This window comes from Schistocerca cancellata, chromosome 5, assembly GCF_023864275.1.
Source record: "Schistocerca cancellata isolate TAMUIC-IGC-003103 chromosome 5, iqSchCanc2.1, whole genome shotgun sequence".
Lineage (NCBI taxonomy): Eukaryota > Metazoa > Arthropoda > Insecta > Orthoptera > Acrididae > Schistocerca > Schistocerca cancellata.
The window spans coordinates 395,402,300-395,690,657 of record NC_064630.1 but is presented as its reverse complement, the minus strand read 5'-3'; the positions used below and the strand labels follow the sequence as shown (position 1 = coordinate 395,690,657).

At 41.7% G+C, this 288,358-nt stretch overlaps 1 protein-coding gene across 1 annotated transcript; it reads left to right on the top strand.

Annotated features, from left to right (window-relative positions):
- Positions 1-165,151: 165,151 nt before the first annotated feature.
- Positions 165,152-288,027, top strand: LOC126188564 (probable RNA-binding protein 46). The gene is made up of 4 exons (XM_049930165.1): positions 165,152-165,847; positions 271,051-271,228; positions 271,328-271,442; positions 288,018-288,027. Exons 1-4 carry the CDS (start codon positions 165,152-165,154, stop codon positions 288,025-288,027), a joined length of 999 nt encoding a protein of 332 aa, XP_049786122.1.
- Positions 288,028-288,358: the final 331 nt, after the last annotated feature.

Genomic DNA, 288,358 nt, shown 5'->3' with positions numbered 1-288,358 from the left:
GATAACCATCTTCCTCTAAACTTACATTCATCTCCATTTAAGGAAAACAGAGTGTTGATGGGGTTATCGATTTAAATTGGAACGATCACATGCGCAAAAGCTGCAGAAATGGCAGTAGTTGCATGAGGCATAGGGACTATCTTAAAATTTTACTGTAGGAAATAGTTTCAAAAAAATGACTCGCTTCGAGATATGAGAGTACCAGAAATATGATTCACTCGTGGCTACAATCATTAAAGGACATTCTCCATCAGATACAACGTAGGTATGTGGTTGAATGGGAAGAACTGATTCCAAATCATAGACATCATTTCTACCGAAAGTGTAGCACTAGAGATCTGAAACGCTAGTGTACATTTCTTGCGACCTCAATCAGCACACCATCTACTTCTGTTTGTGACCCTTCTCAATCAACCATTGCCTATAACCCAGTCGATATATCACTGAACCTCTAACGTGGCAGAATGCATTACAAGTACTTGAGCAATATCTAGTGGTGGTTTGAGGGAGTTGCAAATACCGGTTTCATACCACGTTCTTTAGTCGAATCACTTTCTAAATTCGGTAATTTTATTACGAGGGTGCACCGTCAGCGACGTATAACCGCACTGCTGGTCTGATAATATACACTCCGGCGATCACCGTCTATATTCAGTGTCGCGGTATTTGTCTGAAAAAACACTTCATTCTGAGGTAATGCCATACCTCGATTTGTAAAGCTGGTATAGCTTTTAACATGGATACTTGTGTGCATCTGTAGAACCAAGACCGCTTTTGATAATAATGTGGTCGTGTTTTTTAACGTCTGGAGGTTTGTAAGACGATTACGTCTCTCTTCCTAAGACACAGTGGTACCACTCGCAAGAAAAACTTATGTGACATGTTCACCCATCGCTGATTTTCGGTCAGTATAATGGTTGAGTGGCGTGTGCAGTTGGAGTGGGATGGTGTGAGCGTGTGGGTTGCTATTCTGTTATTCTGCGCAACGGATTAATCTGAGATGTACCCTTTACCCTGTGGCTCCTGCAAGATGCAATTTCCACCCCCACACTACTACAGAAGTCAGACAGACGCTCCTAACGTTCTAAAGAGAAATGCCTCAAAAACTTTCAGCGATAAATATCTTCTGGAGTCGTCCGCTCTAAGGAAATGACACAAAAATTCACAAAATTTCTTACGTAACTAGTGGGATACTTAGGTATTGGAGTAGTGCTAGTTAGTGTAAGAAAAACATGAAACTCACGAAAGTTATTATTTATTGTTGCAAAAATTCTGAGAAATCACAATGGCACTTTTAGTTACGAATTTACCACGTTACTTCCGGGTTCTTTTCGGGATATGAAGTTACCTTCCAAGGATAGAATTCGCTAATGAAATTTCTATACAAAGTTTAAGATTGTTATTGACTTGGCAGAATGACTGAGAGCCGCGCCTACTCAACTCGAATAATTATCCGTCAGAATGTTGCTAGATACGGTCGAGGCTGTTGCGTGTGAAATGCAGTGAAGTGTACTATTGTGGAGGAAATATGGGGCTCGAAAGAGCTGTAGCGCACAATACCGTAAGCTGCGATGACTGCTGTATGCGCGATCGCTGCTGACAAATAAGATAACTCTCGTTCTGTCTGGATTGACCTTTGCCAATCAAACTCTCCCTACGCCTTGATGAAGTCAAGGACTCCTATTCGCCCTAGTCTAACTATTGGCGTGGTACACTGGTCAGACAACCAGTGCACCGCGATGCCACTCAAAAATTCGCTCGCAGGCATTTATTTAACTCTGTCCGTTCACACCGCACAATAAGTGTGGCGACCAACACAGTGAACAAAGCTTAATCGCAAGGACTCTATAGAGTCGCACTTCGATTCGCTCTCGACAGAGGTGCTCTGCCAGTGAAGTACTGAGGAGAGATTTGTTCCTCGCTCTTTGAGTACACGTACGAGTGTGCACGCTCTCGTTACATGTTCTCGCTCCAAGAGCGACAATGGAACGGCCCCTCTCCATGCCAGACGTGAAGCGGTATATCTTTCGGTCTCTTCCATTACTCCTGCAGCTCAAGGCATCAGGACTATCGTCTGCCAATCAGCATTGCTCTTCTAAAATGGGAGAATGACGTTTCGTTTAAGGCGACCAGTCCAGAAATCTGTAGTATCGGCGTCTGGCGTTTGCTGTCTCCCTGTGAAAATCTCTGAAACTGCATACTATGTGTAAAGAATGCGTAGGCTGGTCGCTCCCACACAATGTAGCGGATTTTGCTTTTAAGCCGAACATGGGGTCGTTCTTTCACTCGGGCAAACGCTGTCTGCTCTACGGGTGGTCACTGGCCGACGTAGATGGGTTGGGACCGGCCTCCTGGCGTGCGGTTGCCTCTCTTGAACTAAAAGCTCCTGTGACTGTCGTGTCTGCAATGTATGTGTGTACGCCAGCCTCGAGTATTTACACCACGGTGCGCACTTGCGATTTATTAGTTATTTGCATATCGTTTACATGAATTCATACAACATTGACTTTATCTTACCGTGTTTGGGTTCGAATGAACCGTCTTGACGTGCGGTATGATTGTGAGGGTGGAATATGTAAGCAATGAAGGTCAGAAGACCACAACGTCTTGCAATGGGACGCCTGATATGTCTAGATATAACTCACAGGTGACACGTATGTAAGGATCCTGTCTTATCACCTGCATCCATTCATGTCCGTTGTGCATTCCGACGGACTTGGGCAATTCCAGCAGGACAATTTGACACCCTACACGCCCAGATTTGCTACAGAGTGGCTCCAGGAACACTCTTGTGAGTTTAAAAACATCCGCTGGCCACCAAACTCCCCATACATGAACATTATTGAGCATATCTGGGATGCTTTGCAATGTGCTGTTCAGAAGAGATCTCCAGCCCCTCATACTCTGAAACGTCCCCTTAGAAAAATTATACATGACTGTGCTTAAACTGACACACAATATTTTTTTAGCGCAACGCAATCTGACTTTCAGAAATCCCTACAAAGGAATGGCCCTGACTAACATTAACCTGTACCTTTCACAAATCACTTACCTCACAAAGATCTTCGTTACTCAAGCTACAGCAATACAGCGAGCGCCACTACTGCCAGCTAAATAAAAGATACAAACTACGGAAGGCACTAACTACTGATAGGCATAGTTAGCAAGAAGACCTGCAGAGGATTAATGCATGGTGCGACAGCTGGCAGCTTTCCCTAAACGTAGATAAATGTAATATAATGCGCATACATAGGGGCAGAAATCCATTCCAGTACGATTATGCCATAGGTGGTAAATCATTGGAAGCGGTAACGACCGTAAAATACTTAGGAGTTACTATCCGGAGCGATCTGAAGTGGAATGATCACATAAAACAAATAGTGGGAAAAGCAGGCGCCAGGTTGAGATTCATAGGAAGAATTCTAAGAAAATGTGACTCATCGACGAAAGAAGTAGCTTACAAAACGCTTGTTCGTCCGATTCTTGAGTATTGCTCATCAGTATGGGACCCTTACCAGGTTGGATTAATAGAAGAGATAGACATGATCCAGCGAAAAGCAGCGCGATTCGTCATGGGGACATTTAGTCAGCGCGAGAGCGTTACGGAGATGCTGAACAAGCTCCAGTGGCGGACACTTCAAGAAAGGCGTTACGCAATACGGAGAGGTTTATTATCGAAATTACGAGAGAGCACATTCCGGGAAGAGATGGGCAACATATTACTACCGCCCACATATATCTCGCGTAATGATCACAACGAAAAGATCCGAGAAATTAGAGCAAATACGGAGACTTACAAGCAGTCGTTCTTCCCACGCACAATTCGTGAATGGAACAGGGAAGGGGGGATCAGATAGTGGTACAATAAGTACCCTCCGCCACACACCGTGAGGTGGCTCGCGGAGTATAGATGTAGATGTAGATGTTAGCAAATGAAAGATTTTAATAGAGAACAAACAATGTATTTACCTTAATAGTCATCAAAAGTCATAATATATACAGCAGTTCATGACATTCATTTTTACACACTTTCAAAACTCCGCCATTTCTCTCCCCACATCCACCACTGCTGGCGGCTCACCTCCAACTGCGCAACGCTACGCGCTGTTCACGTCCAGCTGCCCAACACTACAATGGCAGACAACAATGCAAACTAGCCACAGACTGCACACAGCACAGCCAGTGATTTTCATACAGAGAGCGCTACGTGGCGGCGGCGTTACCAATATATGAACCTAAACAGCCTACTTACAACTCTATCAGATTTATGGACAGCCCTGCAGGATTCATGGTGTCAGTTCCCTCTAGCACTACTTCAGACAATAGTTGAGCCCATGCCACGTCGTGTTACAGAACTTCTGCGTGTTCACGGGAGCCCTACATGTTATTAGACAGGTGGCTCTTTAGTGTATCTAAAAAATGAGATTGACAGGAAGTGCAAAATGGCTAAGCAGGAATAGCTACAGGACAAAAGTAGAGATATAGAGGCATATGTAACTAAGGGAAACAGATATAGCCTACAGGAAAATAAAAGAGACGTTTGGAAAAAAGAAAAGCAGCTGTGTGAATGTCGAGAGCTCAGATAGAAAACCAGTAGTTAGGAGAGAAGGAAAAGCTAAAAGGTGGAAGGAGTATACAAAGACAGACTACACAAGTGAAACGAACTTGAAGGCAGTACTATAGAAAAGGAAGAGGAAGTAGATAAAGATGAAATAGGAGATACGATACTGCAATAAGTATTTAGCAGGGCAGTCAAAGACCAATGTTGAAACAAGACCCCTGGAGCAGACGACATTCCCTGGGTAAGCCATTCATAACAAAACTATTGCACTTGGTTTGCAAGATGTAGAAGACAGGGGAATTACCCTCAGACCTCAAGAAGAATGTAATAATTCCAACTCCATGGAAAGCAGATGCTAACAGGTGTCAGCTTAAAAAGCCCTGGTTCCAAAATAAAAACTAATTACTGCAGAAGACTGGAAAAATGGTAGAAGCCGAATTCAGGGAATATCTGTTTGTATTCTGGAGAAATGTACAAGTATGTGAGGCAATACTGACCCTATGCTTACGTCAGAGGATAGGCTAAGGAAAGGCAAACTTAGTTTTATAGATTTCGTAGACTTACAGAAAACTTTCATCAATGTCAACTGGAATACACTCTTTGACGTTCTGAAAGTAGCAGGGGTAAAATACAGGGAGCGAAAGGGTATTTATAATTTGTGCAGAAACTAGATGATAGTTGTAAAAATGGAGGCACACGAAAGAAAAGCATGTAACAACAACGACGCTGTACTATTGTACATATAAGTAATTTTTTTTCTTGTGATTTTTCGATAAACTTGTGTAATTGATGTTCTGATTTCATTTCTTTTTTGTTTCATGTCATTATGTTAAGAAAACTGTAAACAAGTTTTAATGTGAATATTAATGTTTATGTAAAATTTCAAGTAATATTGTGATAGAATTGAAATGTAACAAATGTTGAGACTGTTGTAAGATGTTAAAATTGTAACTGTGGATCTGGTCCATACGTAGGCAATGTGTTGGGATATGTAGAATGCAAAACCTCGGGTGAATACCCGGCCTGTCAGGGAGTGGTAAAAGGTGGATGGCAGGCGAGCGCGGGAAAATGCACACGGGCACTGCACGGCACAACGGGCTCAGCAGTAGTACGAGGTGCATTCAAGTTCTAAGGCCTCCGATTTTTTTTCTCCGGACTGGAAAGAGATAGAAACATGCGCATTGTTTTAAAATGAGGCCGCGTTCATTGTCAATACGTCCCAGATGGTAGCACCTTATGGCAGATGGAATTTTACCGCCAGCGGCGAGAATGAGAACTGTTTTAAATACTTAAAATGGCGACGTTTTCCTTACTTGAACAGCGTGCAGTCATTCGTTTTCTGAATTTGTGTGGTGTGAAGCCAATTGAAATTCATCAACAGTTGAAGGAGACATGTGGTGATGGAGTTATGGATGTGTCGAAAGTGTGTTCGTGGGTGCGACAGTTTAATGAAGGCAGAACATTGTGTGACAACAAACCGAAACAACATCGGGCTCACACAAGCCGGTCCGACGACTTGATCGAGAAAGTGGAGAAAATTGTTTTGGGGGATCGCCGAATGACTGTTGAACAGATCGCCTCCAGAGTTGGCATTTCTGTGGGTTCTGTGCACACAATCCTGCATGACGACCTGAAAATGCGAAAAGTGTCATCCAGGTGGGTGCCACGAATGCTGACGGATGACCACATGGCTGCCCGTGTGGCATGTTGGCGAGCAATGTTGACGCGCAACGACAGCATGAATGGGACTTTCTTTTCGTCGGTTGTGACAATGGATGAGACGTGGATGTCATTTTTCAATCCAGAAACAAAGCGCCAGTCAGCTCAATGGAAGCACACAGATTCACCGCCATCAAAAAAATTTCGGGTAACCGCCAGTGCTGAAAAAATGATGGTGTCCATGTTCTGGGACAGCGAGGGCGTAATCCTTACCCATTGCGTTCCAAAGGGCACTACGGTAACAGGTGCATCCTACGAAAATGTTTTGAAGCACAAATTCCATCCTGCACTGCAACAAAAACGTCTGGGAAGGGCTGCGCGTGTGCTGTTTCACCAAGACAACGCACCCGCACATCGAGCTAATGTTATGCAACAGTTTCTTCGTGATAACAACTTTGAAGTGATTCCTCATGCTCCCTACTCACCTGACCTGGCTCCTAGTGACTTTTGGCGTTTCCAACAATGAAAGACACTCTCCGTGGCCGCACATTCACCCGCCGTGCTGCTATTGAATCAGCGATTTTGCAGTGGTCAAAACAGACTCCTAAAGAAGCCATCGCCGCTGCCATGGAATCATGGCGTCAGCGTTGTGAAAAATGTGTACGTCTGCAGGGCGATTACGTCGAGAAGTAACGCCAGTTTCATCGATTTCGGGTGAGTAGTTAATTAGAAAAAAAATCGGAGGCCTTAGAACTAGAATGCACCTCGTAGTTGGAGTCTGGCACTGGTTTGAGCAACACCTTCTGGACCGAGGAGGCTCTCCTGGAAGACGTAGTTTCACTGAGCCTCGGGTATGCCGTTCCAAACCCCACACAGCATGCCAAAATTCCATAGGCACTAAATGGAAAAAGTATTGCGACGCTAAGAAGAATTAAAGTGCCGATACATCAAGAGCCATAGCTGTGGTTGTATGTGTGCTCTGTGCCTCGCCATCTCGCCGCTCGCCAACAGCCGCATCGATACAAGCAGGTTGAAACTTTTAGTACTGTATTCGTATGGACCAGAGAGTGAACTGTTCAATAATAACCTAAATTTTACCAGAACATTCCCATCATTTAATTATCCTCACAACTAACCTAGACAGGGTCCTTTCCAAATGTTGTGCAATCCGAGTGTCCCGAAATGGAAAATTAAATTTTGTGTTAATAATAATTATTTGCAGTCCTAGCTATGTTAGAATGGTGTTTAAAGAAGTGTTTTGTTAATGAACCAGTAAATGAATAACGAAGGTCTAACGAAGTTGAAACATAACTTTAATATTGATATAGTAATGAAGTTTATTATTTCGAGACAGATATAAAGGTGTTTAAATGAGTAGTAAATAAGATAAAAAGAGTAGTAACTCATATACTGGAAATCTTGAACGCATAATAATTTCAGTAATCAATTTTTTTAATACAGTGATCATAACAGTTTCAGGACACCCCCCCCGCCCCCCCTTTTTATTCATTTGAATTCTGAAGTGTTCGAAATTGGTTTGACCAGCAAAAGTTAAAGTCAATATAAAAGCCAAAATTTATCAGTGTTTTATCTTTATCAAAATTGACATTTTGCGTGTGGCTCGAAAGTGCTATTTCTAGGGTAGCCTATGCCCGATTTTAATCAGATTAATAGACAGTATAAAGTTTTGTAGTATACATTATAGTGTAGTGTTATGTATTCATGGTTTTCCATATCAGTACAGAACGTGAAACTACCAGTTCAATAGATTTTCTGGTTCTAAAATTCTACTATATTATGCAGTGTTACTACGTGTTGTTTTGCATGAATATATACCAACTTGTACAGGGAAGAAACTCAGTTAATGCCTAATTAGGCTGGTGACCGTATTATTATCAAATTGGTAGCATCTTCAGTGTTGCTTTTGGTCCATCCTGACGTGTAATTGCATTTCGGTCTTGCTTGACGGATCATTGTTATTACAGGGTGGGTGTAAGTCTGATTTGCCACCATTCAGGTACACGCGGTCGATATCTATACGAAAATCCTTTCTCATAAGGTGAACCCCGCTCACTCAACATTGTACAGGCTTTAACGAGTACTGTGAGCCCCACGCGCACATTACAAGTGGCTCCCGGTGACAGGACATCCAGTTGTTGTCGGTCACAAGTTAACGTGAATACCGAACAGTGGATGTTCAGTGGCACGAATTGCAATATTATTCACTAAAGTAAATAGCAGTGAACGTCAAGTACGGTAGTGAGGTGTAATTTGCATTCAGTATGGACAAGAACGTAGACACAGTAGATGTGCTGAGCGTAATGGAAGATGCGGCTGGCAATGACAGGAGTTTACGCGGCCAGATAACAGATGGCGTTAGCAGTAGACAATTTGCGTACATACAGTATCACTAACATGTTAACTAACAGATTGAAATGTCGAGATCGCCTCGAATACAGCAAGGAATAAAACAGGAAGTAGAGGATGACTTTGTAGATGATAGTGGGTATGTGAACGAATCCACTGACATGTTTGATTCACCACAGGTAAAGAAAGAACCGAAAGAAAATTTTGAAATAGGATCGGAATACACCGATTCTGTAGAACAAAATAGTGTGAAAATTTTAAGCATGAACGACTTATTTGAACGATTAAGCAAACAAAATGCAGGACAGAGTGAGCAGTTCAAAACACAGAATGATCAGCTTAAAACACACGTTGACGAGCAGCTAAAAACACAAATTGGTCAGCTTAAAGCACAGGTCGAAGAACTAGGAATTAAAATTAGTAAACAAATAGAACAGGTAGAGCAAAAGGTGGGTAATTTAAGTTCTGCAGTAATTACTATGAAGTCTGAAATTGACACAATTAATAAAAATATGAATACTATGCAGGGGGAAATTGATGACATTAACAGTAGGTTTGATGTTGAAATTCTCAACATCCAAGAGAAAGCAGAGCCTCTAGTTGAAACAAAAGTAGACGAAAAAGTTTTCGGTCTCACAACTGAGATCGTAAACGAATGCCAACATGGAATCTCACAGTTGAAAAAGGCAGTTTCAGATACTGAAAGAAATTTAGGTGAAAAAGTTATCTGATGTGTGCAAAAGTGTGAACAAAATACATCGAAAATTCATGGCAAAATTTTCGATCTCGAGAGTAAAATCAAAAATAGGCCTGGTGTTGTTTGTAATGGCACGCCACTTACAAAGCTGTTGGAAGGTGAGGAACGCTTCGATCCCGCCAAAAAACATAACGGATGGCATCCGTTGGATTTAATCAAAAATTGCGAGAGGATGTTTCCTGAACACTTGTCGGGTCAGGAGAAGATAAACGTAGTAATTAGCGCCTTAACAGGTGACGCTAAGCGCTGGGGAATGAACTTGAATATCGAACTAATGACGTTCGAAGAGTTTAAACAAAAGTTTACGGAAGAATACTGGTCTGAACAAAAACAGGATCATTTGTGGCACGAGTTTATCATGGCCAAACTTCATGATAACAGGGGCAGGAATTCTTTGAAAGATTTCTGCGAATATTGGTACTGAAAGTTGACACACTTAAGAGGGAGAAGATCCGATTCTGAAATCGTATGGGAGCTATATAAAAAGCTTCCAGAAGATTCGAAGAGATATGTGGGAAGCAATCATCGTAGCTTCCAAGCGTTTCTCGAAAGGGTCGAAGACGAAGACCACGCGCGAAAGTCATGCCAATTATCAGAGTTTTAGTAACAGGAATAACCATAATAATGATGAGAGGAATGACGACGATGGTTTTCGGGTCAACATGATACAGAGAGGTAGAGGCAGAGGAAGAGGAAGGGGGGTTATCCAGGTCGCGGTAGAGAATACACCGCGCAAAATAATAACGACGCGGGAAACTGATTTCCGCGAACGTTGCGGGCCAAACGGAAGCGGACAGAACATACTGCCCCCGATTTAAGAAACATTACCGGACTGACAGTAAACTTGTGAGACAGGTTAGGGATAGGCGTGGAACGACGCAGCATGTTGTTGTGAAACAAGCGTCAGGTGCGTGCGCAGATGATACATCTTCGCCGCGCAGTGCAATACATGTTAACAGGCGAGTGGAGCATCAGAGGGCAACGGCCCAGCCGAGCAGAACAGCTGTTCAGAGAGAAGCCGCTAGCAAGGCGGCAGAATAGAATTAGGTACAAACATTGCCGTAAGAGCTGGTGAATACATTACGAGTGGTAATTCCGTGGCGAAGGAAATAGTGGATGGAACAGTGGATACACAGAGAGGTGCGGTTAGCAGTGTTAGCAATGAAGTAAATGGCGAGAATAAATTAGCAGAAGTAACTGATTTGCGTGTGCAGATCGACGATCTGTACAAGGGCCTCAAGCAATGTGAGTGGGAGGATTTTAAGAAGGAATATGAGGCAAGGAGGTTAATTAGTGAAAAAGGAAATAGTAGGGACGTCGATAAGGTGACGTGGCCCGAATTTGAAGAGGAGAGAGTAAATAGCGCCGCGCAAAGTACGCGTGCTGCCGATAGGACGATGGTTAAAGATAGGAAGGAATTGGAGGATGAAATCCTAAGCATTGACAAGGAAGTAACTTCTGTTAACGATCCGCCAACAGTACAAGCTGTTACCGAAAGGCGCCGTGGGGAAGGAGCAGGTAATTACCTACGAGTAACTGAAGTTCACGAGGATTACACTAAGTATGAAGTAACAGTGGATGTGAGTAAAGCTGATGATGAGGTCGTTTTGCCAGAAGAGGATATTGAGTTAAAATTAAAGCCTGACGAAAATGCAAAGGAAGAACTTAGTGCCTGTCTCAGAAAAGCTTTTATGTTAGAGCCTGAAAGCGATCCATAATGGTCAGATTCTGACGATAGTTCAGATGACGAGTATTTCGGTACCAGTGAAAATAATGGGAATACAGCTACATGCGATGTTGTACCTATTGATGACGAAATTTCAAAACAAAACCCAAATATTGAGAATGAACACAGAAGAAAAGGAGCCACCGGATGACTCAGTGTCAATGTTACAAAGAGTTCAAGTATTTGATGACTTTGAACTCCCGGAAACAAAGAAACCGCCAGATATAGGTGATGTGCAGGTCGAAAGCATATCTTGTGACGATGTTATCGTCGACCCGGATTTGCTTAGGGAAGAACACAACAATGAAAAGCATTTGACGGTTAAACAAACTGTAATACCGATTGAAATTTATAATGTGAAATTGCAAGTACTTCTTGATATGGGATCTCAGATAAGTGCGATCTCCCAATCGTTTTTCGAACACATCTGTGATAAGTCTGGCCTAGTAATTATGTCAGTGGCTGGTGTAAAAATTGTTGGTGCTACTGGCAAGACTAGCAAGCCAGAAAAGAACCAGGTATTGGTAGAATTTAGTATAAAGGGACAAAAGTTTGAACACGATTTTTTGGTTGTGCCAGACTTGAGTACTGAAATGATTCTGGGTATAGATTGGCTAGATAAAGAAAAAATTATTATTGATTGTAGCTGGGAAGTGGTCAAAATTAATAAGGCATCTACGAGTTTGGAAATAAAATTTGAGGAAAATGGGAAGGTGTTCAATTCAGAAATTGGTTCTTTATTGTTGGAGATCGACCAAGGGAATGGTGGTTTGACAAACGTGTATGAAATGTACCATGTCAAAAGGTTAATAGGTGAGAGTGACAGGCAAGGGAATGATTTTAAAGAAATTGTGGAAAATTTGAAGGAGATATCTCCTGATCAGAAAACAGAATTGTTTGATCTTTTAGAAAGTAATAGCACAGTATTTTCGGACAAACCTGGCCTGGCCCAGATTGAGACATTAGAGCATAAACCTTTCTTTGTAAGACCGTTTTCGGTACCCATATCAAAGAGGCAGGCCGTTCAAGTGGAAATAGATAAAATGATAGAATGGGGTGTAATCGAACGGAGTAGCAGCGAATATAATAGTCCCCTTATCAACGTGAATAAAAGGGATGGGGGAGAAAGATTAGTCATTGACGCCAGGACTTCAAACAAAATTGTAAAGAAGGAAATAGACAGACCTGAAAATCTGGACGAAATGGTCCAAAAGTTTTATAATGTGAAGTATTTAACCAGTCTGGACATGACCACCGGATAGTGGTAAATCCCACTGAGCAAAGAATCCCGTAAATATATCGCTTTTTTATTTGCCGGGAAATGCTATCAGTATAAAGTAGTGCCATTTGGGCTTAGCACTTCTGCGGCAGTTATTTATTAGGGCACTGGACTTTGGATTGGGGAGAGAATTAAGTTCCCGGCTAACCATTTATTTAGATGACTTACTGATTGCTACTGAGGAATGGCAAGAGCATTGTGAATTATTGCAGAAAGTTTTTGTTGCTCTACAAGCAGGGGGCATGACACTAAAGTGGAAAAAATGTGAATTCGTGAAGTCGGAAATAAAGTTTTTGGGGCATATTATTACTACAACCGGGATTGGCAAGGACCCGGAAAAGTTAAGTGCAATAGCAAAGTGTCTAGCTCCTAGAAATAGAAAACAGTTGAAAGCATTTTTAGGTCTATGTGGGTTCTATAGAAAATTCGTCAAGGGGCAAGCTTTTAATAGTCCTCATTTGAATAATCTCCTTAAGAAAAATAGTGCTTTTGTTTGGACTGAAGGGTGCATGAGAATTTTGAAAATTTAAAATGTGAACTCTTGAATGACAATATTTTACATCACCCCATACTGACAGAACCTTTCCACAGGGGTACCGACAGTAGTGCTTATGGCATTGGTATAGAAGTTTTTCAAGAAATCTGTGATGGCAAAGAAATCGAACACAAGACTATCGCGTTTGCAAGTAGAACTCTAACAAAATACGAGAGAAACTACACTATATCGGAAAAGGAGGCTTTAGCCATTATATGGGGATTAAACAAATTCAGGAATTATCTGTGGGGCCATAAGCTCATCATACATACTGACCACAAAGCTTTAACTTTTGTTAAAGATTGTCGTTTACCTAATGGCAGGCTAACTCGTTGGGCTTTGTACCTACAGAAGTTTGATTATGAGATTTGCTATGTTAAGGGTACTGAGAATTACGTGGCAGATGCTTTATCTCGATTGCCTAATGGTATGAGTGAAGTGCCCGATGAAAATGGTGAAGAGGGTACTTTCCAGATAAGGTATATGAAAGAGGTTTCAGGAAAAAGGAAAATTGAGCAAATATGTAAAAACATGAGGTACCATCAAAATGAGGATCCGACATGGAAATCAGTGAAGGTAAATTTTGACAGTGTGCAGTATCCTCAAATTAAGAAATACTACAAAATCTTTAAAGGCATTTTATATAGGAGGAAAGATTTAGTCACTGAGGAATGGAGAGTATGTTGGCCACACCAGTTTGATACTGATGTCATAGACTATTTTCATTTAGCATTGAAAAAAAAGGGCAAAGCAAAAAGCTGAATCTAGATCTAAAAGACATGATAAAAACCTGAAAGTTTCAAAATTTAAAATAGGAGATTATGTTCTTTTAAAAACCCACGAAAAATCTAGTGAACTGAACCACGAAATTTCCAAATTTAAATATATTTATAATGGGCCGTATATAATACAAAACATTCCATGCGATAATGCTTACTACCTGATCTACCCAAAATCCAAGAGACCTTTAGGTGTAAGAAACGTTGTGGACCTGAAACTGTATGTTCCTAGGAGTGAGTGACCTAAGTACACTCAGAAAGCAATCTGCAGTAAATGTGCTGTATCTTACGATGAAACTATTTTATTCTAAATGTAACAAGTCTCTGTAAATGTATGTATACCATTGTCAGTGTGCTAATGTAGTTATGTAAGTTTCAGATTACCAAGAGTACTATAAATGTAAAGGTGTATGGAAAACAGGGCTGAAAAGAAAAAGCAAATGCTGCAAGCCAGATAAAAGATGGGACTGCCAAAAATCAAAGTGGGCAGTACGTGAGTCATTATATAAAGGACTGCCAAACACCAAAGAGGGCAGATAAATAGTCAAAGGAGAATTGTAAGTGTGGTACAGGTGATGTGATAAAATTATGCGAAATGGACTGCCCAAATTTGAATAATAGGCAGGAAATATATGCAGTGATTTTTCTAAATAGGATTTTGTGTTTATTAGTAAATAAGGAAATGGACTGCCATTCAATGCAAGCAGCAACAAATTGTTTTATAGTGTATATAGGTATTTGTATATGCTTTGTAATTAAGTGTTTGTGTTCGAGATTTTGATTTTATTTATCTGAGAAATTTAATAATAATGAGTAATTTGCTACTTAAATCATGTTGTGATAGGAGGTTGGACTGTGCCAAAGGCACTTAGGTAAATGATAGGTAAATGTTCTCGATATATTAAAAAGTATAGACCTCTATAATGAGAGTGAAAGGAAGTTTAGTGATACAAAATTTTATGATGGTACATTCACACAAAGATTCAGAACCCCTGTATAAATATAAGATTCAGTGTTCCCATCAAATTTGCACTTAGTGAAATTTACTGGAAACAGGGGCATGTGTAATAACAACGACGCTGTACTATTGTACATATAAGTAATTTTTTTTCTTCTGATTTTTCGATAAACTTGTGTAATTGATGTTCTGACTTCATTTCTTTTCTGTTTCATGTCATTATGTTAAGAAAACTATAAACAAGTTTTAATGTGAATATTAATGTTTATGTAAAATTTCAAGTAATATTGTGATAGAATTGAAATGCAACAAATGTTGAGACTGTTGTAAGATGTTAAAATTGTAACTGTGGATCTGGTCCATACGTAGGCAATGTGTTAGGATATGTAGAATGCAAAACCTCGGGTGAATACCCAGCCTGTCAGGGAGCGGTAAAAGGTGGATGGCAGGTGAGCGCGGGAAAATGCACACGGGCACTGCACGGCACAACGAGCTCAGCAGTAGTAGTTGGAGTCTGGCACTTGTTTCAGCAACACCTTCTGGAGCGAGGAGGCTCTCCTGGAAGACGTAGTTTCACTGAGCCTCGGGTACGCTGTTCCAAATCCCACACAGCATGCCAAAATTCCATAGGCACTGAATGGAAAATGTATTGCGACGCTAAGAAGAATTAAAGTGCCCATACATCAAGAGCCATAGCTGTGGTTGTATGTGTGGTCTGTGCCTCGCCATCTCGCCGCCCGCCAACCGCCGCATCGATACAAGCAGGTTGAAACTTTTAGTACTGTATTCATATGGACCAGAGAGTGAACTGTTCAATAACAACCTAAATTTTACCAGAACTTTCCCATCATTTAATTATCCTCACAACTAACCTAGACAGGGTCCTTTCCAAATATTGTGCAATCCGAGTGTCCCGAAATGGAAAATTAAATTTTGTGTTAATAATAATTATTTGCAGTCCTAGTTATGTTAGAATGGTGTTTAAAGAAGTGTTTTGTTGTTAATGAACCAGTAAATGAATAACGAAGGTCTAACGAAGTTGAAACATAACTTTAATATTGATATAGTAATGAAGTTTAATTATTTCGAGACAGATATAAAGGTGTTTAAATGAGTAGTAAATAAGATAAAAAGAGTAGTAACTCATATACTGGAAATCTTGACGCATAATAATTTCAGTAATCAATTTTTTTAATACAGTGATCATAACAGTTTCAGGACACCCCCCTCCCCTTTTTATTCATTTGAATTCTGAAGTGTTCTAAATTGGTTTGACCAGCAAAAGTTAAAGTCAATATAAAAGCCAAAATTTATCAGTGTTTTATCTTTATCAAAATTGACATTTTGCGTGTGGCTCGAAAGTGCTATTTCTAGGGTAGCCTATGCCCAATTTTAATCAGATTAATAGACAGCATAAAGTTTTGTAGTATACATTATAGTGTAGTGTTATGTATTCATGGTTTTCCATATCAGTACAGAACGTGAAACTATCAGTTCAATAGATTTTCTGGTTCTAAAATTCTACTATATTATGCAGTGTTACTACGTGTTGTTTTGCATGAATATATACCAACTTGTACAGGGAAGAAACTCAGTTAATGTCTAATTAGGCTGGCGACCGTATTATTATCAAATTGGTAGCATCTTCAGTGTTGCTTTTGGTCCATCCTGACGTGTAATTGCATTTCGGACTTGCTTGACGGATCATTGTTATTACAGAGTGGGTGTAAGTCTGATTTGCCACCATTCAGGTACACGCGGTCGATATCTATACGAAAATCCTTTCTCATAAGGTGAACCCCGCTCACTTACCATTGTACAGGCTTTAACGAGTACTGTGTGCCCCATGCGCACATTACAAGCAGAGGTTGAGAAGGAGTGAGACAGGGTCTATAGCCTGTCCCCTATGTTATTCAATCTGTACACTGTGCAAGCAGTAAAGGGAACCAAAGAAAAACTTGGAGACAGACTTAAACATCAGGGAGAAGAAGTAAAAACTTTGAGATTTGCCAATGCCATTGTAATTCTGTGAGACAGAAAAGAATATTTTCAAAAATATGTCAGTATACATGTGATGTGTTACGACAGCGAAAGGAACCTGTGACCACTGGAGACAGTGCCACAAGTTCTTGCAAAAAATATTAACACAACACACAGACAAATGTCACACAAACTAATGTAAATCCACCTGATGATGGAGGTTTGAACCTCAGAAACCCGTCGTGGGGATAAATACATAGATCCTGAGAAATCAGTACCCAGAACAACCACCTCTGGCCGTAATAACGGCCTTGATACGCCTGGACATTGAGTCAAACAGAGCTTGGATGGCGTGCACACGATACCACAGTTCATCAAGAGTAGTGACTGGGGTATTGTGACGAGCCACTTGCTCGGCCACCAGTGACCAGACGTTTTCAATTGGTGAGAGATCTGGAGAATGTGCTGGCCAGTGCAGCAGTCGAACATTTTCTGTATCCAGAAACGCCCATACAGGACCTGCAACATGCGGTCGTGCATTATCCTGCTGAAATGTAGGGTTTCGCAGGGATCAAATGAAGGGTAGAGCCACGGGTCGTAACACATCTGAAATGTAACGTCCACTGTTCAAAGTGCCGTCAATGCGAACAAGAGATGACCGAGACGTGTAACCAATGGCACCCCATACCATCACGCCGAGTGATACGCCAGTATGGCGATGACGAATACACGCTTCCAATGCGCGTTCACCGCGATGTCGCCAAACACAGATGCGACCATCACGATGCTGTAAACAGAACCTGTATTCATCCGAAAAAATGGCGTTTTGCTATTCGTGCAGCCATGTACGTCGTCGAGTACACCATCGCAGGCGCTCCTGTCTGTGATGCAGCGTCAAGGATAACCGCAGCCATGGTCTCCGAGGTGATAGTCCATGCTGCTGCAAACGTCGTCGAACTGTTCGTGCATATGGTTGTTGTCTTGCAAACGTCCCCCTCTGTTGACTCAGGGATCGAGACGTGGCTGCACGATCCGTTACAGCTATGCGGATAAGATGCCTGTCATCTCGACTGCTAGTGATACGAGGCCGTTGGGATCCAGCACGGCGTTCCGTATTAGCCTCCTGAATCCACATATTCCATATTCTGCTAAGAGTTATTGGATCTCGACCAAAGCGAGCAGCAATATCGCGATACGATAAACCGCAATGGCGATCAAAGTCGGAAACGTGATGGTACGCATTTCTCCTCCTTACACGAGGCATCACAACAACGTTTCACCAGGCAACGCCGGTCAACTGCTGTTTGTGTATGAGAAATCGGTTGGAAACTTTCCTCATGTCAGCACTTTGTAGGTGTCGCTACCGGCGCCAACCTTGTGTGAATGCTGTGAAAAGCTAATCATTTGCATATCACAGCATCTTCTTCTTGTCGGTTAAATTTCGCGTCTGTAGCACGTCATCTTCGTGGTGTAGCAATTTTAATGGCCAGTAGTGTAAAACTGTGACTGGTAACAGTAAATTTGTTGTTTCATTTAATGACAATAACAGTTACGGTAAAGCCTAATCTAAAATGTTCGCATTTAAAGTGAAGAGAAATTTGTTAACATTGAAGATGGATTTAAATGTCAGGAAGTGTTATGGAAATGAGACATGGATGATAACTAGTTCAAACAAGAAGAGAACAGAACTTTTGAAATGTGGTGCTGCAGAAGAATACTAAAGATTAGAAGGGTACTAATGACGAGATAGGGAGTAAAATTGGAGGGAAAAGAAATCTGTGGCGTAATTTGACTAAATGAAGGGATCGCTTGATAGGATACATTATGAGACATTAAGGGATTTCCCCGTTTAGTACTGGAGTCAAGTGTGGGGGGCAAAAACTGTACAGGAGACCAAGAGATGAATACAGTGAACATTTTCAGAAGTATGTAGGTAGTAACTATTCGGAGATGAAGAAACTTGCAAAGGCTAGAATAGCGTGGAGAGCTCCATCAAACGTTTTTCGGACTGAAGACCACAATAACAAGATGTCTGTAATGGATTTTCAAAATTATATTTCGTTAAATCTCTTGTTTGGAAATGTGAAAGTGCATGCAATTGCTTATGCTAATGCAAAATAGCTTTGGCAACTTTACACCATCCTGCACAGTTTGGTTTATTACACAAAACCCTAAGACCCTTGAAGAAGGAGATGAGGTAATTACTGCACTGCAAACGCAAACGTGACCTGCGGGGTGAGCGTTGCGGCACGGGCTTCGCCGTGGCTCGGACCAGCGCTGTGCAGTGACAGACACGGACAAACGTTAAGTCCTGCCACCTCCTCCCACACTTGTGCCCTTCTAGCAGCATGTGACGTGCCGGCGGGCCAGCTAGCGGCCAGCCCGCCCGTGGTGCTTGCGGGTCTCCGGTCTGTGATTTACGACGTGTCTGCTTTTCTGCTACCGTACGCCTTTCCCTCTGGCCACCCAGGTTTCGAACCGCCTGGGAACAACGAACTATGTGCGTTCTCAACTCTGATCTCTTTGAACGAAATGTAAAAAAAAAAAAAAGACAATGCCACCGCATACTCCAGTGGACCGAGACTGACGAGAAAGTTTCATTCAGTTAACCCTTTCCACTACAACGGTGAACAGCGCTCGAAATTGCGAATCAATGTTTTCCACTCCTATATCAAGCCGCACACAACACGATTTTTCGTAGCTCTCACATGCTCCATTTTCGAAGCTGACTGTATTAAGCATTAGTACTGCCACCTAGCGGCGGCTGTGGTAACTGTGTCGAACTGTAGCCATCGAGTTGAGAGAAAAGTTGTAACTATCGCTTTCAAGGTAGCAGGCACGAAACGGCTAGTTCTTCACGCACAGACCTTTCTGAGGAAGAGATTGTACAGCTTTTGGAGAAATGTTAAGCGAAAACGAGAATGATTTTAATGATGACTGTTATGCATTTGCAAACAGTTCGAGTAAAATGACATGGAAAACAGTACACCCTCAAGAGTTTCAACAAGTATCACACAGTGTGATTGCTTATGTAAATACGAGGGGGAAGTCAAAAAGTAAGGGACGTTTGAGAAAAGGAATAGTTATTCTAATGATAGAAAAATGACGCATTATTTTTCTACATAACTTCCCTGCACTTCAACGCACTTTGTCCAACGTTTCATATTTTTTTTTTATTCTGTCGGAAAAAAAGTTTACTTGTTGCACCTGTAAACAATTTTGCACTGCAGTAATGACTTCTGGATCAGTTGCAAATCTTCTTCCCATGAGCGCTCCGTTCAGTGGTCCAAACATAATATGGCAATCGCTTGGAGCCGCGCATGGACTGTGTGGCGGATGTTCCAACTTCTCGAATCCCAACACCTTTTTTGTCTCGTCCGTTCGTTTGGCAGAATGTGGCCGAACGTTATCTTGCTGTAGGGTGACACCTTTTCGCAGTTTTCCGCGACGTTTTGATCTGATTGCAAGTTTCTGTTTCGCCTCATGGGGTAAAATGAACGGCTACTATACCTTCCACGTCTCAGGATAGTGTTGACATAATCACACCATCTGATGGCTGATGTTTAAATTTCTTAACGTCTGGTGATATGGCTGTCCCCAAACCATGCTCGCAGCCTTACTTTTCGGTTCGTGATGATGCACCCACGGTTCTTCAACTGTAATGATTTGCTGTAAAAATCCATCTTCCTCGCGATGATAATGGGGCCGGATGTTGACGAGAGATGTCCATCCTTTGCGCCTTATGCTGCGCTGACACGTTCTTTCTGTACCCAGCTTGCACACATTTCCTGAAAATTTAGCCTGTTTTATAAGCTGGAATACCCTCAACCATAACTGATATGTGAAATATTGGCAATTTCGTCCACTGAGATTCGTCTGTTTTTCCATCACCATTCCCCCAACAACTTCCAAATTGTCCTCAGTTGTTTACGTCCATGGCCTGCTCGATCGTTCGTCACAGAGAAGTTGTTCCCTGTTTGAAGGGCTCTATCCATTCGTAGATCTTGCTTCGCGATAAACAGCTGTCACAATACTGCGCTCACATTCGACGAATAATTTCCGCAGGTGTAACACCTTCCGTAGACAAAAAGTGAATCACTGCCCTCATTTCTTCCTTGGTGCAGACCGGCAATGGAGCTGCCATGTTACACGGGTAAAAGTATACTCTAAAACGATGCAGCATTACCAATCTGGATGACGGCAATGGCGCTTGGCCCGCTGTGGACGCCTGTCACTGTAACTGACGCTGGTGGCCAAGCAGCCACGAGTTATATAGCGTAGAGAGAGGGAGCTCCGGAGCCTAAGGCATTGCCGTCAGCCAATGGGGAACGACTTTCATATCATTTGCGTCTTCATTCTTAAATATTTATCTTTTTAAGTTAACCAATCAAGAAACAAACTTATATTCATTTGTGTGTCATAATCTATTTACAGCCCAGCCTCATAAAACGCATGTCAATCTAGTGTAATTCGTCAACTGAGGTCCAGAGCGTCGTCTGGACGAAATAATTAGCGCTATAAGACCGCTAGTTCTATAGCTACTCCTATTTATTCGTAATGAAACCAAATGTATGGCGTATTAATATGAAAATTATACATATTGACCTATTTGTATTACTATTCAGTTATTTAAAGTCTTCAAAAAAAGACTAGAAAGAAGTAAATACATCGTTATACGTGTGCCATCTCTTGGTGCCTGTAATAACGTATTAGGACTCCGTTTCCACGGAGACATCCAGGTTGATATGTCAGTCGGTTGTCAAAGTTGTACTTTACGCTTATATAACACTGGAGGTCGATATCCCTCACCTAAGATAAAAGGGGCGTTGTTTACAGAAGTGGCGCCAGTTTAGCCACATTATGTTACTGTGGATAAGCTGCATTACATCACTGTTCACAAGAGGAAACGGTATGTTGCAAATAATTTAGAAAAGTTTGGAGCTTAGAATAAAAAAAATATCTTAAGAAAAACAGTAACATCGTGGAAATTATGTATATATATCATATGTAAAATCGTTAAAAATATACCTTCAGAAGAGTAGTAAAATTGCGGAAATTATGTATACATGTCATTTGTAAAATTTTTAACGTTACTGGTATTATAAATTAATATTTCTGCGACTGGTCCACGTTTTATGTCAGGAGAGAGTCACAACTATTAGAATAATGAAGTACATTTGTAAGATCTCTTGTCTATTTGATGCTAAAAATCGTAAAACCGTCTGTAACATAGAAGCTCAAAAATCAAATATAACCATAGATAGTCGGAGGAGCGATTTCAAAAGACGTCTTCACGTAATTCAAAACAGGCATTTTGACGAAAATCTAACTGTGCATTTAACAGAGCTAGCGGGCTTTTCCTATAGAGTACAAAAATTTCTAATTCTTAAAACATATTAATCTGTAGATTATTCATGACGTCGCCTTCTGAATGTTTGCTGCTAGTAAGGTGTTGCCCAAATACTGATGTGTCACGTGATGCACCTGAGATGTGTTCTTTAAAGGGAGTTTTAAAGTTGCGACTAGTCTGTCCAATATACCTGGTGATCAAAGAGTCAGTATAAATTTGAAAACAGAATAAATCACGGAATAATGTAGGTACAGAGGTACAAATTGGCACACGTGCTTGGAATGACATGGGGTTTTATTAGAACCAAAAAAATACAAAAGTTCAAAAAATGTCCGACAGATGGCGCTTCAGCTGATCAGGATAGCAATAATTAGCATAACAAAGTAAGACAAAGCAAAGATGATGTTCTTTACAGGAAATGCTCAATATGTCCACCATCATTCCTCAATAATAACTGTAGTCGAGGAATAATGTCGTGAAGAGCACTATAAAGCATGTCCCGAGTTATGGTGAGGCATTGGCGTCGGATGTTGTCTTTCAGCATCCCTAGAGATGTCGGTCGATCACGATTCACTTGCGACTACAGGTAACCGCAAAGCCAATAATCGCACGGACTGAGGTCTGGGGATCTGGGAGGCCAAGCATGACGAAAGTGGCGGCTGAGCACACGATCATCAACAAACGACGCGCGCAAGAGATCTTCCATGCGTCTAGCAATACTTTTTTTGGTTCTAATAAAACCCCATGTCATTCCAAGCATGTGTGTCAATTTTTACCTCTCTATCTACATTATTCCGTGGTTTATTGAGTTTTCAAATTTATACTGACTTTTTGATCACCCAGTGCATATTATGTCACAATCATTACAAGTTAACTTATACACTCCTGATCCATAGTATTGTTTATCAGATTTGTCAGTAATGTGTTTGAGTTTATTGAAAAGCATGTTCGTGCATGAAAAAGCAGTGGTTAAACTAGAATTTCTAAAGAGTCTGTTTATTCTTATAGATACTTTTCATATATACGAGGGTAATCCCAAAAGTAAGGTCTCGTATTATTTTATAGGTACATAGACCTGTTTATTTCTACAATGGTTTACATCAGTTTACGGCTTGAACATTTAGTTATTTTTCGACATAATCACCATTCCTGTCGATGCATTTTTATAGATGCTGAGGCAGTTTTTGTATGCCCATGTCATACCAGCTCGCCGCCATGCTGTTCAGAAAGTTATGAGCCTCTTCTTTCACCTCGTCGTTGGAGCTGAATCACTGGGACCACAATTAACGCTGACAGGTACTGTGAGACTCTGAAAAAACTCAAACGGGCAATTCAGAACCGGAGAAGAAGAATGTGAGCAAGGGCGGACACATTCTCCATGACAACGCTCGCGCACACATCGCTCGGCAAACCGTTGCTCTCTTGCAACAGTTTCAGTGTTAACATAATCACCCACCCACCCTATAGTCCTGACTTGGCGCCCGGTGACTATCACCTGTTCCATAGGTTAAAAGAACATTTGGCCGGAAAGCGATCCAGCTCCGACGACGAAGTGAAACAGCATGGCGGCGAGCTGGTATGACATGGCCATACAAAAACTGCCACAGTGTCTACAAAAATGCATCGACAGAAATGGTGATTATGTCGAAAAACAGGTAAATGTTCAAGCTGTAAACTGATGTAAACCACTGTAGAAATAAACAGGTCTATGTGCTTATAAAAAAAATAGGAAGCCTTACTTTTGGGATTACACTCGTATATCACTTTGGAAAATGTCTGTTAAGCAGGAGCTTATGATTGTTTTGATCGTAACTTTTGGAAAACATCATCAACTATTCTAGAATTATAGTCGCTAGTAGCTGCAGTTTGTTTTAAAACTTCGAGCTCTTTCTGTATTTGATCTGTGAATAAAGGGCCAGGCGGCATCGCCGTCACCCAGATGGTTAATGATGCATCGTTTTAGAGTATGCTTTTACAACACTCACTTCTCTATGTAATATAGCACTGTTCTTCTGTTATTACAGTGCAAACTCTGAAGATGGTCTATAATTAAAAGTCTGAAACAGGTCAGAAGGTAATATCGGCTGCGATCACGACTGCCTTTAAATGATTTTATTTCCCTTGAAGTTGAGTAAAATATATTTGTTAATATAGCGTTGTGAAACCCAAGTTTTATCGAAGTGTAGTACAATTGTACAATAATTGCACTGTACACAAGAACTTTGATCTTGTTGCTGCAAAGCCTCAACGTTCTATTAAAAATTGTCGTCCATCATCACATTTTCTGAATCGAAAACCGAGTGAGCGCAGTAAGACAAAGGCCGGCCGGTGTGGCCGTGCGGTTAAAGGAGCTTCAGTCTGGAACCGCGTGACCGCTACGGTCGCAGGTTCGAATCCTGCCTCGGGCATAGATGTGTGTGATGTCCTTAGGTTAGTTAGGTTTAATTAGTTCTAAGTTCTAGGCGACTGATGACCTCAGAAGTTAAGTCGCATAGTGCTCAGAGCCATTTGAACCATTTTTGCAGAAGACAAAGAACGGAAGTCCCTGAGCCAAAACAATTAATTTATTTACGGAGATCACCCTGTATTTTTCTAGCCTACGGATACTCTTCTCTGTCGTAGTAACAAAGTACAATCCTACGCACTAACTTTTTGTTAAAATCTTCAGATTCTGTAGATTTCCGTTCCCTTTTATGTCATTTCTAGGAGAATCAGAACACGTGTTCGCACATGTAGATTCTGTCTCTGTTACAGCACACACTCGATTCCGAAATACTGCAAGCTTTTGCTGTCCGTTTGTGTATCTGCGCAAAATTTCTATTATTCCACTACTTCTGGCCACGTCAGTAAAAGAGCTTCAGTGCGTTCTATACAAGGCCTAGTTATCGAGTGTTTTGTCGTCCTTTGCGCGCATCGACCTATTTTGCACTACAGTTAGACCCTTGCTCCTGCATTACGCTGACCACAAAACACAATGCAATGCATTTTTCCACAGAAGACTGAAACCACACGTGAACACACGATATTGCGCGGGAACGCTGAAAATTAGGCTGGCGCAAGACTATTTCAGTAACAAAGCTGTCGAGCGGACACATCACCGCTCATCGCGCCTATTACGTCACGCAGCGGGTGTGACCTTGGCTACTTGGCGACGGCAACTATAGCACAATAAATTGCTTGCATTCATTATCTCTTTTTTACTTTTTTCAAGTTTCCTCATTCCTTTTATATTTCAATATTTATTTAACACTATTTCAGAATTTAAACGGGAAGACTTTGGAAACAGGTTGGAGACTTTGGGTCAAGCTGCTGGAAAACCATTCTGGAATGTAATTGGCAGTCTTCAAAAGGGAGGTAAGAAGGAAATGACAAGCATTTTGGACAGGTCAGGAAAACTGCTGGTGAATCCTGTGGATGCCTTGGGCAGATGGAGGGAATATTTTGAAGAGTTGCTCAATGTAGGTGAAAATGCGATCAGTAATGTTTCAGATTTCGAGGTAGAATGCGATAGGAATGTTGATGGAAATAGGATCACATTTGAGGAAGTGGAAAAAATGGTCAATAGATTGCAGTGCAATAAAGCGGCTGGGGTGGATGAAATAAAGTCGGAACTCATCAAATACAGTGGAATGTCAGGTCTTAAATGGCTACACAGGATAATTGAAATGGCCTGGGAGTCGGGACAGGTTCCATCAGACTGGACAAAAGCAGCAATCACACCAATCTTCAAACATGGAAACAGAAAAGATTGTAACAACTACAGAGGTATCTCTTTAATCAGCGTTGTGGGTAAAATCTTCTCAGTTATTGTTGAAAGGAAAGTGCGAGTATTAGTTGAGGACCAATTGGATGAAAATCAGTGTGGGTTTAGGCCTCTTAGAGGTTGTCAGGACCAGATCTTTAGCTTACGGCAAATAATGGAGAAGTGTTATGAGTGAAACAGGGAATTGTATCTATGCTTTATAGATCTAGAAAAGGCATATGACCGGGTTCCTAGGAGGAAGTTATTGTCTGTTCTACAAGATTATGGAATAGGAGGCAAACTTTTGCAAGCAATTAAAGGTGGATAGTCAGGCAGCAGTTAGAGTTGACGGTAAATTGAGTTCATGGTTCAGAGTAGTTTCAGGGGTAAGACAAGGCTGCAACCTGTCTCCACTGTTGTTCATATTATTTATGGATCATATGTTGAAAACAATAGACTGGCTGGGTGAGATTAAGATATGTGAACACAAAATAAGCAGTCTTGCATATGCGGATGACTTAGTTGTGATGGCAGATTCGATTGAAAGTTTGCAAAGTAATATTTCAGAGCTAGATCAGAAATGTAAGGACTATGGCATGAAGATTAGCATCTCCAAAAGGAAAGTAATGTCAGTGGGAAAGAAATATAAACGGATTGAGTGCCAAATAGGAGGAACAAAGTTAGAACAGGTGGACGGTTTCAAGTACTTAGGATGCATATTCTCACAAGATGGCAACATAGTGAAAGAACTGGAAGCGAGGTGTAGCAAAGCTAATGCAGTGAGCGCTCAGCTACGATCTACTCTCTTCTGCAAGAAGGAAGTCAGTACCAAGACTAAGTTATCTGTGCACCGTTCAATCTTTCGACCAACTTTGTTGTATGGGAGCGAAAGCTGGGTGGATTCAGGTTACCTTATCAACAAGGTTGAGGTTACGGATATGAAAGTAGCTAGGATGATTGCAGGTACTAGTAGATGGGAACAATGGCAGGAGGGTGTCCACAATGAGGAAATCAAAGAAAAACTGGGAATGAACTCTATAGATGTAGCAGTCAGGGCGAACAGGCTTAGATGGTGGGGTCATGTTACACGCATGGGAGAAGCAAGGTTACCCAAGAGACTCATGGATTCAGCAGTAGAGGGTAGGAGGAGTCTGGGCAGACCGAGGAGAAGGTACCTGGATTCGGTTAAGAATGATTTTGAAGTAATAGGTTTAACATCAGAAGAGGCACCAATGTTAGCACTGAATAGGGGATCATGGAGGAACTGTATAAGCGGGGCTATGCTCCAGACTGAACGCTGAAAGGCATAATCAGTCTTAAATGATGATGATGATGATGATGATGATGATCAGAATTTAAAAAGACCTCGACACTGTCTCCGCTAATCATCAGGCTCTCAGAAACTTGCGTTGTGGGCCCAAAAATAAAATACAGCGTCACTCAGTTCAATCATCACACAACTGCACCATGCTTCGACACTGAATATATTCGAGAAATTTAATATGCGAGACATATCACGATCTTTACGTGGCATGCTCTTTTTAATAGTTAGGCCTACTTCTTTTCTCTTTAAATGTTTTCATCTATTCTGTGCTCTCTTTTATTTTACTTTATGCTCCATACTGTTTGTGTGTGGTAGATATATAAGTAAGCGGAAGAGGTGTGTGTGTGAAATCTTATGGGACTTAACTGCTAAGGTCATCAGTCCCTAATCTTACACACTACTTAACCTAAATTATGCTAAGGACAAACACACACACCCATGCCCGAGGGAGGACTCGAACCTCCGCCGGGACTAGCCGCACTGTCCATGACTGCAGCGCCTGAGACCGCTCGGCTAATCCCGCGCGGTTGGAAGAGGTGTCGGTCTAATTTTATTTACTATTGTCAATGTATCACTGCAGTTCGTCGAACCTATAAACAGATTCTGGGCCTTAATTGGGGGTCTGTGATTCCTATTAACTTTGTCTCTCGGGGATGAACCTTTTATATTGAGGCTGGCGCCCCAATCAATTTCCGTTGAAGGTACTGGTGAGGGCAGAAAGAGGTAGCTGAACGTGAATATTTTTACTTAGTTGGCTATATAAAGCGATGGAAATACAACACTATCTGAAAAGGCCGTTCCATTCTGTGAATCAAACTTACTCAGTGTTTCACCTTCGCGATTGCTTGGAAGCGACGAATTCCACATAGGTGCGTCACAAATCCCGCTTTGTTTCGCCTCCACGTTCGTCTTAAGATAATTTCCACTGTAATACGCAATTATCCATAGATTTTGAGCGGACACATGCGATATGAGATCCACCTTTGCTTTTCTGGTTACACTCTGTGCGCCCCAGAAATGGCAAATAAATGCGGAGTACGCAATCACATGCGGAGTAGATCTTGTAAAATTAATTGGACTGCGGAGCTGAGACAGGATGTGGGAATACAAGTTAATACTAGGATTAATATTTTCTGTAAAATAATATGTTCCATATACCTCCTGTTTTATGGTTCTCCCAGGTCTCCCACAAAATTTGAGAGTATGCGACGTGTAATGTTGTATGTCATTAATATAATCGGTCTTAATTAACACCATTTAAGTCCACTTAAGTCAAAAGATTATTACATATATTAAACATTTGCTACAGTATAGCATACCATCGTACTAAAGACCGTCTGCGTGTGCTTCTGTGTAATGGCAGAATCGAACGGTCTTTTTACACAGTTCATCAAGACAGACAATGCAAGGCTAGTCATTCATAATCTTCGTCAAATAAGGAGGCAGGCAGCGATGCTCACACTATCTTCTCTGAGCCTAACATTATGTCAAGCCGAGGGTAATCATTGAATTATTATTTTGCGCGTTATAAAAAACTTTACCATCGACGATGGAGGGTGGAAAGCATATGAGATCTTACAGTGATACAGGGGATGGATAAAAAATATGGAAACATTGCTTGAACATAAATGCAACTGCTAGCCAAGTCTGCAAGTTGCACTGTTGTATTTGGCTACCAGCGCCTCCTGTGCAGTGCCCTCAGTACGTTGCAAGTGAAGTCGTGTCAGTGTTCTGGCCAGTTGTCAGTGCATTATATCAGAGCTAAGTGAATTCGAACCTGGACAAATTGTTGGTGCTCGTTTGGTGGGTGTACTGTTTTGTGTTCCAAGATGCACAAGATGTACCGTATCTAAGAGGGGTTTATACTGCACACAGGGAAATCGGGAAAACATTATCCTTTAAGTCACAACACTGCCGAAAGCGTGTGCTGAGAGATCGTGACGGCCGTTTACTGAAGAGGATTGTGACAAAAATAAGACGGAGATACCTGCAACCGTCACTGCAATGCTGTCGGCACCAAAACAACTCGAAGGGAGCTCCATAAGCAGGGAATTTTGATGCGAGCTGGAATTCAAAAACAGCTCATCAGGGATCCAGATGCCCGTAACAGGAAAACGTGGTGCCAAAGCTATAAAATCTGGACTATGGAGTAATGGAAAAATGCCATTTGGTCTGACGAGTCTTGATTCACACTGTTTCCAACTTCTGGCCGAGTTTAATCGTGTTATTTCATGGACCCCATGGTTATTCTGCAAGGTCGCATTACTGCCATGCATTATGTGACGCTTTTGGCTGCTCAGGTGGGACCCATAGTAAAATGTTTGTTTTTCAATGGTGATGATGTATTCGAAGACGACAGAGCGCGTGTTTGCACTGCTCCCGTCTCCCATTGTCCACGCTTGTCTTTGTGAGCACGACATGAATTGTTGTCTTCTCTGGCCACCACAGTCTCCAGACCACAATATTATTGAGCCTTTGTTTTATACTTTGAGAGAAGCGTCCACCTCGTCGTCGTTACCTGAACTTGCCACTGTTTCGCAGAAAAATTCCATTGAAAACTATACCGAACCTGTACTTGTCCATTCCGAGACGAGTGGAAACTGTCTTGAATGCCAACTCTTTTCCTACACCGAATTAGGCAAGGTAATATGTTATGTTTTTGCCGGTCGCGGTGGCCATGCGGTTCTAGGCGCTATAGTCCGGAACTGCGCGACTGCTACGGTCGCAGGTTCGAATCCTGCCTCGGGCATGGATGTGTGTGATGTCCTTAGGTTAGTTAGGTTTAAGTAGTTCTAAGTTCTAGGCGACTGATGACTTCAGATGTTAAGTCCCATAGTGCTCAGAGCCATTTGAACCATTTGTTATGTTTTTGGAATTTCCCTATTTTTGTCCACCCCCTGTATGCATTCCGAAGACCAATAAAGCGAAGAAGTACCAGCAGCGCAGAACACTCAGCTTCGCATCACACGCCCCAAACATAGTCGTATTAATCACAATCATCTATTACCATTGTAATGTTGTTACTTTAATTTGGTATGCTGATGTGTAATATTGTAACTTTAATTTTGTTATGCTGAGATCGGTGCTAATAGACAATAAAAGCTGGGTTAAAAGCCGTGATCTGTCTGGGGACGTTAACCGTGGATTACTGGGCAACTGTTTCATCAGATATTTAGTCTTGGTTTACCAACCAGACTAACATTAATGATAATCTTTTAATAGTCATACAAAACCGGTAATATATATATATAAAGGATAATTTAAATAAAAAGAAAGAAATCAGTTTATATTTGGAAATTTATTTTAAGATTGTTCATTGAAATTTCAGCGTATTATACGTGAGTTATAACTGAGCTGGTGCCTTATTTACGATTGAAAAAAAATGTGAGATTGTAATTTTACGGAACACATAAAATATGGGAGACTGTATACAACACTGCATTCATAAAATCACACACGAAGAACATTGAAACATAAGCAAGAAGAAATTAACCACAACCAACAGATTCAGTTTTTACCCAAAGAAATTACGTTCATACCACAATCCTGTCCGTCATGTAATTACCACACACTGGTATACTAAATTCATATTAACTCTTTGTGAAGTCTTCGCAAAAAGAATAGCTGAGGGCTACTTTGATGATTACACCACATGCTTCACGTGGTCAACTTGGTTTACACAAAGCGTACAACTCCACAATAATTTGATAATTAAAATACATTAGATCGAAAAGCAATTGACAAAAGAAAAACCTTGAACTGGTTACTAACGTCTTACTATTAACCTGTTGGGTCAAACAGTTATATAAGCACGTGGTAGTGGTCTCGCAAAGTACACCCCACGTGGGTTGAACATAAAGAAAAGCATAAAGAAAAGTTGCTATATTAAAAAAAATATTCTCAAGACGAGACGTTATAATCTCACGCACATTCGGATTTAAGATTGATGAACTTAGTTAGAGTTACTGATCAACACGTGGTTCCACTTTACTCACAAAGTAGTAACAAAGCAACTACCGCAAAATAATCTGAATTTAACACGAGAATTACACTCCGCTGCACTTTAAGATAGCATTAGATATTTTAGAGCTAAACCTGAAATCAAGGTGATTAAATTTTCAGTTAGGCTGAACTTAAGAAATCCATTGTCCTACGGACTTAACAGACACGCGCTTAGCCGGAGATCTTACCACTTCAGACGCTCGCCACGGCCACACTGCAACTCCCTACTGCCCAGCGTGCTTCCTGAGGGTGGCTCACAAAGACCAACGGAAGTGGCCAGAGGGGCAGCTTCCTATACCAACATGACAACGGACGGACAGGACCATACTAAGGATAGAAACCTCTTTGCTTTTAGGAAGCGTAGCTACCTGTTCCGACGTTGGTCCTACTGTTCTCTAGCAGACAGCCTTGTCTGCTACCCTCAAGCATGCAACTAGAAATACATATGCTCATTCATCCTCTCACACAAAAGGGAAGGGGGATGACAGTATCTTATCATATACAGTATATAAAAGAAAGCGGATGTAGGTTCCGTATGAGACTGTGTGACATGAATTACATATAAGAATTACATATAAACTGTGCTTTAAAGTGTAGTAGTGTGACAGATAGTTCTTGTTTATGTGTAAAAGTAACACGTTCCACTGCTCAGTCTCCTCCCAGATAGTCAGCAACGCCACAGTACATTTAGAAGAGGAATTTATTCCATAAATGGCAACAGATTTAAGAAATTAAACATGAAAGGAATCCAACAGAGACCTTTCACCATGTGGAGCGGAAAGTGGTAGGCTATTAACAAAATGACCGGAATGGGTTTCGAAGGAATCGCGGAACACCAGAGGTAATACTGATTTCGCGATTAATTATAGACAAACCCTCGAGACTCAACACTCCAGTCTTGACCGCCTTCATACTCACAGAAAAAGCGTCCATAACATTAACTGAAACAAATCATTCAGGAGGCGGTGAAGAATATAGGAATAGACTTCAGGGGCAAAAGAAAAATCTGCATTTCTACAGAGTATTACAGGGGAGACGACAGACCACACCGTAATATATCGAAGAGAGTAAAGAAGGGATGAGACTTATCTCCATTGTTAAGAATGCGATGAAGAAATTCTCAGAAACTAGCAACAGCGGGATAACAATTAACGGAGAATTGTTCAAAAGATCCGTTCAGCAAAACGATTCAAATGACTCTGAGCACTATGGGAATTAACTGCTGAGGTCATCAGTCCCCTAGAACGTAGAACTACTTAAACCTAACTAACCTTAGGACATCACACACATCTATGCCCGAAGCAGGATTCGAACCTGCGACAGCAGCGGTCGCACGATTCCAGACTGTAGCGCCTAGAACCGCTGGGCCACTCCGGCCGGCTCCGTTCAGCACATGACATTGTGTTATTGGGCAGAAATGTAGGCGAACTACGGATGCCGCTTCAACAGACGAATGAAATCTTAAAATAGAAGTGCCCACCTGTTATAGAGGAATGTTCGATACGAGTCATCGGCTTTGACCAGTTACAAACATGTGACAAACGCTGTAGACAATATGGCGACTATAACGCGATGTTATTGGCGATTTTTTCAAACGGGCTAAGCTACAGATTGATCTGTCACCACAACCAGATTTTTTTTTAGTAACACATTTCTTGACTTCGCCAACTCACAACGAAACTGCTACCTTCCAACATAACCTATACCTCTGGCTAAGCTAAAGATCAATGTATCACCACAAGGCATTTTACACTACTGGCCATGAAAATTACTACGCCACGAAGATGACGTACTACAGACGCGAAATTTAACCGACAGGAAGAAGATGCTGTGATATGCAAATGATTAGCTTTTCACAGCATTCACATAAGGTTGGCGCCGGTAGCGACACCTACAAAGTGCTGACATGAGGAAAGTTTCCAACCGATTTCTCATACACAAACAGCAGTTGACCGGCGTTGCCTGGTGAAACGTTGTTGTGATGCTTCGTGTAAGGAGGATAAATGTCTACCACCACGATTCCGACTTTGATAAAGGTCGGGTTGTAGCCTGCCGCGATTGCGGTTTATCGTATCGCGACATTGCTGCTCACGTTGGTCGAGATCCAATGACTATTAGCAGATTATGGAATCTGTGGGTTCAGGAGGGTAATACGGAACGCCGTGCTGGATCCCAACGGCCTCGTATCACTAGCAGTCGAGACGACAGGCATCTTATCCGCATGGCTGTAACGGATCGTGCAGCCACGTCTCGATCCCTGAGTCAACAGAGGGGGACGTTTGCAAGACAACCACCATCTGCACGAACAGTTCGACGTTTGCAGCCGCATGGACGACTATCAGCTCGGAGACTATGGCTGCGGCTACCCTTGACGCTGGATCACAGACAGGAGCGCCTGCGATGGTGTACTCAACGACGAACCTGGGTGCACGAATGGCAAAACGTAATTTTTTCGGATGAATTCAAGTTGTTTTTACAGCATCATGACGGTCGCCTCCGTGTTTGGCGACATCGCGGTGAACGCACATTGGAAGCGTCGTGATGGTAGGGGGTGCCATTGGTTACACGTCTCGGTCACCTCTTGTTCGCATTGACGGTACTTTGAACAGTGGACGTTACATTTCAGATGTGTTACGACCCGTGGCTCTACCTTTCATTCGATCCCTGCGAAACCCTACATTTCAGCAGGATAATATACGACCGCATGTTGCAGGTCATGTACGGGCCTTTCTGGATGCAGAAAATGTTCGACTGCTGTCCTGTCCAGCATATTCCCCAGATCTCTCACCAACTGAAAACGTCTGGTGAATGGTGCCCGAGCAACTGGCTCGTCACAATACGTCAGTCACAACTCTTGATGAACTGTGGTAACGTGTTGAAGCTGCATGTGCAGCAGTACCTGTACACGCCATCCAAGCTCTGTTTGACTCAATGCCCAGGCGTATCGAGGGCGTTATTACGGCCAGAGGTGGTGGTTCTGAGTTCTGATTTCTCAGGATCTATGCACCCAAATTGCTTGAAAATGTAATCACATGTCAGTTCTAGTATAATATATTTGTCCAATGAATACCTATTTATCATCTGCATTTCTTCTTGGTGTAGCAATTTTAATTTTTGCTTTCGTTGGGTTCGTCAAGTAACACGAAAACTGTGAAAATGTCCACCGAAAGATGACGTGACAGCAGCCATTAGACGTCACTGGCCAAAGCCGACGACTCGTATCGAAGATTCCTCTTGGCCCTTGCCCACCTCTAGCAAACGCACGAGAACATCAAACAATTTTTTGGAGGGAAGCTAATTTTTTGATATAAATGGTTGAGCGAACAAAGTATAATGTTAACTATTTTGTAGAAAGTTTTTTTCTGTATGAAAACTAATAAATAAAAAGTAATTTTATAAATAACTGTTTCACTGATTATTAATGAAGCAGTGCAAAGGTCGTAGTGATAGGTGACCCTAAAATGTAGCTTAGAATCTCTTTTTTCTACCTTTATTTGTCGCAGATTTTGAAATTGCCTTGCCTACTTATTGCCTTAGCTACTCTAATTTTCGACTGACAATACTGCCAAACTAGAGAGGCGTGCTCGATACGTATTGGACCTCAGATAATTCTTAATTAGTTGGAGATTTGAAAAACTACTCTCAGTGGCGCTACCGAAATACACGAAGCTAAGGAAAGTGATGTAAGTTCCATGGTTTTGCAACGTGTAAAGATTTCTAGTGGTGACCCGTAGATAAGTGGTCGTCAAACTTCCTTGCTCAGGAGCGATACTGAAAGTGTGGGGCAGCACCTCGGCTCGCATATGGTCCGATCTTGTTATTAATTGGTAACCTGCATAAATTATGTTATGAGGTCCCAATAGACCAGCTGTAATAAAGGCGCGATAAGGTCGCTCTTGTCTCCAAGTACTGATCGTTACAAGTCGGTACCATTCGGAGCACTTCGTGTGGACGCTTATCTGTTTCAAATTGTTAGCACAGTTCCACCCTTAGAGACCCTAAGTTCGACTGAGTAATTGCCCGATGGAGTTTTGTGTATTGTCAGTGTGAGCATATGATTAATTGATCAATAAGATAAATTTTACTTACATTTAAATGCATTATGCAATGCGGGACACGATCACATATGTACGAATGCATTATCTCTGTGCGATATCCATTAACAAAATATTCTCGGGTTTCAAGCCGCGTCAAACTGCTCACGAGCTTTCGGCAGAGAGCACCCCTGCCATTGTCAAGTGGTTTACTGTCGTTGGAATGCCGCTGCCATGCTTACACAGACGTTGCCTAGTCCCGCGTCATATACGGCAATTTTTCGGATGCGCGACCGCCGCACCTGTTTCAGCTGCCCAATCACTGGCGGCGGCACCGCTACATAACCACGCCAGCGGCATTCAGACGATAGTCAACCACTTGAATAATACCTGAGTTATTGGAGGTCAAAGTGGCCGATTACTACGGATCGCGTCAGACCATAAGTACTCCACAGTTACACGAAAAAACGATAGCAGCATGCTTATAAATATATTTATTCGTCTAGGTCTCTGTTTATATTCGATATATACTATTCATGAAGAAATTGATTAAATATTTACTGTATTTTAGAAAGCACAGAGACATTAGGCTACTGCCCTACCTTTTGTTCTATTCCTTTGATATATGTTTATTTAATTTATTTATGTATTTAATAATGTGTGTTAGAGCGTGGTTATGGTCCAGCTGTAGGGATATTTATTTAATTTCAAGTATTTAAATGTAAATCCAGTATTTCGAATGTGTTTCATTATGTTTGTGTGGGTGCGTTGGATTGAAGACATGGCGCGAGCGCTCTAGCCGATCACAGCGCTCGTGAATGGGGAGACTGGATGGAAGCGAGTTCGGGAGAGAGTTCTGGAGAGTACGGCACGGGACACGGGAATGCTGGACGTATCGGCGCGACGGACGCACGGTCGCGGCAGACACTTGCAGGAGGAGCGGTTTGCGCGTGGCCGCGGCAGATACAAACACTTTGGAGTGCCGACTTGTGCACTTGTGAGATATCCGTGGCTTCTACAGTGAAGACGTAGTGTGCGTTTAGAAGTGAATATCTCGCGAGCTCTGTTGTTGTTCATAACTAATTACGTGATACAAAATTGTTAAGGCTTTCGTGGCCACTTGTTGACAATCTGCCTATTGGCTTCTGTCTCGGGTTCTTCGGCCGACGTTCATCTTATGATTTTTTCTGACGTTTCGCCAGCACGAGTGGCTGGCATTGTCAAAGCTTCACCCTCCAACCCTCCATTGCCGGTGGTGAACTGGAGCCGAGCTCGCGGCCGCAGACTATATGTACCTGGCGCGCCAACGTCCGAGGGCTTCTCCGCGGTCATTTCCGGTGCGGTTCTCCTCTTGCTACCTGCGACGGTCGTTCGCTGCAGTACGGGAAGCCAGGATCCGTTTACCTTAAGCCTTTCCTCTTTCTTGTCCAAACTGTTCGCGTGTTTTTGTGTTTCTACAGCTTCTCTGAACAAGCGCGTGTGATAGTGCTTCTCTACAGCCAGAACTTCCATGTCGGCGAATTTTATTACGTGGTCGGTCTCATTCAGTGCATGCTCTGCCACGGCCGATTTCTCCACCTGCCCCAACCTGCAATGTCGCTTATGCTCTTTGATCCTGGTGTTAATTGATCGTCCAGTCATTCCGACATAAACTTTTCCGCATGTGCATGGTATACGGTATATTCCCGACATTGCAAGTGGGTCTCTATTCTCCTTCGCCGATCTAAGACAATCTTCGATCTTTCTTGTTTGTTTGAAAATCGTCTTTACGCCATGTTTGCGCAATATACGGCCGATTCTGTCCGTCACTCTGGGAGTGTATGGCAGAAAGGCCGTACCCGACATTTCTTTTTCTGGTTCCTTACTTCGCCGAGTGTTTGGCTCTGTTACACTTCTAATTAGAGAAGCACTATCACATGCGCATGTTCAGAGAAGCTGTAAAAATACAAAAACACGCGAACAGTTTGAACAAGAAAGAGGAAAGGCTTAAGGTAAACGGATCCTGGCTTCCCGTACTGCAGCGAACGACCGTCGCAGGTAGCAAGAGGAGAACCGCACCGGAAATGACCGCGGAGAAGCCCTCGGACGTTGGCGCGCCAGGTACATATAGTATGCGGCCGCGAGCTCGGTTCCAGTTCACCACCGGCAATGGAGGGTGAAGCTTTGACAATGCCAGCCACTCGTGCTGGCGAAACGTCAGAAAAAATCATTAAATGAACGTCGGCCGAAGAACCCGAGGCAGAAGCCAATAGGCAGTTTGTTAATTACGTGATGTAGGAATCTATTGTTTCACTGTAATTCAACTTATATTTTATTTAATTGCTGGACCATCGACACCAATAAGTGTTTGCAGAAATATACCGCATTCTCAAAAGTACTTCTACTATCGTACTCATCATTTAAAGTCGTTAAGATTGTACCTACCATAGTAGTACAAGTTTATATGCCAACTTGCTCTGCAGATGACGAAGTAATTGAAGAAATGTATGATGAAATAAAAGAAATTATTCAGATAGTGAAAGGAGACGAAAATTTAATAGTCATGGTTCAAAATGGTTCAAATGGCTCTGAGCATCAGTCCCCTAGAACTTAGAACTACTTAAACCTAACTAACCTAAGGACATCACACAACACCCAGTCATCACGAGGCAGAGAAAATCCCTGACCCCGCCGGGAATCGAACCCGGGAACCCGGGCATGGGAAGCGAGAACGCTAACGCACGACCTTAATAGTCATGGGTGACTGGAATTCGGTAGTAGGAAAAGGGAGAGAAGGAAATGTAGTGGGTGAATATGGATTGGGGGAAAGAAATGAAAGAGGAAGCCGCCTGGTAGAATTTTGCACAGAGCATAACTTAATCATAGCTAACACTTGATTCAAGAATCACGAAAGAAGGTTGTATACATGGAAAAACCTTGGAGATACTAAAAGGTATCAAATAGATTATATAATGGTAAGACAGAGATTTAGGAACCAGGTTTTAAATTGTAAGACATTTCCAGGGGCAGATGTGGACTCTAACCACAATCTATTGGTTATGAACTGTAGATTAAAACTGAAGAAACTGCAAAAAGGTGGGAATTTAAGGAGATGGGACCTGGATAAACTGACTAAACCACAGGTTGTACAGAGTTTCAGGGAGAGCATAAGGGAACAATTGACAAGAATGGGGGAAAGAAATACAGTAGAAGAAGAATGGGTAGCTTTGAGGGATGAAGTGGAGAAGGCAGCAGAGGATCAAGTAGGTAAAAAGACGACGGCTAGTAGAAATCCTTGGGTAACAGAAGAAATATTGAATTTAATTGATGAAAGGAGAAAATATAAAAATGCAGTAAATGAAGCAGGCAAAAAGGAATACAAATGTCTCAAAAATGAGATCGACAGGAAGTGCAAAATGGCTAGGCAGGGATGGCTAGAGGAGAAATGTAAGGATGTAGAGGCTTATCACATCAGGGGTACGATAGATACTGCCGACAGGAAAATTAAAAAGACCCTTGGAGAAAAAGTATGAATATCAAGAGCTCAGATGGAAACCCAGTTCTAAGCAAAGAAGGGAGAGGAGAAAGGTGGAAGGAGTATAGAGAGGGTCTATACAAGGGCGATGTACTTGAGGACAATATTATGGAAATGGAAGAGGATGTAGATGAAGATGAAATGGGAGATATGATACTGCATGAAGAGTTTGACAGAGCACTGAAAGACCTGAGTCGAAACAAGGCCCCGGGAGTAGACAACATTCCATTAGAACTACTGACAGCCTTGGGAGAGTCAGTCCTGACAAAACTCTACCATCTGGTGAGCAAAACGTACGAGACAGGCAAAATACCCTCAGACTTCAAGAAGAATATAATAATTCCAATCCCAAAGAAAGCAGGTGTTGACAGATGCGAAAATTACCGAACTATCAGTTTAATAAATCACGGCTGCAAAATACTAACAAGAATTCTTTACAGACGAATGGAAAAACTAGTAGAAACTGACCTCGGGGAAGATCAGTTTGGATTCCGTAGAAATATTGGAACACGTGAGGCAATACTGACCCTACGATATATCTTAGAAGCTAGATTAAGGAAAGGCAAACCTACGTTTCTAGCATTTGTAGACTTAGAGAAAACTTTTGACAATGTTGACTGGAATACTCTCTTTCAAATTCTGAAGGTGGCAGGGGTAAAATACAGGGAGCAAAAGGCTATTTATAGTTTGTACAGAAACCAGACGGCAGTCATAAGAGTCGAAGGGCATGAAAGGGAAGCAGTGATTGGGAAGGGAATGAGACAGGGTTGTAGCCTCTCCCCGGTGTTATTCAATCTGTATATTGAGCGAGCAGTGAAGGAAACAAAAGAAAAATTCGGAGTAGGTATTAAAATTCATGGAGAAGAAATAAAAACTTTGAGGTTTGCCGATAACATTGTAATTCTGTCAGAGACAGCAAAGGACTTGGAAGAGCAGTTGAACGGAATGGATAGTGTCTTGAAAGGAGGATATAAGTTAAACATCAACAAAAGCAAAACGACGATAATGGAATGTAGTTGATTTAAGTCGGGTGATGCTGATGGAATTAGATTAGGAAATGAGGCACTTAAAGTAGTAAAGGAGTTTTGCTATTTGGGGAGCAAAATAACTGATGATGGTCGAAGTAGAGAGGACATAAAATGTAGACTGGCAATGGCAAGGAAAGCGTTTCTGAAGAAGAGAAATTTGTTAACATCGAGTATAGATTTAAGTGTCAGGAAGTCGTTTCTGAACGTATTTGTATGGAGTGTAGCCATGTATGGAAGTGAAACATGGACGATAAATAGTTTGGACAAGAAGAGAATAGAAGCTTTTGAAATGTGGTGCTACAGAAGAATGCTGAAGATTAGGTGGGTAGATTACATAACTAATGCGGAGGTATTGAATAGGATTGGGGAGAAGAGAAATTTGTGGCACAATTTGACTAGAAGAGGGATCGGTTGGTAGGACATGTTCTGAGGCATCAAGGGATCACCAATTTAGTATTGGAGGGCAGCGTGGAGGGTAAAAACCGTAGAGACCAAGAGATGAATACACTAAGCAGATTCAGAAGGATGTAGGTTGCAGTAGTTACTGGGAGATGAAGAAGCTTGCACAGGATAGAGTAGCATGGAGAGCTGCATCAAACCAGTCTCAGGACTGAAGACCACAACAACAACAACAAGATAGTACCTGCAGATTTTATTTAATTGCAGTCTTTCATTGATAAATTTATATGTTACTTTCATAATTCGCAATTGCCGAGTGATAGAAACCTTCGACCATTCGATTCAGGTATGTATTCTTATTGTATAGTGTAGACTCAGCAGTATTTGGCCTGTAATGCGGCAACTACGTATCCCAGCCCCTATACAACGAAACCAGTCAAAACTTTTAATAGTTAAACTCTGAGTCGGAGGGTACGTAGCTGAGGGCCACCAACACCCCACCATTCATTTTCTATTGGAAAGCCCGCAAAATATAGCAGCATCAGAACAAAAGACATGGCAAGATTTCCACAAAGTCCAGAAGCAATCCTCGAAAGATATTAAAGAAGATTGAAAAGAACATACAATAAAAACAAACTAAAAGAAATCGAAGAAGACTTCGAGAGAAATAACACAAGAAACTTCAACAGAATTTTGAGGGAAAATGTAAAGGGTTATCAGCCTCCAAATATTTGCTTTAAAAGAACAGACGTATCTCTGGAAACAATTACTAAAGAAAACTGCAAAAGTCTAAAAATTATTTTAATCAACTCTTCTATTGCGAGAAGCCTGAAGAAAAATTACTCTTCACGAAAACAGTACCAAGCCCAGATTCAAACCACCTTTCGTAACAGAGACAGAAGAGATCATAAAATAACTAAAAAAACAAGAGCCCCAGGAGAAGACGACATCATATCCGAGATTTATAAACCCAAAGACCAAACAACCATAAAGAAAATCGATGAATTCTTGCAGAAATATGGTCTACAGAGAAAATTCCACAGAAATGGAAATGTGCGTTGATTCTCCCACTCGGCAAAAAGGGCGACAAGACAGACCGTAATAACTACTGAGGTATCTCATTATTACCAGTCACCTACAGAATTCTCTTCAAAGCATTACTCAGCACTCTACAACCACAAGCTGATACAACGATAGGTGAATACCAAGCAGGCTTCAGAAAAGGATGGTCCTGTGTTTAACACAAATTTGGAACCTGCGAACGCTCCTGAACATCAGACAGACGAACAACACTGTATTCATATTCGTGGACTTCAAGAAGCCTACAACTCCATAGACAGGCAGATTCTCTTGACACGTTAGAAGAATTTGGAATAGACAGAAAACTAGGACATTCACACAACAGACACTTACAGACATCACATTCAAAATAAAATTTATGAGAGGAATCTCAGACCCATTCGAGATACATACAGGTGTCAGACAAGCAGATGGTCTCTAACCACTTTTTTTCAACATGGTCTTGGCCAAAATTATCAAACAATGGGAAGAACAAGTAAAAGCAATTCAGTTAGGACGATCGTGTGCGAAAAAGACAATCATAAAATGCCTGGCATTTGCAGGTGACCTGGCAATACTCAACAACAATAGACAAGAACCACCGAAATACTTGCATGAAGTTTCTGAGGAAACAGGTCTATTGATATCATATGAGAAGACCTAATAAATGGAAAGAAAGAACAACAACAACCAAGCCATGAACACAAAAAATGGAAACGTTAACAGAGTGGAAAAACTGAAATATCTTGGGGAATGTATGCGAACAGGAGGATCGAACGTGGCAGCCAACATTCAAAGAACAGAAAAAACTTCAGAAAGCTTACAAACTGACATGGACGCACTACAATAAAAGAAATATTTGAAGACAGACTAAACTCAGCCAGTATAGTACAGCAGTAGTACCAGAGACTAAACTGGACACACTACAATAAAAGAAATATTTCAAGACACTAAACTCAGCCAGTATAGTACAGCAATACTACCAGAAGCGCTCTACGCAGCAGAAACGACCACAATCGGATCATCAGCCATCATCATCATCATCATCGTCATCGTCGTCGTCGTCGTCGTCGTCGTCATCGTCGTCGTCGTCATCGTCGTCGTCGTCGTCGTCGTCGTCATCGTCGTCATCGTCATCGTCGTCATCGTCATCGTCATCGTCATCGTCATCTAAGACTGATTATGCCTTTCAGCGTTCAGTCTGGAGCATAGCCCCCCTTATACAGTTCCTCCATGATCCCCTATTCAGTGCTAACATTGGTGCCTCTTCTGATGTTAAACCTATTACTTCAAAATCATTCTTAACCGAATCCAGGTACCTTCTCCTCGGTCTGCCCAGACTCCTCCTACCCTCTACTGCTGAATCCATGAGTCTCTTGGGTAACCTTGCTTCTCCCATGCGTGTAACATGACCCCACCATCTAAGCCTGTTCGCCCTGACTGCTACATCTATAGAGTTCATTCCCAGTTTTTCTTTGATTTCCTCATTGTGGACACCCTCCTGCCATTGTTCCCATCTACTAGTACCTGCAATCATCCTAGCTACTTTCATATCCGTAACCTCAACCTTGTTGATAAGGTAACCTGAATCCACCCAGCTTTCGCTCCCATACAACAAAGTTGGTCGAAAGATTGAACGGTGCACAGATAACTTAGTCTTGGTACTGACTTCCTTCTTGCAGAAGAGAGTAGATCGTAGCTGACCGCTCACTGCATTAGCTTTGCTACACCTCGCTTCCAGTTCTTTCACTATGTTGGCCGGCCGCGGTGGTCTAGCAGTTCTAGGCGCGCAGTCCGGAACCGCGCGACTGCTACGGTCGCAGGTTCGAATCCTGCCTCGGGCATGGATGTGTGTGATGTCCTTAGGTTAGTTAGGTTTAAGTAGTTCTAAGTTCTAGGGGACTGATGACCATAGCTGTTAAGTCCCATAGTGCTCAGAGCCATTTGAACCCATTTTTTTTTTCACTATGTTGCCATCCTGTGAGAATATGCATCCTAAGTACTTGAAACCGTCCACCTGTTCTAACTTTGTTCCTCCTATTTGGCACTCAATCCGTTTATATTTCTTTCCCACTGACATTACTTTCGTTTTGGAGATGCTAATCTTCATACCATAGTCCTTACATTTCTGATCTAGCTCTGAAATATTACTTTGCAAACTTTCAAACGAATCTGCCATCACAACTAAGTCATCCGCATATGCAAGACTGCTTATTTTGTGTTCACATATCTTAATCTCACCCAGCCAGTCTATTGTTTTCAACATATGATCCATAAATAATATGAACAACAGTGGAGACAGGTTGCAGCCTTGTCTTACCCCTGAAACTACTCTGAACCATGAACTCAATTTACCGTCAACTCTAACTGCTGCCTGACTATTCACCTTTAATTGCTTGCAAAAGTTTGCCTCCTATTCCATAATCTTGTAGAACAGACAATAACTTCCTCCTAGGAACCCGGTCATATGCCTTTTCTAGATCTATAAAGCATAGATACAATTCCCTGTTCCACTCATAACACTTCTCCATTATTTGCCGTAAGCTAAAGATCTGGTCCTGACAACCTCTAAGAGGCCTAAACCCACACTGATTTTCATCCAATTGGTCCTCAACTAATACTCGCACTTTCCTTTCAACAATAACTGAGAAGATTTTACCCACAACGCTGATTAAAGAGATACCTCTGTAGTTGTTACAATCTTTTCTGTTTCCATGTTTGAAGATTGGTGTGATTGCTGCTTTTGTCCAGTCTGATGGAACCTGTCCCGACTCCCAGGCCATTTCAATTATCCTGTGTAGTCATTTAAGACCTGACATTCCACTGTATTTGATGAGTTCCGACTTTATTTCATCCACCCCAGCCGCTTTATTGCACTGCAATCTATTGACCATTTTTTCCACTTCCTCAAATGTGATCCTATTTCCATCAACATTCCTATCGCATTCTACCTCGAAATCTGAAACATTACTGATCGCATTTTCACCTACATTGAGCAACTCTTCAAAATATTCCCTCCATCTGCCCAAGGCATCCACAGGATTCACCAGCAGTTTTCCTGACCTGTCCAAAATGCTTGTCATTTCCTTCTTACCTCCCTTTCGAAGACTGCTAATTACACTCCAGAATGGTTTTCCAGCAGCTTGACCCATAGTCTCCAACCTGTTTCCAAAGTCTTCCCACGATTTCTTCTTGGATGCTGCAATTATCTGTTTGGCTTTGTTTCTTTCTTCAACATAACTTTCTCTGTCTACCTGGGTTCTGGTATGAAGCCATTTTTGATACGCCTTATTTTTCCTTTTACAGGCTGCCTTGACTGTATCATTCCACCAAGCTGTTTGCTTCATCCTACTTTTACACACTACTGTTCCAAGACATTCTTTAGCCACTTCTAGTACTGTGTCCCTGTACCTTGTCCATTCCTTTTCCAATGACTGTAACTGACTACATTCAACTAACTGGTACCTTTCTGAGACCGCTGTTATGTACTTGTGCCTGATTTCCTTATCCTGAAGTTTCTCCACTCTTATCCTCCTACATGTGGACCTGACCTCCTGCACTTTCGGCTCACAATCCCAATTTCACTGCAGATTAAATAATGATCAGTGTCATCAAAGAATCCCCTGAATACACGTGCGTTCCTCACAGCCTTCCTGAATTCCTGATCTGTTATTATATAGTCAATGACAGATCTGGTTCCCCTGCCTTCCCAAGTATACCGGTAAATGTTCTTATGTTTAAAAAAGGAGTTTGTGATTACTAAGCCCATACTGACACAGAAATCCAAGAGTTGTTTCCCATTACTGTTGGCCTCCATATCCTCTCCAAATTTACCCATAACCTTTTCATACCCTTCTGTTCGATTTCCAAACCTGGCGTTAAAATCACCCATGAGCAGAACACTGTCCTTGTCCTTTACTCTAACAACTACATCACTGAGTGCCTCATAAAAACTATCCATCTTATCTTGATCATTCCCTTCACAATGCGAATATAGTGACACAATCCTAATTTTCTTGCTAGACACTGTCAAATCTATCCACATCAGTCGTTTGTTTACATACCTTATTGCAACTACGCTGGGTTCCATTTCTTTCCTGATGTAAAGCCCTACACCCCATTGTGCTATTCCTGCTTTGACTCCTGACAGGTAGACCTTGTATTCTCCCACATCCTCTTCTTTCTCACCCCTTACCCGAATGTCACTAACAGCTAAAACGTCCAGCCCCATCTTACTTGCAGCCTCTGCCAGCTCTACCTTCTTCCCAGAGTAGCCCCCATTGATATTAATAGCTCCCCATCTCATTACCATTTGTTTGCCAAGTCGTATCTTAGGAGTCCCTGGTTTGTCAGTGGGACTCCGTCACCTCCAAAGGTCCGAGGCATTTTGCTATGATTGTTGCCAGCATCATAATTAAAGTACCAGGGAAGAAGGTTGCTAGCCTTACTTGCCCCGAGTCCCATTGGGTTTTACCCCTAACGGCTGACGGACTAACCGGTGGATTTGGTAGTCTTTGCCGTATGAGCACAAAGGTGACCACGACTCAGAATATGTCCGAGATGCCCAGCCTTATTCCAAGGTAACTGGTATCCCGACTGTCGGGACCACTTACTTGGCCACTCATACGTTGCCCGTGGTTCATGAACTAGGACATGACTACAGGAACCAACACCACGAACCATCAGCCATCACAAAGACATAAAAAATAGAAAGTAAAATCATCAGAAAAATTTTTGGAACAGTACACAGAGATGGTATATGGAATAAGAGAACAACCAAATAATTATATGAAAACACAGACAGGTCCACAGACGTGACCAAAAAACGCGCGGCTAACTTTCTGTGGACACATACATAGCCGGCCGGAGTGGCCGAGCGGTTCTAGGCGCTACACTCTGGAACCGCTCGACCGCTGCGGTCGCAGGTTCGAATCCTGCCTCGGGCATGGCTGTGTGTGATGTCCTTAGGTCAGTTAGGTTTAAGTAGTTCTAAGTTCTAGGGGACTGATGACCTCAGAAGCTAAGTCCCATAGTGCTCAGAGCCATTTTTGGACACATACATAGAATGAATAACAACAGACTCATATAGAAGATTTTTGATGTAGTAAACAGTTCAGCCCAAAAAAAAGACCAATTGGTTTCAAAAAATTGAAGAAGACCTAAAACAAGCAGGGATCAGTCCTGAAATGATAAATGAAAGAGACAAATTCAGAAACAAAATTATGAACACGAACAGCCAAAGTATGAAGAGGTTTTGGGAAGAGAAGAAGAAGAAAACAATAAAAAATGAATAAGCTTATAACATTGAAGTTAATCACTATCCTGGAGGCAAAAATGTCTAATACGTAATAATAATACACTACTGGCCATTAAAATTGCTACACCAAGAAGAAATGCAGATGATAAACGGATATTCATTGGACAAATATATTATACTAGAACTAACATGTGGTTACATTTTAACGCAATTTGGGTGCATAGATCCTGAGAAATCAGTACCCAGAACAACCACCTCTGGCCGTAATAACGGCCTTGATACGCCTGGGCATTGAGTCAAACAGAGCTTGGATGGCATGTACAGGTACAGCTGCCCATGCAGCTTCAACACGATATCACAGTTCATCAAGAGTAGTGACTGGCGTATTGTGACGAGCCAGTTGCTCGGCCACCATTGACCAGACGTTTTCAATTGGTGAGAGATCTGGAGAATGTGCTGGCCAGGGTAGCAGTCGAACCTTTTTTATATCCAGAAAGCCACGTACAGGATCTGCAACATGCGGTCGTGCATTATCCTGCTGAAATGTCGGGTTTCGCAGGGATCGAATGAAGAGTAGAGCCACGGGTCGTAACACATCTGAAATGTAACGTCAACTGTTCAAAGTGCCGTCAATGCGAACGAGAGGTCACCGAGACGTGCAACCAATGGTACCCCATACCATCACGCCGGGTGATACGCCAGTATGGCGATGACGAATTCACGCTTCTAATGTGCGTTCACCGCGATGTCGCCAAACACGGATGCGACCATCATGATGCTGTAAACAGAACCTGTGTTCATCCGAAAAAATGACGTTTTGTTATTCGTGCACCCATGTTCGTCGTTGAGTACTTGCGCTCCTGTCTGTGATGCAGCGTCAAGGGTAACCGCAGCCACAGTCTCCCAGCCGATAGTCCATGCTGCTGCAAACGTCGTCGAACTGTTCGTGCAGATGGTGGTTGTCTTGCAAACGTCCCCATCTGTTGACTCAGGGATCGAGACGTGGCTGCACGATCCGTTACAGCCATGCGGATAAGATGCCTGTCATCTCGACTGCTAGTGATACGAGGCCGTGCTCCCTGCCGCCGTTGGATAAGCAGCTGCAGCAGCAAGTCGTATACTCTTAGCTCACTTATTTGTTACATAGTTTAATTCTTAATTTCTTTGCTTGTTTTTGGTATTTGCATTGTTTAATTCATAAATTTCGGGCGTATTACAGTATTTGAGAGTTGTAGCATCGCGTTTTAGTACCTGAATAGTGTAAATTCGCGTAGTCGCCTGTCTTCTGTTTTGGTTTTGAACAGCCAGTGTCGGTTGGTCACAGCCATTGAGCTTCCTGCCGCCGTTGGATAAGCAGCTGCCAGTAGCAAGTCGTATACTTGTAGCTCACTTATTTGTTACATAGTTTAATTCTTAATTTCTTTGCGTGTTTTTGGTATTTGCATTGTTTAATTCACAAATTTCTGGCGTATTATAGTATTTGAGAGTTGTAGCATCGCGTTTTAGTACCTGAATAGTGTAAAATCGCGTAGTCTCCTTCCGCCGCCGAGCAGTGTGTCAGTAGTGCGCAAGTAGCAGCATTACTGCATTTACTAGGCAATCTTGTATTTTAATAACCGTTTAAATTTTGTGTCGAATTGTTTGTGCTCTCTGTAGATTAGTTCAGACGTTCTTTGCACAACAGTTTTTAGCATGGATAGGGACTGCAACTGCTGTGTTCGGATGCAGGCTGAGTTGGCACCCCTTCGCTCCTAGCTTCAGGCAGTGTTGGCTTCGGTCACACAGCTTGAGGCTGTTGCCAATGGGCATCACTGTGGGGGTCCGGATGGGGGTTTGTCAGGGACGGCCAGCTCGTCCCACGCATCCCCCGATCGGACTACGATTGTGGCTGCCCGGGATACTGCCCGCATTGAGGCTGATCCCTCACCTGTGGTAGAGTGGGATGTCGTCTCGAGGTGTGGCAGGGGGCGAAAGACATTCTGGAGGACTGAACGGAAGGCTTCTCCAGTTTGTCTGACGAACCGGTTTCAGGCTCTGTCTCAGGCTGATACTGATCTTCGGCCTGACATGGCTGCTTGTCCTGTTCCAGAGGTTGCCCCTCAGTCTGCAAGATCCGGGCAGTCCAGGGGGTGGGCTTACTGGTAGTTGGGAGCTCCAACGTCAGGCGCGTAATGGGGACCCTTAGGGATATGGCAGCAAGAGAGGGGACGAAAACCAATGTGCACTCCGTGTGCATACCGGGGGGAGTCATTCCAGATGTGGAAAGGGTCCTTCCAGATGCCATGAAGGGTACAGGGTGCACCCATTTGTAGGTGGTCGCTCATATCGGCACCAATGATGTGTGTCGCTATGGATCGGAGGAAATCCTCTCTGGCTTCCGGCGGCTATCTGATTTGGTGAAGACTGCCAGTCTCACTAGCGGGATGAAAGCAGAGCTCACCATCTGCAGCATCGTGGACAGGACTGACTGCGGACCTTTGGTACAGAGCCGAGTGGAGTGTCTGAATCAGAGCCTGAGACGGTTCTGCGACTGTGTGGTCTGCAGATTCCTCGACTTGCACCATAGGGTGGTGGGGTTTCGGGTTCCGCTGGATAGGTCAGGAGTCCACTACACGCAGCAAACGGCTACGCGGGTAGCAGGGGTTGTGTGGCGCGGACTGGGCAGTTTTTTAGGTTAGATGGCCTTGGGCAAGTACAGAAAGGGCAGCAGCCTCAAAGGGTGCGGGACAAAGTCAGGACATGCGGGGGCAAAGCAGCAATCGGTATTGTAATTGTAAACTGTCGAAGCTGCATTGGTAAAGTACCGGAACTTCAAGAGCTGATAGAAAGCACCGAAGCTGAAATCGTTATAGGTACAGAAAGCTGGCTGAAGCCAGAGATAAATTCTGCCGAAATTTTTACAAAGGCACAGACGGTGTTTAGAAAGGATAGATTGCATGCAACCGGTGGTGGCGTGTTTGTCGCTGTTAGTAGTAGTTTATCCTGTAGTGAAGTAGAAAGGGATAGTTCCTGTGAATTATTAAGGGTGGAGGTTACACTCAACAACCGAGCTAGGTTAATAGTTGGCTCCTTTTACCGACCTCCCGACTCAGCAGCATTAGTGCCAGAACAACTGAGAGAAAATTTGGAATACATTTCACATAAATTTTCTCAGCATGTTATAGTCTTAGGTGGAGATTTCAATTTACCAGATATAGACTGGGACACTCAGATGTTTAGTACGGGTGGTAGGGACAGAGCATCGAGTGACATTATACTGAGTGCACTATCCGAAAATTACCTCGAGCAATTAAACAGAGAACCGACTCGTGGAGATAACATCTTGGACCTACTGATAACACACAGACCCGAACTTTTCGACTCTGTAAGTGCAGAACAGGGAATCAGTGATCATAAGGCCGTTGCAGCATCCCTGAATATGGAAGTTAATAGGAATATAAAAAAAGGGAGGAAGGTTTATATGTTTAGCAAGAGTAATAGAAGGCAGATTTCAGACTACCTAACAGATCAAAACGAAAATTTCTGTTCCGACACTGACAATGTTGAGTGTTTATGGAAAAAGTTCAAGACAATCGTAAAATGCATTTTAGGCAGGTACGTGCCGAGTAAAACTGTGAGGAACGGGAAAAACCCACCGTGGTTCAACAACAAAGTTAGGAAACTACTGCGAAAGCAAAGAGAGCTTCACTCCAAGTGTAAACGCAGCCAAAACCTCTCAGACAAACAGAAGCTAAACGATGACAAAGTTAGCGTAAGGAGGGCTATGCGTGAAGCGTTCAGTGAATTCGAAAGTAAAATTCTATGTACCGACTTGACAGAAAATCCTAGGAAGTTCTGGTCTTACGTTAAATCAGTAAGTGGCTCGAAGCAGCATATCCAGACACTCCGGGATGATGATGGCATTGAAACAGAGGATGACACGCGTAAAGCTGAAATACTAAACACCTTTTTCCAAAGCTGTTTCACAGAGGAAGACCGCACTGCACTTCCTTCTCTAAATCCTCGCACAAACGAAAAAATGGCTGACATCGAAATAAGTGTCCAAGGAATAGAAAAGCAACTGGAATCACTCAACAGAGGAAAGTCTACTGGACCTGACCGGATACCAATTCGATTCTACACAGAGTACGCGAATAACTTGCCCCCTTTCTAACAGCCATGTACCGCAAGTCTCTAGAGGAACGGAAGGTTCCAAATGATTGGAAAAGAGCACAGGTAGTCCCAGTCTTCAAGAAGAGTCGTCGAGCAGATGCGCAAAACTATAGACCTATATCTCTGACGTCGATCTGTTGTAGAATTTTAGAACATGTTTTTTGCTCGCGTATCATGTCGTTTTTGGAAACCCAGAATCTACTCTGTAGGAATCAACATGGATTCCGGAAACAGCGATCGTGTGAGACCCAACTCGCTTTATTTGTTCACGAGACCCAGAAAATATTAGATACAGGCTCCCAGGTAGATGCTATTTTCCTTGACTTCCGGAAGGCGTTCGATACAGTTCCGCACTGGCGCCTGGTAAACAAAGTAAGAGCCTACGGAATATCAGACCAGCTGTGTGGCTGGATTGAAGAGTTTTTAGCAAACAGAACACAGCATGTTGTTATCAATGGAGAGACGTCTATAGACGTTAAAGTAACCTCTGGCGTGCCACAGGAGAGTGTTATGGGACCGTTGCTTTTCACAATATATATAAATGACCTAGTAGATAGTGTCGGAAGTTCCATGCGGCTTTTCGCGGATGATGCTGTAGTATACAGAGAAGTTGCAGCATTAGAACATTGTAGCGAAATGCAGGAAGATCTGCAGCGGATAGGCACTTGGTGCAGGGAGTGGCAACTGACCCTTAGCATAGACAAATGTAATGTATTGCGAATACATGGAAAGAAGAATCCTTTATTGTATGATTATATGATAGCGGAACAAACACTGGTAGCAGTTACTTCTGTAAAATATCTGGGAGTATGCGTGCGGAACGATTTGAAGTGGAATGATCAAATAAAATTAATTGTTGGTAAGGCGGGTACCAGGTTGAGATTCATTGGGAGAGTCCTTAGAAAATGTAGTCCATCAACAAAGGAGGTGGCTTACAAAACGCTCGTTCGACCTATACTTGAGTATTGCTCATCAGTGTGGGATCTGTACCAGATCGGGTTGACACAGGAGATAGAGAAGATCCAAAGAAGAGCGGCACGTTTCGTCACAGGGTTATTTGGTAGCCGTGATAGCGTTACGGAGATGTTTAGCAAAGTCAAGTGGCAGACTCTGCAAGAGAGGCGCTCTGTATCGCGGTGTAGCTTGCTCGCCAGGTTTCGAGAGGGTGCGTTTCTGGATGAGGTATCGAATATATTGCTTCCCCCTACTTATACCTCCCGAGGAGATCACGAATGTAAAATTAGAGAGATTCAAGCGCGCACGGAGGCTTTCAGACAGTCATTCTTCCCGCGAACCATACGCGACTGGAGCAGAAAAGGGAGGTAATGACAGTGGCACGTAAAGTGCCCTCCGCCACACACCGTTGGGTGGCTTGCGGAGTATAAATGTGGACGTAGATGTAGATGTAGATGTAGATCCAGCACGGCGTTCCGTATTATCCTCCTGAACCCACCGATTCCATATTCTGCTAATAGTCATTGGATCTCGACCAACGCGAGCAGCAATCGCTTTAGGCTACAATTCGGCCTTTATCAAAGTCTGAAACGTGATGGTACGCATTTCTCCTCCTTACACGAGGCATCAGAACAACGTTTCAGCAGGCAACGTCGTTCAATTGCTGTTTGTGTATGAGAAATCGGTTGGAAACTTTCCTCATGTTAGCACGTTGTAGGTGTTGTATTTACGTGACAAACTCTAATTCTAGGGCTACCTTTCATTTTTGACAAATGGATCTATGCCGACAATTGTAAAAACGGCGATGGTACATTAGTCCTTACTACTGTAAAATTGCTACTTTCTGAAGAAGACAAATTTATATTTGTCGAAACCTAGGTAAAGAATTTCTTTATCCAGTTTCCATAAACACAAGAACGAGGAATCACATAATGCAGGCAACAGATTTTGAGCTCTTCTGGTTTCTACAGTTTTCGATAAATCAGTTTCTCAGCGACATCGATAATCTATTTAATGCACTGAAAAATGGACTTAACATCTTAATATTGGGCACTTCGTCACCCATATCAGAAATTCTCTTAATTGTTAAGTCCAATTTTTTCAGAAGGATCGTTCATCTGTGGATAGATGTTGAGTAAAATACGAATAAAATTTGTAAGGTCACAAACAATGGAACTGTTGCAAAAGTGTGTAATCCACACAGATTGAGTCATTTGCACAAATAATGCTGTATGATTAAAGCTAGGCGCGCACGGACGATTTTTCATTCGGCGCTACTAAACAACCGCTGTCGCGGAAATACATCATGGTGCGCACACAACGACAGGAAAATGGTAAATATTCTCAGTATCGCTACGGATTTCATGGAAACAGCTTGTTTGGTGGTGCTCTTGCTACGGAGAAGAGCGTGGAAACACCGCAAATATCGTTGTTCGGTGCATCCAATTGTAAGTCAAAGACTGGTGAAAGGCCAATTTTACAAATTACATGAAGAGTTACAAAATCACCCAAATAAATTCTTTGAATATCTTCGAAAGAGTAACAATAGTTTGGACCGCTTCAAGCAGTACGGCCGAAAATAACAAAACAAGACATGGCATGGAGGAAGTTTGTACCACATGAGGAGCGGTTATCATGACCTTGAGGTAAGCACACGTCATTTCATTCCACAGTTTTTATTGCCCTTTTATGTTACTGACTACTTTTACATTACCGATTAGGTACACCAAGAAAATTACTACAATTCGAAGCTGGCGAACTGGTTTCCCGTGAAAAGTGCAAAACCAAGTGGCACATAGAAGTTTCTGAGATGTTCGTTTGTCAGCAGCGGGGCACAGGAAAACAGTATGTGGAGGTTCCATTTCATTTAGTACATTTGACGAATACGGCTGAAGAAATGAAGTTGCTGGAGAATAAGTTGCTCGAGTGGTGTTTGTATGACGCATGTTCGGATGCTGTGCAAAAATTGGTGGATGCTGATAATATCTGGCATTCCTCATCAGGTACAGTATTCCACTTTCGGGTAATATTTTTGTTCTTGGTTTAACTTCGCCAGAATGGGCACAAGCATTAAAGCAAAGTTTTCGTCCTCTTTAATTTCTTCGTTATGTTTTTCTTTTAATATATTTAAGAGAGATTCCTCGTATGATGTAACCCTCTTGGCTTCTCTTTAAGTAGGATGTCTTACTTTTGTGCTTTGTGCTGCATCGTTGTTGTTGTTTTGTGAAGATAACCAGAGGGGGGAGGGCGAGCATCCATCCTTGTTTCCTTTGCTATTTGTCAGAATTTCGACGTTGCTACTGGCCAGTCTGCCTACCATTTGAGGGAGCAGAAGTAACATTGCATCGAAGTACAGATACTGTCTCCGTTTTCTTGCAGCCTCGCCAGACGAAGACTTTTTCTGTGATGTCAGTTCTTTCGCGAAACAGTCCTTCAGATTCAATAACTTCTTTTGAATTTCTTTACCTGTCATGAATGAAATTAACAATGTGTACACTTTGTTGTATGTAGCCTGATATTCCAATGATTAAATATTAATGCTGTTACTGAATATTATTTCTCCAAGATATTTTGAAACTGAAAATAGCTTTCGCTCATTACACTACGAATATCTGCTAGGAGACACTACAATCAATAAGGAAGGATACATTGCAGAAAAAATCTCAGGATGACTGGATGATTATTGCCAAACAGTTTTTAGACAGAACTGACTTTCCAAATTGCACTGGTGCTGTTGGCGAAAAGCATGTAAGACTGACGAAACGTGCTAACAGTGGCCAAGAGTTTTATAATTACAAGACTTTTTTTCGACAATACTTTTGGGTGTAGTGGACGCTGACTATGGCTTCACTGTGATAGACGTGGGCTCATACGGCACCAGTGGGGATTTTAACGTATTCGAGAAATCCAACTTCTATCAAAGATTGAAAGCTGATCAGTTAAAGTTCCCAAATGCTCAAAAATTACCTCACGACGAGGAAGGAGAACTTCAGCCTTTTAAGTTTGTAGGAGATGAAGCATTTGCACCATCTAGACATATTCTATGGCCTTATTCTAAGACGAAACCAGACAATGAAACAGCGTGTTTTAACTTAGACTTTGTTTTGTAGTAGAATGGTGGAATGTAGTTTTGGGATTTTGACTAACAAATGGAGAATATTTCACCGTTCTACCGATGTAGATGCCGGCTTTTCAGACATAATCATAAAAGCATGTTGTATTCTACATAATTTCGTAAGAAGGAATGACAGTGTACGAAATGAGGACGAGTCATACGAATGCTCTCTACAACGCTGATACGTGTGGTCCGCAGATTAGGATTACTTTGCAAACTACTTTGTGAATACACAAAGATCAATACCTTGGCAACATGACAAAATGTCAATTGTGGTAATGACGTTCTCTACATGAATGTGTACACTTTATTCCACGTATGTAGCCTAACATGCCTGTGATTAAATGTTCATGCTGATACTAAATGTTATCTCTTTCGGATGTCTTGAAACTGGAAACAGCTTGCGCTCATTACACTACGAATATCTGATAGGAGACACTACAATCAGAGAAGGAAGGATACATGCGCACAGCTGTGGAGGTGTCTTAGGCCTCTTCATATGGCAGAAAAAACTCAGGACGACTGGATGATTATTACCAAACAGTTTTTAGACAGAACCGACTTTCGAAACTGCATTGGTGCTGCGGACGGAAAGCATGCAAAACTGAAGAACGCTGCTAACAGTGCTTTTTTTTATTATTATTATTGAGTTTCGATTCCCCCAGAGGGGGCTAACAGTGCCTAAGAGTTTTATAATTACAAGAATTTTTTTCGACAATACTTTTGAGTGTAGTGGACACCGACTATTGTTTCACTGTGATAGACGCGGGCTCATACGGCGCCAGTGGGGATTCTAATACAGGGTGGTCCATTGATCGCGACCGGGTCAAATGTCTCACGAAATAAGCGTCAAACGAAAAAACTACAAAGAATGAAACTTGTCTAGCTTGAAGGGGGAAACCAAATGGCGCTATGGTTGATCCGCTAGATGGCGCTGCCATAGGTCAATCGGATATCAACTGCGTTTTTTTTTTTAAATACGAATCCCCATTTTTATTACATATTCGTGTAGTACGTAAAGAAATATGAATGTTTTACTTGGACCACTTTTTTCGCTTTGTGATAGATGGCGCTGTAATAGTCACAAACATATGGCTCACAATTTTAGACGAACAGTTAGGTAGGTTTTTGTAAATTAAAATACAGAACGTAGGTACGTTTGAACATTTCATTTCGGTTGTTCCAATGTGATACACGTACTGAAACACGTATGTAACATAGCAGCGATGGCGAGGCATTGTAGCATCTGTGACCAGAGAGTATGCGCTTGACCGCGCGAGTGTTGCGAGCGGTTCTCAGTCTGTCGGTCAGTCGTTGCGAGTCTGTATGCTCTGTCTAGTTGAGGGCAGTACTCAGTCAGTAGTCGTTGAGAGCAGTTCAGTGGTAGTCGTCGTGGAGTACGCTAGTAGTCGTCATGCAGAGCAGTCTGTGGACAACACTGGTCAAGATGCTGAATGAGGTATATTGTTAATTAAGGTAATCATCAGATAATGTAAAGTTTATTTATTGTAATTAATTTCCAACAAGTGCCCCAATAATAATTTTGATTTCAAAAGCAATTTTACAAAAAAAAAAAAAAATTATTTTAACGATTTCGTTCCACTTCCCTTAAACAAAAGTTCAGTTGAATTACAAAAAAAGGAATATTATTATTTGCAATGCAGTTCCTCCAAGCTTTGCGCAAGAATAAGAGCAGAAATTTGACTAGCAGTTACAATGAGGTAAGAATTTAATTCTGATTTTTGCACAGGGCCAAAGACCGATATTTCGGTTTAATTGAATTATCATTATCACTGAGATTTCATTAGCACTGAATTGTTTTTCATTATTTTTGCGGAAGCATACACCAGAGTCAGATTGCGAATTTCTGTTTAATTGTCATTGTCAGTAAATTTATCTGCTGGGAGATTACGTTAGGTTGTATTCTTGTTAACATTCAAATTATTGTCCGGTCAACATTTTTGTGGGAAGGTTTCACTTGGTCCCATTTTTTATTAAATATTTTCTTTTTAAATTTTTGTGGGGAGGTTACACTTGGCGACACCCAGTCCAGGATCGTATTTCGTTGAGAATCTTTTGAAAAACAGTCAGATATCTGCTCTTATTTGCTTAAGTATAATTAGGATTTGGCGCTACGCTTTTACTAATCTTGTGACTTTCTTTCTACAGGTCAACGGCAATTCGTTGCTCTGTTGTATTTGTGTGTTGCTTTTGCATTTGTGCTTATTGTTTTGTGAATATTTGTGACTATTGTAAAAATGCCGCGAAAGACTGTGAATAGTGTATCGCGAGGTATTTTGAATGAAATTACCGACTTAAACAGCGTAACCGATAGTAATTGTGACACGCAGTGTAATGATGACAATCCTGCGTTCACTGACAATCAATGCGTTCCAACCACTAATGATGACTTTCATCTTAATGAGGAACAAACGAACTCAATTGTCTCGTCTGTTAATTTGACGACAATTGATGATGCGGGACGCTCTATTGCAATGAGCGCTGCCCAGCTTAACATACCCGATTTGGAAAATTCAAGTAACGTACAGACAAATTTGTCTAATGAAAATGGTCAGTGTAGTGAAAGTACGACTGATCTATTTAATTCCGAAATAGTGTCTGACAGTGTACATCCGACTGATAATCCTTTTGGTAAATTACAGAATGACCAAATGGTCACACAATGCGCGACAATTGCAGGTACACCATTAAACAGTGCTGAGAATAGAAATGCTGACTTTGGGTCGAATCCAATTATGGCATTGTTGCTACAAATGACTAAGCAGTTTAATGAAAAACTTGATAACAATTCCAAACAACAGAGTGAAGATAATAAACAATTTAAAGAAAATTTCAAAGAACTTAGTGAACAGGTCAAACAACAGAACGAAAAACAAGACAAACTTAGTGAACAGGTCAAACAACAGAACGAAAAACAAGACAGGTTAAATGAAAAATTAGACGACAATTCCAGACAGCTTAGTGAACAAATTAGAGCTGTTGCCGCGCAGTGTCATGACACTAAGGAACAGTTGCGCGTGGAAATTGAGGCTTGTTCACGAAAAAATAGCGAAGAAATTAAGTCTGTTGCGCAGGAATTAAGGGAAATGCAAACTGCCGCAACAGAAACACTCAGAGACGAAATTAGCGGAGTCGCTAAACAATGCTCTGATAAGGCTACACAATTACGCGACGAGTTTAAAGCAATGACAGCAGAACTTTCGCGCACAATGGATGAAAAGATAGACGCGAAATTCGAACAGCAGAACACTCAGATTAACGAGCGCTTTAATCAGCACATAGAAAACAGTAATACGCGTTTCCGCAAATTTATTCAGGATCAAAATAAAGTCAAACGTCAAGTCATGGAAACAATCACTGCACAGAGACAGGAAGACAAACGTAAAATGTTCGCGAAAGCGAAGACGTATGTAGACAATAATATTACTACAGTGTCCGACAAAATTAATAACATAGAACAGTTGAACGCGGAATTTCGGGATGAAATTTCTGATCTTAAATCAAAAACAGATACACACACAGTAGATATTCAAACAGTAACAGACAGATTCGAACAATTAGAACTAACACAGGATTGCGATATCATCAAAGCTGATGTTAAAAAACTGAGCGAAACTACGCGTAAGTTGCAAAAACAGATTAATGCGTCCGATTCTAAAACCGATGATCAGGCAAAAATACTGACTGAAAAATATGATGAATTGGCCAGTCGTATTGATGCTATCGAAAGTGCTAATGATAATAAATCAGACGATACTGCACCGGTTTCCTTTAACCAAACACCAGAATTTCAGAATTTACAGCAGACAATTAATGAGATCGATTCATCTAACAACACGTTACGTAGGAAGTTGTCAAATTTACAACAAGAAGTAACAGAGATGAAAAACATTTCAGTTAATAACATACCACAACAGACGCCACTTTATGAACATTTGTCAGACTCACGCAGCGCGTATAATTTGAGTAATCTACAGAGAGTACGGGACTTAGATGCCGAACAACCACAGTTCAATAGATACTCTTACGATCCTGAACCTGTTGCATCATACAGAGATGATAATTTCGATTACAAACATTTTCTGTCAGTGAGAAAGTTTAAAGTTTTTAAAAACGATAGAACGCAGATTCACCCACTGGACTGGATTCAACAATTTAGCTTTGCTCTTCCACCGACTTGGCCTGTTACGCATAAACTTGAATTTATTTGCAGTTTTCTGGAAGGCGAACCGGCAACTCGTATGAGACCGATCGCGAGACAATGTTATTCAGTAGAGGAATTTCAGAATGCCTTTCTATCAGCGTACTGGTCGAAGACGACACAGCGCGGAATTAAAGACCAACTAATTAGTTTGCCAAACTATGAAAACTCAAATTTTCCCAGTGTAACGCAATTTTTTGAGCACATGGTACAACAAAACCAATACCTAAGTGAACCGTACAGTGAATCCGCACTTATACAATTATGCATCCCTAAATTACCACGGTCGTTACGAGTGTCACTTTTAACTGGTCAGCAAAAAGAAAACATTTCAGCATTCAGGGATCTTTTGCAGCTTTTAGAAGTACAGCAATCTGATTATTCATTTGTAAACAAAAACTTTTCGTACAATAATCAAGGTCAACAAACTTACAGTAATTATGATCAGGGAAGTAATTTCAATAGGAAAAGTAACAGACGCTTTAGGAACGACAACTACCAGAACTTAAATCACAGACAAAATTCAGATTATCAATATCGTCAAAATTTTCAGCAACAGGAACCACACTGTAGTAACAATAGAGGTATTTCACAACAACAACATCAAAACCAGCCGGTTAGCATACCTAACCAACAATGGAATGCACAAGGTCAACGAGGCTTTAATGTTCCGCCGCGAGCACGTATAGTCCCTGATACAACAAATAGTAACGCACGACAGCAAGGAAACAACTACGTACAAAGAAGACAATATTTCAATTCTTATCGTAATGCACCGTATAGGAATGACTATCACGACAGACGTAAAAACGATGAACACAATTATCAGCGTACATATAATAACAGTCGGTCTTACCAGCAACAAAGTAATCAACAAGAACATATTCTCATGAATGAACCCGACAGTAGGTACCATCCAGAGCGTAATACGTCTGGAAGAAGTAATAGGACAGTTCAAATAGTCGAAATGCCACAGAATCCTCCTAATAATAATAACACGACAGACAGAATCTGACTAGATACTGTACAGGACGCATCTTCCAATAACACAAGCACTACGTTTGACACGCAAAATGTTGTTCACGAAAATGTAATTACTTTTGACGATATCAGAGACACTCTCTTGCAGGAAAAACCATTTGTTCAGAAAACTATTTCACATCCTGTCATCGAAATTAAAATTGGTTCATCAAAATTCTCAGCAGTAATTGATTCTGGGTCACCTATATCAGTAATAAATGAGGAGACTTTTAATGAGTGCAACAAAGAGAATACCTATCCGACATTACCTTTAGGCAAAACAAAAGTGAAAGGAGCAGTATCGAGTAAAGGAGTAGACGTTAAATTACAGACACATTTATCATTTTGTATTGGAGGTCATACTTTCCACTCTAATTTTTGGATTGTTCCTTTGTTGACAACAGACGTAATTTTAGGTACGAATTTTCTGGTACAACACGACGCAGTTATCGATTTTCAAAATTCTTATTTAATGCTAAAGGATGAAAATGTACAACTTGCTTTAGAATTTCAGCACTCTTTATCTGCGGAAGAACAAACAATTAACCGCACAGAGGTCATTTCCGCAACACGTAACATAGACTGTAATCCCGCATTGTTCACGAATACGTACGTACACAACGATAATACTCCAGACGAAGCTGACTACGACGTAATGCAAATGATTTCAGATAAAGTTAGACAAAGCAGTGCAACTACAGACGACGAACGAATGCAACTACACAAAATTCTTTTACAGCAAGCTCCAGTTTTTGACAACATTCCTGGTACTATGTCCGGATTTATGTATGAATTTCAAGTCAAACAGCACGATACATTTAAAGCAAAGCATTATCCTATTCCATATATCCACAGAGAACAAGTTAAGAAAGAATTGCAGGATATGCTTGATCAAGGAATTATAGAACCAGCAGTCAGTCCATACATAAACCCGCTGCATATTGTGAAGAAAAAAGATGGCTCACTTCGCCTTGTACTTGATTCACGTCACATTAATGACATTATTATTAATGAAACAGATCGACCACAGACACTAGAGGAACTTCTACAAAAATTTCACGGTACTGCTATTTATTCTACATTAGATTTGAAATCGGGATTTTGGCAAATTCAACTTCATCCAAATTGCAGAAAATATACAGCTTTTCTCTGTTTCGGCGACTGTTATCAATTTTGTAAATTACCATTCGGCTTAACTATTTCTTCTGCAGCTTTTATTCGCGGTTTGAACACAATACTTCCGACAGAACTTAAAGACAGAATTACGACGTACGTAGATGACATTCTTATCGCAGAAGCTAACTGGTCGGAACACAATCTGATTTTAGAACGACTGTTGCAAACTTTTCATGCGCAAGGACTCACAGTTAACCTAAGTAAATCGCACTTTGGCAAAACTTCTATAAAATTTCTTGGACACGTAATTTCAGCAGAAGGCATTGCGCCTGATCCGGAAAAACTTCAAGCTCTACGTGACATTACTGTTCCTACGACGAAGAAACAATTACGCAGCTTTTTGGGCTTAATTAACTTTTTTCGTAAATTTATTCATCACTCCGCTTTAGACACACCCAGGTTATGCCAATTAACAGGTAAGAACAGTATTTGGTCTTGGGATAAGCAAGCACATTCTGAATTTGTGAACCTGAGAGAAGCCTTGTTGAATGCTCCACTTTTATCGCACCCAGATCTTACCAGAAATTTTTCCATTGCCACCGACAGTTCTAACACCGCTTTAGGCGTACACATTTTCCAGGAAATTGAAGAAGATGGTTCTACAGTAATTAAAAACATCGCATTTGCAAGCCGCATTTTGTCACCTGCTGAACGAAATTATTCTGTCACAGAACTAGAAACATTATGTGTTGTTTGGGCTTTTACGAGATTTCGGCACTTTCTTTATGGAAGACACACTACAGTTTACACAGACCACAGAGCGATACAATTTTTACTTTCAGCTAAATTCACTCACGACAGGTTAAGCAGATGGAAACTTTACTTGCAGGAATTTAATTTCACAATTGTTCACATTCCCGGCACACAAAATGTTGTAGCAGACGCATTATCCCGTTCTCTTTGCAACAATCAGCAAGACATCGCAACCAACTTCTGTAAAGAAAATTTCAGCGTAATGTACATCCAACAAGTTGCATTTGAAAATTTTATTTCGTCGTCATTACAGGACATAGCAAAAGAGCAAAATAAAGACAACGTGTGGAAAGAAATTAAACGCCTTTGGCAAGATAAGAATAATGTTACGATTAGAAACCATTACACTGTACGCAATGACATTTTGTTTCGCCGCTCTCACCCTGACACCAACAATTGGTTATTATGTATTCCTGACGAACTGGTTAACAAATTAATCTGGTACACTCATTTAAGTTACGCACATTACGGAGCAAGAAAATGTTTTCTTATACTGAGACAGAACTGTTATTTTAACAACCTGGAAAAACGTATACGACGAGTTTTAGCGTCATGTAAAATTTGCCAGAGAGCTAAATCAGACACCACTTCACATATTCCTCCTTTATATCCCATTGTACCTGTTAAATTAAGACACATGGCCGCAGTTGATATTTTTGGTCCGATTCCGAGAACTAACAGAGGTTTTTGCTACATCTTTGTCGCTGTTGAGCTCACTTCAAAATTTGTTACTTTCACTCCGTTACGCAAAGCTACTGCCAAAACTGTTTCGAAAGCATTTGTAAAACATTTTCTATTTCATGTAGGGCATGTGATGAAAGTAATTTCCGACAATGGACCACAGTTTCGATCTGCAATATGGACACGTATGTTACGAGCTAGAAACATTTCTCCGATCTATATATCCAAGTACCATGCTTCTTCGAATCCTTGTGAACGGTTAATGAAAGAAATTGGTAAGCTGTGCCGAATATACTGCCACAAAAGACATATTGATTGGGATACACACATACTCTCATTCCAAGATGTAATTAATTCCATTCCAAATGAATCCACTATGCTATCTCCGTCTGTTATACTGAAAAACGTTGAACCACCAAACAAAATTAAAGAATTTGTAAATTTTCCCACATCTCGTCGTTTACGACACCACGAAATAATTGACATTGCGCTGAACAACATCAAACGTGCCGCAGAGCGCCGGAGAAGACAGCAAAAACAGGTTTGTACACGCCGCGACTTTCACGTTGGACAGAAAATATTAGTACTTACACACCATTTATCCAGCAAATTAAAAGGTAAGTGCAGTAAATTTGAACTTCTATACGCAGGTCCATATCGGATTCGCAGCATTCCTCACCCCAATGTTGTACACGTCGAAACTTTGAGAACGAGAAAAAGTAAAGGCAATCACCATGTCTCAAACATTAAACCTTTTATTGAGTGAACATACTTTATGATTTATCACACTGTAATGCCATTTCCTAATTTTTTTTTTATTTATGACCACTTACGCAATTATATTCACATGAACACTTACTGATGGTTATCGTATTTTTTTTTTTGGCAAGTGCCCGGCGAGGTAAGGTTAGCAGGTCGCTTTTCTTGTCGTTATACACCTCAGACCGTGCATATTTGCCATTTTTTTGTACGTATGATTGTTTTTCTGTTTTGTTAGTATGCATTATGAAATAGTTAAGATATAACACACACCAGTTGACTTTGACATTTTTGCCTTATGACATCTCAACATTATGACTACTTTACTTTTTTTTGCTGCTGCATTGTGATATTCTGTGTACATTTTTGCCTTTGAACACTGTCTGTGCTTTCGACATATTACGTTTTCTGTCATGTTATGCTGTATGCTTAATTATATTACCGTTAATCAGTAATTACTTAGTGGGTATATGATTTAAATGAAAGACGTTATTCTCTATTCATCAATTTCAGAAAGAAATGATGCGTGTAAGAAATAAATTCAACAGAAATGGGAATTTCACCTACGGAATAAACGATAGAAGATGCAATAACTTTATGAGGAAGAGTAAATGGATCAGGATTAACAAGCATTAACAAGAATATACTATACTTATCGTAGAATAGCAGTCTTAACTAATTTTTTCTTTCAGAATACAAGGTGATTGATGCAGGCTGTCAGACAGAACTACACGTCTTAGTTTTAGTGATGAAATATGTTAGAGATAAGGAATAGTTGTATAATGAGTAATGAAGTGATATTTTTGCAGATGATAATGAATACTGATGAATAATGATGAAGAATATGCTATTATGAATAATGAAGTTTTTCTTTACAGGTGATGATAATGATGGAGTTATGATTAATGAAGTGATGGATAATGAAGTTTTTTTTTTTTTTTACAGATGAGGATAATGTTGAAGTCATGTATTTATGCTACGTAGTTATTTAAGTATTTGTTGCAGTTTGTTTTGACAGCAGGTGTTATATTGCATAGTAGGATGACGGAAAGTTTTGGAAAGGACAGCTATGGAACACATGTTTATACACATTTCACTACTTGTTAATTCGAAGTTCACTACTTTTCAGCATAGTGTGCGTTTCTTCTTTCAGGTCAATAATCCATTTTATATTTTTTCCAGGAGAAGTTTTTCATGATACATACTAAACCTATTACTTATTATACCTGTACTAGCACTTACATTTTTTACCCATTTGTGTCTATTATTTATAAATGTGATCACATATACTGCCTTGTTTCATAACCTTGCTACAGCTTACTCATTTTTTTTCATTTACAGTGACAACCCAAAACCAATTTTTTTGTTTTTCTTCTCTTCTTGCTTTCTCTTATAATTACCAAACGCAATGCATTGCTAACAAAAAAAATGTATTACCAGTCCCAAATAGTGATACCAGTTTGAGAAAGTTCTGAATAATACTGATCAACTCTGAATAGTATGTCACTTCAGTAATGACTTCGTAATGATACAAATAAATATATGTATAAAATAATGCTTTGTAACTGGCTAATAACTGCCACTGTTTATTGTAATGAGACTACTTATAATGTGTATGATTATTAATGCTATGACTGTAATTAGCTGATTTTTAATAATGACTTCGTAATGATCTGAATGTCACTCAATGAATTGTTATTACTTCTTAATGATCTGAATAATACTGAATGAGGAACAATGTTTTATACTATTCGATATTTGCTGGCCACTGAGTGCCAAGAATGAGTGTAATGTTCTGTAATATTCAATAATTGCTGGCCACTGAGTGCCAATAATTAACATTATTCTGTCATACTAAATAGGCTTTGTAACCGTCCAAGGACTGCCACTGTTTATTGTAATACGATTACCCATGATGCCAATAATTTAATTTTGTGAACATTTTTCTGTAATACTACATTCATGGTACAGAAATGTTCAACACTGGGCTATGAATGCCCCAAATGAAAACTGTAATTGTCAATATTATGTGACTTAATGTCCTTCACCTCATGAGCCAACTACCCTGAATTACTGCAATGTCCATTTGTCCTGTCTATCCTAGTGATCATGGAGCACTACCTTTGGGTTTGCACTACTTCTACGTTGGTGTGTCTTGTAAAAGCGTGGTGTTGACACGACATGCTGTCCACCACCATGAGCGATGAAGACGTTATTATGGTTCCACTGTTTGGTGTACCTAATGTACTGCCAAAATGAGAACATGAAATATTACTACGAGAGTTCAGTGTCTTGGCTACACTGATGGATTCTGATGGGAAAAGAACTGCAAATTGTGTCACTTGGTGTTGTACATCTGTGGAAAGATATGGACTTTCAGAACAGCTGTGTGCAATCTAAAGTGCTACAACCATGATGCAATCCTTCCCTTTCCTATCCTAATTCTTGTCACACAGTGAAAATCATTTTTTTGCTAACATTATTTATGTTCATGGGTTATACATTTTTTTTGATTCGCTGAACTCCAGTGCGAGTACACTTATGTCACTTGTCGATATGATTTTTGCCATTATGTTTATTTATTGCAAAAATACCTAAGACATTTTTTCAATTTGTTCTCAAGTACAGTATGTGCACTCTTGTCTTTTATATTGTATATACAATTTTTTAGTATTTTATTTTAATGATATGTTCTGAACTACAGTGCATGTGCACTTATGTTGTGTATTAATATGTTTTCTACTGAACTTCAGTGCCTGTGCACTTTTCTCATTTTTCAATATGATTTGTACTATTCTGTATATTCAATACTTCAATGCGTATGCACTTATGTCATTTGTTACTAATTGTATATACATTTCATCATTTACTGATATGTTCTCAACTGCAGTGCATGTGCACTCATGTCACTTGTCAACATAATATTTTTTGCCAGTCTGTTTATTTGTTCTGAATATGCTAAAGAATTTTTTCAGTGCCTGTGCACTTTGTTATCTGTCAAATAATTTGTATATACATTTTTCTGATTTGCTACTATGTTTTGTACTCACATTTTGTCTTTGTCTGATATATTTTGTACTTAGTGCGTGTGCACAACATTTAATTCATGTACTACATCTAAATATTCTGTAAGTTGTAGAAGTTTGTTAATTAAAGAAAAATTTTGCCGCGCTTGGCAAGTCTAAATGACTCACCATCGCTGCCAAATTTTTGCCCCCCCAGTGGAGGGTTATGAAACACGTATGTAACATAGCAGCGATGGCGAGGCATTGTAGCATCTGTGACCAGAGAGTATGCGCTTGACCGCGCGAGTGTTGCGAGCGGTTCTCAGTCTGTCGGTCAGTCGTTGCGAGTCTGTATGCTCTGTCTAGTTGAGGGCAGTACTCAGTCAGTAGTCGTTGAGAGCAGTTCAGTGGTAGTCGTCGTGGAGTACGCTAGTAGTCGTCATGCAGAGCAGTCTGTGGACAACACTGGTCAAGATGCTGAATGAGGTATATTGTTAATTAAGGTAATCATCAGATAATGTAAAGTTTATTTATTGTAATTAATTTCCAACAAGTGCCCCAATAATAATTTTGATTTCAAAAGCAATTTTACAAAAAAAAAAAAATTTATTTTAACGATTTCGTTCCACTTCCCTTAAACAAAAGTTCAGTTGAATTACAAAAAAAGGAATATTATTATTTGCAATGCAGTTCCTCCAAGCTTTGCGCAAGAATAAGAGCAGAAATTTGACTAGCAGTTACAATGAGGTAAGAATTTAATTCTGATTTTTGCACAGGGCCAAAGACCGATATTTCGGTTTAATTGAATTATCATTATCACTGAGATTTCATTAGCACTGAATTGTTTTTCATTATTTTTGCGGAAGCATACACCAGAGTCAGATTGCGAATTTCTGTTTAATTGTCATTGTCAGTAAATTTATCTGCTGGGAGATTACGTTAGGTTGTATTCTTGTTAACATTCAAATTATTGTCCGGTCAACATTTTTGTGGGAAGGTTTCACTTGGTCCCATTTTTATTAAATATTTTCTTTTTAAATTTTTGTGGGGAGGTTACAGTACCTTTGTGAACTTATCATTTCTGAGAACGCATGCTGTTACAGCGAGATTACCTGTAAACACCACATTAATGCAATAAATGCTCAAAATTATGTCCGTCAACCTCAGTGCATTTGGCAATACGTGTAACGACATTCCTATCAACAGCGAGTAGTTCGCCTTCCATAATATTCGCACATGCATTGTGAATGTGCTGACGCATGTTGTCAGGCGTTGTCGGTGGACCACGATGGCAAATATCCTTCAACTTTCCCCACAGAAAGAAATCCTGGGACGTCAGATCCAGTGAACGTGCGGGCCATGGTATGGTGCTTCGACGACCAATACACCTGTCATGAAATATGCTATTCAATACCGCTTCAACCGCACGCGAGCTATGTGCCGGACATCCATCATGTTGAAAGTACATCGCCATTCTGTCATGCAGTGAAACATATTGTAGTAACATCGCTAGAAGATTACGTAGGAAACCAGCATACACTGCACCATTTAGATTGCCATCGATAAAATGGAGGCCAATTATCGTTCCTCCCATAATGCCGCACCATACATTAACCCACCAAGGCCGCTGATGTTTCACTTGTCGTAGCCATCGTGGATTTTCCGTTGCCCAGTAGTGCATATTATGCCGCTTTACGTTACCGCTGTTGGTGAATGACGCTTCGTCGCTAAATAGAACGCGTGCAAAAAATCTGTCATCGTCCCGCAATTTCTCTTGGGCCCAGTGGCAGAACTGTACACGAAGTTCAAAGTCGTCGTCATGCAATTCCTGGCGCACAGAAATAGGGTACGGTTGCAATCGATGTTTATGTAGCATTCTCAACACTGACGTTTTTGAGATTCCCGATTCTCGCGCAATTTGTCTGCGACTAATGTGCTGATTAGCCGCGACAGCAGCTAAAACACCTACTTGGGCATCACCATTTGCTGCAGGTCATGGTTGACATTTCACATGTGGCTGAACACTTCCTGTTTCCTTAAATAACGCAACTATCCGGCGAACGGTCCGGACACTTGGATGATGTCGTCCAGGATACCGAGAAGCATACATAGCACACGCCCGTTGGGCATTTTGATCACAATGGCCATACGTCAACACGATATCGACATTTTCCACAATTGGTAAACGGTCCATTTTAACACGGGTAAAGTATCACGAAGCAAATACCGTTCGCACTGGCGGAATGTTACGTCCAACAATTCAGTCCAGTTGAATGACGCTGTAGCACACTTCATCCTATAGTTTCTTTTTCAAATTGCGATCACTGTATTCTTTTAATTTCGTATTGTAGACAGCTGGCCTTTTTACTACTTCTGCAATTAGCCTTTCTGAATCGACAACACATCTTAACAATGTCGCTATCAGACATGCTGCTGGCGCACAGAACGTGTCTGTCTGCAAACACACTGCGTGAGCGACTGACAAGGGAAACTCATCGCAGCCCCCTCAGATGTAGTGGTAAGCCTGTGAAAAATTGAACACAGATCAAGCATGAAAACAGGAAGAAGGTGTACTGAAATGTGAAAAAAAGGCAAAAGGGAAACAGTGAACGGTCCAAGAACAGGAAGTGCAATAGAGAGCAACGTCAAATAACAACGCTGTCCTGGGTAACTGGGCACGCTGTTGTACTACCAAGCGGGCGCGCCGTGTTCAAAACTCCCTCCTACTAATAATTTACTTTTTTCACAACATTATGAACTGTGCGTCCGGTCACTGAAATGTTTGTTCTCTTTCTTTAGTCTTGGCAGTTGTACTATACATTGGTTACAGAATGTGAGCCACGTGGTAAGAACACGTTACCTTCGCAAGTAAATGTGATGAATAGTGAAAGCAGGCGAGATACCACATAGACGTCTCACAGAAATGAAAACAACAAATAAACGGGTGTGAACTATGTTACAACAAAGGAATTCAAGAGTTAAGTCTTCCGAAACGCAACGCAACCCAACTTCAAAAACGTTATAAACGTACTGTATGTTTTGACAGAACACAGAGAAACTTTGTAATTATGGAACTGTTGCGTTCATTTGTTGCAGCTTATGAGACAAACCATTATGTTCTCACCATTTCCTAGGGGGTGATCACATTCACAGTCATACGAACGCCTATATCGGGCAGGGAAGTATATCTCACTTGTATTGTATTGTATTGAACTGGGGACCTAGAAACGACGGAGAGGTTTCGTCCCTGCCGTAGCCCTCAGTGGTTCACAACCCCACAACAGCTACAGCAGTCCACTCACCCCACCGCCACCCCACACCGAACCCAGGCTTACTGCGCGGTTCGGCCCCCAGTGGACCCCGCCGGGAACGTCTCACACCAGACGAGTGTAACCCCAGTGTTTGCGTGGTAGAGTAATTATGGTGTACGTGTGCGTGGAGAAAGTGTTTGCGCAGCAATCGCCGACATAGTGTAACTGAGGCGGAATAAGGGGAACCAGCCCGCATTCGCCGAGGCACATGGAAAACCGCCTTAAAAACCATTCACAGACTGGCCGGCACACCGGACCTCGACACTAATTCGCCGGGCGAATTCCTGCCGTGGACCGGCACGCCTTCCCGCCCGGAAAGGAGAGTGATCCCACAGACATAGATATATACGTTACTCTGTGGATGCCGGCCGCGGTGGCCGAGCGGTTCTAGGCGCTTCAGTCCGGAACCGCGCGACTGCTACGGTCGCAGGTTCGAATCCTGCCTCGGGCATGGATGTGCGTGATGTCCTTAGGTTAGTTAGGTTTAAGTAGTTCTAAGTTCTAGGGGACTAATGACCTCAGATGTTAAGTCCCATAGCGCTCAGAACCATTTGAACTCTGTGGCGTTACACCCCATGACTAACCGGACGGGATATATCTCATTTACTTACCAGTTGTACAAATTAGGTGCGTCGATAAGAGATTCCTATCATATGACACACGTACTGTCACGAATGCCATGTATGACAGACCAGGCGCGTTTTCCGGTGGAGGATTGGAATGACTTGTCGCCTTGTCATCAAACGTTTGCGGTTCCCATTCGAAAGCCACTTCCTTTCGGCCACTAATAGAGTAGTTGTGCAGAATGAACTGTCATTGAGGACCCTATCTTATACTTTGGTGTTGCAAACGGACGTTACATCACGACACAGACACAAATTTGAATAAAGCGAGCAGCGAAAAAAAGAAGGAAGGATAAAAAGGTATGTGGGAGGTTTGAACACGGCCAGTCGCTTTGCAGTCCATCTCCGTAAACACTCTACCACGTCGCCCTACATGCCGACAGTGCTGTATGTTGCGGTTGTTCTTGGACCGTTCACTCTTTATATTTTGCTTTTTGTCACAGTCCATAACACCTTCTTGCTGTTTTCATGCTTGATTTGTGTTCAATTTTCTGACGGACTGTCCATTGGGGTGAGGTGAGGGAGTGAGGGGTGGGGAGTTTCCATTGTAAGAAACAGCTTCGCCAGTGTGCTCGGGCTTGTGCCAATGTGTGTGATCCGTTCAACATCTGCGACTATCGTGTCGTGCGTGAAATAGAGCACGTTGCGCTTTTTAAATCGCCGCTACTGTTTGATCGCAGGTGCGTGCGCTTTTAATCCGGCCACCGTCTTTCGTTGTTGTGACAAACTACTCGCGCGACTGAAAATCGCCTGTGCGCGTCAAGCCGAAGTCCACACATTCTTGCTTGAACTTCTGAATGCCCTCCATCCATTGTAGAAGCGTTGTCGTATCCATGTCCTCGGCTCACTGTTGTCTCCAAACCATACAGACCACTGACCTGTATAATTTCTTCCGTTATGTCAACGGCTTTCGTCCCAGTTTCCTGAAAAAACCTAGAAATGATATCTTTACTTCTACTCTTTTGTTTTATAAATGGACGCAACAAATGATTGCACTGATTTTACCTGTGGTAGACGTCTGGCGTGCTCTCAAAGATGATATAAAAAAACACTTCGAATTTCTTATATAATTTAAAATACTTTTCTTAACAATGCCATCCAAACTTGAGATACGTTCATTTAGTGTACCGGACGATAAATAGCTTAGTTGTGAATAAGTGTGCTATTCTAGCTAATTCAGCTGTTGTCTTAATACAGCATCATATTTAGTTAAGTCTGATCGGCTGATGAAAATTTCCATAGTTTTCCACCACTACTGTATATGCTCTCTGTGGCCACGGAGAGGAATATTTTGTTCGGCCAAGAACTTAGTGACGTCTACCAGCCATTTTAAAATATATCTCCGTTCCTTTTTTTCAGTTTCAGATGCTGTTGTATAACATTATCTATTGTTTTGGCAATTAACTTTTCCTTAAGGTATTCCATTTTTTCAAAACAAGCTTTACGTTTTTTTGAGTTTCTTGGTTGTAAACCTTCGGACGAAGTTTCCACCAAGCTTGTAACCCAGTAACAAATTGTGTTTGTGCTAAAGAGCAACAACAAAACCGGTACAAACTTTGGTTTATAGTTGAGTATGCCATTCACGTTCTCGGAATTTTCGCACTATTTGACCCATTGATACAGAACCAATCAGACATCAACTGTCGGTTATTACCTTTCGTCCTATCGCCCTGTCTGTTAACAGAAACAAATGGTCTATCTTTATTATGAAGTACTTCACTTCCTTTTTTAATTAGATCAGACCTTAGATTTTCTAGGATATGCCAGGGCCAATGATAAATGTCAGAAAATAAAATATTACTGTACCACTACTTTCACCACTTTCTTTTTAATTTGCTCGCTCATTATCTATGTGTCGTCTTCGAATCTATTTTCATTTACTTTACAGTTATCTATAAGATTTCTACATTTTCTATGAGCTCTTCAGTTTCTTCATGAACGTTCTCTCTAACTGGTTCTTCACTTTTTTTTGTTCTGTCAGTTTTTTCGTTACCAACAAATACATTCTCGGATTGGGGTAATTTTACATGTTCTTCCATGTCATTTTGGTCTGGTTCTTTGTGAACACTTGATGGTGACGTAGAAGTTTAATAAATTACAACACTGAGTTGGCCAACGACTGGTCTTCTAGAACTTAGGGTTTTGTTTTTTTCTTTGCTGTTCTCTGCTTGACCGATGTTGTTCCATGTTCGCAAATATGTATTTAATTATATTTCTGTAAAAAGTCAATAAGAACAATCGATCACGGATAAAGATGAAATAATTATAAAAACTGTTAGTTCCTTAAGTACAAAAAATGTACTTATCAGCAATTACGACAGTAAAATTATTACTAGCAAAATAAAGGAAATCTAACTTCGTACGCAAACAGTGTTTTTTTAAATCTTTATTCAGTTTATTATATTATACATATTAACCCACTACCTGAGTACATTAGTGGGTCCTAATTTCATACACAGTATTGCAGCTATTTTTCCACACTACAGGTAAATCTTAGATTTTGATCTTACTACTACAGGGTTCCTATTATCTACTTAATCTATAAAACTTATGCTACCTGCAGCGTTACAGGTGTGCCAGTGATCTATAAACCTGATGGATAGCCGGCCGGAGTGGCCGTGCGGTTCTAGGCGCTACAGTCTGGAGCCGAGCGACCGCTACGGTCGCAGGTTCGAATTCTGTCTCGGGCATGGATGTGTGTGCTGTCCTTAGGTTAGTTAGGTTTAATTAGTTCTAAGTTCTAGGCGACAGATGACCTCAGAAGTTAAGTCGCATAGTGCTCAGAGCCATTTGAACCTGATGGGTATCTGGCCTGGTCCACTGAGCTAATCCCAATGGCCGTGCCCCTGGCACTGGGCTGGCCGGTAACTTGGTATTGCTGCAGTCTATCCAAACAACTTTATCCTATCTTGCTGCGTGCTAACCTATTTTAAATTTAGTGTCACAACTGGTGCGTGTCCTATCCGGTTATGATGTACACCCTATCCCAATGAGGTTATTTAGCAGTACTTAAGATCTTTGAGGTACGGTATCAATATGTGATGCGAAGTTCCACCTCTCATCGATGACTACACCTAGATATTGGGCCTCGCGTCCCCGAAGAACTGGTGAGCCACTGATTCTCACTGTGGGATTTCTGATAAATTGGCCTTTGAGTAAGAGATATGTTGATTTACTAGGCGTGATGGTCATTTTAGTGTTGTGGCACCATGTTGTAAGTATAGTTATGGCTCTCTCTCTACTTTGGGCTCTAGGTCCTCGCGGCTGCGCCCGCCGACCAGCAGGAGGAGGTCGTCTTCGTATGCTATGACCTCTAGCACATATTCACTACTCTTCAGATCTTCCAGTAGAGGCTCCATGTTGATGTCCCAAAAGAGAGGTCCTAGGACAGAGCCCTGAGGACATCCTTTGGTTACTGTCTTACTGACTTTGCCGCTAGGACCGATAGCCAGACCTCCCTGCCTGCACAATAGCTCCTCAGACAGCCATATAGCAGCCCTGGACAGTTCTTCTCCCGCAAGCAGGAGAAGAGTGAGGGCCACCACAGGTTGTCGAAGGCGCCATCGATATCCACCATGATGCCGACGACATACTTGTGCGGGGCTGAGTCGCAGACCTCGGCGGCCAGGGCGATTGCGTCAGACACAGACTGCCCCGACCAAAAGCCGAACTGTCTGTCACTCATCCTGCACAGTATATGGTGTGCTGTCAGTCTGTCTGCTAGTAGCCTCTCAAAAAGTTTGCCCACTAGGTCCAGTAGACAAATGGGTCTATATGATTTAATTTCCGTGAGATCTTTTTCCGGGCCTTTTTTGATTGTGACTATGTTTCCTTTTCTTCCAGGTTGCTGGGAATTTCCCGAGTCTTAGGCACTCGTTGTACAGCTTTGTGAGACGTGCCACCAGCTGGAAGAGGAATTACACCACCTCCGCAGTAATGCCATCTGGGCCAGGAGCCTTTCCCCTCTTGAAGGCCCTAATCTGGACAGCTACTTCCTCTTCAGAGAAGGGATAGATCCTGATGTTGCTCTCATATGCCCTTAGGTCTTCTCTTTTTATGCTTTTCTGTTCCTCTGTGTCATTTTCCTCTTCATTGTCAGGCAAGAGGAGGACCTCGGCAGTTTCCTGCCATGTGCCTGTCATCAGGTCCCCGTCCCTGACGGTGGATAGCACCACTGGTGATCTTATTTTTTCCCATACTAGTTTGTATGGGACACCCCAAGGGTTTGTAGCCAATTGTCTTTTCACATAATTTTCCCAGCTCCTAATCCTTACTGCCCTGAGCTCCTGCTGAAATTGTTCCTTGCTTTCTCTGTAGATTCGCAGCCATCGTTGTTTTTCTCCCCAGACGACACTCCGCTGGTAGTACCTCCTCGCCCTCCTTATAGCCTGGCGCATCTGTCCCAGTTCGACAGACCATGGTGTAGGGGTGGCCGCGACGGCTCTCCTCCTGGTTGGTACAGCTGCTCGTACCGCCCTGGTAATTGCTTGTACCAGTTCTTCGGTGTACTCCTCCACGTTTTCATCACCCTCCGGTAATGTCTAGATGTCGCACTCTTCCGCCAGGCGGTCCCAGTTGGTCTTGTTATAACTGAACTGTGTCTCCAACCCCATGTCCCAGTGGCACTCCCTTTCCTCTATTGTGAAGGTGATTAAGTTGTGGTCACTAGTGGTTATTCTAGCCCACACTTTCCAGCAGTTGGTGACTTTTGTGGCGAGGTTTGGTGTTACTAGTGTAACATCGATATTCGTACCTTCTCCCCCTCCGCCAGAGTAGGTGGGGGGGGGGGTTTCCCTTGCCGGTTTGCAACCACCAGTTGCAGTGACATAATTGTTTCCTCCGCCTTTTCCCCAGGGTCGTCTTGCATGCCACTGAACCACAGGGGGGACTTCGCATTTATGTCTGCAGTCATGAGTATTTTGCGTCCCTGCAATGCCGTGGCTACTTGTGTTAGTTTGTCCAGAAATTCATCTATCTCTCTTCCGTATTAGAAGTACATGTTAATGATGTGTAGCACTCCTGTGGGTGATTGCAGCTCCATGACATTGCACTGCCCATCAGAGAACTGTGCAAGGACTGTGGCTCTGAATGTTATGTTGACTATTATAACTGCAGCCTTTGGTTCTGCTCCACAGTGTATCACTTGCCAGTTGGCAGCCATGAATGGGATCCACCCAGCTTGGGAGTACAGCTCCTGTAAACAGAGTACGTCTAGACTCTTTTCCTCCACCACCTTTCGGAGTTCCTTCAGGACTAATTTGCTGTTATGTGTGTTGATCTGCCCCCCTTTTAAACAGCTCAAGTGGGAAATACGTGTGAATATGTGATTCTGACCAGTTTTTGGTCCAGTCGTGGGCTACTCTGCCATTTGTTATGACTGATTGGTTGTATAGCTCATCAATATCAAATTTTTCGTTACTTCTTTCGAATACTTTTTTGACTAAGTCCCGCAGGGCCCCAAAGTCGGTGGGGAGATTCATTGTCTTGAGCTGAATTCTATCTACAGCCTCCATTACCGGGACGGTGGTGTCTCTCCCATATTCGTGGCTGACACATACCACATATCTTAAGGCTGTGGTTAGGACTGCCGGCTCCTCTAAACGAGATAGTTGCAGTGCATGCTCCAGGTTGGGGTATATTCTTGTGGGATCGATTCCCATTCCTCTTTGAGGTGGTGAGTCTGAGGATGAGCTTGTACTACTCACATCATTGCTTTGGACATGTTCAGTTGAAACTATTCCTTTGTGGTCAGATTTCAGTGAAGTCCCTATTACAGGATGCCTTTGTGGTCGATGATGATCTTTGGTCGACCTAGATCTCCAGCTAGGAGGGGAGGGAGCGTCTTCTTGTTCACAAGGGTCTGTTTGTATGCTCACGTCTTTCATTACTATTGTCTGAGATTGCGACGTGGTGATTTTCTGAATAAATTCTCAGAATTTATTCAACCCTCCAGGCGTCCCTCAAACTCTTGCTCGGGGATTTCCATTTCGGCTTCCTGAGTGCAGGTGCTGCCTCAGCCATAATCGATTCGAGCGATTAGTCTTTGCTCCAACATCCTGTACGTAGGGCAGTTCCTTCCAGTAGTGTTACAGGGTTTTCTTCCTCTTTTGGTACATGACATGCAGGTCCCAGTCTTGCTACAATTTTTTCTTACATAGTCTTCCGCCCCACACCTGGAGCAGGCCGGTTTTCTGTCACAATATTTGTGGACATGGTCCAGATCGCCACAATTGTGGCATCGGGGGACTACTAGGTAGTCTCGAACATTGATGGCATGGAACCCGATGTATATTTTGCCCATAGTGGTAAGTCTTCGCCACATTTTTCCAGAGACCTCGGCGACGTGATGGACAACATCCCGTTCCCGCGGCCCCGTTTTGAAACGCAGTTTGAATTCATTTTTGAAAGTTTCCCATTTAATATCGTCGAAATTTTGACTATACATTGTTTCGTAGATATCCCCTTCTATTAATGCGACTGATACATCATACAAAATCACCAGCGGATTACGCTTCTTAGGTGGTTCACACTTGATGACTTTGTTTAGTTTGGTATTGTTTAGTATTTTATCCCTGTCTTCCTCAGTTGCGAGGTCTACTACTACTACATTTTTTGTGGCTTTAACTTTGTTAATTTTAATTTTGTCTCTTGCAGGGTCAATAGTGGTAGTAAAAATTTCTTGCACCTTCTTAATGGTCTGGCCAGGCAGGGGTCTTAGAAAGACCGCCGTGTCTGGTTTCTTTGAGATTTTGGCTATTGTTTCTTTGGTGGTTTGGGCCTTTGTGGCTGCTTGCGCTACCACTCCGGCCCATGTTTTATTGGCTGTTGTCTTAATCTGGCGTTTTCCTTTTCAAGTTCCTCGAGACGCCCCTCGAGCTTCGCATTCTTAATAGCCCAGGCAGCAAGATCGTTTTTTATTGCCAGGACCGCAGCCTGGCTGATTTTGCCATTCTTCACACTATAATCCAAAATCTGGCTTATTCTACAATGTCTTTCATATATGTTTTCATCATCGTGTCCCACTTCCTCCTGCGAGGTAGGGACGATAGACACACTCGCCCTCGAAAGCGCACTCGAATCACTCGTCTCTGGTTCAGCCATATTTGTGACGAGTGAAAGCAAATGGGAGCCCGTCTCTTGCCCCGGACCGACTCCTCTGGCATGGGGGGGGCGGGGGGGGGGGGGGAGACAAAGAACGCAGCTCGCCCACCGGCCTCGTCCCACAAGACCAAGGGCACTCTCGAACTGCAGAGTTGAGCGCGCCGTCGCCAGCGCACTGGTCCCCATCAGTGGCTCCGTCACCGACGATTTCACCCGACGCTCCTCGGCAAGTGCATCCCGCACTCCGGAGAGGCGGATACACCTCTCGCCCTTCGTCGCCTACTACCCCGAGCTTCCACCTCTCGGCCAAGGACCCACTCCTACTCAGGTGGTGGGCCGGTCACCCAGTCGTTCAGCGGTCTGGACCCAGCTAACCTGGCCCAGGCGATGTCACCACCTCCTAGGTTTGGCGTAACTCGCCCCGGTTACTCAGGGGCGCGGCGAAGCACCCTTGCCGACTCACGTGGTGATCCCACGCCGACAAACGAGGTCGCCGGCATGCAAAGCACCTGCTGGTCTGTGCCCTGCGAAAAGAGAGAGGGACAGATCGTCGGTCCCTCCTGGGTCGCAGCTCTCCCTTTTGTCGCAAGGCAGCGTTCGGGCGAACCCGAGAAATGCCGAGCTTAACGTCTGGCACCACGGGAAGGCGGAAAGAAGTGTTTCACAATTACCGCACAAACTGCTTTGTAGCATTAAAATACTTAAGTTCGCTCAAAATTTTGTGCATACAGCGTTAGAAAGCATCCCGCAGACGCTTGCGTTGCAAGTAACACACTACTCTGAACGCTATTTAACGTGCTAGAGCAGATATGACGTCTCATTTTCTGCAGTCTTAACCCTTCCCGTATCTCCTTGTTTTGTTGCTCCTCCTACTGCTGCTGAGTTGCTGCTTCTATTCCTCCATCCATCAGAAACAACTTCTCTCAAATAATACGCGATGTATGGTTATTACAAGTTTCTCGATAACTTTTTCCGTGATATGTTAATTTCGAACTTGTTGAGAAATTTCTTCCTCTCTTTTACTAATGCTCCTTTTGTAAATAACATATTAGTTAAATGCGCGTACGTTTAAAAATCAGAACGCAGAAAAGGGCCACGTACTTGTTTTGCTGACAGCACAGTATTTGTAGAATGGGTGTTCGCATATGTCCCAGACCTCCCTTACTGCAGTTGTAGGTCATTTTGTTTTGCATTTCTATGTTTATTGGACAGAAGATTAGTGCGAATTTCACGGTCATTTTTGCGTAGTATTACCCCTAAAGTTAGCTTCAAGTCGATCGAGGTTCTTGCTAGTGGGACACTAATATGCCAGTTATCAACAGTTCTTTTTCTGAACGAAGCATCAGACTCCATTTCAGCACACACACCTCAGATGTGTGCAAATAGAAATTTCTGTGTTGTACAATAGCGACCACTTTTTATTCATTTCCTGTTTAGGCAAATACTGTATACATGAGCAACGCCCCCAGAATGGAATGAACTCTTCAGTCATCAGATATTCTGTACAGGTAAATGTCTCCATGTATTTTTTTTCTCCTTTAGAAATTGACGAATAGCACATAATAGGCAGCTTTCTTCATCTCATAAGCTCGTGCCGTGCTTGATATGTAAATACAGTGTGACACCAATATTTGGCATCGCCGCGTTGATTGGCCACGCCATGTCACGGATTCAGCGCCCCTCCCCCCCACCCCCCGCCGGAGGTTCGAGTCCTCCCTCGGGCACGGGCATGGGCATGGGTGCGTGTGTTGTTCTTAGCATTATCTAATTTAAGTAGCGTGTAAGTCTAGGTACCGATGACCTCAGCAGTTTGGTCCCTTAGGAATTCACAAACATTTGAACTTTTTTCTTTTTGACGTCACAGCTACGTTAAATAATCAACCTAGTTTTTATTTTCTTGTGATTTTCAATGTCATAGCTACATTATATAACATAATGTTCCATATTGGTATATAAGGAGGAAAACAGCTCTGGTTTTATGCTGAAGCAACTTTATGATTGGATCCTGCTCTTCAGATTTGGGCACTTTGCCGCCCTAGCTTCAGGTAAACGTTTGATGATAATATTGCGTTTTTTTAGCATGGCTGCTTGTTCCGTTTGGTTTTCCCGTTACGTCAGGAAAAGCAGCCACTATTCCCAGTAACCGTTTCAACAGCACAAGCGGCAGTAAACTGTATATGAATAATACGAGAGGCAGTGTCCCGGGCCGCGCGGGATTAGCCGAGCGGTTAGCCGGCACGGTAGCTCAGCGTGTTCGGTCAGAGAGCCGGTTGGCCTCTGTAATAAAAAACTGAGTGGAAGGATCAACCACCGAACTTGAACAGGATGTCTTGCGACATCCACAACGACAAAAATAAATAAATAAATAAAGGCGGTCTAAGGCGCTGCAGTCATGGACTGTGCGGCTGGTCCCGGCGGAGGTTCGAGTCCTCCCTCGGGCATGGGTGTGTGTGTTTGTCCTTAGGATAATTTAGGCTAAGTAGTGTGTAAGCTTAGGGACTGATGACCTTAGCTGTTAAGTCCCATATGATTTCACACACATTTGAACATTTCTGCAGTGTCCCGATTGACTGTCTGACTCACTCACTGACTCATCATCCCTCCCCCCCCCCCCCCCCCAACGAATAAGTATAATAAGTATAGGAACTCGAAATGTGCAGAGGGTGTTAATCTCATACTACAGGCGTCTTTGAAGAAGGGATTTTTTGAAATTCCATCCCTAAGCGGGTGAAATAGGGGTTTGGTTTCTTGATCGGAAATAAAGAAATATGTGTTTCAGCATTTTTGGAAATTTAATCCCTGTACGGATGACACAGCGAGTGAAAGCTAGTTTTTAAAATAAATCATTATTAAAGAACACCTAAAATATATGTAAAGCTGCATCTATGAAAATTGGTATGTGACTTCTCGGTTCCAAATAAAAATTCAGCCCCTAAGGGGTGAAATAGGGGATGAATTTTTTATGAAAAACTTTCATTATGAAAGCATTTTTAAGGCTATATCTATTAAAATTTGAATTTGGCTTCTCAGTTAGAAATAAAAAATACGTGTTTCACTGTTTTTGAAAATTAAATCATTAAAGGGCTTTTACTGATTTTGGAAATTCAACTCCTAAGGGGGTGAAATGTTTTGTGAATAAATTTCATTGCGAAAACATTTTTAAAGCTAAATCTCTGAAAATTGGTATTTGACTACTCAGTTAGAAATTAAAAAAATATGTGTTTCACTATTTTTGGAAATTCATCCACTAAGGGGGTGAAATAGGGCCATCATCACCCAGCCCAAACTGCTAAGGACAGAAACTTGGAATTTGGAAAGCGTGTTGATCTCATGAGGATGATGTTTGGTTTGTGGGGCGCTCAACTGCGCGGTTATCAGCGGCCGTACAAATTACCAACCTTTGCTCAGCCCAGTCTCACGACTTTCATGAATGATGATGAAATGATGAGGACAACACAAACACCTAGGCATCTCGAGGCAGGTGAAAATCCCTGACTCCGCCGGGAATCGAACCCGGGGCCCCGTGATCGGGAAGCGAGAACGTGACCGCAAGACCATGAGCTGCGGACTGTTGATCTCATATTATGGGCATCGTTTAAGAAGGGACTTTTCGAAATTTCACTACTAAGGGGGAAGTATGGGATGAACATTTTTTAGAAAAAAATTCGTTATATTAAAAGCTAAATCTATGAAAATTGCTGTTTCACTTCTCGGTCAGATATAAAGAAATATGTGTTAAGGGATAAAAGTTGCTGTGGAAATATCTCGTTTTTAAACCCAGGAGACCCTAAACCGGATAACTTCTCCATCCACAACTTCAATTTTTTACAACCAGAGTACCCTCTCTAGAAAAAGATCGATTTTCTTTATTTAACAATCTCAGATCTCCACTTACCACAAAATCATAACAGCACGAAAACCTTTGCAGCAAAACCAAATCGTAAAAACAGTTTAGTGACGGACGAGCTATGTTAACAATGATCCCTGTAAAAACAAAATACATCAATCAATGAATTACTGTCTCATGTCCTTTGTGAGAATAGATATACTTTAATACTATTTTAGCAGTAAAATGTCTCTATTCGTCCATCCGCTGCCATAAGTGTGAGAAATGAAACGACGAAAAAAATTAGTTTTACAGCTAGTGCATAGAACCCCTCCTCCACAGAACTGGTATCCAGTGCAAACCGCAACCCCCCACCCCAAAAAAATATTAAAAAAAAAAGGCCCGACATCCCGTAGCTACGCCTCTGAGCACATGTCTGATTGGGCAGAAACTTGGACGCTGAGGAAGGCAGGAACGAAAATACTGGAAGCTTTCGAAGTGTAGTGTTGGAGCAGAGTATTGGAGGTACCAAGGAATCATAACGCCTCAAACGATGAAGTGCTGAGAGGAGCAGGGGACACAAGGAACCTACTCAAAACAATCACTGCTACGTATGGCAACACAGTTATCCACCTACTTTACATTCATCACAGTTTACTACTCTGATTGGAGGAATGGTGGATGGAACAAGGCAGTGAGGACGACCGAGACAAGAGTTCATGGATGAAAGATACAACATCGGCAGACTAGTATCAAGTACATCTACATGCATACTCCGTGGAGCAGTCTACGACACGTGTTACTGGGAACCTACTCAAAACAATCACTGCTACGTATGGCAACACAGTTATCCACCTACTTTACATTCATCTCAGTTTACTACTCTGATTGGAGGAATGGTGGATGGAACAGGGCAGTGAGGACGACCGAGACAAGAGTTCATGGATGAAAGATACAACATCGGCAGACTAGTATCAAGTACATCTACATGCATACTCCGTGGAGCAGTCTACGACACGTGTTACTGGGAACCTACTCAAAACAGTTAGTGCTACGTATGGCAACACAGTTATCCACCTACTTTACCATTCATCTCAGTTTATTACTCTGATTGGAGGAATGGTGGATGGAAGAAGGCAGTGAGGACGACCGAGACAAGAGTTCATGGATGAAAGATACAACATCGACAGACTAGTATCAAGTACATCTACATGCATACTCCGTAAGCCACCACATGGTGGATTGTGCCACTGGTTCCTTTCCCGTTCCAGTCGTAAATGGAGCAAGGGAAAAACGAGCCCTAATTTATCGTACCTGCGCGGTTCTTAAGCGAAATGTACGTTGCTGGCTGTCGAATCGTTCTGCAGCTAGCATCAAATGCCGGTTCTCTAAATTTTCTCTGTAATGTTTCGCGAAACGAATGTCGTCTTCCCTCCGTGGATTCCCATCTGAATTATCGAAGCATTTTCGCGATGCTTGAGTGTTGATCGAAACTTCAGGTAACAAATCTAGCGGCTCTGAATACGAGATGGTGCGAGTCCCAAACGTTAGAGCAGTACTCAAGATCATCTCGCACTATAGTTGGAGTCACGAACGAAGACGGCCGAGTTTAGGTTTGTTCTGCGCACCTACGTTACGTATGCTCCAACAGCCAATGAGCGTTCAGTATGTTCTGAGCGCTCTGCTGAGAATGCTGTAGCTAGTACCAGCATTAAACGTGATAGTAGCCAATTATTTAGTGAATTTTTATTCCATTTGTTGCGAGTTGTCCCGGGGAGCGCAGGGGACGATGCGGGAGACCCGTACTGCTGCTGTACTAGGCAAGATCCTAGTGGAGGTGGTTTGCAATTGCCTTCCTCCCACCATTTATGGGGATGCAAGATGATGATGATGAAGACAACACAACACCCAGTCACCACGAAGCAGGAAAAATCCCTGACCCCGCCGGGAATCGAACCCGGGACCCCGTGCGCGGGAAGCGAGAACGCTACCGCAAGATCACGATACGCGGAAGCAAGAGGTGACTTAATTTGCAGGACATACACGCTTTCTTGAAGCGGAAAGCACGCGCATGCATGTACGTCAACTGTCGCATGGAATCGTCAACAATGCAATCCCCGTCTGTGCCTCGACATGCGCGAACCGCCATCGTTCGTCGATCGGACTTTCGTGTTCTATACGTGGTCTCTTTTATCAATACGTTACAGTTTCCTAAAATTCTTCGACCGATGACCTCAGCAGTTAGGTCCCTTAGGAATTCACACACATTTGTTCCATTTCAAATAGCTTCGCAACCTTACACATGTCTAATTCCGAATGGTGTCCCACATAGAACACATTAAACGTTTGTGTCTGGGCTTGTGGCGCAGACGTGTGCGTTTTATCCACCCAACGTTTTATTCTAGTCCAAACTACGCCGTTTCTTTCAATCTCTTTGCTTGTGACGTCTTTCTGCGATTAAACTAGCCCCTTGAACGAACAGTTGTCCATGATGTTTTGTGAGTAAAGTATTGCGAGGGATGGAGAGTGTCTCTGAGAAAAGCATGGATTAACGGTGTATGTACACGCACTGGCTAAAATGCCACACATCTACACTAATGAAGAATGTGTAGATATGGTGTTACGTTTTCGGTTTTCGCGATAGTAATGCTCCTGCTTCTGTTGAAGAATCCCGTCGGCGTTTTCAGACACGTCAGATTCCTGATTGTAAAGTGTTTATCAGAGTTTTCAGCGCACTACGTGATGTTCAACAACCTGTGCAGCAGCAGCAGCAACAACATATTTTTGAAATGGTGCACTGAAGTCCTACCACCACCACACGGCGACTTTCTGCACGTATCAGTATCCCACCAACACGTGTATGGCGAACGTATCATGCAGGAAACTTGTACCTGTATCACATACAGCGTGTTCACAACCATCACATTGGCGACAATGCCACACGACTTCAATTTTGTCACTGGTTAAATGATAATCGTCACTAACTTCCGTTATCACTGTTCACTGATGTAGCCGCGTTGGCACGGAATGGAATTGACAACACACGTGATAGTCATCGATGGCCACACACTACAGTGGAAACCAATTTCCAGTTGGTTTTTCCGTTAATTTTTGGTGCGGTATGATAGTTTACATGTTGATAGGTCCGTTAATTTTAGAAGAGCGAAGGGGGGAACAGAATTACTTGCACTTTTTGGCAAATTCGTTTGTTTGGCCACGCCCACTGCAATCTAGTTCCAGCATGAAGGAACCTCTCCAAGTTTTACCAGACGTGTGAGGGAACATCTTAACCGCACTTACCCTAATCGCTAGACTGCCCATGGTCATCGGGATTGCCAGACCTTACGCCTTTAAATTTTTGTTTATGGGACTGGATAAAGTCTGACGCGTACAAACGAAAGGTGAACACGCCAGATGAACTGCTTGGTCGCATCAAGGACGCTGCTGCCTGTTGCCCCTCATTACGGAACGTGCAGAGGCACTCACGCAAGCAACACTGCTTGTTCTCCCAAGAGCACACGACTGCATTGATGCTGACTGTGGGATATTCGAACACTTATTGTGAATATACAGGAGTCACTTGCGCGACTACGAGCGAGCCCACCAACTTTCAGGCGGAGTAAAAAAAATAAGACGCACCAGTAGGCGACGAGGCAGCTGACCTCGCACACTTCCCGCTGCGTGGGCACCCGTCGTCTTTGTTTATCAACAATTCCCAGGTGATCGCGCTGCGTCTGCGTCCGCTGCTGATAAGATAAGCGGCCGTGCGGCACGAACCTACGCTTCATACACTGTGGACATCAGCCTCGCACACACAGAGGCGCACACAATGTTATAGCGCTGCCGATGTTTTTCTCTATATTGCTAACTGAGTGTCTCTAAATGAAACAAATTATAGAGACTTTGCGCATCATCGCTCCCAGCAAAAAATGCAGCAAGCTATCGTTTAATGCGGACCCGAGACTGAACGGATAACCGGAAAACACGAAAAATCCAAATACAAAATTCTCTTTTTCCCAGAAACAGCTATTTATTTACAGAAAAGCTACTCGTACATATCAGATCTGAAAATCCACAGTATTACTTAAATGTTACTCGCCAGAAACGGACAACTTGTCTACAGAACTACATTTAAAACGCAATGCCTTTCATACCATTTGCTTCCAGTTCACATTCGGGAAATAATTAGACAATTTAGCGGCGACAGTTCCCATATTCTGGAGAGTCACACGTCGATATAGGATAAGATTTTAGCCCTGCCTACTTTAATAACCAAAGCACTGACACGAATTATTCACAGAAAAATGGAAGGACTGGTAGAAACCGAAGTCGGAGAAAAACAGAGTGGGTTCAGGGGAAATATATTAACACGAGGTAACGCGGGCTTACGGCTTATATTAGAAGACAGACTTAACACAGGCAGACCTGCAGCTATAGAATTTGGACATTTAGAGAATGCTTTTGACTATATTGACTGGAATAGACACTTTGTATTTCTAAAGGCAGCGTGATGAAGCACAGAAAGCGAAAGTTTATTTATAACATGTATAGAGCCAGCTTGTAATTATAAGAGTCGAAGGAGACGAAAGGGAATAAGTGGTTGAGAAGAGAGGGAGATAGCGTTGTAGTCTCTTCCCCATGCTACTGAATCTGTACATTGAGCAAGCAACAAAGGAAACCAAGGAGAAATTTGAAAATGGAATTAACGTTCAGTGAAAAGCAATAAAAACTTTAATGATGCCGTTGACATTGTAATTCCGTCAGAGACGGTTAAGCACTTGGAAGATCAGTTTAACAGAATGGAAAGTGTCTGAAGAAAGGAACCCCTGATCTCAAAATTCAATATCTCCAAAACTAAGATCGGTAGACGACTGCAACAAACGGTATGTCCATTAAAAAAGCTGTAAGAATTTTATACAGAGGTTATACGGAAATTTCGAACTAGTTCGAAAAGCTGGTAACAAATAGTGCTGTAATTGCAATACGTAATCAAGGTTCTGTATAGACCTTGTACGTAATGCTTATAGAAGGGACGCTGCAGCTCAGCGATCAGTTCCACCGTTGAAACGTGAAAGGAGGTTCGTGTACCGAAAGAAGAGGTTGAAATCATGTATTCCATTGAAAGATGTGTTTTTCTGGTACTGGACACCATAGGCTAGAAAATAATCCAACAACAAGAAGGTGCAGTTTTCAAACACGATTCAATGTTCCAAAACGACCCGATGCGAAAACCATTCGCAAGCTCTTCGTCAAATTCCAACGGACAGGCAGCGTGGCTGATGATCTAGCGCCGAATGATGGCTCCTGGCAAACTACAGTTATTCCCTGAAAATGTCACCACGGTTTCTGGAACTATTCATCAAAATCCAAGGAAACCCGTTCGAAGAATGCAGCAGAGAATGGTTTTAATAGTTCCACTAAGCAGAAAATACTGAGACAGAGCCCACACATGTCTGCGTTCAAAATCCAAGGCCATCAGCCCATGTCTGCATAAGCTCTGTGACAGAAGGCTGGCTTTGCGAAACAGTTTCTCACAATGGCTGATAATGAAGAATTGGATGTTGGCTGCATCTGGCTCACACATGAAGCAAACTTCCAACTAAATGGAGTCGTGAGTAAATAAAAATGGCGATTTTGGGGTTCCGAAAATCCCCATTTGTGTGAAGCAAAACCCAAAGTTACTGTTTGGGCTGCGGTTTGCAGCAGAGGTATTATTGGACCTTTTTTTCACGCGAGAAATGATCTATAGTGAACATGACGTTGCAATTTTGAAACAATTTGTTGCTGCACAGTTACCATTGGAAAACTGACCAGGCATCAAACTTTTCATGCAAGATGGAGCTCGACCACATCACACCAAGCAGGTGTTTCGCTTTCTTGATTAATACTTCTGGAGTAGGGTCATTGTCCTGGATTATTGCAAATGTGCTGGCGCAGGTATGGACTGGCCTCCATATTCGTCCGATCTGACTCCTTGTGACTCCTTTTTGTCTGGACCACTGAAAGATACTATCTACAGGGAGCATCCCACTACTCTGGACGAGCTTAAATCGGTTGCCTATATGGCATCTGAATCCATTTCCACTGAGACACTATAGACTGTGATGGCAAATTTCACTGCTCATTTGCGCCACCTCTGTACTGCAAGTGGTGGGCGTTGCGATGTGGTTGCAAAGACTGCTTGCAGAGGACGAGTTTAATTATGTACTCTGATACTGCACAGCGCCATGTTTTACCAACTTCTCGAACCTTCTGCATAAATTTTTTATCAAATTTTTATAGTTTTCACAATAAACATACCTTTTGTTGCCCTCATCTGTCGACCATGGTTTTCGAGATAATAAATTCTCAAATCAGGGAGTCCTTCGCTAAACAGCCTGTTATATGAACATCAATAAAAGTAAAATAAGGGCAATGGAATGTAGTCGAATTAAATCAGGCGATGATGAATGAGTTAGAACAGGAAATGAGACACTAACGGTGGTAGACGACTTCTGCTTTTTGGGCAGTAAAATAAGTGATAGAGAGGATATACAATTCAGAAAGGCTATAACAAGAAAAGCATTTCTAGAAAAGAGAATTTTGTTTACAGCTAATATAAATCTAAATGTAATGACGCCTTTTCTGTAGTTATTTGTCTGGCGTGTAGCCTTGCAGGGAGGTGAAACGTGGACGATAAACAGTTCAGACAAGAAGGCAATAGAAGCTTTGGAAGTTCATGCTACAGAAAAAAGCTGAAAATTAGGTAGGTAGATCTAGTTCTGATGTGGAGGCACTGAATCGAACTGAGCAAAACAGAACTTGACGAAAAGAGGGCTCACTTGATGGGACACATTCTGAGAGATCAAGGGATCGTTAGTTTGGTAATGGTGGGAAGCATGATTACGTCGGGAAGGGTGAGGCGGAACGTAGATGGAAAAAAAAGACATGACAACAGTAAGCATGCTCAGACGGATGCAGGCTGTATTAGTTAGTCGGAGGTGAAAAGGCTTGCTCAGGGCAGAGTAGCATGGAGAGCTGTATCAAATTAACCAACAACGACAACAACAACTCTTGTAGCAGATCAGTGGATTTCAGTGCCTGAACTTGACATAACATGGGTCACATGTATTCTAAACGAAAATATTCGTTCCAATTACAACAGAAGATCCGAGAATTGATTTCAATAACCGCCCAGCTTTGCACAGGTACTCTACAAGCCAGACAATCCACACCTGGAAAACCGGGAGCTTTCTGTGTAACAGCACGAATATGAGATCTGTATTCATGCAGAATAGAAAACATTAATACTGAAGTACGTCAGAAGTTGTACCTCAGTACAATATTAAATAGTGCAGGTGACATCCTTCACCTTCGATTCTACGAGTATATTAAGCCCCAGACATAGAGACATGAATATGGAATTTGCTCGAGGAGCGTCCTAAACCAAACCTGTGCCACAATGGAAACCAAAACGTAAGATTTCATCGCGTTATTACTTTTCACAGAAGTGAGAATGGTGGCGCTACAAGTTAAAAACCCAACTTGTATCCTCACACAACCAGAAATTCTTCTATGTAGCAGAAGGAGTTGTCAAACAGATACTATTTCAGTTTGCGTTTAAAGTTAATTTTATCATCTGTTAACTGCTTTACACCAGTGAGCAGGTGGTCCAAGATTTTTATGGCTATACACCATTCTGTGCCATACTCAGGCTGAGGGTGGACAGTATACACCATTTCTCGTTATAGTATTAAAGTTAGCGTTAAAAAAGTATTCGATCTGATAATTGACTTTTATGTGTGATAATCTGGTGTTCGGAACACTTGTGCGGAGTGGATCATCTGTGGAGCTTGGAATTGGGGATTGGAAATTTGTGGTAAGGTATTATGGGACCAAATTGCTGAGGTCATCGGTCCCTAAGCTTACACACTACTTAATGTAACTTAAACTAACTTACGCTAAGGACGACACACACACCAATGCCCGAGGGAGGGCTCGAACCTCCGACGGGGGAGCCGCGCGGACCGTGACAAGGCGGCTGAGACCGCGCGGCGTGGAGCTTGGAGCTCTTGTTGGGATGCGTCGCTTCTGGCAGGCAGCATTCGGGCACAATAAGAATCTGTTTCCTGTCTAGCAGTGTACCACAGCGTGGAGCAGTCTACGACACGTGTCACTGGGAATTAGTTTTAATGTATGTTGTTGAAACGTTGAAGAAATTGCGACCCACTGGTTTGCCCATCCTCTTTTCAATCTTTCATTACATCAACAGTCACGGAGTTCTACCTTCCATAAGGGATAAAATAATGTCTCATAAATGACTTATTCGTTAAAACTACATATATTTATGAGAGGGAGATGGATGGATGACCTCTGCACTTGTGTCACTCTCCACAACTGTCACTAACTCGTGTTTCATAATGTTGAGAATTTTGTAATAGGGACTCAATGGCACGTATAAATAATAACAGGTACTGATGACACAACGTAAGAAAATGTAGCCAAGTTTTCTTAATCTTTGTATTGTTTATGTATTTGTCATTGCCATGCCGATGAAAGATACAAAACTACTTTTAAAAAAATCAATATTTTAGGTATAATTTCAAAATAATCACTTTTGTTGGCACTGGACTAACATGAGTAACTATTGTGTTCAACAAATAGAATAATACATAAAAAATTAATACTGATATTTACAATGACAACAGTTCTCATAATATACAAAAGACATTCGAATAAATGTTGAGTCGCGGACACAAAAAAAAGGACTGCCATATGTGTTGAGCTTTCGGCCATCAGGCCTTTTTCTAAAGAAGACAACACACACACATTCACGCAAGTACAACTCACAAACACGGGAATTGTCGCTGAGTGGTCATGTGTGTGTACAGTTGTGCTTGCGTTAATGCGTGTGTGTTGTCTTCTTTAGAAAAAGGCCTGATGGCCGAAAACTCAACATTTATGGCCGTCTTTTTGTTGTGCCTGTCTGTAACTCAATATCTCTTCTATATGGTGTGTAGCAATCTTTCCGTTTCATAATATTGCCGTTATTCCATCCTGAATTTTCCAATGTTACACATCTGAAAAGGATATTCTTTATTTGGAGTGAATTTAAATAAAACATGAACATTAGAGTGACTTCTCTGTTTGGTGGCATTACCTTCGTTTCATGCACTAAGCCCTAGATGTTGTCCCTCCACCACAACTGTATACCGTCTTCCTTGGCATGTTTTATCCATAGACCGGATGCGTTGGTAAGAACGTTCACAGTGTTCTTGATTCACATCTCTCAAATTATGTCTGAAGAAATCAATATGTGAAGGCAAGTAGTGAATTTTCATCGACGTTTTACATTCAAGGACGTTGAAACTTTGAATTAAAACTTGTGTAAGTTCTAAGCAATTCTTGCTGCTTTCCTTGCATACAAACCAGCTTTTTTAGTGAATCCCATGCATTATTGTTCTTCTAGAGCCATTACTTCCTCCATACCTTTTGGTTGTAACATTTGCAGACTTTAGAGCCCAGTAAAAATTCCACTTTCGTTTTTTGCATCAGGTATCTGGGGAAACACTTATCTTGGGCACAGTAAAAATTCCGCCTCCGATTTTTGTATCAGATATCTGTGGAAATTTTTTACCATCCCATAGACAGACAAAACATGAATACTTTCGACCCACTCTTTGAAGTCGTAGAAGGAATCCAGTCGTCTTAAATGCTCGACATAATAATCTAGAAAACAGTGGAATAATGTTGCAATTGAATGTTATCAAGTGGTAATCTATGGTACTAACAAAGAAAATGAGGATAAAACTAATAACCAACATGACACTGGGTGATTTCTGCTGATTATTTATCGAAGAATATGAATAAACAGTTTTCTATTCTAGGTTTTTTTAAAACAATGATATCCTAAATATTGAAAAGTAATTGTTGTTTTTGGAAAACTACCGTCATTTTCGGGTTCTGCAAGTCAATTTCAATCAGGAAGTGTTGTTAAAATGGCATAAACGATTTCTTGTTGTACAGGGTGTCCGAAAAATTACAGACTTTTAGGAGTTGTAGAGGGGGATTAGTGAATGATATTTTGAACTGAAACTCTTGTCCAGAAATGTACTCTTCCGTGCCACAGCCATTTGTAAACATGTTGGTAACGCGACCCCTTTTACAAGTAATTGATTAGGCGTGCTCAGTATATAACTTGTCTTACAATTCCACTCATTCATAGCCAAAGAAATTGCTCGTGTACTCGTTGAAGGGTGGTGAGAAGGATATGCGATGGAGTCGCACGTTTATCTCGATAAAGGCGACGAACTGCTCTTCCATTACCGTGAGCTTCGCCATTTAGAAGGATCATGTCTGTGTATTCTGCAAACGTGTACTCAGCTACTCGTATGTTACTCACAGACACGTGAATGAGGCTCGAAGGGTTCTTAGCCAAAATATTATGTACTCGCTTCACTCTACAATTCCTAGAGGGTTATAATGGGAATTTTCGAGCACCCTTTATAGCGTAATCGCTCTTCCTTTTGTTTTCCTAAATACTTTCAAATTTGGGTTTGAACTAACACCAGCTAATGAGTAGTGTAGCTTCTTAATGAAAGAAACATTTCTCGCAGGCCCTTGTCCAGGGCCGTATACATTCGGACTTATGATCCTTACATCTCTCCCCGCCCCGCACACCCAAGGACAGTCTACTAAAAGTTTTTATATTTTTACGCATATCGATCTCCTGCTTACGCATATCGATTTCCTCCTTCCACATATCGATTTCCAAAATTTCTCTGTCAACTTTCGGAAATTTCAAGTTATGTTACACGATAAATCAGTCTAATCTAAAAGCCGTAAATTCAACTAAATACCTAGGTATTGGAAGGAACACGTAGAAGATGTTGTGGGGAAGGCTAACCAAAGATTGCGTTTCATTGGCAGGACACTTAGAAAATGTAACAGACCTACTAAGGAGACTGCCTACATTACGCTTGTCCGTCCTCTTTTAGAATACTGCTACGCGGTGTCGGATCCTTACCAGACAGGACTGACGGAGTACATCGAAAAAGTTCAAAGAAGGGCAGCACGTTTTGTATTATCGCGAAATATGGGAGAGAGTGTCACAGAAATGATAAAGGCTTTGGGCTGGACATCATTAAAAGAAAGGCGTTTTTCGTTGCGACGGAATTTTCTCACGAAATTCCAGTCACCAACTTTCTCCTACGAATGCGAAAATATTTTGTTGAAACCGACCTACATATGGAGAAACGATCACCACGATAAAATAAGGGAAATCAGAGCTCGTGCGGAAAGATACAGCTGTTCGTTCTTTCCGCGCGCTATACGAGATTGGAATAATAGAGAATTGTGAAGGTGGATTCTATGAACCCTCTGCCAGGTACTTAAATGTGATTTTCAGAGTATCCATGTAGATGTAGATGTTTAACTCAGGATACTTTCCAATTGTTTACGGTCTGACCGGTTGCAGAAAAAGCGCCACTTCACAGTCTCTCCACAGCTGCTGCCAGCAACAAGTTCGACACGGTTCGTGAGTCCATAAACGGAACCAGCAAGCCACAGGACTTTGAGTAAGACAATAAAACAAGACAGAAATAAAAAGACTCTCCCAAAAATAAATAAAAAAAAACAGCATCTCCGAATGTAGACGGCGACTGGAAGAAACTCCGTTCCCCTCCAATTACACATTCGCTTTAGTCGTAGTCTACAGACCAGTGTTCGCAATCGTAGTGCTAAGTGAAATACTGATAATGTAGACTTCGATTTACATCGTGTAAACTACGAAGTTACCAAATTTGTGAAAGTTTCTTGTTATTATAGTGCTTAGAACAATCCCACGACACACGTAAATATCAATTTTTCCGACGAGTGCTTTTCAAATTATGTACGAAGCGTGCACGGAAAGTAAATAGTTTTTTTCTACCGCCACCGCATCACTAGTGTCGCAGTTCCGCACATTCGCACGTGTCTCTCTGGTCCATTGTCTTTAAATGACGACATTACAGCCGGATTGTGCTGTGATTACATTTGTTAGTGCTCGTTCAAAATGTTTAAGATAATCACCGAGCTCGCCGACTGTGAATTGCATTCTCGGATACGGCTTTTTGAACGCAGAGAATGTTGAGCTAGCTGAAATCCAACCTCAACTTCTAGAGATTTATGGTGAAAATGTGGTGACGGATGGAATGGTGAGAAAGTGGGTGAGGCAGTTTAGTAACGGACTAACTAATTTTCATGACGCAGCACGAACTGGGCGGCAGTCTGTTGTCAGCGAGAAAGTGAACGAGAAAATTCGTGGAAATAGACGGTTCACAATAAGGATGCTTTGTGACGAGTTTCCACAAATTTCAAAACTGTTTTGCTTGAGACTGTCACAAATCTTTTCGCAAATTTTGTTCCCGTCGAGTTCCAAAAATGATTACGATAACGATGAAACGAAGCGAATTGGCAGTGCTTTGACGTTTCTTACCTGATACAGTGATGAGGGAGATGAATTCTTAAACAGAATTGTGTCAGGTGATGAAACTTGAGTTTTTCATGTCGCTACAGAATTAAAACAACTGTAGATGGTGTGAGGTACTCACGATCCCCTCAAAACAACGTTGTCAGCACCAAAAATCATGTGCACTGTGTTCTGGGACACACAGGGTATTCTGCTCGTTCTGTTCCTTCTCAGAAGTGAAACTGTCAATGAGGTACGATACTGTGAAACACTGAGAAAACCTCAGCGCGCAATTTAAAACGAAAAGCTTGGAATGCTCAGTCATAGCACTGTGTTTCATGGCAACACACGTCCCCATTCTGCTGATGCCACCCAGAACCTTATTCAACAATTCCGTTGGCAACAGTTCGATCACCCGCCGTACAGCTCCAACCAACCTCGCACTTCTCCCTACCACTTGTTGCTTCACCCGAAACGTGATTTTGGAAAAAGACGCTTTGACAGCGATGAAAACGCAGAAAAGGTATTCAGCAGTGGCTTTCTTCATGGTGGTGTCTTCCTGTGAAGAGGGCATAGAAAGTTGGTTTCCCGCCATGACAAATGTGTGAACAATGTAGAAAAATAGCTCAAGAAATGCTCTTTCTTATAAAATATTTTTTTTCCAAACCAAAAATTATTTCCACATTTTTTTTCCTAAAACGACACTTACTTTCCGGACATGCCTCGTATTTCTCTGAATTGCAGTTTCTTACGGGTTATAATAAAGCGAAGTACCAATAAACAATTATTATTATATTGTTAATATTTGCATCCATTCTTTCTCAGTTGCTGTGTCAATTACGTTTATCATCTGTTATTATATTAGAACACTTTATATACTTAATTGTTATTATGGGAGGTTTACGGCGGCCTAGCCTTACGATGGGGGTTGTGAGAGTGAGGGGGGAGACAGTAACAAAGTGTGCCACCACCTCTCTCCTTCCACAAGAACCAAACCGTGCATGTTTTCCAGCCCTTGTCCTCCTTTCGCTGGTGTTTTTTTTTTTTTTTTCGTCAGTTGTGCGAAATGGCCCTTCCACACAAAAATCTGGAAGTGAAACGAAAGCGTTGTTGGGCTCGCCGTGTCAGAAGAAGCGATTTACTATAGTCGAGGGAGTCTCTCACGGCAGGAACACACTAACCACTTTGACTGTCCTGTGTAGCTTCTGAGAACGCAACAGGGGGCTCACCCATATTCTCCGAAGAGGCCAGGCCGAGACGAACTTGGCGTCTATTTTTACGACACCTTTCAGCAGGAGGGTTGTTGCGGGGAGTGGAGGGGAATAGGCCCCGTCTGCCTATCATAGTGTCGGCAGCTTTACCTGTGGTTCGGGGTTCCGCGAATGCAAAAGCCAGGCACAGAGTTAATAGCTTAAATGTTGTACCGAAATCTTCCGTGTACTGACATGTTTAATAAAGATGCTAACCTATACACAAATGAAACGTGCAGCACGAAACAGAGTGAACAAAGTAACACAATGGTCAACAATAACTATCTCGCACACTAAAGTCACATAATAACTTTGGTTACAACCATATAGTAAATATCTCTGGAGTGAGCATTGCGTTCTGCGCATGTTGTCAACATTAAACCAGGATTGTCACGTGTTTTCGGGACTTCGCTGTGCGTGTGCTTTCTGCAGAGTTTGAAGTTTATAATATCAAGAGTTTTTGTTGCGTTTTCACCGTTTGCTGATAGTGTAATAGCGATGGTGAATTACTATTGTTGCTACGGATGCAAAGAAAAATATGTGAAAGGAGAGATAGTAACTTTTCATGGGTACTATGTTTAAAAATTTCGAGACGCATTATAATTAAGACTTGATTCTGTAGACCTATTTTTCTACGATTTTATGACTATATAATAGATATTACGGCTCGTACAAAAGCTTACAAACAATCGCTTCCTCTCGTAAATTTGCTAGTGTAACAGGAAAGGGAATGGTTAGTTGTTTTAGCAAATACTATCCTCCATGCATTTATCAGTGACTTGTCGATTATATATATAGATAGAGTGGGAGTCTGTAATTGCCTTCGTATAATATGTGTGTCCAAACCTTTTTGTTTACTATAAAGTTACAGTAGGACACCATGTTAAGTGTGTCTAGGACATGGAGAATGATTATGTGTGATTTATATATTAGTTTCCCGAAGGATGAACAACGAGTAAAGATGTGGCTCCAGAAAATAAGGAGGAGTAATTTTGTCCCCACAAAATATTCCAAAGTATGTTCAAAACACTTTGAAGAGGAGTGTTTAGACAGAGAAAAATTTCGACGTGTGTGGCTGAAGGTAGATGCTATACCAACTATTTTTAATTTTCCACAGCACCTACTACCAATTTCTGCATTCAGCTTAAATACATTTTCAGCACAAATCAAATAAAAAACACAATAGTGTAGCTAATCAAAGTACACTTTCATCTTGTTTGGTGTATTTTGCCTTCAATTTATTTTCTTCATCATTTGATTAAGAAGCGTAAAATATTAGTAAACATGTCCCCAAACTCTTTCATTTGTCACTTTCCACTTCCCTTAATGGTGTTATATGGGTTGACTGTTACATGACCAACTTTATTTGCTTTACAGTACATTTATTCTCCGATCGCCTTTTTCCCCCCTTCTTACTCAGTCTAGTATTTATTTAAGAAACTGGGAGCAAGTACGTAAAATGCGTTAAATAAACACTTCGCAGTGTCATCAGTAAGAAAAATTGTGCTTTAGGTCGCAAAAACGAGAAAATAAATACGCAAAAATAGCAGAAAAAAGGACGAATTAACAGGGATATAATCGCTAATGTGTGGCAAATTCGGTGTTTTTCGCACACTTGCAAAAGTACTAGCGTACTGTCAAGTCGTTTTGCAAGACTATCACTGCAAAAATGTACGTCAGGCTCTGTAATACTATAGAGTGCCGTATCATACCAAAAACTACCAAAAATCGAGTGTATCTGAGCTGTGACACCTATCGCAAAGAAGCAGAATGCAATATCACTTGCCCTTAAAGATTACGTAGCTGGTTTATTCCCGATATCAAATGGATACTGTTAAAATGTCTGCGCAACATATATAAGTAATCCACGACACGTACGAAAAGAATCCGTCTGTACTAGGGATGTAGTGACATATAGGACGCTATACGGACAAACACACAACGTCCCGAGAACACGTGACCAGGCCGGCATGTTGACAACACAAAATCTGTTCTGCGCATGTGAATGCTCACTCCAGAGATATTTACTCTATGGTTACAACCAGTGATCTCTATGCTAACTGGAGATCACTGGTTACAACCAAAAAGCAAATGAATACTCGACGAAGACTTCCGATATACTCGTATACCGACTTCTAACGATTCAAGACTGTGGATCCGATCGGCTAACTTAAAGACACTGTAGTCTACACATGTTATAAAAATGGATGTACGTATGTATGTTCCACATTTCCTCCTAAACAACTGGACCGGTTCCAGTCAAACTTGGTACACAATATCACTTACTGTGTGAAAAGAATGGCTGTGGGGGTAAGAACCGCCTACCTATCAAAGGGGTGAGGGTGGAAAAGAAGCATACAGTAGCTCACGGCGCACAAACTGACAACGAGAGCACTTTTAGTGGCATGCAACAAACCTCACATATAATTTCAAACTTTGACGAAACTTTATTTCGCTGACAACCTCCACAAAATGCTGAAGGGGAAAGAAGTTTACGGCTTACTACGTTTCCGCTGACCCTGCAATAAAACTGCCGCATGAATCATGACGTTTTAACTTATTACTTCTTTACTACTAACTACATTCGCGACACATTCTGCAGACAGCATTCACATGCAGCACTGCATGTACCAGGAAAATTATCTAATTTTACGCCACGTAGTTCACACTGAGATGCATGAAAAACTGCCAAATCATGCATGACGTTTAAATTTATTACTTCTTTGCTACTTATTCTATTCTCATTGTTTTTTGATGAACAGGAAACTCAGAAAGTTTCTTTCATAGGTGTTCAAGATGCCCACTTAAAATACGTGGCATATGTCAATGCGGTATTCAAATTGTTCCCACACTGCAGCGAGCATGTTACAGCTTCCACAACTGCTTTTATGCGATGTCTCAGTTCGTTCATTGTTGATGGTAACGGAGGCACATCAACAGAATCTTTTATAAACCCCCACAAGAAATAATCACATACTGTCTCGGGCCCGGTGATCTTGGAGACCAGTAATGTAAGGCCGAATCATTTGATCCAGTACGACCGATCCATTGCTCAGTAATCCTATGGTTTAAAAATTCCTGTATTTCCAGATGCCAGTGTGGCGGTGCCCCACCGTGTTGGTAAATGAAGTCGTTCGAATCAGTCTCCAGCGCTGGGAAAAGACTACTTGTGGAATTACGGCGGATGCGTTCGACGTCTGTGTCAGACACTCGGGGACGGCCCGACGACTTGCCTTTACACGAACAACCTGTTTCTCGAAACTGTTCATGCCATCGTGATGTAGGAGGGCCCACACCATTCCTAGTACGAAAATCACGCTGAACCGTTATCACCGACCCGCACTGCGGTCAGCGTAGAACACAAAACGCGTTCTTTTTTCCCAACACCATTTTTACTAGAACTGAAGTAGGCGCACACTACTGCTACCTAGCGGGAACCATGTAAAACTCGAGAGTTTGCTCTTTCCAACAGTACGTTGTTCACGCACATATCTCAAATAGCTTAATAGTTATTTCCTTAAATCGGATGATTCTTTTTCACACAACCTGTATTATTGAGCGACACAGTTCAGGAGACAACACGTCATAAACATGAGGCAGGAGAAAACGAAACTGCAGGGCGAATTTCGATTCAGATACAGGGGAAACATGTGTACAAATATGTGTGAAATACATATGTTTTTGGAGCTGCTGCCAGCCCTCCCCCTTAGGGGGGAATCGAAATTCAATAAAGGAAAAAAAGAATATATGTTTTTGGATAGTGTCTGCCTTTAGCAAAACACAATTTTGTTTTTTAACCCAAACATGTTTCACTGCAGTTGCAGCATCTTCAGTGGGCTTTTATTATATGGCTGTTAAAGATAAAGAATGTTCTTTACTGTTTATATACATGTAAATATTAGTTTTTAAATCGTAATAATTACAGATATCTGAAGAAACACAAAAAAATGGTTCAAATGGCTCTGAGCACTATGGGACTTAACATCTATGGTCATCAGTCCCCTAGAACTTAGAACTACCTAAACCTAACTAACCTAAGGACATCACACAACACCCAGTCATCACGAGGCAGAGAAAATCCCTGACCCCGCCGGGAATCGGACCCGGGAACCCGGGCGTGGGAAGCGAGGACGCTACCGCACGACCACGAGCTGCGGACAAGAAACACATAAATTATGAATTCATACCTTTTTACCACATGGTGTATTTTTCCTGATGCAATATATTTCTACGGTGACTGTTTTTTTTTTTTCACAGTTTGTCATCTGAAACCACTTACACGTTATAGTAGACAAATTATTTAAGCCAAAATTACGATTTGACAGTTGTTATGGTTAAACTTGAAATTAATTAATTCTGTGTGTGTCTATTTACATTATGTTTCACTTACGTTTTCTTTTTCCTTGTCTTCTTCACTGTGAAACACTATATATTGAGCTGTCACTGTCACTGCTTCACTGTTTACCAGCTGTAAAAACAAACATGGCGGACAGTGGAACAGTTGAAGGTGTAAAAACAAGATGGCTGACAGTGGAACAGTTGAAGGTGTTCCTGGCAGTTGTTCTGAATCCTTCAGAGGTTTATGTGCATTGTGTGTGTGTGTGTGTGTGTGTGTGTGTGTGTGTGTGTGTGTGTGCGAAAAGGGAGGGAGAGAGAGAGAGAGAGAGTGACAGTAGGTTTGAAGATCTTGTGTGTGTGTGTGTGTGTGTGGAGGGGGGACGTGAGAGTGCTATTGGTTGGTCTTATCTAATAATTCTTTGAGGGCAGGTAACAGAATTCCATTGCAGAGGGCTGTGTATTCATTTATCACTTGTTTTCCTTCCACTATGGCTTTTTGTATTTGATAACTTTCTTCAATAATTAGTTTTTGTGGGGTCTGTTGCTGCATTTGAGAATTTTCAAATAAGTATTGATGTCTGTTGGGTTATTTTGCTTGTCCATAAGGTGTTCAGCAAATGTGGAATGGCAGCTGTTACTTTTTAATGCTCTTCTATGTTCTGTGTACCAGGTATTAAAGTTTCTGCTTGTGCGTCCTATACAAAAAACCATAGTGGAAGGAAAACAAGTGATAAATTATAGTGTTTCACAGTGTAGAAGATGAGGAAAAGTAAAATGTAAGTGAAACATAATGTAAATAGACACACACACACACACACACACACACACACATACACAGAATTAATTAATTTCGCGCATAGCCATTACAACTGTCAATTCGTAATTTTGGCTTAAATAATTTGTCTACTTTAAGGTGTAAGTGGTTGCAGGTGACAAACTGAAACAAAACAGTCACTGTAGAAACACTATACATCATGAAAAGCACACCATGTGGTAAAAAGGTATGAATTCTTAATGTTATGTGTTTCTTCAAATATCTGTAATTACGATTCAAAAACTAATATTTATATGTATACAAACAGTAAAGAACATTCTTCATCTTTAACAGCCATAAAATAAAAGCCCACGGAAGCTGAAACTGCAGTAAAACATGTTTGGGTTAAAAAACAAAATTATATTTTGCTCAAGGCGGACCCAGTCCAAAAACATATGTATTGTAAAAGCAAACACGGGAAAAAAGAGCTTCAACGCCAAGATGATTATGTGTGAAATATGTTAAATATATGTGACATGTATGTACATGGGCATATCCACAGGTAAAAAGCTCCTGCTAAACACCTGTAGCGATTTCGACGAAATTTGGTTCACAGACAGAGAAGGGGAAGGAGGAGATAGCCATAGATAGGTGGGAGGAAGAGATGAACGGAGAGAGGGGGAAGGGACAATGAAGAGAGAAAGGGAAGAGGAGGAAATGGGCTGAGAGAGGGATAAGAGGAAATGGATAGGGAGTTAGTGGTGTAGGAGGTGGACGAAGAGTGTGGTTGGAAGAGATGGACGGAGAGGGGGGGGGGGGAAGGGAGAGATGGACAGACAGAGTGAGGAGGGAGCAGAAGATGGACTAATAGAAGACTGGAATCAATACGTACCCAGGTAACACTGGGTACTTAGCTAAGGAAATTATAAATGTATACAAACATGAAGAGCGAATGCAAAGTAATCTGTATTCAAAAGTTGGACTTTCACGTTATTTAAACGAGTCAAATAATGTGGATGAAATTGTTTTCTGTGCTATACAGGTTTTATTCCTAAATAATTCATGAAAGATGTACAGAAATGACTTGTCTGCTACGTCTATTTGTTCGCTGAATTTAAAGTTCTTCAAGAAGATCCATTTTGTTTCCTTTGTTGACAATGTGTATAATTTGAATGTTGGCTTTAATACCTGTGACAGAATGATTACTTTCTTTCAAATGTTTTGCAGAGATGAATTTAACAGAGCTTTTGAGCCGAAAGGCATCCATGTTTCCCAGCACCTTGAGAGAAAGTTCTTCCTGCCCTGCCTTCATAGAACTCGTAAACGCCTGACTTGCAGTGACACTAGCTATTTGTCTTGCTGCAGTGGATGATGTGCTATTGTAACTTAAACTTGCTATCAGTGCTTAAGCTTATTCGGATACCAATGTTACTCACCGTTATCTGGATTTTACTTAGGACTAAGATTCAGAAAGCGGTTGTTCTAGGACTAGCAAGAGGAATTTTCGCGGGCATCAGAAATCAAAGGCAGTCACTATGCACTAATTCATCCCACGATTCCAAGAGTATCATGGTAGAAAACGCACAAACATCAAGCAGCTTCATGACAGTTCTAACAGGGCTAAAATTTAATGACTGCAAGTTCAACAAGCACCTCTACTGGCTCAACCTAAGTGCCACCCCCTCCATGTCTTTGCAGAGAGGAAGAAGATCAAAACCACGTGTGCCTACAATGTCCTCTGGACATGTGTCACATAAACGTACTTGCAAGTAATCTTCGGATTCTTTGTCATCAGTTCCCAAGCAGCTTCCAAACGTTGTTAGCAGCGATATAGCAACATATACACTGCTATAAGAGTTCGTCAACAGTGCCGACATCAAGATATAGTTCCCCAGGCTACTAGTCTAATGCTGTTGGCAGAATGCCAGGGGAACACCAAAGCGCAATTGACAACATTCCCACGTGCTACCCAGTAAAATACTGAACGCTCAGCCTCTAAATGTACTATGTACCTCCTACATGTTTCTGTCCGAATACTTTTGTAACTATATGTACGTCTGTAATACCCAAATCTGGTTCTTGCAAACTGTCTCCTATTCTGCCTAGATGGTCCTTACACACCTGCACAAATATTCAATATTTAATTATCTACCCGCAGCTTTTGAAACGGTTCGTGCAAGATATACAACAGAACATTTTATTATTACTGTAGATAAATAGCCATTAATATGGACTGAATTCGGAATATCTCAAATGTGTACCAACGGCGATTTATCATTTCTTCTTGTGTTACCAGTTGGATTTTTATAGCATACTACATCTTTGCATCCCGTCCACCTACTTAGCTGAGTGGTAGCGTGTTTGCCTACCCGACAGTGGGCCAGGGTTCGATTTACGGCCGGCTTGGATATTTTCTCCGATCGGGGACTGGGTGTTGTGTTGTCCTCATCATCATTTCATCACCACCGACGCGCAAGGCGCCCGATGCTGCGTCACCTGAAATAAGACTTACAACCCGGCGGCCGAACTTTTTAGGTTAGGGCCTCCAGGCCGACGATGCCACACGACCTCGTTATTTTCTGTGTATCCCGCGTTACATTTTCGTCTTGTTTACTCCTTTCAGTATACTGTGGTTGTAAACTTATTTTATGTCGGAATCAGTCCTTTGTTAAGCCTATGTTACTTCATACCAGAGTACGACTTTTATGCCTATTTTGAACTGTCGAAACAAACTGTAATATAATATTTCCATTGTTGAGAGGGCTGTCTGAGCACTAAGATTGTAAAAATAGGTCTGCAGACTATGGCAATGTGTTGCCATTGCCGAGACTCTTAGTTTTTATGCTACTACATTCTCCGAAAGTTATGTGAAAATTTTTGGAAATTAATAGACACAAAAATTCAAAATTTCTCCATTTTTTTTTCTTCTGGTAATTCACAATATCCACAGAGGTATTACAGAATATCTGTATGCTGAATAGATTCATCTAATAAACCCTCTTAATTTCCAAATAGCGCAAATCCAACGTACACTAACGAAATTAAACGCCGTTCATTCTATCTGGATGGAATAACTACTGACAGCAATGTGAGAATCTACTGACGCATGGTAGGAATCTCATGCAAGGGGAGGGGCGTTCGGATCACGCATTTACTTCAAACTTCTTACTCTGTCAACAGTCCATTAGGACGACAGAACGTGCAAGTATGAAGGCGTACTACTCAACACTAGTTCGAGAATATCGCAAAAGAAGTTTTATGCGTCAATGATGTACTGGTGCGCTGCGACCCTGAGCACGAGCTGGTGGTTAGCTTCAGCTCCGTAATGGATCACTGGATCGAGTCCCGCCCGTTTTTTAGTTTGGATTTTTTCGAACTCTAGTCATGTTATTTCGTATCTATTACATTTGAAAGGTAATCTGATGACAAAAACAGTGTATTTGCATGAAGTTTTACTGAATTTCCAATGTTATTTATCTGTTTACTAGTTTTGTTATTACAACAAATATTACGCGACTTTTATTTCTGTGGGCAAGTAAAAAACTTTATCAAGCGCGCTTAAACTTGTTCATATTTGATTGACAACGAACGAGAAATTGCTTCGCGTGAAGATGCTATTAAAATACATTCAATCGCACATCGCCAACTTTCGGCACCGATATTTACAAATATGTCGTGTTTCCGATCGTTTGCGTCCGAATTATCGTAAGAAAGAGAATTTTTTCAAAATTTCCTCAGAAAATATGAAGATTTCTTGCACATGCGGGAAAATTGTATTCATTCGATATAGTAGATGCAATTTTAATTTATGTTTTCTGTGTCTATATGAAAAATATCATCCTGCAACTTGTAGTGTCGAAAGCACATCCGACGATTAATACTACATTACCCTCCTATTCTGGCATATTGTAACTCATAGTATTACTGAATAAAGTTACTTACACCTTCGTCCGCAGCTCGTGGTCGTGCGGTAGCGTTCTCGCTTCCCACGCCCGGGTTCCTGGGTTCGATTCCCGGCGGGGTCAGGGATTTTCTCTGCCTCGTGATGACTGGGTGTTGTGTGATGTCCTTAGGTTAGTTAGGTTTAAGTAGTTCTAAGTTCTAGGGGACTGATGACCATAGATGTTAAGTCCCATAGTGCTCAGAACCATTTGAACTAACACCTTTATTTACCGATGTTCGACTTGTGTTTTCCAAGCCTGTCCCTCGTCCTTGAAAAAAAGTTCTCGATATCTTACCCGACAGCAGATACAAGGGATTTAAGAAATGAAGGCACACATACATTTTCAGGAAAACATTATGCATTTGATCGATTACTTGTCGATAATCATAAATATATTTGTCTTGATAGTAAAAATTAGAAAACTACCAAATAAAATTGGAAATTCAGTAACAGTTCAATGTCTTTTTGTCATATTGCCTTTCAAATGTAAATTGTACGAAATAATATATAATTAGTGTGGAAAAAATATATAAATTAAAAAAAGTGAGCAAGTCTCAATCCAGCAATCCAACGATTACGGAACCTGAATGCAAAACAATATCGTGCTCCGAGTCGCAACGCACTGGTTCATCGTTGATGCATAAAAATTCTCCTGAAATTTTTTTTGAAATCGATTAGAAAATATGCCTTACTACATTGGTGTCCATAATTAAAGCAACAAACGAGAATTTTGCCAGGTTGCGTCTCTTTTGCCACAAAACAGTATAAACAGGTGATAGCAAACTAGAAACAAAGAATGCAGCATGTTGACAACTGCAACATGCGTAACAGTTGATGAAAATGTTCTTCGTTTTTTCCACACGCACACGTTCCAACAACTGGCTGAATGCACTCACTATGGGATATAACCACCTCCGCTAGTAATACGACAGAGCATGGTATGAATAGTCATCAGTGTCATGTTGAGGTAATAACACCCATTCTTTCTGCAGAGATGGTCGCAAGCCTTAGAGAGTGGGTGGTGGTTGTTGACGTGATGCAAACCGTCTCCCTAGTGCACTCCAGACATGCTCTACGGGATTCAGATAGGGAGAGTGGGTAGGCCACGTCATGCATGCAATATTTTCCGTTTCCAAGGGAACATCAACTAATCGTGCTCTATGAGGTCGAGCATGATCGTCGATCAATACGAAGTCTGGGCGCACATCACCTGCCAAGATCTCGTAACGATACGTGACAGCAATTAAACCTTTCCGATTCACCCATACAATTTCATAAAAAGGTGTTCGAGTGGTCAACATAATCCCTGCCCACATCATTACGGATCCTCCTATACATCGGTCTCTTTCCACAATTATTGGATTCCAAAATCGTGTTCTACGCGCCCTTCAGATGCGGATCCGTCGAGAATCACTCTTCAGGCCAGATCGGAACTCATCTGTAAAAATAATATTGGCCCACTGTTCGACCGTTATACAACACGTCCAGGGGATGCTGCGCCGTGAGATGACAGATGCAGTGTGGTAGTAAGGCGCTACCGTCGTGCCCTTAACAGTCAAATAACGGCCCACTCTTTCTGACGTCACACGTGGTCGGCCCTGTCCTCCAGGATACAGTTTCGGTCTCTTGAGACAGTCGCCTCATCCGAGAACCAACAGAACGATTCACATTAAGCCATCGGGCCACATCAGTTTGCGACTCTTCTCCTTCCTTTGTTCCTATGGTCCTCCACAGCAGAGAGTATGTAGGGGTCTTACCAGTGCCATACTGCACCGTCTGTGACTGTACACAGCGATTGTGGATGTGGCACTACGCTACAAAGACTGCCCCAATTAATACATGCCCTGACGTCATTGCTGGCGCGGTTGTCCGTTGATCGGAATGCCATCTTCCGTGCAGAACACTATCGTAACTAAATCTGTTGACAGTTCGTACGATTATATCGTGCATTAGACACAGGGCGGGGAAATTGCAGTTTGTTGATTTAATTTTGGACACCAGTGTATAAATTAATGATTTGGTAGATAGTATTGGTTGGAATTTCAGATTTTTCGCAGATGATTCAGCTACCTATGAGGAAATTCTAGCTGGTAAAATATCCACTTAGATCTGAGCAGCCGGCCGCTGTGGCCGAACGGTTCTAGGCGCTTCAGTCCGGAACCTTGCTGCTGCTGCGGTCGCACTTTCGCATCCTGCCTCGGGCGTGGATGTGTGTGATGTCCTTAGGTTAGTTAGGTTTAAGTAGTTCTAAGTCTAGGGGGCTGATGACCTCAGATATTAAGTCCCATAGTGCTTAGAAATACTAACGCGAATTCTTTACAGGCGAATGGAAAAACTGGTAGAAGCCGATCTCGGGGAAGATCAGTTTGGATTCCGTAGAAATATAGGAACACGTGAGGCAATATTGACCTTACGACTTATCTTAGAAGAAAGATGAAGGAAAGGCAAACCTACGTTTCTAGCATTTGTAGACTTAGAGAAAGCTTTTGACAATGTTGACTGGAATACTCTCTTTCAAATTCTGAAGGTGGCAGGGGTAAAATACAGGGAGCGAAAGGCTATTTACAATTTGTACAGAAACGAGATGGCAGTTATAAGAGTCGAGGGGCACGAAAGGGAAGCAGTGCTTGGGAAGGGAGTGAGGCAGGGTTGTAGCCTCTCCCCGATGTTGTTCAATCTGTATGTTGAGCAAGCAGTAAAGGAAACAAAAGAAAAATTCAGAGTAGGTGTTAAAATCCACGGAGAAAAAATAAAAACTTTGAGGTTCGCCGATGACATTGTAATTCTGTCAGAGACAGCAAAGGCCTTGGAAAAGTAGTTGAACGGAATGGACAGTGTCTTGAAAGGAGGATATAAGATGAACATCAACAAAAGCAAAACGAGGATAGTGGAATGTAGTCTAATTAAGTTGGGTGATGCTGAGGGAATTAGATTAGGAAATGAGGCACTTAAAGTGGTAAAGGAGTTTTGCTATTTGGGGAGCAAAATAACTGATGATGGTCGAAGTAGAGAGGATATAAAATGTAGACTGGCAATGGCAAGGAAAGCGTTTCTGAAGAAGAGAAATTTGTTAACATCGAGTATAGATTTAAGTGTCAGGAAGTCGTTTCTGAAAGTATTTGTATGTAGTGTGGCCATGTATGGAAGTGAAACATGGACAATAAATAGTTCGGACAAGAATAGAATAGAAGGTTTCGAAATGTGGTGCTACAAAAGAATGCTGAAGATTAGATGGGTAGATCACATAACTAATGAGGAGGTACTGAATAGAATTGGGGAGAAGAGGAGTTTGTGGCACAACTTGACAAGAAGAAGGGACCGGTTGGTAGGACATGTTCTGAGGCATCGAGGGATCACAAATTTAGCACTGGAGGGCAGCGTGGAGGGTAAAAATCGTAGAGGAAGACCAAGAGATGAATACACTAAGCAGATTCAGAAGGATGTAAGATGCAGTAGTTACTGGGACATGAAGAAGCTTGCACAGGATAGAGTAGCATGGAGAGCTGCATCAAACCAGTCTCAGGACTGAAGACCACAACAACAACAACAGTGCTAAGAGCCATTTGAGATCTGAGCAACATATCCCCTTGAACAAAGACTGCCAAATTGGTCTTGATGTAAAGAAGCGTGCCGCTGTGCGCTTAACGAGACATAAAAGAGTAATATCCTCTGGCTAACACATTAATGAGCCACAACTAGATTCGCTAATATTACACTTATACAGAGTGACCGAAATGTCGAGCACATCAAAAGGTAATTGATGTGTGACAAGTGGCGCCACACTGCTGCAACCAATAAAAGTTCATCAGCCTCAAGAAGCGAAATAAACCGTGTAGACCTAACGAGTTCTTGGTGCACAACATCGTTCACTGTTGTTTCAAAGAAAATAGGGCTCACTATTCTGCCTCTCGATACGGTACAACACACACAAATTTTCTGACAGTGTGTTTTCGTGGAAGACTTGCGGATTTTCGTTTGACCAAATTCTTGTGTTCTGACTATTCGCGTATCCACTAAGAAGAAAACACGCCTCATCAGTGAAGAAAATATGGCCCAGTTCTGCAATCCTATGGACGCCAACAAATGACCGAAACCATGCAATTATTATTTTTTTTTTTAATGCGGCGCCTTCTGTTCGTGCACACTACAAACATATGATATGCATGATATTTAACTTCTGTATATCTTTCTAAGCACTACCATATGAAAACTGAGACTGGGCAAATAGTTTCCTCGAGCGAGCGCAGCATCACATCACTCACCTCAGCCGGCCGGAGTGGCCGAGCGGTTAAAGGCGCTACAGTCTGGAACCGCTCGACCGCTACGTCGCAGATTTGAATCCTGCCTCGGTCATGGATGTGTGTGATGTCCTTAGGTTAGTTAGGTTTAAGTAGTTCTAAGTTCTAGGGGACTTATGACCACAGCAGTTGAGTCCCATAGTGCTCAGAGCCATTTGAACCACTCACCTCAGTCAGCTTAGCGTCTGTCAGAATGGCCGGTCCCTCCGATAATATTTTTGTCTGCAAACGATCCGCATTCCCGGAAACGGCCGATTTATCTCGTTGTTGAATTGTTCAGCACTGCTGTACCTGGATATTTCCCACGAATTGCGTGTACGTGTGCGTACGAACGACTGGCATAATACAGGTCAACAACGAAAACACGTTGCTGAATTTTTCAGCACCGCGGCGTTTGGGTATTTCGCACGAATTGCGTGTACATATGCATACGAACGACTGGCAAAATACAAGTCAACAATGAAAACTCGTTGCTCATGGAAATACGCATATTTACCAACAACACGCATCATGTGGCCTGCGACCTTAACATTGCCGTTTTTGTTTGTTTTCGGTAACATCTATGTTGCTATCTTGTGTCTGATCGAATGTATGCAATACAACTCCACTTTACAGACACATATTTTTATGTGCATGACTTTTCGATCGCACAGTATTTTTTAGTAACAACGAGTAGGCATATAAAATGGAAAGATCACACATGCTCAGTTTTAGGTAAAGAGAATGACGGGCCACTGTATCATTGACGTGATACTGGGAAACAACAGTTTCTTCACAGATGAGTAAGTATTGGGACACGGCCGGCACCATTCCAAAATACCGAATGTATCCGGCACGTGTTGCCTCTCTAGTCGTTATTACCGTAGCGGGTTGCGACATAGAGAGAGTCCATTCCAAAGCATCGTTAGTAGACAACAACAAGGTCGCACGCAGTGTATCCGGCAAGTGTTGACTCTATAGTCGTTATTACCGGCGCGGGGTTGTGACATAGAGAGAGAAACCCTTTCTGGAACTCGAACCCTGCTCCTCCTGGGTGGAAAGGCCAAGTGCTCCCACCTAACACAATTAAACCACCAGACACACATGGAATTGATGGGAAATTAAAAATGCCGGAGCCCTTTCTGGGACTCGAACCCTGGTGCTCCTGGACGGAATGCTCAAGTGCACCCCCAACACATGAAACCTGTCTAGATGCGGGAGAGGAAGGTTAGGTTAGTGTACTTTATTTATTTTGGTCGAGAAACTGACGCAAAGATCGATCCTAATTGCGTAATTAATCACAAAGATAGGTCCTAATTACACAACTATATGCAAAGCACTACAGAAGGACGGCATAAAATCGCAATACGCCGCGAAAACTGACGATACCATACAACTGGTGTTATCCTGCCAAGAAAAAAATTCGCAGAACCACTCGAAACCAGCGACAGAAACATCGAAACTCTACCCTACACCTACAAGCTGCCAGAGTCGATATTAGCTAACTTTGAGACGAGTGTATTTCCTGCTTTTCATGTATGCGTGTTTCTACTGCATTACAGAGAAGTTATTATCAGAGTTTTTTTTTTCTTTGTATACGTCTACGGCATTGCATGTTTCGAATTCTTTAAGTTCAATGGGCTCCATGTACAATTAATCTTAAATAGAGTGATGGTAGTACTGCTGTCTGGACGCTTCCATATGAGGTCTACTTTCTTCGTATTTGGTCTTCGTGGTCCTTATGCGCAATTAATGTTAGTTGCAGTAGAGTCGTTTGGTAGTTACCTTGAAATGAGGGTCTCTAAATTTTGTGTTTACAGTTCCTAGGAAAGAACACCGTCCTCCAAGGACTTCGTTTGAGTTCTGAAAGCAGCTCCATGGCACTTACAGGTAACAAATCTAGAAGCCATTCGCCGAAATTCTTCAACATGACCTAGAACGGATCAATCCTACCAGTGAAGTAAGCAGGACAATAGTAATACTTCACCTGAAAGTTACTGGTTTATTATTCCTACTCATCAGCATTAACTTGCATTTTTTCCGCATTTAAGGCTAGCGACCATTCATCACACCAAATGGAAATTTTGTCTAAATCGTCTTGTGTCCTCCTACAGTCACTCAGCTTTGATGACTTATCGTAGACCGATGCATCGTCGGCAGACTACTGACCCGCCAAATCATTTAAGTACAAAGAGAACAGCAGCTATCCAATTGCACTGGGCTGCATATTGGATATAGCCACTCTCATATCTCTGAGCCTGTTACATATGCTCGTGCCTTCGTTAACGGGCTGCGATGGGAGATCGTGTCATATACCTTCCTGAAATCTAGAATATGTAATCCACCTGTTACCTTCCTTTATAGTTCTAGATATATCACGTGAAATAAAGGCATGCCGAGTTTTGAACGAATGATGCTTTCTAAAATCAGGCTGATTCATCAACATAAACAGCTTAGCCTCAAGAATGTTTATTATATTCGAACTGAGAATACGTACAAAGATTCGGGAGCAGTCCGAAGTTAGGGATATTGGTCTGTAATTTTGCGGTCTGTTCCTTCATCTTTCTTGTATACTGGAGTGACCCGCGCTTTCTTTCTTTTCTTTATACCATTCGTTTCGATCTTCGTGTTGGACGAGAAAGAAAGAGAGAGGGAGAGAGAGAGAGGCGGGGTGATGGACCAATTCCCTGGAGTACTCCTTCTAAAATCTAACAGGAATGCCATCCGGACCAGATGATTTGTCTGTTTTTCAAATCTTGACGGTGCTTCCTTATGTCAGTTACACATCTTCCATACGGGGGTCCGTCCGAAGGTTAAGAGACTGCATGTTTGTACGGTTTTCATGCTTGAACGATGTCAAACGTGAAATTTTAAACTTAGGTGTGGCTTTCGCTATCTTCAACTGCCGCACCAGACGTGTCAACAAGGAACTGAATGGAATCCTTAGACTCGCTTACCGATTTTACACACGGCCTGAAAGTTCTCGGCTCCCTGCCAAATCTTTTGCTAAGTTGTGACGGTGGCAGTTACGTGCTTCACGCATTAATATTTCGGCAGCAGGCTAATGACTTACGAGGCCTCGATTCAATCTATTAAACGTGCTTGATTCGATTATTCTATTCCCTACAGCTTACAGCCATGAAATATCGGTCAAATTATACATCATCTTCGTTTTCCATTAATGTCGATGGTACTTCATTCCTAAATATACGGCTTACAAGTAGTATTGTTTAGTGCTCGTCGCAGTTATGAGTACCGGTAACTACAAGCGAGGTTCATTACAAAAGCGATTCATTACAAAAGCGATACTGTCTGACTCGAAATAGCCAGGTATCTATGACAGGGTATGCTAATACACAGAAAATTCGATGCATAACTGATTCTGTGTCTATGTGATGCACAAAACTAATTTCATTTTGTTTTGATGTTATTTATTTATTTATTGATTTTAGTTTCAGAAGCTATCCCCGATAGCTCCGCATCGCCGTCACCACTACCATCACTGCCAAGATGGTACTTACTTCCGGAGGAGGGGTATGGAAAAGATGATAATGATGACGATGATGATGATGTAATATTTCTCTGTGAAATAATAAATATCGACTAAAAGCACTACATATTTTGGAACACAACCTACGAGCAGCTTAGAGACAGAAGTGATGACACTTTCTGCGGGATCTGACCATCATTTTGCAGAACAATGCTCAAGCACGTAGAGTGCAAACTGTTACTGATTTGTTTGACTGATGGGAGTGCTGAGTTCTGTACCACCTACTGAGGTCCCCTGACGTAAGTCCTCGTGAGTTCAACTCGATTTCTGACTGAAGGAAACACTTCACGGCATTTGCTTGACGACTGCTGCAACTCATCGATTAACAGACCGCGCCACTCGAACTGTCGACACATGTGACACTGCTAAGAGCATCACTGGCAAGGGTTATACACTATGCTGGAGACTACTTTGAAGGTCAATAAAACTTTGAAAGACATATTTATTTTGTACGAGCTGTAAGTAAATAGTTTCCACTGTTAAATTTACAATCCTCGTATATAAACTCTCTCCTAGTATCCACCATCTTCTACAAGACGAGTCCCTTACAACAGAGTATACCACAGAGGTGCATGTGTGTTTGATGCTTTAGAAATACGCAGTGTGTTGCCTCTACAGTTGCTAAATTCATCATAGCATCCACAGTGAGTAAATGATACACTGTCACTGTTGCGGCCAAAAATGCCAATACAGAGATAGAATGTATTGTACTTAAACTGCCAACAGCCTTGTTCAGTCTATTTCAGTAATGTCCAGCCTCGTACCTATCCATATATCCTCAATTTACACTATAACTTTGATGCCACTGGCTGATCTCCATGACAGCAGCAATATCTCCCTCCCTGTAATACTATTACTTGGAGTGCAATAAGACTCTCTTCACCAACTGTTCGGTGTTGTAATCAAGGAAGAAATTAACCGCATATTTACCTTCTCAGAGGAACCGAAAGTATAGGACCACTCGGATTACGTTTCGCAGACTCATCCATCATTCAATTTGATTTCGTTTGGCTCCCATACAGCTCAGCTGATGACGCCATTCTTACGTGCTCTCCGTCCCACTCAGCAACTTGTGTGATGAAGACGCTCGATCTGCTCACCACACAACGAATTCAACCACTGATGGTGTTAAAGATTAATATGTTTTAGAACAGTTAGTCTAATTCTGAAGACGACGCTAGTTTGACTGATTATGGCATTGGTCTTCCGCTCCTAGTCTGCTTCTGTCTGTAACGGCAGGCTCAATTCAACGTCATGCTTATCTGTTGAACAAAACAAGAGTTAGTTTTACACGTTACAACAAGTAAAAATCAGTGATAGTGGTCAAGGTTCATGGATGGACTTGAGAGCATCTATCTTTTGTGATGACCTTCATTATCATCCTTTAAACTGACTGGCGTGTTGTTTTAGCGTCTCTGCTTAACTCAAATAGTTAAGCCTAGACTCGGCTAGCGTCGCTAATACGTCTCTACAACACTCCTACTGCCCAAATCATCAATAAGCTCTGTCGATCACGCTATTGCGTGCGACCAGCCACCTGATTTACGTCTTTCTATGACGGCTCAAAACTCGTCTTTTCACACAACATCCTCATCGCACCGATTACGAATTATCCATGTTTGATGCGTCCCTATCGCCTAATTTCGATTGACTGGCCACCGGATAGTCGTTTTGATCACCGTACTCACACTATCAACACAATTGAGATAACAGGTGCGTCTCGAACACTACTGCGTCGGACAGACCACCTCATAATTATCACCCGAAACACCCACAATCGCCATACGCCGATAACGCAACGGGTGGGTCCTGAACACTACCGCATCGGACGTCATACCCTGCACTCGTCTCAAGAAACGCAACACATTCGGTGGGACGCAATATCCACCTACCACATCACAACACGCTCAACACACCCCAAATCCATCCACCACAGAGCCAGATTTTATCCTGAAAGCTCTCCTGTCCAATTGCCTTGCCATAAAATTTTGTATAGGAAGTTATCTACATAAGATAACCCCTTCTATAATTAATCTAATACTTCTAAATATTGTTTGTGTCATAGCTGAAGCAAATTTTCTATACTAAGCGACCCAGTGCTCCCCATACAACAAAATTTAACATCAAACACATAATATACACACAATCCATACCAAAATAAGACAAGCACATGAAAATAGGAAAATAAATACACAAAACACAAATAAAACACTGCCTATACTAATACAAATAAACATCGCCAACAAATCACAAAATCTAATCTAATTATACACTACTTTGTTCCCGGCCGCGTTCTTCCGCTGCCGAGTGTGCCGCCCTAGTCATTCTTGTCTGTTTTGCGCAGTTTGCGTACGGCCAGGGTTCGCCGGACGTATTTTGATTATTTGTATAGGTTCTGGATTGCGGTCTTCACTCGCTCTCCAGTTCTGCACTGGTTGATCCCTTCCATTTTTATTGGTTGTTTTCCAGTTATTATTACCCTGGCTCCACCTACGTTCCTGTGACGGATAATGTTTGTCCTCTATTATCGCGTCACTGTGGATTGTTTCTTCAAGTTGCATGCTTTGTGGGCTGCACTGCGGAACTTACCCGTAAGATGACAAAGGTCTCTACGAGGAGTCTCAGCTTTTCTATCTAAGGCCAGCCCGCAAATATGACAATTAACAGCCTTTTCATACAAGTCATCATTTTCCTTTGATTTGGTCATGGGAATATTGATGCTGTAGAGCTTGTGAACTTGCCATGAAAGTTTTCCAAGCTCAGTGAGAAGCCAAACCGCCGGATCGCCCCCAACATAAGACTGATAGCTATTAAGTTTTACAATCATATGCGCATACAACTTGGAACACAGCCGCATAAGGTACGTGTTTTTGTGTGAAGGTTGCGTGTGAGGCTAAGGGGTTCCCTTCACAACGAGTAATAGGAGCCAGCAAGCATCAAAATCGGCGTACACAACAAAAGGACAACGCTGCTGGTGGTGAGCATTTTTAAATTTAATGAAGTTATTTTCCTCAGTGGGCATAACAACATGTACCGGGTCCATGCATGCACAATCTAATAGATGTGTCGCTAATAACTCTTGAGATGAAAAATAATTCAAACACCTTATACAAATATATTGTTTATGTTCATTTTTACTTAACTGGGAGGAAATGAGTCGGGACATGTCTTTGATCCAGACGTAGTGATAATTATCACGTTTGGAGAAGAGCAGCATGTTGACATGCAACTCTCGCTCACATGCAAATTTTGAGAAATGGAGGGGGCCTACTACTGTATGCTTGTTCTGCTCACCTGACTTGCTTTTCCTCTCCAAGCCACAAACGTGGACCGATATTGCGGTATTCTGAGCTTAAAACTTAGGTATGTCCTGGATTCTTAAAGGGAACTCTATTCCATCAAAGTTGTACTGTCTCTTAATATCTTTGACTTTGTAACTGCTGGGACGCTCGGGATGATGTTTGTAATTGTAATTGTAATTTCTCTCGCAAGCCAGGACTGACCATGCAAAACACGCATTATCATACTTATTTTGAACATTAATGCACGCCTGCTTTTTCTCAATATCTATAGGGAGTTTAATATAACTGAACCCTCCATTCATTGGATCATAGACATGTATATGGATGTCGAGGTGTGGTATACTGCTGAGCGCTCTCCCGGAGAGAGTTAGCGCCATCTCCTCCCCCAGCGCTGTCGCAACCGTTTGGCTGCGCAGCCCGTCCGCCGTCGCCACAGCCTGGCCCTTCAAACCGGCTGTCACCCCCTCCTCTAGAAGCAGCAGCTCGCCGCCCACGCAAGGTATGCGTTCCGAGACGTATACCTCTCCCCGCAAATGATGATGATTACGATCACACATCACCAGTCCATTCATCTATCGGATGGACTCCTAGTTGTAGCAACAGTAATAATAGTAATTTCCTTATGGCTAGCGGTAGTTCTCTCCCCCGTCTTATCGATAACGAATTCGATCAGAATAACGGCGTAATGACTCCCTTAGAATACTCAGCAGTTGCTAGAGCGTTTGATGGGTGAATCTCTTTCACCAGAATTGAGAATCCCTGCGGGAGGTATCGCGATCCTGTAAGGTTTTTGGAGGCGTGCCTCCCCGTCTTGGAGACCGAGCTCCTCAAACTCTTAGAAGATCCGGAATTTAACGCCTTTAAATGCAGTGCGGTATTATGCAGTGAACTGAGTCACCCCCCTAAACATCAAGGTGACGCAGAGACGGCTACTCTGCATTATATATGGGGTGAAAATGGTGTTATTTCTCGGAGCATATCGATTGTTGAGTTGTACCGAGAATCCACCTTGAGCGCTATTATGGCCCGATTTTCCGAGATGGAAGTACGTGGATCCGCTAAAGCGCTCAGCAGTATACCACACCTCGACATCCATATACATGTCTATGATCCAATGAATGGAGGGTTCAGTTATATTAAACTCCCTATAGATATTGAGAAAAAGCAGGCGTGCATTAATGTTCAAAATAAGTATGATAATGCGTGTTTTGCATGGTCAGTCCTGGCTTGCGAGAGAAATTACAATTACAATTACAAACATCATCCCGAGCGTCCCAGCAGTTACAAAGTCAAAGATATTAAGAGACAGTACAACTTTGATGGAACAGAGTTCCCTTTAAGAATCCAGGACATACCTAAGTTTTAAGCTCAGAATACCGCAATATCGGTCCACGTTTGTGGCTTGGAGAGGAAAAGCAAGTCAGATGAGCAGAACAAGCATACAGTAGTAGGCCCCCTCCATTTCTCAAAATTTGCATGTGAGCGAGAGTTGCATGTCAACATGCTGCTCTTCCCCAAACGTGATAATTATCACTACGTCTGGATCAAAGACATGTCCCGACTCATTTCCTCCCAGTTAAGTAAAAATGAACATAAACAATATATTTGTATAAGGTGTTTGAATTATTTTTCATCTCAAGAGTTATTAGCGACACATCTATTAGATTGTGCATGCATGGACCCGGTACATGTTGTTATGCCCACTGAGGAAAATAACTTCATTAAATTTAAAAATGCTCACCACCAGCAGCGTTGTCCTTTTGTTGTGTACGCCGATTTTGATGCTTGCTGGCTCCTATTACTCGTTGTGAAGGGAACCCCTTAGCCTCACACACAACCTTCACACAAAAACTCGTACCTTATGCGGCTGTGTTCCAAGTTGTATGCGCATATGATTGTAAAACTTAATAGCTATCAGTCTTATGTTGGGGGCGATCCGGCGGTTTGGCTTCTCACTGAGCTTGGAAAACTTTCATGACAAGTTCACAAGCTCTACAGCATCAATATTCCCATGACCAAATCAAAGGAAAATGATGACTTGTATGAAAAGGCTGTTAATTGTCATATTTGCGGGCTGGCCTTAGATAGAAAAGCTGAGACTCCTCGTAGAGACCTTTGTCATCTTACGGGTAAGTTCCGCAGTGCAGCCCACAAAGCATGCAACTTGAAGAAACAATCCACAGTGACGCGATAATAGAGGACAAACATTATCCGTCACAGGAACGTAGGTGGAACCAGGGTAATAATAACTGGAAAACAACCAATAAAAATGGAAGGGATCAACCAGTGCAGAACTGGAGAGCGAGTGAAGACCGCAATCCAGAACCTACACAAATAATCAAAATACATCCGGCGAACCCTGGCCGTACGCAAACTGCGCAAAACAGACAAGAATGACTAGGGCGGCACACTCGGCAGCGGAAGAACGCGGCCGGGAACAAAGTAGTGTATAATTAGATTAGATTTTGTGATTTGTTGGCGATGTTTATTTGTATTAGTATAGGCAGTGTTTTATTTGTGTTTTGTGTATTTATTTTCCTATATTCATGTGCTTGTCTTATTTTGGTATGGATTGTGTGTATATTATGTGTTTGATGTTAAATTTTGTTGTATGGGGAGCACTGGGTCGCTTAGTATAGAAAATTTGCTTCAGCTATGACACAAACAATATTTAGAAGTATTAGATTAATTATAGAAGGGGTTATCTTATGTAGATAACTTCCTATACAAAATTTTATGGCAAGGCAATTGGACAGGAGAGCTTTCAGGATAAAATCTGGCTCTGTGGTGGATGGATTTGGGGTGTGTTGAGCGTGTTGTGATGTGGTAGGTGGATATTGCGTCCCACCGAATGTGTTGCGTTTCTTGAGACGAGTGCAGGGTATGACGTCCGATGCGGTAGTGTTCAGGACCCACCCGTTGCGTTATCGGCGTATGGCGATTGTGGGTGTTTCGGGTGATAATTATGAGGTGGTCTGTCCGACGCAGTAGTGTTCGAGACGCACCTGTTATCTCAATTGTGTTGATAGTGTGAGTACGGTGATCAAAACGACTATCCGGTGGCCAGTCAATCGAAATTAGGCGATAGGGACGCATCAAACATGGATAATTCGTAATCGGTGCGATGAGGATGTTGTGTGAAAAGACGAGTTTTGAGCCGTCATAGAAAGACGTAAATCAGGTGGCTGGTCGCACGCAATAGCGTTATCGACAGAGCTTATTGATGATTTGGGCAGTAGGAGTGTTGTAGAGACGTATTAGCGACGCTAGCCGAGTCTAGGCTTAACTATTTGAGTTAAGCAGAGACGCTAAAACAACACGCCAGTCAGTTTAAAGGATGATAATGAAGGTCATCACAAAAGATAGATGCTCTCAAGTCCATCCATGAACCTTGACCACTATCACTGATTTTTACTTGTTGTAACGTGTAAAACTAACTCTTGTTTTGTTCAACAGATAAGCATGACGTTGAATTGAGCCTGCCGTTACAGACAGAAGCAGACTAGGAGCGGAAGACCAATGCCATAATCAGTCAAACTAACGTCGTCTTCAGAATTAGACTAACTGTTCTAAAACATATTAATCTTTAACACCATCAGTGGTTGAATTCGTTGTGTGGTGAGCAGATCGAGCGTCTTCATCACACAAGTTGCTGAGTGGGACGGAGAGCACGTAAGAATGGCGTCATCAGCTGAGCTGTATGGGAGCCAAACGAAATCAAATTGAATGATGGATGAGTCTGCGAAACGTAATCCGAGTGGTCCTATACTTTCGGTTCCTCTGAGAAGGTAAATATGCGGTTAATTTCTTCCTTGATTACAACACCGAACAGTTGGTGAAGAGAGTCTTATTGCACTCCAAGTAATAGTATTACAGGGAGGGAGATATTGCTGCTGTCATGGAGATCAGCCAGTGGCATCAAAGTTATAGTGTAAATTGAGGATATATGGATAGGTACGAGGCTGGACATTACTGAAATAGACTGAACAAGGCTGTTGGCAGTTTAAGTACAATACATTCTATCTCTGTATTGGCATTTTTGGCCGCAACAGTGACAGTGTATCATTTACTCACTGTGGATGCTATGATGAATTTAGCAACTGTAGAGGCAACACACTGCGTATTTCTAAAGCATCAAACACACATGCACCTCTGTGGTATACTCTGTTGTAAGGGACTCGTCTTGTAGAAGATGGTGGATACTAGGAGAGAGTTTATATACGAGGATTGTAAATTTAACAGTGGAAACTATTTACTTACAGCTCGTACAAAATAAATATGTCTTTCAAAGTTTTATTGACCTTCAAAGTAGTCTCCAGCATAGTGTATAACCCTTGCCAGTGATGCTCTTAGCAGTGTCACATGTGTCGACAGTTCGAGTGGCGCGGTCTGTTAATCGATGAGTTGCAGCAGTCGTCAAGCAAATGCCGTGAAGTGTTTCCTTCAGTCAGAAATCGAGTTGAACTCACGAGGACTTACGTCAGGGGACCTCAGTAGGTGGTACAGAACTCAGCACTCCCATCAGTCAAACAAATCAGTAACAGTTTGCACTCGACGTGCTTGAGCATTGTTCTGCAAAATGATGGTCAGGTCCCGCAGAAAGTGTCATCACTTCTGTCTCTAAGCTGCTCGTAGGTTGTGTTCCAAAATATGTAGTGCTTTTAGTCGATATTTATTATTTCACAGAGAAATATTACATCATCATCATCGTCATCATTATCATCTTTTCCATACCCCTCCTCCGGAAGTAAGTACCATCTTGGCAGTGATGGTAGTGGTGACGGCGATGTGGAGCTATCGGGGATAGCTTCTGAAACTAAAATCAATAAATAAATAAATAACATCAAAACAAAATGAAATTAGTTTTGTGCATCACATAGACACAGAATCAGTTATGCATCGAATTTTCTGTGTATTAGCATACCCTGTCATAGATACCTGACTATTTCGAGTCAGACAGTATCGCTTTTGTAATGAATCGCTTTTGTAATGAACCTCGCTTGTAGTTACCGGTACTCATAACTGCGACGAGCACTAAACAATACTACTTGTAAGCCGTATATTTAGGAATGAAGTACCATCGACATTAATGGAAAACGAAGATGATGTATAATTTGACCGATATTTCATGGCTGTAAGCTGTAGGGAATAGAATAATCGAATCAAGCACGTTTAATAGATTGAATCGAGGCCTCGTAAGTCATTAGCCTGCTGCCGAAATATTAATGCGTGAAGCACGTAACTGCCACCGTCACAACTTAGCAAAAGATTTGGCAGGGAGCCGAGAACTTTCAGGCCGTGTGTAAAATCGGTAAGCGAGTCTAAGGATTCCATTCAGTTCCTTGTTGACACGTCTGGTGCGGCAGTTGAAGATAGCAAAAGCCACACCTAAGTTTAAAATTTCACGTTTGACATCGTTCAAGCATGAAAACCGTACAAACATGCAGTCTCTTAACCTTCGGACGGACCCCCGTATGGAAGATGTGTAACTGACATAAGGAAGCACCGTCAAGATTTGAAAAACAGACAAATCATCTGGTCCGGATGGCATTCCTGTTAGATTTTAGAAGGAGTACTCCAGGGAATTGGTCCATCACCCCGCCTCTCTCTCTCTCCCTCTCTCTTTCTTTCTCGTCCAACACGAAGATCGAAACGAATGGTATAAAGGAAAGAAAGAAAGCGCGGGTCACTCCAGTATACAAGAAAGATGAAGGAACAGACCGCAAAATTACAGACCAATATCCCTAACTTCGGACTGCTCCCGAATCTTTGTACGTATTCTCAGTTCGAATATAATAAACATTCTTGAGGCTAAGCTGTTTATGTTGATGAATCAGCCTGATTTTAGAAAGCATCATTCGTTCAAAACTCGGCATGCCTTTATTTCACGTGATATATCTAGAACTATAAAGGAAGGTAACAGGTGGATTACATATTCTAGATTTCAGGAAGGTATATGACACGATCTCCCATCGCAGCCCGTTAACGAAGGCACGAGCATATGTAACAGGCTCAGAGATATGAGAGTGGCTATATCCAATATGCAGCCCAGTGCAATTGGATAGCTGCTGTTCTCTTTGTACTTAAATGATTTGGCGGGTCAGTAGTCTGCCGACGATGCATCGGTCTACGATAAGTCATCAAAGCTGAGTGACTGTAGGAGGACACAAGACGATTTAGACAAAATTTCCATTTGGTGTGATGAATGGTCGCTAGCCTTAAATGCGGAAAAAATGCAAGTTAATGCTGATGAGTAGGAATAATAAACCAGTAACTTTCAGGTGAAGTATTACTATTGTCCTGCTTACTTCACTGGTAGGATTGATCCGTTCTAGGTCATGTTGAAGAATTTCGGCGAATGGCTTCTAGATTTGTTACCTGTAAGTGCCATGGAGCTGCTTTCAGAACTCAAACGAAGTCCTTGGAGGACGGTGTTCTTTCCTAGGAACTGTAAACACAAAATTTAGAGACCCTCATTTCAAGGTAACTACCAAACGACTCTACTGCAACTAACATTAATTGCGCATAAGGACCACGAAGACCAAATACGAAAAAAGTAGACCTCATATGGAAGCGTCCAGACAGCAGTACTACCATCACTCTATTTAAGATTAATTGTACATGGAGCCCATTGAACTTAAAGAATTCGAAACATGCAATGCCGTAGACGTATACAAAGAAAAAAAAACTCTGATAATAACTTCTCTGTAATGCAGTAGAAACACGCATACATGAAAAGCAGGAAATACACTCGTCTCAAAGTTAGCTAATATCGACTCTGGCAGCTTGTAGGTGTAGGGTAGAGTTTCAATGTTTCTGTCGCTGGTTTCGAGTGGTTCTGCGAATTTTTTTCTTGGCAGGATAACACCAGTTGTATGGTATCGTCAGTTTTCGCGGCGTATTGCGATTTTATGCCGTCCTTCTGTAGTGCTTTGCATATAGTTGTGTAATTAGGACCTATCTTTGTGATTAATTACGCAATTAGGATCGATCTTTGCGTCAGTTTCTCGACCAAAATAAATAAAGTACACTAACCTAACCTTCCTCTCCCGCATCTAGACAGGTTTCATGTGTTGGGGGTGCACTTGAGCATTCCGTCCAGGAGCACCAGGGTTCGAGTCCCAGAAAGGGCTCCGGCATTTTTAATTTCCCATCAATTCCATGTGTGTCTGGTGGTTTAATTGTGTTAGGTGGGAGCACTTGGCCTTTCCACCCAGGAGGAGCAGGGTTCGAGTTCCAGAAAGGGTTTCTCTCTCTATGTCACAACCCCGCGCCGGTAATAACGACTATAGAGTCAACACTTGCCGGATACACTGCGTGCGACCTTGTTGTTGTCTACTAACGATGCTTTGGAATGGACTCTCTCTATGTCGCAACCCGCTACGGTAATAACGACTAGGGAGGCAACACGTGCCGGATACATTCGGTATTTTGGAATGGTGCCGGCCATGTCCCAATACTTGAGTATACATACATAAGGCCGGTATTACGCTATCCAGTTCTCTGATTTGATAGTGTAATAAGAATCTTTGTCAAAGTTAGGCCTTGGTCAAATTTTCTTTGATCCAATCTAGCGTCTTGCCTTAGATTTGATCAAAGAAAGTGTTCGTCTTCTGTTTACTGCTTGGAGGAACGTAGCCGCTAGGAGCGCAAGCGTTACCCCACCTGTTTTCTGTTTAATGTAGTGTTTATAAATGTTAAATATGACCACGAAGTTCGAGAGCATACATGACGTTGGAGCATGCGCAATGAAAGAACTGTGACGGAATACTTGATGACAGTGTAATGCCCATGGAAAAAAATATCCCATTTTGCGCCACGTCAAAGATCTTTGTCAAAGAAATATGATGAATATTTGACGAAATTTCATTGTCAAAGAAAATTTGATAATGTAATACCGGCCTAATACATTTACGGACTTTACCCAAATACAAATTAAGTTTACATATCGCATATCAAGTAAGGCTACCAGGGTGCTTCAAGCACATACAAAGAAAGGTGGAGCAACTGGTAACAGGCTTATTTCACTGGCAAGTGCATGTAACAGAAATACACTCCTGAAAATTGAAATAAGAACACCGTGAATTCATTGTCCCAGGAAGGGGAAACTTTATTGACACATTCCTGGGGTCAGATACATCACATGATCACACTGACAGAACCACAGGCACATAGACACAGGCAACAGAGCATGCACAATGTCGGCACTAGTACAGTGTATATCCACCTTTCGCAGCAATGCAGGCTGCTATTCTCCCATGGAGACGATCGTAGAGATGCTGGATGTAGTCCTGTGGAACGGCTTGCCATGCCATTTCCACCTGGCGCCTCAGTTGGACCAGCGTTCGTGCTGGACGTGCAGACCGCGTGAGACGACGCTTCATCCAGTCCCAAACATGCTCAATGGGGGACAGATCCGGAGATCTTGCTGGCCAGGGTAGTTGACTTACACCTTCTAGAGCACGTTGGGTGGCACGGGATACATGCGGACGTGCATTGTCCTGTTGGAACAGCAAGTTCCCTTGCCGGTCTAGGAATGATAGAACGATGGGTTCGATGACGGTTTGGATGTACCGTGCACTATTCAGTGTCCCCTCGACGATCACCAGTGGTGTACGGCCAGTGTAGGAGATCGCTCCCCACACCATGATGCCGGGTGTTGGCCCTGTGTGCCTCGGTCGTATGCAGTCCTGATTGTGGCGCTCACCTGCACGGCGCCAAACACGCATACGACCATCATTGGCACCAAGGCAGAAGCGACTCTCATCGCTGAAGACGACACGTCTCCATTCGTCCCTCCATTCACGCCTGTCGCGACACCACTGGAGGCGGGCTGCACGATGTTGGGGCGTGAGCGGAAGACGGCCTAACGGTGTGCGGGACCGTAGCCCAGATTCATGGAGACGGTTGCGAATGGTCCTCGCCGATACCCCAGGAGCAACAGTGTCCCTAATTTGCTGGGAAGCGGCGGTGCGGTCCCCTACGGCACTGCGTAGGATCCTACGGTCTTGGCGTGCATCCGTGCGTCGCTGCGGTACGGTCCCAGGTTGACGGGCACGTGCACCTTCCGCCGACCACTGGCGACAACATCGATGTACTGTGGAGACCTCACGCCCCACGTGTTGAGCAATTCGGCGGTACGTCCACCCGGCCTCCCGCATGCCCACTATACGCCCTCGCTCAAAGTCCGTCAACTGCACATACGGCTCACGTCCACGCTGTCGCGGCATGCTACCAGTGTTAAAGACTGCGATGGAGCTCCGTATGTCACGGCAAACTGGCTGACACTGACGGCGGCGGTGCACAAATGCTGCGCAGCTAGCGCCATTCGACGGCCAACACCGCGGTTCCTGGTGTGTCCGCTGTGCCGTGCGTGTGATCATTGCTTGTACAGCCCTCTCGCAGTGTCCGGAGCAAGTATGGTGGGTCTGACACACCGGTGTCAATGTGTTCTTTTTTCCATTTCCAGGAGTGTACTAAGAAACCTCAACTGGCAGACATTCGAAACGACGTATACCGCGAGATTCTGCTTAGACTACTTATTTTGTACAACATCGTCGCCAGTTTTGTGAACGCCTCGTCGCTACTGCTGTGGGGGCCGAGTTGCCTCTGTTGTTATGGTCAGCTGAGTTCGTGAAACGGCTTCTGATGCAGTACACCGCTAAGACAATTTCTCCCTGCCACTATTACACAGCTGTGCCCCGAGATCTGGTAACAGGACAGGAGAACGAAGGTTCTACAATACTCCAACAATTTAGTAATGAATAAAAAAGATCTGCTTATCTTTGTGAATTGTTTAGTAATGAAGTCTGCAACACTGCTTGTAATATAACACAATTACAACGTCCTCAATGGCTAAGTATGCTCTGGACGATGATTTATAACCAAGTGGGATAGAGCTGCTGCATCTTCCGAGCAGGCTTCTGTTACTTATCGTCCGATCAATGGCGGATTCTACTCGGTCGGCAACTGGCGGAGGCGAAGACGATATCTTCATCCTCAGAGGCCACCCGTGGCGCTGGTGGAACTCGCGCAAGGGGTGGGTGTGTGTGGCACTGGCACCAGCTTGGGTCTTTGCGCTTGTGGTACTTTTGCCCTGGCTGTGTCCGGACGACACAGCAACTTCAAGAACCGTTTTTCGGGCAGTAACGGAAAGCCTCTCCCGCCTCCCTCCCCACTGCTTATGCATGTACAGTCATACTCAAAAGTATCCGAACGACCTGAATTGCATTTCGCCTGATTCGCATGCAACCGGCATAACGCAGCTGTCTAGCAGGTCCTCTAATCGCTCCTTGGTACAGTCGTTTGACAATTGAAAATGGGTCCAACAAGTAACCACTAGAAAACACTGCTCTGTATCGCAGTAACTCATGATGTAAAGTAATACCACGATGCTACAAATAACAGGGAACACCTTATCACAGATAAGACTGTCCTTAAGGCTTGTAAGCTCACATTTATTACAATAAATGACACACCTGAAATGTTACCACTCTCATTATTACGACAGATAGGTAATGCACGTAGTAACTTCGTCGTATTCATGATTTCCTCTTCAAAGTAACGTACAGTACTTATTATTTAACACAAAATGATATTAAAAATTTAAGTTATCCACGAGCAGCTAGTTGAGAATATGTATGAACTTCAAATGACACGACGAACCGTCTCGTTCTGCATATGGATTCAAACCCAGGTCTGGCAGACTAAGCAAAGAATTCGTGACTGACGCAAACTAACAGTCATTCCTGATTAGGCATACGGAGAGTGATATACCTCGAATTTAGACAGTATCAGTTAGCGAATATCAACTTTAATTTACATAACACAAACATTTTTAACGGACGCGAATTCCTCCCCAGCATCTCTTGTCCCTGTTAACGAACTACGAGAGATGTTAAATATAGCTTCTTCACAAGTAACTTACTTGAAATGCCGTGAGGTAAAGTTTTGTGTTGGACAGGGATTCGAACCCAGAACCTAATCGGATTGATATCGAAACACAACCAACTGTGACATATCGGATTTCCTTGCCAGTAGCTAGATGTTTTAACTGAAATGACGAGAAGAAACATTATTTTTTTCCTTCCCAGGACTCCAAACCGGCACCTATCGCTGTTATATTCTAGAGAAAACGAACGTTAAATATGGGTTTGTTGCACCAGCAGCGACATGTGAGCATGTTTGAACTAGAAATAATATGACGAAGAGTTCAGGGCTCACTGGGAATAGAGCCCCACACATATTGTTGTTGACTACACACAAAGAGACGTCAGCTACCGAATTTTTCTCCACCAGCGGCTCGGAATAACATCTTGAACTTACAGTGATCTCGCAAATATTTCTGTGTCCCACTGGGAGTAAAAAACGTCAGATATCGTTAGTGTTGACAACGAATGAAAAAACATTAAAAATCAAAGTTATTATCCACCAGCAGATAGGTGTTCTCATGCTAGAGCTTGATATACATAATGAAATCTTTAGTGCCGGGCCAGGATTCGAACCCATTCACACGAAATATGTGGACATGTTGAGGAATCTGCAGTTTTGAACAAACAACAAATTGTAGCCGAGCTGTATTGCCACGAAGGGATCAAATTCCGCGTTAAGGGCGGTCTGAGTTGCATTCTGTAATGACATATTCCGACGCAGACACTTACAATACCTTAAAGGCTGCGCCAAAGATTAAATTGAGAGGCATGTAGGTTATAATCTTTGTAATGTTCACATTGGATTCTCTTTTGTTTCATACTCCAAGAAGGAGCTAAGGGACACTTTCGCTTGTTGCCTCGTGGAGGATGGACGTAATTTTTGGTGTCTGCGGAAAGGCAGCCATATTGTTAGTAATTATGGTTTGTGCGACGAGCAGAGCAAGTCTTATTGTCTTGTGAATAAAAAATAGTGAGAAGTATCGAAGAGTTACGAAAATTATCTAAAGCAACGTAGCATTGTATTCCTTGGTTTCCACCGTCTTCGTGAAGTGAACCGATGCCGACTTAGGAAGATACACACGGTCAACAAAGAGAAGAACTTCGATGGCGACTGATGAATTAATATTGTGGCAGAAGGACTGATTCTACGTCTAAGGTGAGAACTCTGATTAAATCAACAATGACGTAGAATTCAAAATGTAATTAATCGGAATGGTAAATTATATTACAGGCATATTTCATGCAGCACTGTATTTGTCCGCATTCAAGCCGGTCAATACAATTCGTAAAAAAGCCTTTCAAAAATTCTAAAGTTAGAAAACACAATAATTTGACAAATGTTTTTTATTTATTTCGCCACACTGGCGACCGCTGACAGGGACAGTGCTGGTGGAACAAAGAGTAAGTAATTCATTGTTGTGCTACAAATGTACTTGTACTAATTACCGTTTCTCTGTTACATGACGCACATGGAAAATGACGAATAAGGTGAAACAATATCAACTGTATAAACGGATGGCACAATAACCAGAAGGAACAAGGACAAGGATTTACAAAACTAACGTAATCGTGAGTGACGCAGCTCAGCCGGAATTAAGGTAGGAAAGCGCAAACGCATGCAGTGGCTGCACCTCGGCTTAGCTCCACTTAAAGCAGAACCTTTTCCTTTCCATGTTAAAATCCTGGTAGTGTTTGTGGCAACACACAATTACACTTTGATAATTACTTTTTTATGTTCAACAATCGCAGAATTAGAAGACGTAGTGCGCCATCTTGTAAATTTCCGACGCGCAACAAATAACAATCGCGAGATATTTTTATTAATTCAACTGCGAGAGAATTTAAAGATTTAGATTAACAGTAAAGTACAGATAAAAATAATATCTCCACAATGGAATCGGAGAAGTTTAATTTGACAAATGTTCATGGACACGTCACCGATTCTGACAATAGTGACGTAAATGATGGCGCAATTAGTTTTTCAGCACAACATAATGTAGAAGTAAATACAATTCAATTGCACTCCACAGGGATTAACAATAACGAACCACTTGCAAATGAAACCTTGTGCACAGTCGATGAAGCACCGATTACCAGATCAGATGAAAATATTTCGCGTAAAATCAGTGAACCTAGCCCGGTTTCGATTCAATCAGACCGTGGCAGAGAAACAATGGCAACAAATAATGGCATAAATACAAACACACAAGCTTCGTCAGTTACGCTTGAGGCATTATATAGTCTGATGTCAAACGTGAGCGAGCAATTATCTGATTTAAAGATCAGTCACAACACAACGAACACAAAACTGGCGAATCTAGAAATCAGCCACAACACAACGAACACAAAACTGGCGAATCTAGAAATCAGCCACAACACAACGAACACAAAACTGGCGAATCTAGAAGTCAGCCACAGCACAACCAACACAATTCTAAAGTTAAAAAAACACAATAATTTGACAAATGTTTTTTATTTATTTCGCCACACTGGCGACCGTGACAGACCACTCTTACTATGAGACACAGTGATGAAAGCCATTCAAAAACAAGAAAGAAAATGGTACACAAGTCTTGCAAATAGTAGCTTAGAAAATTTAATTATAAGCTGGTACTACGTAAGAAAAGTGAACATACAAGTACATACTGGTCATGGACGGTATTGTAATATTATATTATACTGAGTAAAAAATCTTAGCTTGTACGGAAGGAGAAAGAAAATAGAAAAAAGTAAATAAATAATGCAGATATATAACCGGAAGAAAGGCTATGTACACGAGAACAACACACAATTACATATAGGGAAAAAGCAGCAAAGAGGAAAGCAAAGAGATAACACATACATTTACATTACACAGTAGATAGCGATTTTCAGAATGAACAACAAGGTAAACGTGTGAATTTTTGTGACTAAGGAAAAGAATGACACAAGCTTTAAAATAGGAAAATAATAAACAGATCTATGCAGCGTGAGTAATGAACTGAATCGCTCTCAAAACAAATACCTAGGATTTATAGAGAGAGAAACACATTAACGTTAGGAAACACCTAAAGCACTCAGCAAACAACTTTGTAGAATATATAAGCTATACACGAGGTTACATGTACGAAAGCTAAAGTGTAAAGGAGGAAAATATGGAATGATTGCGCATTAGTGGACCGTAAGGCTGTTATGTATGCAAGAAGAAATATTTAGTTGTAAGTATTATTAGTATGAAGGGACGATGCTCAGCACACCCTGAATTATTTTGGAATATTGAAGGAATGGTGCAGGGTACCGAAAAAGGGCCTCACCAGCAATGTGTATATTATAGTGGTAGATATTTTTTGTGTGTATAAACGTATGTATGAATGTGTGAAAGGCGAAAGAAGCTCTGTACATGTACGGAACTTAAACAACGTAGAAGTGTATAAGGAAAATTAAACTCTAAGACAACCTCGTATACACAGGTATACCTAACGTCAAGAAACAACTTAATTAAAACCGTAAGACACTACGAGTTTACGAGAAAATACGAAAAACCTGATACAAAGTGCAACATTAGCGATGCTTCACTCATGTATGCAGAAGGAAGGTATGAATTACTTTACCCACTTGAAACATGAAAGGATAAATCATGTTAAAATTATATCTTTCATACATATAACGATTTACAGTCACAAAGAATGAAAATGATATCGCCGCTATTCGAGAAACAGGTAAGTAGTGTGATCGACGACCTGTAAGCAAAGGAATCGTCTATAAAATAAACTATGAAAAAAAACGTCATACAGAATTTCATGCTGCACTGAAGCTATGAAAGTCTGATTATTCGTGTACATAGATTTTCATGACAACCGATGCATTAAAATATCTGTATTTTTTCTCCCATGATAACACAAGACGCCTATAAGCGCACTTTAATTGAAAATAATACACGCACACAAGGGCGTGCCGCTATTATGAAACACTGTACATATTAATAGTAGCTACACCCTGAACTTCAAGATTGTATGTTTATATGTCTATGTTACTGTAGGAAATTTTATTAGAGGTAATGATTTACAAGCACACCAGAACGTACTTAAGCACAAAACACTGTACACGCTGCATATAAATGATTATTTCGTGCATTTTCAGATTTTATAGGTTAAAACCGTAGCATACACGTAGTCGTTGCCATTACCCTAAGTAGAAGGTAGAAAATTCCCTTCCCAAGCTGCAGTGGAGCGGCTACAGGTGTGTTCTCTGCATGCTGAGGCATGTCGTTGCGTATGAAGAATACGTAACGAAGGTAAAGTTCAAGAAGGAAAACAAAGGACTTGTTCCTTCTAACAGATTAATGGAAAAAGGTGTGTGTGTCAGTAAAATCCAAGACGAAGAAGCCACTATGAGTGGTCAAAAATTTTTTCAATTTTCGTCGATAGTTTTTTCCTGTAATTAATGTAACCAATGTATTGTACGTGTTTTATGTTATTCCATTGTATGTGATGTACTTTGTATTTCATGCCAAGTCCCGTGACTTACAAATTTGTGAATATTTATGTACATTGACCAGAAGTATTGAGGGGAATGAATCTCGGTACAATAGGTAAAAGAGGTTAATACGAAGAAAAAAGTGTAGTGAAAAAGGAAGTTTCGATCGCAATACTCGCGGTTAAAGTGGTGTGTGTAGAAATTAAAATTGTGCAAAGTAGTGCTACGTTGCAAGTGTCAGCGAGCCTAAACAAGTGACATCGAAAATTGAAGCTAGTATCGTCAAACGACCCATGGCGTCACAATAGGAAAGGACAATGCCAAACAAGTTTGACATGGTACGCTTCTTACCTGGTGCTGCATCGACGGGATCGTCCTCCACCTCGCACATAGTGTGGTGTGTTCTTCGGGGCACATATTCCAATGTACCTCGTCGTATCCAGTCTAAGTACTGGAAGGAACTACAAAAAGCACACGCATACTGAGGTTCGGAAGTCTTGACGGTACCCGCACGTCGGTGTATATTCAGTGCACTGGTGCGCGCATTCAACCAACTTCGCCCGCTAACGGACGACCAAACAATCAGGCGTGAGTATCACCCGTCCATATTCAACACTGGGGCTAGCGAACAAAGCTCCTCGCCCCAGAATAAATACAGAAGGCAATACAAGGACTTCATTTTCACCTCTGATGAGGAAGGAAACATTTGTAAATAACGTTGTGTTCATTGTATATTTTATTGTACAAACTTTACCTCATGATGTTGTTTTCTCAGTGTTAACCAAAACTTTGTATATTAGGATTAAGGTTTGTAAATATTAGCATAAGTATACCAAAAAACTGACACACACTCAGTAATACCAAAGAATTCACAGTGCCATGAAAATGAAACAGTAAAAGTGAAGTTTGTAAATAAAAGAACCCCAGACCTATCAATTACAAGGTCGACTACTGTATCCTGTCAACCAAATAAAATTTTCTAGTGACAGTATACAGTAGGGGGGCAGTTGTAATGACACATTCCGACGCAGAGACATACAATACCTTAAAGGCTGCGCCAAAGATTAAATTGAGAGGCATGTAGGTTATAATCTTTGTAATGTTCACATTGGATTCTCTTTTGTTTCATACTCCAAGAAGGAGCCAAGGGACACTTTCGATTGTTGCCTCGTGGAGGATGGACGTAATTTTTGGTGTCTGCGGAAAGGCAGCCATATTGTTAGTAATAATGGTTTGTGCGACGAGCATAGCAAGTCTTATTGTCTTGTGAATAAAAAATAGTGAGAAGTATCGAAGTGTTACGAAAATTATTTAAAGCAACGTAGCATTGTATTCCTTGGTTTCCACCGTCTTCGTGAAGTGAACCGATGCCGACTTAGGAAGATACACACGGTCAACAAAGAGAAGAACTTCGATGGCGACTGATGAATTAATATTGTGGCAGAAGGACTAATTCTACGTCTAAGGTGAGAACTCTGATTAAATCAACAATGACGTAGAACTCAAAATGTAATTAATCGGAATGGTAAATTATATTACAGGCATATTTCACGCAGCACTGTATTTGTCCGCATTCAAGCCGGTCAATACAATCCATAAAAAAGCCTTTCAAAAATTCTAAAGTTAAAAAACACAATAATTTGACAAATGTTTTTTATTTAATTCTCAGTTCAGAACCAATTTTATCGACATACAGAAGCTCAGATAAAAGATGGAATAAGTGTCCTGTGACTCTACATAGCGTTTGTTTCGTCACTAGAAATAAATAACTGGTATAAGAAAGGTTACTGGTGATAGAGTTTCTACATGTCGCCACTCCAGGCTTTATTGTGGTTCAACCTACTGTCTACTTGGCAGAGAAGGAATATCATCTTTAATGTGAATTTCAAACCACACTGCCATTATATCTTCTTCACTTGGTGTAGTCAGAAGAGAATGGAATCTTTCTCTCCCTATCTAAAATCATTGACAGAAGTGGGAATCGAACTCAGACCATAGGTATAAGAACCTACCATCAGTCCAACACACCACCAAACACTCTTTTCTGTAACTCATTTTTCTATTGTGACGCCGTTGCGCCACACTGGATGAGAATTCTGACACACAGGCTCCCTGTAGTAAATTGCAGCATGCTCAGTAAATTTATTTACAGTACCAGCAGGAAGAAGACGAACCGATGTGATCCTACAGCGGGCTGGGAAGTGACCATAGCTGGTGTCTCCAAGCCGCAGCTGCTACGGCCTGGAATACGTAATGCGACTGATTCGCATTTCTGTAACTAGGTTTAGGGACTGGAGCGTAGCTACTAAAAACACTCAGAATTGACTGCAAACTAAGCATCATAAATCAGTAACTCTCATAGTTGTTTTTATATTTCTTTCGCAAGTGTACTCAAAACTAAGAAACTCATTCACAGGCGCTTTCGTGCTTCGCCGATAGTCGAGCACAACAAACAGATAAAAAAAAGTGTGTGTGTGTGTGTGTGTGTGTGTGTGTGTGTGTGTGTGTGTGTGTGTGTGTCAGAGAGAGAGTGGGAGAGAGAGAGAAATAAAAAAGAATGAGAGCGAGAGAGTGTGTGTAAAAAACTGTTGTAAAGAAATTGAATAATGATATGTAGAGAAATCTTTCATTTAAAATGACACTTTCCACATCATTACGAAATGTCGTATTCATGATCTATGGAACAAGAATTGATCTAATCTAATCACATCATATTGATGACTAGCCGTGAAGAGTCATGAATTACCGAAATTTTTGCCAATACCAGTAACCAAATCTAAACTTGAAAATAAAAGACGACAATTTTTGTAATAAATAAGGACCCCTACCAAGACCCTTTCGTCCCTGTTAGCTAACCACGAAAGATGTCTGATATACCTCCATTCTGAAGTGACAAAGTGTGCATGCATTTAAAGATGAAGTGCAAGATGTGAAGTTCTGTGACGGAGATACGAACCCAACACGTAATCGGATTGTTAACGAAGAAAAATCAAATGTTACGTATCGGTTTTTCTTACGAGCTGCTAGGTGTGTGAATCTAAAATAAGGATACAAAGTTTTGTCCCTAAGCGACAATCGAACTGCACATCTACAGTGCATCCACGAATATAGCTTAAGTATCAGTTGCTTACTCACCAACAGTAAGATGTGTGCATGTTTGACCAGAAATAACGACACCTATTGCGATTGTTGGCAACACATGAACAGACATTAAAAATGCACGTTAAATTTCACTATCAGGTGGGTGTGCACTTGATAGGGCTTGAAATGAAATTATGAATATTTTTGTACTGGATCCTTTGGAGGAGACCTAGAGAAGACTGCAGTCTTGGGAAAAGGAACGAAATGATTGAACTATACTGTTCTGAGAGATTCAGATCCTCGAAAGAGGAGATGCGAATTCGAATCACAGTCCAGCACAAAATTTTTCAACGTCTCTAGTTCGATCAAGTACAAGTAAAATAAGAGACCTGTTCCTTTAAATGGCTGTCGGTTCATCAAATAAAATAAAATTTTCTAATGTAAGTGAGTTTACTGGTGACTGTATTTCTGTTTGCTATGACTTCCGCTGTGTCATTTCCCAGTTTAGGTTTTCAACCAATGGTTCCCACAGCTACAGGAACAGTACTTGTGATACCTCGTAGACAAAATACTTACGCAGTGTTATCAGACGAAAAGATCAATCTGACACAAACAGTGGGAAGTTTGTTTTGGAACCTTCGTACCTGGATAATGAGGTTTTCCCTATTTGAGATATCTGTGAACGTTGCTGCTTAAGACGATTTAAGAAGAAACTAAATTCCTTCAGCTACGACTATGTTTGGAGAAATCGTCTTAACGGCTCTAAATCAGGGTTTGTGAATCGTTTACCGGCCGTATTCTGCCACATTTCGATGGTTGGAAGGCAAAAAACCTTACTGACAAATTTCAGAGAAGGAAAAGGGGGACGAAATGTCTCCCACTGGGAGGTCATGTTGTTTTATTTAAATGATTACAAAATCAGGTAAAACGAGCAGGCAGGTTGTCAGTATAAGCACATTACTGTTGTCAGTATAATGATGCACTGCCCAGCGCCTGTAAGGGACCGTTTAGGTCAGGCATATTGTATACAGAAGTGGAAGAGAGAGCACCACTAAATTCTACAATCCGTATGCATTGCATACACTCAGAAATTACTGTTACAGTGTACTTATGGAGCCAAATGAGTGAATTGCGTGTTTTCGGGTGAGAAAGAGCGCTGGCAAACAGTCTTCGCTACAATAGGTTACTTAAACTGGTGTCACTCTGAGCTAGAACTTATGGTCAGCGACTAAGTGTAAGGTCAATGAGTCGGATGCGTGTTTTGCAACTGTGGAATGCTTTCCTGCATTATAGAAGCGAATATTAAATTTGAACTAATACTGCGAAAATTTTGTACTTGGATAGCTTAGAATGAAAATCTTTCTGTTTATTTCAAAGGAAAACAATTGATTTTCTAAAACATATTCTGTCATACACAACTTGAAACAGGTCATGTCGATCAAATCGTATGGAAGAACTGACAGCGACGTATATCGGAAGGCAGTAAGATCTCTTGCCTTTTGGTTTGGCAGTACTCGACAGCCATTTCTAGGCGCAAGTAAATGAAGAAAGGCAGCGCGTTTTTTGTTATCAAGTAACGTCTTCATCAATTACTTTAGTATTAATGTAATCTACGAGTAATTGATGATGTTTGATATTAACATGAAAAGGATTCCGTAGACAGGGAAAGAACCTGTTCTTGGGAAACTAATTCTATATTGACCAAAAGGCATTAAATGATCTTCCAACACGTGTGTTCCAGCGGCGGTGTGAATAAAATGATAGTAATAATGACGGTAATAATCGAATTATCAGGTAACTTCACACTTTACAGTCGATTTTCTCGAACTAAGAAATTTGCTCAATTTGTGAAAATTCAGACTGGCTTTACTTCCAGCCTATGATGCCTAGAAGAGTCTTTACATCCTGCTGACATGAGAATAGTGTCAGAAGCTTACTTCTACTTAACCATTTAACAGATTCGCATTTTTTCCATCGTGACTAATTTTGTAAGCTAAGCACATCATTCGTTTCTGCACACTCCTGAGGCTGGGAAATGTGGCCACAATGGTCTGGTGGAACGAATTATCACAGGTGCACTGCGTGGGTTCAGGAATTTACGTTTAAGAGGCAGAAACAGATTTATTTTACCTCTGGTAACCTCAAGAGAAAGACGTTATAATCCATAATCCGCATTAAACATCACGTTCCTTCATTACCAACTGGGCAGAGCCGGTTTACGTTGGGAAATGACAGCGGAAGTCATAGCAAACAGAAATACAGTCGCCAGTAAACTCACTTACATTAGAAAATTTTATTTTATTTGATGAACCGATAGCCATTTAACGGAACAGGTCTCTATTTTACTTGTACTTGATTGAACTAGAGACGTCGAAAAATTTGGTGCTGGACTGTGATTCGAATTCGCATCTCCTCTTTCGAGGATCTGAATCTCTCAGAACAGTATAGTTCAATCAGTTCGTTCCTTTTCCCAAGACTGCAATCTTCTCTAGGTCTCCTCCAAAGGATCCAGTACAAAAATATTCATAATTTCATTTCAAGCCCTATCAAGTGCACACCCACCTGATAGTGAAAATTAACGTGCATTTTTAATGTCTGTTCATGTGTTGCCAACAATCGCAATAGGTGTCGTTATTTCTGGTCAAACATGCACACATCTTACTGTTGGTGAGTGAGCAACTGATACTTAAGCTATATTCGTGCGTGCACTGTAGGTGTGCAGTTCGATTGTCGCTTAAGCACAAAACTTTGTATCCTTATTTTAGATTCACACACCTAGCAGCTCGTAAGAAAAACCGATACGTAACATTTGATTTTTCTTCGTTAACAATCCGATTACGTGTTGGGACCATATCTCCGTCACAGAACTTCACATCTTGCACTTCATCTTCAAATGCATGCACACTTTGTTACTTCAGAATGGAGGTATATCAGACATCTTTCGTGGTTAGCTAACAGGGACGAAAGGGTCTTGGTAGGGGTCCTTATTTATTACAAAAATTGTCGTCTTTTATTTTCAAGTTTAGATTTGGTTACTGTTATTGGCAAAAATTTCAGTAATTCATGACTCTTCACGGCTAGTCATCAATATGATGTGATTAGATTAGATCAATTCTTGTTCCATAGATCATGAATACGACATTTCGTAATGATGTGGAAAGTGTCATTTTAAATGAAAGATTTCTCTACATATCATTATTCAATTTCTTTACAACAGTTTTTTACACACACTCTCTCGCTCTCATTCTTTTTTATTTCTCTCTCTCTCCCACTCTCTCTCTCTCTCTCTCTCTCTCTCTGACACACACACACACACACACACACACACACACACACACACACTCACACACATTTTTATTTTATTTGTTTGTTGTGCTCGACTATCGGCGAGGCACGAAAACGCCTGTGAATGAGTTTCTTAGTGTTGAGTACACTTGCGAAAGAAATATAAAAACAACTATGAGAGTTACTGATTTATGATGCTTAGTTTGCAGTCAATTCTGAGTGTTTTTAGTAACTACGCTCCAGTCCCTAAACCTAGTTACAGAAATGCGAATCAGTAGCATTACGTATTCCAGGCCGTAGCAGCTGCGGCTTGGAGACACCAGCTATGGTCACTTCCCAGCCCGCTGTAGGATCACATCGGTTCGTCTTCTTCCTGCTGGTACTGTAAATAAATTTACTGAGCATGCTGCAATTTACTACAGGGAGCCTGTGTGTCAGAATTCTCATCCAGTGTGGCGCAACGGCGTCACAATAGAAAAATGAGTTACAGAAAAGAGTGTTTGGTGGTGTGTTGGACTGATGGTAGGTTCTTATACCTATGGTCTGAGTTCGATTCCCACTTCTGTCAATGATTTTAGATAGGGAGAGAAAGATTCCATTCTCTTCTGACTACACCAAGTGAAGAAGATATAATGGCAGTGTGGTTTGAAATTCACATTAAAGATAATGGAAATGTCGTGTGGCTAGGGCCTCCCGTCGGGTAGACCGTTCGCCTGGTGCAGGTCTTTCGATTTGACGCCACTTCGGCGACCTGCGCGTCAAACATTAAAGATGATATTCCTTCTCTGCCAAGTAGACAGTAGGTTGAACCACAATAAAGCCTGGAGTGGCGACATGTAGAAACTCTATCACCAGTAACCTTTCTTATACCAGTTATTTATTTCTAGTGACGAAACAAACGCTATGTAGAGTCACAGGACACTTATTCCATCTTTTATCTGAGCTTCTGTATGTCGATAAAATTGGTTCTGAACTGAGAATCCAAATCAGACCGCCCTTAACGCGGAATTTGGTCCCTTCGTGGCAATACAGCTCGGCTACAATTTGTTGTTTGTTCAAAACTGCAGATTCCTCAACATGTCCACATATTTCGTGTGAATGGGTTCGAATCCTGGCCCGGCACTAAAGATTTCATTATGTATATCAAGCTCTAGCATGAGAACACCTATCTGCTGGTGGGTAATAACTTTGATTTTTAATGTTTTTTTCATTCGTTGTCAACACTAACGATATCTGACGTTTTTTACTCCCAGTGGGACACAGAACTATTTGCGAGATCACTGTAAGTTCAAGATGTTATTCCGAGCCGCTGGTGGAGAAAAATTCGGTAGCTGACGTCTCTTTGTGTGTAGTCAACAACAATATGTGTGGGGCTCTATTCCCAGTGAGCCCTGAACTCTTCGTCATATTATTTCTAGTTCAAACATGCTCACATGTCGCTGCTGGTGCAACAAACCCATATTTAACGTTCGTTTTCTCTAGAATATAACAGCGATAGGTGCCGGGTTGGAGTCCTGGGAAGGAAAAAATTAATGTTTCTTCTCGTCATTTCAGTTAAAACATCTAGCTACTGGCAAGGAAATCCGATATGTCACAGTTGGTTGTGTTTCGATATCAATCCGATTAGGTTCTGGGTTCGAATCCCTGTCCAACACAAAGCTTTACCTCACGGCATTTCAAGTAAGTTACTTGTGAAGAAGCTATATTTAACATCTCTCGTAGTTCGTTAACAGGGACAAGAGATGCTGGGGAGGAATTCGCGTCCGTTAAAAATGTTTGTGTTATGTAAATTAAAGTTGATATTCGCTAACTGATACTGTCTAAATACGAGGTATATCACTCTCCGTATGCCTAATCAGGAATGACTGTTAGTTTGCGTCAGTCGCGAATTCTTTGCTTAGTCTGCCTGACCTGGGTTTGAATCCATATGCAGAACGAGACGGTTCGTCGTGTCATTTGAAGTTCATACATATTCTCAACTAGCTGCTCGTGGATAACTTAAATTTTTAATATCATTTTGTGTTAAATAATAAGTACTGTATGTTACTTTGAGGAGGAAATCATGAATACGACGAAGTTACTACGTGCATTACCTATCTGTCGTAATAATGAGAGTGGTAACATTTCAGGTGTGTCATTTATTGTAATAAATGTGAGCTTACAAGCCTTAAGGACAGTCTTATCTGTGATAAGGTGTTCCCTGTTATTTGTAGCATCGTGGTATTACTTTACATCATGAGTTACTGCGATACATAGCAGTGTTTTCTAGTGGTTACTTGTTGGACCCATTTTCAATTGTCAAACGACTGTACCAAGGAGCGATTAGAGGACCTGCTAGACAGCTGCGTTATGCCGGTTGCATGCGAATCAGGCGAAATGCAATTCAGGTCGTTCGGATACTTTTGAGTATGATTGTACCTCTTAGGAACGGCGCAGACAAAGTTAGGCAAACTACAACTTGTAGAGATGGCGTAAAAGCAGTGATTGTTCCCACGATCCATCGTTGAATGGAACCTTAATACCTACATCTTCATCTATATCTATAGTCTGCAAACCAATGTGAAGCGCATGTCATAGGTTTCGTCCCAAAAATCAAGTTATTAGGCCTTTTTCCCATTCCATTCACTTATGGATTGCGGGAAGAATCATTACTTAAATGCCTTTGAATGTGTTGTAATTATTAGTCTAATCTTGTCCTCGCGATCTCTTTGAGAACAATATGTAGGAAGGTGTGATATGTTCCTAGATACATAACTTAAAGATGGCTCTAGAAACTTTCTAGAGAAGTTTTCACGTCTCCATATCTGAGTGGTCAGCTTGGCTGACTGTCATGCTGGAGACTAGGATTAGATTCTAGGCACTGACAGGGATTTTTCCTTGGTGGGTTGACTGATACTGCGTGCACCCAGTCTCGTGAGAGCAACTGGGGAGCTGTCTGACAGATTATGAGCGACTCCAAGATCAAGGAGCCCGACAACGACCGGGAGAGCTGTGAGATCGAAAGCCACGCAGTTTGGTTAGTAGTCGCTTCTGAAGTTTAATGTCAAATCCTTCTTGCCATCGCATCAGATGCGGCCAGTCTCGGGATAATGGCGGAAACATACTAGCTCGACTGTGGTGGGTGCACAGTAGTGTGAGCCATCAAAATGAGTCGTCATAGGGAATTTCACATCTTCAGTGATTGTGGAAGGAATAGTGTCAAAACCTAGTGGTATAGAAATTCAGCCACACACGGGGAGTAGTGGGGCTACAGGGGTGCAAGTCGTTTAGTTAGTGCAGGTTGCCTACATCAGGGGCAGGTATGCACTCTGGGGCAAATATATTGTTCTCCTTTGATTGACAGGTATTTAACCTATTGTTCTCCTTTGATTGACAGGTATTTAACCTATTTTCTGTTAAGTGTTTTTCCATGTCACCCCATTTCCTTTCCATTCACAGGCACTTAACCTATTGTTCCTCCTGCACCGTCCCCTTGCTCTCTCCCCCTCCCCCTTGCTGCTTCAGGTAAACTTTCAGATCTGAGTTATTGGAATAGCCCCCCCCCATCTCACTCTTGTCAATTTGAGTGACTACTTAATTAAATCGATGAATTAATTAACCCTTAGGTGGGAAAGTGCCATGCCCCTCTGCCACCCCCCCCCCTTGTGGGAAGTTCAGATTCCATCAGTAAAATGCAACCTCTACTAACCTAAGAAAATGGCAGAAAAGAAAGGGCGTTTGGGCTACCTCCACTAACCTGTCACCCGACCGCCACCTCATCCTAGGAAATGGCGGGAAGTTTAAATTTTGATGGGAAGATTGGTCAATTGGGCTATCTCTACTAACCTAAGAAAATGGCGGGAAAGAAAGGGTAGTTCCACTAACCTAAGTCACCCAATCACTACCTCCTCGTAGGGATTCGTAGGAAGAGAACTCGTCCTCTGCTGTACATAAGTCTTTATTATGTTGCATGCACTATTTCATTTAAACAATTAGAGGCACTACCACCATCCAGTGTGGACACCAAGGGGTCCAGACTCCGACTGATCTAGTACACAGTACCACCACCAAAGGGTGCTGTCATCCCTCCTGTGATGTAATCCAAGATGGTGGGGGGGGGGGATGGCAGGAATCAGTGTGGTCGCCATGGGGTCCAGACTCCAACTGCCCTTTTACACAGTACCACTGCCAGAGGGAGCTCTCATCTGTGACGTAATCCAAGATGGCCACCAAGACATCAGCTGATGATGCAAGTACTGTTATCCAGGATGGCAGTAAACAGTGTGTTCACCATGAGGTCTGGACCTAGTACACAGTATAGCCACCAGAGAGCACTGTCATCTGTTCCCTGACTCTGTTCCCTGACGTGATCCAAGATGGTGGGGGAAAATGGCAGGAAACAGTGTGGTCGCCATGGAGTCCAGAGTCCAACTGACCTAGTACACAGTACCGCTACCAAGGGCGCTGTCATCCATTCCGTGACATAATCCAAGATGGCTGTCTGGTGGTGGAGAGGAAGGGTCTCATAACAGGAAATTGAAGGGTATATTGTTTATTTATAAAAAATCAGTCTGTAGAGGTTGGATTACTCTTGCTCATCATTCACTGCTTTTTGAAAACTTGTAGGTCTTGTAACAAGTAATTACATGGAGCAAACATGCTGCATAACCTAACGTTTGGCGCTGTACTCTGGGTGTCTTCACCTAATGTTTTGCCATTTGTCGGCACTTAACCTATTGTTCTCTGAAATGGTTTTCCCTGTCACCCCCATTTCCTTAAAATATTCTACCGCCTTTGATAGCAAATTAAGTAATTAGATATGTCCTCCCATCATTTTCTGGTACACTTTTCGAATTTCACATGCTTTTGAATCCCATTTATGGCGCATTCTTCTTTGTCACCCTCCCCCTTAAGCTATTCAACTGCGCTTTACATAAAAATTATGCAAATTAACCTATTATTCTGCACTTAACCTGCTGTTCTGCTCCATGTCACCCACTCACACACACTCTCCCCTTCACTATTGTACCGCTAACACCAGGTTGATATAAAAAATTTATGCAAATCAATTAAATCGGTCTTGTTCACATGTATAGGGTAGTTTTTCTTCATTTTCAGCATCCTATTGGATGGTGAAATCGATGGAATACAGCTTAAACAAAAGATCGCCAGTAAAAAACAAATCCTCCCCTCACACAACGCCTGACGCCGCCGCCTCTGCCGTCAGCTGCCAAACGACACATAGGTGTCAGTTCGAGTCCCACAAGAATGAGGCTGCGACATCTCTTTCATACACGACACCCGAGAAATTCCTGTCAAAAGACGTGTTCCCCTAGGTACCGGTGCTGGCGCAATGACGCATATCTGCAGTACAGGTCTAGCACCAAGACAGAGGCCCCAATGCTTCCCAGAATAGCACAGGATGCATTGTTCCTCGTGATTCTAACGGACCTTGAGAGCTGTGTCTAGTGTGCACATGTACCCAGCGTGGCTAACAGTTCACGGCGAATTGTTTGTCCTGTTGTTAATATATGTCTCATAAATGTTAAATGTTCACACCGCTAAAAAGCCTATGCACTCATACGAAAACATCATTAATCATAAAAGCATTCTTGTTATTTGGAAAGAGATCACTGTCTAAGCACAGACGGAGGGAAATCAGAACAATTATGCAAACAGAATTCGAATCACTGTTATACAGAACACAAAAATGTCTCGAACTTTCTGTATCTATAGCTACAGGTCTGGAGATGTCGTAATGGCACAGTGGCGGATGAAAGATGGCATCCGTGCCAGAGATGGATGGTCTGCTTCTACTTGTCTTTGAACATGTTTTACCATTAACAATCGCAAGTAGACAGTGCTTTAAACAACATACAGCTCGGCTGTATACGAGTAGAACACAGGCTGTGTCATGCGACCGTTGCAAACTGGGGAAACATGCTGTCACATCATTGACTAGTGTTTAAATTATTGTAAAATTGCTAAAATTGTTCGCGCCATCAACTGTGTTGCTTATTATTACAGTATATCGCCAGTGTGTTTTCCATCCCATCCGTACATTGGTGCGCTGTTTGTTACCACATAATGATTGACTGACAACGCTTGTTTGAATTGGGGAGTGAGTTTTGTGGGTGGGTGACAACTTGTGGGGGTTGCTAGCAGCAAAACAGTGATTGTGTACATGTGTGCAATATGAGTATTCAGTTGAATGGGAACGCAGAGTGATCATCTATTACATCACTGTGACAGATGAGTTTAAATGTAGAGGTCGTCAGTCACTTTCGGACATCAGTTTGCAAACTCTCCACGACGCAGCCAAACTCTTCTAGTGACTGTCTTTTATTTAAAATCATCCATCGTGTGTCACGTGTTATGGTAGTTGCAGTAACAAAATGATTTACACCACGCGGTATCTAGTTTTCTGTGAGAGGCTGTGGATCAGAGTATCTCAATGTCAGTTTAGGACCTGAGACAGACCTCCAAACCATGGCAGAAAAACAAAATTCATGGCGGTGTACAAAGTGACTTAGAAAACAATGTTTCAAACAATGACACAGGGTCACAGGGAGCGCCTCTTGGGAGTTACAGTATAGTCTGTGGGATACGGTCATCATCCTACATTATGGGTGATGAAACCTTAAAATGACCTCTGCAATGGATTAAAAACTGTACATTTAATAGGATCGTCATGCATAGGCAGCAGTAGCAATATGGCAGGTAAATTCGATGACAGACTGGGTGTCCCATTAGGAATACTAGGAGGAATGCTATTCTGGGAAGCACTGAGACAACTTTCTGTCTGCACCAGATCCACATCACAGCTATGGGTCAGTCTGTGAGCAATGGCGCCTAGGTGAGTTCTACATCAGGTGAAGTTAGTGGAGCTTTTATAGTTCGCAATTTTTCTCTGTTGGATGGTGCAGAATAACGATGATAGCATGTTGGTCTGTTAGATTTGAATGGACACAGATCTGTTTCGGTCTGTATTATCTGTATCTAGTTCAGAGACGTAACACATTGCGCGCATTTCCACCAAATAGTTAAAACACAGTCCTGTTGCACTAGCTCAGGTCGTTCTGTTTCTACATAGGTTGCAGAAGGTGGTGGATGTGTCTTTCTCCGACTTCTGCTCAGTTCTGACTTAAATTGGAACGATCACATGCGCTAAGTTGTAGAAATGGGAGCAGTTTCAAGATTCCACTTCCATCCATGCTTGATTTTCTCTCATTATTATTTCGTATCGCCAACGATCGGTTATTGAAGAAGTATTATAGTTAGGTTAGGTTAGGTTAGGTTAGGTTAGCATCAGGCATATCAAGTATGTGTTTGTGTTCTGACATGTGTAAAGAAAGTGACTATGTCCAGTCATAAGGAAGGTGTGGATTTGACGTGGAGTACTGTGATAGCATGGAAAGACTATGTCAACTCATAAGAATGGTACTGATATTTCTATTTCCAGAAGCCATAAACAGAGTGTATTTCCAATACTTCGCTCATTGTCGAATGTTGTTCAACTGAGACTGTGAACGCTACGTTTAGTTGTAAGTACAGGGATAAAATATATATGTGACCAATTTCTTAGGATAACCATTCTACCTGTACGTGCTTGGCCTGCAACGCTGGAGACTTGTGCGGGGTGAGTCACGTTTCCTGTTAGCGGTAGGAGATGTCAGACTGGAAATGACTATTGCAGTGTAGCAATGTAGATGAATTAACCATGTTGTCCTCTAGACGACCAAATAGCGAACTAATACTTAGTATGTGTTGGATAGGTTTCGTGATTGCATGGAAATTTGAGAAGATTGAATATGGAGGTGCGTTTGCCGTGGATCGTTATTCCCGCCCATGTAACTGGTTTTGTTGACTGCTTCTGCACATTTCGCGCTTTCATTTATTTGAGAGAAGATCGATAGTGGTGTGTGCATTTAGCGTGTGGAAGAGACGTTTGCCGGTTCTCTAGACATAAGAAACACTTTTGTTAACCTTGTAAATTATGGGGGTGACTTGGACTCTACTACATCACCGACATCGGTATTCGAGAGAGGAAATATCAGTTTCTTCTATTTGTTTCGAGTTGCCGAGTAAATGTCTTCGCGTATGTGATAAGTTTCTAGTTAGTCAGTGGTCTACACATGCCCCACCTAGCTAAAGTTTCGGGTTTGTAGAGAACTAATTTCCAGTCTGTATGTTGGGAATTATGTTACGCTAGCGATCGGTAGGATGCTGCCTAGCGCTTGACATCGAGAAGTACCGTGAATATGGTATAATATTATGGCGAACTATGCGAAAAAGTACATATGTTCTTGTAATCCCCGAGTGTGTAGATGTGTGTAGAAAAGTGAGCAAGCAAGGAAGCAGGTTCAGAGCAGAAACAGTAACGTGTTTGTGCTGAGGGGAAATGATCCCGAATTTGTAGAAAAGTTCTGAGAGCGATTTCAAACCCTTGTGGGTGCTCTGGTCGTGCGTTGGGGGTGGATGACTTGTGATCATCGGGTGCGAGAAAATATCTAGTGCTGAGAGGAGTATATATAGAGTACTGCCCGTCTTCACGGTATATGTACGAATGATGTAAAAGGGATGATTTTGTTTGGCACAAGATACAAATTGTATGTTTACTACATTGACACGCTACGCGGTGGTAAATTGCTTGGTTGGAGCTCGGTTCCGCGCACTAATATTCAAGCTCCTGTCTTTGGTGGGAGAGCCATGTAATTCAGTAAGGAGTATTTCTGTATCTAACGTTATGTAGGGCACGCGGTGATATATTGATGGGTCACAGGTCAGTTTCAAGTTCTAATATTCATGCTCCTGTCCTCGGTGGGAGAGCAGTGTAAACCAGTAAGAGTCTTTCCGTATTTGACGATGTGTATGGTAGTTTGTAAGATTTAATTGCCAGTGGAATATGGCGATCTGTGTAAAATAACAGTCTGCAGGAAGAAAGAAAAGGCGGATGGTGCTTCGATACTGGCGGCATCAGTAATTCGGTGGGTAAATTCGATAAGAGCCAGTCATAATGTTCGATTCATGCACATCCTTTGTGCTTGGATATAGGAGTCCCTATATAGCGGTGAGAACGTTTGCGTATGTAGAGGGCAGGACCGTGTAGCACGTTAGGTCTGTTAGGGCAAGAATTTCCGTGCATACAATCTGAGACATCAAGAAAGCGAGCGTTAACTATTTCTGGGACACTATACAATTTCCGCGAGGTCTACTCGATTCTTATTTTTACATTGTCATGTGACATCAGTATAAGTTGGAGTACCTTGTTAGACGCGCTTGCGAGGGTTTGTAGCTATGCGCGTGCACTTTGCGGCTCTGTGTCAGTTACGCTGGGTAGTTAAGCACGGTTAGACGCATGTCTCATGTTGCGCGAGGAACAATGCACCCTGTGCTATCCTGGGGAGCATTGGAACATCTCTCTCGGTGCTGGACCGTACCACAGCTATGCGTCATTGCGTATGGGACCAGTGTGAGTGCTCATTGGGGTTCTGTGACTCAGTATAACATTCGAAGAACTCTAACTGTGTACACGAAAATAGTCCCAACTTTCACCTGAAGTTGTGTGAGAGCGATGACTCTCGCTGCCTTGCGTCCGGCGGTGACTCGCGGTGGCGGCGGCGGCTAGTGCGGGGGTGGCAGCGGCGTCGGCGTCGAGTGGCGGGATGTTTTTTATTAGCAGTCTTTTGTTTAAGTTATATTCCATCGATTTCACTGACCAATAGGATGCTGCGAATTAAGAAAAACTATCCCATACATCTGAAGAATACTGATTTAATTGATTTGCATAAATTATTTGTTTCAGTGTGGTGTTAGCGAGACAGTAGTTAATGGGAGGGTGTGTGTGAGTGGGTAACATGGAGCAGAAAAGCAGGTTAAATGCAGAATACTAGGTTAATATGCATATTTTTTATGTAAAACACAGTACAAAAATTTGAGGAGGTGTGTGGCGAAGCAGTATATGCCAGAAATGGCGTTCAAAAGTGTACCAGAAAATGGTGAGAGGGCATAACTAATAACTTAATTTGGTATCAATGGCAGAAGAATATTTTAAGGAAATGGGGGTGACATGGAAAATTACTTAACAGAACAATAGGGGCCGACAAAGGCCCGAACATTAGGTTAAGACACCCAGAGTAAAGTGCTGAACATTAGATTATGCATCATGTTTGCTATATGTAACTACTTCTTACATGACCTACGTCTTTCCAGACAGCAGGGAATGATGAGCAAGAGAAATCCAAACCCCACAAACAGATTTTTTTATAAATAAACAATAGACCCTTGAATTTCCTGTTATGAGCTCCTTCTTCTCCATCTATTTTCGTATATTCTATACAATGCCTTGAATTCCCTAAATTGTTTAAATAAACAATATTCCACACAATGTCTAAATTGCTTAAACAATATCACATACACTACAATCGAATACCCTCCAAATTATCAATCAACTGAGTCTTTTTTCCGCCAATTCCTAGGAAGAGGTGGCGGTCGGATGACTTAAAATGGTGGTAAAAAGGGCACCTCCACTAACCTCTTGGGTTAGTAGAGGTTGCATTGTCCTGATGGAATTTGAACTTCCTGCCAGCAGGGTGTGGCAGGGGCATGGCACTTTCCCACCAGAGAGGTTAGCTAACTGATCAGTTTAATTAAGTGGCCAGTCAAATTGATAAGAGTGAGAGGGGGGGCCTTTTCCAATAACTCAGACCTGAAAGTGTACCTGTAGCAGCTAGGGGTGGGGAGTTTCCTGAGGGGAGGGGAGTGGGCGGGGCTGGGGGTTATGTGCAGCAAAGTGGAAAACCACTTAACACATCAATAGGCTAAGGACCTGTCAATCAAATGAGAACAATAGGTTAAGCACCTGTCAATCAAAGGAGAACAATAGGCTTGCCCCTGAGTGCATACCTTACCCTCACCACCTTGGCATCACCATTAAATGTGACCTTATCTGGATCCCTCATCTCTGCTCTATCCAATCCATAGCCCACAACCGCTTCCAACTCCTTAAACTCCTCTCTGGCCGGACTTGGGGGTTGCACCCCTTTACAATTCTCCACACCTACAAATCCTTAATCCGTCTCATCCTCTGTTATTCCAGTCCCGCTTGGTTATCCGCCCCCACCCCAAATTCTATAAGTCCCTCCAGATCCTCAAGTGCCATGCACTCCACCTCGCCTTCCATATTCGCCTCCCGTCCATCACGCAGATCCTCTAGTACCTGATTCCTTTCCCCCATCTACTCCTTTTCCTACAACATTTTTGCGCCCTCTACACCTCCTGCCGCCTTGATCCCCCTCATCTCATGGTTGCTCCTCTCCTCTCCAAACCCTGCTCGCTGCCACGCATGCACCGTTGTGTCCCTCCTACCCTCCACCTCTACACCCTTCATCTCCTTTCCCGAGGTGACTTCCACCAACACCCCCTCCTGGATGATGCCCTCTCTTCCTCCATTTATCCCTCGTATCAACTCTGATCCTCACCTCCCCCTCCCTCCCTCTGTTCTTTTCCAGTCCTCCCTCTTCCATCGTATTCTTTTCTGCTTATCCTCTCTTTGACTCCCTTTTGCCTTCCATCTCACATCTGCTCTACCCCCATTTGTCTATGTCCTCTTCCTCCATTGGCTCCCCCCTTTTTCTTTTCCACTCCTCCCCCCCTCATAGGTCCAGGTCCTCCCCCAGCCACCATCTGCCACTGTGTAGCTTATAGTGCTGCTTTCGGTGTTGTGCATCCCCTGCCAGTGTTGCGAACAACACCCATACTGTCGATAGTTGTGTTTTTTTATCTCGAGCGAACAGACACCAGACTGTCGCTGGGTTTTTTAATTGTGCCTTTCTCCTTACTGTGTGTCTGCATCCGCATCGTCAACGTTGTCTTTTTATATTTTAAATTCCGCAACTTTCCGCCATTTTACTGTTATTAACAAAGTCACTGTTTTATTGCCTCTTTTTATATTATTTGTTATATTACCATTGTTTCACTCTTATCTCGGCTGTAGAGCGGCTTATTAAGCTGCTGTCAGCCCGGCCGCCCCTCTCTTGGGGGGTTATCGAAAATCAATAAAGGAAAAAAATGCGCTGTAACCTTGACCTTCTTGCCGCATGGTGTAACCAGTGGCTTCGTAAAATCAATCCTCTCAAGACCCAGGCAATCATTGTAGGTTGTACCACTCACTCCTTCTGGCTCCTTGATTTTTCCCTTACCATCTGCACTCGCCCTGTCCATCTTTCCTCCATCCTAACCTACCTTGGACTCACCATTGACCGTCACCTCACCCGGACCCCTCATCTCTGCTCTATCCAATCCAAAGCCCACAACTGCCTACTTCTCCTTAAACTCCTCTCTGGCCGGACATAGGGGTTGCACCCCTCTACCATCCTCCACACCTACAAATCCTTAATCCAACCCATTCCCTGATATGCTCGTCCCACCTGGCTATCCGCCACCCCCCCCCCCCCCCAAATTCTGTAAGTCCCTCCAGATCCTCGAGCGCCATGCACTCCACCTCACCTACCGTATACGTCTCCCATCCCTCTATGACCTGATTTCTTTCCCTCATCTGCTCCTTTTCCTCGAACATGTCCACATTCTCTACACCTCCCACCGACATGATCCCCCTCATTCCTGGTTGCTTCTCTCCTCTCCAACCCCCACGTGCTGTTGCGTCTTCAATGTTGTGTCCCTCACCAGCCTCCACCCTTCATCTCCTTTCATGAGGTGGCTTCCATCAACTCCCCCTCTCGGATAAAGCTCTCTCTCCCTCCATTTATCCCTGCTATCAACTATGATTCCCATCTCCCTCTCCCTCCCTCTGTCCTTTTCCCGGGCTCCATCTTCCCCCTTCCATCCTGTTTCATCTCCACCTACCCACTCCTTGACTCCATTCTCTCCCCCTGAGTCCTTTTTCTTTCCCATCCACTGTCTTTCCCACTCCTTTCTCATGTCCACCATGCTCCCATCTTTTTCTGTGCCCTCTCCCTCCATTGGCTCCCCGCTTTCCCCCACTCATTTGTCTGGGTTCTCCTGCCCGTCCACCCCATACCCATATACCTTCATACTCTATAGTGCACTGTTTTCGCTGTGTTCAGTGTTGTGCGTCCCCTTTTTAAAATGCTGTGAATAGGAACCAGACTGCCACAATGTTTTTTAATTGTACCTGTCTATTTCCTAAGTGTTTTTAATCAGCATCACCGACCTCTTTGTTTTTTATGTTTTCTTCAAAACTTTTTCGAAATGTACTAATTTTAAACAGTCACCATTTTATCACCTCTTTTTATTGTTATGTCTCCTGATTATGTTTTTTTAACTTTATCTGTAGGCAGCAGAGGGGCATATTACACTGCTGGCAGCACACTCCCCCTCTGGGGGGGGGATCGAAATACAATAAAGAAAAAAAAGACGCTGTACCCCCTCTCGGATGGTGTACTCTCTCCCTCCATTTATCCCTCTTATCAACTCTGATTCTCACTTCCCCTTCCCTCCCTCCCTCTGTTCTTTCCCGGGCTCCCTCCCCCCATTCCATCCTGTTTTTCACCTGCCTCCCTTCTCTTTGACTCTTTTCTCACCTGTCACTAGGTGTGTTTTTAACAGTTGCGAACAGAAACGAGTCTGTCGCCGTGTTTTTTAATTGTCTACTTACTATGTGTTTTACTCAGCATCACCGGCCCTTCGTTTTTATATTTTCTTCGCAACTCTTTCGCCACGTTTCAGTTTTTTAACGGTCGCCGTTTTATAGCCTGCTTTTGTTGTTATGATATATCCTAATTCTGTTTTTAACTTTTTTGTAGGCTGCAGAGCGGCGTAGTATTATGCTGCTGCCAGCCTGCTCCCACCTCTGGGAGGGAAATCTAAACCCAATAAAGAAAAAGGAAAAAAAGGCGCTGTAGGTCACTGCTTTAATGTTATAATCACCCATTGTTCTGTTCCTCCCAGTATCAGCTATTTGCTTATAGATCGCCAGGCGGATACTACCCTATACTTCAGTGACAGCTTGCTGTTGTCTAGACTGCCTGGAGCAACTCTGCAGTGCTAGACTAATAGCGAAAATATCCTCTCCACACTCAGCAATTATTCACTTGACGATCGGCAGGAGGCTACTCCCCTGTATTTCAGTGCTAGCTTGCCGACTTATTGTGACTACCATAACTACCCATCCTTCCCACATAGGGCCACTGCCGAAACCAATAGTGAAAATATCCAATCCACATCTAGCACTTATTGACAAAACTGGATGAACTACTGTCTAGTGATCGATCGGTGGCAACTCAAATTGTTTAAATAAACAATATTTTTCACTGCTTACAAAATAATAAAGACTTAAATCTGTCCTATCCGGCAGCCCAGCACAGACAGAGTTCTCTTCCCACCAATGTCCAGATGGGGAGTGGAGTAGGGCCTAGAGCAAACTCTGTTGTTGTTGTGGCAGTGTTGGTGTTGTGAACTAGACCTGTTGCTATCTGGACCTCAAGGTGAACACACAAAATTTGATATTCCAGCAGACAATTTGAATTTCTCGCCATTTATTACTTTCCCACCAAAATTTCGATTGCTGGCCATTTCAAGGGGTGGGGGAGGGGAGTGGAACCTGTGGTCCTCCAAGTCGAGCAGCTCAACACAGACTGAGTTCATTTCCTGCCATTTTTTCCTGGACATAGTCATTTCCATTCCACAAACACATATTTTATAAACCTGATGCTCAAATGCAAACATATCACGCACCCACCACTACTACTAAGTATAATAATTCGTCAATAAGTGATTGCCTAGCATACGAAATAATGGTGACCGAAAATGAACCATGGGTGGGCATGTCTCTTGTGTTTTACTTGCATGTGCTAGCACTGTGCCTAAGACATCCACCACCTTCTACATCCCGTGTAGAAACAGAACGACCTGAGTTAGTGCAAACCATTCGATGGAAATGCGCACATTGTGATATGTCCCCAAACTACATACAAGTACTACAGATCAGTTAGCCCAACGTGCTCTCATCATTATTCTCTACCCCTTCCCCCCCCCCCCCCCCCCAACATAGAAAAATTATGAACTATAGAAGTTCCACTAACTTCATCTGATATAGAAGTCACATATGCACAGATGCCAACGCAATGACGCATAGCTGCGGTGGGCCTCCTGTGCAAAGAAAGAGATTTCGCAATGCTCACCGAGAATAGAGAAGCATGCAGCTCTCCAAGCTTTCCTGATGGTGTACCCACTCCCTCACCGAATTCACACCTCAAACTGCTGCTGCTACTGCCGCCTATTAAATATACAGATACTGCATAGGCCACTTTAAAGTTTGATCACTTATACTCTAGGCGAATGATCCTATTCCACAGACTATACTAAGTCACAAGAGACACTCCCTCTGATCCTGGTTCAAACACTGTTTTATAACACGCTTTTGTACAATGCCTAACATTTCGTTTTTCTGCCACGACTTGGAGGCCAGTGTCAGGTTCTAAACTGACATTAAGAAGTTCTGATCCACAGCCTTTCGCAGGAAGCTAGAACTTGCATGGTGTAAATCATATTCTTACGGTGGATAGCATAACACGCCACATACCTGTTGATTTTAAATAAAAGACAGCTACAACATAAGCTAACTGGAACAGTTTTACTACATTGGCGTGGGTCTCCAAACTACAATCCGAAGATAATTCACGAGCTCTACATTTAGACTCGTCTCTCACACTGACAGAATAGCTTATGACTCTGCGTTCCCTTTCGACTGATTCCTCATATTGCACTCATGTACGTGATCGGTGTTTCGGTGCTATCCATCCCAGAAGTTGCTGTCCATCCACCAAAACTTTTTCCCCAACTCAAACAAACGATATCAGTTAATCATTATGTGGTAACCAGTGCATGGATGTGATGGAAAAGACACCATCCATGTACTCTAATAATAAGCATCACAGTTTATAGTGCAAACAATTTTACAGTAACTTCATCACTGCCCAGAATGTTTCCCCAATTTCAGTATCATAGTTAAAACACCCCTTCTCCACTTTGCGAATATCAGTGCGAACATGGATAGATGACTATGCAGTACATCCATTCAGTGTTAATTCTCGAACAAATAAATGATCAAAGTATGCCTGACAGCGCTCCACATATTTTTATCACCTCCAGCATAGTGTTTAATTTACGATCTATCTCTCTGCATATGGGAGTCACAGAGCATTCTCACCGTCTTAGGGTAAAATTACAGAGTGAAAGACCCTCTTCACATTGTCATTGACCAACCCGTTAGCGAATTAATCTGCAACCGACCAGAAGAAGACCACTACACACTACGTCTCGTGAATGAATGGAGGTTTCCGAATCCTCACCTATCCCGAGATGCGTCCATGTTGAGGAGCTTAGCAGTCCTTATCGATCCATAGTAACAGATTTCAGAGTCCTGTGATGTAATAGCGGACAGTTAAGAAGAACAAGAGAGGAATGATTTTTATAGGCGATGGAGCTCCAGACAGATGGAGTTCGATGCATTTTTACTTAAATCAAACAAACTATAAGCTATTGACCTAGAGTCTAGGATCAGTACCTGGAAGGTATTTGTAAGGGAGAACATTAACACACGCACTCCTAAGGCTACAATGTTCTGCACTTAAAATGGGCCTATAATGTTAGATCAGATGCATTTCCAACCAATCCGATGTATGGAATGTAGCCTTGTTAATATTCCTTTGTGATAAATATATTTCAAGCACATGACATAGGTCCTCCTTTCGGTTTCTCTACGGAAAACTATGTTATCGAACCGTAAAACACTTGCTCTGCGTGATAAGAGCACAGTATAGCTTTCGGAAGAGATATAGTGTGCACTGTTCACATCCGACCACTGTTTAGAAATTATGCAGACAGGTTCAAGGAAGGTGACTTGTTTCGAAATATGAGAGTGCAAGAAATATGATTGACTTGTGGGTGTGATCCAATGCAGGTATGTCCTTGAATGGAAAGACCTAATTCCAAATGATGGACATCATTTCTAGTGGATAGTGTAAGACCAGAGATCTGAAAAAGCTAGTGTACATTTCATAAGACCTCAATCGTCACATAATCTTCTACTACTGTTTGTGTTCCTTCTCAATCAGTCCTCGCCTATAACTCAGTGGATATATCACAGAACCTCTGACATGGTATCGCGACAGAGTGCTCTAGAAATACTATATAACTATCTAGTTGCAGCGGTGTGAGAGAGTCGAAAATACCGCTTACATACTACGTTCCTTCGCCGAATCACTTTCAAAATGCGGTATTTTTATCCCAAGTTTGCATCATGGTATGGTAATACACATTCCTACGATCACTGTCATGGTATTTGTCCGGAAAAAAACACCTCATTCAGAGCTAATGTCGTAGGCTATCTAGATTCATAAAGTGGGTATAGCTTTAACCTGGATACTTGTGTGCTCCTGTAGAACCAAGAGCGGTTGTGACAGTAACGTATGGTAGTTGCTGTGATTAGGTTTTTCTTTAACATCTCACCAATTACGTCTCTCTTTTTAAGGCATAGTGCTAGCACATGCAAGTAAAACACAAGAGACATGCCCACCCATGGTTCATTTTCGGTCAGTATTATTTCGTATGCTAGGCAATCAGTTATTGACGAAGTATTATACTTAGTAATAGTGGTGGGTGCGTGATATGTTCGCATTTGAGCATCAGGTTTGTAAAGTATGTGTTTGTGGAACGGAAATGACTATGTCCAGTCGTAAAGAGGGTATGGATTTGACTAGAGTACTGTGATAGCAATGGGAAGAGTATGTCAAATCATCAGAACGCTTGTGATATTTGTATTTTCAGAGCCACTGCCGCCATCAGGGTGTATTTCCAATACTTCGCTCATTGTCGAATGCCATTCAGTTGAGACCGCGATCGTAACATTTAATTGTAAGTATAATGATAAACATATATGTGACCGGTTTTCTGGAATAATTCCGTGTATGCATGGCCTGTATTGGGAATGATCATGTTTCTGGTTAACGGCAGCAGCTGTCCGAATGCAGAGGCCTCTTGGAGTGTGGTAATGTATCAGCACTAACTTTGCCATCCTCTAGATGACCGAATAGCGAACTAATACTTAGTATGTGTTTGCACTGGACTGTTATTCCCTCCCATGTAAATTATTCGATTGACTGCTTCTGCACATTTTGCATCTTTATGTAGTTGAGAGAAGGTCGATTGTGGTGTGTGCATTTGACATGTGGAAGACACGTTTGCCTGTTCTCTAGACATGGGGAAGACCTTACTTGGCTTGTAAATTATAGGGGTGATTTGGAATATGTTACATAACCGACATCGGTATTCGAGAGTGGAAATAAGGGTTTAATATATTTGTTTCTAGTTACTCAGAGGTTTACAGCACGCTGCACCTCGCTGAAGTTTGGGTTTTGTAGAGTAATAATTTCCAGTTTATATCTTGGGAATTATGTTGCACTAGCGATCGGTTGGATGCTGCCTAGTGCTTGATATCGAGAAGTACAGCGAAAATGGTATAATATTATGGCGAACCATGTGGAAATACTTGTGTTCGTGTAATCCCAGAGTCTGGAGATGGCTGTAGAAACGCAAGCAAGCATGCAGGTCCGGACCAGAAACAGTAGCGCATTTGTGCCGAGGGGGAAACGAGCCTGTCCTGGCACGTCAGTTCTGAGAGTGACTGCGATTCTTTGAGGGCTTTCTAATGTAAATGGGGTGAGTTTGTATGGTGTAAGATACGAATTGTATGTTTACTACATGGACATGGTACACGTTGATATATTGCTGAGTTGCAGATCGGTTTCATGCACTAATATTCAAGCTCCTGACACCAGTGGAAAGACAGTGTAAATGCGAAGATATCTTTACATATTTGACAATATGTATGGTACTTTGCAAGGTTTAGTTGTCGGTGCAATATGGCGATCAGTGTAAAATGGTTTATAGCAGCTGAATGTCATGTTTGTAGAAAGAAGGAAAAGGTGGACAGTGCTTTCCTAGGACTAGGGAGCATTGTGACATATAACCTGTGTGAGCGTAGGCATAGGATAATTTTTACGGGTGTTGTAAAGATAAAAAAGATAAGTGGACTGTTTGTGTAAAATTGCATTGTAAAGTTGCTGTGGATTGTGTTGTCTAAAATGTGTATATACTGTATTGTAAAGTTAGTGTGGTTTATGTTGTGGTGTTAGTTGAGAGGATGACTGTGTGTCCTACCATGAGGGATGTATAGATTCAGCAAATAGATAAAAGGGAGAGATTTCTTATGTGGGAAAATTACGTGCGCTATAGATAATGAGGTTGGTTCAAGAATGACAGTCGTCAAGAGCAGAGATTACCTGTACATAGATCTGTGTCAGACTGTAGCAGCAATGGTGATATTTAGTTGTAGTTACACTGGTAGATATGTCCCTGGCTTCCAAAATTCTTGTGAGTCTGGTATGTATTTGATGATCTGTAGACAAGTTTACGGCTTTAACTGTCAATGCACTTTAGAGATCTGTGCAAAATAATTTTACCACTGAAAGTCCCAGAAAGAAGAGGTGGATGGTGCTTGGATACCAGAGGCATCAGTAATTCGGCGAGTAAATTCGATATGAGCTAATCATAATGCTGTATTCATTCACATCCATTGTGCTGTGATGTGGGAGCATCTACATAGCTGTGAGAACATTTGCGTATGGTGAGAGCAGGAAGGGTAGCATGTGATGGGTTGGGTACCACGTTAGGCCTGCAAGGAAGACTGCATTCGATGTTATTCTGCGCTAGTTCCTTAAAGAGGTTCAGTTAGGGCAAGAAATTCCATGCATCCAAGCTGAGACAACACGAAAACTCCTAAAAAAGCGCATGTTAAATATTTCTGGGGGACTATGAAATTTACTAGAATTCGACTTGGTTATTATTTTAGAGGGTAGCAACGAACCCACGTGCACGGCCCTACTTGGAGCGTGCACTCTTTAAATAAGCCTTCACTCCCTTCCGATCGCATCATCAACAGCACCTAGATGACTTTCACCTGAATTTGGCGGCAGCTCGCGTCTGCGCTCCTGCCCAATATCGTCAACACGTGTGTGTAAGTGAACATGCATTTGGATAGGAATTTCTCAGAAATGAAGTATGAATGAGATGTCGCTGCCTCATGCTTTCAGGACCCGGGCGAGGGTCTGTGCATGATTTGACAGCTGACGCCTGCACCACTTCGTTCGGGATGCCCTTGCGCTCTACTTGACAGAGGTTGGTGGAGGGTGCTTGTGCACATTGATTGCATTATTTTGCGAGCAGGTCTGTAGGCTGTGCTATGAGTTATTTGGACAGGTTATGTGTACTGAGCATGTCTACACATCCCTGTGCTGCATTATTTGCGAGGAGTCTGCAAGTGTGTAATGCAATTATTTTGGAAGATTAGGAGTTGTTTGCGTGTCTGGAGAGCGTAATTTAGAAGTAGTTTACATGTCTGTGGGAGATGGTCCCTAGCATGTCAGAGCGTGTGTTTTGTGTAAGTGTGATAAATATAATCCATCTCTAAATACATTGTTTCAAAATAAATAGAGTGCAGTCGTTCTTTACTCTATTCAGCAAGCCAGAGCAGGCTGCGTCATTTTCGCGCCATTTTCCCTCTCCAGACCACCATCTTGAGTTATGTCACATGAGGGATGGCAGCACCATCTGGTGGCAGTGCTGTGCACTAGGTCAGTTGAAGTTTAGATTTTGTGGTGGTTGCAAAATAGACATATTTCTGTAGTCGTTTTACCGCCATTTCCCCCCACCATCTTGGATTACATCATGAAACGGACGATAGCACCCTCTGCTGGTGGTACTGATTACTAGGCCTCGTGGTAAACACACTGTATGCCGCCATCTTGAATAATGGTACTTGTGTCATCACCTGACGTCATGACAGCTCCCTCTGGCAGTGGCAATATGTACTAAGTCAGCTGGAGTCCAGATCTCGTGGTGAACACACTGGGTGTCGCCATCTTGGATTATGTCACAGATGAGAGCGCCGTCTGGTGGTGGCGATGTGTATTAAGTCAGTTGGCCTCTGGACCCAGTGGCGAACACACCTGAATGAAATTGTTTAAATAATAAAGAGAAGTCCTTTTTTCCTACAAATCCTTAGGAGGAGGTGGCGGCCGTGTGACTGAGGTTAGTACAAGAGTACTTCCTTTCGTGCCACTTTCTTAGCTTAGTGGAGATATGCGAATTGACCTTTGTTTACTACCAAAATTGAAACTTGGTGCCAGTTCATAGGCAGAGGTGGCAGTCGGGTGCCTTAGGTTAGTGGAGGTAGGCCAAGTAATCTATCTTCCGGTGATATTCTTTGCTTAGTAGAGATAACAGTGGTGTGATGCGTTATCCTGTTGGAATTCAAACTTGGCGCCAGTTCGTAGGAGGAGGTGGCGGTAGGGTGGATGACGTTAGTACAAGTGTCCTTTGTTTCTCGCTATTTTCTTACCCTAGCAGCGAAATGCGACGTGACTTTTGTTTACCACCAAAATTCAAACTTTGCGCCAGATCATAGGAGTAAGTGGCGGTCGATAACTTAGGTTAGTGGAGGTAGCTCAAGTGACCTCGTGCGATTTTCTTTGCTTAGTAGAGATAACTGGGGTGTGACACATTATCCTGTTGGAATTTGAACTTCCGCCATTTTTGTAGTGTGCATGAGGGGCGTGGCACTTTCCTCCAAAATTCAAACTTTCCGCCAAAATCCGCCATCTTGAATGACATCTCGGCCATCATCTTAGATGACGTCATGCACTTTCGCCAAGTCTATACGCTGACATCTTGGATGATGTCATCCCTGCTGGACGCTGTGGCCGGGTGGTTCTAGATGCTTCAGTCTGTAACCGCACGACCGCTATGGTCACAGGTTCGAATCCTGCCTCGGGTATGGATGTGTGTGATGTCCTTAGATTAGTTAGGTTTAAGTAGTTCTAAGTTCTAGGAGACTGATGACCTCAGATGTTAAGTCCCATTGTGCTTAGAGCCATTTGATCCATTTCAACGTCATCGCCGCCATTTTGGATACATCTGGCAACAATGCAGAGTTTGCCAGAATCACGCTTGTCCCAATACTTATGTTAGCTATCCATATCTGTTCCTGAAATTTCATTACTCTGCATTAATTATTTCTTAGTGTTGAGTTTTTTTTCGTCAGTATCCGCACGAAAGACGTAATTCACTCTCGTTGTTCATTTTCATGATATCTGTAATTACATGGCTGATGTTTCACCATTATGTCGGAGACATTTGATGACAAAAAAAAAAAAAAAAAAAAGGTTTACGTAAAACCAAGCTGTCTGCCCCCTAGCAAACAATACAGCAGATTTTATCCCGTATCATACATGACAGGTCGTATGTATATGTCACGGTTCACTAATCATATTTGAATGACATTATCTTCCTCATACATACTTTAATAAAATCCCTCAAGTTTTTCGGAAATGTCACTGCAGAAATCAGAACATCGGACACAAAAAAAATGGCTCTGTGCACTATGGGACTTAACTTCTAAGGTCATCAGTCCCCTAGAACTTAGAACTACTTAAACCTAACTAACCTAAGGACATTACACACATCCATGCCCGAGGCAGGATTCGAACCTGCGATCGTAGCGGTCGCGCAGTTCCAGACTGTAGCGCCTAGAACCGCTCGGCCACCTCGGCGGGCCATCGGACACAAAGCACCTACTGAAATGCAGAACAGTCACTACAGGCAACGTAAATGTCTCCTGTTGCTAATAAGCAGTGGGCAAATGATAGCCTTTCTTCGGGTACATTGGTCGTCGGTCACTGGAGTTCTGCTTTTAGACTTCCTCCTCAATTTAATGAGAAGCCAGCAAAAAACGTTAATCGACATACGTGCAAGGTATGGACTAATGCTAAGAAAAGCTGGGGCTACAATAAAGTGTTAAATGCATTATCTCAACGCATTTCGTTTTTACATACAAACTGAGACATCCAAATCCTTCCTTTTCCACGGCAAGTCTTATGTTTCTGGTCTACATCACGACATTGATCGGAATAAGTTAAGCAATTTTACCCCGACAACGTCAGCACCAAAAAACATTACACATTTTCCTTACCTCGCGTCAGAGTAAATGCTTATTCGCAGATGGTGCTCATACGCGAACCGTTTGCAAATGATAATCCGCTTGTATTCTCTTCGTTTAAAGGGGAGTAGACGTGTACACTGGCAAGTTAGAACACTCGCAGCGGTATGTTCTACATAAATAGAATTATACAAATAGGAGTGGAACAAAGATGACAGCAATGCTGCGTGTGTTTTTCCTTTTCGGGCAGTACTGATATCTTAGTTTTGCTCTTGAATCACTTGTTCCTTACGCTGTAGTTTGTAGGTAGGTTGTAGATTCGTACAACACCTTTCATATTTTCCTGCAAGTGTTCTGATATTCTAGGAATTGACGTACGTTTGATCGTAATTGTTTGTTTTTGTAAGCACCGTACTCAGTTCTGTACGGAATGTTCTCCTTGGCATTTAGTCATCTGTATTCATCTTGCTTATTATTTGAGAGCGCAAGAAGCCATCGGCTGCTTATTATTGAAGTCGAACATTCCGATTACATACGATCTTTTTATCAGATTGTAGTATGTAATCACGTACAGGTTTATCCGTCGCTATCAGCGTCTACACTCCCGTCGCTTTGCACGATTAATACCATTACTGCATTCTTTTTGTTTATTGTTCGGAATGTGTGAGCACAGGAGGCAATTGTCTGGTTTCTCACCAATTGCAAAAATGCTGCAGTTTACTGGCCTACCCATTAATGACAGTAGTTTTTGTGGCAGTTCCTCCGCATAGTGCCGACTACGCTCAGTCATTGAATAGTGTGCAGTTTGTTAGCGACTGGTGTAGGTGTAAAATAGTCACGTCTCTGCCTATGTTTACAGTGAATCGCATTCACAATTAATAAAACGTTTCCGGCTGTTATGCCGAGGTCGAATGGATTGCACTTTTAAATCCAACGTTTTGTCCCCGTCTGGGGGAGGACACTTTCAAGCGCGATCGTAGCTCCTTTGAATGTCTGATTCACACATTGGCTCCCTGCTGACTGCAGCAAAATACGTTTACACGTGCTTCCGCGCAGTGGCGTGACGTCCCATGTTTTGAATACCCGAGTGCAATTGGCCGTTTTCGACTGCCGTCGTCCGTTGTTGCTATCGTGCCCTCGTAGAAGGCTGGAAGACATCTTCAGCGCCAGAGCCCAGACACTGTATCGTTCAATTTCACGCCCTCCTCCTGCTGAAATTCCTGGGACGATTTACAATCTGTATGGCTCTCTGTACAGCCTTTCATGGTATCCGCTTGTGGCTGCCAGTACTTGACTCCTATCAAAAGTAGGGCGTTAAATTGAAGGAGATCTGGATTTCGGTGCTGAAAAATATGTGTAGCAGCCTTCCAGTATGGAGTGATAGCAACAGCGGAAGACGGCAGTCGACAACACCAATTGCACTCCGGTATTCAAACCATGAGACGTCACACCACTGAGCGAGAGCACGTGTAAACGGAATTTTGCTGCTAACAGTAACGAGCCAGAAAGTGAATCGGACACTTAAAAAATTCACGCTCCCCTTAAAAGGGTCCTCCACAGATGGCGACGAAACGTTGGATTTAAATGTGAAATCCATTTGACCACGGCATAATAGCCCGAGACAATTTATTAATTGCGACATTTACGGCCGTGAAAGTTTACACTTTTCAATGAGTCGTAAAGTCGTAATACCACATTCCCTGCATCGCCGGGTGCTTCATATGGACCAGCAGGTAGCTTGCCTGCATATACATAGGATACGAAAATTTCTAGTATCATTGCAAACACTTTTATGCTGTGTTTTTCTGGCGTATTTCGAATGTACTTCTTGAATTTGCAAAGTTCCCGGAATGCTTCCAACATCTCGGCTATTGTTATCAGTGCTCCTGCATACAGTTAGTCACAAATTCATATAATATTTCTCTCATTGGTACCAGATTACCTCTTTCCCTCCTCTGCGCCCTCGTAACGTCATCAAACCGCACATTGTGCAGAAGAATATGGAACCTCCGTTTGCTAATCCATGCATCTAAAAAAACCTAGTGTAATGCCACCAGTGGGCTATAGTGCACTCCTATTAGGAATAAAACACCAAGGGAAGTTGACAATTCTGCAAAATCTGTCTGTGGGCTTTCTCAAACACTGCGCGCATAAGCTGCTGCAATTCTGTCTAGCTCTCGGTTGTGTAATTTGCCATACGGTCAATCAGTTTCCAACGATCGAGAACGTCTTCGAATTTTTTGCTTCCCCCTTTACACCTGCACTGTGTCACAATATTCTGGCCAGAAGTTTTAGCTGGATGGGCTTTTTTTTGTTTTTCCATTCCTACCTTGAAAGATATCACGATGTTCAATAGCTGGGGCTATTGCAGACGCACTTTCAGAATCGTTGTCCGACTGCTGTAATGCTGTATCGATTCCTTCATGCTCAGACTGTGCGTTGGTATCAAAGACAAGTGCTGTGTGTGAGATTCTTGCCTAGCGGTTCTGTGCGTTAATATCGAAGACAAGTGTGTGCCGAGATTCTCATGTAGCGGTTCCTCTACGGCTCTAGCCACAACAGTAGCTGTTCGTCTGTGATTCCTTTCCTGTAAAATTTTATGTATTTTCACATCTGGCAGAGCATGTAATGTATTCTGTGTACGCAACTGCTTCATTCAGTACGTAAAACCAATACTAATTCTAAATTTGCTTCTAAAAGGCGTAATGTACTCAGAATACATTCAGAACAAAAATCAGGCCAGTTGCAAGTTTGTAGCACAAAGAAACAGACTGAAGGATAAGCAAGAAGGTATTTCAGGAATCCACAGGGAATTGTTATTTAATAGCTCCCGTATGACAGAAGGCTAACCATGCACAATGCTCCAACCAAACCGCTGTCAGCAGGCTTTAATTGTAGTTTGAGAGGCGAAAGGCGCATCTACCGCAGGGATAGCTAACAAAAAAAAAGCACTGCCAGGTCGACACTTCACTATCTTTAAAATACATTGAAATATTTCAATAAAATCATGAATGTTAGATTTTTTTCTCAAACGCGAGCGATCGCGGGCTAAGAAGTGTCAAATTATGTAAAATGGAACACGCTGTCAAAAAGTTGATATTTAAAATGAACTAAACATAGTTAGTAAAAAAAGGAAAAAATAAGTTAAACCGAACCTCTACAAAGAATGGATCTCGAAAGATTACCCAGAAATATAAACCAGAAGGTAAACGAGACCCTGACATTGAGGAAAAGATGGGAACCGTAACAAGTAGTAAATAGCCTAAAATGAGAAGTGAATTATAACAATAAGAGGCGGAACGCTACACTTGGTTGAATGCTAATGGCACTGTTGTAATGGCAGTAATACACCTCGACAGGTTGTCTGAAAAAAGGTTCCGCCTCGATTGTCGTTTCTAAAATACAGGGTGTTTCAAAAACGTTCATCCGATTTCTAAAAGACTACATCTTCTACACCAATAAAGATAGAAGGTTGGATGAATTTTATCTACCTTATCTAAACTTTAAGTTTACCTTGGCGCCAGTTGCATATTGGCTGTTCATGTTTTGCTGCCGTTGTGGTCTCGCTAGCCCTTTCGTTCATAGCCCGATTTCCGTCGAGACCAGATGAGGATAATACAGGACCAAAAACAAAATATGAATTCTCCATTTCAACAAGTACAATTCAGTTACAACAGTGCGGCATGATTAGTCTAGAATTCAGTGTCTTCTTATCTCACGGCAACGTACGTGTTTGTCTTCCTCTGGAAGTTTGTGTAAGACTCCGTTTATGTGCCACCTTTTGCAACAACTTTGGATGAACTGGCAACGTTACACAACGACAGTGATAACGCAACGATTCCAGATCCACACAAAAGTAGGGGACGAGTCTGGCTGCCATTAAATGTTCGTCGTGTCCGGTGGAGAGCTCAAAGAACATTTGTGAAATTTAGGCCCACTGATCATTTGTGAAAGTTAAACGAAAACTTTGATCCTTAATGTAATTGTAAAACGTACCCCAAGGTTTTATGTGCACTCATGTAAAACATATACCCTTGTAAAATCGGACGGTTCTTCTGAAAATAAAATCTTTGTAGTGCTACACGTAGGCAAAAATTTACCTCCAGTATCTATCTACATTAGTGTACAAGGTAACAGTGTTAAGAAACAGCATGCATCCATTTATCCGTCTGAAACAAATATTAAGATATTTAATCTTTTCAACTACTAAAAAAATACGTATTTGATCACCAAAAGCGTTTCTTTTATTGAAACATCGTCAGTGGTCTGGAATGAAACAAATTTACAATAATGAATCGTTTTGTAAATCTAAAAACAGTTCGTTAAAAAGGTATTGGTTCAAATGGCTCTGAGCACTATGGGACTTAACATCTATGGTCATCAGTCCCCTAGAACTTAGAACTACTTAAACCTAACTAACCTAAGGACATCACACAACACCCAGTCATCCTGAGGCAGGGAATAAAAAGGTATTGTAGTGGGATTTTTACTTACCGCATTTTTGCACGATTTCCGCTTATATGTGGAATTGTCGTCCGCTTACGCATTTGTATGTTATTCATGCGTTTGGCACTACATTTCTGGGCTGTTTTCAGGTTGATTTGCAGCGGTGCACATCTCTTGAGGTGAAATGCGGAATAATACAGCCCCGCCACCGTTTGTTTACGTCATCCTGGCTAAACGTGTTTCTGTTTTTTGTGTGTGTAGTGTTGCCAACGTAACTGGCAGTTAGGGTTTTCAATTTATTTAAAATCGTCCTTTTGACTGTGTTTTACTTTTGCCATTTGTATTTATTTCGTATGTAAGGAAATGTGTGTGTGTGTGTGTGTGTGTGTGTGTGTGTGTGTTAAAGAGAGAGAGAGAGGCGGAGAGAGAGGGGGGAGAGAGAGAGAGAAAGTTGAAGATGCAGATTGTGAATAGGTATGGGTGGGGAGGAAGGTGGGCGGACAGAGATCGGTAATGATAGTGACAGCGAATGCAAAGTCAAGGATGCTATTAACACTCGCATTTCAATAAATTTTTATGAACTGCTTTTAGATCTAGAAACCAAACCAAAATTGTAAACAGGTATGTTTTAATTCAATGAAACGAAACCTTATGGTAACATAACTAGCCTACGCATTTTTAGAAACTGATGAGGGATTTTAAATAACTTAATCTGTGAAGCAGACACGTTCAGATTCGCCACACAAATTGAGAACTTTCTGGAACAGCCTGCACTGTAGCAATGTGGAAGCGAGTAAAAGGAAAATAACAACACAAAAAAATCGAGCCTTTCGCAGCCACAAAGGCAATTACCGTAGCTCGTCTCACGTCCCGCTACCACCCTGTCTCTTCAGAGCCATAAATCACATAAAGGTAGGAGGGCCCGCCAACAGGATTCTTCGAAGCGACAGGTGGAAAAAACTCGAGCGCGAGATGGAAGGGGAAGTAGGCGGAGCTTGAGCGAGCATTGGTGGGAGTAGCCGCCAAGAAAAGGCGTTTGTGCAACGCGGAAAATTCGAAGGCGTCCAGTAGTTGGCTCGGAGAGCTCGCAATGACTGCGAATGGCTACGTGGTGAGCGTCGCCAAGAGCGTGGAAGCAAACACGGTGCAGGGGCTGCAAGCGCAGCAGCGCGTGCTGGCGCTAGCGCAGAGCCGCGGCGTCGGAATAGTCCAGATGAACGGTCAGCGCATCTACGGCCCGCCCCGCTGCTGGGACGGCCCGCCGCCTCCGCGCGGCTGCGAGGTCTTCGTCGGGCGGCTGCCGCGCGACGCGTACGAGGACGAGCTGGTGCCTTTCTTCGAACGCGCCGGCACAATTTATGTGCTGCGGCTTATGATGGACTTCAGCGGCACGAACCGCGGCTTCGCCTTCGTGCAGTACACCACTCCGGAGGCGGCCGCGCTCGCAGTACGCCAACTCGACGGCTGTCACCTGCGGCCGGGCCACGAGATCGGCGTCGTCCCATCCGTGGACAACTGCCGCCTATTCATAGGCGGCATCGCACAGGACAAGAGCAAGGCCGAGGTCCACGAGCAACTGGCGCGCATCGTGGAGGGCGTGGAACAGGTGATAATGTACCCAGACGAGGAGGGCAAGACGCTCAACCGGGGGTACGCGTTCGTCGAGTTCCGGACGCACAGGTACGCCGCCATGGCCCGCCGCCGGCTCGTGCAGCTGTGGGGACACAGCATGGCCATCGACTGGGCCGAACTGGAGCCGCAGTGCGACGAAGAGGTCATGAAACAGGTACTGCACCTACTGCTATTGCGCTTATTTCGCGCTGTTTCACTGTCTGCTGCACAGCTGGTGGCTATACTCGTAACTGGATCTGGACGAACACGCATTATCAAGCGTCTTATGAACATGCTTGCGTAAATATCAGGTCTGTACTACTACTTGCTCGCCTGTCAATTATGTGAATTTAACGCAAGCAAATAACGTGTGTTTGCTTGAGCGTGTGTGCTAAGCGGCCCGTACACGATCGTTGTCCGTGTACGGTGCTGTTTGATGCTTTTGTCAAGCATAGTTAATGTTTGACGTCTTTGCGAGCAATTTTGAGTAACTGAAAATGTGACAAGATGGCGGACGTTGCGAATTTAACGCAAGCAAATAACGTGTGTTTGCTTGAGCGTGTGTGCTAAGCGGCCCGTACACGATCGTTGTCCGTGTACGGTGCTGTTTGATGCTTTTGTCAAGCATAGTTAATGTTTGACGTCTTTGCGAGCAATTTTGAGTAACTGAAAATGTGACAAGATGGCGGACGTTGTTTGTGTCGATATTTTGCAGCCCCATGTTCCGTGGAAAATTGCTTTATCACAATCTAATTGTATCGTTAGTTTCAAAAATTGTGTAAACTAAGAGCAGGGACGATAACAAAGTAGCACTGACAAGTGCCGAGGTGATGGAGGTATATATTTTTAATCCATTCTCTTCTTTAAACACAGTGCCAGCGTCAATGCAAGGACTGCTTTTTCTGCATTTGTCGCCATTCTACCACTGTCACAATACTCACGGAACATAGTCTGCGTTAAAGTGAGGTTAAACTGACACTCGTACGTGTACTGGGCTGTGTGACACCCGCTGCTAGATAAGGGCGCATTTGACAGACAAGTTTAAGGGGGTCCTTAACGCTAGAGAGGCTTCTAGAAACATACGTTAGTTACCAGATTTTTGTAGCGATCATGTTCAACGATCTGCAAATTGACGGATGATTTTATTCGAGCCAATTATAGCTTTTAAATCATGATAAAGCAAAAAGCGACACTGAGTACGAGCCTCTTGTTAAATAGAAAGCAATTTATCCTGCAGAATGAATGATGTAGTAAGAAGAAAAGCTAAATTCACCGAGATAAAATTGCTGCAGAGAGAAGAAAAGGAAGGAGAAAGGTTGTGGAATCAGTCCTTAAAGTAAAAGCTTAGTCTTCTGTGAATACGTATGGCAGTCTTCGTGAACTCTTTGCGAATTTTAAGACTCTAAAATGGTCAGTGACTCGTAATAAACCATTTACTCGGAAGAAGACCGCCACCCGATGTTCAGCCTATTGTGCAGAAATCGAACACAATAATTCGCTTCTGGTGTGACAACTAGAAATATACTGTGAATATGTTTGTAATTTATATAAAGTGAGCCTCGTGCAGCTAAAGGAACTGTCTCTGTATGTTTTCCACCAAAGCAGCCAGCACCGTGCTGAAAATTCGACCTCTTTGCAAAACCATTCGCTATCTTCGGGAGTCATGTGAGCGCATCGTTGTCCTGAGTTTGATGTATTTTAGCTATGAATTGATGCTTGTACATGATGCTAGAGGCGCAGAACGCTTTATCATGTGTGTAAATGTGAATTTACTTACAGCCCGCGCCAATTTCAGTTGACACTCCGCGTGGTAGCTGACGGGAGTCTCCATAAACACATTTCCGATTTACAGCCGCTTCCATCAGCCACCGCGCTTAGCGTCGAAGCCAGACAGTATGTAGCCACCAACTCATTACAGTCCAAGCTAGCGTGTTCAAGCAACAGCTAGTCTTGCGACTACGTTAGCCCGTGCTGAAGATGTATTCACATGATTTGTTTTATTACTATAGGTTAGATAAAAAGATTTGAACCTATCGTTACTCTTGACACCTTCGATTAAAAAGTAGAATGCAATCATGAGAGTAATTGTAGCGCCTCATGAAAGACTGTTTAATAAACAGAGCGGGTAGGTGTTTCAAACCGACAGGTTCAGCATTTGACTGTGCGCGTTAAGATGCATATTCGATGTTTAGTTTAAGATACAATTTGTTGTTTACATTAGTTTTCATTTTTACCCCTTGTGGTAAAAGTTCTTTGGGGTGGTGGTGCCCTACAACCGAAACAAGATTTGAGACACGGCCTCTTTAACTGCAATTGAACCTAATAACGATTTAAAACATTGTGAACAATAATTAAGGCGAAACTGTTGTAGGTAACTTAACGTCGAATTCCCGCATCAGTACGTTGTAATACTGACAGCTTGTTTTCATGCGATAGTGAAGACTATAATAAAGCACTTTTTCATACTCTGTTTTAGTTTTAGGTGACCTAAGTCAAAAATTACGCGTCGGTACGTTGCAATCCCAACTGCTTGTGTTGTGAAAACTACATGAAGCACGTTTTCGATACATATGTACACACATTGTGTGAAGCATTGTACACATACACACACGCGAGGACAATACGATATTGCTTTAAATACGCAGTTATTCGCTAAATAAGCATTTATACACTGTCGAAATTTGCGAATGTTGACTTTTGTTCGTTATCTCCGTCATCTCTGGATTAATATACAACTCTGATTTATTTCCTCACGTAATGGTTTTGAGAGAATTTATACTTTAATCATGACTTGTTTGTATATGATAGGGCAGTTAGTTTATATTTAACACACGCAACACCAAACTTTGTCTTACTGTGATTGGCTTTCGCATTAATTCTGTGGAAACAAGCATTCGTATTCTCGAATAAGCTGTCGTAGAAATGATATCCTATAGAAAGCTTTCGTAGAAATGATATACTGTAGAACGTGAAGCTGCTGAATAATTTATTTTTAATTGTACGACCAGTTTCGGCTAGAGACTACCATTTTCCTCTGTTGCACAACATTTGGCACATACAGACTACTGAGAGACATTTCTTGTCTAGACATGCCTTTGCAACAAAATCTTAGTACTTTTGACTCTCGTTTGAAATGGGAGGCATAAGACAGTTTCTAGACAATATTGCGCAACACGTGGAAGTGTGGACGCGTTGGTGTGCATGGTCGCCAGTTATTCTCGTGGCGCCGTAAAACGCTTCGTCCATTTTTTATTATTTCTATTTTCTTATTATTAAACATCTTTTATCAAGATGCGCTCAACGGAGAAAGGTCTGCAGTTGACTGAAGGTTTCCACGTAGTGTATTTGTGGGAAGTTGTAATTCCGAATATAAAAATCGCAACAGAGAGTTTGTTGTCGAGGAACTGACCAAAAAATATGAGTTGATGAGTGTTTTTCAAACATGCCTCTGCTACTATGAAAGTCGAAAGTAAATTACAGCCGAAACGAAGCCCTTCCATTAACAACACACGTTTCCACCAACGTCTGCACATTCTATTTCTCTCACTGTCCATTATTATCACTGCACAAGCCGAGATCCCAACGAGGTCAGCCGTTTTAGCGAACATGTCTACAGACAGACTACAATGTCTATAGACAATAGCTCGATTTTGTATACAAGCGCATACTTACTTTTATGTATACAGGAAAAGTTTCATGAAAAATATATTCGTCTCACACTGCACATACTTGCAAGGAAAATTAACTTTTAGTAGTTTTGAATTGAAAATAATAACACTATTTAGGATTATGTTCGCATGAAGTGAAGTTTTTAAAGCAATGAAACCAGTAGACCATTCCACATAAAATTGTATTTTCGAACGTTTCAAGGATCCTTCCGACGCAATTCAATTTCACTGTATTGAACTGTTTTCACTGTATTGCACGGAACTATAGAGTGTGTCGAGAAATTTGGTTCTGTCCAGAGATATAAACTTTCGAAGTTAATAATACGCATTATAAGGTTCTAATACAACGCATTTTACTTTTTTTAAGATTAGGTGTAGTAATAATCGATTTTGAGACACAAAGTACATAGTGACCTGTGATACATGTATGTACAGTGGTGACCTACCTTTAAGGCCAATTCACATAGTTCGTCACGTCAGGGTGTGCTCATACTGTCCGTCAGGACACCGCAAATTAATTCAGGTCACGTCATCTCAAGTCGCATGGCTGTTCTCAACTGTATTTTCACGGGGCTTGCGATTTTCACATTTGTACGAAAATGACATTTATTGGAATCAAATGGTTTGCTTGCTGGGATAGCTTGTACATTAGAGAAGGAAGACAGAGGTGCAAAACAATTCAAAAGAGAGTGTGGATCCGAAAAACAACATTACGTGGTACAAAAGGGAAATTTCACACATTATACAAGGAGCTCGAGAAAGAGGAATCCGCATTTTATGTTTTAAAAAGGTGAAGCACCACTTCTTTTCATTTGTCACGTCAAATTGCTCCCAGAATAAGTAAAAGGAACACAGTATTACGAGCTGTCATCACATGAAAAATTGGTGTGTTTAAAGTTTAATTGCCAGTCCAGTGCGCAAATTTTTGTGAAATATTCATATCTTCCTCAATACCTTTCCCTTCGAGATGTGTAGGTTTTCTTTCCATATTGTATTTGGTTTTTACTATTCGTACGAAGTTTAGTTAATGTAACCCCATAAATATTGACCACTTTCGCTTGCAAAGCTGTTTCACACACAGCCCAAAGAGCTACTTGACAATAAAGAAGCCTGCCACTAACATATGTTTAAATAAAAAACCTTAACATGTTACTTTATGTATACTTTGTCGCAAAAAAACCATTTTACCAGTAATACAGCGCCTGAAGCTAAAGCCATTGCTTTATGTAACATTACAAATGCCTGACAACATACAAATAAATTATGAGATTCTACCCACAGTACTTTTTTCAGTTAATGTTGAAGCCATATACTGCAAAATATTAAATATAGTACCGGTTTGAATAGAAATTACTTTATAAATGTAGTAGAGGGGAAGTAATTCAGAATGCCTTACTGCTTCAGTTAATCTTCCGTCATTTATTATAAATTTAACAAAAGAAGTAAGGAAACGAAACGATTTATAACAAATAAGGAACAACATACAACTGATATCGATCACGAAAACCACATCGAAACGAAATATGGAGAGCTTGGCCGTGAATCGCGAGGAAATGATCTAGGGGTCACGTGATCAACAACGGACGGATGACGTCAGCCGTCGAAAAAATTCTTGGCGGTGTCCAAACATGGCGTGACGGGACGGGACGGCCAATGTAGATGCCGCCATTTGAAATGCATTGCAGAATGTTTTGACCTGACGGACTGTGTAAACTGGCGTTTACGCTTTCCACGTAATGAGAAGAATTATGAGAGCACTTCTGTCAGTTTCAGTGTATTCGCGGCCGTAGTAAGTCGTGACCCAGAAAATTTATTTCAGTATTATTATCTTTCTTTGTTACCCGCTTGAATAGCCATACGTGTTAGGCGGCACTTTCGGAAAAGGGGAGGTGCGGTGGCTCTGAGTCGTATCCGTCCCGCGGATTATCGACGAGGGCCAGTGTGCCGGACAGCCTAGGTGTGATTTCTAGGCGGTTTCTCACATCACAGTAACCAAGTCCTATCTCAGTTACATTATTTGCAAACATTTTAAAAACTTCTTTCACTTTCTTTTAGTACCTTCCGTTTCTTTCTATTAGTAGCATGTAAGATTCAGAAGGATGTAGGTTGCAGTAATTATTCGGAGATGAAGCAGCTTGCACAGGATAGAGTTGCATGGAGAGCTGCAACAAACCAGTGTCTGGACTGAAGACCACAACAGCATCAGCGATGTAAGTAAGTTTATTTTGCAGAAGCTGGCCGGTGAGCTCTATTGACCAGTTGTCAGTGGTAATATTTCGATTGGTTCTGAATAGTGGTTTGGAAAGACAAAGAACAGCTTTTGTTGCAATAGCAAACCGTTTAAATATTTTTTGTATTATATGACTTGTACTGTATATCTAGTTGGTTCGAACATTCAGCAAGGCATTAAATTTTCAAATCATATTTTACTGGTTTGCATCCAAAGCAGACCAGCATTTCATCCGTAGTTGCGTTGGTTCCGGAAGTTAAGTACTTCAAAAATATGTCACATCGCCGCAGCCGGGTTAAATTTTGCTCGTAGTATTTTCTATTCATGAATGTCAAACCTGAGGCAAGGTAATTAAACAGCAAACCTTTTTTTGCAGATGTTAGTTACTAAGTGAAAACTTTCACGACCAGTCCTGTCTGTTGAAATGATAATTGCTCCATTGTTAGACTTGAAGGCAGCAGTTAGTAGCGGAAGGTTCAGTAAACAATTTACTTCAATGGAATTTGTTTCTTTTTACTCTGCCCGATCCTGATTTCCTGGCTTATTACGAAATTCCTGAATTTTCAAATTTGTATAGCGTACAACTATATCTTGTGAGAAAATTTTCTGCCATGTTTCCGAGAGCAGAACTTTTGGTAAAGCATTCAGATTCCCCGGCAATTTCGTTAAATTGTGGACTGCCGTGATGCAGCTCGGGTTGGTTCGGTGGCAGCCCATTTTTATCCGCCCCCCCCCCCTTTTTTTTTAGTTGGCTCACCTGTGATCCCATCGTCTTCACTTACAGTAACCTGCATCTCATGGTCGTCATCAGATTCATCGCCAGGAAGTTCACTCACTGTTTCGTGCTCATTTAAAAATGCATTTTCGATGGTAATGTTGCTCTCGGGATCGCTATCTTGATCTGAGCAATTAGCATCACACTCCTCAAAGCATCTTTGTTCACATTCCTCAGAGTTATGATCTGTAGCGTTAACGTTTTTGGATTCACAGATTTAGTCAATAAAGTGAAAATATTACACCTATCTGTCTCCGATCTCGAGAAAATGGATCCTATGTGGCGCATTCACTTCCGACCTCAGGCCCACGATAATAAAATATTTATAACATCCCTCATGTCTCCTAAACCGCTCGAGACATCGAAACGAGATTTCGGTGAATGGTGGCACACAAGGAGGATAGTAGTTTGCCAGTTTGTAGACACACTGAACTTTCTTATCTATGACGATATATCAGAAGTTGTACTTTGTATTTAATGTTTTCATGCCTACTGAGTGTAATTATTTAAGAGTTGTCGACAGCTAGTAAAACGAAGAGTTTCCTAGTATGAAAATAACAAGAAATTTCTTGTCAAATGTTACCGCAAACCGACATAATGAGGTTCTTCGTAAGCTATTGAGCTCTCTCGCCAATTACTTGTTTAATGAGACACTGTTTCACAATTGTCTCAACAGCTGCTTCAAAAATGAGTTTGTGCAAATTATGGCAAAAGAAGTACAATTGAACCTGTCAACAGGGGAAATGTGTTCATTATTCATAAAATGGTGATGCTTCTTCGAATAAGAAAAGGTTAATAATTCACACAAAAAGAAATCGCAAATTCTGTTGGAATTTTGGTTGAATCCCATAACCCATCGTATTTTTAACACTGAGTGACTGGAATGGAAACTTACCAAAGGAATTTATTCCTTTTCTTCATATGAGCAGTATTGAAGTAATGATGAGTGTACCCTGCAGGCGGAATGACACGCACATGCCAGATGCTGGTTGTTCACTTACGCCTAGCCAAACTGACAATCTGTGATTCGCGAATAAATAGTTGTTATTGAGAAAAGTAAACAATTTTGCGGCCCCATTTGAACCTGTGAAGTTAGCAAAACAGCGTGCTGCGCTGCGCCGTGCCACACGCGCTATACACGTATCAATTTGCGCCCAACCTATTAAACTGCGCCACGGAGAAGTGGGGACTAACAAGTTTGTTGTTTGCGATGGTTTACTGCAGTTGCCTGACCACGCGGAGCGTCATCCCACCACAGAAAGGTGCTGAACTGCGTATGCTGCCTGATCAGTACATAAGGAAGTTAGTACAACTTAATACTTCTGTGGAGTTTCTGATATTCCGCAAAGCCTGTTAAGGATTAAATTAACCTCTGCGTCAAGGTCCATACTCTGCAAACCACAGCAAAGTGCACGGCAGAGGGTACTGGACGTACTAGTTATTAGGGTTTCTTCCCACTCCATTCAGATATGGAACGCAGGAATTGTTTTAATGCATGTGCGTGTTGTAAATATTCTGACCTTCTCCTCACGATGGATTGGAACTTCCTCGGGATGACTGTTTACGTGTGTGTTCAAGAGCCTTCCAGCTCAGTTTCTTCAGCATCACTGTAACATTTTGCCACGGTCGAAACAAAGCTGTGACCATTTGTGTCGTCCTTCTCTGTATATACGTTCAGTACCCTCTGGGCCGTGCGGTTCTAGACGCTGCAGTCTGGAACCGCGAGACCGCTACGGTCGCAGGTTCGAATCCTGCCTCGGGCATGGATGTGTGTGATGTCCTTAGGTTAGTTAGGTTTAACTAGTTCTACGTTCTAGAGCACTGATGACCTTAGAAGCTGAGTCCCATAGTGCTCAGAGCCATTTGAACCAGTACCCTCTGTTAGTCCTGTTTGGTATGCGTCCCGCTGTGTTCTAGAATGGATCCCACGAGTGACTTGTGAGCAATCTCCTTTGTAGACTGAAAGAGCTTCCCCAGTATTCTACGAGTACCAGTACAATGAAACCCACAGCCTGCCTTATCCTGAATGGAGTATAAATGATAATTCCATTTCTTTCCTTACAGAGTGTTGCACGCAGGTATTTATATGAGTTGGCCGATTCCAGTCATGACTCATTGATATTATAGTATACTATGTTCTTTTGTTTTGTGAAGCGCAGAATTTTACATTTCTGAACATTCAATGCAAGCTGCCAATCTTTGTACCACTTTGAAATCTTGTCAAGATCTGACTGAATATTTATGGAGCTTCTTTCAGACCGTAGTCCATTATAGATAACTGCATCTTCTGCAAAAAGTCGTTTCTATTACTATTGTCCGCTACGTCATTAATATACAACAAGAACAGCAAGGGTCACAACACACTTCTGTGGGGCACAACCGAAGTTACTTCTACATCTGACGGTGACTCTCCATTCAAGATAACATGTATCATCCCTACCAAAAGGTCCTCGTTCCAGTCACAAATTTCACTTCGATCTCAATGATTCAAATGGCTCTGAGCATTATGGGACTTAACTTCTGAGGTCATCAGCCCCCTAGAACTTAGAACTACTTAAACCTAACTAACCTACGGACATCACACACATCCATGCCCGAGGCAGGACTCGAACCTGCGACCGTAGCTGTCGCGCGGTTCCAGACTGAAGCGCCTAGACCCGCTCAGCCACTCCGGCCGGCTTCGAGCTCAATATTCTACTGCTTGTCTACGTGATTGCCAAACCCTACCTTTGTCAGCAAGGTCTCCAGATCTCTCCCCAATTGAGAACGTTTGGAGCATTATGGGTGGGGACCTCCAACCACCTCGCGGTTTTGACGATCTAACGAGCCATTTGGACAGAATTTGGCACGATATTCCTCAAGAGAATATCCAACAACTCCGTTATCAATCAGTGCCAAACGGAATAACTGTTCGGGGGGGTGTTACAATCTTGACGTATTTCTTCTTCGATTACATCGCGAAAATAAGATTAAATTATGAGATTCCTGAAGTTCCGTAAGCTGTTGCGCTTTCTTAGTTTCAGTACTTTTTGGGAGGGGAGAGGAGAAAAATAAGCAAATGCTTATGACAAGTCATTCAACGTTTTAAATATACTGGTTCAGAATTATTGGTAACTAATAGAACGGCAAAGGAGAAAAAGGCGTCATAACGGAATATGTGTGATTCACGTACATACACTAATGGAAAATAAATCGCAATAGAGTAACGAAATTTCGGGAATATATTTTTCTAGGTAATACAACTAAGTGATTGACACTGCAAGATCACAGGTTAATGTAACAGCGATATAAGCCATTGCAAATGTGAGATGGATACATTAATAACTGGTGTAACCGCCGGAATGTTGAATGCTAGCATGTCGGATGTCAGTTTGTTTGATGGAGTTTTATGCCTGTACAGGAACTTACGCCTGTACAGGAACGGGTAATGTCATTTGTGGATGACACTGGAGTTATCCGATGGTGCCCCAAACGTTCTCGATTGGAGACAGATCTGGTGATCGAGTAGGCCAAGGCAACATCTCGACACTGTAGAGCCCTGGAATGCTGTTCGTGAATGGAAGCACAACAGGTCGAATCACCACATTGACATACAATTTTGCAGTCGGGTGCATGGCACAACCGCGAGAGAGCTCATGCTTCGTACGAAATTGCATCCTACACCATAGCTCCAGTTGTCGATCTATTGTATGTAACACGCAGACAGGTCGGTCGCGGGCCAAATGACCTCCTCCTGGCCAAAACACGGTGATCGCTGGCACCGAGGCAAACCAACCATCTTTCTTCAGAAAACACAACAGATCTCAGCCTGCCCTCTAATGAGCACTCGCTAGACACCACTGAAGTGGCAAAAGGCGGTGATTTGTTTTCAGTAGAATGCACACTATAGGACGTCTGGCTGGCTGGGCTTGAACTAATCGATTTGTAACAGTCCGTTGTTACGGTAGTGCCCACTGCTGCTCAAATTGCCGCAGCAGATGCGGTACGATGCGCCACAGCCATACGCCGAATACGATGGTTTTCTCTCTCGATACTGCCACGTGGCCGTTCGGAGACCGGTCTTCTTGGGACCATACGTTCTCGTGGCAACCGCAGTCATGTGCCGCAGTCTTTGCAGTGGCTACATTCGTCCCAACTCTTTTTGCAGTTGTTGTTGTGGTCTTCAGTCCTGAGACTGGTTTGATGCAGCTCTACATGCTACTCTATCCTGTGCGAGCTTCTTCATCTCCCATACCTACTGCAGCTTACATCCTTCTGAATCTGCTTAGTGTATTCATCTCTTGGTCTCCCTCTACAATTTTTATCCTCCACGCTGCCCTCCAATGCTAAATTTGTGATCCCTTGATGCCTCAGAACATGTCCTACTAACCGGTCCCTTCTTTTTTTCAAGTTGTGCCACCTACTCCTCTTCTCCCCAATTCTATTCAATACTTCATCATTAGTTATGTGATCTACCCATCTAATCTTCAGCATTCTTCTGTAGCACCACATTTCGAAAGCTTCTATTCTCTTCTTGTCCAAACTATTTATCGTCCATGTTTCACTTCCATACATGGCTACACTTCATACAAATGCTTTCAGAAACGACTTCCTGACACTTAAATCTATACTCGATGTTAACAAATTTCTCTTCTTCAGAAACGCTTTCCTTGCCATTGCCAGTCTTCATGTTATATCTTCTTTACTTCGACCACCATCAGTTATTTTACTCCCCAAATAGCAAAACTCCTTTACTACTTTAAGTGTCTCATTTCCTAATCTAATTCCCTCAGCATCACCCGTCTTAATTCGACTATATTCCATTATCCTCGTTTTGCTTTTGTTGTTGTTGATCTTATACCCTCCTTTCAAGACACTGTCCATTCCGTTCAACTGCTATTCCAAGTCCTTTGCTGTCCCTGACAGAATTACAATGTCATCGGCGAACCTCACAGTTTTTATTTCTTCTGCATGGATTTTAATACCTACTCCGAACCTTTCTTTTGTTTCCTTTACTGCTTGCTCAATATACAGTATCGCAGAAGAAACATCGATCTTCTTGTAGCAAACTCAGTGAGATGTTTATAGTGGCGTTTTTTCCACCTTAAAGGCATTGGTGACATCAATTCACTGCGTCCAATCTCAAAGGTAATTAACGTTCACGACCGTTACAGCGTGTGTTTAAACCAAACCTTATTTGCATCCTCATAGTGCCGCTACCATTATCACTCTTATGCGACTGGTGCGAAAGTTCAATAGACATCATCTTCGTAGAAAACTTCCGTTTATGTCACACAACTCCTTGGTGTTCCAGTTTTTTTCGTCAGCGTACATACAGTTTCGAAAATAGTTGAATAACATAAAAGGCGCAGCAAAAGCAGAGATGCGTTTCTACACGATCGTAAACGTTAAGACGGATGCCTCCTTTTTGCAGTGTCATGCAGGAGTGACAATGCTATCAAAAATTAATCGTTCTCTCACGAACAAAATGTCTGCCTGGATTAATCTGAGCAAACAATATTTGTAATCTAAATAATTGTGTACAGCTCTCCTTGTATGTTCCGTCTGAAATATAAAGCACAATTACATACAGAGATTAAAAGGACTTCTTTAAAGCAGAAATTTCTGGTTCTGTAGATATATCCTATAAAAATATTGATTAAAAAAAAACAATTACACAATTTCTATAGTTTTACACTACTCCATGAGTATTACAGACATGAATATTATTTTTAAAGTATAAAGCTTTTATTACGAGGTTGGTTATTAGTAGGGGATGGATTTCGAAGCAAAACGTGTTTTCTTTTTCACATGTTTAAAGGTAATGGCAAAGATTATATTTCGTACGTTGGAAATAAACTTTAACTGTGTTTTTGACGCTTATTTTACTGCAAGTCAACGCAGCTGATTCAATTCTTCGTTGGCAAATAAAAAAATTTCGTCCGATTTATAACAAAAATCAACAATAGGTTATGGACGGAAAATGAGGCAGTCCCTGGATGACGACACAGAATACCGCCAAGCTAAAGTCGGCAGAGCAGTCGGGGATTCTCCAATATAAGACGTGGCGAACGCAGGTATCGCTATGTGACGTTGCGTGTGAAACTACAGAGTATCGCCCAGAATGAACAGCATTCATAGCAAATGCTTAAACGAATATGGAATTCATATTTTTAGTGAGAACAGTAAACCTTTCTTGTTTCGGGTATTAACACACTCGCAGGTATTATGCGGACGCTATGTCGTGGCAGTTAAGGTAGGGAGTGTTTTGAACTGAGCTTGCGTTCGATACCGATGATTATCCTCGAACTCACTGATAACCGGTAGAGGTCAAGCCTGAGTTACACCCCTGCCAAACGCAGCAAATAATTGCGCTGTAGCCACTATGAAATGGTTTTTATGCTCCATTTCGTTTTGTGTTGAGGATTGCCTGTTTTCATATTCTGAAACGAGTGAAGAGACCGCCCCTGGTGCAAAAAGCGATTCGAAAACTATAGGTATCAGCGATCCTTACGACCGATATGTCAGTTCCGCTTTCGTGGAAGCACAGAACGCGGGAAGTATGATAGCAGCCCTTCGAGAGGGAGGCGTGGCTTAATCCCCCTCACCGCTCCCCTCCTCACCGCAGTCGAAATTCTCGTTTGCTCTCATGGACTCCGCCGGCTGCCACGCATCCACTCACTTTTGCTTTGTTGTTATTTATTGACAATGCACTACAAGTTTCGAGTGGACAACCTTACGTGCTTTTTTTCTATACAATATCACCATGCCACTGCATAAAAACAGGGAATTGGGAATTAATCTTGACGATTTTAACGAGTCAGAAAGACAAAAGACCTGTATTTATGTGTCGTTGCTTAGATCAGTGGCGGCCGCTTGGCATTTGTTGCAGCACCCTGTAAACATCGCACCATAGTAAGCCATTTCACTTCCAATACAAGCTGGAAATGGCACGACAATTACGCCAGTTCTCTTCGAATGCAATCCGGAAATCGTATTAAAATTTCTCTAAAACGGACGAAAACATGTTTCTGGTCATCTCTCCATGATAACTAGAAACACCTAACCTAATCTAACCTCAGTGCAGGGACTACAGGTAATAAGTACACAATTGAAAAGGTGCCCACTAAAGGTCTTACCTTCGTCGTCTGCTATCGAGGGCCTGCATACATTTAAAGGCTCCGCCCCCTGGCGGAGATGGCTGCTGGCACTCGAAGGACCTGAAGTGTCAACATGCTGTGAACTTAACGCCACGGCCTGCCTTTCTTGTGGGCCATGTTTGTGCAAGTGTAGAGTAGGAGGACTTTTTGAGGAACAGGTGTCGCGACGCCACTGTAATCGAGTGGTGTACTGCAGAGGCTGTTGTTAATTTGCAGACCTCGGTTTGAATCCAGTTGGTACTAACTTTTTTTCATTTCATTTTATCCCTCGAAATGTTAAACTGTTAACTATAAAATTTAAAAACAGCACTTCAGGTTATGTATGTAATATTGATATATTCGGTTTAATCACTATCACTACCCTTGTAAGTCAAAAGGCTATAGTCTAGATCAGGGGTGCTCAGCCTTTCTAGGCATGAGATATACTACGTGAAATTTAGTCCATGTAGAGATCTACTGACTTCACTCTAGCGATAACAAAACTATTTTCACTAACGCGCGTTACCAAGGGGGTGGGGGTACTTAGCGCACACCAAAAAAATTTAAAAACAAAATTCGTTAATTTTTGTTGTCTTAAACATTAACAACATGCAATTTTAAAAGGTACTGACCTGTAAGTTGGTCCAGAAGCTGAAAATAACTTTTACCACATTCTTACCTCTACCAACGACTTTCAATGAAGTGCACTACTAAGGCAGATTTATTTTATAACGACAACAAAAATATAAAAAAAAAACAAATTTCGTAAATCGTTGTCGAATTTCACTCGCAACATAATCGTTAAAGTGAGACTGATGTGTAAGTTGCGACCCAGCAAATACTAAAAATGACATTCACTCTGAAAAGTCACATCTGCTACTAAGACTTAAATCTTGGGTTAGCTGAAAAATTTAAAACATTTTTATAGACTGGTAGAAGACTTAATTAAAAGCAGTTTGTAATTTTTTCAGAGTTTTAAAATATGAAGTACCAGGCTTGATTACAGCACAGAAGTACCACTCCCCTTTTACCTTGGTATTGTGAGGATTAAAAATTCATAAAAGCTAAAGCGCAAAACAACACAATAGTCAAAATTCGTTCAAACACAAAAGAAATTTTATCGCCATGAAGAGTTGTAGGCCTACTATTTAATTTTCAAGAATTACACTTGTGAAAAAAATTATACACCATCACAAATGTTGAAAAACGTTTACTGACACACTTGGCTTTGCATACCATTGGCAAATTTATTATAGTATGAATAATCTGCCAGTGCCAACTTTACACAGTGTGCAAGATGAGAATCGGTCAGTTTATTTCTGCATTTAGATTTCACATGTTCGTCATTGAAACCATTGCCTCACATAAACAAGTTGATCCAAAAAATGATATAACATACGATGCCACTTTTACAATATTAGGGTAGGTTTTACGCTTACTAAGTTCCAGAAGTTACCTTCATTGTATTCTGAATTTAAGGAAATGTCATTTTGAAATCGAAGTATTTGTTCTTCGAGTTCAGTCTGACTAAAAGAGAAAAAGAGTGGTCATTTTACTTGAAATATCTTCCACACCCACGTTTTGGAAAGTTTGAGCTATGAAAGCTAGACCAGGTTCCACTGTCTTGTAATCTGTAAATCGTTTTTCAAATTTTGTCTTCAGAGCTGTCTCATTGACTGTATACTTCTTTGGAGCTTCCTGATTCAATGATGTTTGTAGATCAGACATTTCTGATTGTATTTGACGAAAGTGTTTCACATGTAATTTCTGTAACTATGGTATCCAAAGGTCAAGTTTCACAGAAGACACATGAGTTATGACAGTCTGGTTTTTTCCTGAAGCTCTTTGAGTAATTCATTTAGTTTAACTATCATGTCTCTTACAAATGGCAGATTCAACTACTAGCTCACATCAGACAGTTGGGGGTAATGTCACAAAAGATTTTATCACTGGCAGAAGTTCTCTTAAATCGGTTGAGAACCATACCTTTAGGTCGGCCACCAAACTTCAGTACGCAGTAGATCTCCTTACTGGCTGTCCAATTCTCCAAATAGCACTCTTAAAACTTTTCCCTCAGTGATGATTGTGAGTTAATTGAATTCACAGTTTTTGTGACAATACATGTACGATTCTCAAAATATGTCCACAAAGCTTTTGCTCGATGCAGTGATACTTTAAAAGGAAGATGGCAAAGATTCATCATTCGCACACAAGGTAACAAATGCTTTGTGTTTGCCTACCATGCAAGGCGCTCCACCAGTAGCAGTACATGCAAGCTTCTGAGCTGGCAAATCATAATCCGAAATGAAGGGTTTGAATGCATTGTAAAATTCTTTTGCTTCTGTAGTGTATTTCAAGGTCAACATTGTAAGCAAGTCCTCTTTTACACTGAAATCTGAAAATATCATTCTTAAAAAAATCATAACTTGAGGTGAATCGACCCCATCTGCTGACTCGTCTAACTGCAGCGAGGAAGACGAGCAGGATTCTGAATCTGTTATCAGCCAACCTTTGTTTTCTGCCGTTAATTACTCTGTTCTTGTTATAGTAGGCCTCGAAAGAGGTCTGATGGCTGATATGATCTATGACTTCATTTTGAATGTGAAAAACAAGGACTCACTAGCTGCTAGAAAGTACTTCATAACAAGTTTGACATCGTCAAAAGGCTTCGCATGTTTCATCGGTACTCCAAATACACGAAATTATGCTATACTGGATGAAAGACTTTTTTTATTTAAGTTTTACAAAAAACGACTGCTGTGATTGCAGTTTAAGAGTAGAAAGTTTTCCTCCGCAGCTGACTACCAAAAGCTGCTTCCGACGCGAAGTCTTCATGTATTCTTCTAAAATGACGTTCAGTATTTCTCATTGTAGGTATGGCTAAAGTGGTGTTACGTATCAAACATATACCCTCTAGTATGATAAAAAAAATTATTATTATTATTATTACGTTAAATATATTTCAATTCTATCAATTTAAATCTGTATTTCATACTAGAATGCCGTGTTCCCAGTTTGGCACAGCTTTGCCACAGGACACACGAAAACGGTCGAAGACGTCCGTCTTCTGGTCGGCTCCTGATCGTTGTCAGAAGGAGGCTAGTTTCTGATTACGCAAAGACTTCTATTATTTGGAAAAGAACAACCCGGATTTCTTTACGTAATCGGTATGAATTTTATAATTACCTAAGGGACCTTTAACAATGCATTTGCAAATGAAATCATTAATAAATGGGGCAGCTATGAGTTGTATAGAAGACAAGGAGCGGCCTTCTGTCTACGACCAGGATGCCGCAGTATTCTCTGCTGTAGTATAGGCTGTTTGACATTTATAAAAATAATATGGCATGGAGGTTAAAAAGTATAAAGGAAAAGAACAGAATAAGAAGTCTGGTAAACACTAAATATATTCAAACAATTCTCACTAGCAAATTAGGGCTTATTTATAAACAATACAACTTACATAATTACTTTTCTAACATTATGGTGCGATCAGATTTCAGCCTGTCCTGTGCTGTCTCCTTGGTTCACATTTTTTTTTTTGTCACAAATTATAGTCACTACTTTTCTCCTTTCGTTGAAGACAATTCTTGCACTGTTCAACACCTCCGATAACAATAACTTGCTGATTTACAGTTTCGAACATGAATTACTTTAATTTTATTAATTAATAATGTTGTCTGCACGCTAGCAAGACCGCTCACTTTTTTAACTTAAAGTCGACCTCCTTTACGTTTTCACATAACAAGCAGCAGCATATTAAAATCTGAAGATCTACAAAAGTTTGTTACCGTCATCTTTTATTTAGATCGAAGCGGAACGACAGTTCAGCTTCTGTTAAAATGTTTCTTTGACTGCGCAATTGATGTATTAGCGTCCGCGCTAGATGCGCATCTTTACAGTTATGTAAATTATACAAAACAAATGTCTTTCAAAGGGTACTCAAAGCTTTCATAGGACGGAAATACCAATAGTATTACATCGCTTCCTGCGTGAGGAGTAATGAGTCTGAAAGATCGTTACGACTCACGCGCAGTCGTAATATTATTGGATTAACGTTCTTAGTGAATTAAGTATTTAAGGATCTCTCCTTGTAGGGAGCAAAACAAACATAACATAAGGCACATAGAATTATATACGTTTCATACTAAGTCGTCAAAGCTACTGACAGTAGCTTGATCATTAACAAACTTGGTTGTGGCATGATGCCATCATAAGTGTTCAAGGATTTAACATAGGTTCTCAAGAATTACTCTCATTCAGTCAATTGAAACATTGAAATACTAACATAGATACAAGTACAAATTAAATACACATACAGATACAAATATACATAAATATTGACAATAAAAAAAATTCTATTACAGTATTGGTGCATTTCCGCCAATTGTGAACAGAACATAAAACTTTTATCGGTCTTTCTCGTAGCGACATTACTCTTCACTTTGTAGTTGGTAGTATTTCCCATGAACTCGGATGATTTTCACAGGGGAATTCTTTCATTACCTGTCACTTTTCACTGCACTAAAACTGGGGATCACCTTTTCACATTCTGGTGGAAAAACACTGGGAATTTCACTATGTGAAAGGGGGAAGTGATATTTCTTGACTCGACGATCCATCGGGTCATGTCGGGAATCAGGAAAGTTGATGCCTGGTTCAATGACGAATGAGTCAGTTTGGTGGCTGTCTTAATCTCATTCCAATTCATGTTTCAGCACATGAAAATACAGAAAAAAAATCTGTATTAGGACTTGCTCATTAACTAGCATCTTAATCTAAGGGAATATAGAGTAAGAATTTAAGACAATAAAAATTACTACATAGACTATGTACATATACATTGTATATTATTCATATTTTGTGTCTAGGTTTTATATTCTTTCATTAGCAAATATTAGCAAAACACGTTTCGTCTTGTACAGGTCTTTCTTAACCCGTAACTGGTACACCTGGGTCCCAGGGACCCGAGCGAAATTTCTTTTTTCCAGCTCCGTGATGTGTGTGGTAGCACTGACTTCCCTCTCCCTGTACTCTCCTAACAATCAACTGGCTACCAGCCCACAACATTGTTGCAGGCGTTTCTTTGTTAGTTTTGTTTCTATAAAGGTGATCGGGTCCCGTGGACCCAGGTGTACCGTTAGTGAAAGTTTTCTTTTCGTGGCATTATTTCCGGTATCTTGGATTTACGGTGTAGTGCTTCAGAAAAATGAGCGAGGAAGATACTACAGATAATCTGAACGAACCATTGGACAGTGATATTGAAGACATAAGTGGAAGCGACAGTGACTATGAAATTAGTGAACATGAAACTGGAAGTGATGAAAGTGATGATGGAGACAGTAACAACGAACAATCTGGAACTAATTATATCTATGGAAGAAACAGATTCAAGTGGTCAACAACACCCAGCATACGTGGAAGAACCTCTCAAACCAACATCATTGCTCCAATTCACTTTCCTGGCATACGTAATGCAGCTAGACAGGTAACAGAAAAGACCCCTCTAGCATTTTGGGAACTACTTTTCAGCAAAGAAATGATTGCAGAGGTAGTACTCAGAACCAATGAAAAGATTATGTCATTGCCACCTGAGTCAAAAAAGAATTCTTTTTCAAATCTAACAGACAGTACTGAAATAAAAGCTGTCATAGGTCTTTGTTATTTGTGGGGAGCCTTCAAGTCAAACAACGAAGATCTGAATGGTTTATATGCTACAAACGGCACTGGTAGACCAATTTTTAGGGCAACTATGCCCTTGAAACGTTTGCTGTTTTTATTACGTTGCCTTCGTTTTGATGATGCAGCAACCCGTGACGCAAGGAAACTCACAGATAAACTGTACCACATCTCTTGGCTCTTCAATTCATTGATAGAAGCTTGTCAAGAAAACTATTCAGTCGGAGAGTACGTCACTGTTGACGAAATGCTTGTAGGATTCCGTGGTAGATGTCCATTTAGGATGTACATTCCATCCAAGCCACGGAAATACGGTATAAAAATATTTATTCTAGCTGATGCCAAAATGCACTACTGTTTGAATGCAGAGATATATTCGGGAAAATCAGCTGTAGCCATCCCGCGCCGTGTCCTCTTACCAACAGCTGTTGTCATGCGGTTGGTTGAACCAATCAAGGGAAGTAACAGAAATGTGACAGGGGACAACTGGTTCTCAAGTGTGGAGTTGGTCAATGAGTTGTCGAACTGTAATTTGACTTATATTGGCACCATGAGAAAGAACAAGGCTGAGCTACCACCAAGCTTTTCAACAGCAAAGGGCAGAAATGTGTCTTCTTCAATCTACGGATACTCTGGTTCTGTAACAATACTTTCACACGTCCCCAAAAAGAACAAGGTTGTCAACCTGATATCGACAATGCACCATGGAGAATGTATGGTGGAAAATAAGCCTGAAATAATCCATGACTACAATAAAACAAAAGGTGGAGTTGACGCACTTGACGAAAAGACGCATAATTACACGACTTCTAGAAGAACAAGGCGGTGGCCTATGGCAGTCTTCTACACTATGCTAGATATAGCAGGTGTAAATGCTTTTGTTTTGTACCATGGGAAAGAAGATACTGATGATGTGACACGCAGAGAATTCCTCATTGAACTAGGTACACAACTCATAAGTGATTGTATGAAAAGAAGATTGGATTCTCCATTTTTGAGAAAAGATATCCGAAATTCCATTTGTGATATTCTAGGCATGACCCCCTCCAAGGCATCAGGAACATCCCAGGTTCACAGTGAAGCTGGTGCTACTAAATCGAAGAGGAAAAGATGCTCAGTGTGCCCATCTAAAAAAGACAGGAAAGCATCCCGGGCGTGTGCCAGATGTCGAACACCATTATGTTTGGAATGTTCCACTGCTTTATGTCCAAACTGTTTCGGTAGTCTGGATGAATGAAATAACTGAAATGGACTGGTGAAGATGCTGTATAATTGAAACCTAATATTTTGTCATAATTTCTGCTATTTTCAAAGATCACATAGTCATTTAGCTGAGAAATGTACTAAAATTTATCCAAAAGTTGTGCCTGCAGAAATTTTTATATTGATTTTGAACTTTTCTTCTGGCTTACTGTTGTGAAGCATAGTACATTTTGTGTTTAAACGTGAAGTTTCAGTTGTCTATCTTACTATTTGTAACTGATGTGCAGGACTTTCCAAAAGTATATTTTTCACATTTCGTATTTTATGCAGTTTATTGTCCTTTTTTGTAACATCTTTAAGGTATGACCATAAATGAGGAATGTGGTTTTAAAACATTAGTAACAAAACATTAATAAAAGTTTCATATTTAAATTTCATTTAAATGTGTTTTTTTTACCAAAATATACTCAAAACTTGGGTGGGTCCCGAGGACCCAGATGTACCTTATGTGTTACAATTTATAGGTGTACCAGTTACGGGTTAAGCAATATATTTAGCAATATTGCCGTAGCAATTTTCATAGTTAAGGAAAAGTCATCATCAGTGTCCTTTTAATGTAAATATAGTAAAATCGTGCGTAGTTTATCAACGTTTTATTATTTTTATGTCCATTTTCATCTCAAATTTTGCGCACGCTTGCGCCCGTTATGGAGAGGAATGCTTATTGTTGAGTGTGGGCCTGCGAGCAGTTATTGAATGTTGCCAGAGTGCTTCACAGTCACGTGGTAATGAACCGGCGGTTTGACAGCGTTGGCAGTCCGCGTCCTGCACGAGGCAGATAGTTCTGTGGCTGCCAATCTTTTTTTTTAACTTGTGCATTTTGTTGAATCGTGGGTACTGGAGCAGCTCGTCAAGGCGACATGGTCAACCTGGACGGTAAATTGACTGCACCGGTGACGAAGAACAGTCATCGATGAAAATGACTACTGTCACCTATTGCAGTAAGTACAATAGCTTGTCTATCATTTGACTGATAGCCCGTGTATCGTCGTTGCAACGTGAGAATACTTGTAATGCTACTTTACACGTGGAACATCACTCGTGTCCATAAGTTTATTACAGTTTTGATTCACACAAGAGATAACTAGTTTTTCGTGTCCATACGTGTGTCAAATTACGATTTTACACACGTGTCCATTATTTTGTCACTGAGTCACATGCAGCAATCCACACGTGTCCATATATGTGTCTCTATACCACAGAGTAGCACAGGTAATGCTAAAATTACCTATGATAAAAGGATCATTTACAAAACAGTTTTTTTTTATTACTGTCCAAGACCTAACGAAAAACGTGTTTGCTATTCTGAATGGTGCTTCTGAAGCACGTTAGATTTTACATGTATTTTAAATCTGATTCTTTTCCTTTTCTTATAGTTCTATAACAGCATTTTTTTGTTTCTTTTTTTTTCCTCGGTTACATCAATAATCAGTAAAATATACCCACTTTGGCGTGCCGGACAGTTCACGTTCAAAACTTCATCTAACAGAAATCGGGAAAATTATTCCTATTTCCTAGGATGCTTTTGCTCACAGCAAATCAGATTTACATCACGTTTCGATAAGTAACTGCAGATACGCATTAACCAACGAGCCACGATCGTCAATACACACAATATACACACGTCAAGGCTTTTGAACCAATTTCCAAATTTCTTCCCCTACCGGGTAGGGTAGAAAGGTAAGAATGCTAAAGAAGAAAACTACAATAGGATAGTGCAAGGAAATGAAAGATACGAAGATAAATAATAGGTGAAATAATCAGTTTAGCAAATTCATTCTTCGGCTCCACCGTTTTTAGTGTCATCCACGCGGCATAACTTGGCTTCAGTATTAAAATGTCGCACAAATCCGCTTTCAAAGCATCTTCAAATATATATATCTCAAAATCACGGCATGCGGACATAGCAGGAGAATATAAGCAGATTATCTCAGTCCTCAACTAGGTGTCTTAATATCGAAGGTTTCTGTATGATACTCGTGACATAGGAATAGTCTCTCTAAGTTTCTCCAATACAGGACCTATTCTTATTATAAATGCAAATTTCTTAACTGGTTGACTCATAGTAATAAATAAATTAAAGTTGCTCTCCAGTTGCGGTTACCATTATTAATTTCTTTGTACATTAACTATATGTTGCTGCTTATACTTGGTGTAATCTACAGATTACAATGTATCAGTTTTGCATCGTACATGGTTCTAGCGACTTAAAATATCAGTCCTTTGAAAGCTTAACTTAGGTTAATACTTCACATATACGGACATTCTGGTCTGAATGAGGGATTTAAAGAAAACCTTTACTACTTGGTAAAAAGGAGATTTGCCATAACTTAAAACTAAAACAGCAGGTGGCACTTTGGCACATCCCTTACTCAATTCAACGACTGCAGTCTTCTCTTGCTCAAGAAACTTAAAACTACCTTAAAACTAAAGCAAATCTTATTTTCCAAATCCGTAGAGTACCTTCTTCAATCACTTCATATCTTTTAAGCTCCATCATTACTTTGTGTCCACCTCACTCAAATGATTATGTCACCTGCAGAATACATGTACATGCTGTTGATTCACATACTTTCTAAACAGATCACACTTTTGTTTCAAGTTGCAGCTTAACATAATAAATGAAATTTTTTAAAATGTTTTTCATGGTACTTCTGTAGGTCTACATGGTGGTAAAGTCCTTTTATTCGTCCACTAGCTGGATCTGCCAACACGTAACAACCAATATGTGGCTTCCTGACTATAACAAACGGTCCTTCGTATAGGTGTTGCCACTTACGATTTTTTTTTTTTCCCCCAGGGGGTCCACAACTCTTTTGTGGATACGTGCGTAGCGAGCACGGGACCCCGAGCTAATGTGGCTTTCCTTCCTTTCCGGGCTGCATACCTTCCCTTTCCGCATCCTTCCCCATCCCTCTCTTCGCCCCTCCTCCCCTCACCTCTGGCTCTTTCCTTCCCTTTCTCCCCATCTGGGAGTATGGTTTGTGCCTACGTCCGGAGACGGACGCTCGTAAATGTACTGCATTCTTCGCCTTTCTTGCTTTTCTGTCTTCTTCCTTCCTTTGTCCTTCTCTTTTCCTCACCTCTTCTCTTTCCCTTTTCTCCGCTGCGGCGTTTGAGACCTCTCTTCTTTCCTTTCCCTTTCTCTTTCTTCCTCCCTGTGCGTGTCTGAAGGCCGACCCACGCCCTTTGTGCGTAGCCGGTGACGGGGTAACGCGTAATTCCCCGCCCCGGGTAGACAGGTAGGACACGTACGTACCCCCTGGTAAAGGCCAGGCCCAGGGAGGGGTGATTACCCGAGCTGATACCTTCCGAAAATGCCGATTGGTCCCTCCGTCCGTTTGTCGGGAGGTGTGACCTGAGGTGTGAACAATCACCTAAGGCGGGAGTGCCCTCAGAGAGGGCCCCCACAAGGGAGGAGCGCGCCATCGGAGACGCCGGTAATCATGGGGGATTCTTCCGCAATGGTTTCCTTACCTTCCACTATGTCTAGTCACAAACGTAAGTATACTGAGTCTCAGCCACAGACGATTCTTCCATCGTTGCCACAGTTCCTTGTTGTTTCTCGGACTGATGAAGGTCACGACTTCTCCACGGTCAACCCTTTCATTATTCAGAAAGGTGTCGACGCAATTGCAGGTCCTGTAAAGTCTTGTTCCAGATTACGAAATGGCACCCTGTTGTTAGAAACACACAGTGCCCTCCAGGCACAAAAATTGCTGCGTACTTCTCTGCTCCACACCTTCCCTGTCCGGGTGGAACCGCATCGTACCTTAAATTCCTCGCGTGGAGTCGTTTATACATGCTCCCTCGATGGATTGTCTGACGACGAAATTCAGCACTATCTGTCTGACCAGGGCGTAACGGCAGTTCATAGAGTAATGAAACGGGTTGACACGAACATCATTCCAACCCGCACTGTCTTCTTGACATTTGACAAAGTTCAACTCCCATCGAAAATCAAAGCGGGCTATGAGATAATTTCCGTTCGCCCTTACATCCCAAACCCTACGCGTTGCTATCGATGTCAGCGGTTCAATCACACCAGCCAGTCCTGTTCCAATCCGGCCAAATGTGTTACGTGTGGCAAGGATGCCCATGAGGGTGCTTGTCCACCTCCATCCCCTCGTTGCATCAAGTGTATGGGTGACCACGCTGCTTCCTCTCGAGATTGCCCTGTTTTTAAGGACGAAAAGGTCATCCAGGAAATAAGAGTGAAGGAAAAGGTGTCGACCCTTGCTGCTCGAAAATTATTCGCCAGTCGCAAGCCCACCGTGCCTCAGACAGGAAAATACAGCACTGTCCTTGCTTCTCCTCGGCCAACGAAGGAGGTGTCCACGCAGACTTGCGACCTCACCTTTAGTGCCACGGTCGTCAGATCGGCCAGCGCAAAGATCGCTCGTTCAACCTCACCACTTTCGCCTGGCCACTCTATGGCTCACCCTTCGTCGGGTTCTGCTAAATCTCGAGCCCAAAAGTCGGACGCCAAGTCTTCGAAAAAAGAGCATACTCATGAAGAGTTTTTACGTACCGCAACTTCACAACCATCGGTTCCTCCTTCATCTAAACATCATTCTTCCAAGAAGGCTACAAAGAAACCCAGTTCCTCTCCTTCTCCGCCAAGGCGTGTCCCATCTACAGCACCACCTGGCGGAAATCGCCCTCGGCCGTCTTCTGTGTCGCCGAGGCGCACTGCTGGTGGCCGGTCAACCGGCCGATCGCTGGTGGCAGGGGCTGCTCCTGACTGGATCAGGATCTTCTGCCTTCGGCTGAATGCCATTCCATGCTGTCGGTTGCTAGCTCCGAGCAGTCTTTGAGTTGACAGCAACTTTGGTCACATTCCTCCATTTTCTGTTCACCCCATGTCCATTATCCACTGGAATATCCGCGGCATTCGAGCCAATCGGGATGAATTGTCGGTCCTCTTACGATCCTACTCGCCGGTCATCTTCTGTCTTCAGGAAACAAAGCTGCGTCCCCATGACCGCTTTGTTCTCCCTCACTTTCAGTCCGTCCGCTACGACCTCCCATCTGTTGAAGGCACTCCAGCCCATGGAGGACTCATGATTCTTCTCCATGATACTCTCCATTATCACCCAATCCCCTTAAACACTTCCTTCCAAGCTGTCGCCGTCCGTCTTTCCCTTTCTGGATACACGTTCTCTCTTTGTACTGTATACATTCCATCATCCACACCAATGGCACGAGCTGATCTCCTTCATCTTCTTGGTCAGCTTCCACCCCCCTATTTGCTGGTTGGGGACTTCAATGCCCACCACCCGCTTTGGGGATCTCCACATCCTTGTCCACGTGGCTCTCTATTGCTAGACGTCTTCCACCAAGCGGATCTAGTTTGCCTCAACACTGGGGTCCCCACATTTTTGTCTGCCTCCACGACAACTTTATCTCATTTGGACCTTGCGGTCGGTACTGTTCCGCTAGCTCGGCGCTTCGAATGGTTCGCCCTTGATGATACACACTCGAGTGACCACTTTCCATGTGTCCTTAGACTGCAGCCTCCACTGCCATATATGCGCTCGCGACGCTGGAAATTTGCCCAAGCCGATTGGACACTTTTTTCGTCTCTAGCGACATTCGATGACCGTCGCTTTCCCAGCGTCGACGATGAGGTCACACATATTACCGACGTTATTCTTACAGCTGCGGAACGTTCAATACCACGCACCTCCGAATTGCCCCGGCGCCCCCCAGTTCCTTGGTGGAACGAGGCATGCCGTGGCGCACTACGTGAGCGGCGACGTGCTCTTCGCATTTTCCGTCACCATCCTACTTTGGCCAACTGTATCAGCTTTAAGCAGCTCCGTGCGCGATGCCGTCGCGTCATCCGCGATAGCAAGAAGGCAAGCTGGAAATTCTTTATTAGCTCATTTAACACCTTCACTCCCTCCTCGGAAGTTTGGAGTCGGCTTCGACGGTTCTCAGGCGCGCCTAGTTTCTCCCCGGTCTCTGGCCTCACTGTCGCGCATGATACCTTAGTGGACCCCATCGCAATTTCTAACTCGTTGGGTCAGCACTTTGCCGAGATTTCTAGCTCTTCAAATTACCCGCCAGCGTTTCTCCTGAAGAAACGTGCAGCAGAAGTGCGACATCTTGCTTTCTCCTCTCAAAATCACGAAAGCTACAATACTGTTTTCTCCATGCGGGAACTCCAACATGCCCTCTCTTCTTCTCGCTCCTCCGCCCCAGGACCGGATGGTATCCATGTCCAAATGTTGCTGCATTTATCAACCCATAGTCTGCGTTACCTCCTTCGCCTTTATAATCGAATTTGGACCGACAGTACCTTTCCCCGACGGTGGCGGGAAGCTATTGTCGTTCCCGTTCCGAAACCTGGAAAGGATAAACATCTCCCCTCTAGCTATCGCCCCATTTCTCTCACGAGTAGTGTCTGTAAGGTTTTGGAGCGTATGGTGAATTACCGTTTAGCTTGGTGGCTGGAATCCCGCAGTCTTTTAACACCAGCCCAATGCGGATTTCGGAAGCATCGTTCTGCAGTTGACCATCTTGTCGCTCTCTCCACTTATATCATGAACAATTTTCTCCGGAAACGCCAAACGGTAGCAATATTTTTTGATCTGGAGAGAGCATACGATACCTGTTGGAGGACAGGCATCCTCCGCACACTGTTCTCTTGGGGCTTTCGAGGCCGGCTGCCCCTTTTTCTTTGCGAATTTATGGCAGAGCGCACTTTTAGGGTGCGGGTGAACACTACTCTCTCCCGTACTTTCTCCCAAGAAAACGGGGTACCCCAGGGATCCGTGCTGAGTGTTGTACTGTTTGCCATCGCCATAAATCCAATTATGGATTGTCTCCCTCCTGATGTCTCGGGCTCCCTCTTTGTGGACGATTTTGCGATCTACTACAGCTCTCAACGGACCAGCCTTCTTGAACGACGTCTTCAAGGATGTCTCGATCGCCTCCACTCGTGGAGCATCGAAACTGGCTTCCGTTTCTCACCCAGTAAGACCGTTTGTGTCAATTTTTGGCGACGTAAGGAGTTTCTTCCGCCCTCCTTACATCTAGGTCCTGTCAACCTTCCGTTTTCAGACGTCGCTAAATTCTTGGGTCTTATGTTTGACAGAAAACTATGCTGGTCCTCCCACGTTTCCTATCTTTCGGCTCGCTGTCTGCGATCGCTTAACACCCTCCGTGTCCTGAATGGTACCTCCTGGGGAGCGGACCGAGTGGTCCTTCTCCGCCTCTATCGCGCCTTAGTGCGCTCGAAATTGGATTATGGAAGCATAGTCTACTCCTCTGCTCGGCCGTCTATTCTTCGGCGTCTCGACTCTATCCACCACCGTGGATTACGTTTAGTGTCTGGAGCTTTTTACACTAGCCCTGTGGAAAGCCTTTATGCTGAGACTGCTGAACCTCCGCTGTCCAATCGGCGAGCAGTCCTCCTGAGTCGTTATGCTAGCCATCTGGCTTCCATGCCTACTAATCCAGCCCATGACCTTTTTTTCGACGCCTCCTTTGATGTAGGGTATGCAGGCCGCTCCTCCTCCCTACTACCCCCGGGAGTCCGCTTCCGTCAACTGCTCCATTCTCTTTCCTTCCGCTTTCCTAAAACCTTCTGGACAACCTGGGGTACAGCACCGCCTTGGCTCCGTCCCCGGATCTGCCTGCTCCGTGACCTTTGTCAATTTCCCAAGGATGGTACCCCTACACTTGTTTATCGTCGGGCATTTGCTGCTCTATGTGCAGAAATGACGGACGCCACATTTATTTACACCGACGGCTCGAAAACATCGTTAGGTGTGGGGAGTGCCTATATTGTTGGCGACACCCCAAATCGCTTTCGGCTTCCCGACCAGTGTTCGATTTATACTGCGGAGCTTTACGCTGTTCTCCAGGCTGTCCACTACATCCGCCGCCATCAGCGGATACAGTACGTTATCTGCTCAGATTCTCTCAGCTCTCTCCTCAGTCTCCAAGCTCTTTACCCTGTGCACCCTCTGGTCCACCGGATTCAGGACTGTCTGCGCTTGCTCCACCTGAGGGGCGTCTCGGTGGCGTTCCTCTGGCTCCCGGGACACGCTGGTATCTGTGGGAATGAGGCGGCCGATATAGCGGCCAAGGCCGCAGTCTCTCTTCCTCGGCCAGCTATTCAGTCGCTTCCCTTCACCGATCTACGGAGCGGTTTATGTCGCCAAGTTGCTCATGTATGGCATGCGCATTGGTCGACACTTCACTGTAGTAAATTGCGGGAAGTGAAAGCCCTTCCTTGCGCTTGGACCTCTTCCTCCCGAACGCGTCGTCGGGAGGAGGTAATTTTAGCTAGACTCCGGATGGGGCACTGTCGTTTTAGCCATCGACATCTTTTAAGCGGCGATCCTCCCCCACTCTGTCCCCACTGCTCTCAGCTGTGGACGGTAAGACACCTTTTAATTGAATGCCCCTATTTTAATCCGTTACGCTCCCGTCTACAGCTATCGCCTGATCTATCGTCGATTTTAGCAGATGACACGCGCTCCGCCGACCGCGTTCTACAGTTTATTAGTGACAGTGAAATGACGTCAGTCATTTGAAGCTTTTTTTGGGGACAATCACCGCCTTTCTGTAGTGGATTTCTAAGCATTCTTCTATTTTTAGTTTCTCCAATTTTCTGACTTTGTTCCCATTGCTGCTGGTTTTCAATTTCGGTTTTTTACTGTCTTAAGTCACGGGCTGGGCGCTAATGACCATAGAAGTTTTGCGCCCCAAAACCACAAAAAAAAACCTACGATTTTTACGTAAGATGAGAGATGGTTTGAAGTGTGTCCTCAGAAGAACACGCTCGTTCAAGCGATACGACAGAACTTTATTGATATGCCTGTCATATGCCTTTTTTCTTAAATTGGCATGAGATGTGAGAGAGATCAGGGCTTGTCTTAACTTATTATCTAGGTTGACTTCTGGACCTTCTATCTTGGGGATGGGATCAGTCCATTCATTGCTTTCCCTTTGCCTGGAGATTAGTTCTGAAGGTGTGAAATCGGTGGAAGTTAGTTTTCCCCATGTTCATTAGATTGACTTTCGCTCACATTTACCTTTGAAGTACTGGGCGGTACTTCCGTATTCCACCTAAGTTGCGGGCTATTTGCCGGAATTTTAGTCGAGATGGTGTGTGTTGGCGGGTTTGCTCGGGCATAATAAATACGAGAATTTTGAGGTTCATGATTTTTACTTTGATAATTGGTAAAAGGTGGAGGACTATTCCTAAAGTTTGGAGCATACTGTTGTTTGTATTGCTTGGAAGGATCTGGTGGATTTCTCCCTTGAGAACAGTGCTGGTTACCATACTGCTGTTGACTGTTGGTGTTAATCCAACGTCCTTTTCCATTGAAATTATTATTATTTTGGCGATCGTTATTGTAGTGATAGCGATCATTGTAATTAACTGGTGAATTACCGTATTGCTGTTGTGTTGTCTGGTATATGGGGTGGTACCTGTTTTGATCCTGGAATTTATGTTTCTGCTTCCCATTACGGCGATAGTAGTTGTTATTATCGCACGGAACGTCGTGTCCTTTACTGTTGTTGGGTTGGTATGACATACCTGAGTCTGCGCCTACACCGTGCGGCTGTGTAGTGTGCGGGCCAAGATTACAATTACTCCGCACACTAGCACGCATGTCTTCTTGAATCATGTCAAGGTTGTCAAGTACTGACAGAAAAGCCTCCATGTCGTCGTCACTGACATTTACTAACTTCTCCCTGATTGATACCGGTAGCTTTGACTTAAGGATCATAATTACGTCCTTCGTGGAAATGGGCGTGTCCCAATATTGTATTTTTCGCAGGTATTTCTCGAAGTACCTACGGAGACCAGCACTTCTCGTATTAAACGGTTCAGCATTATATACCTCCTTTCTAAGGCGTTGTTGTATGCCTGAACTCCAGAATTTGTTCAGAAATTGCTTTTCGAAATCAGCGTAATTATTACATCTGTCAATTACTTCTGTTCCCCAGACAGAACCCTCTCCTTGAATGTAACGTACTATAAAGCGCATACGTTGCTTGTCATCCCAGCTCTCAGGAAAAACACCATTAAATGACTTCAGAAAAACCATTGGGTGGATGTTGCGTTTCTCTGGCAGAAAAGGCTGGAATACGCGGTGCTTGAGAACGCTTTCTTCTTTCATGAGCTCGACAAGAGTTACTTGATCATTCTGGTTGGGTACTAACGGATTCTTACTGCTGTGTCCATGTACAAGTGGAGAGAATTCTACACGAGACACGGGATTATTATTGTATTTATGTTCTGAAGAAAGCAAGTGTGAATGCTCACTTCTATTGTCATTAGGAAAATCATTGACTTGTCGTTTCAACTGCTCGATTTCCTCAGTGAGGTGTCGTTTCCACTTGGCAAGATCTCGGTGAAAAACTCTACGAATCTCTCCTAATTCAGTGAGAATCGTATCTCCTGATGCACCTGGAGCAGCTAAGGCCGGTATTACACTATCAAATTTCTTTGCCCAATATCTTTGTCCAATATCTTTGTCAAAGATTTTTGATAGTGTAATAGGGATCTTTGACAAATGTCGTCCAATATTTGATCAAATCTAGGGCCTCGCTGTATATTTGATCAAAGAAACCGCTTGTCTTCTGTTCACTGTAATGTGACATGTTACCATATGGAGCGCTAGCATCGCTGCAGCGTTCTGTCGTCTGTAGTGTTTTTATAACCATTGCTGGTAAATACAATTGGTGTGTGCCGACAACTACAAAATTAATAAAGATGTCTGAAGCTGATGAGGCGCTTTACAACGTGAGGCACCCTGAATACAAAAATAGATTAAGAAGATTGGAGACCTGACCAGAACTGACCTGACCTAACCTAACATAACATAACCTTCTCCTGTAGCAAGGAATCGGAGTGTTACAGCGAGCCTGTCTTCTGAAGATGTAGCAGTTCTTAAGTGAATATTGTGCTTTGTGATATGAGGATACACTTCATTGAGCACATACAGAAATGTATGCTCATCCATTCTTAAGTAATTGATGTACGACTTGACGTCTTCCACTGTAAGCTCACGTAACAAGTTTTGTTGAATGCTTTTATCGTGTCGCCGTAAAACCCACGGCTTCACCCAGATTAGATTAGTTTTTCGTTCCATAGATCCGTGCTGAGGAGATCCTCGTGGATGTGGAACATGTCGATTTTTTTAAGCTGAAATAACAATACTGATAGTATGAATAAATACAATACACCATTTGTTTCTATTAAAAATTTCGCCAATGGATTAGAAAGAGTTGGCTAGTAGTAAGTTTTTCAGGCTCCTTTTAAACTGATCTTTATTTCTAACTAAATTTTTTATGTTTCCTGGCAAATTATTGAAGATGAGTGTTCCTGAGTAGTGGACCCCTTTTTGAACTATAGTAAGTGCTTTTAAGTCCTTGTGCAGATCATGTTTGAACTGAGTTGTTTGTTGGAAAAAGAGATATATTATTTTCGACAAATTTCATTAAGAAGTAAATATACTGAGAGGCAGTAGTTAGTATATCCAGTTCTTTGAAGAGGTTTCTGTAGGACGTCTGTGAATTTACTCCACAAATAATACGTATTACACGCTTTTGGACTCTGAAAACTTTTGTTTCACTTCAAGATTTACCCCAAAATAATATCCCATATGACATTATGGAATGAAAGTAGGCAAAGTATGCAAGCTTTTTCATTTTTATGTTGCCTATGTCTGCTAACACTCGAATTGCAAATACAGATTTGTTAAGGCGTTTCTGCAGTTCTGTGGTGTGCTCCTCCCAACTGAATTTATTATCAAGTTGTAATCCCAGGACTTTAAGACTGTCAACCTCGTATGTATGGTTCCATTTTTCCCCCACTTCTTTCCCGCATGTGCACACAATGCAATTGGGGTACGTACAACTGCTGCGGTTAATAACAAGTTGTTGTCAGCCATCTTGAACTTTGACGAAAACTTTGATGACAGTGTAATACCCCTTCTAGCGCTACGTCAAAGATCTTTGTCCAATATATTGGACGGAATATTGGATCACATCTTTGATCAAATCTTTGACAAAGAAATTTGATAGTGTAATACCGGCCTAAAACTTCAACTGTGGCTGACTTAACGGCTTCTTTTAAGTCGTGTTGAACCTTGTTTTCTATGTACTGTTCCTTAGTCTCGACCCATTCTACAAATTCTTTTCCTATCGTGGAACGTACCTTGGCTGCAGCATCATTCACCCTCTTCTCAGTGTTTATTTCGGATAGCGCCTGTGTCAGGTCATTGACCTGGTCTTGCAGAGTGACGACATTGTCTGCAAGCTTGTTTACTTTAGCTCCGACCTCAGCGGACTTTTTTGAAACTTCTGTTGTAACTGCCTGGCAACTTTCGATATGTGCACGTTACCTACTGTGCTCTCACATGCATCTACCTTCTGCAGAATACCTTCTATCCTTTCATTAACTTTAGTACTTAATTCCGAGATATATTCCACCATGACTGTCCTTATTCTTGCCTCTTAAGTTGGCATCAATATTATCTAACCTATTTTTCATTGTAGCAATCATGGTATTCAGGTCAAACCATTTTCGCTCTGTCTCCCGTTCCTTTTCCCTTTCTTTTTGTTCCCTTTCTTGTCTATCTCGTTGTTTTTGTAATTTATAAGCTTCCCTATCCCGTTTCTCCTGTTCTCTATCACGTTGTTTTTGTAATTTATAAGCTTCCCTTTCCAGTTTCTCCTGTTCTCTTTCTTGAAAAAAATTTCTCATCATTTCAACCATCAAATTTTCTCCCGCTTGCTGTGACGATGATTGCTGTGACGATACGTCACGCACACCATCATCGTCTACCGTTGTCTCCATTCGCGAATCGTGTCTGCCTGTTCCCGTTCGCGAACGTAGTGGGTATGACTTGACAACTGTGTCATCACCGTCATCCAGACTGTTTGTCGGCTTTCCTTTGTCATCTGCCATGTTTATTTTCAAGTTTGTGACGTAACTGCTCAAAGAAATATTTCGCGGCACGCCGATCGTCAACTCTCAGATGCGCGCGCTGATAGTCAAACGTCACACCGCGGTAGTTGACAATTACAGAGCTATACCGGGTAACTTTGAAAATAAGTGACAAACACCTACTAGACACTTAATCCAGCTATTATGGCATCCATCTTGTGTTCTTAACCGTAGCAACAATGAAGATGCTCATAATACTAACAAATAAACTGCATGAAGAGATGATCAGAAACGAATTCCAACTACGTAAATAAGCAACTCTGCAAGGAAATAACAGCGATAGGATAAAATGAAGCAGTAAGGAAAGAAATTCCGGAAATCAGTTTTTTTTTTTACAAGACGCGAGATTTTATGCGTAATGAAAACCGTACTTACATCAGTCGTTTTGCGCACTGCTGTTATTTTTCGATTTTTTTTTTTTTTTTTTATACTTCCTCGGTTTCGTTCAGTACTTCCTTTACGGCTTCCCGATGTCCACCGGATGATGTCATGAAACAATAACAGAACAGATTAAAATTTTTTTATCAAGTCCCTGTTCGGGCGCCAGATCTAGTATGATAAAAAAAATTATTATTATTTTGTTATTACGTTAAATATATTTCAATTCTATCAATTTAAATCTGTATTTCATACTAGAATGCCGTGTTCCCAGTTTGGCACAGCTTTGCCACAGGACACACGAAAACGGTCGAAGACGTCCGTCTTCTGGTCGGCTCCTGATCGTTGTCAGAAGGAGGCTAGTTTCTGATTACGCAAAGACTTCTATTATTTGGAAAAGAACAACCCGGATTTCTTTACGTAATCAGTATGAATTTTATAATTACCTAAGGGACCTTTAACAATGCATTTGCAAATGAAATCATTAATAAATGGGGCAGCTATGAGTTGTATAGAAGACAAGGAGCGGCCTTCTGTCTACGACCAGGATGCCGCAGTATTCTCTGCTGTAGTAAAGGCTGTTTGACATTTATAAAAATAATATGGCATGGAGGTTAAAAAGTATAAAGGAAAAGAACAGAATAAGAAGTCTGGTAAACACTAAATACATTCAAACAATTCTCACTAGCAAATTAGGGCTTATTTATAAACAATACAACTTACATAATTACTTTTCTAACATTATGGTGCGATCAGATTTCAGCCTGTCCTGTGCTGTCTCCTTGGTTCACGTTTTTTTTTGTCACAAATTATAGTCACTACTTTTCTCCTTTCGTTGAAGACAATTCTTGCACTGTTCATCACCTCCGATAACAATAACTTGCTGATTTACAGTTTCGAACATGAATTACTTTAATTTTATTAATTAATAATGTTGTCTGCACGCTAGCAAGACCGCTCACTTTTTTAACTTAAAGTCGACCTCCTTTACGTTTCCACATAACAAGCAGCTGCACATTAAAATCTGAAGATCTACAAAAGTTTGTTACCGTCATCTTTTATTTAGATCGAAGCGGAACGACAGTTCAGCTTCTGTTAAAATGTTTCTTTGACTGTGCAATCGATGTATTAGCGTCCACGCTAGATGCGCATCTTTACAGTTATGTAAATTATACAAAACAAATGTCTTTCAAAGGGTACTCAAAGCTTTCATAGGACAGAAATACCAATAATATTACAACCCCCATCTTTATGCGTTGTAACAAGAAACTCTTCTTCCCGTTCATCATGGAAGTGATAAGTGTTTCTGTGTTTAGCAGCACTTATTTTGCATAAATACGGTACTAACAGGGAACCCCTTGAGTCCGATGTCGCGAAAGGCCAACGATGTTTACGAATTCGACGCCCCACGTCTACATTACATCTACATGGATACTCTGGGTAGAGGGTTCATCGAAGTACCTTCACAATTCCCTATTGTTCCGAACTCGTATATCGCGCGGAAAGAACGAACAAATATATCTTTCCGTACAAGCTCTGATTTACCTTATTTTAACATGGTGATCGTTTCTCCCTATATAGTCCGGTGTCAAAAAAATATTTTCGCATTAGTGGAGAAGATTTCGCCGCATAGAAAAACGCCTTTGTTTTAATTATGTCCATCCCAGATCCTGTATCTTTTCAGTCACATTCTCTCCCCTATTTCGCGATAGTACAAAACGTGCTGCCCTTCTTTGAACTTTTTCGATGTACTCCGTCAATCCTATCTGGTAAGGATCCCACACCGCGCAGCAGTACTCTAAAAGAGGACGGACAGTCAGATCATTAATATTTTCTAAATGTCCTGCCTATTAAACGCAACATTTTCTAAGTGTCCTGCCAATAAAAGACAGTCTTTAGTTAGCCTTCTTTAGATTTTTTTGTGTGTTCCTTCCAATTTAAGTTGTTCGTATTGTAATTCCTACGTATTTAGTTGAATTTGCGGCCTTTAGATTTGACTCGTTTATCGTGTAACCGAAGTTTAACGAATTCCTTTTAGCGCTCATGTGGATGACATCACACTTTTTGTTATTTAGCGACTGATGACTGTATTAGTCGATAAACGACAGCGTCATATGCAAACCACATAAGAGGGCTGCTCAGATTGTCTCCCAAATCCTTTATATAGATATACAGGAAAGGGCCTATAACACTACCTTGGGGAACCCCAGAAATCACTTCTGTTTTACTCGATGACGTCCCGTCAGTTACTAGGAACTGTGACATCTCCGACAGGAAATCACGAAATCAATCACATAACGGAGATTATATTCCATAAGTACGCAGTTTCACTAAAAGCCGCATGTGTTGTAAAGTGTCAAAAGCCTTCTAGAAATCCAGAAATAGTTCAGATGGCTCTAAGCACTATGGGACTTATCATCTGAGGTCATCAGTCCCCTAGACTTAGAACTACTTACACCTAACTAACCTCAGGACATCACACACATCCATGCCCGAGGCCGGATTCGAACCTGCGAACGTAGCAGTAGCGCGGTTCCTGACTGAAGCGCCTAGAACCGCTCGGCCACAGCGGCCGGCCCGGAAATCCAGAAATAAGGAATCAATACGAAATCTCTTGTCAACAGCACCCAACATTTCATGCGAGTAAAGAGCTAGTTGTGTTTCACAAGAACGATGTTTTCTAAATCCGTGTTGGCTGTGTCAATAGACGGTTTTGAAAAAAAATGTTCAAATATGTGTGAAATCTCATGGGACTTAACTGCTAAGGTCATCAGTCCCTAAGCTTACACACTACTTAACCTAACTTATCGCCGGCCGGGGTGGCCGAGCGGTTCTAGGCACTACAGTCTGGAACCGCGCGACCGCTACGGTCGCAGGTTCGAATCCTGCCTTGGGCATGGATGTGTGTGATGTCCTTAGGTTAGTTAGGTTTAAGTAGTTCTAAGTTCTGGGGGACTGATGCCTCAAAAGTTAAGTCCCATAGTGCTCAGAGCCATTTGAGCCAACCTAAATTATCCTAAGGACAAACACACACACCCACGCCCAAGGGAGGACTCGAACCCCCGCCGGAATCAGCCGCACAGTCCAATAGACGGTTTCTTTCGACATAATTCATAATGTTCGAGCACAATAAATGTTCCAAAAGCCTGCTGCATATCGATGTTAATGATATGGGCCTGTAATTCAGTGGATTACACGTACTACCTTTCTTGAATATTGGTGTGAACTGTGCAACTTTCCAGTCTTTGGGTACGGATCTGTTGTCGAGCGAACGGTTGTATATGAGTGTTAAGTATGGAGCTATAGCATCAGCATACTCTGAAAGGAACCTAAGTGGTATGCAGTCTGGGCCAGAAGATTTCCTTTTATTTAAGTGATTTAAGTTGCTTCACTACTCCGAGGATATTTACTTCTACGTTACTCGTGTTCAAATGGTTCAAATGGCTCTGAGCACTATGGGACTTAACATCTATGGACATCAGTCCCCTAGAACTTAGAAATACTTAAACCTAACTAACCTAAGGACATCACACAACACCCAGTCATCACGGTTACTAATGTTCTTCTTGATTCCAATTCTGCAATATTTACTTCGTCTCCTTTTGTGAAGGCATTTCGGAAGGCTGTGTTTAGTAACTCCGCTTTGGCAGTAATGTCTTGGATAGTATCTCCATTACTATCGCGCATAGAAGGCATTGATTGTGTCTTGCCGCAAGCATAGTTTACATATGCCCAGAATCTTCTTGGAATCTTCTTGAAGTCCGCGCTAAATTTCGAGCTTCTGTAAGGGATCGCTAATCTTGGGGGTTTTGCGTTAAATTCGGCGTGTTTGTTTGGTTGTTTCTGCAGCAGTGTTCTGACCCATTTTGTGTACCAAGGAGGATCAGGTCCGTCGTTAATTTATTTGGTATAAATTTCTCAATTGTTGTCGATACTATTTGTTTGAATTCAAGCCACATCTGCTCAACGTTTATATTGTTAACTTGGAAGGAGTGGAGATTGTCTCTCAAGAAGGCGTCAAGTGAATTTTTATCTGCTTTTTTTTTGGATAGGTATATTTTTCGTTTATTTTTTGGAGGATTTGGGGGTTACAATATTCAATCTCGCAATGAGAACCCTGTGTACTCTAATCCCTGTATCCGTTTTGATGCTTGTTATTAACTCAGCATCATTCGTTGCTAAGAGGTAAAGTATGTTTTCACAGCCGGTGCTATTCACGTGGGCTCATGAACTAACTGCCCGAAATAACTTTCAGAGACTTCTTTTACCACAATTTCGAGTGATGTTTTATGCTGTTGTTGTTGTTGTCTTCAGTCATGAGACTAGTTCGATGCTACTCTATCCTGTATAAGCTGCTTCCTCTCCCAGTACGTACTGCAGCCTTACATCCTTCTGAATCTGCTTAGTGTATTCATCTCTTGGTCTCCCTCTACGATTTTTACCCTTCACGCTGCCCTCCAATACTAAATTGGTGATCCCTTGATGCCTCAGAACATGTCCTATCAACCGGTCCCTTCTTCTAGTCAAGTTGTGCCACAAACTGCTCGTCTCCCCAATTCTATTCAATACCTCCTCATTAGTTTTGTGATCTACCCATCTAATCATCAACATTCTTCTGTAGCACCACATTTCGAAAGCTTCTATTCTCTTCTTGTCCAAACTATTCATCGTCCATGCTTCACTTCCTTACATCGATACACTCCATACAAATACTTCCAGAAGAGACTTCCTGACACTTAAATCTATACTCGATGTTAACAAATTTCTCTTCTTCAGAAACGCTTTCCTTGCCATTGCCAGTCTACATTTTATATCCTCTCTACTTCGACCATCATCAGTTATTTTGCTCCCCAAATAACAAAACTCCTTTCCTACTTTAAACGTCTCATTTCCTAATCTAATTCCCTCAGCATCACCCGAGTTAACTCGACTACATGCCATTATCCTCGTTTTGTTTTTGTTGATGTTCATCTTATATCCTCCTTTCAAGACACTGTCCATTCCGTTCAACTGCTCTTCAAAGTCCTTTGCTGTCTCTGACAGAATTGCAATGTCATCGCCGAACATTAAAGTTTTCATTTCTTCTCCATGGATTTTAATACCTACTCCGAATTTTTCTTTTGTTTCCTTTACTGCTTGCTCAATATACAGTATGAGTAACATCGGGGAGAGGCTACAACCCTGTCTCACTCCCTTCCCAACCACTGCTTCCCTTTCATGTCCCTCGACTCTTATAACTGCCATCTGGTTTCTGTACAAATTGTAAATGGCCCTTCGCTCCCTGTATTTTATCCCTGCCACCTTCAGAATTTGAAAGAGAGTATTCTAGTCAACATTGTCAAAAGCTTTCTGTAATTGTACAAATGCTAGAAACGTAGGTTTGCCTTTTCGTAATCTAGCTTCTAAGACAAGTTATAGGGTCATTGCCTCACGTGTTCCAATATTTCTAGGGTATCAAAACTGATCTTCTCCAAGGTCGGCTTCTACCAGTTTTTTCCATTCGTCTGTAAAGAATTCGCGTTAGTATTTTGCAGACGTGAGTTATTGGCCCGATAGTTAGGTAATTTTCACATCTGTCAACAATTGCTTTCTTTGGGATTGGAATTATTATATTCTTCTTGAAGTCTGAGGGTGTTTTGCCTGTCTCGTACGTTTTGCTCACCAGATGGTAGAGATTTGTCAGGACAGGCTCTCTCAAGGCTGTCAGTAGTTCTAATGGAATGTTGTCTACTCCCGAGGCCTTGTTTCGATTTAGGTCTTTCAGTGTTGTGTCGAACTCTTCACGCAGTATCGTACATCCCATTTCATCTTCATCTACATCCTCTTCCATTTCCATAATATTGCCCTCAAGTACATCGCCCTTGTATAGACCCTCTATATACTCCTTCCACCTTTCTGCTTTCCCTTCTTTGCTTAGAACTGGGTTTCCATCTGCATACTTCCGGAATTAATCGTGTATTTTCGCCATCATATCGAGAGTAAATTAAAGTCACCACCACCCATAATTGTATGAGTCAGGTGTTTGAAATCAAACTCATGTTTTCTTTGAACCTATCAGGAATTGTATCTTCTGAATTGGGAGGTCGGTAAAAGGATCCAATTATTATTATTTTATCCCGGTTGCCAACAATGACCTCTGCCCATACAGGAACTATCTACTTCAATTTCGCGACAAGATAAACTACTTCTAAAAGCACGTATTGTCTACCATGCAAATACAAAGGGTTAGAGATGGGTAAACTGAAACACGTAAATGTTTCGAAACAAATGAAACAGTACAATGTAATGTTTCGATACGGTGTTTCGAAACAGTGTAACAGTTTGTGCTTTGTAATCTAATAAACCTACACATTTTATCATCTTGAATGTCTACTGTGTAAGTATGTCCATATAAACACAAATGAGATGCGAGAGCGCTAATCATAACGCAGAAAGTGTGAAACTATCACTTAGGCGTCTTGGCAGTTTCGTATTTCCTGCAGCAAATGCGCTGCTTTTGTGTCATGTGACTTTCATACTTTTCAATTGGCTGAGGAAAGCCTTAGCTGAAGACAGAAGAACCACCACGAACGGAACTGGAGGTGGGAGCAAACTGCAGAAACAACAGATATGCTACTGGGATTCCCACATTCCATTAGTATGGCTAATATACCCATCCTGCTAATTTCCATGCACACAAAGGGAATCATTGTGGATAATAGACACAGTGACTATAGACTCACAAATAACGCCAAATAATTCGAATAAATAACAAAATATAACAGAAAAAAATTTTGTGTTTCAAGGTGTTTCGAACCGTTACTATAAATTACGATGCTTCCCGTTCACCATTAAACTATCAGTGAAATGTCAAACAGATTGCTTGCAATTATACCTACATCAAATTTATGTACATGTCTAATAACTGTCACTCTACGCCTTTTTTTATTTAAAATGTTGTAGTCTTACTTGCGTTTCTTAATATGATTACTGTACATGAACAGAGAAGGGTATGTTATAAAAAAAGTGTAATTTATCTGAATGATTTTCACATATTTATTATTTTGAATGCGAATAGTATGCGTTGTTTTATTGTTTGGTTAGTGTTTATAAAGCTGATGTTACGCCATTTCGGAATAGGACAGTCAGCTAGAAACGAAGCTTTATTTTCGGATATCTTAAGCTTCATGCTATTGCTTATCAAAAGATTTCGACACCCTTGAAAGTGTTTCATGAAGTGGTATGTTGTGTTTCAGTACCTGTGCCGAGCCCGAATCTCGTCCTACACAGAGCGGAATGAAACATCACTGTTTCGATACAATTAGTCCGTTCCAGGCGCAGGTGGACTGAAACAGTCTTATTTTGAAACGATACAGTTTCTGTGTCTGGCTCGAGATCCGAGACAGGGGCGGAATGAAACACCACTGTTTCGAAACAGTGAACCATAGCCGTTCCGAAACACTGAAACAGTTCCAGGTATCGATACACTGTATCGAAATATAGAAACAGTGGCCAAGTCTACAAAGGGTGTTAATGGCAACAGGGGGCGGGCTGGAGGTACCGAATGGTGAGCACAGCATAAGGCTATGGAACTTAGTTGAACTGCTTAATCGACGAGTAACTCAGAACAGTGCTAGCGTTGATACATAACAGAGCGACGGCAACGATAAACAAAGCAAACATTGCATTATACCTACAACAACAGTTTCCGAAGTTGAAATTTGGTCAGAAGAAACCCAAGGTATTTCGCATAGTGAGAAAGAAGTGGCAGATGAAATATTAGCCTTTCTGCAAGATGAGTCAGTGGAATCTGTAGTGTCGTATACGCTCGAATGCGCGGACAACGCGCGTGAGGAGTACAACGATTATGATACGTGCTTAATAGCTGAAAGTAGTATGGAAACAGGTGTCTAGCAATCTAGTTCATCATCCTTGTCAGACAAGGAGCCAAAATCCCATCTCCAGTGGAACGCAGTAAAGGACTACCGTTGTCGAAGTAGCGGGTACTAAACGTAATTATGTGCGTGGAAAACCATCCACAGCTTAGCAGAAAAGCAATTATGAACAAAATTCGAGTAAGTCCGCAGTAATATGAACGTGCGGTGCATAAGAAAAACCACGGACGCTCAAAGGAGGACAAGGCGCACTTGTTACAAAAACTGGCGTTCGCGCATTTCAAGGATGCTCGATACAGTTTACAGGCTCAGCATGTTTGTGACCTGCTACGTTATGTACATCAAATTGCATGCGACATAGATTACAGTGATTCCAAGGGAAGCATTTGATGGCTGCATAACCTCAAACAGTGCTACAAGATTGAAAGAAATTTTAAACAAAGCGTTAACTTGACGATGCGGAGCAAACGGCGGAATCGGTCGAAAATTTGTAGGTGAGATAAACAAACTTATCCATCCGTTGGATAAGGAATTTGTTTTCGAACCCGACCAGTCGTTGTTTGAAGAGAGTTGTATCAAGATCAACAAACATCAGTGTCATTTAGCATTCGTCTACAATCACGCCGGCTGTTAATCTGGAAAACATATTATTGCACTATCTGCAGCTACCCCTTAAAGGACAGTCGGTTTCAGTATCAGTTCTACGACAGCCTGTTTCGCATTCGGTTGCATGCCTTTCACATTCCATCGCTTCTCATCACCAGTTACGCAATACGCATTTTTAAAGATTGAATACGTCCTGCACGGTTTGTAACTCCTAAGGAGTTTGTCTTTGATCTTGATGGTGCGAACCTTCGCGATGACTGTGGCGCGCAATTTTTTATTCGGTTTTCGTGGTGCAAGTTAATGGTTTGTTTTGAAAATTTCTTGAATGTCGACGATGTCCATTTCAGTAGTATATACATCTATCTCACAGAACGTTGGTCACTGCACCTCCCGGACACTCGTTTTCTGTCGCCCTCCTGATGTACGTCGTGAGTTATTGGCAGCAAATATTTTTTTCTTTCAAATCAGCCATACTACAGATTGATCACCGCACGCAAGGGGTTGCTTGTAAGTGAGACCCGACACGACAGAACGCGGCTTGCCGTTGCGATGCACGGCACAGTGGACGGTTGGGACTTTTCAGCTGCAATAGCGGCTGGCGGCAGCGACTGCGACTGCTGCCACTCTGTGGAAGCGGTCGACATCTCAACCAGGATCTTGCATGCGTAGCGCGTACGACAGAACAGCTCCACTGCTGTCAAATGGGCCAGTCGGTCTGCGGTTAATCTTTATTCTGAAGAAGTGAAGATGTTGCTTGTCGTGAACGTTAAAGGCGGTGAAATGCGGATGGAGACGAAAGAGGCAAAACGGCATTGTCAGATTTACCGCTAACAAGTACTGTGCCAAACATTCATTGTCAACAAGCTGGTAGTTTACAAAACCGCTCATTTCGGACAAAGGTTTTGGACGATCGTCTCATAGAGCCATGGTCGATCGCGATCGACGCTAGATGGTGGTAAAACAAGCGATTATACAAGGAAACTTAGTATGGAAGTGTTTGCCGTAGCCCTTTGGAGGAGAAAGTGAGATAAGTATAAGATAGAAGTACTTCAAATGTAAATTTAATAAGAGCGGGGCTTGGGGCGAGGCTCACAGATTTTGCTTACATACTGGAAATTTTGAAATACTTGCAAAATATTTGGATCACTTTCTTAATTGTGCAGAACCAGTCCATAAGCTCGAACACTCAAACACAAATGGAAATTTGAAGGATTCCCCCCCCCCCCCCGCAACCAGAGAAATTGAAGAAGCTATTGATCCTTTATAGTGCTAGCAGAGAAGATTCTTTAACAGCAGAACTTTTGAAATGATCTCACCCAAGAATATAAAAAAAGAGCTAAAATTACTCTTTTGAGAAAACTTGGAAAACAAACACTCAGGAGAGTGGAAAGTGGCCTTGATACAGCCACTACATAAGAAAGGCAATAAACAAGGTATTAACGACAACAACAGACGAATTTCTTTGCAACCAGTTTCATTTAATATAGCAGTATTTTCCAAGATTATACCAGAGTAGAAACATTTACGTGAATATAAAGGTGGTTTTAGAAAATACAGATCATGCTCTGAATATATGTTTAATCCTAAGTCAATGACGCCAGGTGGCTAAAATCTCACGAGCTTTCAACCGAGCTCTCATCGGCCGTTCTCAAGTGGTCAATGAGTGCCGTGTCGCCATGGCCTCGCAGTTATACAGCCGTGGTGCTGGCTGTGACATGACTGGTGCACACTTCCACGCCAGAAATGGTTATGTTTGCGTCCTGCTTCTGTCGCGCCTGCTTCAATCCGTGATGGCCAGGTCCCATGCTGTGCTGAGTTGCAAACCGCCGTTAGTAAGGATTACAATATCATCTTATCCCTGGTAGTGTACAGCTATGAAATTGTCCACGAAACTGTACACCAAGGTCACAGAAACCCTGCTGGAGAAATAGTCAGAACATAGAATATTTTATAATGCAATGGAACTCTCAAGATACTAAAAGCATTTTTTTTCAATCAGACTTTATTAGAGTGGCCGTCAATAATATCTGGAAGTTAGACCCGCCCCGCCCTGCAGTCCGACTCGCAGCTTTGTTGCCGCATGTACACTGTGAACTGTCCCCGCAGGATGCGCAGTGGCCAATTTTCGTCCAAGGCGCTGGGCGAGTTCATTCGTTTGTTCGGTAGGGGAGGCTGACAACACCTTTCGGCCTGTCGGCAATGACAGAATCGAGGCGCACGCCCGGCTATCATAAATTTTATAGAAACTATACGGAGAAAGAAACCAGTTTTGCTTTACTTGTAGCTTTGTATGTCAGGTTCATGATGATGTGCCCATAATTTCGTTAATTGTAATGGTTATTGTGATATTTACATGGAAATAAGACACTGCGAAATTCGAAAAAAGTTTGCAACGAAAAATAGGGGTCAGTATGATTTTGCGTTTGATGCATATTACGAAATTTGCTGCTGCATATGAAATTTAGCCAAGCTATTGAATTTTACTTTAGACTTGGTGGGAGGTCTCTACCTGCAGCAGTCTTGAGAAAATCGATCTGATGTACATACTCATTTGCGATCGCGCCGCGCTAGCGATGGTGCCACAGTGAAATATCTATAAATTCCTCCTGTTGTATAAACGGTTTGAGATATCGAAATGAAATTTTGGTAGCACGCAAAAAGGAGAGTGTTTGCCGTATGTTTGCTATGCGAAATTTAATTATTTACTGTGTTAATCTACTAACTACAATTATTTAGATGAAATTATTAAGGCCATTTACAATTGGTCAAACGAGTAATGTTGTAGGTTTTGTTTGGAACAACATAAGTGAAGATATTACACATTTGTTTTATACCGAAGATGTGGTTTTTCAGGAGCTACTGATATTACTTTTCCTCAGCACGTACTTAATAAACCTAACAAACCTTTGTTCCAGAATTCTCTCGCAATTTCGTCCGCACATAATGTTAATGAGTTGTCACTGTGTATTTACTCCGCAGCGGTTTGGCAAAAGAAGTAAATTTTAACAAGTCAACGGGAGAAATGTGCAGGTGTTACTCAAAGTTCATAACCCATAACGTATCTCTGAAAGTTACAAATAGTTATAAAGCCAGGCGAAAACAAGTTGCTGTCCTTTCAGCGGAATTCCATATACATACTAACTAACCAAAGCAAAGGTGGAAGACCTGTTTGAATGGTCTCCGTGCAAGTGAGGCGCCTGTGCGTCTACTGGCCAACGTTATTTTCTGCACGGACTCGCCGTTTTGCGAGTTGCCCGACTCCAAATGTCCATTGCATGCAGTTCCCTTCGGAGTGTCTGCTCGGACTCTGGTTGAGATTGATCTGCATCCACCATCAACCATTGGGTCGTGGATGAGGAGACAGGCGGTTCGAGTCCCGCAAATATTCACTTCTTAATCTATATTTTTTTCGTCACTGGTTTCGTTATTTAATTAATTACATTTTAGAAGTAACATAATGAAAAAAACCACATGATTTTTCATGAAGTTGTAGTGAATTTCATATGTTATTTGACTATTTACTATTTGTAATTAAACTTTCAAGGACGAGGGACAGGCTTGGAAAGCCTAAGTCAAACCTTGATAAATAGTGGTGCGAATGACTTTATTCAAAATCAATGATACTGTAAGTCACAACGTGACAGAGCAAAAGTAATGCAGTATCACCTGTCATATGTGCTGTTTTGACATCACACGTTGCAGGATGTTATTTGTCATATATACATGAAAAATATAAATTGAAACTGCACGTAAATACATGTGTTTTTTATTATATTACCTCTCAGATGTCATATAAATAAAATAATGAAATCATTGATGAAAAAAATATAAATTAAAAAGTGTTTGTGGGATTCGAGCCGTCACCTCGTCCACGACCCTCTTGCCGAGTGCGAACTCTGACCACACTGCCAAAATAAATTCTTGCGGCCGATACCTTTGCACAGGTACATGCTTGATATAACAGATGTGTAAAACACCTGCGATATTCACGGATTTGCCAGAGTAGTGCACTTTACTACTCTCACATTATATTGTTTTAATGGCCTACTAAAGGTATACAAAGTTTGAAGTAAATCCGTGATCCCAACGTCGTGGCCTCGGCTTGTGAGATGACGCTTCGCTTTATCTCCGTAGCAGGTGGTCAGCGCCATCGTGATGTTCTTTGTTTCCGTGCGATATCTAGTGTTTACGTGTGATTTCAGTTTTCCGAGGAACTGTTCATCGACGTGTGTATGGTAGTGAGCGAAATGCAGGAGCAATGACGTACGTGTAGTGCGAAAGTACATTCGAAAATATACTAAACTTGTCATTTCAAACGTACCGAAGATTTTTTACTGATCTGGCCAACAGTACAAATGCCAGGCATAATATAAATTTTGCGCAAGTGCATAAAACGACAACAAAAGCTTGTGGTGTTTGAGAATTGACTGCATTCCATATTAACGGTGCAGTTAACATCGAGAGAATCTGGTAGACGTCAGCTCTTGTTTTGATTCTCCAAGAAAGAGATATAAAAAAAACGAAATTACGGAATTAGACGATTTTTACAAAAACTTAATGCATGTAAATTCACATACCGAGTGCTGCGGACGGTAGGCTTGTAATACACTTCCATAAAAGCACGAAAAATATATTTTACTCACTTCAACGGAAATATTAGCATTAAAATACCTACAGCTATTTTTGTATAACGTATATAGGCGATTTGAGTGAAGGGTGCAGTGACGAAGGGTCAGTAAGAGCTGTAAATTAAAATTTTTCGGGAGGTAGGGAATATTATCGATCGTAAAGTCTCTCACAACTGAAATGCGTTCATACGTGACACGATCAGTAATGATGTCTCAGATGTTACCAAAACTAATTTCAATAGGATGTTACCAAACCTAATTTCAATAGTTCTCTTAACAACTTTCTTGCTGGAAGTACCTAGAAGATCCAGTGTCAGCGAAGACATTTTTCGTTACACAGGCGAAACAATTTCACATCTGTTATGATTTTTCATTTTTATCTCGCAATACTTTTATATTTTCACGATAAAATCGTATCACATGCGTCTATAAACTTTGAGAATGTTCGTATGTTATTTTCAGTTCAATTATGTCAGTAGTTCTGGTTTTTCGATAGATTGAAGTAAAAAAATATTTTTCATGAAGATTCCTTGTAAGGTCAGCTTTTCTTTCCATAGCACCGGGCAAGAATTTTCTTATGGGAAGTACTCGCATCATATTCTAGACTAAAATTAGAGATGCCTAACATTTTTTTCGGAATTTTCACTAACATTTGAAATTACTACTAATTGGCAATGCTGCAGCACGGTGAAATGACCTTGTGGTAGGTACCTGTTTCGGCATCATCCAAATCCGACAAAAGTAAAAACAGTCGTGGAAGATTTTCAGATCGAACTTGAAAGTGATCGGGACCTGTAGATTTTATTTGCGGTCTAATGAGATGAAGATGATATTCATTTAATGAAATGCACTTATTACACAAAAATTTTGAGATGTTCTCGATCATGCAAAAAGACATCCAATTATTGTTTTAAGACTCTTTTCATTAGTTCCACACACTTGGTATATGGGCAACAATGTTATCGGCAACTGGCTGGCCTCTTACATTTAGGGACAGCTGTTTTTCAGCGACCTTTTTTCATCGCTGCCAGAAGATGCGGCAGACTGACCAATTTCGGCGGACTACTACAATAGTACCATCCCCAGAAAAACTTTCTTCGGGAAAGTCACGTACGCCACTTTCACTTCCGAGCACTTCTAACAATGTTTTCCGTATAGTATTTCTGTTAGTAAAATATCTTTTGTACGTGCTATTTTCACAAAAATGTACTTCACACTCAGCGACGGAACAGTTACACATTATAAACTCCAGGGTCACAGTGACCCTACAAATAATATTTCCGTGAAATTAATTAAGCAACACAGCGTCACGACTTCTAATGTCCATCTTGTATTAGGCCTCAGTGCTGAATTTACATTGATGGCAGCGGATTGTGTTATGTGCGGTGCGGTGACGCACAGGCAGTAAAAAACAAAAAAACTCCAAGGTCAGACTGACCCTGTTGTACAAATGTGGTGTTAAGAACATATGATAAAAATTTCTACAATCTGTTTTAGAAGTTATATTTATGCCCATCCCCACAACTGGTATTTTTCATACCCGAAAATCATAGTTTTTCCATGTTTTCTTTTCAGTTCTGTGCTACAAATATTGTTTTGAAAAAAGATATATTTACATATAAGGGAGAGACTTGTACGTTAAGCCGGTATGTACCTTGGGCCAATCTTATATCTCTGGTCTTTACTCTGTAACCTGTCTTTTCCACATCCAAGGTTACCTACCATGATAACAGTATGGCTAGCTGTTGCTACAGGAGCCAATTATTTCAATTATGCTGTGTGTGTCGTCGTCATTTTCACCTACAAGTAAGTTCTCCATTTTTAATCCAATGGTATTCTAGGTATATATGCATAAATAAAATGAAATTTAAATAGTTAGTAAGAATTATTGTATACATTTATCTTAATAATCATGCTGTGAATGTTCCTGCCATTTTATTATTTTAGGTTATGTTGGCCATTTATCAAAGTGGAAGGATCCATTTGGTAGTATCACACCATGATCATTGCGAGAGGTACTTTTTTTGTAGACATTAACAATATGGCAATAAAGATTAACAATATAGAAATGCTACGTAGGCTAAAAAACAATAAAAGTAATGTGTTGCTTTTAAACATTTATTAACATGAATTTTTAGTTTATAAAATTAGAAACCAACACATGTCTGGCCGCCCAGATTTAGATTGTCTATGATTTCTGTAACTTGCTCCAGGAAAATGCTGGGATGGTTCCTTTGAAATAGCATGGCTGATTTCGTTCCCCATCCTTGACACAATCCAAGCTTATGCTCCACCTCTAATGACCTCGATGTTGTTAGGATGCTAAACCTAATCTTCCTTCCTGCAACATTAGAAACCAAGATCACTTGAAGTGAAATAGTTTATTTCAAGATCAGTTTTGACTGTAACTATCTGTCATCTTCAGATTCTCAGATTTACAATGTACAGATAGAACAATGTTAATATAGTAATCTGCATGATTGTGTAACAATTATACACAAGGAATCATATTATCAGAATAATAAAAATTACATACCCCCCAGAAATGTAATGACGCATGAGTCTCATTGATATACTGATAACATGCTCCAGTTATGATAATACAGCTCTACATTGCCTTGTGAAATACATAAAACTTACTAAATAAAATAACTGTAGTACCAATAAGTTTAGTTGTCATCAATGCATCATCTTTTCTGATGTACCAGTTTTTGTTCCTGACCTTATTGGTGCTAAGAATATTTTATATAACGAGTTTTATATATTTCACAATCGAGTGTGGAGCTATAATAGGAGTATGTTGTTTGTACATTGACAAGACTGATGTGTAGTTACATTTTTATGAAGTACATAATTTTTATTATTTGGGATAATATGGTTCCTTGTGTATAATTGTGTGAGCATGCAGATTACTACATTAATGTTAGTCTGTTCGTATATTGCAGACCTCATCAGCTTCATACATCTCCATTAATTTTGTAGTTGACGGTACACACCAATTGTATTTACCGACAATGTTTATAAAAACACTACAGACGACAGAACGCTGCAGCGATGCTAGCACTCCATGTGGTAACATGTCACATTGCAGTGAACAGAAGACAAGCGACTTTTATGATCAAATCTACAGCGAGGCCCAAGATTTGATCAAATTTATTTGACGACAGACGAGATTTGACAAAGTGCCCTATTACATCATCAAACTTCTTCGACAAAAATATTTGACATACCAACTTTGACAAAGAAATACCGGCCTTACCCCAAACCACCACCATTTGCTTCTTACGTGGTGTCAAGTGAGAGCTCATTGGATGTCGGAGTGGATGTCTGTTGTGTTTTCTGATGAAAGAGTGGATGTCTGTTGTGTTTTCTGATGAAAGTCGGTTCTGCCTCGGAGCCGGTGTTGGATGTGTGTCGGTGAGCCTCCAATCATGCTGCCTGCGACTAGACACACTGGTTTTATTGTCTGGAATGCGATTTCGTACGACAGCAGGACCACTCTCGTGGTTGTCCCACGCACCCTGACTACAAATTTGTTCGTGAGTCTGTTGTGCTGCCATTCATGAACAGCATTCCAAGGCGTGTTTTCCTGTAGGATAACTGTCGCCCACATACCGCTGTGCAACCCTACACGCTGTACAGAGTGTCGACGTGTTGCCTTGGCCTGCTGGATCACCAGATCTGTCTCCAATCAAGCGCGCATGGACATCACCGGACGACAGCTCCAGCGTATTCCACATTAATCGTTTCTGTATTGAACCAGAAGTACGACAGGCACGGACCTCCATCCAACAAACTGACATACAGCACGTGTACGACACAATGCATGCACGTTTGCTTGCTGGCATTCAGTTTCCTGGTGCTTACGCCGATTACATACCAGTATTTCAGATTGACAGTCGCTTTTTTGCGCGTACATTAACCTATGATCTTGCACTTTAATCACGTAAATATGTTACCTAGACAAATGTATTCTCGAAATTCCATTACTCTGCATGAATTAATTAATTATTTGCTGGTGCTGGGATTCTTCCCGTCAGTATACAGTTGCAGATGTTCTCCAGAAGGGGAAGGGTGATGACTGGAAAAAGTTCGTTCCTATCACACTGAAGCCGTACAATGTTGTTCAATACAAGAAAATGGAAATATTCTTTCCTGTTTCACACTGCGAAAAAAAAAGAGGTTCAGTTGACTCTGAGCACTATGGGACTTAACGTCTGAGGTCATCAGTCCCCTAGAACTTACAACTACTTAAACCTAAATAACCTAAGGACATCACACACATCCATGCCCAAGGCAGGATTCGAACCTGCGACCGTAGCGGTCCCACAGTTCCAGACTGTAGCGCCTAGAACCGCTCAGCCACTCCGGCCGGCTTCACACTGTGCACATTATTTTGTATTTAAACCATTTACTTCCCTCCAAGCAATTTACTTTTTCAATTTGTTTGTAAGATCACAGTTTGCAGGGTCCTGTTAACGTTGCTGTTCATGTTCTATCAGCTTTAATGTTGTGTTCGTATTCCACTTCATACTCAAGTATTTTTAAACACAATAAATGGACAACCTTTCAACAGAAACAGCAAATCGCTACCGTACCAACGAACATCGGATCCGGCGTCCACAGAGGAGAGGGGACGCGGCTTCCACAGTAGGAGTAAACCCACAAGGCCAAACTACCGCCAAAGCTTTGATGTTACCGCCCGCAGTCAGAACCGCAACCAAGACCAACGGCTTCTTTGGCTTCGATTTGCCGCCCGTACACACGAAGCAAATCACGCTTGTCGTTCGCTAGCCTAGTGTGTACGGGCCGTAAAGTGAGTATACAGACCTCTCTTCTCCGCACTTGCTGTACGTAGAGCTGTAAGGCCGTGGTGCTACACCTGTGTCCACTGTTGCCATACGGTCGCATCACTTTCGGCTTGTCTCTCACTGCTGTTGTATCAAAGGAAGGCGCAACAATTACTATCGCAATGCTGTCGATACCGCTGCACAGAAGGCCGTTTCCTGACGCAAGGGGCGGAAGGTGGATACACGATCCTACATGGTCGAGCGTTAAATGTATCTGTCCACTCGGGCAACTTAAATTTAAAGAAAGCCAGGACCTTTATTGGATACTGACCATATTGGAGTCACTACGAATGGTGGCGGTCGTGTTAAGGCTGTTCTGCGAACCTACGTCACGCATACTCCGACAGCCAGTGAGCGTTCAATAGTGTTCTGAGCGCTCTGCTCTGAATGACGTACTGTAGCTAATGCGAGCATTAAACGTGATCTTAGCGAATTGTTTAGTGAATTTCTGTTTCATTTGTTACGAGTTGTCATCGCTGATGGTGGTGGTAAGTGATAAATTGTGCATAAGAGAGCGAGACACAAAATTTGCAGGATATAAGCTGCCTTCAAGCGGAAAGCAGGCGCATGCGCATATCGCAACTGTCGCTCGGAATCGTCCCGTCCGTGCTTCGACATGCGCGAACCGCCCTCGTTCGTGGATATCGGACTGTAGTAACAAGTGCATCAAAAAGTTTTTGTCGCCAAATCTCAGAAAAACTTTTCTTTCACCGCGAAAACTGCGTGTCGTTACCCAGTAGCAGAGTGTGCTTCCTGAACGGTACGGGGAATAATATGACCTCTGCGCAACCTATTCTATATGTAAATGGGAACGCGATTTATACTGATCTTCGTTTGGAGGAAAAAACGTTACCCTATTGACCACGAGTGGACAACCGGAGGCCCGTGGGATCGGCCGCGATAGGTTTCAGTCTGGCCCGCGGTAGGAATTCGTCACCCAGGACGCATTATCAGATATTTCTGCCGATGCTCGGCTCGCCTCGAGTTTGCAGCTCATTACGCAGACCAGTGAAAGGTTTGGCTACTCTGGCATACGCAATTCCTTTTGTTGCCGCTGAGTTAGAACAAAACTTGAATGACCTGTCGCAAAGTTACCTCTAACTGCTTGTCGACTGGGATTGCATATCGCTTTTGTTTTTCTGTTATTTCTCATAGTAATCAAAAAATGGTCCAAGTGGCTCTGAGCACTATGGGACTTAACTTCTGAGTTCATCAGTCCCCTAGAACTTAGAACTACTTAAACCTAATTAACCTAAGGGCATCACACCCATCCATGCCCGAGGCAGGATTCGAACCAGTGACGTAGCGGTCGCGCGGTTCCAGACTGTAGCGCCTAGAACCGCTCGGCCACCACGGCCGGCTCATAGTAATCCTTCAATACCGTGGATGTTGACAGGAACAAAATTATTATGGGGGCGTCTCTCAGACCTCCTTTTTACTTTTTATGTATGAAACCACTGTTTTGCTGAATATAAATATTCATGACTTCCTGTTGTTCATTACACTTCTTGGAAACGGACTTACAGAAATTTTCATTTTTTAAACAATGCAGAATTTAAACACAGCAAAATTTGCAATTTATTTATATTTTTTATGTTACTAAAATAACAGCACGTAGTTACCTGACTACTCACTCACAGATTATCGCTAGGGAGATAGTGTTACAGATTCGCAACGTAACTGTATGGAAAAACACATTTCAGTTGTAACAAATTGTGTTTGGAATGAGCTTTTGAGTTTACTTCACCTCGTTTCAGCCTTAGAGCTATTGTTGCAGCCCATAATTCTATCAAGGGAGAACTTTGCTCAAATTTTTATTTTAACAATGACGAAGAAAGTAATTAATTACCTTTAACATATTCTTCTGAGGCCCTGAATAAAATTTTTAATTGCTTTCAGCTTGTCTACATTTCACACAAACCCCTCTGCAATTCTTCAACCAAATCGGAATTACCACACTGTTGATAACGGATATCTTGTTTACCATTTCAAACAAGGACAATTTCGGTATTTGAGGAGGCTCATATCTCCAAAACAGTAAGTTTCCTCCGAAACTTCTCGGAATCTGTTGCAATTCAGGCAGCTGCAAGGCAATGTTGAGTTGCCTTGTTCTTGCGTTAGTTTAGCGGCTAATGTTTTATTCACCAAAACCATCTTTCTGTTCTTACCGAAGAAGTACGCTTCACCATCATCGTCACGTCATATTTTCATCACTTTGTTTCTTTCTCCGAATTAGTGTCGTGATCACTAAATACTCGAAATCAGGGTTATTATCACCGTCATCATGATCACTAAATACTCGAAATCAGGGTTATTATGACTGTCATCAAAGTCTCCATCTGAGAATTCATTGATTCGTTCTTAAATATCCACATCAGTTCCACACAGATAACGTTTCATAGAAGGTCTAGCTTTCGTCCCATGGAGAAACGGTAGCTTCAACCAAAACACGACGCGCAAACACTGTGGTATATCTGTAACACCACTCAAGGCCAAAAAATAAGAAACAAATGGCAACAATGTCAGATTTCTGGCATGCGTAGTTTGCCATCCAGTAGGAAGTTACACAGAAGAGTCTACTTCATCTCACAGGGGTGTGTGGAGTATTAGAAGACAAAAAAACCTTAGCTGTCTGTTAGATCGTCCTTAGTAGTAAAGGGCTAACATTAGTAAATAATTCTTGTTCGTTGTGGAAGTATTACAACACAGCAACAATTGAAAATGAACGTAATTTGTAATGAATTAAATCCGACCACTTGTTTTCACAGGCGTTTATTTTTCCGTGATGAAATTTCAAGATGCTTGGACTCCCACATTCAGTTGTTTACGTGTAGTGATCATTTTTCTTAACTAACGGCGTCGTAGAATTTTGCAACGGAAGTTTTTAAGACAACTATTGAAAAACGTCTGAAGTAAAGGAACAATGTTCACAACGCGTAAATAAATGTAACCATCTGAAGATGGAGTGAATATAAAAATGAATGTACTCCCAAAAACACGTGTTTTGAGTCATACTTTGTTGGCGTAGCGTGTCGGGAAAGTGTGCCATTCAGATCGGTGCGTTATCCCATAAAGTAAACATTCAAGTCTCGAACGATGTAGTTTTGACTCCATGCGCAAAAAGCGCTGCTGACGCGTTTTCAGAGCAAAAGTCCAGGCAAGTTGAGCAAGGGCATCGTTTTGCTGCAAGACAATGCCCGTCCGCATGTGGCGAATCAGACCAAAGATCTCATTACATCTTTTCGATGGGAAACTCTAGATCATCTTCCGCACAGCCCCGATCTTGCGCCTAGTGACTACCATCTGTTCCTGCACTTGAAGAAACACCAGGGCGGTCAGCGTCTTCAAGACGATGGTGAAGTCGAAACAGTGGTGATGCAGTGGTTAACAAGTCAGGCGGCAGACTTCTATGAGGAGGGTATTCAAAAACTGGTACAACGTTATGACAAGTGCCTCAATATTGATGGAAATTATGTAGAAAAGTAGATTAAGATATAGGCTTTCTTGTAAAAATAAAACTATTTAGTTATCTTAGCACGCCATTTTTAAATTTCAAAACTGTACTGAATTAAAAAAAGAAACACGCCTCGTATATTCAGGGATATGACAGGAACGATCGTTCGCAGCAAAAAAGTCTAGTAAACATGGGCTCTACAATGCATACGTTAAGAGCTTTGTGCACTTATCTCTACGGTATTGTGAAGTAACTCTGACCAAGTGCTCGTAGCTCTTACGGTATGCATTTTAGAGCCTACAATTACTACACCATTTTTCGTTGATTTGGTCCATACCGCCACTCAAAATATAGAATAGCTTTTTTAGCATCCTATACTTATTCGACACACGAGACTTGCAGCCAGTTATTCGCCAATGCCACAGCGGTACATCGCTTAGACAAAATACATAAATAAAATAAAATTTGTTTGAAAAATAGTTCACAGAACAGCCAGTCCAAGTTCACAGATACCCGTGGCTGTACTGTCAACAAATAAGCCGGTAGAAGTTAATAAATCACACATTATTAGGGAACATCACCAACATGACCCTACATTTTAAGGAGAAAAAAAAAGCACACTTGCAAGATATCAACCCCTAAACGATCCCGCTCGAAAATTTGGGCCATAATTGTGGTAGTACGTAGTTATGGCTTTCTGAACGCATTTCTGTTAAACGTGCATGCGCAGCGGTTGTTTCAGAATAGCTTCGCCTCGCTGTAACTGTCAAGTGCCCGAGCGCGAAGTGTAGTGTAGTGTCATAGAGTATTAATACCCTTATATATGGAGTGAGCATACGGGTGCGCAGAACGAGAATTCTGTCTGCAACAACTGCAACTCAAGTTACGTGATTTCCGTAGGGCGCATTTTTGCCAGCATAGCGCTTAGCGTATTTTCACTGCTATTACTTCACTGCTACAGGTACATCACCTTCAGAAGTACCGTGAAGCTTTGTATATGCATTTTACAGACATCATTAACAGTTTTATACTAGGAACTGAAGCTGGATTAAACATGTGAAGTGCAATGGTATCGCGATTTTTTTCGCCACAGTATCACAGTTGTTTATTTGCGATTTTTCGTTAACGGCATAAAAAGTGACAGCCAACATTTTTTTTCTTTTTTTTTTTTTTGCATTTTCAATCACTCTTACTCATACTGCCGAACCGCTATTCCTTTGTTACGTTGCACATGGCATTGTAGACGGCGCCGAAGTGTCACGTAAAAACAACGCATTTGGAACTATGAAATTGTTACGGTAAATACGGTAAGCGATTTGCTCCACCTGCTTGTCCATTATTATTTTCAATATTTCTTTATTTACCCACCTAATTTTTATAGACAAGCAAAATATCTGTAACATCTTTTCGCCGTCAAAGAAAGCCGGTTAGTCTACCTGCCGACTCGCCGTACTGTCCAGCGCAACTATACGCGCCTACGTGTGCACAAAGAGAACGCTGATTAGCGTGCCAGTCGAAGGTACTCCAGTCACAGTGCCGCGCTCCGTTAGCTGTGTGTGCTCACACGATTGTGATACTCGCATTCAAGTAAGAAACGGAGTGAACACTACACTGTTGGCGGCCACAAGGCGCGAGGCGTGCGTTTCTGCTGTGGGCACACGGCAGCCAGCGTATTAATCGTCCTTAAAGTTGTCACTGGTAAGCATCATTATACGCACTTATTTGACTAACTTCCATAAAAGGCAAACGAAAACTAGACAACTTTATGAATGAAGACGTGCTAGGTATAGAGCAAAATAGTGGACTGAAGTTCGATGCTTCTTTATTTGAGGATGACGGTAATGGTGCTTGCCATTTCACCACAGTCACAGGTACAACGGGACAAGGATGTAACAACGAGGAAAGGAAGTAAATGATGATAATGATGAAGGCTGCTATAGTGTGAGTGAGAAACAACTGACAACAACTGATGCACGCGAATATTTAAAAGCTGTACAATCAGGAGGTCGTAACTGCGTACCGTAAGAATTGAGCCCTAAATTTTCGCGGGGATCGACTTCTTGAGCTGATAGCTTGCAGGTGTGCGTTTTTATTCTTTAAATTTGAGGCCAAGTTGGAGATATTCCCTTATTAGAAGTTTACTTGGAAAAACGCTTTACCTTTAAGTAACACATGACATAAACAGCTAATAAAGCAGTGATAGATGGCTTATACGTATTCTTTGATAATCGGAAGGTCATAGCAAAACATGAAAAACAGTCTCCTGCTTTATGAAGCACTAAAAAAGCCAGCAGTGATGTTCGCCTATACAGTATCCCCAAAACAAGATACGACTACCTATATTGATTGTTAAAAACGCAGCATGCCATAAACATCCAAAACTTAAAAGAGTTTGAAAGAAGGTTCACTGCATATCTGAAAGCCGTCACAGAAAACTACCATAATCGACTACCGGTAAGCTGTCTGAGACAGTGCGACGAGAGGACGGTTCAAATTCAGGTTTAGGTTTCCAGTCGCATCCCGGAATCGCTTCAGGCAAATGTCTCAATGATCCCTTTTGTTAAGGGCACGGTTGACTTCCTAACCTTTTACCCAATCCGTGGTCGTGCTCAGTCACTGATGCAATCGTCGTCGACGGGAGGGTAAACCCTAATCTTCCTATTCCCCTTCCGCTCAACCAATTTACAAATTCGCCATTCGTTCACTTAATTATGACATATTATCGGCGCACAGCATAAAAATCCATAGTTGGTACGTAGTGTTACGCCAGTAGCATAAAAATAAGGTTAATGAACACTACTGTAAATGTTGTTGTTGTTGTGGTCCTCAGTCCTGAGACTGGTTTGATGCAGCTCTCCATGCTACTCTATCCTGTGCAAGCTTCTTCATCTCCCAGTACCTACTGCAACCTACATCCTTCTGAATCTGCTTAGTGTATTCATCTCTGGGTCTCCCCCTACGATTTTTACCCTCCACGCTGCCCTCCAATACTAAATTGGTGATCCCTTGATGCCTCAGAACATGTCCTACCAACCGATCCCTTCTTCTGGTCAAGTTGTGCCACAAACTTCTTCTCCCCAATCCTATTCAATACTTCCTCATTAGTTATGTGATCTACCCATCTAATCTTCAGCATTCTTCTGTAGCACCACATTTCTAAAGCTTATATTCTCTTCCTGTCCAAACTATTTACCGTCCATGTTTCACTTCCATACAAGGCTACACTCCATACAAATACTTTCAGAAACGACTTCCTGACACTTAAATCTATACTCGATATTAACAAATTTCTCTTCTTCAGAAACGCTTTCCTTGCCATTGCCAGTCTACATTTTATATCCTCTCTACTTCGACCATCATCAGTTATTTTTCTCCCCAAATAGCAAAACTCCTTTACGACTTTAAGTGCCTCTTTTCCTGATCTAATACCCTCAACATCACCCGACTTAATTCGACTACATTCCATTATCCGCGTTTTGCTTTTGTTGATGTTCATCTTATATCCTCCCTTCAAGACACTATCCATTCCGTTCAACTGCTCTTCCAAGTCCTTTGCTGTCTCTGACAGAATTACAATGTCATCGGCGAACCTCAACGTTTTTATTTCTTCTCCATGGATTTTAATACCTACTCCGAATTTTTCTTTTGTTTCCTTTACTGCTTGCTCAATATACAGATTGAATAGCATCGGGGAGAGGCTACAACCCTGTCTTACTCCCTTCCCAACCACTGCTTCTCTTTCATGCCCCTCGACTCTTACAACTGCCATCTGGTTTCTATACAAATTGTAAATAGCCTTTCGCTCCCTGTATTTCACCCCTGCCACCTTTAGAATTTGAAAGAGAGTATTCCAGTCAACATTGTCAAAAGCTTTCTCTAAGTCTACAAAAGCTAGGAACGTAGGTCTGCCTTTCCTTAATCTAGCTTCTAAGATAAGTCGTAAGGTCAGTATTGCCTCACATGTTCCAGTATTTCTACGGAATCCAAACTGATCTTCCCCGAGGTCGGCTTCTACTAGTTTTTCCATTCGTCTGTAAAGAATTCGTGTTAGTATTTTGCAGCTGTGGCTTATTAAACTGATTGTTCGGTAATTTTCACATCTGTCCACACCGTCTTTCCTTGGGATTGGAATTATTATATTCTTCTTGAAGTCTGAGGGTATTTCACCTGTTTCATACATCTTGCTCACCAGATGGTAGAGTTTTGTCAGGACTGGCTCTCCCAAGGCCGTCAGTAGTTCCAATGGAATGTTGTCTACTCCGGGCACCTTGTTTAGACTCAGATCTTTCAGTGCTCTGTCAAACTCTTCACGCAGTATCATATGTCCAATTTCATCTTCATGTACATCCTCTTCCATTTCCATTATATTGTCCTCAAGTACATCGCCCTTGTATAGACCCTCTGTATACTCCTTCCACCTTTCTGCTTTCCCTTCTTTGCTTAGAACTGGGTTTCCATCTGAGCTCTTGATGTTCATACAAGTGGTTCTCTTATCTCCAAAGGTCTCTTTAATTTTCCTGTAGGCAGTATCTATCTTACCCCTAGTGAGATAAGCCTCCACATCCTTACATTTGTCCTCTAGCCATGCCTGCTTAGCCATTTTGCACTTCCTGTCGATATCATTTTTGAGACGTTTGTATTCCTTTTTGCCTGCTTCACTTACTGCATTTTTATATTTTCTCCTTTCATCAATTAAATTCAATATTTCTTCTGTTACCCAAGGATTTCTACTAGCCCTCTTCTTTTTACCTACTTGATCCTCTGCTGCCTTCACTACTTCATCCCTCAAAGCTACCCATTCTTCTTCTACTGTATTTCTTTCCCCCATTCCTCTCAATTGTTCCCTTATGCTCTCCCTGAAACTCCCTACAACCTCTGGTTCTTTCAGTTTACCCAGGTCCCATCTCCTTAAATTCCCACCTTTTTGCAGTTTCTTCAGTTTTAATCTACGGGTCATAACCAATAGATTGTGGTCAGAGTCCACATCTGCCCCTGGAAATGTCTTACAATTTAAAACCTGGTTCCTAAATCTCTGTCTTACCATTATATAACCTATCTGATACCTTTTAGTATCTCCAGGGTTCTTCCATGTATACAACCTTCTATCATGATTCTTAAACCAAGTTTTAGCTATGATTAAGTTGTGCTCTGTGCAAAATTCTACCAGGCGGCTTCCTCTTTCATTTCTTAGCCCCAATCCATATTCACCTACTACGTTTCCTTCTCTCCCTTTTCCTACATTCGAATTCCAGTCACCCTTGACTATTAAATTTTCGTCTCCCTTCACTATCTGAATAATTTCTTTTATATCATCATACATTTCTTCAATTTCTTCGTCATCTGCAGAGCTAGTTGGCATATAAACTTGTACTACTGTAGTAGGTGTGGGCTTCGTATCTATCTTGGCCACAATAATGCGTTCACTATGCTGTTTGTAGTAGCTTACCCGCATTCCTATTTTCCTATTCATTATTAAACCTACTCCTGCATTACCCCTATTTGACTTTGTGTTTATAGCCCTGTAGTCACCTGACCAGAAGTCTTGTTCCTCCTGCCACCGAACTTCACTAATTCCCGCTATATCTAACTTTAACCTATCCATTTCCCTTTTTAAATTTTCTAACCTACCTGCCCGATTAAGGGATCTGACATTCCACGCTCCGATCCGTAGAACGCCAGTTTTCTTTCTCCTGATAACGACATCCTCTTGAGTAGTCCCCACCCGAAGATCCGAATGGGGGACTATTTTACCTCCGGAATATTTTACCCAAGAGGACGCCATCATCATTTAATCATACAGTAAAGCTGCATGCCCTCGGGAAAAATTACGGCCGTAGTTTCCCCTTGCTTTCAGCCGTTCGCAGTACCAGCACAGCAAGGCCGTTTTGGTTATTGTTGCAAGGCCAGATCAGTCAATCATCCAGACTGTTGCCCTTGCAACTATTGAAAAGGCTGCTTGCCCCTCTTCAGGAACCACACGTTTGTCTGGCCTCTCAACAGATACCCCTCCGTTGTGGTTGTACCTACGGTACGGCTATCTGTATCGCTGAGGCACACAAGCCTCCCCACCAACGGCAAGGTCCATGGTTCATGGGGGGGACTACTGTAAATATCTTTTAAAAACCTATATTCATGTTTGTGGACAATTCATACAACCCTATAAATAATAAATAGGTACTTGAAAGGCGAAATATTAGAAAAATGACGTCTCAAATACAAAGGGTTGGAAGATGAGTAGTATTCAGAACATTCGAAAAAGTCGACAATAACATAATTTACATATATGAGAAACGAAGTCCGCAGCTCGTGGTCTTGCGGTAGCGTTCTCGCTTCCTGCGCATGGGGTCTGGGATTTTCTCTACCTCGTGATGACTGGGTGTTGTGTATTCTTCATCATCATTGACGCGCAAGTCGGCGAAATGGCGTCAACTAAAAAGGACTTGCAATACGGCGGCCGAACTTCCCCACATGGGGCCTCCCGGCCAACAATGCCATACGATCATTTCATTTCATTTGAGAAACGAACCAGAAAGAATCAAAGAATCGCAGAGAATAGAAAAATCTTTTTAAGAACACAGTACAAAATTTAGAAGGCTTTTAACGTAAAAGAAATAAAGAACAAGAAACAGAATGGTTAATTGAAAGGGAAAGAGACCATGGGGAGCTAAAGGTGGTCTGATAAAATAAGAACGACCAAAGAAAGAAAAGGAATCGAGGTTGTTACGTGATTCTAATTAGTCAGTACGATAATTTAAAAAATGCCCTTTTTCATGCATTGAAGCTTGATTTTCTGTAATTAAGTGTAAAAGCAGTTGTAATTTTTTCCATTCGTTAAGGGGAGCCAGAGGTGCCTATGCTGCCCATGTTAAAAATCACTAAGTTTGAGGAACATTTATGAATAAACTACCAAATAGAAAAATTTGAATTTTTTTTTTACATATAGAGTGGTTTAATATTGCAGTTATGACAGAGGGATTTTGGAGTGTCTTTTCTAGATTCCTTCCAATTATTTTTTTTTTAATTAATGACTCAAATTTTTTTACAAATAATTGCTTTATAATTAAACTGAAATGAAACTACTGAACATATTGCCAAATGGCTGTGTTACAATGTAAGTTTGACCACTAGGAGTGCTGTATAAAAATTTCTTGAGTGGATTTTGAGAAAATGTTCCTTATATTCGAAAAATTCTAATTTACGGGAAATGGCTATCAAAGTTTCTCAATACATTCTTCCTGCACTATAGGATGGCTTATCAGGGTCTTCTTCTTCATCCTCCAAAAGCTTCCTCTTCTGTCTTCTTTTCTGGTCTGTTGTTCCATCATACTTCATATGCCTTTCTCTTCTTTCTGCTCCTCTTATCCTTTCTGTGTCAATATTTCTTAGTGCTCGTACAGTGTTCACCCCAGCTGTAAATCTTAATGCCTTCAGAACTTCACACTTCACTGTTCCCTTGTTGTAGGTTGCTATTGCATCATAAATGCCAAAGTGCAATGCTTACAAACACCCTTTTAGGAATCACTTTCCAAATCAAATTGTTTACGCTTTCATTAGGATTCTGCGTCTTTCCGTGTAGACATTTGTGTAACAATTCTGGCTGTGAAAAATTGGTTTTATTGCATTTATCACAGCTTCTGGCAAACCATGTTTGTGATCATAGCCCTTTTTTGCATTATATTTGCACCAGGAATCTTTTGGGCACAGGCTGTGTTGAGGGTATTCATTGGAAGAGGCAGTACGAAGGAACAATGCCCACACTGCTTTTCGCATATCACTAACATTACTAGTATTTTGCCTTATAGCATACCCATAGTATCTCTGTAGACGTTCAATCACCTCATCAGTAAGCCAGCCTCTCCCTCCTATTGTCTTTCCATCACTGAGTTTACTTGAACCCAAAGTTTGTTTGAGCCTTCGAAGCTGTGCACCCATACGCTTTTGCACATGCCCAATGCATTCCAACTTTTCAAGTACAAATTCATTTCCATATGGTTTCAGTTCCTCTACAGTCTTGAAACCTTTGGCGTCACCATCCCCAAGGTAGTATTTGTACCTAACGTTGAATCTGGGAACTGAACATTTAAAAATTTGTAAAATTTGCCTCACAGGTTCCACTGTGCTCTCCTTTGATTTTATTTTCGCACCTACAATGTTTTGATAAAATTGCAACATCTATCACTTTTGCACTATCACCACAAGTAGCAGTTACAACCCCATTCAGGGATTTATGACCCCTCTTTTGCCAGGAACCATCTAATGCCACTACCAAATCCCTAGAACCACCGTTCATTTCTACAGATTCCTCCACTGCTTCCTTCATGGTTTTCAAAGCCACATCTTCAACAGAGGATCCTACCAGTTCACAGTAGTACCCAAATTAGCTTGGAGGCGATGGCAAGTTCATAATACCACAAAACAGTTTACCAGCAGCAGTTCCTTTTCCAATGGTTCGAAGACCATACACAAGTCGAACATTCACATCAAACACTCCAGATCGTCCATTTTCACCAAAGAGACTGGCATGTGAATTGTAGAGTCACTTGATACTTGCAACATACGCAAATTATCTTAGTCTCACAAGCTAAACCAAAGTGCTTTGTTATCTCTAGTCCCACTCCTACACTTGAACACATTTTGCACACAACACTTTCTTTCAGCACAGAAGATAATAATCCAATATTCAGTACATCGTTAATATCATCACTGTCACTAACATACTCACGAAATCTGTCACTTCCACCTGTCAGCTTCTTGCTAGACGTCACAGGGCTATGGCAACACCTTCTAACATACAGGCCTCCCAGCCAAGACGAGTAGGCCATGTGACGTCACTTTCACTAGGCCAGTGGTGGAAAGACAGATTTTGCTACAACTAGTGCTGCTGGTGGCCAAAACTGGATCTAATAGCCATACCAACCATGCAACAAAAGGTATCGGTAGAATACAGTGTTCGTTTAATTGAAAATGAGTATATGAAGCACTGCAAGAAAAAGTAGCACCGTTTACAAAGCAATATGCGATAAGAAATCTGCACCGTGAGATGCTGTGCTTCATTTGTATGGATTTACCTTTATAAGCAATTCGGAATTCTGTGTTTATGTTGGCTAACCTACCCGGGAAACAAAACTTGTGTTCTGTTTACTTTCAAAGTATAGTGGTTGATTCGTCGAAATTACATCTCCGTTTAACTCTGATATTTGATTTAATCGTTCGAAACGGTGTATAAGTGTTGTGTTCCACGTTGCAGAGGAAATTACGAAAATGGGCCACGAGTAGCGGTGTTTTCTTTTCCTAAAAGCACTGAACTACAGCAGAAATGGATATCTGCAATACATCGTGAAAATTTCCAGGTTACACAGAATTCGAAGGTAAGCTCAGGTTCTTTACAATTCAGTTAGATTGTCTCAGGATGTGTGATCTTTAATTTAGAGAGCGGGAGCAACTAATCACATATTTAAGTAGCACGCTCTTTAGACGTTCATTAACAGCTGAATTCGATTGACTTGATGCCCTTCTCTAGAAGATCAACTGCATTACATACATTACTGAGTCACTGGAAAACTGCAATTTACTTGTGCAAGAATAGCTTTAGCCTTTTAACCTGAAATACCGAGTGAACAGTAATCGATTTGATCTGACGATAACTGACACTAATCCCATGTGTTAGCATTAGTACCCCTCGGGATTATTACATGTAGCTGATAAAAGATTTTCTCATTATTTCAAGGTCTGCGAGCTCCACTTCACTGAAGACCTCATTCTGAAACATAGTGAATATTTCGACAGTTCCACAGGGAAGAAATATTCTGTGCCACTTCCAAAACCTCGCCTTAAAACAGGAGCCATACCATCCATTCTGCCTAACTGTCCGAAGTATCTTTCGTCAGCTTCTTGTTCGAGGGAAAGTGGAGCTGAGAGACGAAAGCGTCTAGAAAATAGAGACTTAGAAATAGCTATTGCAGCGAATGTAGCAACTCATGCTCAGTATGAACAGGAAAGACATTTTGTGGACTTTAATGGTTTTGTTAAGTGTTTAGTGGGTATCAAGCTGCCTAATGACTGGCATCTGATAAAGTCAGAAAGTTCCATAACTTTTGTTCTAATAGACGTCAAAGGTATTCCTACACTTTTGTGTTCTGTTGTGGTGACTACTGACCTGAGCATGTCTTTATATGAGGCTAAAAGTGTAATCTCAAAACTAGGTACAAGAAAGTTCCCTTTAACTATAAACCATTTAAATGACTTAATTAACACTATTGATAACTTGGAGAACTTTACTAGGAAAAACAATGGTAGCACTGGAAAAGACCACTTGCTATTCGTCACTGATTATTTGAAAGATATGGCAAAACATTTTGATGAGAGTGAAAGTAAGAAAATAAATTTTTTATGTGAGCAGTTGAATCTAATGGAAGTCCACAAGAGCCATTACAGATACTCAACAGACTGTATTATATTTTGTAGTATTCTATTTTCAATATCACCACATGCTTATAAGTTTATAAGAAGTACACTGTATCTTGTGCTACCTCATCCTAATACCCTGCATAAAATCTGTTCACATTTTCAAACAAACCCAGCAGCTGAGCAGCTAGGTGGCAATTTTCTGATGTATATAAAACAGAAATTCCAGTTTCTTTGTGAATCAGATCATGTTGTTTCACTAATGTTAGATGAAATACACTTGAAACCTTATTTAGACTTCACAGGAGGTAACACTTTGGGTGCTGCATTCAATTCTAAAAATGTGGCAACTAGTGCTCAGGTTTTTATGATACAGAGTTTGTTGTCTTCATATAAAGATGTAGTCCACATTCTTCCAGTAAAAAATATAAATGGTGAAGGACTTTTCACTGTAATAAAGAAAACAATTACCGGACTGCATGCAATAGGCTTTAAGGTAGTCTGTGTTGTTAGTGACAACAATTCAGTTAACAGAAGGGCAAAGTCATTCTTTGCTTCCCCTCCTCAACTGTCAATTGTGTACAAACACCCCTGTGAAGACACTGATCCTCTTTTTTATGTTTTAGATTCTGTTCACATTTTAAAATGTGTCAGAAACAATTGGATTAATAAAAAAGATCCTGATCAGACAATTATGTACCCCCAGTTTGAAACATATTCAGAAAATACACAGCTGTATATGGCCAGATTCTCATCAGTTAAAAAATTTCATGACATAGAGTGTACACAGATAGTAAAATTTGCCAATAAGGTTAATCTAAAGTCTCTTTTTCCAAGTAACCTGGAGCGACAAAATGTCAAACTTGTACTTAATGTTTTCAATGAGATGACTGTCCAAGGTTTGCTAGCCTTGGGGGAACATCATCATATTGAAAGTTTTGAGAGCACTGCTAAATTCATTAAATTAATTTGTACATGGTGGAACATTGTTAATGTTAGCACACCTGGTAAAGATATCCGTTTCAAGGATGCAATGCTGAAACCACTCTCGAGCACAAGTAATGAAAATATCAGATATTTAGAAAGATTTCTATCATGGCTGGATAAATGGAAACATATTTCTGATAGTGCATTTGGATTATCCAGTGATACACATTTGGCCATATCACATACCACTCATGCCCTTCTAGAACTGACCAAGTATTGCACTGAGGAGCTGAATTTTAAATATCTTTTGCCAGGTAAGGTTCAGACAGATGCTCTAGAAGCAAGATTTGGAAAATATCGAACAATGGCAGGATCTCAGTATTTGGTATCTTTGAGACAGGTATTTGAAATTGAATCCAAGCTAAGAATTCAGACTCTGCTTTCCTTGAAAATTTCATCCTCTGCTCTTGGTGAAGTTGGCATAGATTTAGATTCTTTTGAAAGTGATTGTGTAGATGATATTACCTTACCACCAGCATCAAACTTTCAGAGCATAATGGATTTCAGTGAAGAACAAGTTCAGTCTGTTCAGGAATACTGGCCTGTTTTCACATACTTGTCAGGATACTGTGCCAGAGCTGTTCTTAAGAAGCTGAGGTGTGAAACATGTAAAACATACTTAGTGCTTGATAAAACATTATCAGTAATAGAAATTGATGAAAGCTATGGACTTCTAAGAAACATAGATAGAGGTGGATTGTATTGCCCTAATAATGAGGTCATTAATGCTGTTATTTTCACTTATTTGATTGTTAAAAACTTGGTGTCTGGAGAACATGAGCTCTCCTTCATGAGATGTACATCCCAGAGAAATCTAGTTATAAGATTAGCTGTTGATGTAATTAAAAGGGAAGTCTTTTTCCTAAGGGAGTTTTCTTGTAGTCAGGTAGATCACACTGATGACAAAATTCTTCAGTCTGTAGTAAAAGTAGCATGTAATATATTTCTCAATAATTATGTTAAAAAAATTAATGACAGCCATATTGGCAGTAAAATGAAAAAGAGAAAACTGTTAACTATAAAGTAGTTTAGAATAAATTTTGTGACAGGTTAACAAACATTTATATTTGTCATTCTCTCCTAATTCCTACTTTTCTCTACTTATCATTATCGAGAATATTCTGTTAAATATTTGAGAGTTTTGATGAGAGAGACAGACAAAGGTGTCAAACTTACAAAATCCCTGATTTTGCTTTGTGGGTTAAAGGTTAGAGTAGATTCAGTTTTTGTACTGTAGACTCAAAAATGATATGAGTCTCATGGGTGTGGGACATATCAGAACGTATAACATAAAAACATAGGACACTTTAATGTAATACTCACTTCCCTGATCATTTTGCCAGTAGATTGTCAAGATATCCAGATACATCGATGATTTCAGCCGTAAATAGGAATATTAAAAAGGGTAGGAAGATTTTTCTGTTTAGAAAAAGTGACAAAAAGCAGATTTCAGAGTACCTGTTGGCTCAACACAAAAGTTTTGTCTCAAGTACTGATAGTGTTGAGGATCAGTGGACAAAGTTCAAAACCATCGTACAATATGCGTTAGATGAGTATGTGCCAAGCAAGATCGTAAGAGATGGAAAAGAGCCACCGTGGTTCAACAACCGAGTTAGAAAACTGCTGCGGAAGCAAAGGGAACTTCACAGCAAACATAAACATAGCCAAAGCCTTGCAGACAAACAAAAATTACGCGAAGCGAAATGTAGTGTGAAGAGAGCTATGCGAGAGGCGTTCAATGAATTCGAAAGTAAAGTTCTATGTACTGACTTGGCAGAAAATCCTAAGAAATTTTGGTCTTATGTCAAAGCGGTAGGTGGATCAAAACAAAATGTCCAGACACTCTGTGACCAAAATGGTACTGAAACAGAGGATGACAGACTAAAGGCCGAAATACTAAATGTCTTTTTCCAAAGTTGTTTCACAGAGGAAGATTGCACTGTAGTTCCTTCTCTAGATTGTCGCACAGATGACAAAATGGTAGATATCGAAATAGACGACAGAGGGATAGAGAAACAATTAAAATCGCTCAAAAGAGGAAAGGCCTCTGGACCTGATGGGATACCAGTTTAGTTTTACACAGAGTACGCGAAGGAACTTGCCCCCCTTATTGCAGCGGTGTACCGTAGGTCTCTAGAAGAGCGTAGCGTTCCAAAGGATTGGAAAAGGGCACAGGTCATCCCCGTTTTCAAGAAGGGACGTCGAACAGATGTGCAGAACTATAGACCTATATCTCTAACGTCGATCAGTTGTAGAATTTTGGAACACGTGTTGTGTTCGAGTATAATGACTTTTCTGGAGACTAGAAATCTACTCTGTAGGAATCAGCATGGGTTTCGAAAAAGACGGTCATGTGAAACCCAGCTCGCGCTATTCGTCCACGAGACTCACAGGGCCATAGACACGGGTTCACAGGTAGATGCCGTGTTTCTTGACTTCCGCAAGGCGTTCGATACAGTTCCCCACAGTCGTTTATTGAACAAAGTAAGAGCATATGGACTATCAGACCAATTGTGTGATTGGATTGAGGAGTTCCTAGATAACAGGACGCAGCATGTTATTCTCAATGGAGAGAAGTCTTCCGAAGTAAGAGTAATTTCAGGTGTGCCGCAGGGGAGTGTCATAGGACCGTTGCTATTCACAATATACATAAATGACCTGGTGGATGACATCGGAAGTTCACTGAGGCTTTTTGCAGATGATGCTGTGGTGTATCGAGAGGTTGTAACAATGGAAAATTGTACTGAAATGCAGGAGGATCTGCAGCGAATTGACGCATGGTGCAGGGAATGGCAACTGAATCTCAATGTAGACAAGTGTAATGTGCTGCGAATACACAGAAAGATAGATCCTTTATCATTTAGCTACAAAATAGCAGGTCAGCAACTGGAAGCAGTTAATACCATAAATTATCTGGGAGTACGCATTAGGAGTGATTTAAAACGGAATGATCATATAATGTTGATTGTCGGTAAAGCAGATGCCAGACTGAGATTCATTGGAAGAATCCTAAGGAAATGCAATCCGAAAACAAAAGAAGTAGGTTACAGTACGCTTGTTCGCCCACTGCTTGAATACTGCTCAGCAGTGTGGGATCCGTACCAGATAGGGTTGATACAAGACATAGAGAAGATCCAACGGAGAGCAGCGCGCTTCGTTACAGGATCATTTAGTAATCGCGAAAGCGTTACGGAGATGATAGATAAACTCCAGTGGAAGACTCTGCAGGAGAGACGCTCAGTAGCTCGGTACGGGCTTTTGTCAAAGTTTCGAGAACATACCTTCACCGAAGAGTCAAGCAGTATATTGCTCCCTCCTACGTATATCTCGCGAAGAGACCATGAGGATAAAATCAGAGAGATTAGAGCCCACACAGAGGCATACCGACAATCCTTCTTTCCACGAACAATACGAGACTGGAATAGAAGGGAGAACCGATAGAGGTACTGAAGGTACCCTCCGCCACACACCGTCAGGTGGCTTGCGGAGTATGGATGTAGATGTACATTACAGTAAACTGAAACTGCTAATATCTACAGAATGCTACGGCCACAGGTTCGAATCCTGCCTCGGGCATGAATGTGTGTGATGTCCTTAGGTTAGTTAGGTTTAAGTTGTTCTAAGTTCTAGGGGACTGATGACCTCAGAAGTTAAGTCCCATAGTGCTCAGAGCCATTTGAATCATTTTCTACAGAATGTACACAGTCAGAACGAAACATAATTATACACTTTTACTAAATATCTCATACACAAATTACCTAATCTTGACTGTTGTGGCCAAGTGCTGTCAGAGCTTAAATCTAACAGACATTTTTACTTCAGCTGTTCTAACAGTCCCTGTTAAAAAATTCATCTATAGAGTACAAAAGGAGTTACCTACCAAGAAGCTTTTCAACCTGTGCTTTACCTTAAATCAAGTTTTTAATGGTTGCTGGTAATTTATTGAAAATGTTTATTCCTGAATATTGGACCAAGGTAAGTGATTTTAGGTCTTTATGTAGATTGTTCTTATTCCTAGTATTGGTACTATGTATTGAGCTATTGGTTGGAAGTAGAGACATATTGTTTGCAACAAATTGCTTTAAGGAATAAATATACTGAGAAGCAGTGGTTAAAATAACGAGTTCTTTGAGTAGGTTTATACATTATGTTCTTGAATGTACACCACAAATGAGTCTTATTTCACGCTTTTGCATTGGTTAAATGAGCGTTTGTAATTAAACTTCTCACTGTGACAATATCTCCAATATCTATGCGATCATTGATGAGCCATTCATGCCGCAGTGAATTACATTTTTGCCCCAGTAATAAACGTATGATCACTACAATAATTTCGTCATCCTATCTGTTAACTGTTACGAAGTATCTCAGTTAGTGTTATTTACTGACTAATGGATCTAGGTTTCTGTAGCGACGTTTTTCTTAACAAGTAAGTCAGATTTTGCATACGATTTTAAACACAACAGAAGATCACACTGTGTTGTAATCAGTGTGCCACATTGCGCGCGATATCATACAACGGCGGCACAATTTATCTGTAAAGGGCAAATTCAACGATCAGTGAATTTGTTATGGTTTCACGAAAGAAATACACGTTCATCGGCTCTAGCGCACAGGCTGTCTTGCAGCGGCAGAAGGTGTTAGCCTAGCGCTGATGACGTCATAGTTCCGCCGTGAGGCCTGTGTATCAGAAGGTGTTGACTGTTGGCTATGGCCGGCCATGTGTTGCTTAGCAGAAGAACGCACTGTTTCAGTAATTGTAGTATCGTAACTTGGTATTAGTGTTAATTTTCTTTTCCCTACGTTCTTCCTCTTCTTATACACACGGTTACTAAAATGTGGCATCGCAACCAGAACAACGCTTTACACAAGAAGCATAATACTACCAACAACAGGCGCAACACTGAACTAATTCGAAACGGTAAACAGCAAAGAGACGATGTTCCGCGCTCTTAGCGCTTCATTTGTCACAGAAAACAATGTAGCCAACCCTTGTACACTCGCTGTATGCGTAACATAAGGCGCTGTATGCGCAACAGGCCGAGAAAATCCCAAGCAGTTCGCCAGGAAGTCACGAGAGGGTGTTAGATGCATTCAGCGGCCGCCCATTTCCTCTGTAGGCGTAGGGGAAAATGGTAATAACTTCACTTCTAGGGCGAGTAGAACAATAATTCAAAGTTTACATTAAAGAGGAATGTTTCAATTAATTTTCGGTAGGAAAAAAAAAGAACGTAATTTTTTGGATTTGATCACCTCCGGCTCCCCTTAAAATGTAATTACAAACTATATAGTCAAATGCAACAGTTACTTGAAGTACTGTTTATAATATATTAATCTGTACTTTTGTCACGGTGTGACTTTTTTCATTACCCATATTGTAAGTTCTTTGACTCTGTATTTATTATGTCTTCATTATTACAGACAATTTTTGAATTCGGTGTAAGAACCCTTGGACCGGAAACCTAACTAAAAACAAGTGGTATGAAAAAGAAAATAAAACGGATACGCATACAGTCCAAAAGAATACCGCTTTGTTTTAGACTTGAAAAACAATTCATTTTACTTTCGTCGCAAATATTTATTCATAAATTTCATAATTACATATATCAGCATACAAAACATCGGTTTGACAGAAAAAACTCAAGTAGCAAAAGGAAAAACAAGTTTTTTTAACCCTGCATAACAGTTAAGTAAAATGAAAATGAAACAGAAATTCAGACTAGTTTATTGTATTACAAATGAAATGAAACAGTAATAGATTGCTGTTGGCTGAACATATAAGCTTTATTCTTAAGTAGCTTCATGTTCACTATTTTAAGAAGGGTCATTTTCATCTTCGATGTCATTTGTATTGATACAGCCTTCCTCTAACGTTCTCTTCACAATGTCCAAAATATATGAATCAGGCACTGACATACGCGAATGAGAGCTCGAAACCATTGTAACATGGAAAATAAAGCACCGCGTGAATTACGTTTACAAAAATGGGTCTCAGCGAAGAAACGAATGTACGCGATCGGGAAGGCCTGCTGAGTGCACGTGGGCGAGGAGGCAGAGGCATCACTCACCAGTCTATAGCAGGTAAAAAGAAAACACACACAGCATAATACCTGCACATCACATGACAGGCGCATTTGACTGCTGGTGCGCAGCATTGGAAACTTTCTGCCCTTGCGCATGCGGATCGAATATTAGTGCGTATATCGTGGGTTAACGATGTGTCGGGAGTGTGCTGTTGCTTAATATATATAACAGCTTTGTAAATGTTCGCAGCAGGCAGGTGGCCTTAAGAGAGCACTGAGACTTCTTTCCATACGCCTGACGTGGACAAACCTACTTACACAGCACTAAGTCCTGAGCTGTGTGAAAAAGTGAACTTAATATATTCGTTTTTATGTTTCAGAAGAATTATTCTGAGAACAGCAAGAGAGGAAGTAACATTTGAAAAAGCAATTGGGTTCATAGTATGAAAGACAACGAAGCATGGGCAATTTCAGACATTTTCAGCGATGGAGAAAGCGCTTGTTAAATTTTAGAAACATCTTTTAAATGCGTAATAGATCGCTCATATGTATAAGAATTAAAAGATGTTGCTTCGACTAGTTTTGTTGTCAATCAACCCATCAAGTCTGCGAGAAAAACCAAAAATGTAATCTTAAAACTTAAAATGTTACAAGGAAACAAGTACAAAGGTGTAATAACCTATTATTCATGGCAAAAATGTCAGTATCTGATGTACGGAATGAACATCAAATATAAATATTACATGAACGTGAATCACAGGTAACTTTACAGTGTTACACCACAGAGCAAATTTTTTAAACGTACCATGCTCGTATTAGACGCAGGTTGAGCAGAAACTAGATGCACTATCTTGCACCTGTATTGGGCAAATTAAATAAGAAATTTAGTATTTACGGCAACGAAAGTGAGACTGGTTCTATGCTTGTGGGAAAAAAATAAAAATAAGAAACAATCGCCATAGAATTTTTTTAAAGTAATCGCTAATTTTAAAATATCTGAAAGAAACTAATGACCTATCAGTGATGGTAAACATGTCAGCTTATAATTACGTAATGAACATTGTATATAAATATTATCTGAACTTTAATTACTTTGCAACTTCAAAAAGTTGCACCAAAGGAAATTTTTTTTAAGTTTACCGTTTTCGTATGTGCCACATGTCGAACAAAAATTAAATAGCCTATACCACTAGAAACTGTATCATACAATAACAATAATAGTAGTGAAGTTCAGTGAAAAATTATTTAGTTATAACAGCATAATAAAACAGCCTGTTCTACACCAATAGGAATACACGAACCAGGCATATGTATAGCAAATAGTAAAACATTAAATGTATAGTTAAAAAAAGGGTAATGAAATCGTAGTCAAACGTAAAACATAAAAAAGGCCACACAGTTACACGTTACTTGTCGATAAGAAAATCAAACATTTGTATATATAAACACTGGCCAACATGATTAATACCCAACCAAAGCCATGACCTCGCGCAACTACTAGCAAAATGGATGTACATATCTATGTGTGTACGTATGTTCCACACCTCCTCCGAAATTACTGGACTGATTTCAAGCAAATTAGTATACATTACTTACTCTCCGGAGAAAATCCCTATGGGGTAAGAACCACCTATCTATCAGAGACAGAGTTGACGTTGAAAAATTAGTGTAACTCAGGATGCGCGAATTCGCAAACTTTTTCATATAGTATTTGAGAATGAGAGCACTTAGTGGCTTGTAACAAACTGTATACGTAACTTCCAACACTTACGAAACATTTTCTCGCAGACAACTCCCACAAAATGAAAGGAAAAAAAGGTTTACTGCTTACTATATTTTCGCAGTTCGTGCAATAAAACTACCGCATCAGGCATGATGTTTTAATTTATTACTTCTTTGCTACCAACTTTATTCACGACAGATTTTGCAGATAGCATTCACGTATAACTGAATGTACGGGTAAAATTATGTCAGTATACGACACGTACTTCAGGAGAGGCTACGTCATAATCATGAGATGCGTGTACAAATGCCACATCATGCATGACGTTTTAATTTATCACGTCTTTATTACCAACTCTGTACGCAACACATTTCGCAGATAGTATAAAAATTTACCAATGAGTGTACCTGCAAAATTAAATCATTGAACGACACATTGTTCGGGATACATGACGTCATAGAGATAGACTTCATGAAAAAGGAACTGTTGACGAAATTCGCTACATGTATATGTGAAATACGTACGACATGTACGGACTTCAGCAAAGCTGTAGGTAAAAAGCTGCTTGTAAACCCGTTGATTTGGGTTGATTTCAACCAAACATGGTACCTATATTACTATATGAAAAGAAACAGCTTGGGGATAAGAACCTACAACCTCTTATTTGGGTGGTGATGGTATTATGGAGAGAGAATGGGGGAGGAAGAGATGGGGGAGGCAGAGAGGGTGAGGAGGACATGGCAGACAGAGAGGATGAAGGAGAATATGGAAACATGAGGGTGGAGGAGGTGGACACAGTGATCTGGAACGGAAAATGGAGAAGGAAAGGGAAGAGAAGGAGAGTGACAGAGGGAGGGGGAGGAGATGAGCAGAGGAAGGAAAGACAGAGGCGGGAGGAGGAGATTGGTAGAAAGATGAGAAGAAGGAAATAAACAGAGAATGGGAAGAGGGTATGGACGGAGTGAGGGAGAGGAGAAGATGGGTTAAAATTGGAATAAATACATACCCTGGCACTGCGTGTTACTCAGCTAGTAGATCGATAAATAGAGTAATAAAAGATAACAGTTACAATTGTGTGTGGAAAGGACGCTGTAATACTTAAACTCGTAGTATTTAAATTCACTTGACAAAGAAAACTGTGGAAATGAAGGCAGAAAATAGAGCCAACACCGGCATTAAATACAAGCAAATTGTGCTGTTAAAACCAAAACAGTTTTCTATGAACTTGACTCTCATACAAGAGCAAGTTATTGCAAGATATGGTTTCTACCGGTACATACAATTTTTGTATGTCTTTTACGAGCATGGTGTGTTCAAAGAAGTTTGCCTTTGGTGTATCATTTTCTGGGCCGGCCGTTGTGGCCGAGCGGTAATGTATTACAGAGCATATCTCTTAACATTTATCTTTGGCGTTAATTAAGTTCAGGCGGCTAGAAGTCCACCTCCCTCCCCCCGTTTTCCCCTTTCCAGGCCGACATATCAGTTCAGGAATGTGTTCCCAGTTCGAGCTCCCTATCCATCCACAAATATTTATAACTCAACCGGAACAACCAAGCTCGTATAGCGGGAAAATAAAATTATTTTCGAGATACTAGCACATTAAGCGACATTTCATTTGTGTGTGGGAAATAGAGGAAAAAAAAACCTTGTAGAGGTAAGCAACCAGTTGTGTTCAGTACTCATCAGGAAGTCTTTGATTACGGTAAGCAACCAGTTGTGTTCAGTACTCATCAGGAAGTCTTTGATTACACAACTTTTATTTTCCGTATACATGGCAAGCTTCATTAAACATGTTCAGATTAACGACAAAGTCGACCTATTACAGAAAGTCCATTAGCTCAGAAGAGTCACATGACGAAAATCTTTGAACACGTTAACTGTATGGAGGCCGAATGCCAGCTGAGGTGACGTATCATGGGAAGAAAAATTGTAACGCATCATTTCCGTGGCAGCGACTGTCGGCCGCTGTTGCGAGTGATTGGCAAGTTTGCCAGTGGCCGTGGAACAGCAGCTATTCTACCGTCTGTAGACAAATGGCAGGCTTTAGTGAATCCGTCTGGCCCGACTGGTGTGGTCTGTCAAGGCGCGGGTGTTTCCCACAGAATGACTGGCGTTTCCTGGTACCCTTTGTGAAACAAACTTTCCGAAGTGTCGACAAGCAGCAGCACTTTACAGATATCCTCCGAGCCTTAGCAGGGAATGGCCAGTCGCAGTGACTACTTTCTGTTCTGTACGCTGATTGGCCGAAATATCGTCATGTGATAATGATTCAGGCTGAACCATCTCTCATTCTTAACTGTGGCACTGAGAATGGATTTAAGGCAGAAAATTGACCAATTATCCAGTTTTGTATAAAAGTGTTTAGTAGTGATTACATCTGTAGTACACAGAATATAAACAAATCAAATATTAGAATAAGAATGAGTCTGGCTTTATAAACCGTATCTCATTCTTATTGTGGGGTTGAAGTGATTTGAGTCAAAAAATTTACCAACTATCCAGTAATGTATAAGAGCGTAACATGATCCACAGTACATGCCAGAAACTGACCTTTGATGAATTCTAGGATGACCCAAAAGAGGGCAGTCCTGAGGCTTCCCAATGTCTGCTGCTCTCTCTTCAGACTCCGCCACCACTAAACAAATGAAAGCACTTGTAATCTCTCCCCTCCTTCCGACTAACAGCTATTATCCTCAATATGCAAAGTATTTTCTGAAGATTAGAGAGGGGTGAAGATTACAATAAACTTTCTTGTTTACTTAGCTTTTTGTGTAGAGTTGGCTCCAATTTTTCTTGTCTAGGGGTCTGATTCTCATAGCTGAAAATTCCACATTTTAGGTCCTCACGGTTGGTTTTAATTTTAAGATTGTTGCAGAATTTTTGTTGCTATGTTAATGTATTTTGTCACATTTTAGTATATCATACGGTCTTTTGATTTTTCACATTAACGATGCCAAAATTACATTGTTTGCACAAAATACAAAAATACGTCCGATCACTTCACAGGCATGCTTACTACCATCTCAGTCAGCGGAAATAACAATATTCCAAAGGGTTTAAAATTTTTCTTGGCAAATGAATTTCTATTAGTTTCTGTTCCATTATTACTTTCGATTATTATTTTATAAATGGATCCAGAAGTAAACATAGTAACTAGTACAGTATTGTGTAATTAATAATAGAAATTTTAAGTATGCCAATAGTTCGTACTTTCAAATGTTTTTTAAAAAAATAATTTTGGCTGTACATTCAGAACTAGTACTTACCGACTGTAACATCGAAAATAAAGTAATTTCGTTTCATAAATTTTAGCTTGAAATATAACATACTGTGTATAAAATTATATGAAAGTTTCCAGATAAGCAGCTGAGATAATATTGACCCGTCCATAATTTGAGCCGGCCGCTGTGGCCTAGCGGTTCTAGGCGCTTCAGTCCTGAACCGCGCAGCTGCTACGGTCGCAGGTTCGAATCCTGTCTCGGGCGTGGATGTGTGCTATGTCCTTAGGTTAGTTAGGTTTAGGTAGTTCTAAGTCTAGGAGACTGATGATCTCAGATGTTAAGTCCAATAGTGCTTAGATCCATTTGAATTTTGATCTACAATTCGAAAAATTATACTGGTATCGACAACTTCTGTTGAGGAAAAGTAATGCTAGAGAAGGATGTCCCGTTATTACACACTGTACAATATGAAATTCAAAAATGGCTCTGAGCACTATGGGACTTAACATCTATGGTCATCAGTCCCCTAGAAATTAGAACTACTTAAACATAACTAACCTAAGGACATCACACAACACCCAGTCATCACGAGGCAGAGAAAATCCCTGACCCCGCCGGGAGTAGAACCCGGGAACCCGGGCGTGGGAAGCGAGAACGCTACCGCACGACCACGAGCTGCGGACAATATGAAATTCATTTATGCAGCTCGTCAGTACGAATTCTTTTAACGAGGTTTACATGATATATATACCTGTTATCAATGTAAGAGGGGCAGATGTGGATTCTGACCACAATCTATTGGTTATGAACTGCAGATTGAAACTGAAGAAACTGCAAAAAGGTGGGAATTTAAGGAGATGGGACCTGGATAAACTGAAAGAACCAGAGGTTGTAGAGAGTTTCAGGGAGAGCATAAGGGAACAATTGACAGAAATGGGGGAAAGAAATACAGTAGAAGAAGAATGGGTAGCTCTGAGGGATGAAGTAGTGAAGGCAGCAGAGGTAAAAAGACGAGGGCTAATAGCAATCCTTGGGTAACAGAAGAAATATTGAATTTAATTGATGAAGGGAGAAAATATAAAAATGAGGTAAATGAAGCAGGCAAAAAGGAATACAAACGTCTCAAAAATGAGATCGACAGGAAGTGCAAAATGGCTAAGCAGGGATGGCTAGAGGACAAATGTAAGGATGTAGAGGCTTGTCTCACTAGGGGTAAGATAGATACTGCCTACAGGAAAATTAAAGAGCTCAGATGGCAACCCAGTTCTAAGCAAAGAAGGGAAGGCAGAAAGGTGGAAGGAGTATATAGAGGGTTTATACAAGAGCGATGTACTTGAGGACAATATTATGGAAATGGAAGAGGATGTAGATGAAGATGAAATGGGAGATAAGACACTGCGTGAAGAGTTTGACAGAGCACTGAAAGACCTGAGTCGAAACAAGGCCCCGGGAGTAGACAACATCCAATTAGAACTACTGATGGCCTTGGGAGAGCCAGTCATGACAAAACTCTACCATCTGGTGAGGAAGATGTATGAGACAGGCGAAATACCCACAGACTTCAAGAAGAATATAATAATTCCAATCCCAAAGAAAACAGGTGTTGACAGATGTGAAAATTACCGAACTATCAGTTTAATAAGTCACAGCTGCAAAATACTAACGCGAATTCTTTACAGACGAATGGAAAAACTGGTAGAAGCGGACCTCGGGGAAGATCAGTTTGGATTCCGTAGAAATATTGGAACACGTGAGGCAATACTAACCTTAAGACTTATCTTAGAAGAAAGATTAAGAAAGGCAAACCTACGTTTCTAGCATTAGTAGACTTAGAGAAAGCTTTTGACAACGTTAACTGGAATACTCTCTTTCAAATTCTGAAGGTGGCAGGGGTAAAATACAGGGAGCGAAAGGCTATTTACAATTTGTACAGAAACCAGATGGCAGTTATAAGAGTCGAGGGGCATGAAAGGGAAGCAGTGGTTGGGAAAGGAGTGAGACAGGGTTGTAGCCTCTCCCCGATGTTATTCAATCTGTATATTGAGCAAGCAGTAAAGGAAACAAAAGAAAAATTCGGAGTAGGTATTAAAATTCATGGAGAAGAAGTAAAAACTTTGAGGTTCGCCGATGACATTGTAATTCTGTCAGAGACAGCAAAGGACTTGGAAGAGCAGTTGAACGGAATGGACAGGGTCTTGAAAGGAGGATATAAGATGAACATCAACAAAAGCAAAACGAGGATAATGGAATGTAGTCGGATTAAGTCGGGTGATGCTGAGGGAATTAGATTAGGAAATGAGACACTTAAAGTAGTAAAGGAGTTTTGCTATTTGGGGAGCAAAATAACTGATGATGGTCGAAGTAGAGAGGATATAAAATGTAGACTGGCAATGGCAAGGAAAACGTTTCTGAAGAAGAGAAATTTGTTAACATCGAGTATAAATTTAAGTGTCAGGAAGTCGTTTCTGAAAGTATTTGTATGGAGTGTAGCCATGTATGGAAGTGAAACATGGACGATAACCAGTTTGGACAAGAAGAGAATAGAAGCTTTCGAAATGTGGTGCTACAGAAGAATGCTGAAGATAAGGTGGGTAGATCACGTAACTAATGAGGAGGTATTGAATAGGATTGGGGAGAAGAGAAGTTTGTGGCACAACTTGACTAGAAGAAGGGATAGGTTGGTAGGACATGTTTTGAGGCATCAAGGGATCACAAATTTAGCAATGGAGGGCAGCGTGGAGGTTAAAAATCGTAGAGGGAGACCAAGAGATCAATACACTAAGCAGATTCAGAAGGATGTAGGTTGCGGTAGGTACTGGGAGATGAAGAGGCTTGCACAGGATAGAGTAGCATGGAGAGCTGCATCAAATCAGTCTCGGGACTGAAGACCACAACAACAACATCAATGCAAGTAATTTATGTCATCCAGCGAACACTAGCGAGGGATCGATATTTGCTTTTTTCCTGAATACTTCCTCCATCTCCTTTTCAAACGCCCTTCACCTATTTTGACATTGGTGCGACTGAAAGTTAATTCTTGTGCCATGACTATCCATAATTCTTGTATCCGTCTGATTTTCGCAGAACCAACTCTAGGTGCATTCACCTTGCAGCTCTCAATGAGCTGCAGCGTGGTCTCCCTCGACCAGTGTACTTCACTGGGAGTGTGGAACTTTGTGGCTATTTCGACATATTTAGTTCTGAAAATAAGCAATATAAATTGTAAAATTTCCATATTCGCTGTCATATAACTGACACAGATCGACATCACAGTGGAGATAGAACGCGTTTCTTACCTTCCTCCTCAGCGATGCACGTGGCGTTGATAAAATCGTTGCTCCTAAAAACACCGATTTCTGAAAATAAGTGATGTAAGTTTTAATGCAAAAAATTTTTATACTCGTTGCCACATAACCGATACGTATCAGATCGACACCATACTAGAGATATAATAGGTTTCTTACCTTCCACCTCACCGTCGCCCGAGGCGCTGTTGCTGAAACTGTTGTTCATCATGTTACAGCCTCACCACAAGAGGAGATGAGCACAAATGGGAAGTAGCCACCTACGCACATTTGCAGGTAGAGGTAGGGTGTCAACCTGCGCTACAGGTGTTCACAGCGAAACACGTGAAATACGTGTTCGAGTAAACCCATAGGATTCTGACGGTCGAAATTATCACGACGCCGCGTATTCGCAGTAGAAACGGTTACAATCGGTTGTGATAGCTTTACTCGAACGAATCTAAAATGCCATGGAGCTGTGGAGAGCATGCGAAATCGAGGAGTCGGTCGGTGGCAGTGGCAGGGTGCAGGACGCAGGCCGCTAGTTCAGCCCTCTGGGGCGAAAGTTGTGTGGAGATGTTGCGAGGTGCCAGGGCTAGCAGTGTATTTAACACTAAATTCTTCTCGAATTTCCATATGGAAGTGATGCTCTAAGCCCCCCCCCCCCCCCTTTCTAGCCCCTACTTTTGCTGTTGCACATGGATTAAGAAGAAACGCGAACTGATTGTAATCGAGCCTGCAAGTGGAGTAGAAAAGAGTTTGGCACCTGCAATAATTTAATTTGATAGACATTAATTAAATGAAGGAAAGTTTCAGTAACGTAGTGAGAAATGAAAGGGTTGCTCTACCGATTAACAGAATGAAAGTTCTCTCCAAAATAACAATTTCATTTATTATTACTAAACTCAAAATAATAAGCAAAACACATGAAACATTTACAATACATCAAATTGGCTCAAATTGGATACTCAAATAAATGCTGTGAAGGTGAAGTTGTCCCTAAACTAGATTGTGACATTTATGACGAAGTGGTGTGTGGAGCCAATTCCTTGCAACTCAAATCTTAAGAGAAACACACAGCCAACCCAACATTAATTGCTGCTACAGTAGTGAGAACTCAGACAATGAACATCCAAGACAGAACAACGTTAGAAAGGATGAACAGGCGCGCTCTGCTGAGCTCTGATTATCGCCTAGCAAAAATGCCTGCTTTGCCGGTGCTGCGGACGTACATACATTACCAAGCTGTCTTCTTAGTTGCAAGGTGCTGCGGACGTACATTACCAAGCTGTCTTCTTAGTTGCAAGGACACGATCTGGCGTACTGGAAGTGATGGCTGGTTGCTTCGACGTCCCGTCGTGGTGATGATAATGTTGCGAGTATAGCCCGCAACAAATTGTCCTGGTCTGGTTGTTCCAGACTAAAGACTTCCTATCAACACAAATGCGCCTCTGAGGGAGACGAAGAAGGCTCACCACACAATCACTGATGGTACAGTGATTGATTTTCACAAGCGAAGTCACACAGTAACTCCGATACAGTCTACTTTAGGCAAAACTGCCCAAGACAGACAACATAGGCCGCTTGTACGCAGAACACTCAATTGCCAACTGTACTCGGAAAGTTACGTTGAAGTCAAAACTTCAGCAACTTCGTTAAACAGTTACAATCAAATAAAAGTATATTAGACAGCCAACGGAAGGCAGGCTGTCCAGAGCAGCGAGAGCTCAGTCTTGTAACCTACTCCGACCGAAAAGGCGAGAGCCGACACCCCACAAGAGCACCCGTACAAACCGAACACAGAACATTCCCGCCCCCATGACAGTGGCCGTGGTTAACAGTTCCAATCAGCAACTCGAAAACCGGCGGAAAATTCCACTCTATTGCCGGAGCACTACCATTCCACCAATGGAGATTCTTGGCGCCAATTTCTGCGCTGATTTTGCTACGTCATGGAGCTATGCCCTGAGCAAGCCAATCACAGTTACGATTTTGCCGAAAGCGCGGGACTTTGCCTGCCACAACTGCTTGGGTACACAAGTCATTCCCACGCCTCGCTGGTAGCCCGCCAGAAAGTGTTTTCTCTAAGTTTCTGCGAAGTAAAGGAACCTCTAGCCCAGCCGCTACTTCAGGCCCCTGCGAGCGTGTCTCTGCCGCAATTCTACAATGTCTGCGTCTGGAAAGCATTCACTCGACTCCCTCACACCCGTCGGCTTACCCTTTCAAGATCAGCACAGCCCGCCTGTCACCGGACCACCCGGGTGACGAGAGACGCTGCGTGGGAAGTCCGCGTGTGAAGGAATAGCAACTTTTCACCGCATGCAGTTAGAGAGGAAAATCGTAAGATAGAAATATGAGAGGGGGCTCATGCCACCTCTCAATGTATTTCGGAAGTTCGTACTCTAGGAGCAGTAACGTTGTCTCTCTAGATAGGGGAAGTTCAGCAATGTTCGGAAGTGCGTCCCTTTTTCGCGCGCGTGAGAAAAGTCTTCTCTAGTGCTGGTTTTCGAGGTGGGATTTGATGTTTGCGAGCATACAGTAAGAGGCGGCCTAACAGGGGTGGAGCAACCGGGTAGCAGGAGCTGGAGACGTTGTCCGACAGACGAAGCGGATTTGGCGAAAGGTATTCCAGTGCACACACGGCGGCGTCGCAGCGATAATCGTGGAACGGGGAGTGAAATTTCAAGTCATCCGATTTGCGTTAAAAAATTGTTTTATGTAGACTCGTATCTGTACTTAGTTTCTCAATATAACTCGTTACTTTTCGCGTAAAAAAATAAAAACCACTTTTTTAGAATTGTGTACGTTCTCTGCAATACAGTCTTTCTCATTCGATTTTGAGAAAACTATTTGGTAAAACGAAATTATTTTTTCGTATGTTATAGCCAGAAATCTCAGCTTGACAATGAACTTGTTTTCTTTTCAGTATTTCTCGTAGTTATTGTGATACTTCAAAGCAAAGTACAACACAGCGCATATTTTGTAAAGTTTGCAGTGAAAACTGTAGTCGCTGGCCAGTTTGCGTTCGGTGCATTTTACGGCATATAATGCTGCGTAAGAAATATAGCTTACACATCCAAATTGTTTTTAACGGTGGAAGGAAAGCCATACCTGTTTCCAGTCTCGAGTCTTGTGGCCGCGACGAATTAAGACGCGCCATACTCGAGGCTATGACGGCGCGCTTCACTGTCCCGCAGCAGTACTAGATTGGGAGCCAACCAGTATGGACGTACGCAGAAGAAAGCAGGCAGTGTTTGCTTATTTCGTTTACAAATACATCAAGCAACGCAACAGGAGGTTTTGGGTTCAGCTGCTCGTTAGTTCACTACTGCTGAGAGGAGTGTTCGTGACTGTGTTTACAGATTTACGAGAAGATGAAAGTAAATTGTAATTTTCGGATGACTGTACAGTCGTTTGATGAATTAACAGTGAAACTGCAGTCATTCATCAAAAGCATAGACTCTGCAATGAGGCTTTCAGTTTCACCTTAAGAAATGTTGGCTGTGACTTTGAGGTAAGCAGAGAGTATTTAAGTATTCACACCTTGTTAATTATTTTAATCAAAAGCTAAAATATAGTGAACTTTAATAGAACATTTTTGGTAGGTGGATAGCAGCTTTGTACAAGTTTATTACTACTGCTGCCTGACGTTTTTATGCTAGTAGGGTTGTGACTTTTATATAAAGTGGTTTGCAAATGTGTTTGTTTTTCCACATTTCAGTGCTTTAGGGTACGTATTTCTAAGCATCTGGTTTGTCTTTCACACGTTGGTGAATAGCAGTCATTGAAGATTAATTGGCGTGTATCTGCACAATTTCAATTACAGCAAAACATTGATTGTAATTTTGCTTTTAATGATCATCGTGAATCATCTCGTATCTGTAACAGAACGTTAGCCGGTTAATATCGTATATCGGAAAATCTTTTCCTGTTATTCTGATAGTTGAAGATAGAATGTACAGTACTTGCCACGTTATTTTCGAGACAGACGTAGCTCACTCAGATGCATTGGCGTCTTAGAAGCCCCCATGCAGCTCTCGTCTATGAGCACAAAGAGGTCGCGGTATCCATTCCGCCCTAGGTTAAAATCTAGTCTAATTCATACGTAGAAGAGGATCTAACCTCTCCGAACCTAATCTCCTTCACTAAGCCAAAAACAGACGAAGGGGATTGGACGTATTGTTGAAAGACAAACCAGATGCTTAGAAATATGTACCCTAAAGCACTGAAATGTGGAAAAACAAACACATTTGCAAACCACTTTATATAAAAGTCACAACCCTACTAGCATAAAGATGTTGGCAGATGTAATAGGACGATCTCTGGCGACTGCGTCTGGCAGCTGTTGTCAGTGCCACTGTGAACGCAGGCTAAAGCCTAGTTTACACGAAGATGGGTTGCGCCACTCGTTGCGTGGAAAGAGTTGCACGCAAATGGTTTCATACACTCCTGGAAATGGAAAAAAGAACCCATTGACACCGGTGTGTCAGACCCACCATACTTGCTCCGGACACTGCGAGAGGGCTGTACAAGCAATGATCACACGCACGGCACAGCGGACACACCAGGAACCGTGGTGTTGCCGCGACAGCGTGGACGTGAACCGTAGGTGCAGTTGACGGACTTTGAGCGAGGGCGTATAGTGGGCATGCGAGAGGCCGGGTGGACGTACCGCCGAATTGCTCAACACGTGGGGCGTGAGGTCTCCACAGTACATCGATGTTGTCGCCAGTGGTCGGCGGAAGGTGCACGTGCCCGTCGACCTGGGACCGGACCGCAGCGACGCACGGATGCACGCCAAGACCGTAGGATCCTACGCAGTGCCGTAGGAGACCGCACCGCCACTTCCCAGCAAATTAGGGACACTGTTGCTCCTGGGGTATCGGCGAGGACCATTCGCAACCGTCTCCATGAAGCTGGGCTACGGTCCCGCACACCGTTAGGCCGTCTTCCGCTCACGCCCCAACATCGTGCAGCCCGCCTCCAGTGGTGTCACGACAGGCGTGAATGGAGGGACGAATGAGAGTCGCTTCTGCCTTGGTGCCAATGATGGTCGTATGCTTGTTTGGCGCCGTGCAGATGAGCGCCACAATCAGGACTGCATACGACCGAGGCACACAGGGCCAACACCCGGCATCATGGTGTGGGGAGCGATCTCCTACACTGGCCGTACACCACTGGTGATCGTCGAGGGGACACTGAATAGTGCACGGTACATCAAAACCGTCATCGAACCCATCGTTCTACCATTCCTAGACCGGCAAGGGAACTTGCTGTTCCAACAGGACAATGCACGTCCGCATGTATCCCGTGCCACCCAACGTGCTCTAGAAGGTGTAAGTCAACTACCATGGCCAGCAAGATCTCCGGATCTGTCCCCCATTGAGCATGTTTGGGACTGGATGAAGCGTCGTCTCACGCGGTCTGCACGTCCAGCACGAACGCTGGTCCAACTGAGGCGCCAGGTGGAAATGGCATGGCAAGCCGTTCCACAGGACTACATCCAGCATCTCTACGATCGTCTCCATGGGAGAATAGCAGCCTGCATTGCTGCGAAAGGTGGATATACACTGTACTAGTGCCGACATTGTGCATGCTCTGTTGCCTGTGTCTATGTGCCTGTGGTTCTGTCAGTGTGATCATGTGATGTATCTGACCCCAGGAATGTGTCAATAAAGTTTCCCCTTCCTGGGACAATGAATTCACGGTGTTCTTATTTCAATTTCCAGGAGTGTATTTGACTGTAGACACGGCGAAACCAGTATACACTTCACTTTCGTCGTTTTTGTGGGTTCCTGAGTCGTGTCTGAAAGGAAAGTTTTGGCAGCTGCACGTCGCACGAGTTGTGATGAAGTTGCGTGGAATCGCTGCATAATAAAAAAAATAAGAAACGTGTTTGGATTCGTGACTGGATGAAGAATAGACGTCAGCATCCTTGCTGAAATAATTTATAATGGAAGACCCAAGATGATCTTTTAATTATCTTATTATGTCACCAGAACTGTTCACGTTTCTTCTAAATAGAGTTAATTATGCATGAAGCACTGTCGCCAGAACTGAAATTACATATGACATAGCGTGCATTACAATCGAGAACACTCGGCTTGCTATAAGATGCGGATTTGGTGGTGCTGACGCTTTTTATTAACACCATTAATAATAACACTAACAGCAATTATAATTAACATTAACAGCAGTAATTATTCGAAGCATTAAGAAGAGAACGGTTGCAAACTACTCTCTTGAAGATAGATCTGTACATTGGCAATATTTCAAAATTGAAACATATGTGAGTGGGGAGTACTGCTGCGACGTTTTAAATAGATGAATCTTGAATAAAGAATGTAGCATTCCCTCCTCTCAACAATAATCCTTAAGATAAGAGTCTGCCAACTCAAACGCTGGGATTTTAGTCTTCTAGATGAGAGCATTTCCAGCTTGATCTACATTTGTATGTATTTTTCGTAATTCAGTTGTATATGAGCTCGTAATTCAATAAATTTTGCCCTGCAGCTCAGATAGTGTCAAACTGTCTATCTTCTGATCGCACATGAAGGTCGGGCAGGAACATCAATATGTTGCAATTTTTGTAATCAGCATCACTGAAATTCCACAAACACTTATGCAAAGCATAGATATCCAAAAGGTGAACATTATTCTCCGTCCCCCACGTCATATTCCTGTTTGCCTACACTCAACGAACACACATAACCTCAAAACTCATGTAACTAGTGTCGCCAAAGTTGGAACACGCCGGAAGGGTTAGTTTCACCGCCGAGTTACGCAAACGCGCAGCACGCATGCGCAGTGGCCAGTAGCGCAGTGACCTGCAACCTAGTGTTGTTATGTGAACTAGAAACTAGACTCAAGACACAAGTCTCCGATACGTTTAAACACAATGGTGTTCACGTAAAAATGAGTTAACGAGCACAAGCCTCCATCGCCATGTTTCCAGGTAAGTAAATTTCACGATATTTGGGTTTTCAAAATATAAGTAACGTTGTGGTACGGCCGGAAGAAATCAACTGCACCAAACCACTGTAATATTGTTTTGTAGTTTCTATAAAAAATATTTAAAAAAATTAAAAAAAAAACTATGACTTTCTGTTTCGGGTTCTTGACTGTTACATGTAGCCAGCAGTTTGTGTGTCTGTGGATGTTCCAATGACTCTAGAATTATTTTCGTTTGCTTTTCATGTGTAATTGAGCACAATTTTCTCAGCTTGAAACTGTACTTGATATGCCGAGGGTAACCGAATGATGCACGGGTACGACAAACAATATTCCCTCTCGCCACGCTCGCACATGGCAACTACAGTTTCTCTTCTCTGATTCGCGCCCTGTTATAGAGGTGCCTTGCCAGCTTGTCTGCAACCAATTACAGATGTACACTACTGGCCATTAAAATTGCTACACCAAGAAGAAATACAGATGATAAATGGGTATTCATTGGACAAATATATTGTACTAGAACTGACATGTGATTACATTTTCACACAATTTGGGTGCATAGATCCTGAGAAACCAGTACCCAGAACAACCACCTCTGGCTGTAATAACGGCCTTGATACGCCTGGGCATTGAGTCAAACAGAGCTTGGATGTTGTGTACAGGTACAGCTGCCCAAGCAGCTCCAACATGATAGCACAGTTCATAAATAGTAGTGACTGGCGTATCGTGATGAGCCAGTTGCTCGGCCACCATTGACCAGACGTTTTCAATTGGTGAGAGATCTGGAGAATGTGCTGGCCAGGACAGCAGTCGAACATTTTCTGTATCCAGAAAGGCCCGTACAGGAACTGATAGAGGCGGTCGTGCATTATCCTGCTGAAATGTAGGGTTTCGCAGGGATCGAATGAAGGGTAGAGCCACAGGTCGTAGCACATCTGAAATGTAACGTCCACTGTTCAAAGTGCCGTTAACGCGAACAAGAGGTGACCGAGACGTGTAACCAATGGCACCGCATACCATCACGCACCAAGCAAGGTGGCGCAGTGGTTAGCACACTGGACTCACATTCGGGAGGACGACGGTTCAATCCCGTCTCCGGCCATCCTGATTTAGGTTTTCCGTGATTTCCCTAAATCGTTTCAGGCAAATGCCGAGATGGTTCCTTTGAAAGGGCACGGCCGATTTCCTTCCACATCCTTCCGTAACCCGAGCTTGCGCTCCGTCTCTAATGACCTCATTGTCGACAGGACGTTAAACACTAATGACCACCACCATCACGCCAGGTGATACGCCAGTATAGCGATGACGAATACACGCTTCCAATGTGCGTTCACCACGATGTCACCAAACACGGATGCGACCATCATGATGCTGTAAAGAGAACCTGGATTCATCCGAAAAAATGACGTTTTGCCATTCGCGCACCCAGGTTCGTCTTTGAGTACACCATCGCAAGTGCTCCTGTCTGTGATGCAGCGTCAAGGGTAACCACAGCCATAGTCTCCGAGCTGATGGTCCATGCTTCTGCAAACGTCATCGAACTGTTCGTGCTGATGGTTGTTGTCTTGCAAACGTCCCCATCTGTTGACTCAGGGATCGAGACGTGGCTGCACGATCCGTTACTGCTGTGCGGATAAGATGCCTGCCATCTTGACTGCTAGTGATACGAGGCCTTTGGGATCCAGCACGGCATTCCGTATTACCCTCCTGAACCCACTGATTCCATATTCTGCTAACAGTCATTGGATCTCGACCAACGCGAGCAGCAATGTCGCGATACGATAAACCGCAATCACGATAGGCTACAATCCAACCTTTATCAAAGTCGGAAACATGATGGTACGCATTTCTCCTCCTTACACGAGGCATCACAACAATGTTTCACCAGGCAACGCCGGTAAACTGCTGTTCGTGTGTGAGAAATCGGTTTGGGTCAGCACATTTTAGGTGTCGCCACGGCGCCAACCTTGTGTGAATGCTCTGAATAGCTAATCATTTGCATATCACAGCATCTCCTTCCTGTCGGCTAAATTTTGCGTCTGTAGCACGTCATATTCATGGTGTAGCAATTTTAATGGCCAGTAGTGTAGATCGCCTGCCAGTTGCTTTCCGTTTGAGTCGCTCCACGTAAGGACAGCAGTTGGTCGATTGCCTGTGGCGGGTGCGGGGAGCGGAGGAAGTAAGTCCAGCCCCTACATGGACAGCCACAGGATGATGGGCCATGCGGGGGGAAAAAGCCACGCCTGCTCACCACCTGTGCTTACTGCTGCGGCAAAAGCAGAAGTCAAGTATGGAGCCGGAGGTAAAAACCGCGGCCCATTGTGTTAAAATAACTTACGGGACTGCAGCCGGGTGATGTCGTCGACAAGCGCCGACATTTCGATAGGAGCAGACCCTGCCATTTTCAGAGCAAAACTGGAGCAATTAAGCACGTAATTTCACTATCAATATCTTCTGACACCGGACATCTTTATAGTTTGCGATGGCGTAAGTGTTTACAGTGTGTGTGTGTGTGTGTGTGTGTGTGTGTGTGTGTGTGTGTGTGTGTTCTCTTTCTGGAGTTTCTATGAAACCACGGTTTTAAATTCCCATACACAGCGCTTACGTGCTGCAGTTTTGCCCTTGAAATGGCAGGGTGTGCTCCTGCCGAAATATCGACGGTTCTCGATGACGTCACCCGGCTGCATTCCCGTAATTTATTTGAACATCTAAACTTATTCCTCAAACCTTCATAATGATTTATAGTTGCTGGAGGAAATATATTGAGGGAATGCAAAATAAATGAATCATGATTAATTAGACTTGAAATAGAGAAAAATATTTTACATATTTTCAATATTTTTCAATAATTTTCATATTACAATAGTTCACCACTCAAATGGAACAAATTATCGGTAAAATCAAAGTTCTCCCAGACTACATTCCCTCACCCTCACTCTCTGTTTAATGGAGAAAGGGGTGGTGGGCAAGGGAGATGGACGTGGTTGTGTGTTGGTGGAAGAGAAGGAGGAGGACTGGATGTGTGAGCCGGAGTATGGGGATGGGATTGGGACAACAGAAGTTTGTATCACAGCAGACTACATTCCCCCACCCTCACTCTCCATCAAATGGATTTGGAAAGGGGTGGCGGGCGAGGGAGATGGACATGGTTGTGTGTTGGTGGAAGAGAAGGAGAAGGACTGGATGTGTTAGCCGGAGTATGGGATGGGATTGGGACAACAGGAGTTTGTATCACAGCAGACTACATTCCCCCACCCTCACTCTCCATCAAATGGATTTGGAAAGGGGTGGCGGGCTAGGGAGATGGACATGGTTGTGTGTTGGTGGAAGAGAAGGAGGGGTACTGGATGTGTGAGCCGGAGTATGGGGATGGGATTGGGACAACAGGAGTTTGTATCACAGGAAAAGAGGTGGTAGTGTTCTGGTAGATTGTGGGGACAGAACTTCCCATTACAATTTCAGATCTGAGTTTCTGCGCCTGTAATTGAGGCTGAGGCTGCCTTAACTGCTCAGTATACGCCATAGCTAGTCCGTCCATATTAGATTCCTGAAAATTACGAAAATAGTATGAAATAATGCTGACGGCCTTGAAGCAATTGTAGCACCGGTTCCCGTCAGATAACCAAAGTTAAGCGCTATTGGATTGGTGATATCCGGGTCTGCCAAGCGCTCTTGGCAAAGGGTGAACGTAGCCCTTGAGAGGCCAGTTGAGGAGATACTTGATTGAGAAAAGTAGCGGCTGTGGTCACGAAAGCTTATATAATGGCCGAGAGAGCGGTGTGCTGACCACGTGACCCTCCAGATCCACACCCAGTGACGCCTGTCGGCTGAGGATGACACGGCGGTTGGTCAGTATCGATGGGCCATCCGAGGCCTGTTCAGACGCTCAATTTTTAATGTGAAATAATGTCAAAAATACACCTTTACACAAGGTTTTAATGTAAGTAAACTTTATTCCAGATTCCATCATCTATTGGGAAGTTATTGTAGCAAGTTTTGAAGATGAATAGAATTTCAGTCATTGTGTGGACACTACGGATGGCAAGCATGCGGCTATAAAAAAACCAGCTGGGAGTGTATCTCTGTATCAAAATTAAAAACACATTTTTGTGTTATTTTATTTGCAGTAGATAGTGCAGTTTAAGAATTTACGTATGTGCATACTGCGCCAAATGGTTGTGTTTCCGATGGTAATGTGCTGCGCAAGACAAATTTCTACAGGAAACTGGTATCAGGAGGTTTAAACCTAGCAACTTTATCTCCACTACCAAACAGGAAAAGAATAAACCCTCCATATGGGTATGTAGGGGATAGTGCATTTGTATTTAACTGACGTATCATGACATGAAACTACTTTGCTTGAAAAATATTTCGAAGAACAAACGAATATTTAATTACATCTAGACCTACATCCATACTCCGCAAGCCACCTGACTGTGTGTGGTGGTACCTCTATCGGTTCTCCCTTCTATTCCAGTCTCGTTTTGTTTGTGGAAAAATATTGTCGGTATGCCTCTGTGTGGGCTCTAATCTCTCTGATTTTATCCTCATGGTCTCTTTGCGAGATATACGTAGGAGGGAGCAATATACTGCTTGACTCCTCGGTGAAGGTATGTTCTCGAAACTTCAACTGAAGCCTGTACCGAGCTACTGAGCGTCTCTCTTGCAGAGTCTTCCACTGGAGTTTATCTATCATCTCCGTAACGCTTTCGCGATTACTAAATGATCCTGTAACGAAGCGCGCTGCTCTCGGTTGGATCTTCGCTATCTGTTCTACCAATCCTATCTGGTACCGATCCCACACAGGTGAACAGTATTCAAGCAGTGGGCGAACTAGTGTACTGTAACCTACTTCCTTTGTTTTCGGACTGCATATCCTTACGATTCTTCCAATGAATCTCAGTCTGGCGTCTACTTTACCGACGATTAATTTTATATGGTCATTCCATTTTAAATCGCTCCTAATGCCTACTCCCAGATAATTTATGGAATTAACTGCTTCCAGTTGCTGACCTGCAATATTGTAGCTAAATGATAAAAGACCTTACTTTCTGTGTATCCGCAGCACATTACACTTTTCTACATTGAGATTCAATAGCCATTCCCTGCACCATGCGTCAATTTGTTGCAGATCACCTGCATTTTAGTACAATTTTCCATTGTTACAACCTCTCAATACACTACAGCATTATCTGCAAAAAGCCTCAGTGGACTTCCGATGTTATCCACAAGGTCATTTAGATATATTGTGAATAGCAACGGTCCTACGACACTCCCCTGCGGCACACCGGAAATCACTCTTACTTCAGAAGACTTCTCTCCATTGAGAATGATGTGCTGCGTTCTGTTATCTAGGAACGCTTCAATCCAGTCACACAATTGGTCTGATAGTCCATATGCTCTTAGTTTGTTCACTGAACGACTGTGGGAAACTGCATCAAACACCTTTGGGAAGTCAAAAAACACGGCATCTACCTGGGAACCCGTGTCTGTGGCCCTCTGGACGAATAGTGCAAGCTGGGTTTGACACGATCGTCTTTTTCGAAACCCATGCTGATTCCTACAAAATAGATTTCCAGTCTCCAGAAAAGTCATTATACTCGAACATAATACGTGTTCCAAAATTCTACAACTGATTGATGTTAGGGATATAGGTCTATAGTTCTGCACATCTGTTCTACGTCCTTTCTTGAAAACTGGGATGACCTGTGCTCTTTTCCAATATTTTGGAATGCTACGCTCTTCTAGAGACCTATGGTACACTGCTGCAAGAAGGGGGCAAGTTGCTTCGCGGACTTTGTAAAATCGAACTGATATCCCATCAGGTCCAGCGGCCTTTCCTCTTATGAGCGATTTTAATTGTGTTTCTATCCCTCTGTCATCTATTTTGATATCTACCATTTTGTCATCTGTGTGACAATCTAGAGGAGGACTGTCTGGAGCACGGAGAGTTGTGAAAAACGCTTTTGGCATCGAGATTTCATGTGTTGCATCAATGACTGTGAATTAGAAAGCTATGGAAGCACTCTACTTGCATGCTGTACATTGCATAATTATTTGCTAAAGAGAAACGAAACATGGTTTCCTGTGATAGTTTTGATAAGAGGATGTCGTGAATTCCACATTCTGTGACATTGCTGGCATTAGTTACAGTCTCTTTCGGCGCAATCCATGACGAGAGAACAATATGAAGAAGGAAACGAAATCTGGGAAGTATTTCTGAATTACTTCATCAATGAGGGACAAGTACCATTACAGGAAGCAACCAATGAAAACTGAAATCAGAAAATATGTAAACTGTATAAATGAGTCAAATGAAAAATCTAAGTGAAAAAATTTTTTCCGATGCTATTGGTAATGTCTTCCAGTTCCTGCATTATGAAGGTCGTTCAATAAATAATGCCCCACATTTTTTAAAAAGCCATTAATATACATAGAAAAATGTCCTTGTTGGTGCTTCGCATTTGATGTTTGTTCTGTGTGCAGGTGTTTCAAACCGTTCTGACAGTTGCAGAACCATAGTACGGTGTCAAAATGGCGTCTACTTACCACTCACGTTACAAGCAGCGCGCTGTTATTGAATTCTTGTATGCAGAAAAAGAAACCGTGGTGAACATCCATAAACGTTTGTGTGCAGTGTATGGCAGTGCTGTAGTTGATAGGAGAACTGTTGGGTGATGGGTAAAAGAAAGTTTACAGCCTGGGGAAATGCAGAAACAGAGTTCCATAATCAGCCACTGCTCCAGACATGCTGGATCGTGCGGATGCCATTATTTGTGCTGCCCGGCACATCACAACTCGACAGTTGGCTCTACACTTGTCGGTCAGCATTGGAAGTGCGTCTGCAACGATCAAGACTCTTGGATATTCAAAGAAGTGCTCGCGATGGGTTCCATGAATGCTCATAGCGGACCACAAGATTTAAAGAAAGGCCATTTCATGTGAATTGCTGGAGTGTTTTGAGACCAACGGAGAGGCCTCGGGGAACACACTTTGAAGATGATGAAAGTGTCTTATCATGCAGTGAAAACATGGCTACGCTTACAGGACAAGAGCTTTTACCAGCAAGGAATACATGCTCTTCCACAATGTTGGTGTACGGCCATAGAACATGATGGAGACTACTAGAAAAATAGGACATGGACAAGTTTTGTTTATTGTCACCAAATTCTGACTCTTTAACAATAAATATATTGTGAGAAAAACAATGTCTGGCATTAGTTACTCCCATCTCTTGTGTTTGTGTTTCTTTCATCTAAGAAAGAGAGCAGGTCGAAGTACCGGAGCCGAGGTGTATTTATGTATGCTCTGTTCCTGCTCCTGAAATCATTGATTCCCTTACCTAAAATACCACGCAGTGGCCAAATTAGTGCTCAGTCTAGGGGAAAAGTCATAAAATGTATCAGTGTACAACACTATTGTGTGCTATTCATTGTAATCAGTTTGCACTACAACGTATTAGTAGAATGGTATTGATATCTATTCAGGTCCAGTGGCCTTGCCTCTGCATAATGATGTCGTTTGCTTTTTTGTGACATGAATACTTATTTCGATATACATCATTTTGACGTTTGTGTGACGATGGAAACGAGGAACTACAGTGCGACCTTCCTCAGTGAAGCAGTTTTGAAAAAAAAGAAAAAAAAAAGTTTTGTATTTCTGCCATCATTGTGTCATGGTGTCATCCTCTGTTTCCATGCCATTATGGACACAAGATCCTCTGGACAGATGTCTTCCACGGAAAATCTAAATCTGGGTAGCCGTACAGGGGTTTGAAACACTAAATCTGGATAGCCGCACACGGATTTGAAACTTTGTCCTCCAAAATCCTAGTCCAGTGTGCTTAACCACTGCGGCATCTCGCTCGCTAAAATTTATCAGCATTTTCTGTCAAGTCAGTAGACAGAACTTTACTTTCGAATAAGTAGAACGCCTCACTCGTGGTTCTCTTTATGATAATTTCACAAATCTCGAAACTCAAGGTACCAATCATAATCGAGTAAGGAAATAGAACTTCTGGAATCAAGCAGACTGCAGATTGGTTCTCTATTAATTTTGGCGTTTACCATCAGGAAGAAGCGGTTTATTACAGGCACGAATACGTGCACAAAACTCGGCAGGCCCTGTCACTCTAGTGATTACTTGCTTACACTGGCATCAGCTGTTGGACCTAGGCCCACACTCAACAGGACACTCCCACACTAAATGCCTCAGAGAACCAAGCCAAAAACAAGATAATTTAACAGCTGACTGGTGATAGTTGTCACTATAAGAAGAAGAAACAGGTGGCTTACTATCACTTGGTTTATGCTGCTCATTAGCAAATGTAAAGGCTTGCACAGAGTTTACCAAATCATTGAGTTGAGCAAAGGTGGCCGGCTTGCGAGTGAAAACAAGTTGTTAGTGCTCCTCAGACATCGTGCCCTCAGAGATGCTATAAGTACAGTCCTGTTCAGTGACATTCGTACTCAAAGATGAGACAGCAGTACGGACGTACTCAATGTATTGAAATGAGATTTCATCAGAAACCTGTTCTCACCAATAATACAAGTGCTCAAGTTTGTTCCTAACACGTGCTGGCAATTTCCTTTCAATTATACGAACCATAAGCTGCCCCAGATTTTCCCACTCTTGGAGTACATGAGACAGCAACTCACTTATCAAACACTTAGATAAAGGATAAAGAAGAGAAATAATCACTAAATGCAATATCTGCAAGGCATTAGCATGTAATTTAAACTGCATGATCATCCTCAACGCTTCACGAACTTGGTCCAGTTGGTCAACCCCTAGTTCAGTAATACAATTTAAACCACTAGTTCAGTGATAACATTTAACTAACACAAAATAGGATTTGGCAGTTTAGCAAAATAATCTGAGATGGATCCCCCAAGAGCTTGGGCTTCGGCCTTTATAACTTGGAACTGATCAATTAAAACACGCTGTTCGCCTCGTGGCCCTTACTCTCCAAATCTAACGCACCCGTGGTAATCTGTAATTCCTTAATCCTTATGTGTAGCTGTTTTACAGTACTTTTCTGCTGAACACTGAGTTCTAAATAGGCTAGATTGGAAAGACGATTTTTGAAATGGTTGAAGTGAGCCTGAACCCTACACTTTCTGTCAGAAAGTGTTACCCTCCAAGAATTTAATGTTTTAAAGTAATTAATACAAAGCTAAAGAAATGGTGGAAATAGTGGCAATAACCTCACTGATCGTTTCAGATGAAACCTGAAGAGGCTCGCCCAGTGCCTCTTGCAACCATGCCACCAGTTCTGAAACACCGCCCCTCATTTGGTGTGCAGTGAATGTGCAGCTTGTATTGAAGATGTTCATGTTTGAGATAGCCTTTGTCTGCACAACTCCTTGCCTCAACACTGGCTGTGGTTCTCTGAAACAAATTGAAATCGAGTACAAATATTACACTTGATAGGAAAAAATGATGTTAACAGGGGTAGGCCATACACCTGATCCTGATTCCTTTTTCAACAACATAATTATGTGATTCAGCTTCGGCAGCTATGAAGGTGAGCTACCACTCAAAGCTAAATGTAAACGAAGAACTTTGAGTGTCTGTGTCTATTGTTACATGACATATTGAGAAATTTCTTCTCAAAAGCAAGCTGATCCATCATAGTAAACTTCGTAATTTAAATTTTTAATGCTTCTGTAATCCTTGTTTTCTGAATTATGAATATTGTTGGTTTCAAAGCATTATCTCCAGTTATGTGTGGCTTATGAGGAGGTGCTGGACCATTTTTGTAACCCATTATTTTTAACTCCCTATGCATGGTCATCATTCTAACTGGACTTCTGGTAGCATTTTCTAACAAACAAGTGATTCGTTCCACAGATTTCATCCAATTTTTTTACAACCATACCTTGCAATGCTCGATGATCCCTGTCCATCAGTACATGAGGTCTGTCTGGTTTGGGTTTTTCTGTGGTTGTTCCTTTACATTTCCAGTTCACAATCTCATCACCAACAGTTGACTTGGGCAGCTTTAGTGACAACACAGTACTCGCCACTTCCGTTTATACTGGCAGGTCTGCCTCTTGTGGCATCTGGTAGTCGTTTCGCATTACAGAGAGGTTTCCTGATACCTTTGATCAGATAGCGTGTGCACATGGTTGAAAGGCACAGCTGCATCCATTCAGTGAACACTAGACAGAGAAGCCAAACAGTGGAAAATCCGGGATGGAATGTAACAGTATTAGAGAAGGAAAGTTGCTACTCACCATATAGCGGAGATGCTGAGTCGCGATAGGCACAACAAAAAGATTAACACAGTTATAGCTTTTGGCCATTAAGGCCTTTGTCAGCAATAGACACCACACACACACAAACACACACACACACACACACACACACACACACACACACACACACACACGTCTGCAGTCTCAAGACGACTGAAACTGGTGTGGTTCGTGTGTCTATTGCTGACAAAGGCCTTAATGGACGAAAGCTATAATTGTGTTTATCTTATTGTTGTGCCTATTGCGACTCAGCATCTCTGCCATATGGTGAGTAGCAACTTTGTTTCTCTAATATTGTTACTAGACAGAGAAGTGATTGATATCAGGAGATGATAATTTTGTGTTTACTGCAGCATATTGAGCATTTTCAACAGGCTTTCTTAGGAATATTCATGCCTTTGTGAGACTCAGTGGTTAAGTGTCAGATTACAAATTTGTAGATCTAGGGTTCGATCCCCACTGGATCCTAGGATTTTTTTCTGCTAATTAGTCTTTTTTTCATCTACGGCAATGATAACATCATATTATGTTGGTTTAAAAAATTCTAGTTTTTGAATTTATGTACTGTTGGAGCCAAGACTTGATATATAGATGTCTACATGTAGATCCATACTGCGTAAACCACTGTGAAGTTCTTGGTGTAGAAGTAATTGGGGCCACTTCTCATTTCATTCATATATGGAGCATAGGAAATATGATTGTTTAAATGTCTCGGTTCACGACATAATTAGTTGAATCTTGTCCTAATGACACATGCAGAAGTGATACTATTATTGTTGCAATATTGGTAGAGGAGCCATAAAGATATGCCAAATAAGAACACAAATGTATTGTACAATGTAGGGTTTTGTGGCCGTTGTCATCCTCAATAAAATATTCTCAGTACATCATCACATGTCTTGTTGTCTACAAGACCAACAGTTTGGTCAATGTTGCACAAGTGGTCTTCTTCAGGATGGTATGTTTACTGCGAGGCCGATGACATTCAGATTTTGTTGTTGTTGTGGTCTTCAGTCCAGAGACTGGTTTGATGCAGCTGTCCATGCTACTCTATCCAGTGCAAGGTTCTTGATCTCCCAGTACCTATTGCAACCTACATCCTTCTGAATCTGCTTAGTGTATCCATGTCTTGGTCTCCCTCTATGATTTAATCCTTCACGCTGCCCTCCAATACTAAATTGGTGATCCCTTGATGCCCCAGAATATGCCCTACCAACCGATCCCTTCTTCTAGTCAAGTTGTGCCACAAATTTCTCTTCTTTCCAATTCTGTTATGTGATCTACTCATGTAATCTTCAGCATTCTTCTGTAGCACCACATTTCGAAAGCTTCTATTCTCTTCTTGTCTAAACTATTTATCGTCCACGTTTCACTTCCATACATGGCTACACTCCATACAAATACTTTCAGAAACGACTTCCTGACACTTAAATCTATACTCGATGTTAACAAATTTCTCTTCTTCAGAAACGCTTTCCTTGCCATTGCCAGTCTACATTTTATATCCTCTCTACTTTGACCATCATCATTTATTTTGCTCCCCAAATAGCAAAGCTCATCTACTACTTTAAGCGTCTCATTTCCTGATCTAATTCCCGCAGCATCACCCGATTTAATTCGACTTCATTCCATTATCCTCATTTAACTTTTGTTAATGTTCATCTTATATCGTCCTTTGAAGACAATGTCCATTCCGTTCAGCTGCTCTTCCAGGTCCTTTGCTGTCTCTGACAGAATTACAATGTCATCGGCGAACCACAAAGTTTTTATTTCTTCTCCATGGATTTTAATTCCAACTCCGAATTTTTCTTTTGTTTCCTTTACTGCTTGCTCAATATACAGATTGAATAACATCGGGGATAGGCTACAACCCTGTCTCACTCCCGTCCCAACCACTACTTCTCTTTCATGCCCCTCGACTCTTATAACTGCCATTTGGTTTCTGTACAAATTGTCAATACCCTTTCGCTCCCTGTATTTTACCCCTGCCACCTTCAGAATTTGAAAGAGAGTATTCTAGTCAACATTGTCAAAAGCTTTCTCTAAGTCTACAAAAGCTAGAAACGTAGGTCTGCCTTTCCTTAATCTATTTTCTAAGGTAAGTCGTAGGCTCAGATTGCCTCACGTGTTTCAGATTTTATCGAGTGTAATTTCATCCTGCTTGTAAAGTCAGTTTATCTGGAACATAACTGACCTCTTACTTTGACTTGATGGCAGGAATGGGGAAGTAGGGATTGACAACCATTATTGTTTGTAGTTTTTATTGTGGTGCCTATTAGCAGGTATTGGCGAACATGGGGTAAGGTGGTACAGTGACATATAGTGTTTTGATTCAGCAAGTGGTACTGACAAGTTTCTTGTAAACACTGTGAAAGACTGAATCATCAGGTGGCAGCTGAGCCAACTCAGTGTGTGATATGCATTTGGCTGCTATGTTTACTGCCACACCTGGTGGGGACAGTCTCAGTAACGCTGTCATCCCATAGACTGGCTACTGTTCGCAACTAAGATGATAAAGAGTCTGTATCCCTTGTCACTGTTAATGTTACCAGGCTGCTTCACAATTTCAATTGCCTCATATCTTTCTCTTAAAGGTAAACTGTATACTAGCTTGTACTTCAGCTTCATGAAATTGTATAGTATAGTCACACTTATTTTGATGTTGCACCACTACTGACTTGCTGTGGTGAGCTCTATATGTTTTCAGTGATTCATTTGGCATGTGGTAATAGGATGCTCATTTCAGCAGTGTACACCATTCCAAACTCATAGCTGACTTCATTGATTGCTTTGCAAAGCTTAACATATTTCTGATTTTGTTGCTGCTTCGGTAGTTGGCTTGATGCCCAGTGGGCAAAGAATTCTCCCACTCATCCACTGATTTCCTATGTGGTGGTAGGAGGGTGATGTTATTTTGTTTCATCTTTTTCTCTCCCACAGACTTATTTTGTGATATGATAATACTATTATTGTTCTGTTGCCTTTGCCATTCTCAGTGTTTGTGGATTACAGTTTCTACAGTTCCTCCTGCAAGTATCTTGCATCCCTGATTCCATGTGCTCTGTTAGTTAATGTGTGGAAGACTGAATTATTTTGTTTAGGGTGACTATGGGAGGTAGCGTGCAGGTATCTTCAGTACTTGTGTTTTTCTTACACACACTGTAGACGTGTGAACCATCAGGCTTTCTATACAGGGTGGTCCATTGATAGTGACCGAGCCAAATATCTCACGAAATAAGCATCAAAACGGAAAAACTACAAAGAGCGAAACTCATCTAGCTTGAAGGGGGAAACCAGATGGCGCTATGGTTGGCCCGCTAAATGGCACTGCCATAGGTCAAACGGATATCAACTGCATTTTTTAAAATAGGAACCCCCATTTTTTATTACATATTCGTGTAGTATGTAAAGAAATATGAATGTTTTAGGTGGACCACTTTTTCAATTTGTGATAGATAGCACTGTAATAGTCAGAAACGTATAGGTACGTGGTATCACGTAACATTCCGCCAGTACGAACAGTATTTGATTTGTGATACATTACCCATGTTAAAGTGGACCTTTTACCAATTGCGGAAAAGGTCGATATCGTGTTGATGTATGGCTATTGTGATCAAAATGCCCAATCGCCATGTGCTGTGTATGCTGCTCGGTATCCTGGTCGACATCCAAGTGTCCATACCATTTGCCAGATAGTTACATTATTTAAGTAAACAGGAAGTGGTCAGCCACATGTGAAACGTCAACCACGACCTGCAACAAATGATGATGCCCAAGTAGGTGTTTTAGCTGCTGTCGAGGCTAATCCGCACATCAATAGCAGACAAAATGCGCGAGAATTGGGAATCTCAAAAACGTCGGTGTTGAGAATGCTACATCAACATCAATTGCACCCGTACCATATTTCTATGCACCAGGAATTGCATGGCGATGACTTTGAATATTGTGTACAGTTCTGCCATGGGCACAAGAGAAATTATGGGATGATGACAGATTTTTTGCACGCGTTCTATTTAGCGACAAAGCGTCATTCACCAACAGCGGTAACATAAATTGCCATAATATGCATTATTGGGCAACGGAAAATCCACGATGGCTGCGACAAGTGGAACATCAGCGACCTTGGCGGGTTAATGTGTGGTGCGGCATTATGGGAGGAAGGATAATTGGCCCCCATTTTATCAATGACAATCTAAATGGTGCAATGTATGCTGATTTCCTACATGATGTTCTACCGATGTTACTACAAGATGTTTCACTGCATGACAGAGTGGCGATGTACTTCCAACATCATGGATGTCTGGCACATAGCTCGCGTGTGGTTGAAGCGGTATTGAATAGCTTATTTCATGACAGGTGGATTGGTTGTCGAAGCACCATACCATGGCCCGCACGTTCACCGGATCTGACGTCCCCAGATTTCTTTCTGTGGGGAAAGTTGAAGCATATTTGCTATCGTGATCCACCAACAACGCCTGACAACCTGCGTCAGCACATTGTCAATGCATGTGCGAACATTACAGAAGGTGAACTACTCGCTGTGGAGAGGAATGTCGTTACACGTGCCAAATGCATTGAGGCTGAAGGACATCTTTTGAGCATTTATTGCATTAATGTGGTATTTACAGGTAATCACACTGTAACAGCATGCGTTCTCAGAAATGATAAGTTCACAAATGTAGATATATCACATTGGAACAACCGAAATAAGCAATACGTTTGTGACTATTACAGCGCCATCTATCACGTAGTGAAAAATGTGGTCCAACTAAAACTTTCATATTTCTTTACGTACTACACGAATATGTATTAAAACAGGGGATTTCTATTTTTAAAAACCCATCCGTTTGACCTATGGCAGCGCCATCTAGCGGGCCAACCATAGCACCATCTGGTTTCCCCCCTTCAAGTTAGACAAGTTTCGTTCTTTTTAGTTTTTTCGTTTGACGCTTATTTCGTGAGATATTTGGCCAGGTCACAATTAATGGACCACACTGTATACTCCCACATTGAGGAAAGGAAGCAAGCTGTTCTTCTCAATCACCATTGTGGATTAGATATTGGCATGCTGTTGATGGAGACGGTGGTGGAAATTGTGCAATTCCTCTTTACCATATGATCAGTTGATAAAAAATGTCAGGTGGAGGAGGTTGTGTGACTAGGGCCTTCCGTCGAGTAGACCGCTTGCTGGGTGCAAGTCTTTCGATTTGACACCACTTCGGCGGCTTGTACATCGATGAGGATGAAATAATGATGATTAGGACAACACAACACCCAGTCCCTGAGTGGAGAAAATCTCCGACCCAGCTGGGAATCGAACCTGGGCCCTTAGGATTGACATTCTGTCGCGCTGACCATTCAGCTACCAGGAGCGGACAAATCTCAGGTACCGAAATAAGAATTTTGGGTATAACGATACAGACGTAAGCACTGGTTCTTCAAATGCATCCAGGAAGATGTATGCTGCAACTGACAAGATTGGGGATCACATAGTTATACCATCTGTATGTTCATAAACTTTCCCCTTCCACCTGAAGTAGGTGTTAATTAAGACAGTGATGCACAATAATGTAGATGTAAGGTGCCAGATATTTCTGTAGAATGTTATTGTTTGTCCCACTGGTATATCTGTGAATAAGGATGTGATGTTGACGCTTACCATAAGGTCTATAGGCAAGATATACTTGTCTTCTAGAAGTGCGGAGTCACTAATGAATAACTCTGTACAGCTAACAGTTACTGCAGCTTCTGTGTTATGAGTTTTTTTGCCAGGAGGGAGATTAGCAAATTTATACCATTGACTGTGGACTTTCGATGGTAAGGTTTTGCTTGTACCTTGGGCAGCTCGCGTATTCTTAATGCTATTGGAACCTGCAATATCAGTCTTTTGGATGTGTTGAATTCTGTCCAAGATTTCTGCCTGCACCATTCTACTAGGTATCTTGGCCATCTTCCCTAGGTTCCATGTAAATGGATTCACTGAGCACGTTGTGCATTCTGTTCTGGTAAGTAGTCATGTTGATTACAGTGATGCATTTGTTTGTATTACAATATGTCACAGTCGATTTTGAGTTCCACATTGGAGTATCATTCTTCTTTTGTGATACTTTCTTTCAATGGATTTGTTTGGACTAGCGGCATCATCATAGGGGTCTTTATTTTATGCTTCTGCTTTTGGCAGGTGATGTGACAAAACTCTGAATGATTCGACAATATCTTCTTTAGGAGTGTGTTTGGGTACTATGGCAAAATTCAACCCCTCGGCCAGAATTTATGTGGTGGTATCACTTAAAGAGTGATGCTAGAAAGGTTAAAACCATCCATTGCTTGTCTAGTTTTAGTTTTTCTTTAGTTATCTTGTGCCTTAAAGTGCTGCATTTCTTCTTCTATACTTTCACTAGAGCTGGTCAATTGTCAGTAGGTCGTTGATCCACCAGTCCACCACGTACTGTTTTACAGCTAGGGTAAGGTGTATCGGAATCAGTCTTCTGTCACCAGCTTAAAGGTTGGAATGTGTATACTGAACACTGTACTGCAGCAATCCTTTACTAGCTCGTAAGCAGATGTTGTTCACTTTCTACGATTTCATAAGGCATGTTAGCTGTGTGAATCAACCATAGCAGTACATGTAGCACCCGAAGGTACATAACACAATGAATTGTCTCAACTGCCACTGGCCACCAAGGGAATGTCACAGTACTGGCTTGCCCCTCACATGCTGGTAAAACCAAAAGCAATCCCAGTAAAAACTAGTGTCATTAAAAGTTGTCACTTCCCACCTCCCAATTACTCCCATCCAATCTAAACAGAGTTTAAATGATATCCTGACAACCTTGCTCTATGAACAAGAGACAACCTTGCTCTATGAACAAGATGAAATTACACTTTATAAGATCTGAATCTAGCACTGGAACAGTAGTAAATACATGAGGTCACATACCTGGATGTATGTGTTAATTAAATCTGATTTATAAAATTAATTTTATTTTGAAGTATATCCATTATAGTGCGTGTTATTTTTCAGGTGAAAATTCTTTATGTGCGAGGTCTCTCAGCAGCGACAACAGAATATGATATACGGGCAATGTTTGAAAGTGTGGCGGAAGAAGGATGTATATCAAGGGTTAAAAAGGTGAAAAACTTTGCCTTTGTCCATTTTAAAGATAGAGAGAATGCTGAAAAAGCATTGAAGCATTGGAATGGTAAGTGAACCACCACATCTATGCTTGTCACATGTCATACAATATTTTTGTTTGTAGCCATATCCCACAGTAAATACCACTGTTCTCAAAAAATTTCAGAGAAGAAGGTACATGGATCTGACTTGGAAGTGACTTGGGCAAAACCTGCAGACAAGTTACAAAAAATTCCAACAGTGAGGCGTAAGCATACAGAATCTGCCAAGCAGATGTCAAGGTATATGTTACAGTATTACATTTCATATAAATAAGCATAAAGTGATGTAACTATGTCCAGTGTCTCTCTCTCTCTCTCTCTCTCTCTCTCTCTCTCTCTCTCTCTCTCACACACACACACACACACACACACACACACACACACAAACAAACACTGCTGCTGCTGGTACTACTACTACAAACTCAGAAATACTTCTATGGAGTGGAAGGAATTGTGAAGCAGATATGATTTCAGTTCGTGTTGAGTGTTGTATTTATAAATATTACTGTTGTTTTCTCAACTATGATTGTTGACAACAAGCTTAGTAAGGGAGTAAATACATTGAGAGGCTGTTGCCAACTGTTTAAAGAGCTGTTCACAAGTGGTACATGGGCTGCCACATATTATCCTTACATGCTTCTGTGCTACAAATGTTTGTTCCGGCAATGCTAAGTGATCTCCAAATATGATGTGTTAAGACAATAGTGAACGAAAATAGGAAAAGTAAGTCAACTGTCTGAAATTTTCATCTCCAAAATCTGGTAGTATTTATAATGCAAAAGTTGCAGAGGTTAGAAGTTTAAGATAATCTGTAACTTGTGACTTCCAGTTAAGGATTGTATCAGTACAAACGTCTAAAAAATTAGAAGACTGTTCCATTTATGGATTTATCCATGAGCATTATTTCTAATTGTGTGGCTAAAGCGAAGATCAGGCCCAGAGACAGTCATTGCAGTGTTTCTTTATCACTAATAGGTTGTCGACACATCAGTTTCATGTAGCCATTGGGATGATACATTCATGTACCCAGTGAGGAGTCTGGTGTAATGTGGGTTTCTGCAGAATACCATGTTCCACTTTTATCCTCTTAGGGCAACAAAAGATATTTGTGGAAACTGAAAATGTAGTTCAGGTAGTTTTCAAGTATGTAACATCGCACTTCCCATGCCCTCATTTGATGGATGTTTGGGTAGTAGCAAGAGAAAGTCATCTCAACATATCGGCATGGCACAACTGTGACAGGCTGCTAATTGGCAGTGGGAAAAGAAGAGCATTTATGGTTTTTCAAGAATTTTGATGAGAATAATAGAAGATGTAGAACACACAACATTGTCGAGAGCAATCAAAGTTGATAACTTAGAAGATTGAAGAGGGTACAGCAGTGGTGTTGCCTAAGTTAATTTGAATAATTATAAGAAATAAGTTTAATTAGGTTAAAGCCAAAGGACTGTTAATTGATCCTAAGAGTTGAGAAAAGAATGTTAGTTGACCATAGCAACCAAATTAGCAGCAGAACATATTTGTGTAATTAAGTAACTTTTGTCACATTTGTGAAGAAGAATCTCATGGGCGACACAGAAGAAATCCGTAGTGGGATTTCAAGACTACAACTGCAGCAGCGACCTCCAACAATGCAGTGCAGCAGCTGGTCAACTGGCTATGCTATGACTACACAGTAGCTCTTTGCTATGTCACCTAGCTTATATGAAATGCATTGGCAGTGGATTGCAGCTTGCCTTGCACCCTAGCAGGTGAGCTGTAAACAGCCCCAAACTGAGATTCATTTTATTAGTAGTTTATTTTGTGAAACGTTGTAAGGATCCATTTCTCTGGACTTGAGTAGTTGAGGCAGAATATAGTAACATTTTTTAGATACAAACAAGAATACATATATTTCTGTTAAAGTTGTATACCCCTTCAGATTAGGAAGATGGAAGATTTAGTAGCTCTAATTAAAGCTTGAGAGGAGCAGTTAGATAAATTAGTCAAATTAAATAATAAAGAGCCTGCCAGAAAAATGTATACACACTTTAAGGAATGAAAAGTATTACTTATGTGTTTATTTTACATTAAATAATTGATCACACAGGTTGTAAAACCTTCAGCTTAGCACAGGGTTACTTTTAATGTTCAAAATGTTTACCGTTGGCAGCGATACATGTAACTGAACGAGGAGCAGCTGCCGCAACTACGTCAGTCAGTGTTACAGTGGAGATGGCAGCACATGTCACTGTAATCTCCTGGCAAAGCTCCTCCAGCGTGCGTTGCTTACATTGATAAATGTTATCTTTCACAGTTCCCCACAAGTAAAAATCCTGGCGACCGTGAAGGAAACTCAATGGGCCCTCTTCATCCAGTCCAATGCCCCAGAAAATTGACATCCAGGAAAGCTCGTACGACTAGGTGGTAGTGTGGTGGTGCCCCGTCCTATTGGTAGAAGACCTTTTCATCAGCTCCATAAAGCACATGTATACCTGGCAAAAGTTTATTTGCATAACATTTTCAGGTACACCTCTCCAGTGACAGTAGCATCAAAGGAAAAGGGTCCTGCTAGCCCTTAGATGATAGTCCACACCACACATGAACTCCTGGTAGATTGACTGCTTTATCCACATAAACATGCAGATTTTCCGGTGACCAGTACACACTGTTATAACGATTCATGGTTCCCTTAAATTTAAATTGTGCCTCATCACTCCACACTACCTTCGTCACAAGTTGTTCATCATCAGTTACCATTTTCTGATACCATGCACAAAATTGCGTTCGGCGATCAGGATTGTCATCATTAATCATGGAATGTAAACTTTCCACTTTGCAGCTGTCAGAATTCTTCGTACACTTGTACTGCTAACCCCCACATCACATGCACATTGTGTAGCAGACTTCTGTAGAGAATTAACAAAACGTTTCCAACAAGAGAGCCAACGAAGCAGGAATTGTACAAGGCCTGTTTTTTAGGTAAGTACCGTTTTGAAATTAAAAAAGACATGCTAAGATATCTCAATATTTTTTATTTTTACATGAAAGCCTGTACCTTAATCTATGCACTGATGCCATTACAGTCTGATTCTTCCTTGTTAACGTTGTGTACTGAGTGTTTAAGATGCCTTCGATAATCATGAGTCCCGCCGACTGTGAAGTACAGGCTGTTATAAGATTTCTTAGTGCTAAAGGCCTAAAAGTGATCGATATTCATCGTGAGATCTGTGCAATTTACAGAGAAAACGTTATGAGTGATGGAATGGTAATAAAGTGGGTGAGAGCATTTAGAGATGGTCGTACAAATGTGCATGATGAACAACTGAGTGGGTATCCTTCGGTCGTTAATGAAAGTTTGGTGCAGGAAGTAGACAATAAGGTGACAGAAAACAGACACTTCATGATTTCCTTCTTGTGGGATGACTTTACTAATGTTTCTCGTAGTGTTTTGTATGGCATTGTGACAGCACTCAAATTACCGAAAATTGTGCTCACGTTGGGTACCGAAAATGTTGATGGATGTGCACAAAATCAAACGTTTAGACAGTGCATTGACTTTCCTTGAGCGGTACCACAACGACGGTGGTGATTTCTTAATCCAAATTGTCACGGGCAATGAAACATGGGTGGCCTACGTCACACCAGAATGAAAGCAACAGTCCGTGGAAGTTGAGCAAGGGCATCGTTTTGCTGCAAGGCAATGCCCGTCCGCATGTGGTGAATCAGACCATAAGACCTCATCACATCTTTTCGATGGGAAACTCTAGATCATCCACCATACAGCCCCAATCTTGTGCCCAGTGACTACCATCTGTTCTTGCACTTGAAGAAACACCAGGGTGGTCAGCGTCTTCAAGACGATGACTAAGTCGAAACAGTGGTGATGCAGTGCTTAACAAGTCAGGCGGCGGACTTCTATGAGGAGGGTATTCAAAAATTGGTACAACGTTATGACAAGTGCCCCAATATTGACGGAAATTGTGTAGAAAAGTAGATTAGGTACAGGCTTTCATGTAAAAATAAAATTATTGAGATATCTTCGCACATCTTTTTTTAATGGATAATGGAATGTAGTCGAATTAAGTCGGGTGATGCTGAGGGAATTGGATTAGGAAATGAGACACTTACAGTAGTAAAGGAGTTTTGCTATTTGGGGAGCAAAATAACTGATGATGGTCGAAGTAGAGAAGATATAAAATGTAGACTGGCAATGGCAAGGAAAGCGTTTCTGAAGAAGAGAAATTTGTTAACATCGAGTATAGATTTAAGTGTCAGGAAGTCGTTTCTGAAAGTATTTGTATGGAGTGTAGCCATGTATGGAAGTGAAACATGGGCGATAAATAGTTTGGACAAGAAGAGAATAGAAGCTTTCGAAATGTGGTGCTACAGAAGAATGCTGAATATTATATGGGTAGATCACATAACTAATGATGAAGTATTGAATAGAATTGGGGAGGAGTATGTGGCACAACTTGAAAAAACGAAGGGACCGGTTAGTAGGACATGTTCTGAGGCATCAAGGGGTCACAAATTTAGCATTGGAGGGCAGTGTGGAGGGTAAAAATTGTAGAGGGAAACCAAGAGATGAATACACTAAGCAGATTCAGAAGGACGTGGGTTGCAGTAAGTACTGGGAGACGAAGAAGCTTGCACAGGATAGGGTAGCATGGAGAGCTGCATCAAACCAGTCTCAGGACTGAAGACCACAACAACAACTTTTTTAATTTCAAAACAGCACTTACTTAAAAAACACTCCTCGTAGATTTATGCTGTTTTCCTGATCTTCCTTTGTGAATATCACAAATTGTTCCATGCAATTCAAACTTGTCAGTGATGTGTTTAATTGTTGGGTGGGTTGGTGGTTCTGTTTCAAATTCCCACCTTCACAGATATTGCACATCAACGGCATTATCAAACTTGAAAAACCACTTCACAAAACATTTTCATTGCTTGAATGTCAAGCATGCTCCAGCCATCTTGTTTTCTCAATACTGGGACGAGAGTACTAACATCTGTTGAGCCAAAGATCGTACTACAACACACTCGTAACTCAAATCGAACAACAATATAGATAGAGTTGTCAAATAGTTTTAAAGAATTCAATACTGACGTCTCAGTATTAAAGAGACAAAGGGAGGAGACGTTTCTAGTTTAGAAACAATAATATTAAATTTGTCTTACAAATTACAGACTGAATAAATGAACATTGTAAACCAATAAGAAATAAAGTGAATGAGCAGTTAAAAGAGGTACATAAAGAAACTAGGACATTAAATAATCAAATCTCAGATACACAAAAATGGGTAGAAATATTAGAACAAAATAAAGAATTTGGTGGTGTGATATGTGCCCCAGAGACTTTGACTAGTTTGGAGGAATGTTTACAAGTACTAGATATACAGGGTGTACATAAAGTCTGGGAACACTTTCAATTATTTATTGCACAAGAACCAAACGTTGTACAGATATCATACATAAGTAATTTTGAAGAGAAACCCTGAATTATTATTATTATTATTATTTTTCATGTATACTGCCACAGCATAGTTTGGTAATTTGCCGATAGTTAGTGCTAATTGCAAACATGGTGAGTTCAGGTACGGAACGAGCTTTCTGTGTGTTGGAGGTCAACAAAGACAAGTGTGTTACAGCTGTTCAATGGATGTTTAGGACTAAGTACAGTAAAAAGCCACCAATAAGGAAGGCCACTTACCACTGGCACAACAAATTCGTTACAACGGTTGCTTGTGCCCAGCAAAGAGAAGCAGACGTCCCAGTGTGAGTTAAGTGAATGTGAAGAGACATTCAGAAGTACTCCAAAGAAATTTATGCGTCGTGCATCCTGTGAACTCAGAATGGCTCCAATAACTGTGTGGAAAGTCCTGCACAGAAGCTGTCTATGAAACCATTCAAATTGGAGCTAGTGCAGAAGCTCAATGACGACAAAGACAAGCGTTTTGAGCTGTTGTTCGCCTCAAATGCAATTGGACTCTCTTTTCATCTTTCGACAGGATGGGGCTCCACCCCATTTTCATTGTGAAGTTCGTGGGTTCCCGAGCACGGAGCTGCCGCATCGTTGGATCGGCTATGCTACAGAAGGGGACAGCTGTTTCATGAATTGGTCTCCCTGATCTCCAGAACTCACTCTGTGTGTCTTTTGTCTGTGGGGAGACATTAAAGATGTGATGTACCAGAGCTCCTTCATCCAGTTCTAGGCGCTACAGTCTGGAACCGCGCGACCGCTACGGTTGCAGGTTCGAATCCTGCCTCAGGCATGGGTGTGTGTGATGTCCTTAGGTTAGTTAGGTTTAAGTAGTTCTAAGTTCTAGGGGACTGATGACCTCAGACGTTAAGTCCCATAGTGCTCAGAGCCATTTGAACCATTTTAAGGCACCATAAACAGAAGTGGCCAATACTGAACACCCTTCACGTTCCTGAGTTCCTTCATTAAACATGCGACCAAGCTCATCAACAACCTGATTATTAGAGCCATTAATGTGATGGACTCAGACATTATTAGAGCCATTAATGTGATGGACCCAGAAATGAATGACAGATATACAAAAGGCCCACCCAGCAATCCTGCTGGTTTTCCTAGGACATGCCAAAACCCAACTCAAGGCTTGATTATCGGTATCCTAATCAAATTTGCCATGCTCGAGATAAAATTTAAATTTCTCCAGAGCAAGTAAGACAGCCAAACTGAGTATTGCAGCTCAGAATCTACTAACCTTGAGGCAAAAGCTAGAAGGCACCTTTCACCCAAATCTTCCTGTAAAAGTGCAATGGTAACTCCAGCATTGGAAGAATCCATCTGAAAGATAAACTTCTTCCCAAAATCTGGAATAGCCTATCCGGAGGGCTACTAAGGGCAGTTTTGATAGCTTGTAAAACGGATTGCTGACCCTCTCCCCAAACAGATTTTCCCCCTTTTTACAAAGGTTAAGGGGGCAGCAAGCTCAGCAAGATTAGGGACGAATTTCCTAAAGTAGTTGGCTATACCAATGAATCTGGCCACCCCTGTTGTATTCGTTGGGGAGGAAACTTCTTCATATCTGAAGTACATTCTTGATCAATCCTAATACAGTATTTGAAAACCAGGTAACCCAAGAAAGAAACCTGCTGCCTAGTGAAAGTATTGTTTTGTGGCTTGATGGTTAACCCAGCAGAACGAAGCCTCAACAAAACCTGCTCAGCATGGCAAAGGTGTTCTTCAAAAGAGTGACTGTAAGCAACGACATCATCAAGATAATTATATATGCAAACAAATTTAATCTTGCCCAGTATGTGACCTAAAAGTTGTGAAATGACAGCAGCCTCAGTAACCAAACCAAAGCACCCGATTAAATTCACACAGATTCCAGTCTGTACAAAATGCAGTAACATGCTGGACTCCTCACTCAAAGGTATCTAGTAGCAAGCTTGATTTAAATAAAGTATGGTAAAATACCAAGCGCCAGAGAATCAAGTAAAATGGTTAGGGAGATCAGGGAGGGGAACTGAACTTGTCATTAAGAATTCTGTAATCAAAAACAGGCCTGTAATCCTTGCCTTTCCCCTTAGGCATCAGAAATATAGGCTATGATGTGGTGAAATTTTGATGGTCTAATTACTCCATTCCACACCATATTGTCAATCTTTTGCCTTGATATTCTCAGCTTAAGGGGTGAGAGACTGAGAGGCATGAACCACCAAATATCATCAACCAAATGGACTTTGTGTTGAACGTGACACCCAGTTTATTAGTAAGTACATCAGGAAAGTGTTCCAAAATTCTCATCATATGTTTAGTGTGATCGTCATTGAGGTGACTAAGGTCAAATCTGGACTGCCCTGTTTTTACAGAATTGATATTATTAATGAGATGAGAAGAACAAATGGCTATTTTCTCAGATGAAAAAAATTTAAAGAAAACAGTGTTACTCACAAAGTCAAGAACCAACCCTGTTCGTCTTATGAAATCACAATCGAGCAGGTGAATTTAACCAGCCAAGAAAATTTACAAATGGATAAACTTCTCCACATTTCACCTACCAGAGGCAACTCCCGCCCTTTGGTGACACAACATCTGTGGAAGGAGAGCTGTATTGGAGACAGCTTACACAAATTATGAAACTCGACTTGAGGTGGGTGCAAACATATGGAGGAGCAAGTTTATTGAGAGCATGAATACACATGCAGTGAGCAGGAGGCTTACTCGCAAGAGTTATAGCCCGCCCCTGCTGGTGTCATCTGCTAGGTCTAGGCTCACGCCTAACCGGGCAGTCAGGCACTAAACAGATATGGGAACCGCACGGATAACAATGTTTACTAGCTAAGGAACTGGTAGATGACTGACAATAGTTGTTACTTGGGTAGGAGGGACTGATTGAAATCCCTTATGCTGATCATGTTGCCCATCCATGAACCTTGTTGCTTCCATAGAAGGAACTAGTTCATTCAACTGAGAAAAGGTAGTAGGTTTCTGGGCAAAAACATAATCCGACTGGTCTTCCAGTTTCATACCTTCCAAAATGTTTGAAATGCAATTTGGTTTAGTAACTTTCATTTCCAAGCCAGAGACAGAAATACGAGCATCCTGAATATATTGAAACAAGAGTTTGATAGATGTTTGCATCTGCCAATGAGTCTTGTCTTGAGAGACATTAAGACTGACACTCACTGCACGAGACGAGGAACTTATCTCAGTCGGTGATTCCGATGCAACACTGCTTGTGGGCTGACTACTGTAGCCCTGACCTCAGCTGAAAAGTATACTATTGATTAGTGTAGAGTGCGGAATGCAGTAGGAATCTGGTCCGTTAGAGGATGCAAGTCATCTACTCATAGAGTAGTTACTTTCCGGAGTACCCCCTGACACATTTCCCTAACTATATACATGCTACTAAGAGCAAGTATCATAAGTATGAAACTTTAACATCCCGACTGCTGCGTGGAGGCAACTGGAGTTCTACTGAGTACTTTCTGCTATGGTTTATGACAAGTCCGGCTCCTGATCCTGACCAACACAGAGGTAGCGCCACTGATGTCTGTCCATCTGGGCTCCTCCTCCAGTCGGCAGGTAGCCTATTTATAAGGGATGGTTGCACTCGACACCACCCATCCATAATGTTTCCTGAAGGATGTTTCATTTGTGACAGTCATGAGGCTAACGCGTCACTTCTTGCTGCTAGCATGTGATATTGCTCAACGTTTTCTATAAGTGTTCACTTTGTGCTGGTGTCTGTGCCGTCCAGGGGTCGGGCGGCTGTGCTTGCTACAAACCTTGTGATGCTCCAGGGTCCACTCCTTGTTAGCAGAACAAGCTTAGCATAGTGGCTTCCAGCTTGTCAGACAAATATTTCACAGGCCTCTCACTTAGCAGCGGCTTGCAAACTGTCTTTTCTGACAGAATCTGAATACTTCCCACTTGGCATTTTACTATTTTTAGGACTGAATATTTTACTACGTACGACACAGGTATAAACTAAAGCTCATTCCGGATGCATGGTGATGACTTTCTCTCTATTACACGAACCGTGAGCTACTTCAGTGTTGCCTGACTGTCTAGGGAAACAGTAGGCTTAAAAGCCCTTCGACAAAGGGTAAAGTAAAGACAGCATAACAGAATGTGATATTTGCAGCACATCAGCATAAAGTTCAAATCAGACAGTAAACCACGTTACATCGCAAACTTGAATCAGTTGATGAATAGCTGACTCAGGAACACCATTAAACAAATGTATCATTGTATTAGGCAAGTTTGCAAATGAATTAGAAACCGACCTACCAAACGCTTGAGTATCAACATGTTGTAAACCTTGTGACTGTTTACCAGCTGAAATGCCTTTTTCCATACCACCCATTTCACTTTTCAAAATCAGTGAATCGGTATTAACCTGTAAATATTTCACTTGGATAAGCAATTGGTTAACTGTCTAAGCCTAATATAGGTTAAATCAGCAGGACAATTACTCCAATAATACAAATGCACCTGAACTCTACACAATTGTCTTTGGGTGTGCTGATTAGCTTCCAAAAATAGCAAATTTTGAGACAATTCTCCCAGAGCTACAGAGCAATAGGAATAGCGGCACCTACCTTTCCAATGATGTCAGGGGAAAAGTGAAGGAGGTTACCTAATGCTGCAAGCAACTTGGCTGCCAATTCCAGAACGCTACCTTCCATAGAAAGACACCGTATCTTTAATTCATACTCAAGGTGTTCACACTTGAGATACGATATACCAAACAACATCTGGCTTCCATGACTATAAGTGGCTACCTGAAACAGCACCAAAAATTTTGGTGAAGGAATTCTCGAGTTTCAAACGACAAAAGATGCTAAAGAGGTAGACAGTTGTAACTCCCCTGCTTCGCCCCCCTTTACCTGAACAGAACACAACCGAAATCTGTGGCTACCACTGAAATCCCTAAACAAAGGAAGAGGTAGGACAAAGAAAGTATGGAAGGGTGAACCCAGAATAGCAGTGTCATTTGTCGTTTTGATTGTTTACATTTATCTAACCACCACATTATAGCATGGATAAATTGATACAATAACCACAAATAACAATGAGTCACTTGGTAAAACTAATTAGTTGCTTACACCAATGACCTGATTTAACAAATGATTTTGCTCTAACAAACCACAACACTCAGTGCCAGAATAAACATAAAACAATACATTTTTTTTTAAAAACTTCCTTCTTCACAAAACAGAAACTGCCCAAATTGCAATAGCGACAGTATTTAATTTAAGAAAAGGTGACAAAGCTTTCAAAGGATTCTTGGGAAACTAATTGACAATTTTTTATGAAACAGATTCTTAACACACAGGAAGGCAAATACACAGCTAAAAATGGGCAAAAAGTTTACCAAAACACCAAAATGGATTAAGGTTATCCACACGTGAGACAAGTACAATGTCAAGCTAGGCTTAAACAGTATTAATGGTTGAATGATTTGGAAACATTCGTGCAACTTAATAATCAAGACAGTACTTTATTTAAGAAAAACTAGCTACCTGTTATTCACAAAATGTGCAGTACAAGCATATTCCAAAGGAAATGTAAAACTTTATTATACAGTTCCATAAATCAGCATGTTAAGCAACATGGCCACTACTTAACTTAAAATCTTTTAGCAGGAAGTGAAAACCAGCGGGCTAAGGTGATCGTGGACATGCATCAAAGGCAACCGATAAACACCAAAGTGGTGCATATGGCAACAAGTCCATGCAGCCACCAGCCACTGAAAACCTGGCCATGAGGCTCAGAAGACCATGTACGGATGTTAACAAACACCACTTAGGTGAAACATATGCCAAAAATACAAGTTAGGCAAATATTAATGGCCACCATCTTGAAAACTGTTCTGCATATCCACAAAAATTGAAAAATTTATCCTTAACCAAATTTACACAATATCAAAAACATAGTAGTGGTGAAGGTAATGTCTCTTAAAGCATTTAGTAGAATAAAATTTCATACAGGAAAACTTAATAAAGGAAAATGACAAGCTTACCCCTGTGAGGCAGAACTACTTATACAGCCAAATTTGACTGATCAGAAATATAAATAATCTGAAGCAGCAGAGCCTTGGCTTAGATAATTATACTCAAACTAATATTTCAGAAAGCCTCCAAGTACAGGAAATAAGAGATGGGCTGACCATAAATGCACAAAATGGCAGATATTTGATAATCCTGGGAGTATCCAATGTGGCTTGTAGCACCCAGTCGCACACATAATGGAATATCAAAGTTGGACAAATCCACACCCTTGGACGGAAGGATGCTGACAGGGGGAAAAAAAATTGCAACACCAAGGAGGAGTTGTATGACATAAACAACAGTTGGTAGGCATATTACTACATCTGTAAGATGATGTCTATTAAAATTTCACACCAGTCACATAAGAATGGTGGTAGTAGTGGCACTATGAGGTTGCAAATAAGATTAGCTTTAAATACATGCTGCAATGGTCATGAGTGTTAGTTACCTTTGAGATAGGACATGGTGAGATGATGTTAGTCAAGAATGCCTTTAAGGCGATGAAGATGCCATTCTCAACATCTCACTGAGTCTGAACGCAGTTGTGTACTAGGGGTACAAGAAGCTGGATGTTCCATCTGTAATATTGCAGAAAGACATGGCAGGAATGTAACCACTGTACATGATTGCTGGCAGCAGTAGTCACGAGAATATACGGTCGCAAGAAGACCACACTCTCGATGAACATGTGGCACTACTGAGACGGAAGACCATCGTATTCATTGTATGGCTCTGGCACATTGTACTGCATCTGCAGCAGCAATTTCAGCAGCAGTTGGCACCAACAGTGGCTCAATGAACTGTTATAAATTGATTACTTCAAAGATAGTTCTGAGCCAGATGCCCTGTAACAGTGCATTCCACTGACCCCAAACCACCACCATCTGTGACATCAGTGGTATCAAGAGAGTGCTCATTGGAAGGCAGAATGGAGATTTTTCATGTTTTCTAATGTAAGCTGGTTCTGCCTCGGTGCCAGTGACGTCTATGTGTTTGTTAGAAGGGGACCAGTTCAGGGTCTGGAAGGAACCTGTCTGTGTGCTAGATAAATTGGATCTGTAGCTGGAGTTATGGTCTGGCGCATGATTTCGTGTTTCAGCAGGAGTACTCTCATGGTTATGTCACGCTCCCTGACTGTAAATCTGTACATCAATCTTGTGATTCGACATGTTGTGCTGCCATTAATGAAAAATATTCGAGGGGGTGTTTCCCAACAGGATAACACTCGCCCAAATACTGCTATTGTAACCCAACAAACTCTACAGAGTGTCAAAATATTGCATTGGCTGATGGAAAATAATCAGATGACAACTCCAATGTCACTCATAAATGGCATTTACAATCCCTGTATTGACTGAGCAAGTGCAATAGGCATGGAACTCTGTTCCGCAAATTGACATTTGGTACCTGTGCAACACAATGCATGTACATCTGCATGCTTACATTCAACATTCTGGTAGTTACACTGGCTTTTAGATCTGAATTTTTTCTGGAAGAAGGAAAAGTTTTTTTTATGTGGTAATGCTCTTAGGTGATTTTTTAAATGTTTTGGATGCAAGATTTATATTAAATATATACCTGTTTTCAAAACCTACCTTGTATGTTTGGCTTCATTTTCCAGACTAAAATATTTATTGTAATAAATATTTATTGTAATAAATAGTAAAATGATTATTCAATAATTACCATGCAAAATAACAATAGCAGTATTAAATTATACAGTGGAATATAATGAACCAACGACATCCATGTATTCTGGTTGACATGAGCTGCTGCACATTGCCACGCTGATATTTTCATAGTGGTGCCCAACAGTTGGCAGTACCTGTGCATGATGCAAATGTTAAACATTCACAAATGTGTACCTCAGGCTTTCATTGTGGAAAAAATACTTTTGTAGCACTTAAGACATAGTGAAAGTTAATGAACACAGTTGTAGCCGGAGGATCTGAAAGGGTTAATGTACCAGCATTTCACATTTTCAATGGCTTATATCACACTTACTGTAACCTGTGACCTTGCAATACTAATCACTTAACTATGATACCTAGATAAGTGTATTCCCAAAAATTTCATTACTCAACATTAATTATCTTTTGGTGTTAAGTTTTTTTCCATCACTATATGTTGTCGAGAGACTGTGGCAATATTCCTTGAAACACAAAGCTTTTTTTTCCATCACTGTATGTTGCCGAGAGACTGTGACAATATTCCTTTGAAACACACTGTTTGTCAGCAGCTCTCTCATTGTTTACATAGACTTTGCAGCTGAGACACCCTCTTTACATCCCACAATACCTCAGATCAAGCACTGACAACATAGTTACATGAAAAACATAATTATGCTACTGGCCCTAATCTAGGCTTCCAGTGGTTGCACCTAGTGCATTACTGAATTGCATGTATTATATTTTATCTGAATTCCATGAAAGTTCGTTTGTGGGGACCACTAAAAAGTTTTCAAGATTATCTACTCTTTCATGTGTTGAAGTTACTTGATTAGCATCATTATGTGATACTTGTACCATCAGCAAAGAATATTATTTCTGCTCCTTGGAAATAATGGAAAATTATTTCTTATTTGTGACCATTTGTGTGTGATATATTGTTTTCAATTTTGTATTCATTGAGGGCTAAACACTGAAAATACGAAATATGAAAATAAGATAAATTTTCAGTGCATCAGGGGGAATGCCAGAATGTGCATCGTAAGATAAAACATTTGTGTCCAGCGAAGAAACAATTCTGTTTGTGTAAAAAGAGGGGTACAGATTGCCGCTCTAAAAATGCTGGCAATTAGTTATTACTTTTTATTCTGTAATTACCTTAAAGATAACCTAATATCTAATGAGAATTAATTTTCTTTCTTTCTTTCTTTTTTTTTTTTTTTTTTTTTTTTTTTTTTTTTTTTTTTTTTTTTTTTTTAAAAAGGGGGCACAACACCAGCTTGGTTTAAAAAAATGAGCGATAAGAATATTATGTGGCATTGATGTTCAAACATCTTAGAGAAGTTTGAATGTAATATTTGAATGGTCCAGCTGTAATACAAATAATGGAATGTGTAACACTAACAACTCACAGTTGCACAGTTGAGCCTCAGTGGTTGACAGGCACATAAACAAGACTGAAAATGTTACTGAGCTTAAAAACAGTGTCCTTCTTCAGAGCTAAATAATACAAAAATGACACACACACACACACACACACACACACACACACACACACACAGAGAGAGAGAGAGAGGGGGGGGGAGGGGGGGAGTGCTATGTTTTACCAGCTGACAACATTGCCCCAGCTTTTCAGCTCATCTCCAGAGGTGTTTCTAAAAATTTTAGAATTTCTACCACTTAGGTGCTAGTATATTTAATCTTTAATACTCTGTGTGTCAGATATTAAAAGTCAGTTTAAAGTGGAATTTGATATCACCATAAACAGTCATATAACTTCCACTGGTCCTTACAGGCCGCATCTAGACTCCTGTATGCATTATGGTTTTTAGCTATATGCATTCATGTTGCTTCTGCATGTTATCTTGTGTGTTCTCCAACATTCTGTTAGCCATTTTGTTCATCGTACTTGTCTCTCCAAATCCAAAACTAAAGATTCATTCAAGTGGCATCATGTCCTGTTGACACCACATTATTTTTATAACTTTCATAATTGCGCATTCCATACCTGTTTGTTTTCTGACTCATTGGCTTGTTTTCCAGTTTTTTAGTTATTTTCAACATTACTTTATGCATTGCTCATTGAGCAGCCACCATTTTTGAATATTTTTTTGCATTAAAAGTCTATGCTACATTCTTGTAAGTCAAAACAGAAAATACACACAGACTGAATTTTGCCTTTCTGATATAAAATGGTTACTTTACCTAAACTGCTCTAGCCCATTTTTATTCATCTGTTTATTCCTTCCCAGTTCATCCTGTCACTGTCTTGTACTGGCCTAAATACAAAAGTTCATCAACTCATTCTATAACTTCATTGTCTATTTGTTCATTATTCTTTTCACTGTGTTGATTACACATTATCAGAATCTTATTATACAAGGGTAGATAAAAAGTAATGAGAACTATTATTTTTCTGTGAAATGACTTAATTGACAGAGGTACTTATAGTTACACACCTTCAATATAATTGCCCCTGTTATTTATGTGCTTTTTCCAAATGTCCAGAAAGCACATCTGCACATCTGTTTCTGTTGATGTCCTGTATTGATCCCACTATGGCATGGATAATGTCATCTGATGTTGTACTGGATCACTTGCAATGGTTCTTTCACTCTGGCAAATCGATCGTAATCGCAGGGGCTCATGTTAAGTGAGTAAGGTGGGTGTTTTAGACTCTCCCATTGCCAGTGGCGCAGGAGGTCCTGGTCAGCAGCAGTGGTTTGAAATTGTGCCTTGTCATATGCGGAATGATGGGGTGCTGTTCCATGAAATGTCATCGCTTTCACCAGAGTGCTGGATGATGATGGTGTTAGTGGAATGTGCAGTAGTAGACACCATCTACTGTCACCCTTCGTGATGGAGTATTACCCCATCAGTGTGATACGTCACAATGGATATCATCTTCACAGCACTTGATGTAGCAAGCAATTTCTGTGGATGAGGAGAACCGGAATACCTCTATTCACTGGATAGGTACTTCATGTTTTGTTCATACAAGCATGCCCAGGTTTTGTTGATCGTGATGATGCGCTGAAGAAAGTTGTAACCTTCCCTGTGGTATTTCACAGGGTATCCAGTGTGCTGAAATTTTGTGGTACCCCAGAGTATTGCCCCAGAATGTGGAGACCAGTTTTGTGGAATACTCCGACTTCTGCTGATATACTCTGACATCTGCTGATAACTCATATGCTGTCAAGTGGTGATCAATGTACCACAAAGAAGCGAGGAGTTGAACTGTACTGTCCTCCACATGGAGTTGTCCTGTACAGGTTTGATCTTTAACTGCATCTCTGCCCAAAAAGGACACATTAACCAATCATGCAACAGTGCTGTAAGGCAACACTCCGTCACAACAAGCGTCACATAGTTCCTGGAAACATTCTTGCGTACACCAAGCTCGTGCCACTTCAGTTTTGAGCCAAGAGTGTTGCTCTGTCTTTGTAAACATGATGTTAGAGCTGTTGCACCACTGCTGTGACTTTTCAATGATCTACTCACTGCAGCAGATTGTCTCATTACCGTCCCTGCTTGCTGTACAAGCTCATTCTATAGGCCTTTACTTGTGTCAACATAGATGGCAGCTCACTAATGTACCACTAAATTGTGTACAGTCTGTGTAATTGTTTTTCAGGTTACTTTGAAAAACTTTTCCCCCAGCGGTTGCTGAAGTTTATTTGCACTGGTGGCAAACAGTACAATGTTATAAGGAAAACTGGAAATGATGCAGGAGTGTTGTATTAACAGATGTTCCTTATTGCTTTTGCTATATTATACGTATGAAAGTTTCTTCTTGAGATGTTTAGAATAGCTTTAGTAATTGACTCAATTTTAATTTCTGAATTTCCCACTATCTCGACGGTCTTAAATAAAAGCTGTCGCAGTAAGTAATATATCTGTTGATGTACTAACATAGGCTGAATCTAGGCTCTGTTTTTCAAGAACTGTTGGTAGATTTTTGTTGAAACTGAGTGT

Bases quoted from the DNA above. Each gene is read 5' to 3' on its own strand.
- LOC126188564 (XM_049930165.1), top strand. From the start codon at position 165,152: ATGACTGCGAATGGCTACGTGGTGAGCGTCGCCAAGAGCGTGGAAGCA. The intron at 165,848-271,050 runs GTACTGCACCTA...GTTATTTTTCAG, and splicing joins ACGAAGAGGTCATGAAACAG to GTGAAAATTCTTTATGTGCG. The intron at 271,229-271,327 runs GTAAGTGAACCA...AAAAAATTTCAG, and splicing joins AGCATTGAAGCATTGGAATG to AGAAGAAGGTACATGGATCT.